The following is a 208,203-nucleotide window of genomic DNA, read 5'->3' as shown; positions in this document are numbered from 1 at the left end:
AAGTTTTTCAAAATTAAAATTAATAAAATCCTACCTAAGATCAACAATGTCACAAGAGAAATTAAATGCATTAGCCATATTATCAATTGAAAAATGGATGTTAGCAAATATTGATTATAAAAACTTAATCAGTAATTTTTCATCCCAAAAAGCGAAAAGAATGATTTTTAAAATAAAATATAATAATAATATTAAAATATATATATTTTTTTTTTACTTAAAAAAGGAAATAAGGCTTCATTTCAAAGTTTCACCTAAGGCCCCAAAATACATTGGGCCGACCTTAAGATTAACTCTCCTTTTCTGTTTTCATTTTCATTGTAGCACCTCACTTTCCTCTCTATGTATTTATATCAAACACCTGTTGTACATTCTGTGTGGTGGGAAATAGAATAGCTTACCACCTTTCCCTATCAATGGGCTCATCAACCTCTTCCACTACCCAACCCACCAGAATTACATCATCTTGAGCTTGCCATTTGGATAAGAAGAATTTTTAGGTGATTGTTGGATGTTTAGCTACAAAACAACTTGGCGTGCCGATGTGATTACGAAGCCTCTTTCTCTGTAACCATGACGTGCTTATATTCTGCACTGACTAGTGAGGCAGACCAAGTTGGACCTGCCTCTCTTCAAATAATCCAATTCTCCAAAGAGAAAATAAGTTGTCACCAAATTTGATTTTGGCTACTACCTCTGTTGAGATAAAATAATTATAAGATCAGTAATAAAGCAGGAAAATAGCAGCATAGAAAATAACAACCAGTCACACAAGACACTAAAATTTAAGTGATTCGAATAACAAGTCTACATCTACTACCGAAGACAATAAAAAAAAAATTTACTAACAAAAGATGGAGTACAAAGAGTAGTACAATTAAACTACTCAAATCCAAAAGTCATAATATACCCAAGCTCACACTCACATAAAAGAGAATTTATTACAAAAGAGAAAAAAATCTTAATTCCCTAAAGCTTGCAGCCCTTGGAAGCTGCTGCCCATCTCTTTCTCTGTTTTTCTCTCTACAAAGTTGTTGCTGTCTCTCACACGGAGCTACTACCCACCTTCACCAAAATGGCCGAACGGCGCCATATATAAATTATAGGGAAAATTATACTTTATTTTTCAAAGTTTGGGGCAATTTTTAATTCGACCACCAATGTTTCAATTTTTGCAATGCACCCCCTCAAACTTGCAAATTTTTTTCAATTCAACCAATTTCATCCAAAAATTCTCATATTGTCCCCAATTTTTTTACTTTTTATAAAAAAAAATAATAATAATTTGGGGGTTGCAAAAATGGCCAGATGGCCAAAGGGGTGACTACGGCCACCCCGAATATATATTTTTTTAATTTTTTTATAAAAAAAAAATAAAAAATTATGGGCAATATGAAAATTTTTGGATGAAATTGGTCAAATTGAAAAAAATTTGCAAATTTGGGGGGGTAGTACATTGTAAAAATTAAAACATTGATGGTCGAATTAAAAATCATCTCAAACTTTGAGTAGGGGTGCAAAGGCGGGCGGTTTTTAACCGCCCGCTAACCGCTAACCGCTATAACCGCCAACCGCCTAACCGCCTAACCGTCTAACCGCATTAACCGCTAACCGCTTAACCGCCATAACCGCCTAGCGGTTAGCGGTTAGCGGTTATTGGGTCTACTAACCGTAACCGCTAACCGCCTTTTTATATAATATATTTTTATAATTATAATTATAAAAATATTTATACATATAACATAATCACTTGATCATTAAATCACAATTTTTTTTTTTAAAATAATTAAATCACAATTTGAGTATTAATATATTATCACTATAATTTATATGATTATATCATATAATCACTTGATCATTAAATCACAATTTTTTTTAAAAAATAATTAAATCACAATTTGAGTATTAATATATTATCACTATAATTTATATGATTATATCACATGAAATTGATTATTAAATCATTTGATTATATAATAACAAATTATACATATATAATATGACATAACTCATAAGTATACTAATTCATACTAATACAACAATTAAATATCTAGAGACTTATTTCCAATGTATGTTATAAACCTATATGTCTATATAAGTCTACATATGTATATGAATAATATAAATGTATAATATCAATAGTTAATCATATGATTCAATGACAATTCAAATACTTTATTCAAGACTTCAAGTGAATCATATTATTAATGTACAATGATGATATGATTCGTATAATATCAAATTAAGTAATTGACATTGGATTAAACAATGACCAATGTGTTACTTATAAACATAATTTAAGTACTAATGTATTATAATTTTTAGTAATTTATATATTATCACTATAATTGATATGATTATATCACATGATGACTTGATCATTAAATCATATGATTATATAATAATAAATAATACATATATAATATGACATAACTCATAAGTCATAAGTCTACAAGTTAATCATATGATTCATGTACAATGATAATCACAATTGATTCAATTGAATTAAACAATATGTTACTTATAACTACAAGTCTACAATTTAATTAAAGCATTATTAGATACTTTAGAAATTTAGGATTTAGGAGTTTGAACATTACCATTTACCATTAGATATTAAGTTCAATTCAAAGAAAAAAGATTATAAGTAAATATGATAAGAATTTAAATAATTAATCATATGAATCATATGATATAATTTAATGAGACTATATGATTATATAATATCAAATTAAGTAATTGACATTAGATTCAACAATGTGTTACTTATAATCACAATTGAAGTATTAATGTATTTTTTGAACATTTTTTAGAAAAAGAAATTTAACCATTTTTTGAAAGAAAAAAAAAAAAGAAGAAAATTAACAATTTTGAACAATTTTGAATTTTATATATATATATATATATATAATTGCTTATAGTTATATTATATGCATATTGAATAATATAAATGTATAAGATAAATATTTAACTATATGATCCAATTACAATTCCAATACTTAATCAATTATTCATGTACAATGACAATGACAATGTGATTCATATAATATCAAATTAAGTAATTGACATTGGATTAAACAATGTGTTACTTATAACTACAATTGAAGTATTTTTGTTTGTTTGTAAGTTTATAAGATCAACACTTAATCATATGATCCAATGACAATTCAAATATTTATAGTAATTGGGCCCAAGAAGATATTAAAAATACAAGAAAAAAAAATGAGGGTAAAAAAAAGCCCAAAAAGCCCAATTTTTAAAAAAGCGGTTAGCGGGCGGTTATCTATTTCACTAACCGCTAACCGGCCACTAACCGCTAACCGCTAACCGCTAGGCGGTTAGCGGTTGCGGTTAGTGAAATTTACTAACCGCTAGGGCGGTTACGGTTAGCGGTTATTGCCACTAACTGCTAACCGTAACCGCCTTTGCACCCCTAACTTTGAGAGAGTAAAGTGTACTTTTCCTTAAAATATAAAAATCGGCCAAGAATATTTTTCCATGGAAAGGTCAAGATGTGTGAGTGCAGTAGAAAAGACACAAAGTTGCAACCAAAACTAAATGGAGCCCACCATGACCTGTAAAATCAATTCATTATCCAACAATCTCTAATGTGTGTTGAAAAACCCATCTCATAAAAAAGGACAATTGAATCGGCCGAGAGAATCTTGGGTTCACTTGTCTTGAGCAAAATAGAGTTTTATGCTCACCTATTCGGGATAGGTAAACTCTACGATTCATCTCTCTTAAGATGCAGACAACCCAGTTTTAGGAAATTCCAATCCAAAAACTACATATTTTTGATGCACTGGATTAAAATTCACTAAATTGTTGGTCATTCATCTGATACAATTTTCTTACAGTAGAATCAATTGGTGTGAAAAAAAATTAGTGGGTCAATTTTCCAGCAACTCACATTTACGCAGTCGTTTTCTAGTGACATATACCCTTACACTTTTTCCACTCAAAACTAACACATCATTACACTTGCACCCATGAACCTTCCTCGGTTGAACCTTCCTGTAAAGTTGAGAAATTTTGCAACGTGGGTCTGATCCGTAATTATCTTCAATTTTTTTTTTTTTTTTAATCTATAAATGGCAGCCAAAGTTGAATAGATCCAACCTGACAACCTGAAAACGGGAGATAGAGAGGAGAGAGGGAGAGATGGCAGAATTGTTCATTAAACAGGCGGAGAATTACGCGGAAGGTCGGCCTAGTTACCCTCCAGAATTGTTTGAATTCATTGCTTCCAAGACATCCTGTAAAGACCTTGCATGGGACGTCGGCACCGGCAGCGGTCAGGCTGCTCAATCTGTGAGTTTCTTTTTCTCTTTCCTCTTCCTAAAAGTTGCAGCCTTTTTCTGAATATGGGATATTAGGCAAAATTCACTTTGGGCACTTCTATCATCACTAAAACATCAGGTCTTTGGAATATGATATATAATGCCTCCTAAAATTTTGGGAGCAGATGCAAATTCCCCTGAGAAATTTTTGATCAACATTTGTCAACTTGATTTGCAGCTAGCTGGGATGTACAAGAATGTGATAGCCACAGATACAAGCCCAAAACAGCTGTCTTTTGCTCCAAAGCTACCCAATATAACATACCAGCAAACCCCTTCCACCATGTCTATAGCCGAGCTTGAAAGCAAAGTTGCTCCTCAATCAAGCGTGGATGTTGTGACGATTGCTCAGGCCTTCCACTGGTTCGATCTCCCTAATTTCTACCAACAAGTGAAATGGATACTCAAAAAACCTCATGGTGTCATAGCTGCATGGTGCTACACCGTGCCAGAAGTCAATGACTCGGTCGACTCGGTCTTCAAACCCTATTATGGTATTACTGTAGAACCCTATTGGGAGCCGGCGCGTAAATTAGTGGACGACAAGTATAGGAGCATCCATTTTCCGTTTGAGCCAGTGGATGGAGTTGATCACACTGGGCCATTTGAGTTTGTAGCTGAAAAATTGATGGATTTAGATCATTATTTTACTTACTTAAAATCATGGTCAGCGTATCAGACGGCGAGGGAGAAGGGTGTGGAGCTTTTGAGCGATGATGTGGTTGAGGATTTTAAGCGTGCTTGGAATGAAGATGGAAAAGATCATAAGGTTGTGAAGTTTCCTATTTATCTGAGGATTGGAAGAGTTGGGAATACGTAAAATTAAAAGACTAGCTTGATCGATCAAGTGTGGCTTATTTTATAGGAATTTCAATAAAACCATTTATGTTCAAAGGATTGATGAACTCATCTCCTTTGTCAATAATGTTGGAAGCAATATATCAGTTGTCAGTCACATTGCCATTTTATGAAATGGAATTCTGCGTTTGAATTAATGCTACTGATTAGAAAATTAAATGACATTTTGTTGATCAAGCTTTTGTGGTGATAGCTGTTGGCTTGGGAGAATACTTTTGCAGCTACGAGGGTTGCTCAACTATTGGTTGAATGTGTGATTTGCTTAAATTGCAATACTAAATCATTAGTATACAATGTATGAAATATTCATATTTAAACTTAGAGCTATTCATGTTTATCTCATACACATTACATCAATATAGGTATTATGATTCATTCACTGCGACTTATTTTACATGCAAACACTAATTCAAAAGGAAATATATATATTTGGATTCCCCTTTTGATAAGTAAGATTCATTTAAGAACCCCAAAAGACCTAAAGAATCAAAATGAAAAACCCCGGTTGAGTACAAAACGTAACCCACAAAAATACAATGATGCAAAAATCACTAAGCAAAACCTAGATGAGAGAACCAAAAAACCTAAAGAATCAAAATTAAAAAAGACTTGTGGGTGGGTGTCACCGGTGGTAAGCAAAGGAAGATGGTGTGGGTGTTGTTCGGTGGGTGGAGGCAACCAAACCGCGTGAGGTTGAGATAGATCAGCCGGATGGTTGGCGTTCGACGGAAATTGGTGGTGGTCGGAGGCACTGCTTGGTGGTGGCCGGCGCTGTTGGGTGGAAGAGGGTGGAGGGAAGAGTTTTGGGGGTTTGGGAGAGAGGGTAGAGGGGAAAGGGCCAGTGGTGGGCGGCGGTGTGTCTGCTTTGTACCCACTGGATGGTGGTGGCCAGTTGTGGTGATGGGTGGAGGGGAATGAGAGAGAAGGGCGGAGAATGGGAAAGAGGGGGGAAAAAAAAAAAAAAAAAAAAAAAAAAAGAGAGCACGCGTTTTTGGTTTGGTTAAATTTTTATTTTTTATTTTTTTAAAGGCTGGTTAACCCAGGTTGAGTTAACTAGCAAAAATGCGGATGAGTTGCTGGTGGGTTGCTACTCCGTAACATTACTCTTAATTACACGAACTTACTTTTACACTTTTAACTTCAAAGTGGCAAAATTGTTTGAAAAAATAAAATTATAATTTTGCCCCACAATTTAATTAATACTTTAATCCTAAATAAATAACCTACATAATGTTCAAACTCAAAACTTTTATTTTAATTCCATGTTAAATTCCCGTTTATTTCAAAATTTTATGGTGATCAAAAATGGTATACAGCAAATTAAACATCTCAGAATCTTTATACCATTGGGAAATGAATTAATGCATTGAAGTAATAAGAGCATCTCAAGCAACGTCATGTAATACACCTAATCAAAAAGTACTATTATTTACTTTAGCTGATGCTTTTTCTACACACGCTTCGACAAATTTGTTATTCTCTTCTCTACTTTCTTTTAAATATTATTCCAATTCTTTTCTTTTTTTTTTTTTCTATTATATTCTTGCCAACACTCATATTTTCAATCATTCAATCTTTTCTAATTCCATATTTTCTTGTTGGGAACGTGAGAAACAAGGAAAGAACAATTTTTTTTTTTTTTTTTTTCAAACATTCATCATCAGTTTTGTATATTTTTTTGTCTTCTTCTCCTTTTCGCAATAGATCCTCAACAATAGTATTATCGTTTTATTTTCTCATTTATCCTCAACAATAGATATATAAAATCGATGAACTCATTCTTTCTAGTTTTGTTGAGGATATATTTTAGAGAAATGCTGGATCAGATTCCAAGCAGAAGAAAGGGATGGTTGATCATATATATCTGTGATCACTTTCGAATGATGCTCTCCCATTTGGTGCTACTTTCTAATGATGCTTACTGCTTTACTTATAATAACAGAAAAGCTTTACTGGCATCAAGATTCTCACCTCATTATGGTTAATATTTAAATGGTAAGTCAAGAATAATGTTGAATCTCTGTGTTCATGTAATGATGATGCACATATTAGCTTAGCAGTTAATGATGCTGTGATCTCACTAATGCAAAATTTCCAGGGAAAGAGCAATAGAAAATTAAAGAAAGATTTAAAGTAGATTGCTTCAAAGGGGTTGATTTGATGCAGGATATTATTCATGTTCGTTCACATTTTGGGGAGGTGGTTGGCTTATATATAGAAGCACAAACATGTCTAACTGCATTGTGGTTCAAAGCACAAGAAAATAGAAGAGAAAGGAGGGTGTGCATCCAGTTAAGATGAATTCATTTGGAGAATGGAAGCCTGTTGGTGCCATGGTAGTCGTCAATTTTGCATTGGCCATAGTGAATTTACTTCTTAAGAAGGTTCTTAATGAAGGAACAAACCAATTAATTATCGTTGCATACCGACAGTCAATTTCTGCTATTTTCTTGGGGCCCATTGCCTACTTCTGGAATAGGTATAGTTTCTTTAAACCTTTTCATCTAAAGATTGTTCTCATCAATTTACTTTTCTTGTTCTTTTGAACAGGTTTAATAAAGGGACTAAAATACTTGGTTTTCTTGCAGGAAAAGCAGACCTGAACTTACAGCTTGTATCTTATGTCAACTTTTCTTTAGTGCTCTGGTCGGGTTAGTTATGGCAGATTGTCCATTTGAATTCTTACAATTACAACAGATACTGGTAGTCTTAGTCTCTTAGACAACTACTAATTTTTTCAGGGTAACACTCACACAATACTTGTTCCTTCTTGGACTTCAATACACATCTGCTACGTTCACATGTGCTTTCATCAGTATGGTGCCTGTAAACACATTTCTACTGTCACTTCCATTTGGGTAAGTAAAAGCAATAGGCGCCTACTTTTATTCTTTGGTAAACTTTTTAAAGGGTGCTTTTTACTTTTTAGTTGTGATGTGACATAATGTGAGAGTAGTTTAAGAGTATTTTGTGTTTTGAATTATTTGTTAATGTTTTTTCTTTTTTGCTAAAAAGCAAAAAGCTGTCCTAAAAAGTATTGTCAAACGAGCCACAATAATTGACACTCTATGGTATTTAACTCTTTGCAGTCTAGAGAAAGTGAACATAAAGAGCAAATACGGGAGGGCTAAGGTGTTGGGAGCTGTGGTATGCATTGGTGGTGCTTTGTTATTAACCCTATACAAAGGAACTCCACTAAACAACCCACAATCACGAGCCACAACTCACATAGCTAACCAAGACACCATGATGGTTTCGGCTAAGACAGAAAGGTGGGCCATTGGTTCGATACTTAATGCTGCAGGCTGCTTGTTGTGGTCTTCATGGTTCCTTATACAAGCAAAGATTGGCAAAAGATATCCCTGTCAATATTCTAGCACTGCAATTCTGAGCTTTTTTGGCGCCATTCAATCTGCAGTCTTGTGTTTGATCACGGAGAGAAACCTTGGCATGTGGGTTATGAAAGGGAAGTTGGAGATATTAACTGTCATATATGCTGTAAGTACTCTTTCTAAGATTCAAAAGTTGCAGTGCACATAATCATGATTTTCTTTTGAATTTCATGTTTATATCTCTTATTCCTTAATGTTGGATCCAACAATCAATGAACGGCTCAAATAAGGAATGTTTCTTTGAATAGCGTTTAATCCAAAATTAGGATACTCCATAAACCTAGTTCTTCATTTTTGGACACAGGGGATGGTGGGATCAGGCTTGTGCTATGTGGCGATGTCATGGTGTGTCAAACAAAGAGGTCCACTCTTCACGTCAGCATTTACCCCCCTGATAGAGATATTTGTAGCTATCTTTGATTTCTTTATCTTGCATGAACAAATTTACGTTGGAAGGTTGATACCTTTTATCACTTTTAAATAATTTGTTGTTTATCAGATATTAAATTGTCCTTAACATTCTTCATTGGTAATGAACAGTATTCTGGGATCTATCCTAGTTGTAATTGGCATGTATATTCTTCTATGGGGTAAACGCAATGAGAAGCAAGGCCAAACAGCAGAAGAAGATGCAGATTGTAATACAGTGTCAAGGGTCATACCTGTCACAAATCAACCAAATTTGCCCTTGACCAGTTTTGATTAGTTCCAATCAATTCACGCACCTACACTCTGCAATCACCAAAGCATGGGTTCAAACATCTTGAACTACTGCAACCCATTCTTCATGTTGATCTGATTGAACAATGAAAGGCAATATAACCAGCTGAAACGAGGGTACGGTTTTGTTTTGACGAATGAAGTAAGACTACAGTTTAGTACGGCTATGACAACTTTTTGTATTACAGCTATTGAAAGTTATCCCAAATTTCTATTTTGAATAAAATACTTATTTAAATCTTTTAAATGTGAAAGGAAAGTAATTTCCTTGTCACATAAGGAATTAATAATCTTTGTCCAACAAAGAAACAAAAAAAAAAAAAAAAAGATTAATCCTCATTGGTGGCTGCTATAACTTACTTCTCCCTCTGAAAATAAAAAGCAGTAACATGCTAAAAAAATCCATTCTCTAATATATTGTTGAAAGTAAAAGAACTAGAGATGGGAGGACCATAGATAATCAATATAACTTGGGAACAATTATTATCAAGGACAGAGCTGACAACTAATGACTAGTAGTATTTTCAAGCATATTCATGATGCTATCTTTCACCATGTGAGATGGTTAGTAGGAAAATTATATCCTAACAGTAAATTCACACTCTATTTAACAAAGATACAAAGACATTCAACAAGCATGATTTTGGGAATTTAGCCCGAACAGGTATTGAGCCCTTAGAATCATAGTATATGACATGCCTTCATGCACATGTTCTGCCGAGCATGAGCTCACACACATGAGAATCCAGATAACTCTAAAGTTTCAAAACAATCACAAAACATACTGAAGGATTATACTAAACCTTCCTGGTAGCTGCTATAAACAAAACCTCTCCTTCATCCCATCACCAAGCCTGCATTTGCTATTTCATTTTCTTCACCTCCAACTTTTACTAAATTCAAATAAAAAAAAAAAAAAAACAATTCGCAGCTTCAACCATTTGATGGAACTACAACTACACTATACCACATGTGACTTCACTAGTGCACTCTTTTTCAGTCAAAGAATAGACACATGACATTACTTGAGCATGATTTATCACATTAACACTCCAAGTTCCAACACTACTTAAGGTTTTGATTCTTGTCATCTTCCAATGCAGAAAAACACATTCAAGAGAAGAAAAAATATTTCAGCAACCAACAAGCATTAGAACATTCTTACCTAAGTTTTCTTTCCCCTTTCATTACCTACTATCAAAAATTGGATCGACACAAATTATGCTCAACAGACCTAGTGGCATTCATCAAAATTTCTCCAACCCTGAAGCAGTCTGAAAGTATCAGATAATATTATGGTAATGGTTTACTATAAGGTCCTCCACAAGATGCAAGAACCTTATAGAAAATCAATCACTTTGGACGAGCAATTCAACTAGCATTTTATATTTTATATGGGGTTTTATAAAATGCAAGCAAAATGTCAATATTAGCCTTATATTAAGCATAATAACTGAGGAGCTGTAAACAAGTACATAGTAAAACCAACATCACGTATCTTGCATTTTCTTGCTATTCTTCATGCGTATACCACCACTAGATAAATTCACTAAAACGAAAACGTCACCATGACACCATGCCACCAGACTGTTGAAACCCAACTGTGGTCGGCTGGTACAGCGTGGAGGCATCGGTAGGGTCAGTTTCATCGGCAGCGTAAACGCACATGAGAATCTAAGACAACTCATGTATCAAAACAACTATAAAACATACTGAAGAATTAGACTAAATCTCCCTGGTGACTGTTATGAACATAAACTTTCCTTCAAACAATTGGCAGCATCACCATTAGATGGAACTACAACGAAATTATAGTGCACGTTACTCCACTAGTGGAATTTCTTTGTGGTTAAAGAATAGACACACATGACATAACTTGAGTATGATTTATCAAATTAATTTTCCTCCTAGCTCCATAACTATTTACGGTTTTACTTCTCCATTGAAGATTACCAGGCTCAAGAGAACACAGAAAACCCATAGTCATTAATTAGTTTTTTTCTCCCAAGTAGCATGATTACCTACTATTCAAAACTTGGATTGGTGCAAATTATGCTCAACGGTCCTGGCAGGTTTTGTTTAAAATTCATTAACACAGAACACAACAAGAACCCAAAACAAACTACAGTGAGTTATAATGGGCATTTGAAAGAAATGAATGTACTTTCAGAATGATATCTACAGGCTTATGGCATAATAACTTTTAGAACTTCAAGAATCCGACAACAACAATTGAGTTTGACTCCAACTCCCTCCCCTCTCCCCCAAAAACAAAAGAGTAAAAAAAGAGAGAACATCTCTGCCCAAGATACACGAACATATTGCTGTACCCTTTTCTTTATTTTTGTAAATATATAACAGCAGCATAATGCATGGACAAAAACCAGTCACTTTGGACCAGCAATTTGATAAGCATTTTGCAGGCGTATGCAGAAGGTCAATAACAGAATCATGTTAAGCACACTAATTGAGGAACCGCAAACAAGTATGAAGTAAAACTAGCATTACATATCTGGCCTTTACTTGCTATTCTTAGTGTCCTGCCTTCCCAAAACTCCATCTGCTACATTCAGTAGGACAAGGCTCTCCACGTAAGTATTCAAATAAAACGACTCTGTTAAGCCATAAATGGGAAGATCCAAAATTAGTTGTCCACTAGCCTTGTTCACTGGAACTTCACCCTTTCTTCTGAAGGCTATCACCCTCCCTAATCCTTCTCTAACATCGACATCAAATTGTTTAGTCCAAGACTCCACTACACCATACTCCTTCATCACCCACACAGAGTGAGACTCTTCCCCCCACCACCCGTTACATGGGGCAAGCGCAAGCAATCCATCAAGCACCGCAACAGTCACGTTCAAGTGTTCCGACCCTTGTAAACTCTCAGGCAAATCCATTTCATGAAACGCCTCAGCTCCCATATCGAACGATACAATCACGTTGCGAAAATCACCCTTATTCCACGGAGTGTGCGCGAGCCAGTGAACTGCCCCATTGACGAAAACTGATAAGGGCCATTCATCGATAACATAGGGAGGACCTGGGGCGGTAACAAAGCGCCAGGCGCCGGTGCGAAGGGTATAAATCTCAACCGGAGGTGGAACGGTTTCAGTAATGCCTTCAAGATACGCCACCCTCACCAACTTGAAATCGTCGGTTGTGGGGTCATAGCCAAAGCCAAGAGAATGCAAAAATTGACCATGAGAACTAAATCTGATGCTGGGGTCCGGAAGATATATAGCTTTTCGAATAGAAGGGTTCCAAAAAACATAGCCATCGTTGTAGCAAATATTGAGACAGAGTAGGCCGTTAGACGAACCAACTATGCTGAAGGATTGGTTGATACTCTTACGTGTGAAAGGCAATTCTATAAAATCTGATGGGTATACGAAAAAAACCCATTCTCTTCCATTTCTTGAGAAAGGGTGCGAGGAAATAGATCATCTGAAGAAGGCAGAGTGAAGCGTTCATTCTTGTGTTGGTCATTGAAGTGACGAAAGAGAAGGTAAGGTGGGTGGTGGGTGTTGGAAAGAGTAAAATTACGATGAGCGGCGATTAAGTGGGGGCTGGAGATGAGAGAGCTCCATGTCCGGGAAACGCATCTGAATCTGATGAGCGATTTCACGGGCAATCGTGAGAGGATATCGGTGACAACCTCGTTCGGAATGCAGTCCGACATTTCGACGGTGGTCTACAAAGAGAATGTAAATGGCGAAATTAACTGAAAGGGCAAATGATTTAATTCGTTTTGTATGTTTTTTTTATTTTATAGTGATTACTTCTTTTTGTAAAGATAACTTAATGGACAATATAATATAAATAGGAATATAGGATAAAGCTTCTTTTTTTAATCTCAATTTATCTTACGTCTAACTCTATTCTTTTTTTTTCTTTCCCAAACTTATCATTGAGTGAATTTAAAAAAGAATTGACAAAAGATGGCCATGACTCATGACTCATGAGTTGAAAACTTGAAAGAATGGCATGTCAGCGTCTTTATTCGAACTAGTGTCCTTCATTTTATAAAACATTGTCACAGTTGATTGAGCAGCCTCTTGAAAACATATCTTTATAAATAGTTACTTATGATTGTTTTTATCATTATTGTAAATTCCTAGGTTCTCTTTGATTCACTAAGAAGTTGTTTGGCATTTGATTGGAATTGTAGCAAAAATTGATTGAAGTGGAAAAAAGTAAGAATATTTTGTATGGAAAAGTTCAAACAAAAATTGTTTTGTAGTTATTTTTTTATTTGAATAGTAATAAAAAGTTATTGATAAATTTAATGTGATGTAAAAAGTAAAAATGTTATGAGTTAAAAAAACTTAAAAAATAGTTATGGGCCACTTTAGGGTCATTGTCAAGCAACCCCTAAGCTTTTCGTATGCTTCTTCTTTGGGATTGTTCGGCAAATGGTTTTGCCTTTGTTACTATAATAAAAAATGATTGATGTGATATAAAGTTTTGAATTTTTTGTATGAAAAAAGTTATATATATATATATATAGTAATAAAAAGTGAATGATGTGATATAAAAAGTAAAATATTTTTATATTAATTTTTTTTAAATAAAAAATATAAAAAAAGTTGTGCATATACAGTAATGAAGGGAATAAAAGCTTTGCCAAACAATCATTTTATTATCCTAGCTAGTTAATAAAACTGTGGTAGGACTTTAGTTGTCATCAAACTGAGTTAGGGTTTGTCAAATCAATTGAAACTTTAGTAACAAGCATTTTTTACCATATGTTACCATGAATTTGCTAATGGTTGATTCTCTAATTTCATTTGCTTTGTCATACAAAATAACTAAACTTTATGTCTAGTAATTTATTTATTCAACATAAGCAATGTCTACATATTGAATGAGTCATTCTTTCGGCTCTAAACTATTTTCTAATATTCAGTTCTAAATTTATCTATCTCTTATTTCTTGACCGATGTAGACCTAACCCCGACTCCTTACTATATAAGAAAGTAATGTTCTAATCCATAATCAAAGAGGAAAAATGGCACCATTGATATGCTGCTAAAGCTTAAAAATTACTTGGTTGGTAATTCTTCATAATTGATGAGAATTGTCTAACTTTAAAACTCCTACACTATAAGGTATTGAAGGTTGATATTTTGATGGCTACAAAGTAAGATATGTCTGATCTTAAACTTGATCTTCAATCTTTTATTGAAAATTTTCAAAAAATTCAATGGGAAGTTGTTAATGCCATTTTTAAATAAAAATATTACTTTGATTTGTTTTTTTTTTTTTCTCCATATCTAAAAGCCCATTTCCCAATCGATTAGAGAGTTAGAATAAATTATTTATTATTGAAAAATATTATTTCTTCATCCCAATTTGTCTATTTGACATGATTAGCATAGAGATTTTTAAATTTTTATAGCTTCACCGTTTGGTCTACCATTTAATTTGCCAAACAACTCATTTGCTACTTGCACTTAAATAATAATAATAATATTAATTTGAGATTTTCAATCATCATTAAGTTCATTATATATATATATATATATATATATATATACACACGAGAAAAATATAATTTAGCCTCTAAAACTATCAACTATTTTCATTTTAGTCCTCTAATGTTTAAAAAGTGATAAAATAGTACCCAAACTATTAAATAGTTACAATTTAACCACTCCGTTAGTCATTACCGTCAAATAGGATGAAAAATTTACAACTAATAACTAACGGAGTGGCCAAATTATAACTGTTTTATAATTTGAAGAATTATTTTATTACTTTTTGAATATTATGGAGTTAAAATGAAAATTACTAGTAGTTAGATGGACTAAATTATATAGCTGACAAGGCAAGAGGTGATTGGCTGGGGTTATAAAACGAGAACGGCTGTCGCTGCCCAGAAAAATTAAATTAAATTAACCCGGTTCCCTTGCAAAAACCCTAACAGCCAAAACCCCCCAATTTCTTCGTCTTCTTCTCCTTCTTCGTTGCACGGGTACAGTGCGTAGTGAGCAGTGAAATTAAGAATGGGGAGAAAGAGAAAGGCGAGCGAAAGCGAAGCAGAAGAAGCGTTCGAAAAGGAGAAGGAGAACGAAGAATACAGAAATAAGCAGCAACAGCAGAAAAAGAATGCGGGGGAGATAGTGCCGTCAATGATAAGGAACAAGGAGAGGAGGTCGGAGGTGCACGCCAAGCTCAAGCACCAGAAGAAGGTCGAGAAGCGCAAGAAGATCCAGGCTCGCGACGCCGCAGAGAAGCGCGCTCTCGAGCTCGGCGAGGAGGTCCCTTGCCTTTTCTTTTTCTTTTTATTTCTTTAATCTCCATTTTTTTTTTTCTATTTTCGTTTTCAGTAAATTGAATTGTTTGTTTGGTTTGTTAATATTGCAGCCTCAGCCAAGGAGTGTTCCTCGTACGATTGAGAACACCAGGGAATTAGATGAGACTGTGTGCAAGCCGGATGATGAAGAGGTCTTTTCTCTCATTCTTGCAAACAATTTCAATAGCTTTCTTTCTTCTTCTGGGTTTGTTTCATTTTTAAGCTAATGTATTGCTATGTGGATTTTATGGAATGGAAAAATATAGCTTAGAAACCTCATTTAGAAAGGAAAGGGAACCTATCTATTATATATAGATCTTGCTGTTTGGCTTGCAAATTTATGCAAACTAAATTGACAGCCCACATATATAAAGGTCATGGACCAGAATTTATGCTTCATGTCATATAATAATTGAATGTCACCTTATCTCAATTTTAGTGTATAAACTATGGAAGCTAATGATTTAAGGGGAGTGGCAACTAAGAAGCTAACTATAGGATAAATAACTGCTTGTATTGACATGTTTAAATCTAAATCTGATCATTTTATCAGAATCACTTGGGTGAATAACTCTTGCACTTGACCTGTTAATTGTGTTCATTTGCAGCTGTTTGCTGGAAATGATGCCGATGAATTCAGTGTAGTTTTAAAGCGTGAGGGTACTGCAAAAGTTTTAATTACCACTGCCCGATTCAATTCTACTGTAAGTGCTCCTCTTTGCCATTTTTGGTTCTCTTAAGCCACCTGTGAAGCTTATCATGACTATGTATCTCTAATACTGCAGCAGTCTAGTTGAACCTTCCTGTAGCAAGATGCTGGCTAATATGCTTAGATTATCTTTGTTTTGCAGAGGGGACCTGCTTTTATATCAGAACTACTTTCTGTGATCCCAAATGCACATTACTACAAGAGAGGAACCTATGACTTGAAAAAGGTGCTTTTGATTTTCACCCCTCTATGAGCATGAAGTTCAAAACATTTGAAGTTTCTTTTGATGTATCCCCCCTTTTGGCATTTACAGATTGTAGAGTATGCTAAGAACAAGGACTTCACTTCTATCGTAGTTGTTCACACCAATCGCAGGGAACCAGGTTGGTGATGCTTCTTGCTAAAGTTCATATGGAATCTGTGATGTGACTACTTTTCGCAGGCTTGATTTTCCGTTGCTTGAACCTTGAGATTATAAATAAAATGTGTGAGATTTTTTATTCTTTTTCATTCCCCTTTGTTGTTAATATGAGGATTTTGACTGTCAGATCATTTGGCTGTCTTGTAGATGCTCTCCTAATAATGGGGGTACCTGATGGACCTACTGCTCATTTCAAGCTTTCAAAGCTTGTTTTGCGCAAGGATATTAAGGTTTGTTGCTGATGTTTATATATTGATACAAGCCCTTTGATTAATGAGATCATGTGAGCCATTGTGTTGACCAATATTAAAAATAGATTATGGTTTTTAATTGCTTAATGGACACTTGCATCAGATTGACTCAGAGTAAGATGGGCAAAAATGGAAATTTGTAATCAATCATGGAATTAGAACAGGAATTTATGAAGTTATGACCACTCTTAAAATCACATGCTTAACATTATGTGGTTATGTTTTTTTGTTTTTTTTTTTTTGGTTTTAGTACATAGTGTTACGCCTTATTTTTTAGTTTGCTACTATTACGTGTGGTATATGAAAGAAGGCATTCTTCTGTTGTGTTTATTGACTTATCCAACCAGTCACAAGGTTAATGAACACCAGCACCAGATTAACTCAAAGAAGATTGACAAACAACGGCAATTTTGAAAGAATCGCAGAAAATAAATAGCAATTTATAAAATTATATCTATAACCACCTTTATACTAACTCTTGTAACATCAGGTTTCGCTTTGGTAAGTAGGATGATGCCTAATTTTTCATGTTACAAGTATTAGTTTGAAATTTGTGAAAGAAATAATTGTTTCGTTTGTATTCATTGTCTTCCCCTCCCCCTCTTGCAGAATCATGGAAATCCAACCAGTCACAAGCCCGAGCTTGTGCTGACTAACTTCACAACACGCCTAGGTCATCGTATTGGAAGGTATGTTCCTTATTTTATATAGAGAAATGCTACATACACTCCCAAGTCTACACTCTTTGACATGGCAATGAAAATTACCATTGAATTTTGGATCAAATGGTGATTTGTAATGCCATGTTTGGGAGAGTGAACTAGAGATTGTGCACTTTGGATCCAATGGTGATTTTTACTGATATGTTAGTGTGAATTTGGGAGTGTGCACTTGGGAGTATAGATTTGGTAGTGCATGTAGCATTTATCTTTTATATATAATTAAAGATATACATTTTGGAAATATCTTTTCAAAACCATATGAGATGTGACTGCTACTTAAAAGTTCAAACACACTTCATATATATGGTCTTGATTGAATTGAATGAATTGAGTGCATCTTAATTTTCTTATCTTATATATGTGTTTAAGAAATGAAGAAGTTTGTGGTTTCTAGACTTTATTCTTAATATTTTTCTTGGTTGTTTTGTTACATTTAGATTAATACAGTCACTTTTCCCACAAGATCCAAATTTCCGTGGGCGGAGAGTTGTCACATTCCACAATCAGCGAGATTTTATATTCTTCCGGCATCACCGGTGTGTTTCTGTTGCTTTTGTAAGCTACTGCAATAAAAATTGTATACTGTTTTAAGGTTTGGCTTTCTGACAAATACTTTCTGTTATCATGTGTTCAGGTACATTTTTGAAAGCAAAGAAAGTAAGGAGACTAACTCAGAAGGTAAAAAGGCCAAGGATGCCAAGTTAGCGAAAGCTCCTCAGGAGAAAGTAGTTGCCCGCCTTCAGGTCAGTGTTGATTTATTTGTTAATTGCATTTGTATTTCAAGATTTTGATATTGCAACCTCCACAAATTTCTCAAAAAGGCCCTCTCCCAATTAAAATATAAGAATTGAGCCCAAACATCACTCCACTAATACAAAAGTCTATATTACCCTACTTTGGCCCATCCTTACCTAGAGTGTGATCATTACAGTAGGTGGAAATTAGGGATGGGAATGTGACGTGCTGCCTGCTTCCTTAGGAACAGGGTACGATGAGTTTAGGTGGTATATATAGCTCATTCAGGTTGTCTAGCTAGATGTGAGAATGTGATTGGATGGTCCTAAGTCAGATTTGCATGGTTCTCTTTTTATCCTTAAACTTCATGTGATATCAGGTTTCAGTTGCCTTAGGGGCAGCAAAAATGTATATGTAGATACTTCTATTGTGACATCCACATTGTTGATAATGCCATCTAGTGGTGACTCTGCAAGTAGAAAAGTTAAAACACATACACTTGATTGTCTGTTAGAAGATATAAAGGTTCGGCATCGACAATAGCAAATGACTTTCAGTTCACATGATGCAAAACATAATTTGCTAAACTAAAATTGAATTCCAGTAACTCTGCTATGGTCCACGGTTGATACCTAAGACATCTATGGAAATTCATTAATAATTCCGATGAGTTTAGCAGCAGTTGTATTTGGCTATGTTTTATCTCTTTTGACGTCTGTATGGTCTGCGTGTATTTAAATCCAATAAACATGCAGGAATGTGGCCCTAGGTTCACACTGAAGTTGATCAGTCTGCAGCATGGAACATTTGATACTAAAGGCGGGGAATATGAGTGGGTTCATAAGGTAGTCCACTTACCAACCAAATCAGGCTTCTGTTTTGTTCTGATGATTTATCTTGCTTTTTGTTCTAAATAGAAAGAGAAATACTTCCCCTTATGTGTCTGATTATATGCTTTCCTTCCCAATTTGTATGTCAGCCGGAAATGGACACAAGCCGAAGGAGGTTTTTCTTGTAACTTGCTTTGGAATATTGCTCTCAACTGCCTTTTTGGTGGAGTATAAGCATCTTCTGGTGAAGAGGGTTGGTACCCGGGGAGAAGATGTTGAAATTAATCCCAATTGTCTCCCTCAATATGATGGACCATTTGAGTTATAGGGTTGGGTTTTTTTTTTTTTTTTTTTTTAAATATATTTTGTGATGCTTGATGCATTTTAATGATCAGTTTTGGCCATTTTGTATTCGATAGTCGAAAAAAGACTATTTTACATTTGAACATTATTGTTTTCCTCATTATTCTCCCATTAAAGGAAAATATGTCTCTTCTGATCATTGTCTTTTCTATCCTCTTTGTGATGCAAATGATACTGTACTCATTTCTTCCACTTTGAATGCGATTTTGTTATGATGGTGCATGCCCATTTGATTACATGAAGGCAAATCAAAACAAATATACCTCCAAAAGCAGCAACTCTCAACAATGAACTCTGTGGTGGGGAGTTTGTAGCTAGATAAACACAATCCTTCAATATAAAGATCCAAGCTACACTTTCCAGCCATGGCCTAACCAGTATAATATTTCCTGTTTTCTCTCCAAACAACCTGCAGATAATCCTCAAACATAGAGCACCCACAACTGAAAATGTGGTGAGTGACCATCCCCTGTAGGACACCAACATCCCTCCCACAACCAAAACCTCTTTCCTACACACGCAGGATGCACACTCACCTGAAAAGGTTGACGACACCAGGGCATCAAAACCTGTATAGTAAGGCAAGAGAACAGAATCCAGGTATAGGCTGGCATGTAAAATCCCTGAAATCGTTGATGCCTCAAAGAAAGCATATTTGACGTCTTTATTAGCGCTGCCGTGGTTGAAAGTGAGAGCAGAAATGTGAACCAGTTGGAGGATTGCAGGGCCGATGCTCGACAGGGGAAATATGGTGTCGATTCGGTAGCCTTTTGCTAGTGCCAAGAGGATCACTGGGAGGGAAACTGGACCAGATGGTAATAAGTACCTCTTTGACTGACCAAGGCAAGCTTGCCCTCTTCTTGATATGTCCATTACCATAATGAAGAGGGTTGTGATGTATGAAGCTACTATGAAGAGAAATACCAGCATGTCCACAGCAGGCGGATAATTGCCAGGATAAGTGCTATCGCAGAAGTAATGATAGGGGCAGTCAATCGGATCCATGGTTTCTTCTAGCTGCCATCTAACACACTTGAAGAATTTTAGGCAGACATCTTCCGAGGCCCATTGAGGTTGAAATGCTGGATTTTCTGGGCGCAAGAGTTGCCTATTCATTGTGTTTGCCTAATGATTTCTTCTTTTTCTGGGTATGATTTTATGGAGGCCATGATGGCATCTTACCTAACAAGTAGAAGAGCATTGGCCATCAGTTAGTTGAGATATTTCAGTTGAAGCTATAATGGACAAAGAGAGACCAACCAATTACTTGTTTATTTTCTTGTCCAAAAGTGACTATATGCCCTTTTTTTTTCTTGCTAAAATAAGAAACATGTTGAATTGTTAACAATGAAGCAACATCTCAGGTGGATGTAGGTGGAGATGAGTAAGGCAGCAAGGGCATGGGTGTTGAGGGTACTTGATTCCAAAGCGATGCTGTTTGGTAAGTGATTGCAACTACCTGATTATGAATTAGCAGGCTCATAGGGTGACAAGAGCGAGATTAGCATAGTTTACGAGTTGCCGGTAATCTCGATGTCATAGTCCAACCAACCTTGTGATTTATTTAATTTTAACAATGACCGGTTTAAAAGATGGTTAGAGCTATCACGTTAGCATCTTGAGATAATTGTGAAAAAAAAAAAAAGAAAAAAAAAATGTGATTTGCCCTCCCTTTTCCTTATTCCAACTTCCCCCCACTTGGGAGTTGCCAGTTTCCTTAAAAGTTAAAATCTCTCTCACAACCCACGTCTCTCACCAAGCCCATAAGAAAAAAACCAGAGATGGGCAAGAAAATGAAGCTGCCTTTTCCTTTCAAAAACAAAGACTCCAGAAAGCTCTCGTTCTGAACCAGCAAAGACATTTACAAGAATATGAACTCAATGTAATTATAGACCCTGCCCTTGATGCGGTAGAGACAGCTGAGTCGTTTTTCACCAACTCATCCGATCCGGCCAGCTTCTCAACGACCTTGGAAGCTGAGTCTAGTGTCTCAAGAAAGACCGAAGGCCACTGGGTTCGGTCTCAAGAAGGCCTTCGTTTTGCGCTTAAGCACACTGTGAGCTATCCGCATTGTAGTAATTCTAACTTTGGAGTTTTGGTCCCACATGGGAGAGATGCGAGAGAGTAGTGTAAGATGGTAGCTATAAAACACCCAAGCGCTAGTGAAGAAACTTACGCAGCCACGCGGTGAGCACAAAGCGAACTATTCTTTCGCCTTTTACTAAAGAATACCGTGTGCGCGCCGCAAATAGTGGCATACGCCTATTTTTGAAGGGGTTTCTTCTTAGGACGAAGCCCCCAAAGTCTAGTGTTGAAATATTTTTGCAGGGCTCTTTTAGAGTAATCTCAGATCTTCTCCTTGGTAAGACATTATTTGAGAGGACAAGTGATCAATTTTTCTCAATGTTTCAAAATTGTTGGTTGAAGTTTATCCAGTCTTAAGAGCTAAGGGAATTCCAGACTCCCCGGGTTTCGTTCGTTCTTCTATGGAACATGTCTAAAAAATTTGCAAAATGTCTTAAAGCACTCTCTAAATAAGCTTTAAACATGAAAATTATTCTATACTAATGAGCCTCAAACATGAGGATTGATACGGTGGTTCCACGTAGCAATCATTATGATTATTATAATCGCAAATAAGAAAATACTCGCTCCTTTCATGCCTCTCAAAGTATCCTCTTCTTCTTTGTTCAAGCACCTAATGGAGTTCAACCAAAACCACTCACAAAACATCAAATATTATTGCTATTTTGTGGACTGCAAATTGGAGAAGAAATCACATACGCTATTTTTGATCTCTGTTATTCTTCTTAATCTGGAAACCCAGTTGATTTTTGCCCTCAAGAAACCAAAATCAACCATAGATTTTGGCCCTCAAGAAACCAAAATCATCCATAGAAATGGAAACCCAGTAGATTTAAGAGAACAACGCATATGCCTTCAAAAACCCAGTGCAACGCATATCCATTCTTCTTCGTCATGCCGGACAAAAATTTCAGAGACTGAAACCAAAACATCAAATATTACTACTATTTTGTGGACTCTCAGGAAGAAATACGAGGGAGAGAGAGAAAGTTTGTTTAATAAATTAAAAGAATAAAATAAAAAAATATATATTTTAATGATATAAGGAATGATTAAGGGAAGCTATTAAGATGTATTTTGACATAAGAAAGTAAAAGGTAGTTTAAATCCTTAAATGTAGATAAAATGACGAAGAAACTGCTGAGAATACTCTAATAAATTTTTAAGTGTCCCCTTGATTTTGCTTTGTCCAAAGGGAGAGAGAGAGGAGGGAAAAGGAATATTGGAGTAGTAGTCTATTTAGCAAGGTGAGATTTTGCTCTTCTTGTTTTCATTTTGGTTCTTTTTTATGCTTAGGACAATAAATGGAGGAATTTAGTTGGTGCTTTTCTTTTGGTTTGGGATGAAGGGAGGTGTTGGTTTTCTTGAGAAATTTGGGTAGAGTTTTGTGGCTTGATTTTTTTTTAAAATTTTTGGGTTTCTCCTTTTGGCCGAAAATGGGTATTGAAATAAGTTTTTGGGTTTAAATTTCTATTTGAGCTTTTTGATCAGATAGGTATCTCTTGAGAAGTTACTTGGGATTTTTCTCTTTTGACCCGCCTGGGTTGGTTCATGAAGATTTGGGTAGTTCATAAATTGAATCAAGTTTTGAGGTCCAGTCTTCTCCACATTCAGCATGCTCTTCATCATGAATTGCAAGATCTAACGAGTTAAAACTGTGTAACGATGGAACGCCTTCGTTTTGCGCATAAGCACACGCTGTGAGCTGTCCGCAACTCCGCACGGTAGTGATTCTAACTTGGAGTTTTTGTCCCACATGGGAGAGATGCGAGAGAGTAGCGTTAGATGGTAGCTATAAAAAACCCAAGCGCTGGTGTATTAACTCACGCAGCCACGCGGTGAGCACAAAGCGAACTATTCTTTCGCCTTTTACTAAAGAATACCGTGTGCGCGCCGCAAATAGTGGCATACGCCTATTTTTGAAGGGGTTTCTTCTTACGACGAAGCCCCCAAATTCTAGTGTTGAAATACTTTTGTAGGGCTCTTTTAGTGCCATTTCTATCAAAGCATCTCATATACAAATTATATTATTTATTAAACTCTTTCTTTTGATTTAAATCTCTTTCTAAATATGAAGGCAAAAATTATCTTGGTAATTAAAAATATAGTATTTAATTAAAGTAAATAAATATTTAGAAAATATGATACTTGGTAGTTTTAAAAAGTGTGTACTTAAATCAAAAAAATAATAAATAATAAAAAAAAGGACAAAAGTTGAATTTTTCTTAATGTTTTCAAAAATTAGTTGTCTTTTTCTTAAGTTTTGACGAGTAATATGCTATAGAGTTATTTTTGTCACTGATTTTGTAATTAATTATTATTGAAATTTAATTAAATGGTAATTTTAAAAGTTGTAGAGAAGCACAAAAAGGACACAAAAGTAATTTTAGAATTACTTGATTTCTAAACTTCCTCAAATTCATTTATTGAAATAAGAATGTTGTTGGCGGTGGGAATAAGCATTTTTCAAATAACAAGCGTTATGAGTAGGAATGAAATAATTGGTGGTTATTAACTGTCCGCTAACTGTTTAGCTGCTTGTAAAATTAGTTGTGCGGCATTTTGATCATATGGCACACATAAATTAATATTTTCTATTAATTTTTAGTATTTTATTTAGTCGGTGTCGTAATTACATATATACCCTGGGATATACACGTGCTCATACCTGTTCATCTTTTACTTGTTAGGTTCCCCCACCTTCCCCAACTTTTAGGGATCTGGATCTCTTAGGATTCTTAAGGAAATTTCAGTTTTTGAAATTCTAAATCCAGACCATCTATTTTTATTCAAGGACCATTGTGACATTGTCATGTCATGTGTCTCACTACTAATAAAATAATGTTTAATTTTTTTTAAAAAAATATAAAATATAAAATAAAATAATAAAATAATATGGAATGGCCGGTCACTCCATTTTTCGAAGCCACCTCCAACTAGCCCTTGGGCCAAATCCAAAAAAAAAAAAAATTGGGTTTGGCCCTTGGCCTTGCCACCCCGAACTGGCCTTTGGCGAAGCCATCCCCATGGCAAACAATGGGGGTGGCGGCCAGTCACGCTATATTATTTTATTATTTTATTATTTTAAAAAAAATTTAAATATTATTTTATTATTTAGTTAATAGTGAGATAGAGGACAATAGCCCTCGAATGAAAATAAACGGTCACGAATTTCCTAAGAAATCCAAGAGATCCAGATCCGACTTTTAGGCGTGAGTTGGCAGTGGCGTGGGAGATGGGGCGGACAGACAGGCATTGCGCGTCCCAGATTTTGTCCTGTGTCTTTCATGGCAATCTCGGCGTACAAGGAGAGAAACGATTGCTTTCACTTCCGTGTGACACCTGTTATTCGCTTAGCCTTCTTGTATTGCTTTATTAAGTAAGCCATCATAATAATCTTTTTTCTTTATTATCGAATTTAGTTGACCCTCATAATCTACCCCATTTATTTATTTGTAAATAATTGCATTAATATATATATATATATATAGTCAAAATAATTTACAAAAATTTAAATTAAAAAGAAAATTCAAACAAGTGAGAATTCGTTTGATAAACGATTTTGTTTTGATTTTAGTTCGATATTGTAACAAAAATTGATTGATGAGAAAAAAAAGTAAGAATTTTTTTTTTTGAAAAGTAAAAAAGTAAAAATATTTTTGATATGAAAAAATAAAATTTTTTTGTTTTGTAGTAATTTTTTAATTAAAGTAATAATTAAAAATAATTGATGTGATTAAAAAAAAAATAAAAAAGTAAGATTGCCTTTTTACCAAGCGATGCCCAAGTGGTAGGTAAAAAGCTATTAAAAAGTAGTAGTTAAAGAATAAATTATCACAAAAAGGACCCAAAAGTCCCCCCTAGGGCCTAGTCATTACAATTGGCAAGCCCCCGGTTTGTTTTGGATAAACAAGTGTGAGTAGGATCGAAAGCGAAGGATTGCATCATATACAGACAGCCCACGAACACACACACACACACACACAGAGTGCAGTGAATCACCGACACGGTTATAAAAAAAAACCTATACTTGTATCCGTCAGCAATAATCGAATTTCTTAGAAACATTCATCGCTCTCCAGCTTTCGTCTCACCCCTTTTGTACGTTGCGTGTTCTCTGTTCATCTTCGGCGACAGAACAAACTGCTCCAAACTGTGGCAGAATGGGTTGTGAGTCGACAGCCAAGTACAGGTCCTTGGCGTCAATGGCAGAGACGGAGACGGAGACGGAGACAGAGGCAGGGGCAGAGCAAGAAGAAGGGGGTTGTATATCATGCACTACTTTCAATATCCTGGCTCCCATCTACAAGCGACTCGATCAACAGGTCTGTATTTGCTGCTTCTGGTATGTCAGTATCATTCTCATCAAAAAATAAGGTTCAGTGGCTTTATGTTATAGTGGGTGTGGAACAGAATCAAAGTCTTCGTGAAAGCGACTTCAGGGCGTTCTGGAGGGGCCGGAACCAGGGGATTTTGGATTGGTTGCTCCATGAATCGTCCTCCGTTGTTATATGTCTACAGGTGGGTATTCACACACCCTTTTGCTCTTCTTTTCTAGATTTCTGCTTGCGATTCAAAGGCCATGGATTTTTCTGCTGTTCTAATTTAGGACCTCTTCTTTTTTCTTTTTTTAATACATATATGTCTTTTTAAAATTTCTGTGTTGGTTTCATGGACAGGAATTCTGGGTTGGAAATAATGAACTTGTGCATATGTACCGGGAGAGGCTCGGCCATGCAGGCTATACTATCTTCAAGCTTGCACGAACCAACAACCGTGGAGATGGTATTTCTTGGCTATTTAAAATCGTTAATACCAATTATCAATACGTTTCGATTTGTCCTGCACCACTTCACTTGTTGCAATATCTAAACTACTTTAATCAAATTGGCCTTATTAGAGTTTTCAGTTTTGAATTTGTGGATTAATTTAATCTTTAATTCAGGTTGGGTGGTTAAGAAATTCAGTGTTCTGACACAAAAATGTAGTACGTCTTTTATTTTGTCAGATTCTACATGTTATTTGGAACATGATTAGATTCCGCTGTTTGTACTTTAGATTTTTGAACTCATCTTTGGTACATGTTTTCCAAGGATTTGAGTGCATATGGATCACAATCTTTGGAGTTGTATTGCTGGTTTTATAGATTCGCATCATCTACACTCAAAGAAGATATTTCTCACGTTTCTACCTTAAGAGGAGCTAGCTAGTGTCTCATTTATAGACTGATCTTAAGGCTTTAAATTTAATTACACAAGTTCTAGCTATTGTTAATTTAATTGATGAGATTGCTATTATGCTTTAAGCGAGCTATGCAAGTACTTCTTAGTGATTTATGGATTGAGATATTGTATTTGCTCTGTGCAGGTCTGTTGACTGCCATACATAAGGACTACTTAAGGGTTTTGGATTATCGAGAGTTGCTTTTTAATGACTTTGGTGACCGTGTTGCTCAGCTGTTTCATGTTGAGTCAGTTGTCCCTTTTTTACAAGACCACCAGGGCAACGTTGGACAAGAAACTCTAATTGTGAACACCCACTTGCTATTTCCTCATGATTCAAGTCTATCTCTTGTAAGACTGCGTCAGGTATATACATTTTCCTTCAGGTTCTTAACTAATCTATTCTTGATATCATGGTTTTAGTACACTAGCTATTGTTTTACTTCTAATGGGGTTTCGTCTTTGCCTTCTAATAGGTTTACAAAATACTGCAATATGTGGAATCATATCAGAGAGAAAAAAAACTCAAACCCACTCCTATCATACTATGTGGGTGAGTTTCTGTCTTGCTTCTCTTCCCCCCAACTTTCGATGATCGATGAGGGTGACTAAGCTCTCTCAGTCTTATATAACCTCTGATATTTATATCTCCTTCTACTACTGTAGTGACTGGAACGGAAGCAAGCGTGGGCATGTTTACAAGTTCCTTAGGTCACAGGGATTTGTATCATCATATGATACTGCCCATAAATATACCGACAGTGATGCAGATGCTCACAAGGTTTGTCACCTTTAAGTTACAATTTTACTGCCCCAGAATTTTCTTGGCCACTCAATGCCTTATCAAAAAGAAAGATAATGCTAATCAATTATATTTTTTTTGTCTATTTTTAAATGTCCTGCAGTGGGTTAGCCACCGCAATCATAGGGGAAACATCTGTGGCGTTGATTTCATTTGGCTTTGTAATCCTAACAAGTCGCTCAAACCATTGAGAACAAGTTGGGCTGAAGCAGTTTTTGGAATAATTAAGGTGAGTAATGACTCTTTTGACAATACATGTAATTGTATTTGTTTGGCAATTATGGTTCTAGAGCTTTTCACATCTAAGCCTGAAATTTTCCTTGGTTTACAGTATGTGCTTCGAAAAACTTCAGATGATGCATTTGCCTTTCTAAAGGGTGACAACCATGTGGATTTTATTACATTTTCCAACTTCTGTGAAGCACTCCACCGGGTACTGTATTTTAGTAAGTTCAGTATATGAGAATTGAGATGTAAATTTCTCTTAAGAGATAGACTCACTATAATCAGACCTCATACAGGTTAAGTTAATTGGTCTTCCTTGTGGGCTAAGTTTCCAAGAGATAAAGGATCTGTGGACCCAAGCAGACATCAATGGAGATGGTGTTGTTGATTATGAAGAATTCAAGGTACCTTGAAGCCCTAAATCCATTCATTTACTTGCACAATCCAATCTATCACACTCTGAAATCTGGATACGACAATCTGGTTGTTTGAAGTATATTAAATCACATCATTAGTTCAAGATAGGTATACTAAATAAGAAAATTAGTGTTGACACTTGTTATCAGCATGACAAGCCTTGGGATCCCTTTTTATTTGTCCATTGTCGTTTAAAGAGCGTTAACGTATTGTAAATTTTACACATTGTCGTTTATATGATGTTCATAGCCTAGGCATGCAATATGCTCATCTCTGTTTAGTCCAGCATGCAATTTGTTGCACACCCGCATGCTCTTTGCTGCCTTTGCTTCAGCATAAAGTAACAACATTACTCTTGTAGCAGAAGATTTGGAATCCTACATGGTCAAGGCAGACAGAGGAGTATATTGAGACAAGTATAGAAGAACTCAAACAGAGCACCACCAAGGAAGCCATCGGTTTCAAAGTGAAGAATGCAGCTCTCTTCCCTCGGGAAGTGGAGAAAGGAATCTGGCCAGAAAACTACTCTCTTTCTGATCATGCCTCACTCACTGTTGTCTTTTCACCTGTAAGCTTGCGGTCTTCTCAGTCCAATAATCATACTTAGGCATTCATAGCGTACTAGGAACCTAACAATGAAGAACACAATAAAAAAAAAAAAAAAATGTTAATCTTAGGGAAACTTGTATGTCCAGCCTGTAGAAATCCTTTGCTGGCTGCTCCCGTTGGGGAGGATGAAATGTAAAGAAATTCTGTAACCACTTTCGGTCAGCCTCAGCCATTTTTTAGAGGCCAAGACTGAAAAGTACATTTCAGATGCTTTATAATGAGAAATGCTCAACCAGAAGTAACCCATTCAAGGGATTTGGAAACCCAAATTTATTCCAGAAACCAGCATTGTGCATCCAAGGATTTTCTTTGGATGCATAGTTTCAATGATTGAATCTGTTGTTTCGATGTTTTCTTTTGGTTAGAGAAAGAGTACTGATATAAGGAGGATTAAAGTTTTTATAAAGTCATCCAAAATATGATATGACATTTAAAATCACCAATAAATCAAAATTTAATAATGATAATTTTAAATTCAATAGTGATTTTAAAAGTTACGTTACATTTGGAAGAATTTCAGTCCTCCTTATATTATTACTTATCTATCGAAATACTTCGAAGTTATGGAATGCTACCCCCGTTAAGCTACATTCAAAGAAATGGGAGGTGAAATCTTGCTCCTTGAGTTAGAAGCCCAACTTGCGCGCACACACAAACAAGGTAAAAGGGATGACGCAGGTTAACTGGGAAACAAACAAAAGAGCATGGGAGAAGATTCTAACACATGCACAACAATGGGGTTAAGGAGTCTCACCAAAACAAGAGAAATCTCTAAACCCTAAAATCTTCCTCCTCCCCCGGCGCACTGGAGATGGTGGATCACAGGAAACCCCAACCACAACAACCTAACTCCATTGAGTAAGTTTCCCCAACCACCTCTGCGGGGGTGGAGTGGGTTGTCAAGAACCCTACCACCATTCGACAAAGGGATCTTTCCTACCACCACCTTTTTGTTTGTTTTAATTTTTTTAGAGTATGTGTCATTAAAGCTAACCAAATATGTTATTTTTGTTGTTGAGAAGTTCACCGATTTTTACATTTATTCAATTTGCTTAAAGAAAAAAAAAGAAAGTATTTTACTGATCAATTGACTAAAACATGAACAAAATGAGTGGTTTTGAATTTTGATAGGTTGGATCATCATGGATGACTAGATGAGTCCACGTGTTAAAGTGAACATATGCAAGTGGGGATCATATCAAGACCACCATAGAATAGAAAAAAGGCCCCAAAAAGTGATGGAATCTTGATTGTGTGGTTATGCAAGGAAGAAGGGGGGTGATTATGACGTGGAGGGGTCAGAGATAACTTGCTGGTTAAGTTCACCTCCAAATTATATTTTTTCAAATATAAATCTTTCTCTAAGGTGGTGTTTGGTAAATAACACCAAACACCACCACATTATTCATCTCATTTTAAAAAAAAATTAACATCAAAATATTTTCACTTTTTATATCACATCATTAACTTTTTATATTACATTATTATTTTTTACTATTATTTAAATAAAAAATCACTACAAAATAAAATTTTTTTACTTTTCAATACAACTTTTTTACTTTTTTATATTAATTATTACACTTATTTTTTTTTTTTTCACCAATCATAAACAATATATTATAAAAGATTTGTTGTTTACCAAACAAAGCCTAAGATAGGAAGGGAGGAGGAAGTTATGGTTGGCATAAGAAGAGCCAGGAAGATTATTGAAATTTGACATTTCATCCACAAGTCACGTCAAACCTTGCTAGTGGCATACAAATTATTATTCACCTTTTTGCTTAGACGATGAGGACAATACTGTAATTATGTGTATCAAAAACGATTAACGTATTGAGGCTTGCTTATTATTGTGATTTAGAGGTGATTTTTGTTTTTTTTGTTTTTGATTTTAAAAAAATGTTTTAGCGTGATATAAATGTGAAAATCGTTAGTATTTTTAAGAATGTTTTGTTAATATTTTTTATTTTGAGAAAAAAATAAAGACAAAAAGTAGAAAACAAGCCATGAGTTTGTAACACCTTAGTCTTATATTGAGAAAATGAGCAATAATCCACATAGAGTTGATGATTTATAAATATAGTTATGAATACTAAGGGCCTGTTTGGTTCGTGGAATAAATTCCTAAAATGGAATAGTCATTCTTTTATTTGGTAAATGTCTATTCTTTAGAATAATTATTCTTGTGAGAATCACTAATCCCTTACACACAAGAATAACTATTTCTCTAAAAAAATTAGAGGAATAGCTATTTATAAGGAAAAGGACAAGGCTTTCCTTGCGGTGGACTGGCAAGCTCCTCCTGGGGTGGCCGCACCAACCCCAAGGCCATCGGGGGTGGCTAATACCACCCATGGTCAAATTTCGGGTTGGTCGCGGCCACCCCCTACGACCCCTGGGGGTGGCCTACTTCGGGGGTGGTTGCGGCCACCCCCACACGTTAACCATTTTTATTTTAAAATTTGAGGTTTAGAAAAATTAAAATGGACTGTTTAGTAACTTTAATTCAATTTCAATTATGAAATATGTGTTGCTACCAAACTAAAGAATTAAAATAATTATTTTATTCCAACATCTTCTATTTCTAGTAATACCTATTCATTTTTCTAATGGAATACTCATTCCACAAACCAAACGAAGCCTAAGTCTCATATTGCCTATTACTAAGTAAAACTTAGGGGTAAACAAATTAACCGCATACCGATTATTGACCACCTACTGACGGCGATTGAACCGAAATTAAACGTTAACCAACTTTTGTGGTTCATAAATTGGTATAGAGTTTTTATACCGAAATCGGTTTAATTCGGTTAATCGGTATAAAATTATTTTTATCGTTTAACCAAACCGAAATTATGGTTGTTATTTGGGCCCCAAGATTGATCTTAGCCTCAAAAAACATGTTCAATAAGTTATTTTAGGCTTATTAGCCCCCCACTTCAAAAAAAAAAAAAAATTGGTCCTCCAAAACAATCAATGTTTGACCCATTTAAAAATATCATTGGCCCAATTAAAAGACCCACAGTTAACCGATTAACCGAAATTTTTGAAATACTTTCTTATCAAAATACTATCGGTTAATTCACCTATTTAAACGACAATTTTAGTTAACCGACCAATAATGACTTTTCTGAACCAAACTAATACCCACCCCTAGTAAAACTGAGCTTTATAAATTTATTTAAAACAACTATAAATTGTCTAATAGACAATTCTAGTAATAGGACTGAGTAAAGAGAGCCACTTCTATGGGGTTGTGGCACAAACCTACTCTTTTGTGCCTTCCAATGTATTGACACCTCAGTTTAGTAGATTTGGATATGAGCAAAAAATCACAAGCTCGTAGAAGTTATTCTCCCCACAGCAATGAATCTAATCTAGAACATTTCCAAGGTGTGGGGAAAACTATAAGACACGGTTTGAGGAGTGTGGGATCCACATAAATTGTCATTATAGAAGCACTACTACAGTCTACATGTCACGGCCAATCACAAACTCTCTCTCTCTGCCATGGGAGTAGCTTCATAACAAAGCCAAAGACTACGATCAACTCAAGTCAATGCAGTGCTGATTATATTTTCCACATCACAACTCTCCCCAAAACACCACCTCTGCTGATTCTTAAACCAAAAAAGTGTTCCCGAAAAACCAGACATAGATACATACATATATGTTATATCTTTCTGTTTCTTCTTCTTCTTCTTGAGGTTCTCTGTTTTCTATTTTCTTTTGCTGAGTAGAAGTTGAAGTTAACGAGCAGGACAATAATAATGGGGTCAATGCCGGTGGGATACAGATTCCACCCAACCGATGAAGAACTCGTCAACCACTACCTGAAGCTCAAAATGCTCGGCAAGGATTCCCTGGTTCGCGACATCGCTGAAGTTGATATCTGCAAGTGGGAGCCTTGGGACTTGCCTGGTACGTTTCATCCATTCATATAGATTACTGTGTTCAATTAATTTCTTGGTCAAATGGGGATTTTGGTTTTGTGATGAAGTCTCTTCCTTCCTGTGCATGCTTGTGTAGGGAAGTCGGCGATTAAGTCAGATGACCTTGAATGGTTCTTCTTCTGTCCCCGGGATTTCAACGGTAGCCGGACGAACAGGGCGACTGAGACCGGCTACTGGAAAGTCACCGGTAGGGATCGGAAGGTCAGGGCTAGAGGCACCAACAACGTGATTGCTACAAAGAAGACTCTGGTCTTCTATAAAGGTCGTGTTCCTAAGGGGGTTAGGACCCATTGGGTCATTCACGAATATCACCCAGCTGCCGCACCTCATGTATATGTAGGCATACATATACATTCCCCTGTTTTCCACGTTTTATTATGTTATGTTTGAACTATGCTGCAATGTAATGATCTTTAAATGATTGAATTTGACATTTCCTATTAACTTAAGGTTTTGGGGTAAACAATGATTTTTAGCGAAGGTCCTGACTCTGAATTTTGTCTCAGTCCTTTATCTCTTATTTTCAATGAAATATTTCACGAGAGAGTTTGAGTGTACACGTGAGTAAGAATTTTAGAATATTGAGTGATTTATCATTTCCTATAAGTTTAAGGTTTTGGAATAAGTAGTGATTTAACCGTTTATCTTTGTCTTTATTAGTGAGGCCCTCATGTTAGCCAAGCGAAATGTAATACTACAAGACAAAATCATTATACTGGTGGGTGTGGACATGTATGCAATTAGGAACATGCTGAATTCATTGATAACAGAGCTCTCTTGTTGCAATTCAATGAGTTCTTGTAACCAACATGGATGTTAGTGTTACAGTTCTATTATTTGAATTGCATCAAAATACACACTTACTGATCACATTCATGGAATTTGTTTTGGAATTGTGAGTTACCATAAAGGCATAAACTTCAAGGCCTTCTTTGCTAAGATGTTCTCAAATTGCCTGGCAAACTTGCTTTGTTTCATCATATTATTGTTCACTAGAAGAAATTGTGACCTTTGTTTTTATCTCTAAAAACTAACCTTTTCTTGAACAGATAAAGTATATTTTTGCCACTTGATGCCTGCTGATTCATCCTAAACAGCCGTTGATGTGATTAGATAGACTTTAGGCTATATGCTTCTGGTTCTGATCTTTTGAATTTTTTATTTTTTATTTTTATTTTTTGCTTCCCCTCCCCCCCTAAACTTATATTGTTTACCATGACAAAGTAATTGTTGATTTGTTCTCCAATTTGTGCAGAAAAACTTTGTCCTCTGTCGCTTAAAGAAAAAAATAGATGAGAAGACTAATGTGTCAACCTGTGATGAAGGTGAGGCAAGCAGCTATACTGCCTCTGATTTTGAAATTCCGGTTCTAGATGATACAAATCAAGAGGTAAGGAGCATGCCTTGTGTGGACATTTTCAATATAAAATCCTTCATATGGACCATGAGAAGCATATTTGGAATTGAAACCTGCTTGTTTATGATTTTTAATTCAGGTATATATTCAGCCAGAACCAAACCTGGTATCATTCTTTGGGGCGACCTTTCAGCCACATGATTTTGAATTATCTTCCTCGTTGCAATTGCAAGAATACGATCCTCAGGGGCTCTCTTTCTTGGGTCCCGCAGTTTCCAATAGCCATAATGATGAACACAATAGGAGGCTATGTTTTCAGTCTGGCGCTAATGAAGAGGAAGATGATGAGTTCGTGAATTCACTTCTTGTTGCTCAGGATGAATACTCCTATGACGAAGTTATTCACCAGGGCAACTCCAGGGCACCGGAGCCATTGAGAAAGGTGTACTTTGCCGATGGTGGATTGAGCAGTGACACAGACACTGACACAGCTCAAACACGGGTAAACATATTATTGGAGAAAATATTCTCTAATAGCTAGTGAACCACAGTTCTAATTTATAGGAGAATATCATCAGCAGCATTATATTAGCATGCATCCCATGGATGGACATTATTACAATGCTTTTTATGATGTTTTCCTATAGATTATAATCTATAGGAGAATATCACCAGCAGCATTATAAAAGCATGCATCACATGGATGCACATTATTACAATGCTTTTTATGATATTTTCCTATAGATTCTTGAAAAAGCTTCTGGTGAAATGAAATTTTGAGCTCTGTAGACCTTTTGCACCAGTCAATCACCTCATTATTTGCTGCATTTCTGTCACTATAGGCTTTCAGAACTTGTACTTGTTTTTGGACTTTGGTCATTTGGTCAGTTGGAAAATTAACTTGTTTCTTTCGTTTGTATATGTTACAGTTTGAAACTTTTCCGCGAACTTCGATCTTGTCTAATAAGCATGTCGGTCCAAAACAACAAGTGCAAACGCATACGGTTAAAACACCATTTGGAAGTGTATCCTCTTCCTCTCAAAACCATGCCCAGCACAGAGAAGGAAGAAATGGTTTCCTTCATAATGATTCCTTGAGACTTGATGCTACATCTGATAAGAGCATCTGTTGCATTACACGTGTCGGATCAGAATCTCCTCCAAAACCTCAACATCCACGAAGATCCCGCCACTTTGTAGGACAGAGAGCTGCTCAGGGAAGAAGCCAATCACAGAGAAACAGTTTGTGCAAAGCAGAATCGGAAGACAAGGTGAGAGAAATTTTGAGCTGCAGCATAGACAACATGAACAGAAGCCTGTGTCCTCTAAGATGTTCTCAAATGGAAGCAAAATTTATTTTCAAGACATTTATATGCCATGCCATTTCAACTCTTTATGATTTCCTATTGCAGGCCAAAGTTGCTTCAAGAGATGGCACCATTGTCGATCCGACTCAGAAGGAAAAGTCCATTACAGACTCCAACAAAGGGCTGAAAATGGCTCGACGCACCAATGCGGATAAGAGTTCGAAGTCAACATCAAGTGACTCAGTTGGCTGCGATCGAAAGGGCTATTTCACTTTCCAAGAGACATCTCTACCATGCCATGATTCTAGTCCACCCTCCGTGTATTTTTTAAATGCAATAGTAGGTATAGTTTTGTTCGTGTTCGTTATTCGGGAACTGGTGTTATATGGGAACTGGTGCTAAACTTCACCTAAAAGTTTTTTCTGCGCATTTCACCTGAGAAATGCTACTCTTACCAGGTATGTTTTCAACATTTCATCACAAGAAACACGGTACCTAGATGGGCAGAGTCCAGTAGCATGTGTTGTGTTGTGTTGTGATGAAACATCTATACCTGGTGTAACTAGTGTTTCACTTGTCATTAGTCAGTTATGTACTTATGTTGTCACTGAAGATTTGGGAATGCTTTGAATCTCAATGCTGAAAGGAAAATTTTATGTATGGTTTTCTTATGTTTGCGTGGTTTACAATTGTTGTTTGCATGAATTCATTTTGATTAGGACATTGGATGTTTGGGACATTTGTGTCTTGACATTTTGGAACAAACAGCTCACATCTGCCATTTTTCACTCATGTTCGTACGAATTGGTTGCTAGTGGTTCAAATTCAGAGCAGAGATACATGCTATTGAACACTAGAGACATTTGGTTGACTTCCAAAGTAGGCAGTGTTTCTGTTTCATGATCATTTTTGTTGATTGGCAATTGGTGCCATGTTTTTACCTGAAGCTGCCGGGGCAGGATTTACAGATTCTCCCCTACATGTTCCACTATAATAGGTGTCTGAGATGCTACTGCCAGAATCTTATAGGACAAGCTCCTCTCACTACTTATCAAACTTTTGTTTGCCCTCGACAATCAGAGATTGGTCTCTGTATCAGGGCTTACTTCCATGACTTCACAGGGTTCCCTACACCTGGGGTTCCTTTGTTGAGTGAGTATATTTTCAGTTTTATTACACGTGTTAAAAAGAAAACTCTCTTTACATTTTAAGAAAAGAAATCTTATTCTGTCTTTTCAAACAATGGTGAAAGTAGCCTTACCTAAAAAGTTTTATTGTTGCAAGCTATTTTGACAAACTAGATTGTTAATATCCTTTTCATTCAAGAAAAAGAACAAAACAGAGAGATTTATATTAAAATTAAAAGAGGGTTCACATCACACACCATTTTGATTTGATGTTTAATTACTGAGCTGTGGACTCAACATTCCACCTGTTATAATAATTACAGAGAATATAGGAGCATATACAACCGTAGAGTAGAGACAATAAGAGAATAAGAGTTCAGGTAATGCAATAGTCAATTGTGAGCTTAGCATCCTTAGTTGCCTCAGCTCTCTGAAGTCGGTCATCCGAGGTTGACGATCTTAGACTCCAAGTCATTCTAAGCAATCTCCCAGTCACCCTAGCATGTCTCCAATCACTCTCACTCTCTCTTGCAGGTGGCCATTGCTCGAGGTTGACCATGCGATTAATTGCATCATCAATTCATAAGGGTGCTGATTGGTTAATCATTGAAAGAAATCGGTAAAAGCTCACAGAATCAACGGCTCAAGAGTATTAACATATGTGCACACAATTGTAGCAGCACTGGCCTAACCCTAGTGATAGAACATTTGGTTGTTCCGTTGGAGATCATGCATGGACAACATATTCCGATGGAAATCATCTGTTACGAAGCAGAAGTGAGTATTATAGCTCTCCTCTCACTCCTCACTTGTCGAAAAAGTAAAAAACAAGCTTTTTTTTGGTTCCCCCTTCCCTTCTAGTTGGAAAGAAAAGGGAAAAATAAATTCAGGGTATTTGGATGTCATCACAATTGGATTCAGATCTGTTCATGGAATTTGGGAAACATTTACCAACTATCACGCATATGATATGACTAATTTTTTAAGAGAAGACTACACAATTGAAAATGATTCCACACAGCAATTCTAATTTTTTAATTGGAATGCTAATCAGAGCCCCAATAGACCAATTCAACTTTGATGGGGATATAACATAGATGCAAATTCTATTCCGCAAATTTACATATACACTCACACCGGTTAATCCCACTGCCACTGCATCAGTAGGAAAAACAAATACTAATAAATACAAGATAAAACATAAGTTATTCTCTGTTTAGCTGTATTTCAAAAGACATATCAGGGGTATTAACCACCGAAGAACCTTGCATATCTCAAAGATATTAGCTAGAGCATCTGAGAGGTCAAAACTTTAACAGCATGCGCACTGAGGCAGGCTCCTATGCATCTACTCATTGCTGATCCGGTTATCACTGGTTCACCAAAAAGAAGAAGAAAAAGAAGAAAATAACAAAGGTTTGTCAGGGGATCAAAACACTCATTAAGTTCGTCATTCAAATACAGTAGCCATCTTAGAGTTATGCATTGTTCAAAAGAATAAAATATGAGAGATACTCGGACAAGTATATCTAAAGCACACATGTATTGGGATCCTAAAGATACAAGCAGGCATAATATCTACTCATATAATAACACGCAGTTCTATCCGCATCTACCTACTACCAGTAACAAACTGACTAGAAACTTCGGTATGAAAGTTGACACATATTCTTGAGCTTAATTCGAGCGAAAAATGCTTAGAAATTGCCAATATGTTTGTTAAACTATTCATCAAAATATTTAGATGAACACCTAATATTTATTATCAGTCCCATATATCAAATCTCACAAGTACCTACATTTCTCAATGAATTTGTAGAATTTGATAAGAGGTAAATATATCTCTCTTCCGTGCTCTGCAGGTCTATGTGATGCACAACTTCTTAGCTTCTAAATCTTTTCTCACCAACTAAAATGGTAGAAACCCTAAAGTTTTTTGGAAGTATTAGTGGAATTCTGAAGCAAGAGTTAAAACTTGGGCATTTTTTCAGCTAGAGTAATCACTTGTTGGTAATGAAGAAAATAAAAACTAAATTAGTTATGTGATGAACCTTCTAGCACCAACACAATGAGGCATGAAATAACAATTAATTAATAATGGTACAGATAAGATTGTCACTACTGAAAAGTAATGATGGTTTATCATCTTCTAAAAACTGTAACTACAACTGACCTTTTACTGCCATTGTGTTGGATGATAAAACAAATAAATCAATGATGAAAATCACAGAAGATGGAAACTCCCAGGCCTGTAGAATGCTTAATCAAAGTTAGAGATGTATACTGAGTTTAAACAGACAACAGAGACTCTACTAAGAAGACAGAAGGAATCAACAACAAAACAGGATGCTGATGTAATTGTCATTGTTCCAGAAGATAATGGGGATGATGAAAATATTATTGCTCTACTTGAATCCCCTTGAAGGCAAGGGGAAGGACTCAATAGAGAAACAGGGTGTGTCAAAAAAATAAGAAGGGCAAGAACCAAGTTATACATTGTAGAGTGAATTCTGCAGGTAACACTTGGAGTTGTATTGCTTCCATTGTGTATGGTGAGAACAACCCAAGTAGTGGAGAATCTTTGTGGACCGATATTGTTTTTCATGTTGCTGTTTGTGAGAGAGACCGTGGATAAATGCTGGTGTCTTTAATGCTATCAGAAGTCAGAATGAGAGAGTTGGGGACTTCAGAGATTGCCTAGTTGGATGAACAAACTCAATAATTGCATCAACAGCACCAAGTTAGATGATCTGAGGTTTTAGGTCTTTTTCTATACCTTATCTAACAAAAGAGAAGAGGGACCAATTATGAGAAGCTAGACAGAATTCTGGCTAATGTAGAGTCGCAAATTTTTTTCCCAATCTCTGAAGTGCTATTCTTGCCTGTGAGAATCTTAGATCACTCCCCTATGGTAGTGAAGCTAGTAGTGTTACCTAGAGTTGGAATATGCCTTTTAGGTTGATCATCCTAAGTTTTTGACCTTACTTGACAAGGTGTGGAAGATAAAAGCCATGGGCATCCAATGTACCAGCTATGCACCAAGCTGAAAATAGAAGCCATGGTTCATCCATTTCCTTATGGTATGAAAATAGGTGTCCAATAGGCGCACTTATTATTCAGTTTGGCGATTGAATGATCCATGATTCTGCTTTAGGTGATAATGTCAAAACTGGATATATCATAAATGGTTCTGATTGGAGATGACCTATCAATAAATCCGGGATTGTTTGGAATTAGAGGGAGCTACTCTGACTGACTTCAGGCCTAATATGGTGAGTGTGATTGTCTGCAATGGTAAATTCTCCATGAACAGTGATTACGAAAACATCTGTTCGAACTATTATAGATTGGTTCAGAATAGTTTGGCACCACTGAGCTTTTTCTCAACATGTTAACCTACCGTGAGTTATCCAAGTTGGGAGGAAACCCATATTTGGATGGTACAGAGCTTCAAAGGGAAGTTCTTTATTGAGTTTAATCTGAAAACTCATGCTAGCGGCAACTGTCTATGCTATCTAGAGGGAATGGAATACCAAAACATTTTAGGAAATTACCAGAAGTATCTGTATTGTATCCACAAGAGATCATGTCTTATGTTAGGGAGAAAATCAATACCACGCATGGTCTCAAGTTAACTCATGAAAATAGGAGGCTTCAGGAATCACAGGGCATCTTAAAAGAGGCTTTTAGGTCTGCTTAGAGTTTAGTGCCTCTTTTAGACTCAGTGTTGGTGGTGAGACTTTAGTTCAGTCTCTTTCCCATTTAAGGAGTCTTTGTAATTTTTTTTTTGTCTGGAATATGTCATCCCTATGCTTTTGTATAGTTTCTGTGTGGTGTGGAAACACATACTTTTTTTCTGAGCAATACAAAGGATCACAGGGAGGGGGGAGCGGAAATACTTGCTTACCAAAATAAGAAGACAATCGCAACCCATAAAATGTTTTATTTACTATAATATTGATGGTCGAGTGATGTTAGAGAATTATACCATCATGGCAATAAGAAATATCTTGAAGTAACTTGAAATCAAGATTGCAAGCACAAGGTCTTTGTTCCTGCAATTTAAGAAGAGTAAGCCAAATCAATTCATATTACTACCAATGGACTTTGGATAATGTTATAAATAGAAATATGAACATGGAAGTGCCTCATCCAAATACTTAAGGTTGGCTAAGAGTCATTTTCTGATACGTCTCATTTTAGGCCATGCCCCTCCTAAGTGATCATGTGCTATCTCTTTGTATGTGGTACACAAACTCAACTTGTATTCTTCTAGGCTTTCCTTTTGTACCACATCACCATAAGCTTGAACGGACTCACTCCGTACCAGCATAACCATGGATATTAGTTCACAAACTAGCAAGCCCTTTTTAGTCAACATTTAAGAATTACCTCTAAATTCTCATGAATGCGATCGGTTCTTTTCATATTTTATAATTTGACAGTCATTGACCTCGAAAGCATCAATTATTTATGTGTTCTCATTCTACTTACATTTCAAAAAATTTACACCATAACTCATAGATATTAACTGATCATACAAATTCAGGAAACGCTTCTTTCTCCACTTCAAGAATCCTGCTTGATTCATCAATCAAACCGATCTAATTGAGAAATCTTCCCAACTGATTAGGGCTTAAGACTGCCTACTGAAAAGTCTGAAATGTTGTTCCTAAAGGACCACACATTCTTAAAATTGCTGTATCTTAACATAAGCGAACAACTCAATAAGTACCACCAATGCTTACCTTGGGGCTCCAGGTAATCTGCTCAGAAATATCTTCGTTGCAAGAAGAAAGGTACAAAGAAACAAAAAGTTCTCAAAAAATACATCTGTCAAAATCTAAAACCACAATTGGTAAACCCATTAGTTAGACATCATAAAAAAATCTAAACCCATGAAAGTTATGAAAATAAAATTCATATTCACTTTATATAGGTGAGCAAGCAAACCTTTCCACAAGTCCAAAGTAATGAAGAAAAGCTCATGGACAAACCCCATTCTTCCTTACTACTTTTTAAAACAAGACTCCTGTCTAGGATACATCGCTAAGGCACTCAATTATATTGCACCATGGTTTAACTAATTATTGAACTGCCCTAAGATTGAAGTAAGAAATCATCCTGATAACAACGGATACAAGCATCCAAAAAAAGATAACCAAAAGTTGACTTCCACCATAAACCCTGCAAAGTTGTCAAAACAAACAACAAAGCCATAATTAGAATTAGAAAACTTTCAACAGACCATCATCTTCATAAGATAAAAGCGGATAAACTGAAAATGAAGAACTCCCCATTGCTCTATAAGAAAACTCTTACAAGCAATGATAATAACTAACAGCATTCTGGGTACATGTTAAAGAGCTTTCCCAGAATAAAGTTCACAGTATATATGTAAATACAAACAATGGGTAATTAGCAATTCATGTGTAAACTAACTAGTAAATGAAAATCCTTTAGCTGGAAAAAGGAAAAGAATGGAAAATGTAAAAGAGAGGCTAGTTTATTAGTTCGTACCTCGAGATTTGCAAGTTCTTGCTTAAGCATGTTATAGAGTAGATGTCTATATGCTTTGGGCTTGTGCAGAATCAAATCAATTATAAGAAGCTACAACCCAAAAACAAAAACACACCAAAAAAAAAGAAAATAATTAATTCAAAGATATTAACATCTCAAATGATTAAGAGGGTATGGATGAGCATTACCATGGTTTCACATTCGATATACCCATCAGCGACCGCCCTGCAATTCTCCTATCAAAATTTCGAAAAGAAAAAAGAAAAAAAAAGAAAAAGAAAAAGAAGAAAAAAAACAGATAACTATTCAATTGCAGCATTTAGAGTGGAGTTTAAAGAAGGAAGAAGAAAAAAGAAATAGGAAATTCTGTTTTTTCGTACACATTTCATGAGTCGAATGTTGCCGGGCGAGTATTGCACGAACAGTGTTTTGATCCCAAACCCGCACTGGACGCACCGGTACTCCATCGATCTCTCAAACGTTCACCGCTGTAAATCTATCTGTAATCTGTGTCTCGGTCTCCCACTCTTCCTTTTGGATTGGCGAGTATGGGCAATACGCAGGCCTAGAGGGAGTGGCTTCCCAGTCGTTGGGTTCGGCCCATCTACCTATGACTACTTCGACCAAAACAGATAAAACTCCATTTTCTGACCGCTTTTGTTCCTTTTCTTTCGGTGGTGTTCTCTTTAAAAGACAACCTGGATTGCTTCTTCACGTCTCGATAGACTCGAATCTCGGGACTTGAGACATATTAGACGTGTTGTGGTCCAACGTTAATTAATTTCAAAACTTCACTTTAAACTCCTATTTTGAAAAAAAAAAAAAAAACCTTTAAAAACTTTTAGAACTTACAATTTGAGTCAATTGACCCACCTTCGTAGATTCAGCCGTTAACTCCAAACCGAAATGATTAAAAAGACTAAATTATCATTCGATTTTTTTAATTTTTAATTCAAAATTAAGAGTAAATTTTAAACTTTATAAAAAATCAAGGGTATAAAGGTTATTTTATTACTTTTAAAGTTTAAAATCTTAGGGAATAGGGTACATTGCATTAAATTGAAAGTTCAGGGAATAAAATTAAGAGTTTTTAAAATTTGAGAAGGTCTTTTCAAAATGCGTGATAGTTCAGAGGTTTTAAGTGAAATTTTTCCTTAATTAATTGTTCTAAACAAGACCAAAGATCCAACTTACCAAAAAAAAAAAAAAAAAGGTAAAGTCTACATGAGCCTCAAACTACTATCCAATTGACAATGTACCCCCAAACTTTCAATTGTAACAATGTCCCCCCAAACTACCAAAACAATGTTAATGTCTCCCTTAAGGCTAGGAAAAAGATAAAAATGCTTTTATATATTTCTCAATAAGACATAAAATAAGACAAAAAATATTATTATAAATTCGAAAAAAAAAATTTTAAAAAATTAAGTTTAAAAAAAGAAATTTCAATTTTTTTAAAAACAAATTTTTTTTTTAAACGGAAATTTTTATTTAAAGAAAAACTATTTTTTTTTTCAAGGTTTTTTCTAGAAGTTTTAGTATTTTTGTATTTATTTTATTAAGGGTAGTTTCGTCATTGGGGGGAGGACATTGACAATAGTTTAGTAGTTTGGGGGGACATTGTCACAATTGAAAATTTATGGGACATTATCAATTAGGTGGTAGTTTGAAAGGAGTATGTGGACATAATCAGCTACGACTATGCTATGTAGAGTTGAGACCATTATGAAGCGGAGTTCAAAGTTTATCGGTTCAAATATTATTCGTCTTCTTGGTTAAACTTTACACTTATTCATGCCCACACAATAATTTTTCGAATCAAGTTGAGTCGAGTCTGAAGATGGAGCCGGCCCTCATTATTTAGGAGGGCGGCGTCGGCAATGGCGGACCGGGTGGCCCAGTGTCTTCGTTTGGAATTGCCCTGTAATTTTCTTTGAAACAAAGATTTGAGACGCCTCCTTCTACCATTTTGTTGGCTTCCTTAGTTGCCTCAACAAGTGTACGATGAGAGGACAAAGATGTGTGGTGATGGAGGAAAGTAAAGGGCACTACCATTCCACCACATACGACCCATGCCACTTGCTCAAAATGAAAAACTAGTTGGATTTGGATGGGTCTAAATCCTCATGGTTTCACCATTCTTACTTTAAAGAAGTTGGATTTTATTTTAGGCCTGTAAAGCGACGGACAAGTGCCTTTTCAGCAGTCCATCTGCTAAGGGGTGGTGGATTTCCACTGGCCCCTTCTTTTTCAAAGAAAAGCTCTTGACTTTGAACGTGCATATTGATCACTTCATTTCTCTTTGATGCCAACATGCATGTCAAAGCATTTAACCATGTTTACGGAAACAGAAATGTTACGTTAATATTATAATACTCATCAGCTTTGTTCATAAATAAATAAGAGTATATATATGAGCATTGTCACATCAGCCCAATAAAATAGATCATGTGATCAGACGAAGATGTAATGTATAGTGTTACTCTTAACTACACTTTTATCGCACCGCTATTTCATTTTTTTTTTTTTTTAGGTAATGTTATATACTACATTCTTATTCCACACATATCCTGTTGAATTAATGTGACAATGCTTATTGGCCCCTTTTTTTTTATATTAATAATGGATGATCGAACCGTTAATAGGCACTACCATATCAGCTCAGTAAAATATTAGTGTGGAATTCAACATTATTTATTTTTTAACAAAAACTAATTTAAAAGCTGATTGACAACACTAAACCAACAAAACGAGAATAATAATAAAATAATGGGGAAAGTCTACATACCACTCTCAAATTACTACATAATTGACAATGTTCCTCCCAAACTTTCAATTGCGACAATGTATCTCCCAAACTACCAAAACATTGTCAATGTCCCCCTCAATGATGAAACTACCCTTAGTAATATTAAAAAAAAAAAAAACAAACAAACAAAAACAAAAAATACTAAAATTTTTGAAAAAACCTAAAATGAAAAAAAAAATTAAAAATTTTCGATTTTTTTTTTATAAAAAATGAAAACTTTTCGTTTTTTTTTTTTTTAAAGAAAATGTTTTCTTTTATAACTTTTAAATAAAAATTTCCGTTTTAAAAAAAATTTTCGTTTAAAAAAAATTTCGTTTTTTAAAACATATTTTAAAAAAAAATAAAAAATGTTTTTTTTAAATAAAAATGTCCGTTTAGAAAAAAAAAATCGTTTTTTTTTTTAAATTAAAATTTTTTCCTTTTTTTTTTTTTTTTTGAATTTTAGGGGTTTTTTTGTCATATTGAGAAATATATAGGAGCATTTTAATTTTTTTTGTTAGCTTTGGGGGGAATATTGACAATGTTTTGGTAGTTTGGAGGTGGGTACATTGTCGCAATTAAAAATTTGGAGAGAACATTGTCAATTAAGTGGTAGTTTGAGGGGAGTATGTAGACTTTATCCTAAAATAAAAGTGTGATGAGTACTGAGTAACCCGCACTTAAAAATTAAAAATGCATGTGGATCATGCTTTAAATTTGATCACACAAAATTTGACTAAACTTGGATTATCAGGTGGTCGGTGGTCCATTCAATTATGAACATGCACATTATGTTTTTACTTTCGGTTTCTTGTCTTACCCTACAATAACAGTACCCTCCCAAAAAATAAGAAGAAAAAAAAAAAAAAAAACATATTTGAGCCACAATATTATATATGTTTTAAATTTTAAACAGAAAACGGTAACCTCCCCCAGATAATACGTTCCATTACAAAACATTTTTTATTTTTTATTTTATCATTTTGTGATTTATTTTTATTTTCGTGGATGATATATATGTATACCAAAGTTTGGTTGGACCACCACGATGTCACATAATAGAGCATGGATGATTTCATGTAGCTCATGATCATGTTAAAGATATATATATATTTTTGCAACACACGAATTAAGAAAGTAAGTAGCTATAGGCTACCTAGCTAGAGGCTAGAGGCTAGAGGCTAGAGGGCATCTTCACATGTTACGTTATGATCATGCTGCTAGCTATCACGTGTATGAATACTCACTAGATCTCCTTAATTGTGCAGTGAATTAAGTCAATCATACATTTGTGGGAAATCGCATTTTTGGTCCTGCTTATATGGTTTTCTTTTTTAAGTGCAACATAATTAAACGAATTACAAACAACAAGAACAGCAATAAAAATCAGAAAACAAAATAACTAGCACATCGGTACTCCTCATTACTCTAAAGGGAGACCGTAAAAGTGAAAGCCGAGCAGGAATGCAGCCAGTAATGACCGCAGCCTATGATGGATATTACTATCGGGAGTACTACTAACAAGATAACTCCATATGACTTAGCTCTTGACTAGCTTTCGAAGAGACTTGAGAGACTAAGAGAAATATGGATAATGGTTGTGAAATCTCCTTATGGGACGGTAAGTTTGAAGCCTAACCGGATTGGGTTGCGTTGAAGCTAATCTGAAATACCAACAGACCCATAATAATGGTGCCACGTGTAGGTTACAAACACCAAGGAGACGAGTGTGGTACCCCCGTTGGGACCAAAGCCATAGGGTGGAAGAAAGCATGCATGCTAGTGAAGGTGGAGAGGAGTGGCACGGATGACAACGATGAATGGATGGATGTAGATCCAATCTTCAAAACTCCAAGCAAAATGACAAAAAATAAAAAAGCAATAAAGGATAGGTACCACTCTAAGAAGGTTAGTGGTGGTAAAATCAAGATGGGGGGAGGGGAGGAGGTTCGTTCCTCTCCCTATTAAGGAGCGAAGATGAGTGAGTTTTGAGAGAAAACTTGTTTCATAAGTTTTCTTTCAGAGGCAATACCAAAGTATATCCCACAAGAGTTTCTTTTTCTTCTGCCTATGTGGTTTTAGACTTCAATATATGGTAATTAATGTTGTGTTTGAATAAATAATTCTAAAATAACAAAATTTAAATTGATGAAAATTTCATTATGTGATGTATATATTTTTAAGAGTTTCTTTTTCTTTTATATATAGAATCTCAAAAACCCACTCTTCCTCTCCCATAGCTTATTATACTCACCGACACGAAAGTGATTGTTGAGGTTATCTCACATCGATTGTGGAAGAAGCTGGTGGTCAATTTATAAGTGTGAGAGAAAGCATCACCTTTTGAGCTAGCTTTTGGGGTTGAAAGAGACTCAAGACCACCTAACACTGGTATCAGAGCCCACGTTCAACCAACAAGTCTTAGCCTAATAGTCCACGAAAGAAACGGGTTATCTCTGCTTCGACCCAAGGCTCAATGTGTGAGAAGGAGATTGTTGAGGTTATCCCATATTGGTTGTGAAAATGACTAGTGGTCACTTTATAAGTGTGAGGGAAAATCTCACCTCTTGAGCGAGCTTTTAGGGTTGAGAGAGACCCAAGACCACCTAACAATAATCACATGTAAGTACAACTCAAACTAGATCACCAACTTTAAAAGTTACCTTGCACTTGTAGTGTTCGTACTGTGCTTTGTATACTTGAGTATGTAGTACTATTCTTAGACCAGTTGTAAGCAAACTATGCCTATGGTGGAGCTAGATCCCATTGCTTTAGCTTATTCTCCACTAAACTCCTTAAAATTTTTTTCAAACTTCGATTTGACCATTTGTTTGGGGGTTGGTATGCATCTTTTCCCACAAACTCTATCAAAACTGACTCAAGAATTTAGTATCTTAGTCCGATGTAATGGATCATGGGAATCCATGCATGCGAACAATTTCTCAAAAAAAAAAAAAAAAAAGGTGAGCAAACTCGGGTGGTATCTATTGCTTTCTAGCAAGCTACAAAGTGGGTCATCTTGAAAAATTGATCCATTATGCTCCAATGAGTGCAAGGTAGCCCTAGACTACTAGTACAAAATCGAGGCTAAAGTCAAGCCAAGGGTTTTGGGCACTGACAATGGAGTGTATAAACCAGTATTGGTGAGGGATCCATTCAACCTCTGGCAAATATAACAGTACTCCAAGTAACGAGCCACGCGCGTCACTTGTCCGAATCAACAACAGTAGTCACTTTTTTTTTTTTTTTTTCTTTCTTTCTTTCTATTTAAATAAGGGAAAGCGAGTTGTATGAGATTGAACAACCATATAGGGGTGGGCACCCCAACAACAATGCCCAAATAAAAAATGCAGTACAAATACAATAACAGTAACAAAGTGTAGGAAATTGTTTTATTCATGATCCAAGAACCATAAACAAGTCAGGCTGCACGACTCACACAAAGCGGTGACAAATGGCAAAAGAATATAGTGACGAGTCTCAAGCAGTAAAAGCAACAACCACCGCTAAGCGATTCTTGCAAAAATGGTACTGCAGTAAACTGGATCAGCGGCATTGAAGGACGAACACTCGCGACAAAAAAACTCCTCCACAAGATTAAACCACTTATGTAGTAAAATGGATAAGAGGCATTGAAGGCAGGTGGTTACTAAATCGTGGCTAGGGGTAGTTTGTGGGTGGTTCGCAGCCACCCCAACTACTCTTTCACTTTTTTTATTTTTTTTTTCTAAAAAAGAAAAACATTTTTTATGGATTAATAATTATAAGTAGTAAATTTATTTTTTCAAGGGTCAAAACTATGGTAGTTTGGAAAACTTGAGTCAAATATGGTTTTTTCATCCAAACAAATAATCAACGTTAACAGACATTTAATAAATTAAAAAAAAAAAAAAAAAAAAAACACAAGGTTTGAGAATAATTTTCTGTCTACTTTTCATTATTTAATCACTCGTAAAATAGCGTAATTTACGATTACGATTGGTGGAGATAGATCCCTTATTGATATGGAGTTCTACTGTTCTACTGCAATAGGGACCTACAACTACATTATTGCAATAATGTAGTGCTACATATTAACTAAAATACTCTAACTTAGACTCTGACTTACATAGATAACTATGATTACCATGGAATGCCCTTATTTAATAAAATTTTACTCTAAAATACATAACTTCTAACTTATCTCTACATTACTTCTGTAACAAGCTATCAACCGACTTTTGATCGGCTGCTTCTGTTCTTCACTTTTAAGCATGCAGTTGAACATGAAATCCCAACTTAACCATTAAACCTAGACTCACAGCCAACTTAGTTTTGATACTAAATTACCCAATATAAAACCGAACAATTACACTATAATTGCATTAGTCTTAATTTATTCTAGTAAAATGGAGCAAATATAATGGGGCTTGTTATGATCTTGTTGAAAAGTTGAAAGAAAGACGTGTCAACAGTCCAAGAGAAACCAAAAAAGACTAATGCATTGTTTGAAGTTGGGGACCACAACATTAATGTAGTTGAATAATGTTCAAGCTATAGCCTATACTTGAACCCTTTCACAATTAGACCCGATCAAAAAAACAAAACATGTTTTGACAAAAGAGGCCCATGAAAGCTTGAAACCTGTAAAGCAAGGCTAAAAGAAAAAGATAAAAAAGTATGGGCTAGCTAGGCCGTAATCTCCATTACAGCTTGGCATATATATATATATATATACATGTAAGATACACTAATGCTAGTGGTATAATTTTTGCAGCGAAAAGCAAGAAAAGAGAGAAAATAAACATGAATGAGGGAGGTAGCTAATAGCTATGTGTAGGGTGTCATATTTTGAAGAGGAAAGCGACTTAACAGCCAGACAGGCACAACTGTTTCTCAGTGCACAGTGTGGTGGCACACAGGATACTATTAGTATGGGGTTAACTTTATTGAAGGATAAAAACTGAGATGAAGTGTTGGATCTGAATAGTAGTGAGTATGCTTGCTGCTCCAAATGCAGCACCCCAGTACTGCTCACCCATAAATTTCATAAAGGAATTCTTTGGGTAATCACGCCCCCATTGAATCAAGTTCCCTGCTTGATTTTCTTGTGTCCCCCTTCCCTTACATAAAGGCCCCACTATGAAGAATATACCACTCTCTATACATTTTCCAATTTATTATTTAATCCTCAACTACAACTATGGCCACCAAGTCCTAGATTGTTGCCTATATACCATCATTAGGAAAGGGATGCCTTTATGCATTTGTCTATCTTATCATATATTCTTTTTCAAGAATCCTTAACCGAGGAATATATATATATATATATACCAGAGCTCATGTGAGATCACGTGTTCAGACAATCCAAAATTTATTTAGATAAGTGAGTTTTTTGACGTCATCCCGATTCAAATCAAAAAGTGAGTAGATGGTGAGACAGTTCAAAATTTACTTAGACGATGGATGGAGTGAATTTTTTTATTTATTTTTATTTTTTACAAGAATCTCGATTCAAAGAAAAAAGTGGCTTAGTGAGAGTATCAAGAAGGTGACTATTTATAGTACAGTACTATTATTACAACAGTGAGATGGTAAACAAATGTAGTATTAAAATGGAAGGGGACATGACTATTTATTCATGTGGCCGGCATTGTGAAGAGATGATATTGGTATCAGAGTAGAGGGAGAGAGAGAGAGAGAGAGAGAGAGAGAGAGAGAGAGAGAAGGGGACAAAAGGCCAGCACAAGAATTATGAAGCAGGATAATGTCCAACTGGATCGGGTGTCTGGTTATGCATGCAAGCGTCTGGTTGGATTGTCTCTAAGATGTGGTCCTGGCCAGTGGCCATAGCCCTGTGGCTTTACCAATTACTGTATAATACCAAAAAGATAAGTAATTTATTACGCTAAAATAGCCTTGTTATATCAAAGGGAGTGCATCAGCTGCTCTCATCTGATCTTAAATGATGAAAGAGGGACAGAGGTCCCCAATAGCCCTTCTCGTAATTAATAGCCTTGCTTTAAGGAGAGGCCGGTGGCAATTCTCTCCAGTTAAAATGAAATATCTAGTTAATTATAGTGGAGGGATATTTTTATCTTTACACTTTTTGATGAGACAAAAATACGCTTCACTATAACTAACTGGATATTCTCCGGTTCAAATGAATCGGAGAGGATCCTAATTCGCCGCGATACACCTCTTCTTGATCAGCACTTAAATTTTGATATTTGCTCATCAGAATGTTACCAATTGCTTGTGTGTTGATAAGATTATATACTTGCGTATATATATTATATATAATAAATGAATGGGGAGCTCATAAATAACCCATTGCAGACATCTCATTCACATGCTAGCTTTTGCCAGTTTTGCTTTCAATCACAGCATGGGCTATGCCTTTATCCTTGTACTTCCCATTACTTTGGTCCTGGGGATGCACTGTGCTGGATGGCTAGGATCCACTCATCCCATCCCTGACTGTCATGTTCTTCAATTTTTGGCCTTTGTCCCAACCTGCTCATGCCTGCCTTGGATTTCTTTTCAAGTTTTTGTCTTTGTGCAAATACTTTGCTATCATATGCCTTCATTTACACGTATTTTGTCTTCAACTGATCTTTCCCTTTCATGTTATAACTTATTTATCATTTTATGCTGTAGATCTTACTAGTTACTGCACTTTGAAACAAGAAAAAAAGAAAGTGCTAGTTACTACACGTTAAAGGCATATGAAAAGAGCTAATTATTAGCCTAGCTAACTTGTCTGTCGGCGTATCTATAATGCTAGAAGTCCCTCAAATAATGATATGGCTCTTAAAATTACTATTGAGCTTGTGATTGATCATTATTAATTTTTGATCAATTGATAATTTTAAAAGCCACCTCATTTTTTGAGAGATACAAGAAGGATTTCTAGAATTACTCATCAATGAGTCTTTGTTTGTAACAACCCCAGTCACTTGTCAATAAAACTATTAAACTACCATATAGGTGAGCTCGGATAGGGCCAACTTAGGTGTGACATGTGACCAATTAAATTCAGGAGTTAGCTCGATCTAGTGAAGCCAATAGGAGACGATGGAAGACGTCGTACACAATGAGAATCGTTGTTGGAGGTAGCGGCTGATAGGTAACCCAGATCTTCCTTGCACGTACATGCAGCACGTGTGCTGATCACCCACTTGGGCCGATTATCTAATATGGTACCTCGGATCTAATTCACGTGTGTACGTAGTGCGTGTTTGTAAAAATTTATGAGGTTAATAAAATATGGAGAGGAACGGTAGAAGCAAAGAGAGAGAGAGAGAATATACAATAAATTTTGAGATGATTTCGTGTTAGACCTACGTCTACCACATCTAATTGTGCTAAAGGTTATATCTTGTTCTTATTGACTTAATTCTTGTTTACGATACAAATGTTTCTATTTATATATATAAAATAAAATAAAATGAAAATGTAGTATGCGAGATAATACAAATATGATTAATTGTTTACAATCAAACCTAAATTGAGAATATAAAAAATGTATTATTAACCTAATATGAAAAACATATATTCTAACAAAAACTATATTGTCTATCCTAGAAAGGACAAGATAATTGAGAAGAGATTTTTTTTTTTATTTTATTTTAAAAAAAAAAGGATTTCTTTGATCAAATATATATAAAATTGAAACTTTCCTAGTAATTAGGAGTCCATGAGCCAATCTCAAACTTTTCAAACCCATGTGGTTTTTTGGTCTTCAGTCTCATTAATTATTTGTCATTACAGCCACAACAATTTTAATCTCCTGAATTCTCCAAACATTGCATTAAATCCATTACAATTAGTTGGTAAGAAATTAAGGCCTAGCCTGGACATTATATATATATAAAACATTTTGTGATTCCAAAAGTATATATATAGATATATATAAATTTAAGATGAGCCTTGAAAATGTTCAAACAAGCTAGTGATGGCGGTTGTTAGCCCTTTAAAGGTTGGGAGTTGCAAGTGGTGTAAGGAAATTAATTATACCTGGCATGACTATATATCATACGTACACGTACACTTACACTTACTTTGATATTTACAGTGGAGAGCTTGGTTTTGGTACAATATATATATATATAGTAGCACGGTAGAATGTTTTAGAATTGTTACTATTATTAATTATTTCTTATTTTACATGAAACAAACCCATTCAATACAGACTTCATCGAAGGGAGACACATCAAGAAAGGGCGATATTTTCTAGCTACTTAATTAAGAAATGAGAATTAGAATGGTCCTATGAACATTATAATTATATAAAATAAAAAAATAAAAATGTCAAACTTCTTGCATACGTGACTCTTCTAGGATACTAGTCTCTCTTTTTCTTTTTCTTTTTCTTTTTTTTTCTTTTTTTCCTCCGGTAATAAGACAATAGTCATGAAGATTTATTTATTTTTTTTAAAAAAAAAACACAATCCTAGAATGCTCGATCAATACTTGTAGGCTCTATCTTTCAAAAAAAAAAAAAAATACTTGTAGGCTCTAGCTAGACAAGGCATAAAACACGAATAACCAATGGATATATGGGTTTTATCCCGTCATTAGTGGACGTTTATTAATTTGAACACGCGTCGGCTACCACAACGTCCACATGCAACATTAACATACTCTTCTTTTTTAAAATAAAACAGAATTTGAAAAAGAAAAAGAATAAGGAAAGATGTTAAAATATAATCAAGTGATTAATTTTTTTTTTTTTTTAATTTAATTAAGTTTTTAAGACAAGTGATGATTTAACCATAAGTATTGACCCTACTTCCATAATTTATCGCTAATGACGTAGTTGAGGTCAAATTCAGTTCACGGACATTTGCAAAACAAGTGGGGACAATCAAAGATTCGCTAAAGCTTGCACCCATAAAAACTCTTAGATTGTATAATACTTAAAAAAGGAGATTTATGGCATGTTTGGAATTGTGTTTGAGGAGTTTAAAAATGCTTTTAACACTCAAAAAATCTGTTTGAAGAAAAAATTACTCGTTTGGTAAAAAAATTAAAAGCGTTTTTAATGATCCAAAAACTTGAAAATGACAAAAAAAAAAAAAAACACTTTTGACAAATTATAGAGTAGTTATTCTCAGTGCTACAATATTCCTAGTATTCTTTTAGTGAGAGTTATTGTATTTATTTAAGCCGATGGTTATACTGATCATGTGTTTGGGTTTTTCCTTCTACTCGAGTCGTATAGTTTGTTCTCTATTTTTGTGCCTACCAAACACACCCTTTAAAATAAAAAATAAAAAATCCATCCGGTTAAATATTGAAATTCCACATTTTGGAGAGCAAATATATATATATATATATATATATATATATATGGGTTCATTGTAGCGTCTCGAAAGCAAAACGTGTGAAATGTTTTGTTCAATATAGTGGAGAACCGGATTTCCCATGTGATGTTCAACCAAACTATTTATTAGTCTTGACTCTTGGGCGGTTGATGACTCACATTACCCGACCAATTTGCTTTTTATCATATTTTTATTAAAAAAATAATAATAATCTTGATAGTATTATCAAGTAGTCCAAGAAGTATGTACTAGAGTAAGAATTCAAATCTCCGTAATAAAGAATCTCTATATATGCCTAATTAGTATTAGTTACTTTAAATTTTTATTGATGTTCAAGTAGGGCTAGATTAAACTATAGCTTAGTTGGACTTGAGGGAGCATATGTAATTTTTACTATTTAAGTCCATCTTGTGCAGCTCCTATCGGATAAATGCTATTATGATCACGTCCAAATATAGTAGTCACAATTAGTCTTCCCGGACAACCATTTTTCTCATTAAAAAAGAAAGAAAAAAAAAAAAAGGTTAAATGTGTGTTGAAATACACAAATAAATAAAAATGATGTGATTACAAGGAATCTTTAGCACTAGAAGGAAGGGAAAAGGAGGCGCGTGCAGGTCGGTCAGTTTCATCCTCTTAATAGTTAGCTTTCCCCACTAGCAGGACCAGCACACAATCAATGACACCAAAAGTCAAAAAACTCAGAACCTAACTACCTACAACCCTAGAACATCAACATGCCATCTCTCTCTCTCTCTCTCTCTTTCCAACTGGCCTATATATATATATATATATATATATATATATATATATATAAAGAAATAAAAAAAAAGTAAATAAATCACTGCGCTGCAAAATTACCACAATTGAAGAAATTCCCTCTAGAAGAGGTGGGTCTGAGAGAAGTAGTACCCAGAAAAAATGAAAAGGACAATCTCACATGACCCAAAATTAACCGCATCCTCCATTCCCCCCGCTACGTACAAACTTTCTCTTTCCACTACTCTTGAAACAATAAGCAAAATGGAGGAAATAATGAGGTAACTAGCTAGCTACCTCTCTCTCTCTCTCTCTCTCTCTCTCTACATATACGCTTAAATTAGGTCAATAATAGCAACAACTTGACCTTGTTGATTCGTCCATGGCTTGTCTTGTTTAGGGTTCACGGTTTCTTGGTCAAAGAAGAAGGCACCGACCCTTGTTCTGTCTACTCATCATCATATCTGGGAGGACATTAATCTTTACATCAAGAAACAAGTTTTTGCAGGTGAGCTTCTAAAAATACCTATTTCCACCAATTGTAATTTTGTTTGCTCTAGGGTTAATTAAAATCATGGAGTTTGTGCGGGAACAAAAAGGGTTTTCTGACAAACAAGAAGAAGAAGAAGAAGAAGAAGAAGAAGAAGATCATCAGCTCCATCTTCTTCCTTGCTCTTATTCTTCTTCTTCTTCCGATAAGTACTCCCAAGGCTTTCTTCCTCCCACCCAGATGTTGTTCAGATCCCATGATCAAGCAGCTGCACCAGCAGAAGCTCTCGATTTCAACGGCAACCTACAGCTCATGGATTTCTCGCTACCAAATATTAATGCTTATAATTATGATGAAGCTGGCGGCGCTGCTGTGGTTGTTGATCAGAGAGAGCATATGTTTGATAAGGTTGTGACTCCGAGTGATGTAGGGAAGCTCAACCGCCTCGTCATCCCGAAGCAGCACGCTGAGAAGTACTTCCCCCTTGCCTCCTCCAGCTCCTCCTCCTCGTCGGCCGCGGCCACCGAGAATGGGCTGCTGCTGACCTTCGAAGATCGCAATGGCAAGTCATGGCGGTTCAGATACTCTTACTGGAACAGCAGCCAGAGCTATGTGATGACCAAAGGGTGGAGCCGCTTCGTCAAGGAGAAGAAGCTCGACGCCGGCGACATCGTCTCGTTTGAGCGCGGCGTCGGGGAGTTCGGTAAAAACCGTTTGTACATCGACTGGAGGCGCCGGCCAATCGATGCACTGAATCCCATATTGAAGCTGCCAAATCAGCCACCGTTTCCTCGATGGGCTACCAGACTCTATTCCCTGCCCCCCTCTTCTGTGTCGATGTCTGTGTCGGTGCCACGACACCACCCCCATCATCCTAATTATCATCATCCTTATTATCATCATCATCCAACGGCCCCACATGATCGAATTGTAGCAGTTCCACAATTAGCCCATCAAGATGATCATGACCACCATGTTCCCGCCGTCCACCGTGGCAAAACGGTTGCCAAACGCCTCAGGCTATTCGGTGTAAACATGGAATGTAGCATACCAGAAGAGCCAGATGTCAAAACGGCACCGCTCTCGCCTTATTTCCCTCCTCCCCAATTAAGGCTACGCAACAACAACAACACCGCCGCCACCGCACTGCCGACAATTCCAACCGACTTTTCAAAGAAAGGAAAAAGTTCATTTGACTTTCCCTGATCAGTGCAATATTCAGAGAGAAAGAAAGAAGGAACACAGTGAATCACGAGGCTTGCATTTCTCGACCCATGTAATTTGCTTGGAGATCATTGAATCTAGAAAAAACAAAAAAGAAGGATTAATTGAAAGAGATTGGAGATAATCATCTGAAGCTTCCATTTTTCAGCTGTAAAGTTGAAATCTTTCAATTGGGTATTATACAAAATACAAAAATATCAATCCAATTAAGCATCTTCCTATATATATTTGTTAGGGTTATATATATATATATATATAACCAGTGTCTCTCTTTTTCTCTTTGTTGTTTGTATAATACTATTCCTGGTTTAATGCTCTTGCTGTTGCCGCTGCTGCTTAGTTAGGCACGCTTTGCAGTGATGCGCCGAAAGTCGTTGCAGCAGTACTGTAGAAAGGTAGTATCTGTATTTTTGTTCGTACTTTTGGTTAGATTTATATTTATTTATTGTAATTTGAGTAATTAATTACCCTTGTTTTTACCTTGGTGATTCAGCAGATAGCTGCATTGTTATATATCTAGCTAGCTTGGGGGACGTCTATATATATGGGCACAAAAGATCCTTCATATTGAAATAAAAGTGTGGATTTTCCTCAAATAATGTAAGGCTCGTATCCTGAGACTTCAGTACTGGTACTCTATCTATTAGAATTTGGCAAGAGTTTATTATATATCTTTCAAAATCCAATTGTGTTATATATGTTGATCGATCTGAGTATGTGTATTGAGATTCAAGTAGGTCACATTAATTAACGTACACCATATATATGTTTGTGTTAATTAAGCATGAGAAAATAGAACTATACTCTTCATGACTAATTAATATGGGTTTCCTTCTCATTCTGGATAAGACATTATGCAATAAGAAAGGTTAATTTGGTTCTTTTTCTACATGTATGATTTTTTTTTTTTTTTTTTTTCAATTCAAGAAGCTTGATTTGATTGATTAGTTTTGTTGAAAATTGGAGAAACTCACACACTAAGAGAGAGAGAGAGAGAGCAAGAATGGAAAGGAAACAAAAACAAAAACTTGTAGCTGTAGAGGTCTGTGAGTCTTTTTAATGATCAAAATGACTTACTTGCTTACATATTTATAGACTACATGAGAATCCTTATAGCTTCCAACATTAGGCTTATTCATTTTCATAAATTCTAATTAAATCTCACGTGTAGCATAAATTTCATGTTCCCTGATCTAAGTAATTCTAAATACTCATATTTCATCTCACTCATGCATCATTGGGATGATGGGCACGATGACATCAACTCAATGGTATAAGAGTATGATAGAAGACGAGTATATATATAGCATTTCTCATCTCGATCCATGCATGTAACTCCCACATATGGAATGAATCTCATGTAATTCCCACGTACTTGAAAAACTAAAACACAAACTCGTCAAGACGCTAAATATAACTTAATTGCTTACAAGAATATCTAAAACTTAGAAACTATTAAAATTAAGTTTATTATTTAACATTGTTAACCCAATAAAAAGTCGTGATATTAATTTGTAGCGATGTGTTACAAAGACAGACAAAGGGTTTATATTGTCTATTTTCATGAGCAACCATATTCATATTCTTCTTAATTTCTTCTATATATTTTATCTTCATTAATCCAAGATTTGATCTTATGCTCTCATCTTAGATATTGGATATAGGTATAAAGTCTATTAGAACCTATTTCCTTGTATCACATGATCAGAATCCTCAAGATCTTTTTACCTTATTTAACCAACTTAATTGTTAAGAAATTTCATTGAAATAACATGTAATTAAGATGATGCGTTTATAACGTGGGAAAAGGATTCTAGCTAGAAGCAAGCAGTACTAATTAATAGAATGGAATGTGAAACAAAAGAAGGGTTTAAAGAAAGTATATATATATATATATATACATGTGGGAAGCCCAAAAACAAACCTAATGCAAAATAGTACTGCCACTATAATTAAACAGTAAGCTTAAATAACACATACAAAGAAGCAAAATGTGATGGATTCCACCTATATATATATATATATATATATATATATATATAAAAGTGACAATTTCTGAAAGTTTTGCAAATATTTTTGGGGGAGAAGGAACAATATTCACCAACTAGTTATATATTGAGAACCAAGAAGAGTAGATAATTAGCTACATGCAGCCCTCAATTAACTTATTTAAGTAGAGGATGCTTCATTATTGGGAAACAAGAACAGCTAAATAAAAAAAGAAAGAAAGAAAACTCATGAAAATGAGAAAATGCCAAAAATGTTCTTATTTCTCATTGTGTTTCAATGATGAGGATCTTTTTAATACTGCTTTTCTTGCTGGCAGCTGGTTCTCAGGTAGGGGAAATGTTTCCTTTAACAATGGTTTCTAGATTTGTCTACTGTTCAGATGAGAAAATTAAAGAAAATTTATTATAAGCAACAGTGGCATTCGTAAGCTGAAAAATGTACTGCACACAATTACTCCACTGATGCTTGCTTAATTTAACAGTGCAAAGGCAGTACTGTCATACTAAGTTGTCTTGTCAATCATCTCATGCATATATATCTTACACATAATGACCATCCAATGCTACCCAAATTAGTATTTTGACATGGAGAAATCATTTATTGAATCCCAAAAAACTTATCAATATTTTTGTTCAAGGCATTGGACATCATCGATCTCTCTACAGGCTAGGGAAATTTCAGGTCAAATTAATGGATTAACTCATTCAGCTATATTGGTCAATTTGTTGTTCTATTTACCAACAACCATCTAATTAAGAAATTAAGAAAAATAAAGAAATTATGAGGTTGATGATCCAAATTTCTAAACAAGATTATTGCATGCACCAGTAATTGGCAACGACTTTACATTATCAGATCATGCCATAAATTAACATGATTTTATGAAGTTTTTCCTCCCTCTAATTGCATTCAAGGGTGCTTTGCATTGAAAGCTAATATTGATCGAAGGGTTTTTCACTTCAAGTTGGGTTTTAGCTAAAATTCTTTTGCTTGATGCTACTGAAATATTAATGAGCTATTTCTTTGGATTAAATAGTACACTGTGTTTATATCATCATGCTCCGGAATAGGATCAGAAATGGAGGGGATCTATTTTAAGATTACGATTTTGTCTTGTACGTGAAATATTGATGATGATTTATTTTACTATTAAAATTTTATTTTGTTGCATTTAAACATGGCACCTAGAGCTATCTTGTATTCTAGCTTGCTGACATATTTTTTCACCTAGAGCTGTCCAGATTCATTAGGTTAACAAGACCAGATGTGATCTCTTATTGATTCAATTGATCCATACCTTGATATAATAGGTAAATAATAGAAGAAAACATGTATGAGATAACAGATGAATACTATAATGCGATGTGACAAAATTTTTCTTCAAACTGGGTTGAAAGAAATTTCTTCAACCTATTTTATAAAAATAACACACGTTCTCTACATGTCATGTGAAGCACATGCTTTTTTTAACTGCAATGACAGAGTTGGAAGAAATTTTATTTAAAAAGCATATGATTCTCACATGTAGATGACATATGTAATTTTTATAGAATAGGTTGGAGGAAATTTCTTCCAACCTATTCTATAAAAATGACACGCGTCCTTTACATGTGAGAAGCACATGCTTTTTTTTAATTGCAATGACAGAGTTGGAAGAAATTTTATTTAAAAAACATGTGATTTTCACGTGTAGATGACACATGTAATTTTTATAGAATAGGTTGAAGGAATTTCCTCCAACTCAATTTGGAGGAAAACTCTATCCAATTATATGTTAATTAGCATATATATGGGGTTCCTGATCCCTTATTTTTATTGATTACGGTGTAATCTCCACTTTCAAATCCTCTATATTTTATATACAACAAAACAAAATCTTAACATGTAGCCTTTTCCCTTATTCAATTAAAAAACAAAAAAAAAACAAAAAACAAAATCTTAACCGTAAATCATAATTTTCATTTGACGTGAAATGAAGGATCCTATTTCACTTCATGTCAGGATTCTCTCAATTTCAAGTGAAATGAAGAGCGTCCAATTTTTTGGTCCAAATCAAATTTCATAGATCCAATTATGGTGTATATGTTACCCCATGGTCATTAATATATTGTCATGTCGTTTAAAATTTTAAATGATGTGATACCATTATATGCAACAAAACAAAATCTTAACTATAAAATAAATCATCTAAACCTCAATTGAAATGGAGAGAATCCTTGTCGATGGTATCATTATTGCATGTATTATAATTAACGTTTTATAATCATTAACACATTCACAAAATTCCTACCCTCAAAGGCTCAAGCTGCACACACACACACGTACATGCATGAAGCATAAATAAAAGCCATTTTTATTTTTATTTTTATTTTATCAATACCATAAATTTTGTAAACGAGTTGAAGTTTTAGTTTAATGGTAGTCCTGGTCTCCTTCTGATACTTGTGCATTAATTTGAGCCAATTGATGAACTTAAACCCAATATCTCAATGGTACGTTGTCATGGACATATACCATTGAACAAATCATATCTTACATAATATTATATATCTAATTAGGTTAATTTAGGCTTGCGATTTCAAAAAGTTCTATTTAGAAATAACGATTTTAAAATATGCGATTTTAAAATATGATTTTTAAAAATGTAGTTAAATATTTAGCAAAATCGCAATTTGACCTTTAAAATTGTAATTTAGCTTTTAAAATTGTGCTCTTTTAAAAAAGCACCACATTGCCTATGATCGCCTAAACGATCAAATTTTTTGTAATTTGATTTAAAATTACACTTTTTGTCTACGAAATTACAATGCCAAACGTACACACCCGAATTTGTCTTATTACTTTCTTTGTCAATATACATTGAAGGAATGCTAGCTACTTAATTTTATAATTAATAAGAAACATTTTATTAGACTATTAGTGGTGAGAGACTGGAGTGAGATTACAAATAAATAAGGAATAATATAAGAAACTCGATCCTATTGCTTATGCTGGCATAGATTAGAGGTTCTTCTATTATTGGAGAGAGAGAATGTCTAAGAAAAAGAGATAACTGGTGGGTATATATATAGTGGTCCAATTATGTAGGATCAACTTTTCTTGGAAAAGCTTGAATTGTTTCGTAAGCTTCTTTCTTTTATGATGTGGGTTGGATTTTTTCTATTGCTTTTGGGCATATAGTATCCTTTTTGCCCAAGGGCATATTCATTTCAAAAAAATTATAAAAAAAAAAAAAATAAATAAAAATACAGCTTAACAAGGCATACAAAATAGTTAATTAGAATCATCAAAAACAGAAATTTGAAGTTCAACCCATGGATTATTTAGGGTTGGTAGAGGCCAAGTACTTCCCATATTGTATTTTTTAAAATAAAGAAGGAAAAATAGAATTATATTCGATTGAGTTCAATTGGGTTTTTTTTTTGAAATTAATAGAGCAATTTTAAAAATAACAAAGTTCAATTGGATTTGGGGTATTAAATTCACATTGAAGTCTCCAAATAATGCAAGAGGATGGATATATAAGAAAAAACATATCAATTTGTAGTTTTCGATTCAATGTTACTATGTTAGTCATTGTCATTATAGACAACATTACGAAAAAAAAGTATCATGTCGACGAAAAGTAAAATGGATTCATAATTGTTATATTTTTACATCATCCTTTGATTTCTAATCGCAACATGCAAATTCTATTACCGAGATATAGTAACTATTTTCAATCATAGGTAAAAAAGAAATATATATATATAACCTCTAAACTTTCATCCAATTGTGATTTAATTTATGTGTTTCTAATTTTAAGAATAAATTCAAAGGTTTTATTCAAATTTCAAATAGGTTCTCCTATCATTTTAAATCAACATGGGCCGAGGGGTGGCTCAACCACCAATGGCCAAAGGGGGTGGCCTAGTCACCCTCAAATGGCCAAAGGGGTGGCTACGGGTAGTGGTGGATACCAAGGGGGGCGGGCAGAGGCACCTACCCCTCCAAAAATTTGTGAATTTTTTTTTTTCTAAGGGTATTTTTTTAGTTTTCTAGACCCTAACCCCTACTTCTCATTCTCCCGGCCTGCCCCTACTCTTTTTCTTCTGCCCCACTAATACGAATTCCTAGATCCGCCAGCCACACTAAATTATTGTTATTATTATTATTTTGGTTTATTTAATTTGGGGTATTTTTGAAATTCTCTCAATAAATAAGGAGAAATTTTGGAAAGTAAGAGAAAAAAAGCACGTACCTCGCACGTGAACAATTTTTCGTCAAAGTAGATGAAAATTGCTTACGGATATGTCATATTGCGAATTTTTGATACTTTGTTGGGACATATTGTCAATTTTTAAACATTTGAAACTAAATTGAAAAATTGGGTGAAACTTTGAAGGATAAAGTGTAATTTTTCCTAAAATAAATTATGTGATAAATGAATATAAAGCATAACATTACTCTTTTAAAAACGATCTAGGCAAGACTTAATTGTAATTGGTACACTAGTTCCATGCATGGTAGAGCTTCTTCCATCATTTAATTAATTAATCAGAGGCTCTTCTTTTTCTTTAGTTTCCTACAACTTTTTTCCTTGGCAATTACGTTGATCATGAAAGTTGGGGATCTAGAGAATAATACCCCACCCTTTTTTGTGATCAGTAGGACCAAGAATATTGCATCTGTTTTCCAATTTCCTTTGACTTTTGAAGTCAATTAAGCATGATTTAGTAGACCAAATTTCAACTTGAAGGACCAATCTTGTAAAGCCTTTCTTTTGAACCGTATATTAGCTTGCAATAAGATATATAGCATATTCCTAGAAAGGAGAAAGGAGAAGTTGCATTCACCTACTCGACTTTGGTAGCAAAAAGAAAGAATATTAGACTGCTCCCAAAGAAAAAAAAAAAAAAAAGCCTTCTTTTTTCCTCTCAATCAACTCAATTTGAATTATGAGTCACTAGATGAAGCAAAGTTGTTAGAAATTTCTTAATAAAACCAAAAAGTGAAGTTGAAATCTTGGTACGATTTGAGTGGAAAGTAGGGTTAGACCATTTTTGATACGGTCTGCGAATTGAATACAAAATTAGCAAGTTATGATTAATGGGTCTGACTTTTTTAATTAAACTAATAAAATTATGATTAATATATATAGTTTTATACTCATATTTCGGTACAATTTGAATCTGACACGCAAACACAAATCATCGACCTCAATAAAAAGCAAAAGAAAGCTGATAAGACTCGCACTAAAAAAGAGATCATAAACTTGATAATAATATATGTCCAAGGAAAAGTAAGTCAATTTTTTTTTTCTTTCTATTCAACTTAGGGAAAAAGGACAAAGAGAAGTTACAAAGAATGTGGGTCTTGAAAATTGACTTTATGATCCCTTTTTTTTTTTTTTTAAGAAGTGTTGAAAATTGACCATTTAGTCATGAAAAAAAAAAGGATTAGTTGAAAATTGAGCACTAAATTATAATTAAGTATGTGGGTTATTGAGCACTAAATTACCCTTCAAATACTTTTTTAGAAAAAAAAAAATATAAATAAATAAAACACCTCAAATGTTTCCCTATTCATGCAATATATAGTTAGAGCCTAATATGTCACGATCATTACTTGTCAAAAACCCACAAGAAAAAAAGAAAAAGGTAAGGGTAATTTTTGTCAAGCACTCCTGATTAGGCAAATATCATCCACATAATCCTATTTTCAAACCAAAAAATTCATCATTTGAGATTTTGTAATCCATATAAAAGATACACTTTATACACGAAGGAATAAATCAAGGGCATATTAGTCATGTCAGAAATATATATTTTTTCGATGAATATATAAGAAAGATTTATTAAATATTTGTTCATATATTATTTTTCTAATTATTCTACTAATTAATGGCTTAAAGCGAGCACAAAGAACCAGGAGCACCCGAATCCACAAGATGATTTTGATCTTTAAAATCGTTTTTTTTTTTTTTTTTTTTTCAAGGAGATTTTTTTTAATGTATTTGAATTTTTATGAGTAACTCACTAAAAAAAAAGAAAAAGAAATTATAATTAGTAAAGCAGGTGCCAGGGGTAGATATTCGAGGATAACAAATGAAAAAGAGAAACGCAGCCCAATGTCCATCACCATTCACCACCAACCCCAGTTGCGTTGGTCCCACAGAGTAAGATCGGATGGGATGATAAAAATATTCGCTCATCGTGAATAAATATAATCCGACGGTCCACCACGTCTGGCCATTTTGACTTTTGAACGAGTTGCCGCTTTTCTTCCTTTCCACTCTAAAATTTCCGCTGGATTCCAATTCCACGACTAAAAGTAGGAAACAACTGGATGGGGATCCCATACAATGCCATATTGCATGGGTGCAAAAACCTCTCTTTTATTATTATTATTTTCCTTTTTCCTGATCATTTATTTGAAGTGAGTTGTTCAAATTATGACAAATAAAAAAATGATGATGTTAAGGGAGTTGTGACTAGGGCTGCACGGGTCGAGGCAGGCCGAATATTGCTAATTTATGACACTTGCCCTGCACCATGCGGGTTTGAAAATTGTACCATGTCACTCGGCTACATTTGATTTTATCCACTGGGTATCGGATATGCGGGCGCGGGTGAGAATGGTGCGGGTTGGGCGGTGTAGGTTCGGGTATTTATATATTTTGGTTTTGTTATATGTGTGAATCGTGTTAATCAAAAAAAAAAGAAGAAGACCTAAATCAAAGTTTGTCATGAAGCTGTGAGAGAGAGAGAGAGAGAGAGAGAGAATGAAAGAAACAAACCTTGTGATTGGAGCTTCGTCTAGTACTGGGCACGGCGCAGAGTGAGCCTGAGGGAGAGGGAGGCGTGACTCGTGAGAGAATTGAGAGAGTCTGGGAGACGTGAGAGTCTGAGAGAATTGAGGGAGATGGAGATATTTTGGGTTATTAGGTTTAGGTTAAAGCGGGACAGCGCGGGTAGCCGCCGCCCAAAATTTTATCTTCCCAAAACCTGTCCCGCCCCCATGGGTTGGAAGAAATCCAACCCGTTTTTACAAGAAAAAAAACCAAATCCGGGCTGATTGGGGCAGGTTTGCGGGTTGGGCTGATTTTTGCCTACCCTTAATTGTGACATCCCACATTGCATGTGTGTGAAAAAGATGATTTTTATATATGGAATATGCTCTCTCTAAATGACATGAGGTATTTTTGTGGTAAACCCAATATTAAAACCGTGAGGGCTTGACCCAAAGCGGACAATAACATATCATTTAGGGTGGGGTGTTACAGATGATATCAGAGCTACCTAGTAATGCCAAGTCATGTGGTACAGAAACATTGTATGACGAGGACGTCAAGAAAATTTAAGAGGAGGAGTTTGTAACACCTCGGTCCCATATTGGGAAGATAGGAAAAGGACCACATAAAGTGCATGGTTTATAAAGATAATCATGGGTGCTAAGTCCCACATTGTTTAGTTACAAGGTGAAACTGAGCTTTATAATAAATTTTAAGAAAATTCTAAATTGACTAGTCCTTTTAGAGTAATGACATGGATGTGGCTAGTACTTTTCTCTAGTCCCACATTGCCTATAATCCATTATAAAACCCAGTTTCATGACCGAAGTGTTACAGGAGTAGTTGTTGGTGGCTGAATTACCAAAAATAGATGATTTAACTAATCACCAAAAATGGTGCGGCCACTTCACTGGGATGATTTGACCACTCTCTTTGAGCTGGTTCAACTGTGTGCGTACTACTTACTTTGGATGACTTGGCCACCAACACCACTCTTTTTTTATTTTTATTTTTTTTATTTTTTTATTTATTGTCATAATTTATTGCATGGGATTTCAATCCCCTTTGTGGAGCTGTGCAAGTGGGCTTTCAAATAGTGGTCACGTTTGTGTTAGTTGTTTCAAGATTGAGATGGGATCTAATACCTTTTTTGCAACAACAAAGTAAAAACCAAAAAAGTGGTTATTATGGGCGGCTGAATCATCCCAAGTGCTTGGAGTAGTGCAACTACTCTCAAATTCGAAACACTTCTAAGTACTTGGGAGTTTTACGATTACTCTAGAACTAGCCGGATAGATGAACCACTCCAAAGAGCTTTGGGGGTGATTTAACCATAGCTAAGCTAGCTAAAAATGGTAGATAGAACCATACCAAAAACTCAGCCAATAAATACCCCCAACAACTTTTTTTTTTTTTTAAATTTTTAGTTAGTCGTTATCAATTATCATACCATTTATTTAAGATAAAAAAAAATGCAACACATTCACAACTCTTGAGTAACTATTTTTTGACCTGATAAATATCATCAAATTCAAAATTTAATAATAATTTATCTAAACTTTATAAAAAATAAAAAAAAAATTGTGCAGGAGAGATGAGGGTGAGAATGACTTTTTACTATTTAGCATTTATTTTAAAATAAACGCTCACAAAAAAGGCGTCGTATCCATGCAATCCCCTCCATCCCCACGAATCCATGAAAAGCAAGGCTTAAAGATTTTATAGGAGACGTGGCATAAATTGATAGGTGGTAAAGAATCTATATGTCCGAATTCAGCTTGTCTGACCAGGAGTTTTCAAAAGTTACCCTTGGAAACCAGTTGGAGCTCCAACTCTACAAAACAAAAGAAAAAACCGACTTCACCTGGCTTTTGTTCTGTTCCAAGTTCCAAGTTCCAACCCCTTCTCTTTTTTACCTTAAAATAACCAAAAAAAAAGAAAAACAAAAACAAAAAAAACGAAACAAAACAAAAACCCACCACCCCCACCCGAACGGAAGCGTTTTATGGTGGATTGCTTTGCTCTGCTGGTTCTCTTGGCGCATCGGCTAGGGAAAGTAGCTTAAAGAAGCAGCAGAGCAGAAAGAAAACCTAGCAGAGCGCACCATAAGAAGGAGAAAAAGGAAAAGCCAAAAAAAAAAAAAAAAAAAAATTAAACACAGAGCACGTAGAGAGGTTGTTTGCACGCGTGAGGTTCATAAGAAAAAAGAAAAAAGGAGAGCAGAATAGGAGGCGTTGATAGACCGTGGAATCGAAAGGAATCACACACAAAGTGCGTGGTTTAGGGTGGTTGTTGTTGTTGTTGCTGCTGCTGCTGCTGTACCTCTTTAACCCTTAAACCCTTTTTGCGTGTTTCGTACGGTCTATCCACCCCCTTCTCTCTGCTCTCTGCTCTCTGTGTCTCTGTCTCTGTCTTTCTCTTCCTGCCCTGTTCTCAAAAAGGAGTCTTCTTTCAGGGGTGTTCGTTTTTTTTTTTTGGTTTTGTTTTCCTTCCTGTCTGTTACTTTGGATTTCCTTTTTTGTTTTTGTTTTTGTTTTTTTTTATATTTACACAAAATTGCTCAGTGTTTGTGCTTTTTCTTAGTGCTATTTTTATAGGAAAATATAGATAGAGATAATAATTATAGTGCAATGGAGAATGAGGCTAGGGTTCCAGGAAGCGTTGGGGGGGAGCTGACACCCGCGTCATCGGCGGACGATGTGAGGCCGTCTTACTGGCTTGATGCCTGCGAGGACATACCCTGCGACCTCGTGGATTTCGACACTTGTCCTGTTCCCAACTCTGTCGACAACGTTGGAAATCAGGACGGCCTTGTCAGCGATTTCTTCGGTGGAATCGATCACATACTTGAGAGCATCAAGAACGGTGGCGGCGTCCCTCTACCTCAGCTCCTTGATTCTAATTCCGCCGTCAATGGCGGGGATACGTGGTTCCAGGGCGACCCATCTGAGGGCTCATTTCCGCCGTCCGATGGCATCCACAAAGAGATTACCGAAAAGAAAGTGGTGCCGCTGGTGGGGGATAATTCCTCAAGGGAAAATGGAATGCAAAAGGTTGAGAAGCGGGGTAGTGCGGATGGGGAAGAGAGGTCTAGTAAAAGGGCTAGGATTGGTAACTTCAAGAAGGAGAGGTGTTACTCGAGCAGAGTGCAGAATCACCCCAAGGATTGGGAAAGATGTTTGAGTAGGAAGAGGGGTCGAGATTGGGATGAGATTGATAGGAGGGATAGGGATAATGGTAGGAGAAGAGAACATTACAGTAGTAATAGGAGGGATGGTAGAGATAGGGAATGGAGGGACAGAGAGGCAAAGGGTTATTGGGAGAGGGATAGGTCGGGTTCTGGTGACATGGTTTTCCGCTTAGGTGCTTGGGAAGCCGACCGTAACAAAGACGCCAACAAGGCGGCCAATGAAAAAATCCAGGAATCTGATGCGAGGGCGGAGAGGAAATCCGAGGAGGAACCAAAAGAAAAAATTCCCCAAGAACATGCTAGACAGTATCAATTGGATGTTCTTGAACAGGCAAAGAAGAAAAACACAATAGCCTTTCTTGAAACTGGGGCTGGGAAGACACTCATTGCTGTTCTTCTCATGAAAAGTGTTTCCAATGATTTACAAAGGCTGAATATGAAAATGCTTGCCGTGTTTTTAGTTCCTAAAGTGCCGCTAGTCTATCAGGTAGTCTATTTTGGAGACTGATGATGTTCTGTTTTGCAACTAAACCATGATGGTGTCTATCCATTACGAAATGAGTTAATGTCATTGGTTATGCTTTGTTTCAGCAAGCAGAAGTTATTCGCGAGCGGACTGGTTTCCAAGTGGGCCATTATTGTGGTGAAATGGGTCAAGATTTCTGGGATGCTCGAAGATGGCAGCGTGAGTTCGAAGCAAAACAGGTGAGGTTTCTGATTTTGGTGAGATATGATTCACATATATTATTTTAAACTTCCTTATGTTCGAATTAGTTTTTAGCTTCAATTATTGAAAGGTGATTTGCAGGCTCCTATTTACTAAAATAAATCTTTTGGAACTGCTGTTTTCTAGTGGTAATGATTGAGCAAAAGCAATCTTTGCCAGATACAGGGGAAAGGTTATAGTTCCCTTATTTTAGAAAACTAGCAAAGTATGCACACTAAAGATGAAAGTTGTTGATTAAAAAACTATTCTTTAAATGCCTATAGATTAATTTAATGTTAGGAAAATTTCTTTCATCACAATACCTTTAAGACACAGTGTAAATTGCATTGTTGTGCTATTGTAGAATACTAGCAGTCTAGGTGTGCATAGCATATGCAAAAATAAAAAGGGTTTTTAGTAAAGATTTAGTTTAGCTATCTTTTTTTCTGTCTTCTAATTTAGATACCTTTTTTTTCAGTGTTTCTGTTGTACAACCAGGGTTTGCCTTTCAAGAGAATCTCTTAAGACAAAATTACTTTATATGCCTGCATAAAATTATTGCCATGCAAATGAGATTAATTGTGATGCTCTTAGAAATAGGATTGGATCAAGATTGTGAAATCAACAGCCCAAATTAAGAGTAAATGATTGGGGTCCTGTTAAAAGTAAATTTATTTGTTTTTCCCCGGGGGGATTAGAGAGTTGTTTGTAATCTGGTATGCCTTGTGTCAACCATAAAACTGTTATATTTTTCAACAGTACCTGTTGTAGGTTCAATACGATGTCTTGCTGCCTTGTTTTCTGCCGTTACAATAAGGTTATTCCTGGAAGGATAGTTCCCATTGTTTTTTTTTTTTCTTTCAAATATTGTTCATCTCTCCTCACGTTCCACTACCAGCAATTTTCAGTATACAAACATGATAACCTAATCATCACCAACTCACCATCATAAAAATTTCACTCAAGTTTAATGTTGAAAATGTCTGTGATAATTATCTGGCAGATATTCTTTTTTTGGCAATTCTCTTGTATATTCCCATATTCTAGAGTTGTGCCTTTTTTTTTTTTTAAAAAATATTTTTTTATTGAATTATTACTTTATCAACAATTACAATGATAATAATACTCATAATAATAATGTGGCAGCTAATTATATGATTTTTGATCTAACACAAGAACACTTTAAAAAAGACATCAAAAAATATATTTTGCTAAATTTGAGCTGGCATTGTTTTGGTGGAAAAGCAAGTAGAAGTAATTAAAAAAGTAATTAAAGTAAGGATAAATGTGATACGGAAATGTAATACAGGAGAACTCATTGGTTATGGGAGGGTCTGTGGTGGATGCAGTCTTTCCAAGGGAAGCAGTCCTTCATCTCTTTAGGCTCTCAAGGTCCAGAGAGGGAGGGGGGATAGTAGTGATCTTTGGTTCTCTAAATTGCTTCCCTATTTTGTGGCTAGAAATTCTTCCGAGACTAATGTTACCTTCAGATAGTGAACCTGGTTCTCTTCTCCAAGTGTTGAGTGGTGTTTTCTCTCTGATTATTCTTTATGTAATATATGATGGTCTTTGGAGAGTGATGGCTTTATTCACTTCTAGTTTCTTTTTATCACCTGTTTAAAGTTTAAGTTTCCCATGTTCCGGTCTCTGCTGATTGATTTGTATGGCCAAAGTTTCCCCTAGAGTAAGGGATTTGGCATATCCAGTGTTGTACCGTGGGATGAATACCAATGAGAAGTTACAATCTATAATGTTTTGTAAAGCTCTTAGCTTGAATAACTGTATGTTGAACCAAAAAAAAAAAAAAAAAAAAAAAAAGAACAGGCAATTGATCATATGCTCATGCATTAGACTTTTGCTTGGTCATTGTAGATGTAGATGCATTTCCTTTTGGAGGCATGTAATGATACTTAATGGAAATATAATTCATCATGCCACAATAGCCTTTGGGGTCTTTGTCAGGGAGATAAGGGTAAGCTTCAAGGGGTTGGACAATTCATGCCATCTCATTCATGATATATTTGAAAGAAATGATCAGAAGTATTAAGATATTGTTCTTCGTTTGGCATTGCTCATTCTTCTCCTCTTACCTTATGGTCTCCTTTAGGGAGCGCTTTAAAATGGATCATTGTGGTAGGTTTGAATTTAATATGTTTTTGTCAACATCAACTAGCAGAGGTCTTGAGCTCTTGCTGACTGTCTCATTTTAGGAGTTTAAAGTTGAATTTTGTTTACTAGTTTCTTGGAAATCCATGTTACGTAGGAATTGATAAGCTTTAGAGATCATAGATGAAGTATGGCCTTAGATTTTTCCAAGCCTAAAGGTGGGAAACTGTATTTGTTGCTGACATAGCTCCTAAATATTTATTTGTAAATTCATGGAATTAATAAGCTCCTTAATATTTTATTTGTAAATTCATGGAATTAATAAGCTCCTAAATATTTTATTTGTGTCCCCAAGAGGTAGCTCAATCGGCTGAGACCACGCTTAATGAAGCGGAGGTCACTAGTTCGAATCTCCCTCCTCCCTCCTTGTGGGGACATGTCAAAAAATAAATATTTTATTTGTAAATTCATGGAATTAATAAGCTCCTAAATATTTTTGTTGTGAAAAATTCTTGGGAATTAATAAGTTGTGGAAACAGTTGAATCTTTCTTATGCTGTATGCTTTGCAGTCTCAACAAATTGTGTTCTATGTTTTAGCATAATTTTGAATTATGAGGTGATCATGCTACAATGCAGGGTTGCGCCCCTCTATGCTTTCTAATGAGATTGAATTGCTTTAAAAAAAAAATGCTAATACCATGCTTGGAAACCCATAAATTGGCCAAAATGAATTGTATTGGAATCCATTTAGCCCAATTCACGTCTTTGGTACCAATATGAATTGAATTGAATTCAAGTTGTGTGTTGGAACCAAAATGAATTAAAGTCAAATTCGATTCATATGTTTAGATTTCTCTGCTTGCCTGATGAATTGAATTAGAATTCATGTGAATTGACTATCAATGGACCAAATCATTTCAAATTTGATTCGATTCCTAATTCATTTCTTGTCATGTAAGAATCTTTTAACCAAATACCAAAAATATCTCTGTTTATCTTTTTCCATCCCCATGACTTGTAAAAAAAATTATTTTTCCATCCCCACATACTACATACCAACACTAACACATGTTCCCTTTTACACTCTCTCTCTCTCTCAATTTTTGTAAGAACATAAGTATGAATGATTACACTTTTCTTCAACTTGTGTTTGATTTTTAGAAACTTGGTTAGAAACATGTAGTGGCGATAGTAAGGGGAATTTTATTATGTTAAAGTGATCCAAACCTAGGGGAGTGCTCTAGTGAGATCATAATAAAACATGTTGGAATACCACTCTACTCAAAAGCTTAATCCTTGGTTTGGGCCTAATTATTTTAGTCATTCACACTTGTATATCTTTCTTATGAGGAAATTAACTTTTCTACACTTGTACGTGTATACTCAACAATCGCCCTCTTATTTGTGAGTCTATCATCACATCGTTACTCTCTCCATGGCATGGACACATCGTTATATTCCCTTTCGAATGGAAGCTTTATCAATCTTATGGGCCATCTCTAGGATGACTTGTGTGGGCTATGTGGGTTTTATCCATGACATGCATCTTTTGTCCTTGCTTCAATTGCGAATGGGACCCACAATTCATGCATGTGCACCATTCCGCTTCAATTGCGAAAGGAACCACTATCACCCACCATATACATGTGCACCGTCTTTGCTTCAACTGCCAAAGGAATCACTATCTTACAATCATCCACAATGCTGCAACCATCGTCTTTGATATCCTTGTTAGGGAGATTAACACCATGGAGAGTGTTCTAGTAAGACCATTATACAACATATTTGAGCACTACTTAACCCAAAAGCTTAAACTTATGGTTTTAGGTCCAATTATATTATATTAATCACTCTCACATATGACATCTTTCTAATATATGTCTTAATCTTTCTATTCTCATACGTGTATGGTCAATAATCTCTCTTTCATGTATAAGACTATAAGTCTATCACCACATTGCTACCTTCCCCTTGAACAAAAGCTTTATTAATCTTATAGATTGTCCATAGGCATAGGATTACTTGTGCAGGTTATGTGGGCTTTATCCATGCCGTGGACCTTCGTCACCGCTCAAAGTGCGAAAGGCACTGTTATCATTCACCATATTGCACTCCGTTACTAGCTCTGGTACCACTTGTTAGGGAGATTGATGCTTTTGGAGAATTTTTAGTGAGACCATAATATAATATGTTGGAACACTACTTAACCCAAAAGCTTAAACCTATGTTTTAACACAATTATATTATATTAACCACTACACCTATGATATTTTTGTAGCTTTTCTATACTCACATGTGTATGCTCAACATATTCAATGCAATTCATCTTATGTTTCCCCCCACCCGAATACTAAATTTGATTTCTATTTGAAATCGTGCATATTCACAAAAAAAAAAAAAAAAAAAAAAATTTATATCAACCCAATTCGTTTCTAATTCTAATTCTTCATCTTAAGCGAAGTGTATTGAATTTGATTTCTGAATCATTTCATCTAAATTAATTGACTTAACTCAAATTTAATTCATTCATGAATTGGTTCAAATTTAGTTCGTTTCATCTGCTGTCCTTCACCTCTAACTGAGCATTTGTGGTTTTACTGCAAAATTGGCTTTGTTAGCATGCCAATACGTATTCACATGTTTTCATATTAAAAGTTCACTATGATCTTGTCATTGCTGTGATTGATGTCTCAAATCTGTCTCTGTTCTTGTTATGATGGGCTCTTATGGAATTTGGATAAAATGTCCAAGGCATTTTGGTTCCTCATTGAAAGGTTACTGCATCCAAAACTGAAGGTTCTGTGATTGTGATTGATTCTGTCATTATTATTGGTCTTGTTATTCATCAAGAAAATTATTATTGGTCTTGTCACCTGGGTGTTGCCTGCTTATACACCTATTCACCCAATTGTTTCCTCTCACTGCAGGTTTTAGTGATGACAGCTCAAATTCTGTTGAACATTCTAAGGCACAGCATAATAAAAATGGAAGCGATAAATCTCCTTATTCTAGATGAGTGTCATCATGCAGTGAAGAAACATCCATATTCTTTAGTGATGTCTGAGTTCTATCACACGACACCCAAGGATAAGAGACCAATTGTATTTGGAATGACTGCTTCTCCTGTTAACTTAAAGGGTAATTGTGACAATAAGGTTCTCTTGTGCTACTATTTTTCTCTTTTCAAGCTGTTAATTATCTTAGAAGAAGCATCTTATCAATAAAGTTTTGTAGGTAGTCACAATTTCCTTTTTATTGCGTAAGTCTGCCACAACATGTTGCTCATGATTATGTTCTACTCAGGCGTTTCCAGCCAAGTTGATTGTGCGATAAAGATTCGTAATCTGGAAAGTAAACTAGATTCGATAGTTTGTACCATTAAAGACCGTAAAGAGCTGGAGAAACACGTACCAATGCCCTCAGAAGTTGTGGTGGAGTATGACAAAGCAGCCAGCTTATGGTCACTTCATGAGCAGATAAAGCAAATGGAAGCTGAAGTTGAAGAAGCTGCAAAATCTAGCTCTAGAAGAAGTAAGTGGCAGTTCATGGGAGCAAGAGATGCCGGGGCCAAGGAGGAGCTGCGCCAAGTCTATGGTGTTTCTGAAAGGACAGAAAGTGATGGGGCTGCTAATTTAATTCAAAAGCTGAGGGCTATAAATTATGCACTAGGTGAACTGGGTCAGTGGTGCGCTTACAAGGTACCAATTTGTTCCAATTCTATTGTTTACTTGCATTTTCCCTGCTCAACTGTTTCATATCCATTCTTTCACAGGTTGCACAATCTTTTTTGACTGCTTTACAAAATGATGAGAGGGCAAATTACCAACTTGATGTCAAGTTTCAAGAATCCTACCTGAACAAAATCGTATCTCTCATACAATGTCAATTATCTGAGGGGGCTGCTTCTGACAAGGATACAAAAGTTGCAGACACAGAAAGTGATGTGGCTCAGGATGGGACTGAAGCTGATGAGATTGAGGAGGGAGAGCTTCCTGACAGTCATGGTGAGTATGGTTGTTGACTCTTGGTGATTACGTAGAATAGACATTCTAGATGTTGTGCAGCTCATACTGATCCCCACATATGTTGAGTTATACAAATCCTGGTGAGTATGGTTGTTGACTCTTGGTGATTACATAGAATAGACATTCTAGATGTTGTGCAGCTCATACTGATCCCCACATATGTTGAGTTATACAAATCCCGCCACCCAAGAGAAAAAGAGAAATGATATAATCATTTCACAAATTTTGGTATAGGGCATATCAGAAGATGGCAAAACTAATGAATTTGGTTATATTAAATCCTGGATGGCTGGATTATTGTAGTTAAATTGTTGAAGTAATTTGTGATTGAAATATATTTGGGGTCCTATTTTATGCATGGAGAGCATTTAAGGACATGTTAAGCTCATCTAGGTGAGCCTTAAATGTATGCCGGGTCATCCAAGTGACTGACCACCATCAACCATATGTGTCAGGCTGTTTCATTTCTCTTCTTGGTTGCATGAATTTCTGATTTGTCAGATGTTTACAATGGTAAATATACTGATATTTCTTCTAACCTGTTCTTCTTGCAGTTGTATCTGGTGGGGAGCATGTGGATGTGATAATAGGAGCTGCTGTTGCTGATGGAAAAGTGACGCCAAAAGTGCAGTCACTGATTAAAATACTTCTCAACTATCAGAACACAGAAGATTTTCGTGCAATCATTTTTGTTGAGCGAGTTGTGTCTGCTTTAGTTCTTCCTAAGGTTGAGATGTTAATAGATGGTTTTGTGTTCTTGTTTGTTAATTCAGTTTCTCAAGTTCCTCAAGAGTATATTGTTATCTTCTGCCAAGCATGCAGGTTTTTACAGAGCTTCCCTCTCTAAGTTTTATTAAATGTGCAAGCTTGATAGGTCACAACAATAGTCATGAAATGCGGACATGCCAAATGCAGGACACAATTGCCAAATTCCGGGATGGACGTGTATGTTTTGAATCCCATGCTTGCTGACTCATTTTGCATAAAAATTGAATTCTTTCATGATTGGATATTCAAGCATCTCATCCATTCTTGCACTTGTTTTCTAGGTGACCTTGTTAGTTGCCACTAGTGTTGCTGAGGAAGGACTTGATATTCGGCAATGCAATGTTGTTATTCGCTTTGACCTTGCAAAAACTGTCTTGGCATACATTCAGTCTAGGGGCCGGGCTAGAAAACCTGGGTCTGATTACCTCCTGATGGTTGAGAGGTACTTGTGTGTTTTTTTTTAATAAAAAAATCTTTTCAATGTTAGCATAGTCCAGCAAAAAAAAACAAAAATAGCGGGTTTAAAAAAAATCCAAATCTGTGTTTTCTCTTTGTAATCTTGTTCACTTTCTACTTGTGTTGGGTTAGGTTCAGTGTTGGTCTTAATTCTAATTGTGGTATCTGTTTATGATCTTTCAAATGTTAGTGGATTTGAAAGTGTGTAAATTTTTGTATTATCTAGGGGGAATTTGTCACATGAAGCATTCTTAAGGAATGCCAGGAATAGTGAGGAGACCTTGCGGAAAGAAGCAATAGAGAGAACTGACCTTAGTCATCTTAAAGATGTTTCAAGATTAATTTCAGCGGATACCTCTCCGGGTACTGTGTACCAGGTGGAGTCAACTGGTGCGGTTGTAAGCTTAAATTCTGCTGTTGGCCTCATCCATTTCTACTGCTCTCAACTACCCAGTGACAGGTGTTTTGCTTGTGCTCTAAGATTGATATTTACATGCTACATGTTTACCAAGACATTTAGATTTGCTAGTAAGATCGATTTTTTGCTCAATTTCCTTGTATCTGTTATCCAGGTATTCAATACTTCGTCCTGAGTTTATCATGGAGAGGCATGAAAAGTCAGGGGGTCCCACTGAATATTCATGCAAGCTTCAACTGCCTTGTAATGCACCATTTGAGAAACTTGAGGGTCCCATCTGTAGTTCAATGCGCCTTGCACAGCAGGCATGCTATCAGTTTGTCATGATCATTTTAGCTTTTTGTGAGTCATTTTAATAAGAGAAATGCTTGGCTTCATTAATAAAAAGTCCATCTTTTGGCCATTTTAATCTTAGGTAGCATGACTCATTTTCCATAAATCTATTAATTTATTGTTTAAAATCTATTAATTTTAAAATGGGCCATGCCACCTAGTATTAAAATGGCCAAAGTATGGACTTTTTAATGAAGCCAAGCATTTCTCTTTTAAGAAAGATGGCTTATTTATCTCTCTATCGTGCAGGCTGTTTGTTTGGCTGCTTGCAAGAAGCTCCATGAGATGGGAGCATTTACGGACATGCTCTTGCCAGACAAGGGAAGTGGGGAAGAAAGAGAAAAAGTTGACCAGAATGATGAAGGAGATCCACTCCCTGGGACTGCTAGGCATAGAGAGTTCTATCCTGAAGGCGTGGCTGATATTCTTAAGGTTTGTTTAATAATGCATGTCACATGGCGGTGTAAATATTTTGTTTTTGTTGTAAAGAAAAGTTTAAATGAAAATGTTTGTGACCCGACAGTTTTTATTGTAGAAGACTTGCTACTGAAAACACCTAAGCACACACACATATATATATATATATATATATATATATTTTAATTTTTTTTTATTATTATTTTTTTATGTTAAGTAATAATCCCATCTTATTAAAAGCGATAACCCCCACTAATTGTGAAAAAAACAGACCCCCACTAATTGTTGGCCCTCAAACTGGCAGAAGGTCATTTACGTTTGGCATATACAGTTGGTATTGCAGCCTCCTTTAGTTTGGGCTTAGAATTTTGCATGTTAACAGCAACGTGACAGCTACTTAATGGATTTGGTTCTAAATTTTCATGGTTTTCTTGTTCTTTTTTCTTGTTCTATGTGTTTTCTCTTGTATACTTCCTAAGCACTTGGGGGCGCCTTACGCTTTTAATGATATCTCAATTATATATATATATATATATATATATATATAAGAATACTGGAATTTATCCCTGAATTGCACTTTTAATGTGTAGGGTGTTTATGAAAAAAAAAAAAAAATGAACTATGTGTTTTCTCTTGTATACTTCCTGTGCACTTGGAGGCGCCTTACGCTTTTAATGATATCTCAATTATATATATATATATAAGAATACTGGAATTTATCCCTGAATTGCCCTTTTAGTGTGTAGGGTGTTGACCAAAAAAAAAAAAAAAAAATGAAGCAAGAAAAGATGAACACAACGTGATCTAAACCTATATTTGCTATATGTTAATACTTCGGTTTAGGAGACATATATCCAAATATTCCTTTTTTGCTTTGATAAGTGTAACACCCCAGTTCCATTTTAGGAAGATGAGAAGAAGCCTACAAAGAGTGGGTGATTTATAAAGATAGTTAGTGCTAAGTCCCACATTGCCTAGTTACTAGGTGAAACTGAGCTTTATAATAAATTATAGGAAAGCTCCAAATTAACTAGTCATTTTGGAGTAATAGCGCAGATGTGGTTAGCGCTTTTTTCCTTGGTCGTTACAAGTGGTATTAGAGCCACCTAGTAACGCTAGGTCATGTGGTACTGGAGCACTGCTTGACATGGCCCTGACAAGGACGTCAGGAATTTAAGAGGGGGAGTTTGTAACACCCCAGTCCCATATTGGGAAGATGAGAAGAAGCCTACATAGAGTGGGTGGTTTATAAAGATAGCCAGTGTTAAGTCCCACATTGCCTAGTTACTAGGTGAAACTGGGCTTTATAATAAGAACACCATATTTATAAAAAATATGAAGAAAGGAAGATAAGGAAAAAGTATGTGATAACTAAGAGAGTGACATATACATAATTTGGAAATATATGTATTTCGTCAAAGCTTGATTTCATGTCATTTAACGTAACACATAAATTGTTATGATTATAAGTTGCTGGTTACCAAGGGGCAGAAAGACAAACCATGTAGCATTTTGAAACTTGTTATAATAGCCTTAATTTTGTACTACAAACGAGAATGTCTTTGATGCATGGCTAATTGATCTATTTAGTTTCAAATTCCAAGTTCTAAATATATAGTGTTTAACTGTCATTAGCAAAGTATTTTTCAACTTCAAAAGGTTATATGTAGTTGATTCCCTTTTAATTAAATAGAAGATCTAGAAAAAAAATTATCTTTTCCCAGAGAGGAAAAATTGTTGAGAATCAAGATCATTAGGCACAATAGATTTAGCAACTAAATTATATGCACAATGTGTCTTCGGAGGAATGAAGTGATTATATGAATTTTTTTTTTTTAATAAGTAATAGAAATATCCATAAAAGCGCAAAGCACAACCTAGGTACACAGGAAGTGAAGTGATTATATGAATTAAAAGCCATTTATAATGTATTTGGTGAAACTGCGGTGGTGCTTTAACTTGAAGTTGTTGCAAGTACTGCTTTGTATTGTACTCTGTGTGGTTCAATACATCTAAGGAAATTGTGCTTGTGTTGGATACATCTTATTCCACATATGATGTATTTAATTATACCAACAACTATATTTGAGGTTTCTTTTTCTGTAATTGTTGTCTTTTAAATGCATACTTGCGTAACGTTCTCTGGCTTTTCAGGGAGAATGGATTTTATCTGGAAGAGATGTTTGCAATGACTCAGAAGTGCTTCATCTTTATGTGTATGCTGTTAAATGTGTAAATATTGGCTCTTCAAAAGATCCGTTCTTGACTCAAGTTTCAGATTTTGCATTACTTTTTGGCAATGAGCTGGATGCAGAGGTATTTTACTTTCAGCTGTCATTTTTTATGGTAAATCAATTTTAGGTTCACTAACCCCATTTACTGGCATTAGGTGTTATCGATGTCGATGGATCTATTTGTCGCTCGAACCATGAGTACAAAGGCATCTCTTGTCTTCAGGGGGTTAATGGATATCACTGAAAGTCAGGTTGATCAATTAATTACTGTTTGAGTTTGTTTGTTTAGACCTGTCTTGACTTTTTATTTGTCCGCTACTGATGCTATTCCTACTTTGAATTGTTTGCAGTTGGCCTCCCTTAAGAGTTTTCATGTAAGATTGATGAGCATTGTACTGGACGTGGATGTTGAACCTTCCACTACTCCTTGGGATCCTACAAAGGCATATTTGTTTGTCCCCGTGGTTGGCGATAAATCTTTAGATCCTATGAGAGAAATTGACTGGGATCTGATTGAAAATATTATTAATACAGATGCATGGAACAATCCCCTTCAGAAAGCTCGACCAGATGTCTATCTTGGCACAAATGAGAGGACACTGGGTGGAGACAGAAGGGAGTATGGGTTTGGGAAATTGCGTAATGGGATGGCTTTTGGACAAAAATCTCATCCCACCTATGGAATCAGAGGAGCCGTGGCACAGTTTGATGTTGTGAAAGCTTCTGGACTGGTTCCTAATCGGGATGGTATGGAATTGCAAGAGCATGTGGATTTGACCAAAGGTAAACTGATGTTGGCTGATACTTGTATGAGTGCGGAAGATTTGGTAGGCAGAATTGTCACAGCTGTTCACTCGGGTAAGAGGTTTTATGTGGACTCAGTACGCTATGATATGACTGCGGAGAATTCTTTCCCGAGGAAAGAAGGATATCTTGGTCCTCTGGAGTACAGCTCATATGCTGATTACTACAAGCAAAAGTAAGATACAAATTTAAAGCTCAAATTGTCTGCCCAGTTTTAGTTCCTTCCATCTTGTTTGAAAAAAGAAAGAAAGAAATCCTTCCTTCCCTCTCATCCCTAATGTCCAGAAATTTCCTGATTATAATTTATCAACCGACTAGCCACATTGCACCTCAGTTGTTGTGCCTGAAGAAGAGGAAAGCTAACCTTAATCTGTGAAGGATATAATTGACTACTGTCGGTTGTAAGTGTGGGGGGCTTTAATATGTTCCGCACATGTCTCATTGACAATAGTTTATGAATCCTTACAGATTGGAGAAGCTTTCCTTTTCTTCTTGCACAACAAAAGGTGCATTTGGCTATTGGGTTTTCTTTAACTAGGTATGGAGTTGAGTTGATCTATAAGCAACAACCATTGATAAGAGGACGGGGTGTCTCATATTGCAAGAATCTCCTGTCCCCTCGGTTTGAACACAAGGAAGGTATGCTCTCCTTTTTGCCCTTTGGTTGCTAAAGATATTTGCTGCTTGATGCGCTTATGGAGCTTGTTATATCTGTGTAGCACCTGAAGATGAAACTGAAGAGAATCTTGACAAAACATACTATGTGTTTCTTCCTGCTGAGCTGTGCTTAGTACACCCACTTCCTGGATCAGTTGTTCGTGGTGCCCAGAGACTGCCCTCTGTAATGAGGAGGGTTGAAAGCATGCTGCTTGCAATTCAGCTCAAAGATAAAATAAACTATACTGTCCCTGCTTCGAAGGTATTTTCTGATCTCAAGTATTTGAATTTAAATGCTTATCAACTGCTTCTCAACTGATAGCTGCTTCCTATTTCACAGATCTTGGAAGCCTTGACTGCTGCTTCATGCCAAGAGACTTTCTGTTATGAACGGGCAGAGCTTCTGGGAGATGCTTACCTGAAATGGGTGGTTAGTCGATTTCTTTTTCTTAAATACCCCCAGAAACATGAGGGTCAGCTTACTAGGATGAGACAACAAATGGTGAGTAACATGGTGTTATATCACTATGCTTTGAGTAAAGGACTTCAATCATATATCCAAGCAGATCGCTTTGCTCCATCTCGATGGGCTGCTCCTGGGGTACAGCCTGTCTTTGATGAGGATACCAAGGATGGAGAATCATCCTTTTTTGATCAGGACGGGTCACGTGCTGAGACTGAACATGGGATGGATCTGTGCAGTGATGGATATGAAAATGATGAAATGGAGGATGGTGAGCTTGAGAGTGACTCGAGTTCATATAGAGTTCTCTCCAGCAAGACGCTCGCAGATGTTGTTGAAGCACTTATTGGAGTTTATTATGTTGAAGGTGGGAAGCATGCTGCGAATCATCTCATGAAATGGATTGGCATTCAGGTAGAGTTTGATGCGGATGAGATAGAGTGCATAACAAGGCCATCGAATGTTCCGGACAGCATACTTAGAAGTGTAAACTTTGATGCCTTAGAAGGAGCTTTGAACATCAAGTTTAATGACAGGGGCCTGTTGGTGGAAGCTATTACTCATGCTTCACGACCATCTTCTGGAGTATCCTGCTATCAGCGTCTGGAGTTTGTTGGTGATGCTGTCTTAGATCATCTCATAACAAAGCATTTGTTTTTCACGTACACTGATCTGCCCCCAGGGCGCTTGACTGACCTGCGAGCTGCTGCTGTAAACAATGAAAATTTTGCTCGTGTTGCTGTCAAACACAGTCTCCACTTGCACCTTCGGCATGGGTCAAGTGCCCTTGATAAGCAGGTTTTTTTATTTTGTCATTCCCCTTCAAATTCATTAATACTTGAAAGGGGGTTGCATGGCCTTGCTGCAACTTGCTTTTATGGCATATGTATGACATGGTGTTTTTGGCTTCTGTTTGCAGATTCGGGACTTTGTGAAAGAAGTTCATGATGAATTGTCAAAACCCGGGTTCAACTCGTTTGGTTTGGGTGACTGCAAAGCTCCAAAAGTTCTTGGTGACATTGTTGAATCCATTGCTGGTGCCATTTTTCTTGACAGCGAACGTGATACTTCAGCTGTTTGGACGGTTAGTTTCAGTAAAGGGACATAGTTTTCTATCTTTCTTTCTTCTTTCTTGATCCTTTCCTTTCGGGAGTGGGATGTTAAGAACTGATATAAGACATCTCTCATCTTCGCAATCTGTGTCGCTAGGTGTTTCAACCTCTCTTGCAACCAATGGTTACCCCAGAGACACTCCCAATGCATCCTGTGCGGGAGCTGCAAGAACGATGTCAGCAACAGGCGGAAGGCTTGGAATACAAGGCAAGTCGAAATGGCAATTTTGCTACTGTTGAAGTCTTTATTGATGGCGTCCAGATAGGAATTGCTCAGAATCCGCAAAAGAAGATGGCACAGAAACTAGCTGCTAGAAATGCACTCGCTGCATTGAAAGAGAAGGAAACAGCTGAAGCCAAGGAGAAAGGTGATGAAAATGGGAAGAAAAAGAAGAATGGGAACCAAACTTTTACTAGGCAAACATTGAATGATATCTGCCTGCGTAGAAATTGGCCTATGCCATCCTATCGGTAATGAAGTGATGAATAGTTTTTCTACTTTTTGCCCATTTTGAAGATGCATTAGTAAACGTGATTGCTGATGATGAGAGCTCAATACTTTTTTTGTGCATTTGCATTTGCAGGTGTGTGAGCGAGGGTGGCCCTGCACATGCGAAGCGGTTTACATTTGCTGTAAGGGTGAATACTACGGACAAAGGAGCCACAGATGAATGTGTGGGAGAGCCTATGCCTAGTGTCAAAAAGGCCAAGGATTCTGCCGCTGCTCTTCTCTTGGAACTTCTAAATAAATTATACTCATAACGGCCATTTTTGCAGTTCAAATTATCATGCCTAATCATTGGTTTTTGAGTGGGGGCAGGCTGTTTTCAAGTGGCAATATCTGCCTTTTTGTTCACTGTATTCATTTAAATCAATATTAAGTCCTATGAAGTTCTAACCAAGTTCTATGAAGCTGGAGAAAATGTCTACTTCGTTTCTATTTGTGCATAGGGGTGAGTAAATTGCTAAATGCCCGATTGGCCGGATTGAGAATTAGTCGGCAATGGGATTGGAACATTCAACTCTACCGGGTTAAGGAATTAGTGGTGGGTGTCCAAAATTTGACCAATACCGACTCAACTAATGTCCTCTTATAGATGAGTAATGCTATATACTATCTTTTTATTCTCTCAAAAATTAATGTGAATTTTTAAAATCAACTTTTAGGAGATCAAAGAATAATACATGTTTATATGGCCAATATGGGTATGACCACTTTCTTTGGGGGTGGTCCGGGTGGACATTACTAAAGGGCTCTTAATCATTTCGAACATTATCCCTTGTGGGTCAAGAGCACGTGGCTTTTTGACCGAAGTAAAGTGGCTTTTTGGGGAATTGAAAAAATACATTATATTTCTCTTTATTAATTATTTTGATCATTTTTAATAAATAAGCTTTCCATCATTTTAGTATTAATCTCTTCGTAAAAAAAATTTATAAAATTTAATACCTCTAGCATTTCTCTTTAAAATTTAGTACCCTAGTAATGTAGTAAAATTCCATATCAGTAAGGAATTTATCTGCACCAATTGTGATTGAATAATGAAAAGTACCACGCAGAATTTTATGCTAAGTTTCCTCTATTACGAAATTATTTCCACACGAAAATAAATTTAGTAATATATAAAAGAAGATACAGGCAGGAGAGATGAAATTCTCGTAATGATCATGTTGTTAAAGCCATGAATTCAAACAATTCTTAACAAGAATCTAGGATTCTGAATAAATTGCAATGCCAATTTAAGCATATCATGCAAATATTCCCATATCTTTTTTCCTCAACTAGGTTCATCAAATAAAAAAGAATAAAAATATCCAAATTATGATAAGTAAAAAATGGAGTTTCTCATAACATCTTCAGGTAACTGAAAAAAGGACTTATTCTAGTCGATGGAATACAGCTCTGTGCCTATCGCCTCAAGGTGTGCAGAATGTACTCAGCATAAAGGTTCCTGCAATTTAAAATACAAACTTCAGTTGGTGAAATCATGAAAAACTTTTGTAGCAATCATATTATGTGGAGGAGAAAACTGACAGACATGGTTATATGATTTGTTTAGGATACTAATGTCCAGTTCTTTACTGAAAATTCGTGTCCTAGAGATCTCGAAAATTAGATCTGAGCTAAAAAAAATTATGGTTGTCTGAGATAGGCTTACATCGAGTACTGGATGGCGTCAACAGCACTTGTTGAAGGTAAAAAGTCGTTGACTGCAACCTCTTTGTTCTCATTCTTCTTGTCTGTAAAATATGTCAAGAAACCTCTCTAATTATAAATAAACCTCAAATAAACTAAAGAATCAAAATTTGGGCAATAAATCTCAGATGTAAAGGTTTAAAAACTATACATTCTTCAAAGAAGCGGCGGATCTCAGAAAGACGATGAGGAGCAAGCTCTTTGATGTCAGTGTAGTGCTTATACTCTGGATCATCAGCGCACACTGCAATGATCTTATCATCTTTTTCTCCCTATAATTGAAAGTACAAAGTAGTCATTAGCAAACGAATAAAAAGAAGTGACAAATGTTCTATTTGCTTTAGTGCTTTAAAATAGTACCTGGTCAATCATAGGCATAAGTCCTATGGCCCTCGCTCGGAGAAAGCAACCTGTAAGGACGGGCTCCTATTCAAGTCACTGGCTTAGTTTAGGATTTATGAATGGTCTTGTTAACATGAAGCTCAAACATGCAAACAGTCTAAAATTATAGGAATTTACCCCTTATATTAAGGGATCTCTGTCAATAGTCTAGTTAGTAGTACGAAACATTGCAGAATGAATTGGAATTTTGTAGCCTCAATAACAAAGTTGTAAGTAAAGAAATAATGATATGAGAATGATCCAAGAAACATGTCACTTTGGCATTATGTTTATCAGGACACAAAAGAATTGAAAAACAAGATTTTTACTGAATTAATGGATATTAAACAATAACAAATTACCTGCATGAGAATTAAAACATCAAGTGGATCGTTGTCTTCACACAATGTACGAGGGATGAAACCATAGTTATGAGGGTAGACCACTGATGAATACAAAATCCGATCAACCTGAGCAATTTATTCCGACAGTAAGAACAATCATGATGGTAAAAATCTAAGCAAAGCACAAGGTAACAAATTGGAAGGACCAAGACTCTTCCAAAGTACAACTCAAGAAACCTTCCAAAAATTTTATAGTCCTCATCCAGCTGAACCGCACCCCATTAAATGGTGGTTGCGTGTCATAGGGTGTATACTGTCTACGATTGTGGGTAATTAGACTGGATTGGACTTGAAACATTTTGAAGAGAATGTGAACCTTTTCTAGTTAAAGTATTCTTCAGAAAGAACATGCTTTGCACTGGCACTTAAAGCTTCATTTTCAGAGTGCTTGTGGTTCGTACCTTAATCAGTCCTGTTTGCTTGTCAAGTTCATATTTGACCTTACTTCCCTTTGTAATCTCAACCACCTGCACCATTCCAATAAGCAATTCAACAAACAGATACTTCTGAAATTTTTCTTGAAGAAATATAATTCCACTTGGAAGTTGAACATTGTTGCTGGGAAAGAGAAAACTGCTGGAAATTTGAGAGAGGCTGAAAAAAGTTGGCCGCTGCCATATGGAGTCCAATTAAAGTTAAGAATAATTTGACAGGAAAAGGTTAGGGTTGGTGGCCACAAATTAACCTGCACCACTGGTTTGTACAATGTGATAAAAAGGAATGCAAGATTGTATGAGAAAAATCATAGAGACAAGGAGTCTACTTTGATAATTCTAATTGGAGAAGTTGTATTTGCAACCTGGGACAAAGTTGGAGACTCGGCAAAGAAAGAAAATTTGCATGCTAGTTGGGCGTCAACACACACACACACACACACACACACACACACATATATTTGGTAAGATGGTGCTTGATATATTCTATTGTATGTCCCCTCAAAAAAATGTTCAAAGTTCATATCTTCTACTATATTCCTCTTTCCACATAAAAAAGGAAAAAAATGAAAAAAGATGGAAGATGTGGTTGTTTTATCTATGTAGTACAAGTACTGCAGAAAAATTAGGTTGTTGAAAATCAAGGGCTCAATGTGTATATTCCTTTCAATTTTAGCTCTAAAGATATGTATTCTGTTTCGCATGATAAAGTTGAGTTCAAAACATACACAGTTGAAGATATTGGGTGCTCCAGGTCCTGCAGACAAGATTATTTGCAACAGAATCAGTATTTTAAGTTTAAGTTTAAGTTTTTATATGAACGCTAAATGTGGCGTGTTTATAGGTACCAATCTCAAGATCATGCCACGGATGTGCAGCAACTGATCTCCTTGACAGAGATGAAAGGATCCTCTCATTCAACCGGGGAACTTGACGTTGAGTATGGGTTTCTTGAACTTCTTTTCCATCTGCTTCGTTACTCATCTACAACAAGATACATAAAAAGTATCACATGACAATCTTTATAAAATAAGTGACTCTGTTTGTCAATTCAAATCCTTATATCAGTTGCAAGAGATAGCAAATGCCAGAATTCATTTTGTAGTCTTATATTGAGTAGCCAACTACATACACATCTCAATGAGGCCTTGCTCAAATGATGGAGAGTTGAAGACCCATTAGATGCTTACGTAATTTATAAACACACACACAAAGAAAAGATGTCTAGGAGTAAGGGAAGGCATGGTCTGAAATACCCAGATAAGATAGCGTATAAAAAGAGAGAGATAACGAAAACGTATGCATCAAATATATCAGACGAGTTGATGCTGGGCCACAGCCATAATCAACATCAACATCAATATCCAATCGAACCCTTAATACCCAAGTGATTGAATTCAGTACACAAGAAATCTAAGAACGTGAAACAATTGGCATTGACTTTTTTCTACAAAACAATCCACCATGTTTATGTTTACGCATGATGCGATAAGAAAAAAAGGAGTGTAAAAACTAAGCCTTAAGAAGTTAAGATGAATCACGATTCCCACTTCCCAGTGCAAGATATGACAATATTCCAATATGATTATATGAATAAGAGTAGGCACATAAACCTTATGAAGGTGATCTGGGTAAAGCACAAATATGCGAACTAAGAAAAAGACCCAAAGCTTTTATTGCAACGGTAAAGTGAAAACAGTGCAACCATACCTCGGATTGTCGTTGGTCAGCGCTAGAAATATGATTTGGAAGAGGGCGGAGAGAGAATATGGACGGGGCGGAGATCTTAAACGTGCATTTTATAGTGAGAGCGAGAGGCACTGCCTCCGTGCCTCGTGTCTGTTTGCGAGAGTAGTCAGCCGACCCCTAGGATCCCCAGCAATAGCTGGGGAATTGCTGTAGGGTTTTTTTTTTTTTTAAATCTGGACCGTTGGATGAAATCCAATGATCTAAATCTCGCCACGTGTCCCATTAAAAAAAAATTATATATATTTTAAAAAATAAATATAAAATAAAATATTAAAAAATTAATTTAATAATATGGGATGGCAATGGGACACATGGCAAGATTTAGACCATTGGATTTCATCCAACGGTCCAGATTAACAAAAAAAACCCTCAAACAATTCAGGGGATCCTGATCCCTCCTCCGCCTGCTTCACATTCATTTTCAAAGTTGGTTAATTTTTAGGCGAAAATGTCGAAATCTCCATCTATTGCTTCAAATTTTTATTCCAAAGTATTAATATGTTTTTGAAAAGTGTTTTTGGGTTTTGATTTAAGAAAGTGTTATTGATAAGATATAAAAGTGATTTTTTTTTTTTTTAAAAAAAAAAAGGAAGTGTGATTTTGGTTTGAAAAGGGGTGATTTTTACTTATACATTGTGTATGAAGAATTGTTAAAACTAGCACATAACCCGCTATGCTTGGGATTATTCATTATAATTTAATTTAAAATCTTAAATGCATACTTTCTTACTTTTCATTATAAGTTAAAATAGGTGTGAAAAAATCCATCATGCTTATTTTAATGAAAATATATATTAAAGGTTATATACCGGTACATTACTAAATATATACTTTTTTTTTTTTTTAAGTATACCAAACATGTACTTAATGAAAAGTATAAAAGATTCTCAAAAAAAAAAAAAAAAATGAAAAGTATAAAAGAAAAAAAATAGTAAGAAGAAAACTTGAATTCTGATTATCAAAATATTAATAAGAAACTCTGATATTGTTGATGTGATACTTATTATATTTCAATACAAATAAAACCCATAAAGTTCTAACCACCTCAAAAAAAATACCGAGTAAAATAAACAAAATCTTCTCTCTTCTTTATAATAAAAAATAAAACACATATTTCACTCAATATTTAATGCAATTCGCGGGTGATTTTTCCATTGTATTAATTTATATTTGATATCCACATAGAAGCACATTTGTAATATATATATATATATATATATATAGCAACCGTCTAAATTTCAATTAATGGAAAAGAAAGAAAAAAATAAAAATAAAAAAGGAGTACATTAAAAAAATTCTTGAACATTCTCAATCAATGTAAATTTGCTTAAGAGACTTGTCATTTCTCATGTATTGAAGATTGGCTCATGTTTTGAAACCTTTTATGCTCATGTTTTGAAACTTCTTATTCTTCAAATTACTGTGTTGAGTATCTTGCTTTCGTTTGCAAATCAATTTGATCGGCATGTCATCATCATCTGATTTTACATCTTCAACAAGTGAAGAAAAAGGCATTGAAGAATGTTGAGTGAAGATTTGTCGTCATTTAATTAGAAGATGCATCAAATTATGTAGGAAAATATTGTGTAGATATAAAGGGAAAAAAAAACATATAATGAAATGTTAACTTTCCGATCTTAACTTATTGTGAAACATGTGGTCCAAAGATTCTTGTAACAGTATAATTCTCCAATTTTTTTTCAAATTATAATCATTAAGTTGCAATTGGAATACATATTCACTGGAAACTATTTCTCTTCGCAAGATATTGTCGTCCAAGTACTATAAAAATAGAAAGAAAAAAAAAAAAACATAATGTTATAAGAGATTAGAATATGTTTTTTTTTTTTACCTTTATTTTGTAATAGTACTATATTTTGCAAAAAGAGGTTAAAGCCAAGGGGAATGTAGATTCCTATGTTAGCTCGTTGTATAGGGCAAGGAAAAAGGCACAACAAAAAAATTTATGGTAAGTTGGATGAGCAATGTTATCAGTTATGAGACTATTGTGCAATGGTTAGGAAGACCAATGTGGACAGTTGTTGATTCTGATAGTTGATAGACCAATGCCCTTGGTCTCATGCAGGTTTCAGAGGTTGTACTTATCATTTACAGGAATAAAAATTGATTTTTTATGAGGGTGTAGGCCTGTGATAGGTATCGATGCATGCTTCTTGAAGGGTATGTACAAGGGCCAGTTAATGGCTGCTGTTGGGAGGGGTGCCAACAACAATATGTGTCCAATATCCATTGTGGTTGTAGAAGCGGAGACAAAGGATAATTGGACTTAGTTCTTGGAGACACTTGTGGCGGATCTTGGCCCAGCACCAGCACAAGGGTGGACTTTCATATCTGATCAACAAAAGGTAAGCATAATCCTATTTTTTATTTTACATTTAACTAACTTTCATATAGGACACTTGTATCAATTAAAGTCTGACATATTTTCTCTTATCATATGTGTAGGACCTAGTACCAAGCCTCCAACGGGTATATCCTATAGCTGAGTATCGTACATGTGTGAGACACTTGTATGCAAATTTCAGAACTGATGGTCATCGGAGGATACTACTGAAGGACCTGCTTTGGACTGTTGCCTCATCTTATACTCAGAGAGATTTCCATAATGCGATGGAGGAGATGAAGAAAATCAGTGAGCCTGCCTACAATTATCTTGTAAAGATTGAACTCAGTACTTGGTGTAGGGGATGGTTCAACACCATGGCGAAGTCTAATCTGGTACACAACAACTGCAGTGAATGTTTTAACTCATGGATCTTAAAGTACTGTCACTTGACAATACTGTCAATGTTGGAAGGGATTAGAAATAAGTTAATGAGGAGGTATATTAGGAAAATGGAGTTGATTGTTGCAATGCAGGGTAGTTTAGAGCAAAAAATAATGGCAAAGTTGGAAAAGGAAGATGATGGTGCCAGCAATTGTTGGTGCACATATGCCGACTGTGGCATTTTTGAGGTCGAATGTCTTGGCAAACGGTTTGTAGTCAATGTGGAAGGCAGAACATGTGGGTGTAGGAAATGAGATGTCACTGGTATACCATGCAATCATGCCATCTCAGCCATACCATGGTTGCAATCCAATAGACTTTCTTAGTGACTACTATACCAAGGAGAAGTGCATGAAGACATATCAACTCATCATCTATCTTGTGTCCAGTGAAAAGCAATGGCCTAGGAGCAATCAACCTACTATTGAACTACCAATAGTCAAGGGTAGCTCCTAGGAGACCTAGAAAGATAAAACAGAGAGGGGTTGAGGAGCTAAGAAATCCTAACACAATGAGGAAGGGGGGCAACAAGAACCAGTGTGGGCAATGTAAGAAATGAGGTTATAACAAAAGAACATGCCCTGCAAGGCAAAGGCAAGATGAAAGAAGAGAATAACAATGAGATTACTACAGATCCACTGCAGGAATTGATTGGAATCTTGATATGGTAAGTTGGAACTGATCTCTTGTCAATGTTATGTTAAATTGTGTTAGTTTAAATTTTTTTAATTTTAGTCCTTCATTGTTAATTTTTTATTATGTTATTTTGTAGTTGGATGACTCATCCAATGCCGCATCAATCAGTGAAAGTAAAAGACAAAGGAGAAGTAAAACAACTAGTACTAGAAGAAAAAGATAGAGAGGAGTTAAAGCAACCAATGTTGGTATTGGACATGATACAACTCAAACAACCCAATCAAGCATGGTAAGCTAGAGTGCATGACCATTTGCTTCCTAACCAATTGCCCCAACTAAACTTCCTACAGCCCAACCTAGTGCCCCAACTTAACTTCCTATAGCTCAACAAAACAGATCATCTAGAGCATGAGTGCTACAATTCTTGCTGGCTAATCCAATGCATGTGCTTATTATTTGAATTGATTATCTTATAGCTGATTTTTCTTATTTTCTTTAAAAATCAGCTAGAACTAGGAAGAATAAATTATTGGGGTTAGCCACAAGATCAAGAGTTGCTGGTGGATTGAGGGCAGATTCTGGCAGTGTTAGGGAGCCTAACAGTAAGGGCAAGCTAATGATAGATATCATGGGTGAGCATGTTGGGCCTCCAAAAATTTTTGGAGGTTGACCACTATGCTCTTAGGGACCTCCCCGTGGTGGTGGTATAACATTTAGGGTTGTCCACCTAATTTTGACATACCCAAATCTCAAGGAGCAGCAAGTGACACAATTTCACCTGGTTTTGAAGGAACTGTACAGATGAACAATGGGAAAGGGAAAGGGAAAAGAAAGAAAAAAATATGGCAACCATGAATTGTTGTGGGATGGTTATTTGTTTTTGTGACTTTAATAATGTAAACCGTGTTAGTGTTTAGATGCAGTGATTATTTTGTGACTTTAAGAATATTTTGTGACTACTATGTAATTTATGGGGTTGGATGTATAGGAATCACATGCATTATGGTTACTTGAATATTTGGTGTTCACACCATATTAGCCAATGTATTGTGGTGGAAATTGTGATGGTTTTTTGGATGGTAATTGTGGATGTATTTTTATTGTAAATGTGAATGAAGGGTTATTGTGATTGATTTTTATTTATTTATTTTTATGGTAATTGTGAATGGTATTGTTTAGGTAAATGTGAGTGAATGGTTATTTGGTTTATGATGGTTTTTTATTTTAATTTTTAATTTTATTATTATTTTATATTTTTTTATGGTAATTGTGAATGGTATTGTTTAGGTAAATGTGAGTGAATGGTTATTTGGATTATGATAGTTTTTTTTTTTTTTTGGGATGATAATTGTGAATGATATTGTTTAGGTAAATGTGAGTGAATGATTATTTGGATTATGATCGTGTTTTTTTAGTTAGTAGTTGTGAATGGTATTTTTATGGTAAATGTGAATGATCATTTGGATTATGATGGTTATTTTATAAGAATCACATGCATTATGGTTATTTTGATTGGTGTTCATGTAGCTCATTCTAACCCATGTGAATTAGAAAAAGACAAATGTGGAATAAATTACAAGAAGATAAGTTACAAGTCTTACACAAAATAGTGAGCAACACCATAATATCACAAAATACATTACAAGAGTTTTCATTACACATTTCACTATATGCTCAGGGCAACATTAGCCTTGAGGAATATCAATTAGACATGAGATAAAACATCAATACATCAAGAAGAAGCAATGAGCATGCTAAGGCAAACCGGTACTTCATCTCCTTTGCATGAAACCTGTTCTTCAGCATTTGTATTTGCATTTCAAAATTAACAGATTCAACCTCTATTTTAGACTTATATTCAGCCAGTTCAATCTTGCATTTCAAAATTTCATTTTAGATTGTTGTTTTAATCTGTACACGTTCAGACGTCAAACTCTCGTGCCACTCAAACAACTTTGATACCACTAGCTTACCATGCTGACAAATATCCAGATCCACCAATTTGAAAAAGCCATATCCACGGTTGTCTACATTCTGCATATTCACATCAACATAAATAACAAATGGGGATGCCCCATAGTGAGCAATCCCCGACGAATCGTGAATTAATTTAGATTTAACCAGCAACAACAATGAAATATCCCACCCAAAACAATTTGCGAGAAAATACCTCATCCAAAAAAATTTAAGAGAAAATACCCAGCAACCTAGCAAACCAATAAACAAAAAAAATTGGGATCTACCAAGCTCAGATAAAATAGCCTAGCAATACCCAAAAAAAAAAAAAAAAAAAAAAAAAAAAAACCTTTGACTAATATCTTAGATAAAATATCCCAAAGAACACCAAAAAAAAAAAAAAAAGGGATCTACCCAGCTTAGATAAAATAGCTCAGCAACACCAAAAAAAGAATTTTTTTTTTTTTTTGATCTACGTGGCTCAGAGAAAAACAAAGACCATTACCCACGCTTTAACAAATACCTAAAAAAAACAAAAATCTTACCACTTAATTTTTACATGTATAAAACCTTCTACCAAAATTAGGTCGCGTGATCTCATTCCACATCTGCACATTAGATTGTTGGTTTTTGCACCTGCCTTGCTGACTTCACTATCTGATTGCTCCATTGTGGGTATAAAATGGGTATGAAATGGTTGATATGAAGAAGCATGAAATGGTTGATGAAGAAGAAGCCTCAATTTGAAATAATCTTGTTGGTTTTGGTTTTAAAGCAATAATCTCCACTTTATTACAAAGCCAATGTGTTCTTTTTAAATGAGCAGGGTATAAGTAGGATATCAACAAAATTTAAGCATACGCGCAAAGACACTTAGAGGACACTGCTAGGATTTCATGTGAAACTCTAACCTGAATGGGTGAATCAAACTTAAACGTGAAAGCTCGGATACAATTAGCAAAGTGCTACCAATGGCTAGGCTAATCAGGCTACGCCTAGGTCTCTAATTGGTAAGGCCCAAAATTTTTTTTAATAAGGCCCAAAAAAAATCTTAATAAGGCCTAAATAAATTTTTAATTTTATTTTAACTTAAGGCCTAATTTTTTTTTTTTTTTTTTAAATAAGGCCCAAAATTTTTTCCCATAAAAATTTAAGGCTTCTAAAATAAGGCCTCAATATAATAAGCACATTGTAAAATAAGACCAATTAATCCAAAAAAATAAATATGCCACATCAATTTTTTTGGGCAACTAGTTAAAAGTTAATCTTAAAAGTTATGAAACAACAATGAGAATGAAAATAATAATAATATTATAAAAATATAATAAAATTATTAAAATAAATATTATTTAATTAATATTTAAATATTAAAAAAAATAATGTCCAACTTCAAAATTTCGCCTAAGGCCCCCAAATACATTGAGCCGGCCTTGTACCAAAGTGAGAGATTTTAAACATTTGAGGGGTGTTTGCAAAATGCAAGTCATTTTAGGGGGGTAAATGAAGTAACACTAATTTTAAAAGTTACATCAACTTTGAGGGGATAAAAGGATTATACCATTAATACGTATCATTGCTCCTTATATATACACATCAACACATGCAATATGGCCAATACGAGTATGACCACTCTCTATGGGGGTGGACATTACTAAAGGGCTCTTGACTGTTAGGAACATTATCCCTTGTGGGTCAAGAGCAAGTGCCTTTTCGACCCAAGCAAAGTGGCTCTCTTGGGAATTGGAAAAGTACATAGCATTTTTCTTCATTAATTATTTTGATAATTTTTAATAAAAAAGGAATAGAACTTAAGAGTCATTCTTTTAATTAATATGTAGCACTACGGTTCAGTAATATAGTAGTAGGTCTTTATTGCAGCTTTTAGTATCTAGTGTAGTAGACTTCAATATCTTTTTTTTTTTTTTACCAAACTTTGCATTAGAACAAGAGAGCATACAACCCTCAAGGGGGAAAGAAAACAGAAGGTGGTGCTACACCACTACAAATAACAGGAGGAAGAGTAGAAAGGGGAAAAGTGGGAATGCAGCCCGAGTGAACTCTTGCCGCGGCCCAATAAGCCACATGATGGGCTCAGAAGTTAGCACTTCTGTTAATCTTCTTTGCCTCCCACTTAGGAGAAGGAGGAAGAAGAGCTAATGTATCTACTATAACCTTTTCTATGTGCCAGTCTTGAATGATTGATGGATGTTGAAGAGCAGTAATGACAATGAGGGAGTCTCCTTCGATGGCGAAATTTTTGAGCTTCAAAGACATTGCTAAAGAGGCAGCCAACAGAGCTGCCAGGGCTTCCCCAAAGTTAGGAGTGCAAGAAGGGCTGATCAGGGAGATAGCTTTGATAATTTTTCCTTTGTGGTCTCTGCAAACGGCTGCTTGAGCTGAAAAATGCTCTTTAATGGCTGTATCAAAGTTGATCTTGTGATAACCTTCCTGAGGAGGGGACTAGACTTCAATTCCTCTAGGAGAAGAGGATTTCCAAGCTGCAGCATGAGATAAAGCGGCCTTTTTGATGGAAGAAGCTAAAGTGGCAATGTCTGGAATGACACCTTCATGATGAGCTTTATTCCTACTAAACCATAACAGATCACAAAAGACAGCAGCGTAAATTTGGAAAAGGTGAACCTCAGAATTTGGAATGCCAAACGTAATATGGGGATTGATGATACCCTTAATCCAACTAGAGAGGCTCATAGAGGACCAGGCCATAGAGTCCAAAGGCCAGAAGGAATTTCTCCAGGCTATTCGAGCAAACCAACATCTGAAGAACAAATGGGGAAGAGAGTCTTCTTCTGATTTGCAAAGGAGGCAGAGGGAAACTGTAGAGGGATTTGGGAAAATAGATTTAAGTCTGGTCTTAGAGGGGATTATATCCCAGGCAATTTTCCACAGAAACAGTTTGAGTCTGGCATTCAGCTTGAGATTCCACAGAAGTTTCTAGGAGATAGAGCTAAGAGGGGAGGGAAAAGAGGAAACTCTAGGGCTGCTTATCAATCTGTAAGCCGATTTTATGGAAAATTTACCAAATGAAGAAAGAGGCTAGAAAAAATAAGGACAAGGAGAAGGGCTGATGGAGATTTTTAGGATTTCCCTAACGCTATGGATGTCAAAAAGAGATAGAAGAATAGAGGTATTCCAGGTGGCATTTGGATTGAAGAGGTCTAAGACTAGAAGAGGAGAGGAGGAAAAAGAAACTGGAGAGAGAGAGGAGGGGCAGAAGGAAGAAATAGAAACGATCCATGGGGAATTCCAAATAGAAAAGCTGGACAGAGAATGAACTCTATGGCAGGCTCCTTTGGAAATGATAGGTTGAGAAGAGAGGATGCCTTGCCATAGCCAAGAGGGGGAAGAATGGGAAGGGGGGAGAGAAAAGAACCAAAAAGAAGATACTTACCTTTGAGTTGATTCACCCACATGGAGTTTGAGTTGGTTTGGAGCTTCCAACCTAGCTTAGAAATGAGAGCTAGATTAACATCTTTCATTTTCCTAAACCCTAAACCTCCAGCATCTTTTAGCACACAGAGAGAGTCCCAAGATTTAAGGGAAAGATTTCTAGCTTTTGTTGGAGGGAAACCCTACCAGAAATTCTTAAACATTTGATCCAGCTTTTTACAAATGCTAGTAGGCAACAAAAAAGTGCTCATAGCATATAAGGGGATAGCTGCAGCTATTACTTTAATGAGCACCAACCTACCAGCTTGGGAAAGGGTCTTGGCTCTCCAACCTTCAATTTTGTTATGATCTTGTCTAAGATGCTTTGGCAGGCTGCACGTTTGGATCTACCAATAAGAATATGGAGCCCAAGATAAATGGAGCAGGAAAGGTTAGAATTGTAGGGAAGGATATTTAGGATGGAGGAGGAGGTGGGGGTATTGGTATTTTTGTTGAATCTGATTGAGGATTTGCAAGAGTTGATGGATTGACCAGACCAAGAACAGTATTTGTCTAAACAAGATTTGATACTATTTGCTTCAATTAAGGTAGCCTTTCCAAAAATAACCAGATCATCTGCAAACAACAGATGATGGATGGCAGGAGATCTTCTGGCAATCTTCATGCCTCTTATGTTGCCAAGGCTTTCTTCTCTAAACAATAATCTTGACAAAACTTCTGAGCCCAAAATGAAAAGGAAAGGGGAAAGGAGATCACCTTGTCTCAACCCTCTTTCAGGATAAAACTTGCCAAAGGGGTTTCCATTAATAAGAATGGAGAAAGAGGAGGAGGAGACGTAGGTTTTAATCCAACTAATCCAAGTAGCATAGAATCCCAACTTCTTCATGACTGCCAGAATCAAGGACCATTCCATTTTATCAAAAGCCTTTTCCATATCCATTTTTAGGAACATAAAACCACCTTTCCCTTTCTTATTTTTGAAAGAATGCAGGAGCTCATGAGCTAAGATGGAGTTGTCTTGAATGTTTCTGCCAGGAACAAAGGCTGATTGGAGAGGGGAGATAATCTTGGGGAGCAAACACTTTAGCCGATTTGCTAGGATTTTGGAGATAATCTTGTAAACAATGTTACAGAGGCTTATGGGCCTGAATTGATTCACTGTGTGAGAACCATTTTGCTTAGGCACCAGAGTAATGTAGGTATGGTTCTGCTCTTTGATCAGCTGCTTGTTGTGGAAGAAGTTCCAAACACAATCCAGCACCTCTCTTATAACAGTAGGCCAGTATTTCTTGTAAAAGAGGGCTGTGAAACCATCTGGACGAGGGGCTTTAGTAGAGCTAAGACTAGAGAAGGCTTGAATCACCTCTGCTTCTGAGGGGATAGAGCAGATTGTCATCTTCAGATATGGTAGGACTGAAAAGGTCCAAAAGATCTTTTTCAATAGGGGGAGAGGAGGAGGAGAACAAGTTGGAGAAATGGGAAACAAAATTTCCTCCAATTTCTGCTCTATCAAAAACCCAGCCACCATTGCTGGTTTTAAGGAAATTTACTGCATTGGATCTTCTTCTGATGATAGTGGAAGTGTGGAAGAATTTAGTGTTAAGGTCAGTGCAGGTGAGCCAAATTTCTCTGGACTTTGATTTCCAGAGAATCTCCTCTTTGATGAGAAGTTCATCAAGATCAATCTTTAGGTTAGCTTCTATGAGAAAGAGCTAGGGCTTAGGGAAAGCTGTTGGACCTGTCAATCTTAGCCTTTGTGGCTTTAATCTTGGACTGGATGTTTCCAAAGTGGAGAGAGTTCCATCTTTTGAGAGAGGCTTTAATGTGAGTCAATTTCTTGCTCAGGTAGAAGCTAGGAGAACCAGAAACAGGCTGATTCCAAGCTGCATTGATAACAAAACCACACGAGGGATCTCTTGTCCAAAATTCTTCAAATCTGAATGGTCTAGGCAGCAGGGTAGAATGGTAGGCAGTATTGAGAGAGATGGGATGATGGTCAGAGTTTGATGCAGGGAGATGAATAAATGAATATTCAGCGTGAAGGTGAATCCAGCTGAGGGATGCTAAACCTCTATCTAGCCTTTCTTTGATAGAGGCATTACCTTGCCTATTGTTACACCAAGTGAAGGGATTTCCAGCAAATCCAAGGTCAACAAGGCCAAATTGATCAATAAACTGTTTGAAGGGACAATGAGAGGAGCTAGCTACTGTCCTTCCTCCTTGTTTCTCCGATTGATCAAGAACAAAATTGAGGTCACCAATACAAAGCCAATGACTAACAAAACCTTCACCAACAGAGGTGAAGGAGTACCAAAAAGCTGGTTTGTCTTTCTTACCAGGAGGGCCATATATACAAGAAAGGATCCAAGGGGAATGAGGAGGATCAAAATAACACCAGGCAGAGATGTTATTCTTGTTTGTGATGAAACATTCTAAATCAACTCCAGGGCGCCATGCAAGCACAAGGCCACCACTAGAACCAACAAGGGCAACTTGAGACATTAAGAAGAAACCAAGAAGGTTGAGAGAAGTTGAGACAAGAAAGTTGGGGGGGAGGGGGGAATTTTGTTTCAAAGAGGAAGAGAATGTCAGGATTGTTTTCACGGATAAGCATGCGCAGAGAACAAACTGCAGTTGGCTTAGAAAGCCCTCTGCAGTTCCAAGAGAGGATCTTCATATGCTCTTTGGGGACAAACAATTGTTCCCTGAAAAAAAGAAGTTGCTGAGGGTAGGAGGTGAAGAAGAAACCGCATGCTTGTTTTTGCGGGTTGCTTGGAAAATTGGGCGAAGATGAGGAGGAATGGCTTGGCTGGAGGGGGTGACAGTGATGTCCATTTGATATGTTGTGTCCACTTCATCAGATAACAACACTTCATGGTGAGAGTTATCAGGACCTTTTTTAAGAGGGGCAATGGTTCCAGTGATACACTTTCTTTTTCTGGTGAGGGGAGCAGTTAGAGAGGTGGGGTTAGTGTTTGGGAGTTCTTGATTAGTAAGGAAGGGTCTTTTTGGTTTGAGGTGTCGAGAGGGGTAAGGGGAGGACCTGTTTTCAGCTGATTTTTTGAAAGAGATTTTGCCGCCGGGGGGGTGGGGGTATGATATGTTTGGAAAAGTAGTTGATGACGTGGGGGTTGTTGGGCTTTTTGGAGAGGGAGAAGGGTTTTTGGGATGGACAAAATGGGAATTGTTTTGGGCTTTTTCTGCTGCTGTTTCGTTAGGCCCAAGATGGAAAAGTTGGAGTTCAATGGAGATGGAACCAGAAGCTAAACTGGTTGGAGAGTCACGGGTAGGGCTGTTTGCTTTAGTAGGGATTTACAAGAGCGGGTGATTGACAAGAGAGGGTTCATTTAAAGAGGCAAGGTCACTTCTAGCGGCAGTAGGTGGCTTTCCATAATCAATATTTAATGAGGTGAGGGGTGGACAATGATTACTTTTTTGAGTAAGAAGTATGGTGGAGGGTTTAGTGGGTTGCACGGTTAGACTTTTGATGGGATTAAGGGAAGGGGTTAGGTGGGTGAGTTTGACAGGGTTGTGAGGATTGGGAATATGACAATTTGCCTGAGATGACTCAGCACCTAGGTTATGGGCTGTGGATGGTTGCACTACAGCTGGTTCTCCGTCCGAGCAGCCCCAAGTGTTGGGAGGCAAGGGAAGCAGATTAGAGAAGTTAGAGAAGATATTGACTTTAAGAGAGATGGAGTACTTATTAGGGAGGCTTTCTTCTAGAGTGGCACGACAGTTTTGATCTTTGTGTCCAATTCTTCCACATTTGACACAGTAAATATCCAACCTCTCATACTTCAGGGATATCCAGGTGGGCTCACCATTTCCTCTACGTAGAAGAAACCTAGGGTTCAGAGGCGCAAAAACATCTATCTTGACCAGCAGCCTAAGATAGCTCCTGAAGGTCAGGTTTTTACCACTGATATCTTGACTTGATGAGATTGCCCAAGCCCTTCCCAATAGCTATGGCATTTTTAAGAGACATGTTAACCAGAGGCAAACCATGCACCTGAATCCAGAAAGGGAAATTTTTATTCGTCAACTCTCCCAACACTGCATGAGGAGACCAATGTTGAAGAGTGAGAAGGGATCCCTTCACATTCCACGTGACTTGCCTATTAATCCTGACAATATGTTCCTGTTTTCTGAACTTGAACAAAAACTTGTTTAGGCCAAGAGCTGGAAAAGAGAAGGGACAGGTAAAATCCCAAGCTCTGTGGAGGGCAGCATTCACGGAGTGGTTATTGTGGGTTTTTTGGGACATGATATGCCCTACTAAAGGTAAGATTTCATCTAGGTTGTATTAGGAGAGAGGGTTTCTATTTGGGATGTGGGATCTTCCCAAGAGAGGGCGGCTGTCTACGCAATGAGAGCTTCAAGTTCCATGAGGGAGAAACGATAGAGAGGAGGAGACAAAGTCTCAGGGAGGAAGAAGGGCTTCTAGAGAGAGCTCTTTCAGAGGGAGAGAGCGAGAGAAGAAGTTTTTAGCGTAGACTTTAATATCAGTAAGGAGTTTATCTGCACCGATTTTGATTGAATAATGAAAAGTACTATATATGAAAAATTTTATCCTAAGTTTCCTCTATTACGAAATTATTTCCACACGAAAATCAATTTAGTAATATATGAAAGAAGATCCAGGCAGGAGAAATCAAATTCTTGTCATGATCATGTTGTTAAAGCCGTGAATTCAAACAATTATTAACAAGAATCTAGGATTCTGAATAAGTTGCAATTCCAATTTAAGCATATCATGCAAATATTCCCATATCATTCCTCCCCAACTAGGTTCATCAAATAAAAAAGAATAAAAATATCCAAATTATGATAAGTGAAAAAAGGAGTTTCTCATAACATCTTCAGATAACTGAAAAAAGGACTTATTCTAGTCAATGGAATACAGCACTGTGCCTATCGCCTCAATGTGTGCAGAATGTACTCAGCATAAAGGTCCCTGCAATTTAAAATACAAACTTCAGTTGGTGAACTCATGAAAAACTTTTGTAGCAACAATATTATGTGGAGGAGAAAACTGACAGACATGCTTATATGATTTGTTTAGGATACTAATGTCCAGTTCTTTACTGAAAATTCCTGTCCTAGAGATCTCTAAAATTAGACCTGAGCTAAAAAAAATTATGGTTGTCTGGGATAGGCTTACATCGAGTACTGGATGGCTTCAACAGCACTTGTTGAAGGTAAAAAGTCGTTGACTGCAACCTCTTTGTTCTCATTCTTCTTGTCTGTAAAATATGTCAAGAAACCTCTCTAATTATAAATAAACCTCAAATAAACTAAAGAATCTAAATTTGGGCAATGAATTTCAGATGTAAAGGTTTAAAAACGATACAGTCTTCAAAGAAGCGGCGGATCTCAGAAAGACGATGAGGAGCGAGCTCTTTGATGTCAGTATAGTGCTTATACTCTGGATCATCAGCGCACACTGCAATGATCTTATCATCTTTTTCGCCCTATAATTGGAAGTACAAAGTAGTCATTAGCAAACTAATAAAAAGAAGTGACAAATGTTATATTTGCTTTAGCGCTATAAAAGAGTACCTGGTCAATCATAGGCATAAGTCCTATGGCCCTCGCTCGGAGAAAGCAACCCGGAAGGACGGGCTCCTATTCAAGTCACTGGCTTAGTTTAGGATTTATGAAGCTCAAACATGCGAACAGTAAAAAATTATAGGAATTTACCCCTTATATTAACGAATCTCTGTCAATAGTATAGTTAGTAGTACGAAGCATTGCAGAATGAATTTTGTAGACTCAATGACAAAGTTGTAAAGAAATAATGATATGAGAATGATCCAAGAAACATGTCACTTTGTCATTATGTTCATCAGGACTCAACAGAATTGATAAACAAGATTTTTTACTGAATTAATGAATATTAAATAATAACAAATTACCTGCATGAGAATTAAAACATCAAGTGGATCGTTGTCTTCACACAATGTACGAGGGATGAAACCATAGTTATGAGGGTAGACCACAGATGAATACAAAATCCGATCAACCTGAGCAATTTATTCCGACAGTAAGAACAATCATGATGGTAAAAATCTAAGCAAAGCACAAGGTAACAAATTGGAAGGACCAAGACTCTTCCAAAGTACAACTCAAGAAACCTTCCAAAAATTTTATAGTCCTCATCCAGCTGAACCGCACCCCATTAAATGGTGGTTGCGTGTCATAGGGTGTATACTGTCTACAATTGTGGGTAATTAGACTGGATTGGACTTGAAACATTTTGAAGAGAATGTGAACCTTTTCTAGTTAAAGTATTCTTCAGAAAGAACATGCTTTGCACTGGCACTTAAAGCTTCATTTTCAGAGTGCTTGTGGTTCGTACCTTAATCAGTCCTGTTTTCTTGTCAAGTTCATATTTGACCTTACTTCCCTTTGTAATCTCAACCACCTGTACCATTCCAATAAGCAATTCAACAAACAGATACTTCTGAAATTTTTCTTGAAGAAATATAATTCCACTTGGAAGTTGAACATTGTTGCTGGGAAAGAGAAAACTGCTGGAAATTTGAGAGAGGCTGAAAAAAGTTGGCCGCTGCCATATGGAGTCCAATTAAAGTAAAGAATAATTTGACAGGAAAAGGTTAGGGTTGGTGGCCACAAATTAACCTGCACCGCTGGTTTGTACAATGTGATAAAAAGGAATGCAAGATTGTATGAGAAAAATCATAAAGACAGAGAGTCTACTTTGATAATTCTAATTGGAGAAGTTATATTTGCAACCTGGGACAGAGTTGGAGACTCGGCAAAGAACAAAAATTTGCATGCTAGTTGGGCTTCAACACACACACACACACACACACACACACAGAGATATATATATATATTTGGTAAGATTGGTAAGATGGTGCTTGATATATTCTATTGTATGTCCCCCACAAAAAAAAGTACAAGTTCATATCTTCTACTATATTTCTCTTTCCTCATAAAAAAGAAAAAGACGAAAAAAGAGGGAAGATGTGGTTGTTTTATCTATTTAGTACAAATACAGCAGAAAAATTAGGTTGTTGAAAACCATGGGCTCAATGTGTATATTCCTTTCAATTTTAGCTCTAAAGATAAGTATTCTGTTTCGCATGATAAAGTTGAGTTCAAAACATACACAGTTGAAGATATTGGGTGCTCCAGGTCCTGCAGACAAGATTATTTGCAACAGAATCAGTACTTTAAGTTTAAGTTTAAGTTTATATGAACACTAAACATGGCGTGTTTATAGGTACCAATCTCAAGATCGTGCCACGGATGTGCAGCAACTGATCTCCTTGACAAAGATGAAAGGATCCTCTCATTCAACCGGGGAACTTGACGTTGAGTATGAGTTTCTTCAACTTTTTTTCCATCTGCTTCGTTACTCATCTCTAACAAGATACATAAAAAGTATCACATGACAATCTTTATAAAATAAGAGACTCTGTTTGTCAATTCAAATCCATATCAGTTTCAAGAGATAGCAAATGCCAGAATTCATTTTGTAATCTTATATTGAATAGCCAACTACATACACATCTCAATGAGGTCTTTCTCAAATGATGGAGAGTTGAGGACCCATTAGATGCTTACGTAATTTATAAACACACACACAAAGAAAAAGATGTCTAGGAGTAAGGGAAGGCAAGGTCTGAAATACCCAGATGAAAGATAGCGTATAAAAAGAGAGAGAGAGAGAGTGAAAGTGTATGCGTCAAACATATCAGACGAGTTGATGCAGGGTAACAGCCATAATCAACATCAACATCAACATCAACATCTAATCGAACCCTTAATACCCAAGTGATTGAATTCAGCACACAACAAATCTAAGAACGTGATACAATTGGCATTGACTTTTTTCTACAAAACAATCCACGATGTTTATGTGCTTAAATCTCTTACGCATGATGCGACTAGATAAAAAGGAGTGTAAAAACTAAGCCTTAAGAAGTTAAGATCAATCACGATTCCCAGTTCCCAGTGCAACATATGACAATATTCCAATATGATTATATGAATAAGAGTAGGCACATAAACCTCATGAAGGTGATCTGGGTAAAGCACAAATATGCTAACTAATAAAAAGACCCAAAGCTTTTATTGCAACGGTAAAGTGAAAAACAGTGGAACCATACCTCGGATTGTCGTTGGTCAGCGCTAGAAATATGGTTTGGAAGAGGGCGGAGAGAGAATATGGACGGGGCGGAGATCTTAAACGTGCACTTTATAGTGAGAGTTTGCGAGAGTGGTTGGCTGACCCCTCCACCAGGCCTGCTTCACTTTTATTCTCAAAGTTAATTTACAGGCGAAAATGTCGAAATCTCCATCTATTGCTTCAAATTTTTATTTATTTCGAAGTTTTGATATTGGTTTTAAAAAGTGTTTTTGGGTTTTGATTTAAGAAAGTATTTTGATAAGATAAAAAAGTGAACTCCACATAGAGTTGATAATTTTTTATACGACTGGTACATATGCTAAAAAAAACTTAATACAAAATTAATTGGCTAGTGTTGAAGAGTTAGAATCGGAGTCGTTTAATTAAATAGGTCATGTTAAAGTTGACCTATATAATTTCATACACATATCTCAACACGATTCAAACTCGACACGTGATATAGTGACTAGCAATTTTTGACATGACGCGTAAATCTGACATGAACTCAATACAAAATTAAAGAATTATGATTAGAGTATTTAACTCATTTAATTAAATGAAAGGTTATAATTAATTTATATAGTCTTATACCTATATTTCAACTTAACACAAATTTGTATCCAAACACAAATGGTCACCCCCACATAAATATGTAAATATGTAAAATGTAAAGGGATTCTATTTTTTTATTTATTTTTTATTTTTTTGGTCTTGTATTTTATATGACGGGAAAATCTAGAGGAAGTGTACGAGTAAAACCTTTCGTTGACGAAAAGGCAGTGCGTGTGTGATGCGTCGTGTTGTTTCTGTTGTCCAATAGTCACAAAAGTCCATGTGATGTAGAATAGATTCCAATGCCTCGTGATTTGTTGGATCAATATAGAGGCAATTGTGGGTACTTCCCCCTTTGCCTTTCCCTTTCCCTTTCCCACATATATTTTTGTTTATGGGTCCAATTTCTTCCCACCACGTTGCCACTTGCCTGCACGTTTTAAATGAAATTCTTTGCATGATCAGAGGGTCAGCTGTGCAGGTGATTCGCCAATAGCACCAAGATTAAATTACTAGCTTCATAACGTGCCATTATCATTACTCTGTGTGTGTCAGAAACTTGGCTAGACCCTTTTAGATTTTGCATACGTCTCATTTTAATTAAATACGCAATGAACGGATTTAACTAAAGCAGGCTTAAAGATTAAACCTCCCCCACCCCCCAACCCAAAAAATAGAAAGGAAAGAAGAAAAGAAGCTATTTGTAGGTAGACAAGCTTCACTGTAATATGCATACCCAAAAATTTCTAGTATCTTTTTTTTTTTTTTTTCTTGAAGAGGAAAAAACACAACTTACATATGCCTATACATGCAAGTGATACACACAAAACAGGACCAGCAGCACTCAAATTAATTGAGTTCCCAATTTGCTAATCCATGTACCAGAGTTGCAGATGTGTGCAAGTGCACACAAAACACACAAACACACAAGCAGAGTTTTTGGCAGGTGACACCGGCAGCAGTATCATCAAAGAAGAATTCAAGGCACATGTATAGAATCAGGAGACATTGATATCATTTGAAGGAGGCTGGAATTTGAAAATGTTTCCTCTAGAGCAGGACCCCTTCTACTACCTCCATCTATGCTCTCTTTAGCAATATGTACCAGCTCCCTTGCAACATCAATCATGCCAAGTTTGCCATCTCCACCAAACAATAAGCATCTTGTTGCAAGGTCTGCAACTATCTCTATTTGCTCTCTGCGGAAAGGCGGCTGCTCATGATAGTAAAGGAGTGGATCCACAATCTCTTCTAGCCTTCCACACCTTATTTTTTGCAAAGTTACAGTTGGCATGTCCAAGTGATTTGTGCCTGCAATAATCTCAAGAAGCAGCAAACCCAGATCATAAACATCATTTTCCTGCAAATGCAAATCTTCATAGCTGTTATACAAATTAGAACCATTCCCAAGGCTTGAGCTAAGTAGACCAAACCCAGCAATCTTCACAGAAAAATCTTCGTCTAAAAAGATGTAACCGGATTTGAGATAATGGTGGAAGATGGGAGGAGAAATCTCATACTGTAGGAATGCAAGAACACTAGCTGTTTCTGCAGCAATGTGCAATCTCTTGTACCAGTCAAGGCCAATATTATGTTCTCTACTTTGATGTAAATGTTCCTCCAAGGTACCATTTGCAGGATACTCATAGACCACAAGTGGGGTGTAGCCAGAGTCGATACAACATCCAAGGAGGCGGGCCATATTCCTGTGTTGAACAGCAGATAAAACCTCAATTTGGGATAGGACTTGAAGTAGGTCTCTTTCATTGTCACATTGTAACTTGTGCACAGCTATGTGCCATTTTTCCCCAAGAACCCCTGCATAAATTGTGCCATTTCTGCCATCTACAAGCTTCTGACCATCTTCAAACCCTTTAGTGGCTTCATCTAGCTCATGGTAAGTAAATAGTCGAGTTCTACAAGCTTTTCGGAATGAGATGGTGCTGTGAAAGTAATCCTGGTCAGGGGCAAATTTCCTCTGCTTAACTCGTCGCTTAAGTAGACAAAAAAGTGCAATCAAGGAGGCAATTATGAAAACTGGAGCTAGAACTCCTGCATGGTTAGGATGCTATGATGTTATTCTCTCAGGGACAATGTTGAGATGACTGAACATATTAGAAAAGAATTCTTGGAGGATAAGAAGAGTCAAAAGGCTACACAAAAGTCATATGAGTCGCAATAATAATGAGGAGTTACCTGAGATATAAATCACTTGAAGTTAAAGAGTTTTATAAGTGTACTTGTAACATGTAAGAACTGATGAGTTGCATGTTGTTTATTATAAATAAAAGACAATTTCTCCCATTGATCTATGGGAGTCAAAACCCAAAACCTTGTGTTCATATAAATCTAATAGAACAATCACTAAAAATGTTTTAATACCTGTTACGGGTCTAATGGAGTGCAAAGGGATGGAGATGAGGACTCTTTCCAAGAGTCATAGCTAGGAATAAACAAGCAGCAAGATGTTTTCTACTTTCATTAGAATTCCAATTCTATTTCCATTAGAGTTCCAGCAGTATAGTTCAAGAGGTAGCATGTTATCTCTTCATTGGCATAGGTTCCTCGAACTATCCTAAATTATCCATTAAGTGCTTGACAAATTAGGCAACAAAATCTTCAAACCACAATTCATATGAAAATCATAAGGCACATAAGGATGTAATTCTTAAGTACGTACCGGCTACAATTATTACTTTCCTTTCACCATGTCTTTTGGTGTAGCAGTCATTTCCATATGCTTCCCGTCCATCCTTTATGCATGCTGTCAAAGGCATGCCTAATACATGTGAATGTCATAGTTACAGGGAGGTGTCTTTAGCAATATCAGTAACAATAACAATGTCGCAAATTCAAGCAAGTAGAGCATAATTAAAAGATGTCCACTTTCAAATGATTCAGTACCCAAGCAATAATTTTTTCTTTTTTTTCTTTTTCAAATGGATTAGTTTAGTTTATTGTTATAATACAGTAAACTGATTTATATCACTTGTGTTTTGTTAGGTAAATTTGAAGGAGAGGGATGAATAGGATTCACTGATATATATACCATATACTTGGATATGTGTGTTAAATACATCAAACAAGTTCAGTAGATAACAGTACCAAATCGCACCAAATGCTTGAATCCACCCAATTTTACTGTTTCCATTATGTCAATTGGTAGGCCATAATCAGAACATGTTAATTGGATGATATTCTGTTTGTGGTTCCCTTTCTACAGATGTTTAAGTACTTCATTCATGGTATTAAAGTCAATTTAATTAACTTTTATTTTTTTATTTTTTATTTTAATTTCAAATTCCTTTAGGTTCCTAATGGAGTCTAGAATGGCCCACACAACATACAGATACTTATTAGTAAGACACAGAGTACTGCAGCAACAGCAATAGTCTGGCTGTGGCTTATGAAAGACCTGGTGTCTTTCACTAGTGAATCACAAAATAAATAAATAATCCTAAATATTTTTGTATGCTGCAGCTGTCATGATGACTGATGAGCATTGTCTAAAACATTATGACATGCAATAATGATGTCAGTGGGATGCACCAATTATTAATGAGTGCTAACATCTGACATCTAACTTACACTCTCATCATTATCTTCATACATCAAACTAACCCATATTCAGTTATCATGAAATGGAATCACAAAGATATCTACCATGAACTTTCGAATACAATTAGTGGTAAGATTTCTCTTAATACTACCACATTCAGAGCCACTCAAACACATCATACTCACTGAAAGATCTGTGGATGATAATTTCAACAAACCAAACACATATGATGGTTTAATTCACAGGCAATTTCAAGGAAAGGGATAAAGTTGTCCATGATGAAAACAAATTGAACAAGTACTCACACTTGAAGCACCCGCCTCCATTTGCAAATCCATCTCCAATAAACCCATCTTGACACAAGCACCTTACCCCTCCTTCAACTGCTGTAGCATTGATAATGTATGCATTGGCAGCACAAACTCCCCCGGATGAGTTCCTTGGAATAGCCCATTCCAACTTAACTCCACGCTTACCTGAAATAGTCCCTCTCAGAACAGCCCAACTTGAGAACCCTCTACACCCAAATTTGGAAAATCCTGAAAACCCATCGCCAACATGCCAGATGCTATGATCGGAGAGGGGGTAGCAGCAGGCGGGGGAAACGCTGTCACTGCCATCACAATCAGGCAAGTCAATAGTTTCGCATTCTGCTTTACACAATGAAGAATCCTCACAATCATACAAGCCAATGACATTATCAACCGCCACGGCAAAGTAATCGTTTCTACCGAAACTGAAGGAGTGCAAATCGTTATACTGACGACAGGCAGAGGAACCTGGAAAGTCCACTAGTAACCCATCAGAGAAGAATTCGAGAACCCGATAGCTTTCAGAGCCAATGTTGAGAATAAGGGTGGTGGAGTTAGAGCAAGAGAGATGGAAAGCATTAGAAACAGACCCACATGAAGTGTTCAAGTGAAATGGGAATGGGATGTGAAATCTCCCACATTTTTCATTGCTGTGATTTTGTAGCTGTTGATTTTGTCGTGGTTCTGCAACTGCAAGAGAGTGAGACATGGGTAGTTGGCTAAGAAGCCTGAGGAGAACACAGGAAGCAAAGAGTAAAGGTTGCATTTGTAGTGAAAGGGTTGACTGCAGAGAATATTTGGAAGAACAGAGCATGTTGATGTTGCTATGGTAGTGCCGGCCTGTTGAAATATTTTGAGTGGCAGGATATATATCTCTAACAAAAAGAGATGATCATATGGTTTGGCATGTCAGATAAGACCCACAATCAAGAAGAAGGAGATGGCAACGTGGCAAGATCAGAGAGGTAGTAGTGCATTGAGGAGGGAGGGCATAGAATTTAGGGAAGGGTGAGAAGATTGGTCGGAGGAATGGGCTACAGCTTGTACAGCATGGGATGGTGTGTTCTATGTGATCAGCACGGCCGATGTGCGAGCATTTCAATTCATTTCAGGCACCATTATTTTATTAAAAACTTGCATGGGGCTTAGTTTATATGGATTTGCATGGTTTTCGAGATTGGATAGATATAAATTGTAAACAATATTGTATACAAAATTGTTTAGTTTGAGAATTACGGAATGTCAGATCTATAATATGCATGTATCTTGAAAATGCTGATCATCTGCTATATATATATATATATATATATAGCATGTAAGAGAAGATCCTCAACCTCCAAGAACACGCGTGGTGGGCACTCAAAATGGCATCTGTGCTCACATAAGGCTCAGTTAGCTTCACCCTGGCATGAAAGTGGTGCAAATGGAAAACAATTTTGTATATATTATGTGTATGCTAACTCTAGCTTCTTGGTACTGTTGTGAGTGAGGTTCGTGTTGGGATGCCAAATTTTGCCGGGTCGTGTGGCATAATCACATGCTAAATGGGTGGCCTGAACAAGGCCAAAGTGGACCTTCATTTGGTGTACTAGCTAGAATGAAATCATCTCTCCCAAGACCCATGAGAATGAGGTCGAGACAAATTACATGCTTCTGTACTTGCAACTTACGAGGTCGGAAGATACATGAGGTGTTTGAGGATTATGAGCATATTTGGAATTGCGTTTAAGAAATAAAGCTTTTAAATAAAAAAACGCTTTTGGAAAAAAGCTTCTTAAAAGTGTATTTTGGTCATTTTTAGGCTTTTTAGATTTTTAAAAACGCTTTTAATTTTTTTACCAAACGAGTACTTTTTATTTTTAAATGAATTTTTTGAATGTTAAAAGTATTTTTAAGCCACTCAAACGCAATTACAAATATGCCCTAACACAATCTTGGGCTAGCTGCTTTTCGAATGCTTCAGATAGAAGGAAAGTATCTTTATTGACTTCTTAGACACTGAAGCCCACGGCCAAGATTACCTTAATTTGCAGTAAAGTTGCATCGATAGTGATTGATTTGGCTAATTATTTATGTGAACAAATAATACAACAACAAACAATTGGTCATACATCAACTACACCAAAGTTAATTGTACACATTCACAAGCAAGAAAAAATGTATTTATATGCTTCTTCTACTTGAGATTTGTATCCATCATTTCATGTTGAGTATGTAATGTAGCGTGACGTAGTAGACTTGCAAAGACAAACAATAAATATTTCATAATTCTTCTCAAAAATCTAGAGTCTATCAAAGAATTGAAAAAAATATGAGAAAAACTCAAACTTTGAGTGATTCTTATTGAAAACTGATAAAATATAACAAAACTTCGTTTTAGGTTGTTTATAGCAAGTATTTATAGGCAACAAAATCCTAGGCTTCCACGTACGCTAGGTAATTTTCCTACGATAAAATATAAAATATAACAAAACTTCGTTTTAGGTTGTCTATAACAAGTATTTATAGGCAACAAAATCCTAGGCTTCCACGATACCCCATATTAATTCCAGTGATTTAGAGAGATTGGAGAAACTCTGGGTAGTAGGAAAAATGAAAAAAGATGAAAGCTTCCTAGTAACATCAAGACATCTAATGTACCATCCCGCCCTAAATGATATGATATTATCTGTTTTGAGCCAAGCTCGCATGATTTTATAATTGGGTTTACCTCAAAATGTCTCATATCATTTAGAGAAAACATATTCCATATAAACACATCAACTTTTTCACACCCAAATAATATAGGACGTCATGCTTGAAGGAACCTTGCAAATGGTCCTGGATTTTTCCTAGTTTCATCGTATCTTCCATAATTCTCATAACCTATATTTGATCTAATCGCTTTCATCTTCTTGTTTTTTTTCTGAAGCTCTACTATAGCTTTCAAATTTCTAAATGCTTCCAATAAGTCTGACTTTTCATGAAAGAGTTTAATGTGAACATAACAAAAATAATCATCAATAAAAGGTGATGAGTACTCATAATTTTGCAAGCCAACAAGAGTAATGGGACCACATATGCCGGTATGTATTAGCTGCTTAACATCCTCACTTGCCAACCTTTTGTTTTCTAGTTTTAGCAGGAAGTTTCCTTCTAACACAAGATTCAAAATTAGAAAAATCTAGGTCGGCAAGGATGCCATCTTTAATCAACACGGAACAGAGAAGCCGGTCCTAGAAGTCGAGCAAGAGGACCCGAAGGTAGATGCAGTTGCCTAAGCTTGATTTCATCATTTCATATATAGTTCTTTGAGGACACACTATATAGTTTTCTAAACGGCTTTCGGTACTTAATATTTCTTTTGGAATGTATTAGACTTAATTACTATGTGGTGCTTGTGAATGGAGTAGTAACATTCCAAATTAATTATTAGCTAATTAAGGGATGTTACACTACTGCCTTTGTACAATAGCAACATTACTTGAAAAATTATAGGAGTATAATCATATCCAAATGTACAAATATTATAAAAAGAAACACTTTAAAAAGGAAACAAAAAAAAAATTACTATAAAAGAGAAAGGATAAAAGGAAAACAAGGCCCATCCATACCCCCAAAGTAAATGGGAAAGAGACCCTAAACAAAGAGTGTTCCTAAAACATAGAGAAAACAAATTAAAAGCAAAGTGATAGATAGATAAGGTTGATGTGGAATTCTAAATTAACGTTTGAATTGAATGAATAAAAATTCAATAATTAATTTAGAATTTCATATCAACATTATCAAAACAATTTATATTAGGATAAAAAAAAAATATAATACCAATCATTACTTAAACTAAAATAATAAAAGGTTAAAAAATATTATCCAACCACACGACGACTCGGCAATAATATCCAACCAGGGGTAAATAAAAAAAAAAAAAGAAAAGGTTTTTACCAGTGGTAGATATTAGATAAGCTAAATATCCACTCAGCAACCGGCAGCTCTCCGTCTCTGTATTCTAAAAAAGATCAAAAAGGACCAAAACAGTAGTGTCCCTCTGCCTGGAAACAACATCGGCGTCGTTTCCGCACAAATGCATTAAGAGAGTCCAACGTAGACCAAAATCCTTGTTGGATTCAAATTCAATGACCCCCCTTATACCCAACACCGCAAACCCTTCAAAAACAGAACCGCCTGATTTGATGTCGCACAATTGAACGAGAAGAAGAAGACCCAACTCTGTTGGTCGGGTGGTTTTGGTTGCTTCTAGAAGAAGACATGGATCTTGGAGAACCCAAACACCATCCCCGCTTGATAGGGGACTACATACTGGGTCCGAGAATCGGGTCGGGTTCCTTCGCCGTGGTCTGGCGGTCCAGGCACCGCTACTCGGGTGCAGAGGTCGCTGTCAAAGAGATTAACATGAAACAACTTTGCCCAAAAGTCAGTAACAATTTGCGCAAAGAGATTTCCATTCTCGGCACCATCAATAGCCCAAACATCATTCGCCTTTTCGAGTCCTTCGAGGTATAACACGCTTTTGGTTTCCAAGGTCTGCTTGCGTTAGACATTGTTCTTTCATGGCAATTATTAACTGCACGTGAATGTTATGTTGGTTGCAGATTGATGATATAATTTACCTTGTTTTGGAGTATTGCGATGGTGGTGACCTAGCGGCCTACATTCATCGCTACGGCAAAGTTTCCGAGGCCGTTGCGAGATACTTTATGAGGCAATTGGGTATATATGATCAACATTAACTTTACTTTTTGGCTGCTTGAATTACAATCGGTTCATGTTTTTTAATGTTAAGGCAATTGGGTACGTGCCTCACCCTAATGATACTCTTTTTCGGCTGCTCAGTTAGACCAAGTGAGTGGTTTAGTGGTTAGACAACAGGGTATATGCCTAACTCAGCCTTATGACTAGTTTAGGATGTTAATCGCAATCACATCGATGTGATTACTGAATAGGCTAGTGGATATGTTCCAAAGTATCGATTCTTAATAGCTTACTACATTTTATTTCCCATGTTTACGATTTTTTGCATGTGTTAATAAAATAACATTGTTGGACTTTTGATTGTTCAATTTGGATTGTCTTTTGCAGCCGCAGGATTGCAAGTACTTCAAGAAAATCACCTGATCCACAGAGATTTGAAGCCGCAGGTACTTATGCTTCTCCTCCAGCTGGAATTTCAAATATCTCCTCATTTGATTGATATGATGTTATACCTTAAAGTCAAATGTAGAGCCTTTGCACTAGCCGTTTATGTTTCTCCCGTATTAGAATGTTTTGCTAATGACGCACACCTTATAAATTTGTGGGACTGTCGTCCCTATTCATTTAGGCTGTGAGAAGTTTTCACACAAGTAAGATGTCTGTTTTATGGTTAACTTGTACCAGACGAGTCCCTGTATTAAATGTTAACCTAATTATCATTTAATACTTTATATCTCATGAGGGACAATTTGGTAAATCCAAGTGACATCCATAATCAGATTTCTCTTTATGATGGTAACTGGATTTTGGTAACAAATTGAACATTTTTTGTGTTTGGTTCAAGTCTTGCTGATTCTTCTCAAATTTGCAGAATTTGCTCTTGTCAACTAGGGAAGGGACTCCACTTTTGAAGATTGGTGATTTTGGTTTTGCAAGGTAAAATTCTTTTGATAAGAAGTTTAATACTTCCAACAGCATTTCTGCATTGATGTGACATTTTCTGCTGCAACCAAGAGATTTTTATTTTTTATTTTTTATTTTTATCTATGCAGTTCCTTAGAATGGAAAGGTCATCATTAACATAAGCCAGCTCAACAAAAACTTATTCCAATTTGTTTGCCTTGCCTACACGGATCCAGCAAAGTTTGTCTGGGGTCATATATTTCCACTAAATTTTTAAGTTATCGAGTTAAACCCTTGGGTCATTCTTGTGTCTTAAATGTGATCATATGGTATAAAAGATTATTCTGTTTGTATCAGCGTTTCTAGTTCCCAAACTTTTCATGAACCTATACAATTTGGAAATCTGTAACTTGCAAAAATATTAAATACCACTGAGTGCTGAAAGTCGATATTTAAAAAAAAAAAATGAAATAAGTCTATCAAATTTGGCGCACACGGTCTATAGATAACTCTAGTTCATTCAAAATATTACTCAAGCAGATTGAGTTGGCTGGCAGAAATTGAAACCTCTTGTCACTTTTATTAAGCAAAAAATAAAATAAACGATAATATGCCAAATATATCAAATTATCATTTACACTTGATTGTTTCCTTGACTTGTTTCTCAGGTCCCTGTTGCCCCAAGGCTTGGCAGACACCCTATGTGGTTCACCATTATACATGGCTCCAGAGATTATTCTGAACCAGAAGTATGATGCAAAGGTGATGCAACGTAAAACTGAAGTCACGTTCAGTTTTTTCTTCTTGTAGGTAGTTGTTCGTTTACAGTGTTATCTTTACTTATTATTATGCTGCCTGCAGGCTGACTTATGGAGTGTTGGGGCAATATTTTTCGAGCTGGTGACTGGGAAGCCACCATTCCATGGCAATAGTCAATTTCAGGTTTCTTGAGAAATTATAAGATTAATTACTATCTGAAAGATCATAAGATTTTCTATATTTGATCAAGCCTATAAAGCTACTAGGACAGATATCAATATGGGCGCTTTTGTTTTCAGTACTATTTCATACTTTTTCTGATTAGTTTCTGTATTGCCAGCTTTTTCAGAACATTTTAACCTCGACTGAGCTGCGGTTTCCGCAAGGTGCTTTGGAAGAACTACATCCAGATTGTGTGGATCTTTGCAGGAGCCTATTACGTAAAAACCCAGGTACTTTTGATGGGATTTTCATTTGTGCATGTCTTTTGTCGGGGAAAAGGGGATTCTTTGGGGGGTGGGGAAGGTTATTGGGGCCGTGGGGGTGTGCACATTTATTTTTATTTACGATTTACAGCTCAACAGTTCAAATTATTGTTCCACTATTACTCATTATAAATCTCAAGAGTTTGCCAGTATAGCTCATCCAGAAACATCCATATTTATTTGAACTTCAATTTGCAGTTGAGCGAATAACATTCAAGGACTTCTTCAATCACAGGTTCCTAGGGGAGTACAGGTTATAATCTCTAGCTTCTAATTTTTGTAAGGCATTGGTTTGGGGCACATTTCTTTTTCATATTGACTGGAAGCCCATTATGTTTTGGTTGTTTGGGGATCAAGGTTTTAAAACTCTTATCTTGTAATCTGTAGGCCAGCTACACTTCCACCAATAAAATCAATGATTGGGATTTTCAGTTCTACTGCCTCTGATGAGAGATTGCAATTAAATTCTGGGTATCCCATGAAGTTATCTAGCAGAAACTCAGCAATAACTACTACATCTGTACATCAGAACATACAAAAGCAAGGGAAAGATTGTGTCAATACATCCATCACTAAGAGTGTTCATGGGTTTACACCAAATATTGCAAGTGGTAGGCTGAGGAAATCTGTTGATGGTGGTGCATGTTCATCAGAGCAGCTTCAAGGTCTGTTTCTCTTTTTAGGATGTTTCCATATATGCTCATGCTTTGTTTGAAATTACTTATTTTTTCTTATCTATCCAGTTTCTGATTCGATGGAGTCTATTGAGAAAGGTTATGTCTTAGTCAATGCTCATTTTGCTTCAATGGAGGCTTTCTCTTATTACCTTGGGACTTCCCTGCAAGATAAATCCACCACCAGAGTTTCTGTCTGTCCTTCAAGGAAAAATGACTGGGATTTAGGTGTTGCAATGCCAACAATGGAGCTGGCTGATAGTTCTCTGGGTTGTCCAGCAAGTGCACAAAGCCATGGATCAAATCTCTTGGTGGCACCAAGTGCATCATCTATATTAAGGGAAGTGCAAGGACTAACCATATTGAATCATTCGACTAGACTCCACTTGTTACATCAGTATGTTCAGGCTCTTGGAGAACTATCACTAGAAAAGGTTAGTTATTTGATGCTCTTGGCATTAGTGGATATTATGCTCATGAATGAGTCAGATGGTATTACAACAATGTATACATATACATTGCAATATAAGGAGTCAATGCTCTCTCTCTCTCTCTCTCTCTCTCTCTCTCTATAATATTTGCAACATAATTGAGAAAAGGTTTTCAAAAGGATTTATGAATAGTATACATAGCATGAAGTGTATATTTAAAAGTTATTTTCAACGGTAGCTTTTGAATAAAGAAGTATAAAGTTGCAATATGAAAGTTTACCCAAGGCACACCATTTCGATCGGGGATTATATGTTTGAAACTCTGTGTTGAGCGGGGGTAGTATGCTCAATGTTCCTAAATTGAATGTGGTTAATCATTTGTTGCCTGGAGTTGAGCTGGGTGGTGGTGGCTTAACAAACCTAATTTGTATAGGGTTAGTTTGTGGAGCTCTAATTGAGCACAGTGGCATGCTTGACCATTTTGGTTGAAGGGGAGAGGACATTCAACCAACCCAATCTGTTTGGGTCAATTATTTGAAGCCTTAGTTGAGTGAGGTGGTTTGCTCGACCTTTTTTAGTTGAATGAGGGAGGACACTCAACACCTTCTGTCAGAAAGGGTAGGGAGTTTGAAGCAAGCTAAGGGAAATACTAGTTCAGTAAAAATATAATGTATTTATTACAATATGTTCATGTCTGGGAAGTTTTGAAAAATAGAAAAGTTTCTCTCATTTTGTATATCTAGTAAAAAGGACTTTCCTTGCATTATTAACAAGAAAGAGGGAAAATTTTAAAGAGCCTCAAGCACACACACAACATGGTTGGTTGCATTTACTTACTAAACTGTGGACTCGCAGTTACACCTGTAGAATTATCCAATTTTATAGTTATAGAGGCCAGAGACTCGGGAGAGCTGAAACAGCTTGGATTTCTACCCTTAGAGCTTGGGAAAAGGATCCTCTCCATTTCAAAATTCCTCAATTTTCTCCATTTAGTGTATTTTGACGGATATTGCATTTAATGCACTACCATCATTAAAACTTTTGGACAATACTACCCTTCAAAATGCACTAAATGAAGGAAATGAAGGGATTTTGAAATGGAGAGGATCCGTTTCCGCGAGCTTGAGGTGGATTTATGGTTGAGAACTCAAACAAAGCTTTGACAGAGGGATTAATCAGGTTTGGGTTGTATTAGTAGTAGTATCTCTTGCAGGTTAAAGTAGGGGATCTATTGCTTCTCCCATTGATTTGTTTGTTTATCCACTACTCTGCTAGTCGGCCTTGGTCAGTCTTTCCTGCTTGTGACTCGACTTTCATGCATTCCATCTCCCCAAGATTCATGATGCTCTATCCAGCTCACCTTCGTCTGGCTGGGTTTATTCTTATTTTTTGTTGTTGGTCGAACTTTTGTATAATACTTGAATTCATGGTGGGAGTGTTAATTGTTTCCTATCCTGAAAGGCATAAATAACTAATTTCAGCAATCAACTGCTCTTCAATAAGAGCTAGCTTGTAGTTTCTGAATGAATGGGCAATGTGCAGGAACTACAACTCTCTATGTGCTATAATTACTAGTTCAACGGTATAAGTATTATACACGATTCTTCCAAGCACTTTAGCGCATGTACGTGTGTCTAATTCGTTCTAAAAGTCTTACACATTGTTGTTTTCGTCGATGTTGTGCTTTTTTAATACATGATTTCTCTTGTTATTATTGCTTGAAGTAAGTTTAAATTTATTTATTTTATTGTCAATTTACTTAATTCATCATTTTTTTTTTTTTTTTTAATGTTATAACCGGAGTATAATGCACCATTTCTCTGCTTTAAAATGCATTTTGAGCTTTCACATCTGACTGGTACTTGCTACTGCTTGCAGTATAATGCAGGACTTTTTCAAGAATCATTATCAGTTGAACTAGTAGTTTTGGCTCTATGGAAGAAAGCTCTTCAAATTTGCAGCTCTTGGATGGCCTCCACCGCAGAAGGTGAATTACCTGCAAGCAGTTCCACTAATGAGCCCATACCTTCTTCAGAAGCTGCAGGTTTGTCACCAAACACAGAAAACCATATAGATTTTAGCAGGCCTTCATCTGTTTCCTCGTGGGCAGAACAAGGGTTTATTGCTGCATTTGATCGGGCAGAGAAGGCATCGGATCATGTCAGTCACATGGATGGTTAGGCTCCTTTGAACCTTCTGTAATAATGCTTTATGTCACTCCATTTGCAAAACTGGCTTTGCAATTTAATATAATAGTACATTAAATATATTGCAGGCGGTGCCGAGATGCCAGACGCAATGGAAATCATATACCGAGAAGCACTTGCTGTTGGGACTAATGGTGCTGTAAGTAAATAAATGGCCCTAAACCCTCTAATCCCTTTCCATAAATGAATCGGTACTTGCCTGAATATAAATCTTTTTTGCCTTTGCTCAGGTTGACGAGTATATGGAGAACAAGGGTAGCGCAGCAGCATCCTACTCTAAAGCAATGCTTCTGCTTTCATTTATTGTAGGAGAAGCAACATCCCTGCCACTGAATCCACCTTTTTCACTAACTCCTGCTAACAAGAAGCGAATTGAGCTTTACATTATCAACTTGCAATCCCGTCTGACTCACTTCCTGATGCCACAGCCTTCTCCTCCCGAGTAAAAGATATTACTGGCTCTATACAGCAGTCATTAGAAAACCAGCTTTAATGGATATCTGATTACTGGAGCAGCACAGTCAGCTGCAACTGTACAAATTTTTTAACTCTTTTTTTCTTTGGGGACTAGATGACGGAAATACTTGACAGGTGTCTAATGTACAGGGAAGCATATATAATTGATTGTCGGCCATCTAGAACGGGAGGGGAGGATGGCCTCCATTGCCTGAGCTTGTGTAAATAATATTTTATCTATTCTTTGTCCAGACAACAATGTGAATATAAATGGCAAAAGAAACTTCAGTCAAAAAAAAAAGAAAAAGAAAAAAAGAAACTTGTACAGTTGGGATTTTTGTAGCTGCATGTGCATGTTTTCCAGTTGTTGGCAACGAGGTTCTAGTTGCTTGTCATTACCTTTTTATTCATCTTACACAAAACAGGTATTGCTTAAAAGTTAAAACAATTGTGCATTTAAATGCATCAGAGTTAATTGCAAGATGAAGAAACTAGGCATGGTTGATATCAAGTGCATATATATCAGAGAAATTGTGGTGCAGTAGTAATGAGCTAAAAGCATGTCACATTTAATTGTTCTCTAGAATCAACAGGCTTTTTAGCTCACTTGTACTCCTCCTGGGACACTCACACTATCCCTATGTGATGACCAAAAAATTTTAGTAGATGCTGCAGACAAACCTTTAGACTAAGGTGACCAGATAAAGGCCTGTACGTATTAAACGATTCTTATCTAAGTCTATTTACGGAAGTCTTCAAGTTGAGTGTCATGGTTCAAGAGTATATGAGCAACTGGAGACATAATATACTACACACACCTACACGACAAGTTTCGTGAGCTGGACATCGAATGGAACAGAATAGAACATAGATACATGAAAATCAGAAATCACATGCAACAACAAAGGTTTCCTTTGATTGTGTGCAATGTGGGAGATCAAGTAGAGGCCTCTCCTTCCAAGCGTATTCTCTTGGGACCTTTCTCGTCACCTTGACTGCTGGTATTTGCCACCCCATTTTCCTTGGCCTCTACTGAACACCTTTTGTATGGCTTAAACCCCGTTCGGCGAGCCTTAAGCTTTAAATGTCCAAGCCCTACTGTCAGCAGCCCCTCCTCCCCATTGTTGCTGTATCCAAGGTTTGAGTTTCCTTGTTGGCTAGAACAAGTCCCCCCGCCTAATTGGTTGTTGAGGTCTAATAACAGTGATGAATTTCCATTTTTCTCATCTACATTTTGCTCGTCTTCTCTGATGTTGTCCGTCTGATGTCCCTCGTTCTTCACATCATGTGGAGGTGAAAAACTTTGTGGCAATCTCTCTCTAGAGAAGAGTGCTTGAAAGGCCATTCGCCCCTAAGAAATAAAATTATGCAACAAGAGTAGGATTCAATGCAGAAGCCATACAGTAAAAAAGACTAAGAAAAAGATGTATTTTCTTTGGGTAATATAATAAAGGATTCACTGTCCTATTATTACCTCTTCAGAGACTGCCTTCCAGGAATCATTCATGTAGCTGGCAATTCTCAAGCGGCGATTATTAGTCTCAGAAGCTGGATGGTTTGCATCAGGTTCATTTGACTCTTCCTTCCCTTTCTCGTGCTTCCCTAATGCATCCGTCTCTACGTCACTGCTCGAAGTTGTGTTGGAACCACATGAGGAACGGTCTACCTGTTTTCTGCCTTTTGTTTTGTTTGAATCATGGAGTTCAGTAGCTGCTACAGCATTCTCATTATCAGTAGCTTTTAACCCAGTGTTTAGCTTTGCACCTCCACTCTCCTCAGAGTCTGATGATAACCGAGTCGGTGATTTTGAGGCTGAATGTTGAGCTTGCACAGTTTCTGAAAAATCTGGGTCCTGTTGTTGTAAGGGAGGATTTTGACGAGCATTCTCTTCTCCCTCTGTTTTGGCTTTTGGGGGTTGACCATCTATTGGTGGATCAGCTGTGGATGCAGGAGCGCAGGCATACGCAGTATGAAGAGGAGCACATAACGGAAGCAGTCCATGGGCTGCCCACCATGCAGTTGCAGCAGCTACAGTAGCAGCAGCAATAGCTGGCATACTTGGAGTAGAGCCAATTTGCCTCAATGGAAAACTTCCTTGGGTGCCTGCAGGAGAATCTGCAGAAGAATCCACATTTGCAGGAGGCCAAAATGTAGCTGCAAAGCTTGCTGCAGCATGGGCAGCAGGATTTTGCATCAAAGTAGAGACGATAAGACTTGAAAATGTGGAGGAAATGTGGAGGAATGATTGGTAGTCATTCTGGTTATGGCAAATTGGGGTAAAGGGAGTATGGAAAGCCGGAAATGATTGATGAGCAGAAGATCTGGGAACGTTATTTTGATGTACAGTAGTAGCAGATGCAGCTGGATTTGAGAACAGGTTAGGATGTCCATGAACCTCTCCCATTGGGTGAAATATGGAGTCCTGGAATGACATATCTGAGGAAGGAGTTTGAGTACATGTTCCTTGGCTTCCATCCAGAACGTGCACAGGGACATGCCTTGGGTAATTCTGAGTGGCTTGCATCTCATCCATTTGCGATGCACAATTTAAACCATCTTTTTTCTCACCTTGATACGATTTCTCATGTGGAACATTAGAATATTCCGACTTTGAGCCTTTACTTGTGCCAGTATCCTGAACTGCCTGTTTGGTATCAGCTTTCTCTGAATTCTGATTTCCTTTAACTTCAACAGTGACATAAGATTCATTTATCTCATCCGAAGTTATTGCCCCTTTCACTGAAGGGATAAACTCCCTTAACATGCATGAATTTCTGAGTGCAACTGGAGTGGGCATGGAACTTTTGTTTACAGAGGAAACAGAGGAATGATTAGCTTCTTCAAAAAGGGTAAAGACTTCTGAGCAATTTTCATCCTGATTATCTTTCGCGTTTGTTGCTTTCTCATCTCCACTAGGTTTCTAACAAAAAAACAAAACAAAAAAGCACAAGTGATGTTCTTGGCCAAAAAATAAAATAGTGATGAAACAAGAATGGTGGCTGAATTTAAGAGAACAAAATTGAAATATCAACCTCAGGAAGTGGTTCTTTCTCCAAGTCCAGTCCTTCTTTAAAATGCGAAGAAGAAACAGATGTGAAAAGTCTTCCATCCTTTGCACCCACCTGAGATGTAGGAGCACCAATGCTTGTCTTTCGAGGATAAGGATTGTTTGGTTTCCTTTTAGGGCGAGGAGGCGGAATGTCTATGTCAAGAGCTTGTCCTACAGGAACACCTTTAACGAGAGCCTCCTTCTCTAACTGAAAGTGGAGAATTTGTTAGCAAAACCTCCTGATTTGTATTCCCCTCCAACACATTAAAAGCAGCAGTGCAACCTCAAAGATAACTTAGTGTCAGAACCCAAATGCTTTAGAATAGCTCGATTACTGTGTCTTATAAAATATACATTGAAAATGTAAGCACCAAAACAACAACAAAGCTCGGGAAGAAGTACCTAGCATGAATGCACGAAGAACAATGTCGAAGAGACATTTTTAAATCAAGAATGGAATGAAATAAGATATTCACGTCATGGCATGGTCGAGAAGTGTTGAAATTAAGGGGAAGGGAGCATGGTAAAGGATAGTGGTTCCATATATAGTCAACTACGGCAATTAGACTTTAGAGACTCCCAATAAAGCTAGAAGCTTTTGGCCTGAAGTTGTAAGAGCCACTTGACGAATTGAACCAATGGTAGAAATCTAATATGAGAACAGGGGAGATCCATTGACACCCCCAATATTTGCACACATTTACCCACATTATACATTGCTCATCTGAACCTATATATATATATATATACACGCATACACATATAACTTATTTTATATTATATATTGCTCGTGTAAGTTATGTTATCAGATTGGTTACATCTGTTGTCAGCAGAAACTAAGGTGACAAGTACTTCATTCGAATTACTCTATTCTCAATCCTATCAAATTGAATGGACTAACCATAACAAGTAAACATTACTAATGGATGAGATAGGAATTTAAAGTTGAGACACATAGCCTTGATGATCCTAAAGCAGGTATGATAAATCTCCACTTAATTCAATAAGACATATTACCTACCGCATCCTTTCTTCCAAGAATTGTAAGATAGGGTTTCATTTGCCTATGCTTCTGGATTTGCTTTGAATTATAATTTTTTGACCTGTTCTCTAGATGAAACAGAAGTTTCAGAGAATGCACCATGGATTCATTTGGGTTGACCTCTAAGTGCCAATCCACAAAAAAAAAAAAAAAAAAACTCTGAACTGAAATCACTTCGTTAAGTTTACTGGCATCATACTTTCCTATTTCTTTTACTGGCATCATACTTCCCTATTTCCTTCGATAGCACATCTAGTGACAAGTGACATACATATTCATCTTTTCACTTGTGCAGTTGTGCTCAGGTGGGGTATGTAACTTCCCTTTTGAGTTAATTTGAAGTATCCAGATTGACAATAATATCCTAGATTATCTGAATACATGGTCTCCTCATGACACATATAATTTTTTTTCTGTTATCTGATTTCAAAACAAACAGCAGCCTCCCCAAACTTAAGAGTAAAGGTCAAAAGGGCATAGAATCAGTTGCTCCGGCCTGTTGGTGGCTTCCAGTTACAATAAGTGGTAGGCCCCTTTGGTTGCACTCCAAATGCTCCAGCCCTGCTGGAATAACAAAAGGACTCCAATATTGCATCACTACCAAAGAGGGTGCGCGAGAGAGAGAGAGAGAGAGAGAGAGAGAGAGAGAGTACAAGGAGCATTCAAGGTTCAACTTCTTTGCTCACTAAGGATGGGACAAAATAATGGGTTAAAAGAAGGGGATCCGTTTAAATTGAAAAAAGAATGATATATGCATTTCATAAGCATGCTCCCTGCCCTATTTAATTTGCAATTTTATCAGGAAACAAGGCGCACTTTTATTATATGCGAATGCACCAGAGCATGCACACAAGACCAGGTGCACATAGAACGAAACACACACACACAGAGGCCTAATGAGAAGTATAATTTATAAAAAGGTCATTACCCAGTGCTGGCCCTAATTCAGAACGATGTAGATAAGAAATTATTTAAAACAACAATGTTGAAAATACAAGATCAGTTAGTGAGGAACCTCTTTACACAGCAGAGAATTTATTTTAGATTGGTTGTTAAAGCATCTTAAATTTGAAGTGGTAAAATAGTTGTTTTTTCTTTAGAAGTAAACACAATTTATTAAATAGCGCAAAAGGCGCAACCCAAGTACACAAGAAGTATATAAAATAAACACCCAGCTAAAAGAGGAAAAAAGTTCAAGAAAAACACAAAAGTAAAAATATTTAAGTCAAGACAGCTGTCCAAAGATAAAAAAGAATCCTCAAGAAAAAATTCTTTAGTGTCACGATCTTCAAAACAGCAACCATTTATTTCCCTCCAAAGACACCACATAAGGCACAACGGAACCATCTTCCACATAGCGGCGTTTCGAAGCCTACCAAATTGCAAGCAGGCAAAAAGGTCTACTCCTTGACTAGGCATAACCCAAGTCAACCTTACAAGGCTGAAAATGTATTCCAAAGGGCACTAGCCATCTCACAATGGAGTAAAAGGTGGTTCACTATCTCTCCACTTTTCTTACACATTCATCATCAATCAACCACAATGATATGCTGCTTTCTAAGATTATCCATAGTTAGAATCTTCCCCAAGGCAGCTGACTAAGCAAAGAACACCACTCAAAGGAACCTTATTCTGCCATATACTTCTCCAATGAAAAAAAGTGTTATCATGGGGAGTAAGGACATTGCAGTATGATCTAACATCGAACAACCCTTGTTTGGAAGGTACCTAACAAAGCTTGTCTTTGCCATCCTATCTCAATCTGAGGGAGTATAACAAATTAAAGAACAAGGTAAAGAGATCCGCCTCCTAATAATGAGCCGCTTTGAGAAGGTTAATATTACATTGATGAGAGTCGCTAGAAAGCGCCAAATGGTCTGCCACATAGGCATCCTTGCAACGAATCAAACTGAACAAGTTAGAAAAGCTGCCCTAAGGTCTTGATCCCCACCCCACACATCATGTTAGAATCGAATTCACGAGCCATCACCGGCCTCAAATCTAGTATGGCTAGAGAACTGCCCCCAACTCCTCATGGTATTCTTTCATAGCCCCACTCCATACGACTTGTGAACCTCATTAGAACACCACCCAGCCCACGCGCTTCCATATTCAAAATCTACTACCACTGTCCACAAGGCCTCTTTCTCATGAGCATAATGTCAAAACCACTTCCCCAAAAGAACTCGGCTGAACAAAGTAAATTAGGGACCCTCAATCCTCCTTCAGATATCGGAGATCAAACCTTAGACCAATTAACCAAATGGAATTTTAACTCTTCACCGACACTGCCTGCCCCACAAAATGTCCCACTACAACTTCTCTATGTGGTTGACAACACCAACTAGGAGGGGAAAAAGAGACGTGAAGTAAGTAGGCATATTAGATAATGTACTTTTAATCAAGGTAACCCCCCCTCTTTTGACCAATACATCCTCTTTCATCCAGCCAAACGACGTTCTATCTTCTCAATAACGACATCCCATATAGTAGTTAAACCATCTTTACACTCTTCAAGTTAGAAAGAAAGACAACCAATAACACAAGATGCTGCCTAGAGCCAACATCCAGTCATACTGCATTTTAAAATAAGACCAAAGGGATATGAGAAAATGTTATACATCATCGATCATCTAGATATTTCATTCTCTCCCAATGCACTACATATGAGCATGTTGGATAACACTCCATATTCCACTTCTATGATGGCCAAACTTCCATTTCCAAGAAGCAAGCAATTCAACAAACCTCTTCGGCATTATTCACAGAATCCCCCGAAGAGAGAGAACATCTAGACTATATTACCTGAATCTTTCCACATACAACACCAATCTATACACAATTAATCCCCACCTAATAATATTCTATTGTCAAGATTTTACCCAAGGGTAATGTCCACACAAATAAATTATGAGACTTCCGTACACCATATGCTCCTTCATGGGAACTCACTAATAGAATTCCCTACCAAAGCTGCATAAAAAGAACGAATCTCAAATTTTCCGTTACAATCTCAAAATAGAGGAAATTTTTCTAAAAGTTAAAACATTTATCAATTTAGCTTTGTACGTTACCTTTAAATTTGAATTCACATTTTTAAAAATTTAATTTGCATTTTTTTTTTCAAATTTAATTCTTTTTTATTAAAAAAATAAACATTTGAACCCATCTCTCTTGGTTCAAATATTTTAATAAATATATTTATTCTATTAAAATAAGCATCATTTATAAACTTTTATTGATAGTAAGACGAAGCAAATATTACTTTTTTGCTAAGAAGACCTCCAACACAATTTTATCCTCTCCATCACCCAAAGGAAAATTAATGTACAACAAGCAACTGACTCCAAGTCTCCAATGCCCAGTCCTGAATAGCATGCACATATAGTAGGATTCCAATGATGAGCACCTCCTTCTTCCAATCTTTCAATATAAGAGGCAACAAAAGCATCCTTCCAAGAGATGAAAGAAATAAATCCGGAAACAAATCTTTCAAATCCCTCTCCCCATGCGACATGACATACCTTTGATAAGAGTTATTCGTGGTAGTGCTAGTGCATACCCTGATCCACTACTGTCAGAATAGCATTTCCTGCTGCATTGTACCAGAATTGAACCCGCCTACCATTACCTACTATAGAACTCAATGAAACATGAAAAAAAATCCCACCAACGTCTAATATTCTTCTGCAAGCTCATCTTATGAGATCCCTCTAACCTATACAGAACTCCACCAACCCTAATAATCCCCCATACTTCACTCCAATAATACGTCTCTGCAACTGATTCTATTCCTCACCATAACACCATAGCCGCTTCTCCAATAAAATTTGACTAAAAAAACTTAATTTCCCAACAACCAACCCACCATTACTAATAGGAGAGGACACCACATTTGAGTCTTCCAAACGAAATAAGAGTCCCCCCAATCCTCCCCGCTTCTGTTTTGATGCAACTTCTCAATTCTATTAGCAACATTGACAGGCACAGTAAATAAAGAAAGGAAATAAGCACATAAACTAGACAAGGTGTTCGTCAAAAGCCTAATCCTCCTACCCTTAGATAGATATAGTTTCTTCCAACTAGTCAATCTCTTTTGAACCTGTTCAATAGTAGAATTCCGCACATTTTGCGCCTTAAAAGATAATCCCAAATAAGTCAAAGGCAAAGGCCCAACCCTTACACCCTAATACACCAACCAATTCTGTAATTTCCATGACTTCCCATACCAGAACAAACTCACTCTTCCCCAAATTCACTTTCAAACCCAACAGAAGTTATTTATGTATGACTATTTCCTTACATGCGTAAGATGGTAAAACAATTATCAAATAAAAACTCTTATAGTTCCCTGATAAAAATGGTTAGCACAGTGGGGATACAATTGTGATACAGTTGGGATCAAAAATAAAATCTTCTGAATAACAAACAGGGTTCCAAATGATATTTTCAAATGTTTTCGGTCAAATACTTGAAGAGGGGATTTAAATGTTTTATTTTAAAAATTTGAAGCACCAAATAGCAAATTGATTGATGTTAATAAATGAATATTTATGAATATTTTATTTTTTGACCACTACTGTGAAACTAAACATGGATGATAGTTGTGTTCTATTCTAAATGTGTGTTTCTTTCTATCTACTATTGCTTGAATATTAGTTTTAGATACTTTTTTAACCTTTTGGTGATTGATATTTATCTTTTAATTAGAAAGTCAATATAATATACACACAAAATTGTTATTTCATTTATTGATTAATTAATCAACATGTCCAAACCGTATCGTACCCTGGTTTTTCAAGAGTTGTTGGGTTGCCATACCCTTATCACATCACATCTATATATCTTGTCCATACCAGTACTTCTTAGGAGACGAATTTCGACTAGCATGGATACAAGCTGTATTTGGCATGCCATACCATTCATAAACGCTTCTATCCACGTAAGCTTACATTTACATGATACATTAGAAAGGACGGAATACCACAAAAGCATAACCCAATTTGTCCAGCACTGGTAACAGTGCTTATGATTCTTCAAAATTTCCATGACTAGGAGCATGTGAAACAAGAGATGTCTCAATGTAATGGTGGGCCACCTTCACATCCTAGAAAATTAAAATGAATATCTCAAAACTGGTAGTTAATTGAACTGCAGTTAAGCTCTCTCAGTGGTACCCTTTGCTTTTAGTTTCAGTAGCAACTTTCTCAAAAATCATTTAAGGACATTAATTTTCCCCTTTTTTTCTAAAATTAGTGGGCTCCTAAATTGACAAATACTCCTCAAGATATCTCCTTCATTTATGCCGTTTTATATGTCATGGTTTAAATAATAGACTGAGTTTTATGATGTTCTTATTTTATTTCCTTCCACTTCTAATCAGGTAACGATGAATCATGGGGTTCTTCATTCAGCACTCACAACTTACATATGCGATTAAATTGTTTAAAATACAACCTATAATCAAAGCGCTGTGACTTTAGTGAACACGTACCCAAACATGGTTGCACATGCACACACACTGTAAAATAAAATAAAAAGGGCGGCTGGTCTGGCCAAGCAGTTAATGGGAAAACATTATATCATACCTTCTTCGTGAGAAGAGAGAAATATCATATTCAAAGAGAATTTTAGCCATTATATTATGCAAGTGATGAACTACTATATATTTGTTGTGCACATGAACTAAACTGTGAATGATACAATCCTAAGACAAAGGGTCTACTTAATTTGGTGAAATTCCCAGAAGAGATAAAAACCATATTATCTCATAACCTAGAAAGTAGAATTTTGTGTGAAGACAAGAAAACAATCTTTTGCTACACTCCATCAAGTTTCAGCGCCAAAGAGATTAAACTGTGAACCACCAAACCTCACCCTATATTGTTTTTCAAAATAGGTCTTTATAACGTCCTAATGACAAAGGTGCCTAACTCAGATGCCAATGGGCCTCCTCAGGTTACCCAACGATCCTTAGAATTAGATCTTGAATACTTAAGACACCCAAATAGTTAAGCCACCACGACCTTTAGTAAAAGAAATATTCACTGGTAGCTGACCAATTTCCACCAGCACCCAGCTCAATAGCTCTTTGGCCTCTCAAATGATCTTTTCTTCTCGATGGAAAAAATAAGGGACCCCTTGATTTTACCAGGCTAGCCTTCACTGAGGATGAAGCCGTTTCTATGTGTGAAGGTCCACAGGCAACCTACTAGTGATGTGGTACCATCCTCATGACTGCCGTTCTTACTCTATTATTCCCTCTTATAAAAACACATAAATCCCAACCACTTGGGATAAAAGAAGAAAAAAGAAAGGTTGCTACTATGTCATAACAGGATAACAAAATGCTTATTGTTAATTCAGTGACCATCTGGGAGATACTGAAGAAATCTACAAGGAAAAGAGATACTGAAGGAAAAAAACTTGGGTGTGTTTGGTAAAGTTTTTGAAAAGGTGAAAATTGATAAGTATTTTCAGTGAGGACAACTTTTGAAAAGTGTTGTTAACGAGATCTATAAAAGAAAATTGTTTGGTAAGTAAGTGTTTTTGAAAAGTAAAAATATGAGAATGTGTTTTCAAAACATAAAAAGAAAACAAAAGCCAAAAAAAAATAAAAAAATAAAAAAAGGCCTTAGGGGTGGCCGTCTTGTCCTCTATTGGGGATGGTCGCTCGGGCACACCCCCACCCCTTCCCTTCTCTTGTTGGTGGTGGCTGCACAACCCACCCCCCTCTCCTCTGTTGGGGGTGGCCACGCAACCCATCCCAACCCCACAACCGTCCACTCTGTGCTTACATTTAAACTTTACATGGTGTGTGTGGATGTGTGCTGACAAAAGAGAAGGGGAATACCACCAAAAGAACTACCTCTTCTTCCCCTGTCTGTCTCATTACGCATAACAAGCATATGTAAGAACAACAACAACAAAAACTTTCCCCTTACAAAACTCCTGCAATAGTTCTCAATGCACTATATAGATAAATAAGAGCACCAAAAAATTATATCCACAACAATTGAGCTAAACGGAATATAATAAGACAATAAAACAATCACCAGTACTTCAAGACAGAAGTGGAACCATACACAAAAGTATAAATATTGTCCGCAACAGGCAAATTACATTTTATACAAGTATAAGGCGAGAAGGTAGCGATTGACCTTTGAAAAGAATTTCTGTGCATGACTTCTGATCTGCACAGCAGTCTTTGTTCCTATATGTTCTGCGCATCACCAAGTAAAACACAAAAGGGAGAACAGCAACGAATCTCCAATTAAGAGAAAAATACATAACAAGAGAATTTTATGGCATTTCCTAATAGGAGATACCCAAGGTATTCAACTCAAAACATCTTCCCAATTATCCTAAGTTTGCACGATAGAATGCACACAATTCAATTTGCATATGACTATATGTACAAAAATGAGAAAAGATAAAAATAAATAAGTTAAAGGGTACAAGGGAAGTAAAACCTTCGATCCGCTGCCAAGCTCGTCCATAAAGCTTCAAGGCTTCTAGAAACCTATTATGCTCCTCCTCTGTCCATCGCTCCCGTTGCTTTGTAATTGTGTATGGTTTTCTTGTCTACCATTCACAGAAATTCATAATTCACACATTTAGCTTCTAACACATGACTTAAATTTCAACAAGCAGTCAAAATAACAAAAGTTAAACCAGCCGCCATCCAGTTATCTACTACTATCACCTTAATAACCAGTTCTTCCCCAGAGGAGTATGTGTCCATTACCGGACCGGGGCAGCTAGCAGCTGCTTCAAATCCTCTCTAACAAGCAACGGAACAAACGAAAGCCTCCATTGGTTTCTTGCCACCTCGAATACTATAAATACTAAACCCGCCGTCGTCAATAACAACAATTGATATGCTGATGCTACTGCAAAAGAAAAACAAAATCGACAATCATCGGTAGAGATCCGCCTCTGTATAGTATGCGCGCAGTTTAGCATTCCAATTCCGAACTACTTCACTTTGTACTATACTGTAAAATAAATTAATATTTAAATAAAATCTTTTAAATAATTTTAAGAATCCACCAGAACGGAGAGAGACGCTTCTCCGAAAGAACTACTAAAAGAAAATTCCTTATTCAGAATCCTCACCAAAACGAACCCGAAGACGCCAAAACCTTTAGAAATGTAAAAAAGAAAAGAAACAAACTTTGATCAGTATACATCAACCTATCCACTTCTCTATAATACGCGTACGCTACCGTTTCAGTAACGTTGTCTCTCTATTTGCTTACCGAGAAACCGTAAGAAAAGGAAAAAGAAAGTGGAGTTTCTAATGTCAGATTTTTCAATTCTCAACTCTGTCAAACATGACTATTCAACTCAGTTGAGTTGAGCTTTTCAAATCCAAAACAGCGTAAAACGAAAAACTCAGTCTCAGTTTTTCACTTATTTTGCTGTAATTTCTCGGCAACCAAACAGAGAGAGGAAAAGTTAAATCGACTTAGAAATTGGAAACAGTACCTTTCGAGAAAGCCATAGTGGAGAAGAACTCTGGAGGCAAGGACATGACTCGGATCACGCATAGGGAGTGAACTCACCGGGGAATCGCTGGAGAAGCCATAGTTTCCAGCAATGGTGGATCGGAATGCCTCAAACTTTGATCTGGCAAGCGGAAACAATCAAATTTCTCGGAGAGAGAGAGAGAGCGAAGAAAAGGTGAGCTCCACAGGGAAGAAGAAGAAGAAGCAGAAGAAGAAGAGGCAGTGAGAGTTTCCCTGAGACCTTAAACACCAGAAACTTGCAGTTAGAGGCTACGGAGCAATCTCAGCCACTATCTATTTTCTTCGCAGATTTATTTTTCTTATTTACAAAAAAAAAAAAAAAAATGTTTTCGCTTTTATTTGAGGCTGCGAAGCGCCCCAAGGGTACACTGAGAGGAGAGCTTCACGAAATGACGACAAGTGGCAAAGGTATAGTGGCTGATTCAGCTCACGCCCTTCCCCTTGCACTTTTTCCCATTTTCGTCTATTTCTTTTTTTTTTTTCAATTAATTTCGGCCTGACGTTGGTCTCTTCAATTCTCGTCCACAAACTCCTTGGCTGAGGTTAAGTACGTAAAAGCGCCTCCAGCTGTGCGCGTGGGGCCCCTTACCCACGTGGCAACTAAAGGAATCGGGAAACCGGGTGTGGCCGAGCGCACTTTGTTTGACCAACGTGGCTGTTGCCAAAACCGGCACGTGGCGTTTGGTCGAGAACTAGAAGCTGGTAGTGCTAGGTTGGAACAGCACGAGGCATTCAGGTTATGGACGTTCTTTGTAGGCGGTAAAGTAAAGAGGCAACGCCGTCAGATCATATCAATCATCAATGGATACATTTTTTAGGCCGTTCGTTTAAATCATGAAAAAAATAAAAATAAATAAGGAATTTTAAATAATAATAATAATAAAACAAAAAAGAATGATTAATTAGATTTTCAATAATTAATTTGGAGTGGATAGTTTGGCTACTTGAAGAGCCCTTTTCTTCCCAAAGTAGTAATATTTTGGGAGAAAAACTGTATTTTCCCTTATTTCTAGTCTGTTAACAGTTGTTGGGACTTGGGATTTAGTTAATTGCGCAAGAATAAACCTGATCTTGAAAGTTTTCCTTTGCATCTCTGAAGTGTAATCCAAACAGGACCACCATGCTTTCTAGTGGACATCATTGAGTCACAAGTTTCTCAATATCTTCTTCTTTCTTCTTTTTTTTCTTTTTTCTTTTTTATTTTTTTATTTTTTATTTTTTTATGATGGGGATACTTGTAAGGCCCACAAACACAAGGCACTTTCGTTGAGTATTACGGGCCTCATACAATATGGCCCAAATCGATAGCTTGTGTTAAATTAATGGGCCTTCCTGCCAACATATAGGCCTTCATGGAACCCTTCAGGCCGCTAACTGCAATAAAACCCACTTGGCGGCCAGGCCAGTCTGCTAGAGCTTCAATAAGCTGGTTGGTTCCATAGCTGAACTTCTACTTCTAGCCTCTAGGTGGAATCATTGGAATGAGGCTAAAGCAACTTGGTCTTCTTGGGGCGACTCAAGGAGCTCGAAGAATCCATCAAAGCCAGGAAAATCTTAGCTTAGTAATGGCAAACAATTTCGGACCTAATTTTTCGAAGAATACGGGCCTGCATAAGCAAAAGTTGGTAAGTTCTTTCTGACGTGCACGGCGACCACATTTTCAAACTCAAAATCTATTGTTTTTACCTTCAAAAATATCATTTTTCTCTCGTAGCCTATTTTATTTTCTTGGACGTTACAGAAAATCTAGTAGTATGTTGAATAAGCCAATTTTGGTTTTCAAGCTCAATCATTGCTTAGAGTTGATTAGTGTTTATAGCTTGTAATTCTTATTATTAGGGGGGTTGGAGAAGACCTTGTACGGAAATTTGTGTTAGGAACTTGATGAAATTCAAAGTTGGAGATTTAAAATGAAATCATAGATAGGATAAGAAACACTTAAGGAAAAAATTAAAGGAGAAGTTGGAAAAAATGGATTTGTAGGCCCAGAATGTTTCTTTTGTTGTTGGAGTTTCAACCAAATTGGTTTTCTACTCAAATTTGGATAACTCTCTAGCCGCCTTTTCAATTCATATTCAGAATGAATTTGAAATTCTTCTCCTACTTTGATTAAAACTCTGTCAAATAATTCTACACTTACTCCGATCCCACTTTTTTACACAATTTTTTCACATTTAAGTAGCTCTTAAATCGCATTTTAGAGCAGGCGCACGGTGTGAATAGAGAGCAAGAAAAAGACTTTAGTGCAAGATAGAGTCAAAAAGCTTTCATTTTTTTGTCATGTCTTGTTATGTCCCACGGTACTATGTGAATAAGAGAAAGATTTCTCTTACTTTTCTTTTTTGATTCGGATGTATGGAAGTTTTGAGTTTGAGTTTGAAATCAACATGTAGGAAAGTTATAGTGATCGAAGACTTTATGTGTTTGGATATATCATTGACGACATAATTTAAATGGGACATTGATAATAGTTCAGTAAACAGATTTTGATGACATTTTTAATAATTTATTCTTGATCTTTGGAAAGAGATTGTAGGGGAGTTAGATATCCAAATTCTGTAAATAAAGTGGTATATTTATAAATTTAGTTACATCTTTTCAATAAATATGGTGATTATTCTCAAGAGGTACATTTTCATTGTAAACATGTGTCTTTTCATGAATGCCTATCTTTCCACGAATATGTCTTTTACTAAACACATTTTCATGAACATGTATCTTAATTTCTATAAGCATGTGTCTTTTCAATTTTCATGAATGGATACCTTCCAATGAAGTGGTTAAAATACCTCCATACCTATTGATTAATAGACACCTTCTTCTTCTTTTTTGGTAAATACCTCACTCCAATAAACAAACCCAAAGCGAGAAAAGCAGTATTGAAAATGCAAATGAAAAAACCAAATACCAAACAAGAAATGGGTATGTTAATGACTCCAAAAATGTCAATAATGTCCTAATCCTCTATGCCTTAGACAAAAGCTAAGGAATGGTTGTATAAAGCAGCATAGACATGCAACATATATAATAGAAAGAGGGTATTTGCAATCCTATCTATACCTATTGATTAATAGACACCTTCATTCAAAATAAATAACCATTTAATTTTCACCCCTCGATTTCAAATATCACACCTTTTATATCAAATTACATATCCTTTCATCTAATAATGACAGTTATATTGCACAACATTTTCTTTTCTCTTTCCCACGTACGTTTGACTCATATATTTCAAGACTAATTAACACCTTCCATAAAAGAAAAAGAAACATTCCTCAAATTAAAATTAAATATAAATGATTAATTAATTTTGAAAAGTTTTCCAACACTTCACACTTTGTCGGGTAGCCTGGGAAATATGTCTGTCATTGAAACAAACAACTTACAGAAATTTGAATGTACGTACAGCTTGAGAGGATTCTTTTACACCAAAGAAGGACGAAGGTTTACAAAAAAACAAAAGAAGGACGAAGGTTTTAATTGAGTTCTGACACAAGAAATGTTATATACTTTTTATATAATATATAAATAATTTTGATGTGACATTGATGTGATGTGATTTGACATAATCATATTATAACATATGATGAATAAAAATAAATTTCTTCTTAAAAAATCACACCATGTCAGTTTGAATAAATAAAAAATAGATACTCTCTCGTAATTTTGATGTTTCAATGATTGTTAATATTTTTATCTTGAAAGGCCAAAAAACAGAGACAAACATAGCCAATGAGGTCATAATGTCCATGCATGTCTTGTTTCCTCCATGATCGTCAAAGGAGCTACAAATGAGTTTGATTTCGTTGTAACAAGCTAAGGGAGAAAAGTTCAACTTTTTTTTGTTTTTTGTTTTCTAATCAAATTAATACCATTTTATTAGAACTAACATTTGACTTGTATTTATTTATTGGTAAGGAAAATAAATACAAAATACTAACTAACCAGGTCATTTATATATATTTATTGTTCGTGCATGGTTATTAGATACGTAATAACTGCTGTCTTATCTTTCATAAAGCAAAAAAGTTAATTACTTTTCCAGAGGTGGAAATTATAAAATCTACAAAATCTAGGGACAATTAATGTTTTTAAATTTATTTCATAAGTAATGTGACACCCCACGCGCCTACACTTATATATATATATATACCATTTGGGACACGACAAAAGCTGCAAGAAAATACATATAGAAACCAATTAAGCAGATTTTGTGCCGTTGGAATGGCTACCACAAAACCACTGTTATCCGACCTTGTCGCCGACAAAACCCATATTCCGTCGAACTACATCCGACCGACATACGATCGTCCAAATCTTCACGAGGTTGAATCGTTTGATGGTACCATTCCTCTCATCGATCTTCAAGATCTGGATGGTCCTAACCGCTCTGATATAATCCAGCAGATAGGCCTTGCCTGCCGAAACTATGGTTTCTTCCAGGTAATTATATATATATACTCAGTAGCTTTTCTATATATATCATAATTTTTTTTTTTTCTTTTACGTAGGCAAAAAACCATGGAATTCCAGAAGCAGTGATCGACAACATGTTACGTGTATCAAGGGAGTTTTTCCATTTGCCAGAAAGTGAGAGGTTACAGAGTTACTCCGATGATCCAATGAAGACGACGAGGCTTTCTACTAGTTTCAACGTCAGAACTGAACAGGTGTCCAGCTGGAGGGATTACTTAAGACTCCATTGCCACCCTCTAGAGAAGTACATGCAGGAATGGCCTACCAACCCTCCATCATTTAGGTATTACGGAATTTAAGATTCCGTTTGTTTCTACCTAAAATATTTTTAAAAAACGTTTTATTATAACTGTACTATAGTAAAACCGAAAAACGAGAATTTTTAGTTTTCGTAAATAGTTATATTACTTTCTCGCAGTCCATTTTTTGTCGCTACTGAAAATTGCCGGTTGTCATTAACTTTCCTTACGAACTAAAGATCGAAAAATGTTTTCTACTAAAAACAAACATATAGCCTTGTTGAGAAATCTAATTAATTCATTTTGTTGTAAACAACCACGTTTGTTTGTCAATTGTCAGAGAAGACGTTGGTGAGTATTGTAGAAATACAAGAAGGCTAGCACTAAGACTGCTGGAAGCAATATCAGAAAGCTTAGGGCTGGAAAAGGATTACATAGATAAGGCTCTGGGAAAGCATGGGCAGCACATGGCCATCAACTACTATCCGACATGTCCCCAACCAGACTTAACCTACGGATTACCTGGCCATGCCGATCCTAATGTCATCACCATGCTCCTCCAGGATGACGTGCCAGGATTGCAGGTCCTCAAAAATGGCAAGTGGGTCGCCGTCAATCCCATTCCATATACCTATATTGTCAATATCGGTGATCAAATACAGGTAACAAACTTACAGGTAACAAACTATATATATATATCGGTCAATGCATTGTTTTTCTCTTTCGGGTGTCGGTGTGTGATCACTGTCACCCATTGATGAGCGTTTCTAGAACAAAGACCTGGCTCATCACAAGCTTTTTGTCGAAACTAGTGGTCAAGATAAAGTCATAAAACTAGAAGGGCATCCTCTTTATTACAAGATTTATTAGATTGCATATAGATTCCCTGCACTTATGCCATGTAAACATGCTTCTTTCCCTCTCTATGCTGAACGTATTGCCATATTAGCATGCTCTCTCTCTCTCTCTCTCTCTCCTTTTCTTTTTTTTTTTTTCAATAAATAATTAGTCCCCCGGGGGAAGAGATTTTATAAGTTCAAGTTTTTGGCATAAGTAATAAATTAATATTATATTAGATTAAAGATTATCAAGTTAAATCAAATTACCATTTATCCTAGCTTATAAGCATCTCCATCCGAACCCAATAGGCAAATTACTTATTGTAGCTAAATTGGACTATTATGAGCTATTTTGTGTCCGACAAAATAGCTACTTTGACATTTTTTTTTTTTTAGTGTGTGAACAATAAGAGCATCTTTAGCAGGAGTAATCAAAATAATTACTAAAAAAATACAATTTTATATTTTAGCTACTTATTTGTCTATAATTAACGGATTCTCTATTTTACTCTATATTTTCTTTAAATATTCTTTTGTGTGGGAGGAAGTGTGAACGAAAGAGAAGAGAGTAAAAGAAAAGAAGAGAAAGAGAAAATAATAAACAAAGTTTTTAGTGTGAACATATTGTTTATGGTAACATAATAGCTATTATGCCGAAGAGAAAAAAAAAGGTTAATGTCAAATTTGACTATTACGAAGGAAAAAAAAAAAAAAAATTCTTCCCTATTCACTATTTACATTACAAACGTTTTTATTATTATTATTCCCCTCTCTCTCTCTCTCTCTCTCTCTCCCTTATTTCTTTCACACAAAAGAATATTTTTTTTAAAAAAAATAGAGTAAAATAGAGAATTTATTGGAGTGTGTATAAAAAAATTAGTAGCTAAAATATAAGTGTGTACTTTTTCAGTAACTATTTTGGCTACATCTTCCGGAGATGCTCTAAGAAATTATAAACTTAATCATTCAAATTAATATTCTAACACTCTTTCTTAAGAAACTCATGTGTGAATGACAGAGACAATTGTTCAAATTTAGAACATTTGCTTTAATATGATGTTACATTATTAGTTATCCCAAAAATTTAACTTATTGATTTAAATTAATATTTTAACACATATTTTACAATTTAGTACTTCCTTTCAAATAAAATATTTTATGTTTTGGAACATTATAGGAGAAGTGTTAAATATATTAAATTAATTATTATTTATTTCAAAACCTTAGATCAATCGAATTTATAAATTATTATAGATCCAAGGTTGTGATAATCTAATTAATAATATGTGAAAGTCCTTTTTCAAATCACCCTGATATGAATTTCCGATGTGGGTATGAATCAATACAACTACTGAATGATGTAAGGTTTTGTCATGTGTTGTTGGCGCCATTTTCAATGATCAAGATTTGACCGCCGTTGATTCGAATTCCGGTCAATTACTAATTAGGTCGCAGCTGTTTTCTTTCTATTTTTCCAACCTAGTGTGCGGCGGCTATAATTGAAACTATACCCTTATCTTAACATATTTTTTGTTTTTTTGTTTGAAAAATAATTTTGATGTGAAATCAAAGTGAAAATTATTTTGTATTTTTAAAAGTGTTTTGTGTTTAAAATATTTGTTAGTATTTTGAAAATTAAAAAAAAAAACAAATAAAAATTTGACAAATGTAACCATTTATTTATCACAAATTATTGGGGTTCCTATTAATTAATCCTACCAAATGCTGCACTACTTTTTACTCACTTAAATTAAACCCTCTGAAAATTAACAACAAATGGGCAACTAGTACTGATGCTATTGGTTCATATATATATATATATATACACGTATGAATGCTGCAGGTACTGAGCAATGATCGGTACAAGAGCGTGCTCCATCGAGCGGTGGTGAACTGTGAGAAGGAGAGGATCTCCATCCCAACGTTCTATTGCCCATCTCCTGATGCCGTGATAGGACCAGCGCCACAGCTGATTGACGGCGCCGATCACCCCGCCCTCTACACAAGCTTTGCATATGCTGAATACTACCAAAAGTTCTGGAACCGGGGCCTCAATGCTCAAACCTGCTTGGACATGTTTAAAACCACCCTTCAATCTTGATCATCATGCCACGCTAGCTAGCTAGCTACTGCATGCATGTGCGCGCGTTTTAACGGTAAAAATAAAAATAAAAATACAAAAAACACTCATCAGTGTAGTACTACTTGTGTCTATGTCATGTGTCAATAATATATTGCTATTATTGTCGTTGGTTTGCACTAAATTTCCTCTTATTGCTATATATATTGACTTAATTCCTTGTGAATGGGTACTTCATGATCAGAATTGGGCAAAATTAGCAGATTAGGGTGTGTTGGAGCATATGGGTAAACAGAATTGATTAAAACAGAGTTGCAGAGCCTACATCCTGTCTCAAACAGTTTAGCATGAGAGACGTATCAAACTGAAGTAAACAGAATATGCAACCCCACTTCTTAAATTGCCTAAATTTTTATATTATTTATTTGTGTGTAGGCCTTGACCTTTTGTTCATTGTGTCCCAATAGGTGGTCTTGCACCAATTATGGTGCGTTTGAAATTGCGATTTCTTAAGAATAATTTGTGTTTTAAAAGATATCTTAAAATGTAAGGCGTTTGACATTACAATTTAAAAAACGCTTAATTTAAAATAGGAAGAAAAAAAAAACAAATATGCGATTTCTATGAACATGCTAGCGGTGCTTATTTGAAAAAGCATGAATTTAAACTGAAATCATAATTTCGCATAACAAATATTTAATAACAAAACATTTTAACATATTTTACCAAATGCTTTTGCGATGCGATTTCAAAAACGCAATTTTTAAAATTGAACTTATTAAAATCGCAATTCTCAACAGACCCTTAGTCTATACGTTATTTAATTTGAAAGGTACCTTATTTTTAGAAAACGTTTTTCTTTCTCTACGTACTAAACATAATTAAGCACATGTTAAAACATGGTATATATATATATATGTAAAGTAGTCATGACGATCTAAATCCTTGGGTGAAAGTATCTTTTTTGATGATGGGATTCTTTTGATTAAATAAATCTCACTTTCTTGTTCTTGATATAAACCCTTTTGAATGACATTCACGTGGTCAAAGAGGACAATCTAATTAACCTTTAAAATACTGGCATACTACTGGTGTCTGGTAGAGTGTTTGAAAACCAAAACCAGGATTTTTTTTAGTCCCTAAAAACTATATAAAATTCTAATTTAACCCCTAAAACTTAATAATTTTTTTGTCAAATGATTTAATAGAACACAACTAGACCCGTTTGTTGACAATAGAATTTTAAATACAATGGCATATGTCAAATGGCTAAATATATATCCACAATTCCACATGGCATATATAAACTTTTATTGTTTTAATTAATGTTATCTCAAGCCATAACACCAAAAAAACATTGTCACATGAGGTAACTATAAAACTTGTTCAAGTGGATTACTACTAACCACATGATCAATTGTCAAGCACAAAGTTAACTTGGCATGTCATTTATTTTTGTTAGTCAAATAGAAAATATAACTTAATTGCTAGAGCTAGTGTATGTTGATTGAAGACTTTATCATGATTTTTTTAAAAAATTACACATTAAATTAGAATTTAAAAATATTTTTCAAGAACCAAATAAATGGATTATCCTTTTTATATATATTAACAAATTACAGAGCGATTACCAAACATGTTGAATTGTTAAATAAAGAAGGGTTTGAGGTAAGCAATGACGTATTAACTTTGGGGGTCCCCCACTAAAATCTAAGTTCAAAGTGTTAGAATTCCCCTGGTCCTACTTTACGCATATAATCATCTGCCAACTGCCAACTGCCAACTGCCAACCAAAAAGAAAAGTTGGATTTAATCTTTAATTGTGTGTTTAAGAAAATATAAAAGAAGGACTAGCTAGAATAAAAAATTAGGAAATAAGAGAGATTGAATAGAATGGAATGTATAGTGTTACTATTTTATTTATTTTTTATTATTATTATTATTTTTAAGATTTAGATCGATGTTTGGCATGAAGAAATATTGAATGAAAAAAAAAAAAAAACCCACGTAATTTGACTACTATATTATGTTAAAATATATAATTAACTTTGTGACGATGTTGATTGCGAACTTGACCGCATTTTCAAGATTGAAGCCCAACTCTAAATTTTAGCCGCTAGAGAATCATTTTAAGAGGAGGGAAGACCCGTGAGTATCACTTAGGCTTTGCATGGATTTTTGTTTGTATTCTCATTAAATTTGCTTTCAGTAGTAATCTACGAGGTGAAGCGTCTTTTTTTTTTTTTTTTTTTTAATTTGTTTTTTTTTTAGCTTTTCCTTTAGTCATTTTCTAAGGTTTTGTTTATACAAAGCCTTAAGAGTAGCGATCTTAGATCTTCGGTTTGTCTTTTGTTCTCTCTCTGGATTTTTTGTAAGAGCAAATCATTGATCGATGATGGATGAATTATCAGACATATGAAAAAATTGTCATTAATGGTAGAGGCAGGGAATATGATTGCGTTTGGGAATGCACTTGTCTCGAAAATGAAAAAAACAAGGAAATCACTGTCTAGTTGAGAAAGTTTTGATGGACCAAGCAGTGGTTAGGGACGTGATTGGCCGAAATATGCTGCAGATCTGGAAGTTGATTGGGACGGTAACATTCTTTGAATTAAACAAAGCATAAATCAGATTTGATGAAAGAAATTTCTCATTATATTTATGTTATTGTTTTGTTAGGTCAACATGCTCTATTTTTATGAAATAAATGAAGAAGAAGCATTATTATAATTTTTTTTTTTTTTTTTTTTTAAAAAAAAAAACTATACTATGGTCAAAACTTACATTAAAGTTAATAAGATTTAACTATGGCCGTGAAATACCTAGCCTTTTTATTTCAGTATTTTTATCAACCAAAGGCATCAAACATTTTTATGCCTGCACGCCGGGCGTAAATTGTATCATTACTCTATATATATATATATAATTTCCTATCTGGGGCTCACATAGGTTAGAAGGACAGGTCATAGTACCATGGGTTCATGATAGAAAAAATGACAATGGTCAAATTGAAACAAGAAATGAAAAAGACAAATCGTTCCAAGTTGAATGATTCATGATTGGTTGAAGCAACTGTAATATCTGAGATATATATATGGTTGAAGCAACTGTATAAACCATATAGTTATTTCATTTTTGTATATCGTCGGCTGGCGGGCTTGTTCCAGTAAATTAATTAAGAAGAGGAAGGTTAGATGGGGATGGGGTTCAAACATTTCTTCTTTGCATTGCTCGCTGGTTTGGGTCTTATACTTGCTGTTCATGCCCAGGATCAATAAGGTGTATATATATATATATATATATATATATATATAAGATTAGTGGCCGGACCCATGTCAAACTCAAACTTAAAGATTAGTGGATGCTAAAGATTTTCAAGCTCACCAATATTGTCCATGGGTATTAAACTTCTATTTTTATAAAAATTTATGATCCATTCAATGAAAAAATATTGATACAAAATTAAGAGATCTATTAATAGAAAAAGAAAATTAAATTAGAGATAATGAATTAAATTTACGTAAAATGAAAATAATAGACATTTCTCTATGATGTATTACATTCCAGAAAAAAAGATCTAAGTAATGTGTATTGTTTTTAGTGTAAATTATTTAGTTCAAATTAAGTCTCACCTAATCCAATTAATCAATGAAGAAACTAGCTATAGATTAAACACTCCTTTTTCTCCTATTTCTTTTTCTTTATGCAACTATTTTTCACTAAACAAAACTCCTTCCCTTCTCTTATCCTTCTCTTATGTGGCGTGTCAAACAAAAATGAAGAAAAAAATAAAAAAAAAGTCCTCAGGTTAGGTGCAACACTTACCCTCGGAACAATAATTAAGCTTTGTCGGCTAAGTTAAGGTTGAAAAGAAGACTTACAACAAAGGAATAGGAAAAAAAAAAAAAAAAAAAAAAAAACATAAAATTAAAAACCGAGTGGTTGTCCTTCAATGGCTCCTATTTGGTTCTCTGCAGTGCCTGGCCTACATCAACCACTTAACGGTGATTGTTACTTTTACCGCAATGAATTTTGCACGGAGTTTTTTTGCCATTTGTATTGTTTTGTATGGTCTTGGAGAATGCCCGACTTGCTTATAATTCTTTTGGGACCATTGACAATCACCATTATCTGCTATTTAATCCATTTTGGACTGGATCCAGATTATGTTCCTGTATTTGCACTGCTTTTATCATTTAGTCAGAAATTAAGACTCTTATTTTCTGTCTATCTCTCTCTCCAGTGAATAGTAGTCTACGTCTTGGACCATTCAAACCACGTGCATCTCAGTCTCCAATCAGAACCCTCTCTCTTTGCTCTTTCTCCACCAACAAATCAGGTCTCCTATTTCGTGCTTCTTTTGAATTGGATTCCTTTTCTACTTTGAAAAGTCCACTCATCCAAAATCCCTTCTCTTATGAGCCATTGAAGGACAACCACTGGGTTTTTAAATCGGGAAGAATTATTTGAATCTACAGATTTTATTTTGTTTTATTATAGAAATAAATTGTTATATGGTTTAATTTTTTTTAAAAAAAATTTAACAGTATAAATAGTATTAATTACGTCATTTTAAACTTTTAAATAAAGTGACAATTAATAATACACTTACCTTTTTTTAAAAAAATCAAATCACTGATATTGCATTAGAAAAAGTCAACTAATCTGATGCTCATTGCGTGACAGAATTAGAACCATGCACCTTCATACATGCATATCGATAAATATTTGACTAAATTAACTTGCAAATATCTAAACAAATATATATAGAGCAGACTAGCTTCGATCGTCACTCCAAGTTTCTATAATGGCTACCTCTCTAAAGAAATCGACCCCAAAAATTAATGAGAACGAAGAAGAGAGCTTCACATATGCCGCGCAGGTGACGAGCTCCCATGTGGTGTCCATGACCTTGCGATCCGTCGTGGAGCTTGGCGTTTTTGAAATTCTAGCAAAAGCGGGTTCGGGAGCCAAGCTCTCCCCTACACAGATTGTTCAACAGATGCCAACCAAGAACTCCGAGGCACCCACGATGTTGGACCGTATTCTGAGGTTGCTGGCCACCCACTCTCTGCTTGATTGCTCTGTGGTTGCTGATGACTCTGGATCTTTGCAAAGGCTTTATAGTCTTTCTGATGTGTCTAAACACTTCGTCTGCAACGAAGATGGTGTCTCTTTGGGACCTATGATGGCCTTGCTTCACGACAAGGTCTTCTTAGATAGCTGGTCTGTTTTCTATTTCAGCTCCACTTTTTCTTCTTTTCCCACCTTTTTCTGTTCATAATTAGTTTGTTTTTTTCTTTTGTTTATTTATTTTTTTTCCAAAAAACTAAAAAAAAAAAAACTAGTCGACGATCTTTCATCATATCGGTACAATGGACATGTGAATCCATCATTGAATTAGTAAAAGGAATGATTAGAAAATTGATAGGAGAATGATATGTAACATGACTTTTCTTTAAAATAGGAGGAGCAAATAAGTTCAACATGTTAACTATCCACCATAGTACGTGAGATAAACCGGGTCCTTCTCAATAATAATTTTTTTTTTTTGTGAAGATAATGTTACGGATCTCATTAAAAGATGAAAGTCAAAAGCATGAAGTTTATACAACACAGAGCAACATAAAACTCTGTCAAACCTTAACCAAAGCCAAGGCTGCGATTTCACCAATCTGCTAACCTATGTCTAATGTCAAATCTTCCGATACTAGATCAGATCTGCTCCAGGTAGATTCCAACAAATACATAGGTGTAGCTCATAACTAAACCCCCACAACCCAATAGGCCAGGACGCCTTCTTAAAAGAAAAAAAAAACTATCGCTAACCCATGTATTAATACATTTAAGTAATAGATCTACTTCGAGTAGACTAGATCTAGAACATGGGTAGCTAAAAAACAATAACAAAAAATAAAAACAAAATAAAAAATAATAAAAACTAAAAAACTCCACAAGCAATAGCGGAGGAGCACGTCCCTAGGAAGACGTACCAAGGCTGATGAAAACAATCAGATCAAAGAAAGCGAAAACTAGATATGAATCTAGATCTAGATCTACAACTTAGATCTAAAAATATACCCGCCAAAAACGGAGATTAATGGAGAAGACACCGAGCACTGCTGCCAGAGAAGGGGAAGAAGGGAAGATCTAAATCTAAATCTAGATCTTCCCTCCTGAACGCTTTCCTTTTTTGTTGCTTGAAGGAAGAGAGGAGGAGATGGTTTCTAGAGAGAAGGCAGAGTCTCTCTCTCTAGAAACGGTTTTCTGAAAGATAACAATTTCAATAATAATTTCTCAATATTCATCATAATTAAGTTCCTTTCTCTCTCTCTCTCTCTCTCTGTATTTACTGTAAGAAGTTAGTCCCGCTTAGGAAAAAAAAAAAAGTAGTTGATGGATAAATTAATGACAAAGTTTTCTTCCAAAATTGGTTGGATAGGAATGACATAATTGGAAGAAATTTTATTAAAAAGGTACGTGGTCTTCCAACTTTGCATGTGTTTCTTGCATACAAAATAGTTACATGACATTTTTATAGATTGGGTTGGAGAAAATCTTTGTCCATGTATAAATATGCTGTTAAATTACCATTTGCCCCCAAAACCTTAAAATGATAGGAAAAAGGTAAATTTAATAATTTAATGAATACTTTACATCCCTCACGTGTGGGCTTAAAGCCTTTTTTAATAGGTGAGGTTCAATACATGTAATATTTAATTTAAATTGAGTGAATTGATGGAATCAAGATTGGAACTCATGATCTTTAGCTCTGATACCATGTTAAGCTTTTGGAACAAGTGGTGATTTAAAATGGAATCAGAGCCAGAGGTTCTAACTTCGAACGTTGCCTTCATCATTCATTATTCATTTCAATTAAATATTCCACATGTTGAGTCCCGCTTATCAAAAATGGAGTTTGAGTAAGAGCTGTTGTGCTCTTGATCTTTTATCAATGAATTCTAAAAGATTCCGGTTCAAAAAAAAAAAAAAAAAAAAAAAGGAATTTAAGTCCACACATGAGAGAGGGTGTTAAAGTGTTGATTAAATTATTAAATGATTTCTTCCTGTTAGCTTAAATTTTTAGGACAAGTAGCGATTTAACATATGTAAGAATTTAATGTCTCATACGACATAAAAAGACTATTAAACTCCAATGTTATAAGGTTATTTAATCCTAATCCTATTAAACTTATTAGGTTATTTAATCTATTTGTCAAATAAGAGAAGTGGTTTTTTTTATCTATACCCTATAAATTTACACAAAATATATCCATAAGTTTGGTGTAACTAATTAAGATGGTTAAGTGAAAGAACCTGTTTTGTGGTGCATGTTTATACTTTCAAAATATAATAAATCATGACAATTAAGATGTTAGAATTTATAGAATATTAAGTTTAAACATGTATCAGAGACTAAGTTGTAACTTTCATGAATTTCTATTGTACCAATATATTATTTTATACGTATGTATATTCTTATGCAAATCTGTTATAGAATTTTTTTGTAATTAATTATGGTATAACCTTTTGAATTTTTCAATTGTCACTGAGCCGATGTTCATGATTTTTGTGCGAACTGTAACATCTGTATACTCTATGATTTTAACGTGTTTGAAACTTATTACTATATAGAACAATTATTTTTATACCCTATAAAACATAAAGGAGAAAGTTTTTTTGAATTTTTTTTTTTGAGTGTTTTGTTTTCTTTTGTTTGTTTTTTGTTTGTTTGTTTGTTTTTTTTTTTTTTTTAATTGGTGTTGCAAGTTTTTTTTTATCTAATTAATTGGTGTTGCAAGTTGTTTGTTAATGTTTTGATTTTTTTAGCAGAAAGAAAAAAAAAAAATAGTAAGAGTGGATTATCAAACAATTTTTTTAAGCTAGTCCACTTGTTTCTGAAAATATTGCACAGTTATGCCTAAAGTGCTTTTGGTGTGCAAAGTTATTTTAGAGCCTGTTTGGGATTGTGTTTGAGAAATAAAGGTTTTAAGTAAAAAAAAAAAAAGCTTTTAGGCAAAAACTTCAATTTTAAGCTTTTGCCAAAAGTGCTTTTTGGCAATTTTTAGACTTTTTAGACCATTAAAAGCGATTTTAATTCTTTTTACCAAACAAGTACTTTTTTCTTTAAATAGACTTTTTGAATGTTAAAATCACTTTTAAGCCACTCAAACGCAATCCCAAACAGGCCCTTAGAGTACAAGCGGGGTGGTTAATAACTGTGAACCTATATATATATAATAACAAACTGCAATATTTATTCCGCCATTTAATGATTCAATAGATATTTTTGAGTTTAAATGTTTAAATCCATCACATATTTGAAATAACAATGTCGTTAAACCCAACCCCCTTATATTACAATATTAAATTCGAACATGTAGGCTACCTCTTCCACTACCTAATCTCTCTATCATTCATGTGAGCTTCGCTTGTCCTACAATTTGCGTTGGGTGATTGCTCTTGTGTCTATTTATAATTAAGTGATTATGACAAAATTAACCTAATACTAAATAAATAAATATAACTATTGCAAGATTTTTGTTTTACTTATAGTTGTTGTCATTGTTGAGTAACATCATGTGGTGCATGGGATAGCCAGTGTAGTGAATTCCAAACTACTAAAGTTTAATTGTTCTAGATTCTGGTACATTCTTTTATGAATTTATTGTGAAACTCATGATATATATATAGTTAAGATCTTGGAATTTATATAATATTTGTAGATTTATTTACAAAGTATTGCTCGTACAATCCAGTACTTGTGCTGATTCTGGTCCAAATTCATTGATAGGTCCCAACTGAAAGATGCAATTCTTGAGGGAGGAGGAACTGCATTCAACAGAGTTCATGGCATGCAGATCTTCGAGTACGCCGGGTTGGAGCCCAGGTTCAACCAGGTTTTTAACTCAGCCATGTTCAACAACACAACCATTATTAGTAAGAACATCCTTGACTCCTACAAAGGCTTCCAGCAACTCAAGCAATTGGTTGATGTCGGCGGCGGTCTAGGAGTCACTCTCAACTTGATCACTTCCAGATACCCCCATATCAAGGCCATTAATTTCGACTTGCCCCATGTTATACAACATGCCCCACATTATCCTGGTTAATTTGCTCTTCTTTATATATATATATATATATATATATAATGTTCTTCATAAGCTATATATATTTGTGTGTGGGGCGATAAAGAGAGGTGTTAATTAATTGGTGTTGCAGGTGTGGAACATGTCGGGGGAGACATGTTCGAAAGCGTTCCTAAGGGGGATGCCATTTTAATGAAGGTGGGTTTGATTGATTTGTGTACTTTTTGTATATGAGTTGAAGAGAAATGGTGTTATAATTTGGATACATTTTGTAGTTTATACTCCATGATTGGAGTGATGAACAGTGCTTGAAGCTGTTGAAGAACTGCTACGAGGCTACACCAAATGATGGAAAGGTGATTGCTGTGGATGCAGTTCTTCCAATTATGCCTGAGATTAGCACTTCTATGAAGAGCAACTGTCAATCGGATGTGAACATGATGACTCTAGTTAGCCCAGGAGGGAAGGAAAGGACGGAAGCAGAATTCATTGCCTTGGCAACCAAAGCAGGGTTTAGTGGCATCAGATATGAATCTTTTGTCTGTAATTATTGGGTTATGGAGTTCTTCAAGTAGATTGCTTGCTTGTAATATTAATTTGGAAATCTATCGTTTCTTGTCCGAACCCTTCAAATAAAAATGCTTATGAAAAGTTGAAATAAGAATTGCGACTTCAAATTAGCTGCAGTTGATATATATATAGTATAATGTAGGCATGACACATCAGTCTAATGAAATGATAACAAACCCATCAATTTAGAGATTAACCCGAAATGAGTGATTCATGCTGCTTGATTGCCAACCTTTTTCATGTCCAAGTCAAGCAAAGGGTCTCTTCGCCGCTTGTTAAAATTGGATGAGTATTTAAAATTACTTGTCAACATCGTAGAAGAAAAAAAAAATTCTTTGACAAATTTCTCGTATAACAAAGTACCTATTAAAGTAGTTTGAAATTTCAAACTACTTTAATAGGCACTTTGTAAATCATCGTCGACACCTCTTAGTGGTGTTGGTTTACTATTCAACAGACACCCTTATTATAGGGGTGTCGGTTCCACTAAATGAGACGCCTTGGAGTGTCGTTCTCTTACAAGGCATCACTAAATCTGAAATTTTTTGTAGTGAAATTAACCAAACGCCAGCAATAAGGGATGCATCCATATAAGTGGAAATATTATTATAAATTGTTTTTAAAAAAAATGCTATACATACTTTAAAGTGTTCACTCCCAAGTACTCACTTCCTGAAATAGTACGTCACTGAAAATCACTATTAAATGAAATAACAAACAAAAGTATATATAGTATTTATCTTTAAAAAAAAATTATAGTTTTTTCACGAAAAATACAAGGAAAGAGAGAAAAAATATTTTGGCCAAAGTATAAGTGTGTACTTTTTCAGTAACTATTTTGGCTACATCTTTCGGAGATACTCTAAGAAATTATAAACGTAATCATTCAAATTAATATTCTAACACTTTCTCTTAAGAAACTCATGTGTGAATGACAGTGACAATTGTTCAAATTTAGAACATTTGCTTTAATATGATGTTACATTATTAGTTATCCCAAAAATTTAAGTTTACAAAAAATAGTAAACTTATTGATTTACATTAATATTTTAACACAAAGTTTACAATTTAGTACTTCCTTTCAAATAAAATATTTTATGTTTTGAACATTAACACAGGTTGAATCGTTTGATGGTGCCATTCCTCTCATCCATCTTCAAGATCTGGATGGTCCTAACCACTCTGATATAATCCAGCAGATAGGCCTTGCCTGCCGAAACTATGGTTTCTTCCAGGTAATTATATATATATATATATATATATACTGAGTAGCTTTTCTATATATGCAGTGGCGGAGTTAGGATTCAATTCTTGTAGGGGCGGTATTAATAATTTTTTTTTTAATGAGGAAATAAATAAAAAATAATAGTTAGCTTTTGAACGTAGACATTCACTTTACCGTTACTAGTAAAATAGTTGCATAAGATATGGTTAAATTTTTTTTTATTTTTTATTTTTTTCTAAAAATTACATGTACTTTGTATTTGATTTTTTTGCCTAACAGCATAAACTAAACATTGAGTGGATTAGAGAAATTTCATTGAGTGGGTTTGATTTTTGGAGCTCGTTAGTGTTGGGGTTTAATTTTTTGGCAATGGAAAGTGGAGGAGTGATTTTGATTGTTGGAAATTTTTAGTGGGTGAATTTTCTGCAGGTTTTATAAAGCAAATGGGTTAACCAATTTTCTAACAGCCCATTCCGCTTAGCCCAATTATAATCAACTAACAAACTAACCAAAACTCACCATTTTCTAACTTTCTATTTACAAAATTTACGCAGCTTCTCTTATAATGGATGCCAGATGCATTCCACTACTTTTCCAAGCCATTCTAGCTATGTTTGGGAAGAGCCAGACCTGGCACTGTAGCTGGCAACTGACACGTGGTAGTAGAAATTGGTTTTTTATCTTAATTTTTTTTTTTAAATCAAAATATTTTTTAAAAAAAAAAAGGGAGAGGCAACTGACTGAATTGGTTTTCCGGTGTTTGGACCACCCATTTTAATGAGGGTGGGGGGGGCCCCCAGATGACTGTGTGTGGTCAACTCCACCAGACCACCCCAAATGCAGTTCCCCTTTTTTTTTTTTTTGTTTGGGGGGTGGTCCCCTGGCCCGCGAGGTCCGACCACCCCAGATCACCCGGGGCCACCCCTTGGCCAAAAATGGGGTGGTCCATACACCATTTGGCCAGGGCGGGCTGGAACCATCCAGTTCCACCATTTTTTTTATTTTTTTTTTAAATAATAAGATAAAAAATTAATTTATGCTGTCACGTGTCAGTTCCAGCTACAGTGCCGGGCCTAGCTCTTCCCAAACATAGCTTCTTTGTCTCACACGTGACCTTGAACTGCGTGCTTGGTTTTCAAGTCACACCTAACGCTTCACCTTTCAAATCCTCTATTCATCTTCTCCCTTTCTTATAAAATCTACCTGGTCAACTCAGGAAAAAAGAAAGGAAAGAAAAGTGAGTATTAGAGACTGAGAGACAGGTTTTGAGAAAGAGGGGAAGGAAATGGTGAGAGAAAAGTGAGAAAAAGAGGGGGAAAAAAGAAGAAGCAAGAGTATAGAACGAAAGAGAGAAGCTGAGATTACTCACAGAGTCAGTCATTGGACGCTGTTGGAGGTTTTTCTCTTTTCCATGGTGACTGTCCGACTGTTGGCTTAGGAACTTAGGGTAAGTTTAATTTTTTTTTGTGTGTATTGGGACACAATGAACCTTTTGTTCATTGTGTCCCAATAGGTGGTCTTGCACCAATTATGGTGCGTTTGAAATTGCGATTTTTTAAGAATAATTTGTGTTTTAAAAGATATCTTAAAATGTAAGGCGTTTGACATTACAATTTAAAAAACGCTTAATCTAAAATAGGAAAAAAAAAAAAAACAAATATGCGATTTCTATGAACATGCTAGCGGTGCTTATTTGAAAAAGCATGAATTTAAACTGAAATCATAATTTCGCATAACAAATATTTAATAACAAAACATTTTAACATATTTTACCAAATGCTTTTGCGATGCGATTTCAAAAACGCAATTTTTAAAATTGAACTTATTAAAATCGCAATTCTCAACAGACCCTTAGTCTATACGTTATTTAATTTGAAAGGTACCTTATTTTTAGAAAACGTTTTTCTTTCTCTACGTACTAAACATAATTAAGCACATGTTAAAACATGGTATATATATATATATGTAAAGTAGTCATGACGATCTAAATCCTTGGGTGAAAGTATCTTTTTTGATGATGGGATTCTTTTGATTAAATAAATCTCACTTTCTTGTTCTTGATATAAACCCTTTTGAATGACATTCACGTGGTCAAAGAGGACAATCTAATTAACCTTTAAAATACTGGCATACTACTGGTGTCTGGTAGAGTGTTTGAAAACCAAAACCAGGATTTTTTTTAGTCCCTAAAAACTATATAAAATTCTAATTTAACCCCTAAAACTTAATAATTTTTTTGTCAAATGATTTAATAGAACACAACTAGACCCGTTTGTTGACAATAGAATTTTAAATACAATGGCATATGTCAAATGGCTAAATATCCACATCGCATATATAAACTTTTATTGTTTTAATTAATGTTATCTCAAGCCATAACACCAAAAAAACATTGTCACATGAGGTAATTAACTATAAAACTTTTTCAAGTGGATTACTACTAACCACATGATCAATTGTCAAGCACGAAGTTAACCTGGCATGTCATTTATTTTTGTTAGTCAAATAGATAAGATAACTTAAATATTGCTAGAGTGTATGTTGATTGAAGACTTGATCATGATTTTTTTTAAAATTTACACATTAAATTAGAATTTAAAAATATTTTTCAAGAACCAAATAAATGGGTTATCCTTTTTATATTAACAAATTACAGAACATTTTTTTTTTTGACATGTTTACACAAGAGGGGGAGAGGGGGATTTGAACTAGGGACATTCGCTTCATAATGCGTGGTCTTCAACCGATTGAGCTATCCCTTAAGAACAATTACAGAGCAATTAATTACCAAACATATTGAATTGTTAAATAATGAAGGGTTTGAGGTAAGCAATGACGTCTTAACTTTGGGGGTCCCCCAAAAGAGGATGCACTAAAATCTAAGTTGAAGTATTAGAATCCCCCTGGTGACTGGTCCTACTTTACGCATATAATCATCTGCCAACTTTAATCTTTAATTGTGTGTTTAAGAATATATAATAGAAAGACTAGAATAAAAAATTAGGAATTAAGAGAGATTGAATAGAATGGAATGTATAGTGTTACTATTTTATTTATTATTATTATTATTATTTAAGGTTTAGATGTTTGACATGAAGAAATATTGAACAAAAAAAAAAAAAACCAACGTAATTTGACTACTATATATATTATGTTAGAATATATAATTAATTGTGTGACGATGTTGTTTGCAAACTTGATCGCATATTCAAGATTGATGCCCAACTCTAAATCTTAGCCGCTAGAGAATCTTTTAAGAGGAGGGAAGACCCCACCTCTTCACTTTTTTTTTTTTTTTTTTTTTTAATAACACTGATGAGTATCACGTAGGCTTTGCATGGATTTTTGTTTGTATTCTCTTTAAATTTGCTTTCAGTGGTAATCTACGAGGTGAAGCGTCTTTTTTTTATTTTTTTTATTTTTTAAGGTTTTCCTTTTAATCATTTCTTAAGGTTTTGTTTATACAAAGCCTTAAGAGTAGTGATCTTAAATCTTGGGTTTGTCTTTCGTTCTCTCTCTGAATTTTTTCTAAGAGCAAATCACTGATCGATGATGAATGAATTATCAGACATATGAAAAAATTGTCATTAATGGTAGAGGCAAGGAAGAAAATTGCGTTTGGGAATGCGTTTGTCTCGAAAATGAAAAAACAAGGAAATCACTGTCTAGTTGAGAAAGTTCTAATGGATCAAGCAGTGGTTAGGGATGTGATTGGCCGGAATATCCTGCAGATCTAGAAGCTGATTGAGACGGTAACATTCTTTGAATTAAACAAAGCATAAATCAGATTTGCATTAAAGAAATTTCTCATTGTATTTATGTTATTGTTTTGTTAGATTAACATGCTCTATTTTTATGAAATAAATAAAGACGAAGCATTGTTAAAAAAAAAAAAAAAAAAATCTATACTATGATCAAAACTTACATTAAAGTTAATAAGATTTAACTATAGCCTTTTTATTTCAGTATTTTTATCAACCTAAGGCATCAAATTGAACTTTTAATAATAGGAGAAAATTCACTTTACCACACTGAAGTTTTAAAGGTTTTTCAATTTGAACTCAAAAGTTTAAAAATTGGCAATGTACCCCCTAATGTTTCAAAAATTTTTAATTTAGATCCTCCATAACTCCATTACTAATTTCGGTTTAATTAGATGGAAATTAAAAAAAAAAAAAAAGCATCGAGGGTAATTACGTAATTTCATAGATTTCCATCAAATTTTACGAAAATTAGTAACAGAAGGTCTGAATTGAAATTTTTTGAAACATTAGGAGAGTACATTGCCAATTTTTAAACATTGGGGTTCGAATTGAAAAACCCTTAAAATTTCAAGGGATAAAGTGAATTTAACCCTTAATTATAATAATAATAATACACCCTAGTCATAACATAAAAGCCAAAATCAACAGAAAAAGGGTGCAAGAGTGGATTCGGTGGCAGGGGAAAACCGAAACAAGCATGAATTATTTTTCCAATTTCTACTTCAATTCAGAAATCCACAAAATATCCTCAAACATCTAATTGGTATTTTAGCAAGAAGCTTAATCCTTAAAATCATTCAACAAATTTCCTAACTACAGGCTTACAGCAAGATACAGATCAGAAAAATCAACCTAGGAAAGAAATTCAGACAGCAACGAGAAAAGAGAGAACCTGAGAGTGAGAAAAATCAACCTTTAACACATTTGGGCCTTTGGGTAGCCCAAAAACAGTTACAGGAGAGAAAGATCCCGAGGTTGTCATAGTGACATAGACTCGTATATAGGTCGAAGTCTGTAACACGTGTATTCCCATTAGCAATTAAAAAAAACATAATGGAATGTAAAGACAAATTGCACGTTTTTTCCACCATATTCGGTGTCCACTTTAATCATTCAATGCCTATAAATCTACTAATTGATTAAACTCACTTCAAGTTTCTACAATGGCCTCTCTAATGAAATCGGCCTCAAAAACTCTTGATGGGGATGATCAACAAGAAGAAAACACTTTCCCCTATGCAATGAAGGTGGCGACCTCCATTGTCTTGCCCATGGCCATGCGATCGGCGGTCGAGCTTGGCGTTTTTGAAATCCTAGCAAAAGCGGGTCCTGGAGCCAAACTCTCCCCCTCGCAGATTGTACAACAGATGCCCACCAAGAACCCGGAGGCAGCCATGATGCTGGACCGTATTCTGAGGATGTTGGCCACCCACTCTCTACTGTGTTGCTCTGTGGTCGCTAATGACTCATCAGGATCTTTCAAGAGGCTTTACAGTCTTTCTCACATGTCTAAACACTTCGTCAGCAATGAAGATGGTGTCTCTTTGGGACCTTTCATGGCCTTGCTTCAAGACAAGGTCTTCATAGATAGCTGGTATGTTTTCTATTTCCCTCACCTCCGATCCTCAATTATTTCTTCATGGTACGTTATAACTTCATTCTTCTCTTTATCTTTTCTTTTTTTAAATTAAATTATCCTCCTTGATAATTGCTTTAAAATGGGACATGGGTGGAGCAAAGTGATCCAGTCCACTAGGCTATATATATATCCTTTGTTTTTTTTCTAATTTTCCACTAGGCTATCCTTAATAGTGAGTGGTACATACCGGGTCCCTCAAAAAAGTTTATTCGGCCTAGCTAAGAGCTAGCATTTTTTTTTTTATCGTGGATTAAACTAGGGGTATCAATTTGTGTTTGTGTATCTTTTAGAATATTTGATATTATTTTAGTTTATTATGTTGTCTTACATATTTTAGGATTTAGAGAGCTATGTAAACATATCATAATATAGAAGAGAATATAAAATGTAGTTCATTTTATGCTTCCGCTCTCTCTTCTCTCTCTCCCCTTCTTCCGCTCTCCAATATACATTTAACAATATATTTAACATGATATCAGAGCCAAAGGTCTTGGAATCAAATCTTGACTCCGTCAATTTACCTTATTAAAATTAAATATTTCACATGTTGGGCTTCACCCATTAAAATGAAGTTTGAGTCAACACGTGAGGGGATGTGGGGGGGGGGTGTAAAAGTAATGATTAAGTGATTAAATTTATCTCTTCCTATAAATTTAAGCTTTTGGGATAAATGATAGTTTAGCTGTATCTAATTAGAGTCGTGTTAAAGCATCAATATAAAATTATATTAAGTTCATGGAAAATATGCTTAGATAAAATAATAATAATAATAATAATACCAACACTGTAGTCTGTATAGTGTTCAAATGAATCAAATATGGCATCTAAACCGAATTCATTGATAGGTCCCAACTGAAAGATGCAGTTCTTGAGGGAGGAATTCCATTCAACAGGGTTCATGGCACGCACGCCTTCGAGTATCCCGGCTTGGACCCCAGGTTCAACCAGGTTTTTAACACAGCCATGTTCAACCACACTACCATTGTTATTAAGAACATCCTTCACTCCTACAAAGGCTTTGAACAAGTCAACCAATTGGTTGATGTCGGTGGCGGTCTAGGAGTCACCCTCAATTTGATCACTTCCAGATACCCCCATATCAAGGCCATTAATTTCGATTTGCCCCATGTTATTCAACATGCCCCACATTATCCTGGTTTGCGCTCTTCTTGTATATATATATATATATATATATATATAATGTTCTTCATAAGCTATATGTATATGTGTGTGGGGGGGGATAAAGAGAGGTGCTAATTATTTGTGTTGCAGGTGTAGAACATGTCGGGGGAGACATGTTCGAAAGCGTTCCTAAGGGGGACGCCATTTTTATGAAGGTGGGTTTTATTGATTTGTGTACTTTTTTGTGTATGAGTTGAAGAGAAATGGTGTTATAATTTGGATATATGTATATACTTTTGGCAGTGGATTCTCCATGATTGGAGTGATGAACAGTGCTTGAAGCTGCTGAAGAACTGCTACGAGGCAACTCCAAATGATGGAAAGGTGATTGTTGTGGATGCAGTTCTTCCGATTGTGCCTGAGATTAGCACTTGTGTGCAGAGCAACTGTCAAATGGATGTGCTTATGATGACTCAAAACCCAGGAGGGAAGGAAAGGACGGAAGCAGAGTTCATGGCCTTGGCAACTAAAGCAGGATTTAGTGGCATCAAATATGAATCTTTTGTCTGTAATTTTTGGGTTATGGAGTTCTTCAAGTAGATTGCTTGCTTATTGAAATACTAGGAAATGTATCATGTGTTTCGTTTGAACCTTCAAATAAAAAATTTTACAGTCTAAGGGTGAAAATGCGGATGCGAATGTGGTTGTTAGCAATATTTACATCTGCATCTGTAAATACGAAAATGCATTATTTATAGTTGGACACCATTATTCAGATTACATTTGCTAATCATTTTGCCATAAATTATAAAGTTGACAGACATTAAAAAAAAAAAAAAAAAAATCCTCCATTTAAAACATAAAAAACATAAATTTTTTTGTATCTGTGAGATAAATTGTTCCACCCGATTTATTATAATAAAAAAAAAACATAAATTATGTCTAAATGTAATACATTCATAATTGGATGTTGATGGCAATGAATTTATGACACTCCATGAATCCAAATCAGCATCTTTACAAGTACAAATCATGAATCAATTAAATGTAAAATATAACGACAGTTCTATTGTGTACAATATGGAAAAATAATGTGACAACAAACTTATCATGTATCAACATGTAGGATTTGATGCTCATTGCGTGGCAGAATTAGAACCACCTTTTTACGGCTTATAAATCAATTAAACTTCACTCCAAGTTTCTACATTAATGGCCTCTCTAAAGGAAGAAATCGACCCCAAAAATTCATTATGAAGATCGAAGAGAGCTTCACGTATGCAATGCAGGTGGCGACCTCCCTTGTGTTGCCCATGACCATGCGATCGTGGTCGAGCTTGGTGTTTTTGAAATCCTAGCAAAAGCGGGTTCGGGAGCAAAGCTCTCCCCCTCATAGACTATTCAACAGATGCCAACCAAGAACCCCGAGGCAGCCATGATGTTGGACCGTATACTGAGGATGTTGGCCACCCCAACAGCCTTGGGATGGTTTCGGCCACCCCCATTTTTGCACCTAGGGTGGTTCGGGCACCTCAAACTAGTAAGGCCGGTTGGCTCCAGCCGGGGGTGGCTAGCCACCCTATGTTGTCCAAAGGGGTGGCTCCTTTGCCTTTTTTTTTTTTTAATTATTATTTTTTATTTTATAATTTTATAATTTTTATTTTGTATTTTTAATTAATATATGGACATGTGTTGATTTTTTAATGGTGTTGATATGGCTTTTTGTCAAATTTTGGACAAAAATTAGATGGAGGTATTATCTCCAATTTTTATGTAAACCCAAGGTACCTCTTGTGATAAAAACTAAACTCTAGAGCACAAAAAATAAAGTTGTTAAACCACAAGGGGCAAAAAGATATTTAACCCTTAAATAAATTCGAAATGATTCTCATAAAACATTCAAATGAAGTAAAACATGAGACCCTTAATTTTTGTTTAATCCTTATAGTCAATAGATTAAAACATGTTAAAATCTTTGTTCCTATATTAGTAGTTCAAAATTTTAAAAAGAAAGTATAAAGAAAAAAATAGTAAGAAGAAAACCTGAATTTTAATTATCAAAGCATTAAAATAAAATTATTCAGAGTTTCTAATATTGTTAGTGTGATCCCTATTATATCTCAACAAATAAACCCATATGCTTATGAACATTAAAAAAAAAAAAAAATACATACAAAAACAAACAAAATATTTTTTTTTATAAATAAAAAATAAAACAAAATATTTCACTCAACATTTAATGCAATTAAATAAATGGAAAATGTTAAGGTCACAACATAAATCCAACTTATGGCCAACTTCTCTCCTACGTGTCATTTTTTTTTTTAAAAAAAAAAATGATAAAGAGGATTTTGGGATTCTGAAAATTTGAGAAAAAAGACAATTTGTTTGGTTTAAAATTTATTTATTTTTTACACATAGGAGAGAAGTTGGCCATGAGTTGGGTTTGTGTTGTGTTCATATCAAACTTCTAAATAAATACTCTCACATCAAGTTCAATGCTTAATTATCTCTTTGGTATTTTGGAAGCATTTCTGTTCCTTTTGTGCACAATAATCGTTTTTTTTTTTTTTTTTTTTTCAAAAGAAGAAAAAAAGCACTTCCACAAAATGCTTGAAAATCGAGTAAATCACATAAACGGAATTTTTTTTTTCCCATAAAACATTCAAATAAGTTAAAACATAAGACCATTTCTTTTAGTTTAATCCATATGTATATTAAAACATGTTAAAATATTATTAGTCGATGTTTCAAAAATGTTTATGTTCCTATTCTGCACAATCAAACAAATTTTTGCCTTATTTTACTTTGAAAAATAGAAAAAAGCACTTTCAAAAAATGCCTGAAAAATTGGAGTAAATCATACAAATGAAAAAAAAAAAAATCCATAAAATATTCAAATGAAGAACAAATGAACCAAAAAATTCAAAAATAAATAGAGAAGAAACATTCACGTGGTATGAAATTATCTTTGACAAAAGTTGCTTTGAATCTTCTTCTTGCAATGTGGTGAGCAGGGGTGGGACTACCTGAGGCCTACCAAATTTTTTTATTTTTTATTTTAAATATATATGTACTTTTTTTATAAAATAAACCTTTAAAATTTGATTTTTGCTGCCCTATATTTAAAATTTTGTCCTTCCAAATTAAAAGTTCTAGTTCTCCCCTAGTGTTGAGATGATTTTTCAAGAGAAAGTGAGTATTTGTGAGAGAAAGGCCTGCTAAATTTTGCTATGGGGTGTAAGGTTTATGCATGTTTTGTTAGAAATAATAAAGGAGATGGGGTTAGACTAGGTGAGAAAATAGGTTAGGGTTTTGTCTTGTCTCCTTTTATCCTAGGGTTTTGAAATAATGAGGTGGAATTAGAAAAAAAAAAAAGAAAAATTAATTGGCGGCCGTCCTAGCTAATTTGGCGTGCATGTAGCCAGGGCATAACATTGTAGAGAGTTTTTGAATTTTGTATCATCTTTCTCATAATAGTGTGGTTAGGTGGAAAATCTATGTATCATGGCCCATATATTTGTATCATCAAATATTATAGCTAGGGCATAGTATTCCTAAACTAAATTTCATTAAGTGACGCCACATGTTGATATCTTATCCTAATATCATAATAATAAAAAACAGTTCACTCACCAAAAATTATGTGTTCGTAATTTTAGGCCACTCTAAGAAAGGTTTTGTCTATTATATATATTAAAACCTATTAAAATATTATCGGTTGGTGTTTCAAATGCTTTTATGTTCCTATTCTGGACAACAACAATTAAACAAATTTTTGCCTTATTTTGCTTTCAAAAATAGAAAAAGCACTACAAAAAAGGTCTGAAAATCCAACTAAATCACACAAATGAAGAAATAATCCATAAAACATTCAAATGAAGAACAAAGCAACCAAAACTTTCAAAAATAAATAGAAAAGAAACATAAACGTACGTATGAAATTATCTTTGACTAAACTTGCTTTGAATCTTCTTCTTGCAATATGGTGACACTACAAAAATTTTGATGTTTAATGACTCATAAATAATGACGTTTTTGGCCTTAAAAACATCATTATTTGTCTAGTGACGTTCAAATAGTGTTTTTTTTCAAAATGACAAAAAGTGTATAGACTAGAAATTGGGCTAATGCCGTTTGAACAGTGCAAAACGGTATTAAATGGTGTCATTTTGAGCAAAGCGGTACCTTTTAGAAGGTGCCATTTTGCACTATTCAAACGTCACAACCCTTTAAAAAATTAATTTTTACCAAAATAAATAAATATATATATAACAAAAATAAATCAAATTAATTTTCTTTTAAAAATAAAAATAAAACAAATCAAATATAATTTAAATTTTTTTAAAAAAAATTAGAGGGGTGGCTGCTGGTTTGTTGGGTGTGGGGGCTGGGGTGGCTAGCGGGCCACCCCCTGCCTTACGGTTGGCCCACGAGCCACCCTTGGCCACCTTTGGGGTGGCTTGCGGGCCACCCCTTCCCCTAGGTGTGGCTGCCGGCAGCCATGTGTGTTTTTTATTTTCTTTTATTTTATTATCTTTTTGGGGAAATTTCAGTAAGCCAAGCACCTTCTGAATTACCAAAACTCTCACTTAGGCTCCTTGAACTTTGGTTTGCTTTTACTTTGAACCCTTTTGGTAGTTTTCAAGGTTAGAGTCAAATTTTATGCCCATTTTACCCTTACCCCAAAACTACACCGTTTTGTGCCTTAAAACTAAAACACCTACCTAGTCCAAAACGATGTCGTTTTAGGCATTAATTTTTTATTTTTATTTAAAGCAAAAAAAAAAAATGACGAAATCGGGGTGGCTCCAGCCACCCTTTTGGCCAAAATGGGGTGGCCGAACCACCTCATTTTTGGCCAAGGGGGTGGCTAGAGCCACCGCTTGGCCGGTCTGGGGGTGGTCAAAGGCCAAAAAAAAGGGGGGGGATTGGGTGCATTTGGGGGTGGTCCAAGGGGTTAGGGTGGTTTCGGCCACTCTATACCTATCCCCACCTATTAAATGCACCCGGACCTCTTTTTTTTTGGCCACAGGACGGACCACCCCTTTGGCCATGGGTGGTTTTACCAACCCTAGATTGGCCAGGGGGTGGCTCCGATTTCCTTTTTTTGTTTTTTTTAATATTTTGCTTTTTTTTTTTTTTGTTTAAATAATAATAATAAAAAAAAACATTAATGTTTAAAACGACGTCGTTTTGGGCTGGGTAAGTGTTGTAGTTTTAGGACACAAAACGGTGTAGTTTTGAGGTGAGGGTAAAATGGGCATAAAAAGTCAAATTATTTGACTTTAACGTTAAAAAGGTCCAAAGTGAGAGCAAACCAAAGTTTAGGGGGCCTAAGTGAGAGTTTTGAAAATTCAGGGGGTGTTTGTCAAATCGGCTGGAACTTTAGGGGGGCTTAGTGAAGTTTCCCCCTTTTTTTTTTAAAAAAAAAAAAAGTTTTATGTAAGTGGGTGAAAGTGAAATTTTTTTGAAGTTTTTATGTGTGGTTGGTTGTTTTAAACGCAAATTTTGGGTGCCAATATTTTTAAATTTTGAGATGTTTTATTGTTCACACGTCGCTATTCACGTGCGAATTGTGATGTGTGAATAGTGTTACCATTCACACGTTACTATTCGCACGTAAATAGTAATACTATTCAAATGTCATTATTTTATGAATAGTGACGTTTTTTTTTAAAAAACAGTGGAAATTTTTGTAGTGTGAGATGATTTTTCAAGAGAAAGTGAGTATTTGTGAGAGAAGGGCCGGTTGAATTTTGCTATGGGGTCTAAAGGCTTATGCGTGTTTTGTTAGAAATAAGAAAGGAGAGGGTGGCTAGTGGGGAACGCCTAGGTGAGAAAATAGGTTAGGGTTTTGTTTTGTCTCCTTTTATCCTATAGCTTTGAAATATTGAAGTGGAATTAGAAAATTTTAATTGGTGGCCGTCCCAGCTAATTAGGGGTGCATGTAGGGCATAACATTCTAGAGAGTTTTTGAATTTTGTATCATCTTTGTCATAATAGTAAGATTAGCTAGGTGGAAAATCTAAGGGTTTTGATATGGAGCCGTGATTTAGAGCACGCCAGGCAGCAAATTTTTTTTTTAATATTTTTATAAAAAAAAAAAAAAATTTTGCCGGCGTGCTGCTATTTATCTTCACCCTTTGATATGATATGAGCCTGTAATGATGTCAGTAAGCATACGAATAGAATTTTTTTAGAATTACTGAATTCAATACCTATATGGCTGATGATGGGTATTTTTTTTTGAAGATAGTAGTGATATGCTTCTCATTAGAAAATCAAAGGGCTAGAGCAGTTTGCTCCAGCAACACAGTTTCTTGAATACATATGGGCAGTTAATGTACTTTGTTTAAAAATTTTAAATAGTCTCCCTATAATGTTGGAGAGAAGTAAATTGTGAGACCATAGTTATTTTACATTAAATTACGTCATGATTAATTAAGTATCGGAATAATAAAAAACCAGTTCACTTAACTAAAAATTATGTGTTCATGCCATGCATCGCAATCACAATTTTCTAAAGAAGGTTTCCGTCATATATATGTGGGGAGAGGGTGTTCGAATTAAGCTCGATCGTATGTAGCATAGTAGAAGCTGGGTTACACGTCATAGCAGCAAAACCTATAATGGCTTGCTCTCTCTTCATTTGTAGAGATTAATCATTAAGAGCATTCTTAATGGAAGAGCCAAATATTACTTTTATCTAAAATAACTCTTCAAATGTTTAAAAAAGCTCTTACATTGGATTAGCCAAAAAAAAAAAAAAAATGTAAAATAGATATTTGATTGGAAGAGCTAAAAAAAAGGTTAAATGTAATAGCACTTTTCAAGAGAGTTATTTTATTTTTCATTCTTTCTCTCACCTATTTTCTCTTTTTTCCAAATCTTTTCCTACTTTTTTTTGCATGTTCTCTTTTTCCCATTTTTCCTCTCACATGTTCTATTTTTTTCAAAACTTTTCTTACTTTTAATATATTTTAATAGAATAGATAAAAATATAGCTAATCGGATGTAGAGACATTTAAAAATGGCTTAGCTAAATTAGATAAAAGTGAGTTTTAAGAAGTCATTTTACATTAAAATATAGCTCCTCCATTGAGAATGCTCTAAGAAGAAAGAGTATATGGAATTGGAAGTGGAAGTGCTATTGATAGGATATTAATAATCCAGCACTAACACCCTTTTAATTTGCCGGATTTTTGGGCACTGACACCCCTTAATTCGAAGGAATCAAATTAAGGCCATGTTTGGTTTGTGGAATAGACCTTTGGATTGGACTAGCTAACACTAGGGCCCCGTTTGGTTTGCAGAATAGACTCTTGGATTGGAGTAGCTAATACTAGATATAGCTAGTCCTTTGCTTGGTAACACTCTATTTCTGGAAATAGTCTATTCTCATGGGACTATTAATCCCATATACACAAGGGTAACTAAGCCACTAAAAAATGAGTGGCTTAGCTATTCATTTCATGTGGGATTAAATTAATTGTGTAAATTACTACAAAAAACTCAACTTGTGGGATTAAATTTCGTTCTCTCTCTCTGATTCTTCTCTCTCTCTCTCTCTCTCTCTCTATATATATATATATCCGTTTCTCTTTTTTTCGTCTCTATGTTTTGTTATCTCTCTTTTTCTATTTTCTCTCTATTCTTTTGGTACAGTTTTTCTACAAGTGCAAACAAAAATTTTCTTTTCTCTATGCAGTCTCCCTTCTCTGTACCGTTTCTCAGTTTTTTTTTTTTTTTTTGATTATATGTACCGTTTCTTTCTGATTTTCTTCTCTCCGTTTCTCTTTTTATTTATTTATTATTTTTTATTTATGTACCTGTTTCTCCGTATCTCTTTTTTCTCAGATTATTTATTTATTTTTCTTTGATGGAGAAATATAATCCACAAGGTTTTTATAAAATACAAATATATAATCTGTTTTTTGATTTCTTTTGATTCTCTGTACATTCTCCAACTATATTTTTTTTGATTTCAAGATTGAGTTTGATTCTGTTTTCTCCAACTATATTTTTTTTATATAAATAATTTTGTAGCATAATTGCAAAAAAGAAAAAGAAAAAGAAAAAGAAGCCCACATACCTGACATAATTAAAAACAAAAAAGAAAAAGAAATTATAGTAAAGTTGTTTAGGTTTAAAAAAAAAAAAAATGAAAGTCCTTAATAGTATAAATTGTATTTGTATTATAAGGGTATTTTAGAAAATTTGATCACAATATGATTCAATTCACCAACATATTGCATTGTACCAAACGAAGGAATATGATTAGCTAATCTATTCCAGTGTCACAACCAAACAAAGGAATAAAAATAGCTAATCTATCCCGCACTCTGTTATTCCCAGTAGTAGCTAATTCTTTTCCAGTGGACTAGACATTTCACAAACCAAACGAGGCCTAAGCGTGTGAGAGAGGGGGCTTAAAATTCTTACCAATTTTAGAAATCAAAACAAAAACCAAAGCAAACCCATGTATACATACCCTCTTCAACTTGTGGGAATCGCTGGTGGTGGTGTTGTTCAGTGGGTGTCGCCCAGAGAGAGAGAGAGAGAGAGGAGAGAGGAGCGTGGGAAAATGGGGGAGGTGAAATGGATTTGGGTGAGATGAACGGGATAATGCAACCAAAAGACAAAAATAACCTTGCTTGATTTAAGCATGACGAACAAAGAAAATGGGCAAAATTGTAAAGATAATTGTGTATACTGAAAGACAACAATAACCTTGTCTTATATAACTATGATTAAAAAAGGCGAAGGGCATAATAGTAATTAAAACAATCAAAAGACGGAAATAACCTTGCTTGTCATGCTTGAGTTAACCATGTACGTAGAACAAAAAAGAAGAAAAGAAAAAAAAAAAAAAAAAAAAAAACAAACAAACAAAAAGGAAGGGCAAAATGGTATTTTCATCATCAAATAAAATTGGTACCATTCTTTGTGACATCGCCTCTTTTTATATATCCTCTAAGGACATATAAAAAGAGGCAAAAACAAACATGAATCCTCTCACACAATCAATTAAGCAGAAATAAACATGATATAGTGTTTAAAAAAATATAAACAAAATGATAACAAAAATATAAGATTTACGTGGTTCGGCACTTTGTTTACATTTACAGTACAACGGTAGAGAGATATTTTACTAATTCAAAAGGGGAGATATAAAAGAGTATTTAATCACTCACAAACCCAAATTCTCAAATACACCCAATTTCCTCTCAACTCACCTCTCGTCTCTTTCTATTTTCTGCACTCTCTCTACTTGTTCTCTTGCTGTAAAACCTGACGGCTATTTATAACCATAATGTAAAAGAGAAACAAAAATGGTGGGTGCTTCTTTTGTCAAGCTTTGCAATCTCTAATTAATAGAATGCAAAGGAGAAGAAGAAGGAAAGCAAAAACAGAGATGAGTGTGCGGATTGAAAAACAGAGATACTGAATTCTGTATATTCAACTTGATTCAAAGAATGATGAAGTACGATGTTTATATACTTTAATACTTCGATAAGCATAACAACTTTCGAACTACTTAACTGCAGCTAACAACTTAACTAATTAACAACTAACTTTAACTAATCTCCAACTACACTGAAACAGTACAATAACAAACTTACAAACTAAAAAGTTTAGCTTAATACAATCGTTTACAATTTGTACACGTGCATGCAGACAACTCCCATCTGAGTTGTCTGATGGGAGTTGTCTGATAGTTCACAAAAGAATAAACCAAAGATTTAATGTAAGGCTGCCCAGTCTGCTACAACTCTCAGGTGCAGAGAATTCTTGATGTCTTCATACGGTGTGCTTTGGAGATAAAGATAAATCACAAATCTTGATGAACAAATGAGGTGGAAGGCTGGCAGATTCTTTTGACAAAAACTGAAGAGCAAATGTTAGGCGCAGCTAGTCTTAGGTGCCTGTTCTTATTGTGCACAATAATTGATGAACAATATAGAATAAAAAAAAAAAAAGACTAGACATAGATTTAACGTGGTTCATCAATTTGCTTATGTTCACAGAGAGGTGGTTATATTTTTTTCTTAATAATCAAGGGTTTCAACATAGCGCGCGCACGCGCACACATATATATATATATATATATATATATATATATAAAAGAAAAACCCTATCCCTAACCTATCCCTAAATCCTACTGATCGATAGCAACGTATTAAATAAATTTCTAAAATAACCGACGTTCACTAGTTTCACCCGTGCGTGAAAAAAAAACAAGGGCAGCCCACAATACAAGAATTTTCCTACTTTGCCTTCTGCTAATGAAAATCTTCATTCGGTGCCTAATTATTTTTCTTTGACTATGAGCCAAATTTCAACGTACACCACCTTCAGACGGCTTATAAATCGATCGATCAATTGATTAAACTTGCAATATCTAAACAAATTTAGAGCAGATTTCTCTTCAAGTTTCGCCAATGGCCTCTCTATTGAAATCGACCCCAAAAACTCATGATGGTGATCATGAGAATGAAGAAGAGAGCTTCACGTATGCAATGCACGTGGCGACCTCCATTGCGCTGCCCATGACCTTGCGATCTGCCGTCGAGCTTGGCGTTTTTGAAATACTAGCAAAAGCGGGTCTGGGAGCCAAGCTCTCCCCCTCACAGATTGTTCAACACATGCCAACCAAGAACCCCGAGGCAGCCACAAAGATGTTGGACCGTATTCTGAGGATGCTGGCCACCCACTCTTTGCTGTGTTGCTATGTGGTTGCTGGTGACTCATTAGGATCCTTTAATAGGCTTTACAGTCTTTCTGATGTCTCTAAACACTTCGTCTGCAACGAAGATGGTGTCTCTTTGAGCCCTCTCATGGCCTTGGTTCACGACAATGCCTTGTTAGATATCTGGTCTGTTCTCTATTTTCACCTCCACTTTTCTTGTCCCCCCTTTTGTTCATAATTAGTGTTTGTCAAAAATATAAAGGGTGTCAACGTGACATATGCAAAAAAAAATTAAGTCAACGTGTTACAAGTGAAATGTTGTTAAAAAAAGGGACGTTAATTGATGGTTTTTTAGTAGTGAGAGAAAGCACGTGTTTATGCTTTCTTATCAAGATTCAAAAAAAGTTTTGTTGTTCTGGATTCTAGTACAATATTCTTTTTTTAATTTATTATGAAAATCATATGATAGTTAAATATTAGAATTTATATAATATTTGTAGATTTATTTACAAAGTATTGCTCGTACGTATAATTCAGTTGGATGTGCTGATTCTGGTATTTTAAGTTCAATGAAAAAAAAAAACAAACTTCTAACAGTATTCAAATATGACATCTAACCCGGAATATTCATTGACAGGTCCCAACTGAAAGATGCAATTCTTGAGGGAGGAGTTTCTGCATTCAACAGGGTTCATGGCACGGACTCCTTCGCGTATACCGGGTTGGAGCCCAGGCTCAATCAGGTTGTTAACACAGCCATGTTCAACCACACTACCATTGTTATTAAGAACATCCTTGACTCCTACAAAGGCTTCCAACAACTCATACAATTGGTTGATGTCGATGGCGGTCTAGGAGTCACACTTAACTTGATCACTTCCAGATACCCCCATATCAAGGCCATTAATTTCGATTTGCCCCATGTTATTCAACATGCCCCACATTATCCTGGTATATATGCTATTCTTTTATATATAATGTTCTTCATAAGCTATATATATATATATATAGTGTATATATATATATAGTGTGTGTGTGGATAAAGAGAGGTGTTAATTATTTGTGTTGCAGGTGTGGAACATGTCGGAGGAGACATGTTTGAAAGCGTTCCTAAGGGGGACGCCATTTTTATGAAGGTGAGTTTTATTGATTTGTGTACTTTTTTGTATATGAGTTGAAGAGAAATGGTGTTATAATTTGGTATATATATATTTTGTAGTGGATACTCCATGATTGGAATGATGAAGAGTGCTTGAAGCTGATGAAGAACTGCTACGAGGCAACTCCAAAAGATGGAAAGGTGATTGTTGTGGATGCAGTTCTTCCAATTGTGCATGAGATTAGCACTAGCACTACAAAAAAAAAGAGATTTTTTGACGTGGCAAACAGTAACTAATTTTTACCACGTCAAAACATTTTGACGTGTCTAAGTAGACACGTCAAAAAAAATATTATTGACGTGCTGCATTTTAACATGTCAAAAGTTTTTGACGCATCAACCTAACACGTCAAAAACTTTTGACGTGTTAATTTAAGATGTCAAAAGTTTTTGACGTGTTAGGTTGACACGTCAAAAACTTTTGATGTGTCAAATCAACACGTCAAAAATAAATTAACATTAATTTGTAAATAATTAGGTAATAATTGATATCAAAAATATGTATTAAAAAATAATTAAATTTAATTGGCATAAAAAATTAAATTTGATTGGCGAGGAAAATTAAGTTTATCATATTAGTATAAATTACTTGGTATATATATATATATATATATGTTTGTTGTATATATATGCATGCGTAATCATTCTAGCTATATATTGTATACCAATTAATATAATTATCACATGCATGCATCTAATTCAACCATTTCATTAATATTAATTTGAACATGATATTATCATGCATATATATATCAGTCTAGTAATATTAATATGATAGCCATATTAATTTTTTAAAAATATATAAAACATATTGAATACATTTATTTTATAAGACCCGCAAACCTCACATGAACTCGGCCAATTATCTATACATCTAATTATCTATACATCTAGAATATTAATTTATTTATTCTCTAATTAATTGTAATTGTGTTGTATGGATATATAATGTGGACATATAAGAAGAAAAAAATGATATAATAGAATAAATTATATTTGTAATAGAAATTATATGATAGAGTAAATATAATTTTAATACAAATATAATTTAATATATAATCATAACAAAATTAAAATAAATATAATTTATTATATTTTAAATTATATAATATAATTAAATATTATATTATATGTTTTTGACGTGCCATGTGTGGCACGTCAAAAACTTTTGACCCACCATCTGTGGCACGTCAAAAATTTTTTGACGTGTTGTAGTTAAAATGTCAAAACATTTTGACGTGTCTAACCAACACGTCAAAAAAAAAAATTAACAGTTTATTGTAATTAGGAAATAATTGATATAAAAAATATGTATTAAAAAACAATTAATTTTAATTGGCATAAAAAATTAATTTTGATTGGATAGGAAAATTAAGTTTATCATATTAATTAGTATAAATTACTTGGTATATATGTATATGCATATATATATATCACATGCATGTCAATTAATATCACATGTATATTATATAATTAATTAATGTACACTAATTAAACATAATCATGCTATATATTAATGTATGCCAGGAAAGGTGGTTAGATTAGACGGTTAGCTAACAAAGGTGGGGTGATGATATTTTGTTGTTATTAGAATGATAATTATAATTAGGTATTATAATTATTAATGGTTATAATATATATATACCAAATTATAACACCATTTCTCTGTTCTCTGTTGCCCGGCAGCAGAGAAAAAATATTTTTTCTGTTGCCCGGCGGCAGAGAACAAATTTTTTCTCTGCTGCCGGGCAACGGAGAAATTTTTTTTTCTCTGTTCTCTGCTGCCGGGCAACAGAGAACAGAGAAAAAAAAAAATTTCTGTTGCCCGACAGCAGTGAAAAAGGGCAGCAGAGAAAAAAAATTTTCTCTACTGCCGCCAATGAGAGAGAGGGGCACCGGAGAGAGGGAGGAGGAGCTTAGTTCTTACCCAGCGTTTTCTGTAGGGGTTATATCCGTCATCTCTGGCTTTTTTTTGTATCGGCCGGCGGCGTCTCCGGCGACGTCTCCGGTGGTAGGTTGGTGGCTGGAGCGGTTTTGGAGAAAAATATGAAAAGGTTATTCTAGAAGGTGTTTTGTTTTAGGTATTCTAGAAAAAAGATTTGGTGAAACACCATATTTTTGTTACAGTGTTCCACGCTGATGTGTCGCCTTCTTATTGGAGGGCACAAAGGCCTTGGTTTATGCCACGACCCTATAGAAGTTATTCTCTTATATTTATCTTATGATTTTAATTGTTAAGTATTAAATTATTGTTTCTTTAATGCATGAACTTAAGGATATATTTGTTCTTTTAATTGTTTAAATATAAATTGTTTGATGCCTGGACCTGAGAATAATTAACTAAGCCACATATGTTGGTAAATGTTTATGGTACTATCCAAAATTGCAATCGGAAAGCTCTGGCAAGGCAAGTCTTGGGACTTAAGTGTGCCGTTGTGCACCCCCTCACTTACCTGGGACACTATCCGGTTGTACTTTGGAAAAATATTGTTTACCCACTGACATGTTGGTTTTGTCTTTTTTTCTTGAAAATTTTAGTTTTGGCATCTATACAGTTATTGGATGTTAATGAAGTCGTGATTATCATAATAATTTTGGAAAAGCCACAGCATCCCGATTTTATAATGATAATTGCATCAAGATCATATATGTGAACTTCATAAAGAAAATTAACATCCAGTTGTAATTAATTCATAAATTTAATTACTAATCCACACAGGGACATTATTATTTTTATGACCTAATTAGAATAAGATAATAAATTTAACTTTAAAAATAAAATTTCTCTTAGGCCCACAGGTACGGAAAATTTTCTTTATTAATGTTAAATTTATTAGTCCTATTAAAGAATAAATTTCATGCATGATGCAACCTTTGCCCACATGTAGGTTGAAATTTACTATTAAATTAGCATTGGTTAATTTAAATAAATTCGATTTTAATGAAGTCGTAATTGTCATAATAATTTTTGGATGAGTCACAGCATTCCGATTTTATAATGATAATTGCATCAAGATTATATATATGAACTTCATAAAGAAAATTAACATCGTGTTGTAATTAATTCATAAATTTAATTTGCCAATCCCCAATCCCCACAAGGACATTTTTATTTTTATGAGTTAATTATAATAAGATAGTAAATTTAACATTGAAAATAAAATTTATCTTAGGCCCACAGATACGGAAAATTTTATTTATTAATGCTAAATTTATTAGTCTTATTAATAAAGAGTAAATTTCATGTGTGATGCACCTTTGCCCACAGGTAAGTTGAAATTTACTATTAAATTAACATTGGTTAATTTAAATAAGATTATTTCAGAGCATTAAAGTATATAATTTTTTCTTGATTACTGGATGTATTCCTACTGCTTTAATTATTAGTATTTTATGTTCCAATAATTCCTAGTGGTAATTTTTTCCTGACCGAAAAGAAAAATGTGCTTTTCACTTTGGGGTGTTTGGAGACTGAATTGGCGTTTCGTGTGGACGAATCACCTTCTCCCATGGAATAAAGTACGCCACATGAGATTATTAAACATGAACGATTGTAGTGGTTTAAATCGCTTAAGTTTCAACGTTCATGAAATCTCATATCAAGGAAAACATTAGGGTTTTATTCCTTAATGTTTTAGGGCCAAAGAAAGGTCATTGAGGAACATTTAGTGAGTTCCAATAAGGAAAAGCTTTAAAGTAAAACTTTTTACAGTTTCAAAATGTGCTTGAGCACATTATGAAATGAAGGACATAACCGCTCATTATAAAGTCCATAAAGGTTGAGTTTTTTGAGTAATTATGGTCAATTTTATTTTAAATTCTCTCATCTAAATATGATATTTTTTTTCAAATATCTTGTGGCACACATAAGGATAACTGATCAATGAAGGAACTTCTGATCATGTGTGTTCAAGAAGATGAGAGATTAAGACATGAGAATCCAGAAAGTTACTCATCTTAAGGGAAAGACCTTTATAGGCAATCATGTCCAATAGTTGATGAATGAAAACAAGGTGCCAACAAAGTGTTATGGCAATTAAGATACTTGTTTCTCTTACACTAAGAAAAATTATGGGCATATAAAGAATGATTGCATAAAGTATCATAAATGACTTGAAATAAAGGTAATCTCATATACCTAGTGTGTCATGGATCTCTTTTATTGACTCTCCTAAGGACTATGTGGATTGAATTTGGTTTAGCGGTCCATGTTGTCAACATAATGCAGGGTTTTCTAAATTATGGATCTATAGATTAATTTTAAAAAATTCAGTTATGTCATTTTGACCTTAATAATGTTTTTATATATTCCACAATTCTTTTAGAAATTTAATTTCTATTTTAGTTTGTTAAAATCAAGTTTGAATATTGTTAAAAAATTTTGGTGGAATATTAAATTAATGGTTTATTTAAAATTGATCTAGATCCCAATTTTTGGAACATTAATCCCTGCATATAAATGATGACATAAAGCAGAGTCTTATTAATGAGAAATTCCTCTATGTTATGGCATTGGAGATTGGAATATATCTCTATAAAGAATAAAATGTCGATAAATGATAGAGCTTTTTACGACTCTTGAAATTTACTATCTCTGGTATTTATGTGGACTGCATTAAGGAAAAACAGACCAACTATACCACTAAAGGTGCCAACAAAAGGATTTTTGAAATTATTGAGATTATGTACATGTGTAACCTTTTCCATTGCCTAAATGGTTAGAGATATCCTATCTCTTCCAGTAATAACCATATAAGGTTTATGTATCTCTATCTTCTAAATCATAAGGTTTGGGCATTAAATGCTTTCAGTACCTATAAGATAGAAGTAGAGAAACAAAACAAAAGAAAATCAAGATCGCAAGATCTGATAGAGGCAGATGGTATTATGGTAGGTACATGAAAATGGGACATGAAAGGTAATACTAATATTCTATTCTCCTAATGGAGTGAAACCTTGAAAACCGCTGTGTATACATTTAACTGGGTTCCATTCAGGGTTGTCCATAAGACACCTAAATTAAGGAATTAATGGAACCAAGTTCAAATTGTTTACACATATGGGGTTGTCTTGCTATAATGAGGATTTATAATTCACACCTAAGGTAATTAAATTCAAGGACAACTAGCGGAATTTTATGGGTTATACAGTAAACTCCAAGGGGTTTAGGCTTTACCGTTCTTCATTTAGTCCTAAAATTGTTGAGTATAGATATTCAAAATTTCTAGAGGACGCTGAACTTAGTAGGAATGCTTATCCTCAAGGGATTGAATTAGAGGAAGCACAAGAGTTGACTGAAGCCCCTTCACATGAAGGGTGTTTGATTGTGCTTAAGAAAAATCAAATTGATTATCTTCAAGCACAATCGGTTTCAAAATAGTCAACTCGTAAGGAACAAGTTCAGAATGAACCTACTCAGACTTTGTCAAAAGTAAATGAAGTAGGATTAAGAAGATTCTCTAGAATAAGGCAACCAACAATCTCTAGTGATTATGTTGTATACTTTCAAGAGTCTGATTTTTATGTCGGACCTAAGGACGATCCAAAATTTTTTTTCACATCTTTTTGGGTGGAGATAACTTCACATTGTGTTTCAATGCCATGAAGGAGGAGATGAAATCTTTGGCTAAAATTCAAGTCTGCAATTTTGTTGACTTACCAAAGGAAGTTGTAGCCGTAGGCTGCAAATGGGTTTATAAAACCTAAAAGGATGATTCCGAGTAATGTTGAATGATATAAATTTAGACTTGTAGCCAATGATCTTACTCAAAAGGAAGGCATTGATTATCATGGTATGAGTAGCTCATTTTGTTTTGGAGCTATATCAAAAGGATGTGAAAAACAACTTTCTTGAATAAGGATCTTAAGGAGGAGGTGTACATAAGACAACTTAAAGGGTTTTATTAATAACAGTCAGAAAGCTTACAAATTATGGATATCTATTAATGGACTAAGATAGGCCTCTCACTAGTGGTATATAATACAAGGTTGTTACCTCACATAGGTTTATTGAGAACCTTGTTAATCATTGAATATACCTTAAGGTCAGTGGGAGTAAAGTTACATTTCTTTTAGTCTTGTATATAGATAATATTTTGCTTGCAAGCATTAATTTAGGTTTGCTACATAAAGTTCCTCTCACTAAAGTTTTGGGAGAGATTCAGAATAAAGAACTATGAATCTTCAGTAGCACCTATTATTAAAGGGGATAGTGTCCCAAAATGTATTGGAACAAAGGCAGATGAAAAAATATTTCTTATGTATGTACAAGTCTACATTAGACCTGACATTGAAATAGCAGTTGGACTATTGGGTCAATATGGTATTATGGAATATGCAATGAACCAAGAACTACAGTTTAACCGAAAGATACACTTACCATTTGGTGATGTTTATTTAGGTTTGATTTTTGCTAAATGTGTAGATAATAGATAATCAACTTCAGTATATATGTACTGAAGATACAGTAAGCATACTATAGTTGCTACATCTACCATGAAAGCAAAAGTCATTACATGCTGTGAATTAATTACACAGGCATTATAGTTGAGACATTTTTGTTAAAGGTCTCAAGATTGTCGATTTTATAGTTAGACCCATAAAGATCTTCTGAGTTAATTCTACTACAGTTATTTTTTCTAAGAATAAACTAAGTAGAAGCAGAAGTATATATATCGACATAAAGTATCACTATGAAAGAAAGCATTAAGTGACAAAAAGTGTTTATTGAGCATATAAGTATTGAATTAATGATTGCGGATCCCATGACTATAGGCTTACCGGTAAAGAAAGTATAAAGTCATGTGGAATATACGGGATTCATTAATTCATTTGTGCTTAGTTTCTCTTTAATTGGTCTATAGACATAAATGTAATGTTATAAAGATTTTTGTGCGCATATATATTATTCTTATCCGTGGGGATAAAATTAAAGTTGGACCCGAATGACTTATAGCTAGTTCATTCATAAAGTACATTATCCATAAAGTACTCATTTAGGGAGGCATTGCACATCGTGATACATGGAAGGGATGACTTATCATATAAAAGCTTTATCGCCATGATTCGTGTGTAGTATTCCTTGAGTGAGTGGGAGGATTCTATGAATGGTTGTAATAAATAAAGTAATGGCCATATCATAGAACTGGACACCATAAGAAATTTATGTGTCATAAGGGCCAAGTGGGAGAATGTAAGAAATTCTATTAAAGTATGTCCCTTATGTCACATATATTATTGTATTACGGTATTCAGTAATTTATTCCAATTAAAGCTTATTGTGTGAAATCAAATATTCTGAATTAAATTGCTGATTCAATTCTTGTGGAACAAGTATTTGATTTTCAATCAAATATTCTGAATTAAATTGCTGATTTAATTATTGTGGAACAAGAATTTGATTTCATTACTGATTTTATTTTGTGGAATCAATTAGCTGTATTTATTTATTTTTATTCCTTGATGTGAGGAATAATTAAGATAATAGTTCTAATTGAGGGTCCCTGACCTACCTATAAATAAGGCATGTGTATTCCATCAATTGGCATTCACTGGTAGGCATAGGTCAGAAGAACCTCTCAATATTTTTTGTTTTCCAGATTGTTTCTGTGAAGCTGTTCTTCAATTGGCTTGAGCAAAGCATGGCTAGAGGTATTTATATAATTATTCATCCTGCTGCTAATTTTATTGTCAATTAGCATTTAATTATATATTGAATTCTTACAGAGGATAGACCTGGTCCCACTCAAACCCATCACAATCTGTACTTCTGCATATTTGCCCGTGAGGATAATAATTTTCTCAACTCAATGGATTTGATTAATTGAAAATTCAGCAAGAAAATTATGAAAAAAAAAAAGAGAGAGAAAGGAATGTAAAAGGAAAGGAAGAAGAATCGCACCACTAATCCTATTAGGTAATGAGCATTTTGGGCACATTTTTTTTGACATGTCCGCACAATAGGAAAATGGAGATTCGAACTAATGACTTTCACTTTATTAAGCGTGATCCTAACAAATTGAGTTACCTCTTGATCATATTTTAGTGTTTTGTCTTGTGTCTTCTTTGGGGTTTTTTAGGGCCATTAGACGATTTTGAAGTTGTTTTGGCTTATTTTAGTGATTTTGTTTTTAGGTTCAGTATTATAGATTAGACTCTCTATACCAAAACAACATCGTTTTGGTAAATTTGTTTTCATATATTTATACATATATGGTTATTAACCTACCGTAGAACTGTTAACCGCGTCTGCATATATGGTCAATAATTTTTTTCTAACAGCATCCACGTTCGGTTACGCGGATAACACTTAACTATACCAATTACTTGCAGTCTGAAGGTCTTTTTTTAAGTCTTTAACATTTCTCTAAATCTGAATAAAATTTGGTATAATTATATTAGTTTTTTATTTTAAAATATTCCTAGCATATGGAAAAGTCGTATGTAGATATATTGTAGATGTTTCAAGGGATTACGGCGCCCTTTATTTTACTTGGGATAAAGTAAAGGATGGTGACTATATGGTTTGACTACGACGATTATTTTTTATTTTTTTGACGGATGATGATGCCTTGAATATTCAGAATTGACAATAAAAATTAATAGGCCCAATTTTCAAGCAGCTCGAAATTGACCTTGACCATGGATCTCAACAGCAATGACGTGGTTGAATAAATAAAAAAAATGTCTACTATAGTGACATATTGTCACTTCATTTAAATAAAGTGGCACGTACACAATCAAAATATAATTTATAAAAAAAAAAAAAAATCTAAATAGTAAATTAAACCGTATTTCATTTCATTTGTTTTTTTGGATGGATGGATTCCTCTTGATATCACCAAAAATGAAAAGCATGCGTGATTCCGTAAGTGCTTGAATTTGAAGTTGTTTTATTATTAATCTGAGCATCTTTAGCAGCATATTTTACTTAGTGAAAAAAGTACAATTTTTTATTTTAATTATTGCTTTTTCCCTACATATTCCAACAGATTTTCTATTTCATTCTCTACTTGCTTTAAAATATTATTTCTCATTCTTTTTTTTTATTATTATATTATTGCCAACACTTAATTAAAGAGAAAAACAAACACATATATAAAAATCACTCATAAAAACAAAATAAACACGTATGAAGAACATTCATTTCACATGCAGGTACTGATTCTTAAAATTAATAACATAAATAAATTTTTTCATCCAACTGTAATTTATTTGTTTCCATCGGTGTGTTTCTATGCAATAAATTTTTTCATCCAACTGCAATTGATTTGTTTCCAACCGTGTATTTCCATGAAATAAATTTTTTCTGCATTCAATTTTTTATCCAACTGTGAGAAAAAATTTTGTGAGCGAAAGAGATAAATTTTGTGTTTGAGAGAGATGTAACAGATGTGAATAGGTGTTCAAAAAAAAAAAAAAGATGTTGGATGAAAAGAGGTAAAATAAAGAAATAATAAATAAATAAATAATATTTTATTTATCTAGTGTGCTACAGTGGATAACTTCAAATTGATATTCACTGTAGTAATAGAGCTATTTTAACTAATAACTAGCCAATGTATTAGAACTGAAAAAAGAATAATAATAATTAAATATAATTAATATCGATCTTTTCATTAAGCTGCCAGAGATGCTCTTGTACAAATTGTATCTTGTCGTTTGATAAGGTCACTTCAATTATTTAATTTACTCGAAATAAGATAAGGATAGAGAGAGGCCGGTGGCTCATGGTTTGACTGCATCATTTTTTATTATATTTTTATGGTTACCGTAACTGCTACTCCATCATACCACTGAAAGTCCTAAATAAATATAATTAGTCAAATGAAGCAGCTCATTTGACTAATTATATAATTATTGACAGTACAGATATTTAATTTAATTCAAAGGAAAAATTTATATTTTGACACATTATTATATATAGCTGGATGAGAATATACAAAACATGAGAGGGTATAGGTCAAGATTTTGAATAGCTATTATTAATGTTGGATGTCGGCACTCTCAGCCTTGTGGTTGTGGAATAATAGGCAGATTATGTCAATTATTTTGAAACTTTAGTTTCTTTCTAGAACCAATATCCTAATTGCCTGGATTCATAAGGCGTAGACTTATGGGGAAAATAAAATAAAATAAACCCCCTCTCAGCTCTCAGATTTGAAACAACCAATCATTAACCATTGTAATTTCGACCTGAATTTTTTTTTTTTTCTAGGCAATTTCCAGCCTATTTTTCTATGTGTTTCATTGCAATACGTAATTATTCGTGATTAATTGTAAATTAATCCAAGGTTTGGGCTTTTCGCTTGCAGAATTTGTAAATTGCATGGAAAAAGGAAGAAGGTAATTTAATTTGTTACTCACTAAATTGCTCTTTTTGCCGGTTTAAACAAGAGTTGTCTCCATCTTTATAGGGTGCATTGAAGCTGTCCATTGCATATGCAGCAGGACGATATTTTTGGACCCCATTTTGTTAGGCCAGGTATTCGGACTATTTGACACCTAACTGAACAAGATGGATTTTGAGTACCCTTTAACATGAGGCTAACCATTCACACCCATTGCATCCAATTCCCATCAAAGGTGTCATGATTGTATATAAAATAAGAGTATCTAAGAACACACGAATATTTATTATTATTATTATTATTATTAATAGAAACTTGGAGATTTTCATTATCTTCCGATTTTCATTACTCTGGAAGATACTCTTGCTCAATAAACACAATATCACAAATAAAACTAAGAAAATCTTTAGACTGGTTTACAAAGTGAGAAAACTAATAATTAATACCTTAAGTGACATGCCCAAGGATATTATAATTTAGTATTTAATTTTCTGTTTTCAACGTTGCCGGAGATGGTTTCTTTTTTCTTTTTCTTTTTAGATTTAATTTTAAATTAAATTAATAAAAAATTCTCTATGCTGATGTGGTAAAATGATGTGTTTCAATCAATCTAACGGCATTTAAAATTTTTTAACGGTATAGATTTTATTGGCATTTCGATTAAACTAATGAGTAAATTTTCAAAAGAAAAAAACTTAGGGAGTTTTTTATTTTTTAGTGGGTTGACTCATGGATTTATAATATATTGCCCTAAATAATTTTGTAGTATAATTGCAACAAAAAAAAGAGCCACATACCTAACATAATTAAAAATAAAGAAAAAATTATAGTGTAGTTATTTATGTTTGAAAAAATAAAGAAAGAAAGTCCTTAACAATATAAATTGTATTTGTATTATAAGGGTATTTTAGAAAATTTGATAATAATATGATTCCATTTACCAATATATTGTATTTTACCAAACAAAGGAATATATAATTAGTGACAGTGTTCTATTCCAATGTCATAACCAAACAAAGGAATATGAATAGTTAGTCTATTCCACACTCTTCTATTCCTAGTAGTAGTCAATCATTTTCTAATGGACTAGACATTCTGCAAACCAAATGAGGCCTAAGTGTCATAATTTGCATTAAAAACCCTAACAACAAGTATATATAAAAGGCAATTTGATAACGGAATATACTGACGAGTGATTTGATAAAAGTTAAACTCTAAGAATCTCTCAAGTATTTTTCTCTAGAATTAAATCTGAACCATCTTGTACATGATTTATAGATTTTATTAACTAAATTAACTATTGCACTCTAAACATAAAAACTTCAAGTGACATTTATGTAATGAATAGACCTCCTTTTATATATATATATATCAAAGATAGCCTATAAACTTTGAAAAAGTCAAAGTGTTTGGATGCTTAGCTTGGACCGAGCCCCTCCAGCAATGAATGTGGCCCTCCCTTTAATATGACATCTTTGGATTTTTCTCCATATCCGTACAATGGCTGTGTATAAACTTTTTTAAACAGTCTCCGAGCTCTTCTTTTCATAAGATGTTCCTAGATTTTTCTTAGATCGTCATTGATTGCGTATGAACTTTACAAAAAATGTGCATGTTTGACTGTCTTATCTTTCGCAGCCTTGGTGCTAATACTTTCTACCTCGTGCTAAGAATTGGTGCTCTTCTTTGACTGTCTCTTTTATAGTAGAAGAAAGAAGGAGTTAAGAGTATTGAAAGTCTCACATTGTCTGTGTATTAAGGAGATAAGTTATTTATAAAGGTGAGAAAAAATCTCAATTCTTCAGTTAGCTTTTGAGTTGAGTTAAGCCCAAGACTCATTTCTAATATGGTATTAGAACTTAGCCCAATTGGTTGTGGCCTACCGTCACTCATTGTCGCACGTATTGGTTTGGATGTCCTTCCGTCACAAGTGAGGAAGCGTATTGAAAGTCCCACATTGTCTGGGTATTAAGAAGATGAGCCATTTATAAGGGTGAGGGAAAACCTTAACTCCTGAACTAACTTTTGAGTTGAGTTAGGCCCAAAGAGTAAGACCATGTATTGGGTGACGTTGCATAAATAACCCCCTATCAAGTATCATCTAACTTTTGATCAAGGCATATGTACGCAAGCCCATTGCTTTCTCATGCTAACTACTTCTAAGCACAAAGCAAAACTGAGTGAATGGAGTACCTAGCATTTGTGTTGCTACTTCCCTTTATGTTGGTATCTATTCATCTGCTGGCCTCTGGCCTAAGAGCCAAGAAATCTGGCGTGTCGAAAAAAAAAAAAAAAACATTCCTCAGGTCAGGTGCAACACGTACCCTCGGAACAATAATTAAGCTTTATCGGCTAAGTTAAGGCTGAAGAGAAGACTTACAACAAAGGAATAGAACTTGTGTCAAATTGAGAAGAATTATTTGAATCTACAGATTTTATTTTGTTTTATTACAGAAATAAATTGTTATATGGTTTAATTTTTTTTTTAATCTAACAGTATAAATAGTATTAATTACGTCATTTTAAACTTTTAAATAAAGTGACAATTAATAATACACTTACCTTTTTTTTTTTGAAATCAAATCACTGTTATTGCATTAGAAAAAATCAACTGGTCTGATGCTCATTGTGTGGCAGAATTAGGGCTGTTAAGTGAGCGAAGCGCCTCGCGGGCAAGTTCGGGCTCGGCTCGCATAAGCTCGGCTCGTGCTCGACTCGAATATTAAATGAAGCACTTCATGAACACAAATCCTAGCTCGAATATTAAACGAAGCAAGCTCGGCTCGACTCGGCTAAGCTCGTGAACAGCTCGTATAAGCTCGAGTGTGTGTATATATATATATATATATAAACTAAGTAATAGATAATTAATTATAAATCTCATAATTATTAAAACCTTAAAATTGCATTTATATTTAAGCGTTAGAGAATGAAAAATTCTAGACCTTTCGTGATGAAAGAGAGAGAGAGCAATCATTAAAAAAACCTCGATTCAATTAGAGCAGATTCAAACGAAAGGAAAAAGAATCAAGCATAAACTATTGAGGGAGATTACGAAAGGTATAAACTATTGATGAATCAAACAGACTCAAACACTATCACAACATGTCTGGTGAGTGAGAGTGAGAGAGTGGGAAATGAGAGTTCAGGTGGAAGATCCGTTGTGACTGGTGAGGGGGATTGAGAGAGAGACGTTAAAAAAATATTTTTTTGTAGGGGGCGTTGTCCCAATGCAGTCCGAATGCAACCTGTTAACTTGTCCCACATTATGAAGAAAACATCAATCTCCAAGTTTACTTATCTATAAAATGATGCATATCCTCTCTCTTTAAAACCAAATGCCTTGTTGTATTGACTCAGGCTCTATACTCGACTAGCCAGGCTAAGCAAATACTCATATGTAAACTAACTTCTTAAGCCATTTAAGAGTACTTGAAGTTAAAAAAAAAAATTTAAACAAAAACATTAAATATAAGAGCCAGCTCGCGAGCCGGCTCGGCTCGACTTATTATTAGCTCGAGCTCGATTTTTTTGGCTCGCCCTTGAGCTCGACTCGAGCTCGAGCTCGAGTAATATTTAAACGAGCCAAGCTTGAACAAGGGAAGTTCGCTCAAGCTCGGCTCGTTTACACCCCTAGGCAGAATTAGAACCACCTTCATACGTACGGCTTATAAATCGATAATATTTTATTCAACTTGCAAATATCTAAACAACTATATATAGAGCAGACTAGCTTCGATGGTCACTCCAAGTTTCTATAATGGCTACCTCTCTAAAGAAATCGACCCCAAGAATTAATGAGAATGAAGAAGAGAGCTTCACGTATGCCTTGCAGGTGGCGAGCTCCTATGTGGTGTCCATAACCTTGCAATCGGCCGTGGAGCTTGGCGTTTTTGAAATTCTAGCAAAAGCGGGTCCGGGAGCCAAGCTCTCCCCTACACAGATTGTTCAACAGATGCCAACCAAGAACCCCGAGGCACCCACGATGTTGGACCGTATTCTGAGGATGCTGGCCACCCACTCTCTGCTTGGTTGCTCTATGGTTGCTGATGACTCTGGATCTTTGCAGAGGCTTTATAGTCTTTCTGATGTGTCTAAATACTTCGTCAGCAGCGAAGATGGTCTTTCTTTGGTACCTATCATGGCCTTGCTTTTCGACAAAGTCAGCTTAGATTGCTGGTTAGTTTTCTATTTTCACCTCCACTTTTTCTTCTTTTCCCACCTTTTTCTGTCCATAATTAGTTTGTTTTCTTCTTTTGTTTATTTTTTTCTCCAAAAAAATAAATAAAAAAAACTAGTCGACGATCTTTCATTGTGGAATTTATATAATATTTGTAGATTTATTTAAAAAGTATTGCTCGTACAATCCAGTACTTGTGCTGATTCTGGTCCGAATTCATTGATAGGTCTCAAATGAAAGATGCAATTCTTGAGGGTGGAGGAATTGCATTCAACAGAGCTCATGGCATGCAGGCCTTCGAGTACGCCAGGTTGGAGCCCAGGTTCAACCAGCTTTTTAACGCAGCCATGTTCAACCACTCAGCCATTGTTATTAAGTACATCCTTGACTCCTACAAAGGCTTCCAGCAACTCAAGCAATTGGTTGATGTCGGCGGCGGTCTAGGAGTCACTCTCAATTTGATCACTTCCAGATACCCCCATATCAAGGGCATTAATTTCGACTTGCCCCATGTCATACAACATGCCCGACATTATCCTGGTTAATTTGCTCTTCTTTTATATATATATATAATGTTCTTCATAAGCTATATATATTTGTGTGTGGGGGGATAAAGAGAGGTGTTAATTAATTGGTGTTGCAGGTGTGGAACATGTCGGGGGAGACATGTTCGAAAGCGTTCCTAAGGGGGATGCCATTTTTATGAAGGTGGGTTTGATTGATTTGTGTACTTTTTGTATATGAGTTGAAAAGAAATGGTGTTATAATTTGGATACATTTTGTAGTGGATACTCCATGATTGGAATGATGAAAAGTGCTTGAAGCTGTTGAAGAACTGCTACGAGGCTACACCAAATGATGGAATGGTGATTGTTGTGGATGCAGTTCTTCCAATTATGCCTGAGAATAGCACTTCTATGAAGTGCAACTGTCAAATGGATGTGAACGTGATGACTCATGTTACCCCAGGAGGGAAGGAAAGGACGGAAGCAGAATTCATTGCCTTGGCAACCAAAGCAGGGTTTAGTGGCGTCAGATTTGAATCTTTTGTCTGTAATTATTGTGTTATGGAGTTCTTCAAGTAGATTGCTTGCTTGTAATATTAATTTGGAAATCTATCGTTTCTTGTCCAAACACTTTAAATAAAAATGCTTATGAAAAGTTGAAATAAGAATTGCGACTTCAAATTAGCTGCAGTTGATATATATATATATATAGCTTATAGATATAGTATTATGTAGGCATGACACATCAGTCTAATGAAATGATAACAAAGCGATCAATTTAGAGATTAACCTAAAATGAGTGATTCATGTTGCTTGACTGCCAACCTCTTTCATGCCCAAGTCAAGCAAAGGGTCTCTTCGTGTGCCACTTGTTAAAATTGGATGAGATAAGAGTTGAGTATTTAAAATTACTTGTCAACATCGTAGAAGAAAAAAAAAAAATCTTTGACAAATCTCTCATATAACAAAGTGCCTATTAAAGTAGTCTGAAATTTCAAACTACTTTAACAGGCACTTTGTAAATCATTGTCAACACCTCTTAAGGGTGTTGGTTTCCTGTTCAACAAACACCCTTATTATAGGGGTGTCGGTTCCACTAAATGAGACGCCTTGGAGTGTCGTTTTCTTACAAGGCGTCACTAAATCTGAAATTTTTTGTAGTGAAATTAACCAAACGCCCGCAATAAGGGATGCATCCATATAAGTGGAAATCTTATTATGAATTGTTTTTTAAAAAATGCTATACATACTTTAAAGTGTTCACTCCCAAGTACTCACTTCCTGAAATAGTACGTCATTGAAAATCACTATTAAATGAAATAACAAACAAAAGTATATATAGTATTTATCTTTAAAAAAAAATTATAGTTTTTTCATGAAAAATACAAGGAGAGAGAGAAAAACAGAAAGGGAGCGTTAAAAGTGGGGAGAAGTGAAGGACATAGTAAACAAAAATTTTCAAAAGTTTTTAGTTATTAAGTTATTATGATAACTATACAAAATTAATTTCTTTATAAAGATAAATGTTGACGTAAGTCATTTTATTTGGTTAAAAATTGATCAACGAAAACTAGTACTACCTGAGAATTTTCTTAATTACTTGTAGAGATTATTAATAAAAAAATTATTTAAGCAAATGAAACTAGAAAAAAAAAAATTACATCTAAAAAGTCGTTTGATTTGAATTCACTACCTTACTTGTTAAGAAAATGCTCGAGTCCTATGATGGTTTTGAGAACCTCAAGCAGATCGTTGACGTTGGTAGTGGAAATATCGGAGTGGCCCTTAGCTTAATCATTTCCAAATACCCCAAAATTAAGGGCATTAATTTCGACATGCCTCATGTTATACAACATGCCCCGCCCTATCCTGGTATGTTTTCTGTTCATCAAGTACGTTTTTTTTAAAATAATATTGTTTAAGATATTGTGTTGTTTCTCCCAACGGTAATTTTTGAATTCGATAAATTTCCTTATCAGACTTTGGGATTAAAATGATCAAAAAATCATTGGATATGCAATGAATCCAATCTTTTCCCACTTCAGTTGTTTTAAGTGCAGTTCGCCACATCTCTATTGTTCTGATATCTGCAACCTTCATATTCTCAATGCCCATGTATGATGCCCAAAAAAAAAAAAAAAATTGTTTCTAAGTTAAAGTAGATGATCTCTGCAACCTTCATAATGTTAATTTTCATGTGCCCTGTCAAGCTACCAACAAACAATGTTTTTATGTTAAAGTAGATAGGAAGAAAGAGTGAGAGGGAGAGAAAGATGCCACAAAAAAACTTTCCAAAGTTCAAAGTAGATGGTCTTTGTAACCTTCATATTATCAATTCTCATGTACCATGTCATGCCACAAAAAAAAAAAATAAAAAAAAATAAAATTCTAAGTTATTACAAAGATGGCTAAAATCTTGTGGAGACTAATACTATGGAGATTGATTATCTAGATCCAGTTCATCAAATTTTACTATACATGAATTGCTAATGAATGGTTGTACTTTTGGGAGTCTAGACAGCTATTTGCGATTCTTTAACAGAATCTGTAGCTTAAAGGGGGTGTTAATTTATCTTCCAGGTGTAAAACATGTGGCTGGAGATATGTTCGAAAGTTTTCCAAAAGGAGATGCCACAATTTTGAAGGTGAATTTTCAATTTTGTATCTTTTTGGCATTGTTCCTTACTTTTATTGTTGACTTAATTAAGGCTTATTTTTCTCTTTCGCTTAGAAACATTTAGCAAATAAATTTGTAGCATGGAAAAAGATTGTTTGACTGCCCATCTATTGATGTTGTAATGGCATTACTACAAGAATGCAATAATGACGTCCTGTGTTTTTTAAGTGCTATCAACAATTTCTGTAAACTTTGTTGAGACTACGCTTTTCAATATTGGTGATTGGCCCCATAATTTGAGAAAATTGTTTCACTTTGTCTCTCACCATTCAAATTGGATCTTAAATACTGGAAATGAAAAAATGATTGAAATCCTCGTTAACAGATTGGAAGGCATTGTTATAAAATTGGTGTTTGCATCTCTTATGGGTTTACCAGAATACTTTGGCAAGATCATTGATTGTTAGTAGGGCTACCATGCGATTGGCAGGAACCAAAATGTCTCCTAATTACAATGTCTCCAGGATGTTTTCTCCTATCCTTGAGCTTGAAGAATGACTAATAACTACGTCACTTCTTTTGTTACCCACATTTGAAGCTCAGAAAGATATAGATGAGATATAAGAAACTTGGTTAATTTTTGCAAGCCGTTTAATCTTTTTTATTTTTTATTTTTCTACATATGTGATGTTTATACTAAAGAAAAAAAAAAATAACTCTGCTTGTTTATCTCAAGGGTGGCATTCATGGGATTTGTTGTTTTGACATGATGGTATTTGGTTTGCTAGAATGGGGGAATGTGTGATAAAGGGGTATACCTATTCATCTTTCTCATTTTTGTAACATTCAAGCCTAATTTAGAGGGTGCGCAAATTGAAAGTTCGGTGGAGACGTTGCCACAAAGTTGATACTCTAGGGTGGTAAAGTATAATTTGCCTTTGATTTTTAACATTCTTTTAATGCTTCTCAGCATTATATGCTTTGTCAATAATACTCTTTGCTTAAGAAAGGTGATAAATTTATTTTTCAGAATTCAAATACTAACCATGAGATTATTTATCTTTGATAGTGGATACTCAATGATTGGGGCGACGATGACTGCGTGAAGATATTGAATAATTGCTACAGCGCTCTTCCATACGATGGAAAGGTTTTTGTATGGTGCAAGTTCTTCCAATTTTTCCAGAGATTACCACTTATGCAAAGGTTAAATCCCTACTTGATATGCATATGATGATTTAAAAACCAGGAGGAAGGAAGCGGCAGCAACATGAATTATTTCGATTGGTATATGCAGCTGGATTTAATTGCATTGGTTTCAGATGTGATGTCTATAATACCTGGAGTATGGAGTTGAATAAGAATGATATGATATGATATGATATGATGACATCCATATGGTAGTAAGGCGGTGTAGGGAATATACCTTTGTAGGAGCTTACACACACAGATATAAATATATATATATATATATATATATATATATATGTGTGTGTGTGTGTGTGTGTGTGTGTGTGTGTGTGATGTAAAAATTGTTATTGACAATTCTGGTTTGATCTTTGATTAGTCAACTTCGCATGAGGTGTACTAATAATTTTGCTTAGGTTATTAACATTATATTAATTTGTGTAATTTAAAAAAAAAAAACAAAATAAAACACATTAATGGGTCAAATCTAATTTAAGAGAATGCATAATGGGTCAAATCTAATTTTAATAATATGCATGTGATCCATTAAATTTTCTTATTCTCTTCCATCGACCGATGGTGGAAGAGAGTAGTGTATTTTCCTTGAACGATATAAAAGTAACTTGAATGGTTGAGGCTAGTGTATTTTCATTCCACAGCTATTCATTTTTTTATTTTCAATTTATTACTTTTCTTTAGGATCCCCATAACACATGTAGTTGAATTAATTAGTGGGCAATAATTTTGCTATGATTATTCCAAAACTAACCTCGGCTTACTTAATGTACGTAGTAATGCTATGGACAAGAGTTGGATGACGAAGTTTAAGGGTATGAAGGAATACAAAGACGGGTGTAGTTCATTTGTAGACTTCACAGTTAGGACTTGTAGAACTCCAGATGGACTTATTGTGTGCCACTATAAGATGTGTCGAAACAACAGGAAACACCCGCCAGGGTTGGTATACGAGCACTTGACAGGGGGGAAAGGAATATGGCCAATACCAAAATCTATTTATCACGGCGAGAGGCCTGTAAGAGCTCCAGTTGAAGGCGCTCATTTGAACTGTTCGACCGCAGATGCAGGTGAAAGCGGAGAACAGGGTAGAAATATGCATAGCCTGTTGTGTGATTTATTTGACATGCACGAAGTCAGGGAAGACAATTGTGAGCTTCAGGTCGAGGTGCAGGGTGAGGAAGAACACATTGTGCATGATGAAGCGGATGAGTGTGACATACAAAAGTACGAGTACTTACTTTAAAATGCAAACAAGCCGCTTCATGAGAAGACGAAACACAAAAAACTGAGTGCTACTGTACATTTGTATAACTTGAAGTATGTGGGTGGAGTTAGTAATATGATATTCTCGACTTTCCTAAATTTCATGAATCAGTTGCTTCCTGTAGATGATGGGGCTTTGCCAGTTAATACATATGAGGCGAAAAGGTTTCTAAGGGACATGGGACTCGGGTATGAGAAGATACCGGCTTGTAGTAATAACTGTATGTTGTCTTGGAAGGGCAATAAGGATTTAGATTTATGTGTTAAATGTGGAGAATCTAAATGGAATGATCAAATCCATTTAGACGAGGATGTGCAGCCCATAAGATCGAGTAAGCGACGTCCAGTGAAGGTGTTGCAGTGGTTTCCAATCATACCACAGCTACAGAGGCTGTTTATGTCGCAGCATACCGCGCCCCGTATGAGATGGCATGCAAACGGCCGCACAAAAGATTGTGTATTAAGGCATCCGGCCGATGGTAAAGCATGGAAGTCGATTGATAATTTATATCTGAATTTTTCTGCGGACAGCAGGAATGTAAAACTTCACCTCACCTTAGATGAGTTTAATCCTTTTGGGAACATGACCACATCCCACAGTATTTGGCCTGCAATGCTAGTACCATACAACCTACCTCCTTGGATGTGCATGAAACAAACTTCTTTTATATTATCCTTGATTATTTTAGGTCCAAGTTCACCTGGAATAGATATAGATGTTTACCTGCAACCTTTAATTGAAGAATTACATGAACTATGGAATGTAGGGGTACGAACATTTGATATCTCACTAAAAAAAATTTTATGCTCATAGCACAGTTGATGTGGACAATTAATGACTTCCCCGCATACAAAAACTTGTCCGGGTGGCCTACTGAGGGTGGAAAGGCATGCCCTTGCTGTATGCATGCAACAAAGTTTAGATGGTTAAAACACGAAAATAAATTTCGCTTTATAGGGCATAAGCGATACTTGCCCATGGATCATGCGTGGAGGCGGAACAAAAGAACTTTTGACGGTAACCAAGAACTAGAATGTGCCCCCAATATGCCAGGTGCGGATGAAATTCTAAAACAGTTAGAAAGGATGGTATTTGGGGATGAGAGCGCCGGTAAGTCGAAGCCCACTGATAAATCAAAGAGGAAGAGGACTCATAGTGATAATATAGTGTGGAAGAAGAAAAGTATTTTCCTTAAGTTGCCGTACTGGAAAAATAATTTATTACGGCACAATCTTGATATTATGCATATAGAGAAAAATGTGATGGACAACATAATAGGCACACTACTGGGCATCAAAAGGAAAACGAAGGACAACCTTGAAGCACGTAAAGACTTGCAAGAAATGGGTTTGAGACCTACACTTCATCTGTTCACGAAAGATGAGATAATCTATATGCCCCCAGCTTGCCACACGATGTCCAATGAAGATAAAAACTAGTTTCCTGAAAGTTCTTCGAAATGTAAGAGTGCCCGACAGATATGCCTTGAACATTTTTAGGTGTGTACGACTTAAAGACTAATCGATTTAAAGAATGAAGAGCCATGACAATCACGTATTGATGCAACAGCTTCTCCCTATTGCATTGCGTGCCATGTCACTGCCAGATAAAGTGGTTAGACCTCTTGTTGAAATGTCTGCAATCTTCAGAGGCATTTGTTCGACGGCATTGACTGCAGAGGATATGAACCGTATTGAGGGTGACGTCTGTATTACTTTGTGCAAGATGGAGCAGGTATTTCCACGCGGGTTTTTCAAGAGCATGGTTCATCTTGTCATGCATCTTGTCCGTGAATGCTACCTCGGTGGACTTGTACAGTATAGGTGGATGTATCTGGCGAAAAGGTAAAGTTAATTCAACGCAAGACTTACATTTTTTCGCCCTTCATTTATTTAAAAACAACAACTAAATTCAATGATTGACTGATTTGATATGTAAGAGCCTTGGGGGTTTCAAATCTAATGTGCGAGATAAAGCGGCTCTTGAGGGCTGCATTGCGGAGAGCTATATTGCAACTGAGTTGGTGACGTTTTGCTCTCATTATTTAAATAATGTACCGACATTTCACAATAGGCCGCAAAGAAACCCGGATGGGTCTAAAGGGGCGGGGACACGAGTCGATCTCGACAAACGTACATTGACTTAGATCCACCGTATATTATGTTTAACTCGGACGAGTTTCTCCAATTACGGATGTGTGTGGATTTATAGCATAGAATGTTCATTTGTCTTACACCCTTAGTTGTGTGTTACAATTTCCATATTTAATTTGAAATTGTAGGATGCACATAGATACGCTTAGGGAACCTAGAACTAGGGGACGACTGATGGACGATCAGTTGGAAACCTAACATGTTGAGCAATTTTACCATTGGTACCATGACTACGTAAGACTAATGTCATGTCTACCTACTAACTTTCATGTATTTGCTTCTTATTTCTATTCCCTAAACACACTAATTATTTGACTTTCATTGTATTTTCCTTGCAGGTCGATCGTTCGGATGATCGACGCAGGAATGAAATGGGTCACAAACTAGTAAAGGATTGTAGAGGGCCGATGATCTCAGCAGTCTAATATAATAGATATGTTGTCAATGGCAAGTTGTTTCGCACTCGTGAACATGATGTGGGGAAGAGGTCGCAGAACAGTAGTGTTTGCGTGCCGACAGTTGACAACCAAATATACTTCGGGAAGTTAACCCAAATACTTGAGGTGGAATATTACAACAGGACGAAGTATGTTCTGTTTAAGTGTGATTGGGCAGACAACACATTGGACAAGGGATACAAGGTGGACGAGTATGGCTTAACGTTTGTGAACTTCAAAAACTTTGTCCATACGGGAGAGTTGATTACTGATGAGCCATATGTGCTGACTTCCCAAGTGGAACAAGTTTTTTACGTCGAAGATGAAAGGAACCCAGATTGGGCATGCGCTGTAAGGACAAAACCTAGAAACGTATACGACGTTGGTCAGGGTCAAGGGCCTCATGATGATCGTGTCAACTACCACGAGAGTGAGCCACTACAATTAAACAGAAATCTTGATGATCCGCATGATGACATCGAATACGTTCGACCAGATTTATCACCGATCGAGGCGTATGTGATCATATTATATTTGAATATTGTGTACATGTAAAGCTTTGTTATCTATTTATATATTGATTGTCATTAATTAGTTTGATGGCGTATATTTAAACATTGATTGCACATTTGATACATTGTACAGATAACTAATCTCTCGCTCGTTTATTTGCAAGGTAGTATGAGTACTCGAGGGAGGACGACAAGAGGACGGAGGACACTGTCTTCTATGTGATAGAGTACAGCTGGACGTGGGTCGAGACCGCACGACCTTGATGACAGTAAGGCGCATGACGTTGCTATGCTACTGAGGCAGCAGTCAGGGTATCGACCGATACTTCCAGAGCATGTGGAAAGGCATACACCTGCGTGAGACGATTATGTCTTCGACATTCCCGGCTCTTCGATTGATCTAGGCCCAAATTTCGGAGACCCATCCCATCTTACCCAGTTCGGGTATCGATATGAGCCTACTCCTCGCGACTTAAACGAATCCCTACGTATGCCATCCCCGCCACCCACATTGACCCAGCTAGATATATTGCTGCACGGCTATTTTGATCGGCCACCACACAGCAGCGCATACATGGATGATAGTGATATGCAGGCCGATGACGACATGGAGGATGAGACAGATAACCGAGTGGACAGCCAGCTCGCTGGACTTGCTGGGCAAGTGTTGGGTGTCAGAGAGGTTCAGACGATAGGTATGTATTCTAGTCAATGTTGAAATTATATGTATTTGTTTATGGATATTATTTTATATATAAGCATTCACTTCCAATTAATGTCTGTACTAATCATTTTTTTGTGTGTTAAACATCAATGCAGATTCACAGAATAAAATTGAAGTGTTGTATATAAATGAGTCACGCAAAGTGTGGGACATCCCCTTAGGGAAAAGGATCATGATGGAGTATAATGAATTGTGGCAGCCAGTAGGACAAAGCGAGTCAAAATTTAGAGGGGTGATGGGCAAGACTGTTAGGAGCGGGGCTTTCCTCAGGATATCCGATGACTGGTTGAAGGTACCCGACAACACGAAGGAGGATTTATGGAGCTCATTGATCTTATGTGAAATGTTACGATATTTTTAATTTACAATCATATGTACATAGTAGTTATTTTACTTATTTTGTGAAACGATTAGTTGATGGGGAAAGTATAATGTAGGGTTCATAATTTCTCAATTTCAAACTTATGCAGACGCAGTTCTATATCTTGCCTGGCTTGGACATTGCGGCGATCAAGAATGATGCATTCTGTGACATGGGTGACAAGCTGAGGCGTTGGAGACATGACTTGAGAAAGAAACTCCTTATTCAGCATAGTGACACGCCTGCGACAGTGAAGCAGAGGATGTGCCAGCTCCTTGTAGAGTACAACCGCGCAGACGTGGATACATTGTTGGAGAAATGGTGCGATCCAACGTATCAAGTAGGTCACTAAGTTAATGTCAATTGTGTAGTTTTAGTAATTATATATATTCTTAAGATGGCTCACATATTAATAACGTATATATGTTGTGTACGCGTAGGACTATGCTTAGCATATGAGATAAATATGAGCAAGGAATAAGATACCACATTGCACCGGCTCGAAGAGTTTGGCAAGGTTATGCAATGAGGAGGTATGTTTGTCATTTACCATTTATATAAATATATATGTCATCATTAATTTAATATACATACTAACATATGTTTGTGTTGTGGGTTTTTAATTCCAGCTAATTACTACGGGCAAGGGTCTTACGCGAGTTCAAGCTTACATCAAAACCCATCGAAAGAAAGACGGTACCTACCCAAATCGGGAGGTCGACGAGAGAGTTGTATGTTGTTTACACCATTTATCTTTTTATTTGTATTTGCGTATAGAAAACTTATTTAGGATTAACACATAAATAATAATGATTGGATGTAATGTAACATAAAGGTGAGGATGGAGGAGCTATTGGAAAACGATCCTGCAGATTTGATAGACGCTCATCATGGGACTATTCGGTGGGCACCGAACGATGCATACGCCCAGGCGCACAACTCTAAGCCCAAATATGCTGGTCATGTTCGGGGGGTTAGTAAGAATATTCTCCCTGCGCACGGCTACATCCACTCTTGTTATAAACCATCCTCACAGAACCCCAAAAGCTCGAATGTCCCGCAAATGATTGAAAGAGCATTCGAAGTTGAAAGAAAGCAACACAGGATACATATGGCTGCACATTTGACCCAACAGAGGGCTGAGATTACTGCAGAGGTGACCCAGCAGGTTACCGCAGAGGTGACCTAGCAGGTTACCGCACAGATGGCTGCGCAAATGGCTACACAAATTGCTCAGGAGATGGCGGTGTGTGAGGCCCAAGTTCGTGTGCACGTTGAGGGCTCGAGGCATGTCTCCTAGCTGGAGGTGACCAATAATGTTAGAGCTCCTCACGACTTAGACTCCCCAGTCCATGTGATTGTAAGGTCCTCGGTAGCTAGCTGATCAGGTAAAACTATATTAGTTTTTGTTTCTCTTTAAGTAATACGATCAACTTCTGAAATGACTATCATTTTAACATAAATTTGTTTGGTAATCACACTTTGTTCGTATGTTTTTGGAACACATGCATGTGTATAACACATTTACACTGTAATGTGTAGATGACGTAAGGCTAGAAGCTGATGATGGTAATCAAAACGAAAACCCATAACGGACCCCGAGTGGACAAAAGTCTCACTTATCAAGACATTGTATCACTAGTTCAGCAAGCCCGTACGTATACATATGACTTATTTCAGACAAGTTATTATTGAATATTCATAAATAGCGTATATGCTTAACTCAAAATGCTTGAAAATTAGGAATACAAATTAATATGTGTTGTGATTGTGGAAATGCTGGATACGAGTAGATCATATATATGCTTCGTAATTTCAGATCATTTTCACATTTTGAATGGATTATCATTGAAACTATGTATATGCCCTAAGGTGTGTGTTGGCAGTGTAGAAATAACGTTGAAGTTGTTTATCATCCGTTTATACACGTCACTAAACCTACATACTGTTGAGTATGACTTTCGTATACTTTGACGTTGCTAATCGCTTAGGACTTGATGATTCCTAATTGATTGTTCGAGTGTTTGTTTACTGACTGATTGTTGTTTAATCATTTGCAGTGAGTGCAGAGAAGTCGACCCGTCAGGATGGTGTTCACGAGATTTTTTGTTGGAGTGTTTGTATGTAATGTATTCGCGATTCACTTAAGTTGTATGTTTAGGGTTTTGTTAATGTATATATATATAGTTGGAATTACTTGTTTATTAACAATGTTGATGTATATATACATTTTCTGTTTTGTGGACATCAAATGGATATATATGTTGTGGACAATGTTCGGATACGACTTGAGAAATGGATGTATGTTGATAGCAATTGATGATGAGAAATTGATGTATGTTGAGAAATACATCCAAATTGATGTATCGGATATCTGTTTGTTGAGAAATGTATGTTGATGTTATCAGGTGTACAAATAAATATATTTTAGAGAAATTTATTATAAAAAAAAAAACAAAATTTATTTCCTGCACGAAATAGTAACGTGTCCGTATTGACACGTTACTAAATAGTAAATTGTCAATACTGACACATTACTAAAACTATTAGTAACGTGTTAGTACTAACACGTTACTAAATAGTAACGTGTCAATATTGACACGTTACTAAACTGGATTAACAACACCCAATTTCTTAATACGCCAGACACGTTACTAAACGCACGTTACTAAATGTTAGTAACGAGCCAACCCTATTAACCTGTTACTAAACTACTGTAACTAAGTAACCCATTTTTTTGTAGTGAGAAGCTCTTTTGCCTAATTACTTAGATAAAGCCAACTAATGCAGCTTCTGATGGTAATATTGTAAGTAATATCAATATGCAGCTTCTGAAGGATTCCTTTTGTTTTTCCAATGAAACTTGTGTTACGCCTAAATATTTCTATTAGATTTGCATTGTAATTTGTAATCAAATTTTATTTCCATGTTTTTACATTATTTTAATTTAATAAGTGCTGATTTTTATTGTAACGTTATCATAATAATTATATGATAGTTATATCGTAATCCTTCATACAAGTGAAAAAAAAATAAAAAAATAAAAAAATAATAATAATGAAGAAAGGGAGTCATAAAAGTGGGGAGAGATCGAAGTGACGAAGAAAGTGAGTAAAATAGTTAAAAGAAAAACAAATTAACTGATTCATCTTTGTTAACCGATTCATCAAGATTTAAAATGTTTAACTAATTCATCTTTGTTACCTAAAAACAAATTAACTGATCTTTTTTATATTGCATAAAAAAAAACAAAAAAAAAGATTTTTTAAATAAGCCAAGATTGTATAGGCGCTAGAAGGCAAATTAGCAAAAGCAAGAGCAAATTCAGGGTAGTGCATCGTCTTGTTCAGCTGAACAACAAAAATCAATGGCAACCAGAAGCCCCGCACAATTCCAACCAAAACAAGAAGAAGATGAAAATTAAATTTTCTCCCATGTGCTGCCCATGTCCATGCAGGCAGCCATCGAGCTCGGCATTTTCGACATCTTGGCCAATGCGGGCCCTGGTGCCGAGCTCTCCGCTGCGGAGATCACGGCCAGATGCCCACCAAGAACCCCGACGCACCCTACATGCTGGAACGCATCCGCGGCCTACTGGTGTACCACTGCGTGCTTGGTTGCTCTGTGATTGTGGATGTTATAATTGGGGTTGTAAGGCGGCACCTACATTGTACAGGTTCCATATCCTCTTTGGCCAAAGATATTACAGATGCTGACGACATTAATTGTTTATTCTACAGTAAAACCGTAAATCATAAGCAGTAATCACAGTTCCCTTATGTGTTTCACAAAATAAAATTTACAAACCTTTTTTAGCTTCCCAGTGTAGAATTCGTCTTCATTAATGTCTCCTTCCCCAAAAAAATTTTTCTTCCTGTTCATCTTATTATCTAAACCTAACAATATATACCTAACATGGGAGAGAATAGTCAAGCTCAGAAAAGAAAAATATAATCAAGCTTGCCAAAAATAAATTATTCTCATATCATTTAATAAACTGCAAGTGCTTTAAATAGACTATAATAAAACTAAAATGTCGAATAAATATTTAGATTCATATCACAAGGTTCATACGATGATAACCTAATCCCCTTTCATCATTAAGCAGTCTAACAAATAAGAGGCTAGAAATTACAACAACGTATTGTTATGTCCATAGCATGTAAATGTACATAGAGCCCATTCGGTATATTATGTAGATTATCCAAACTGTAAGAATAAGAATAAATCATCTCTATAATTCCTGATCGGTTCAGGCTTTTTTTGGAACTACCAATGTTTATTCATCAGGACAATAATGGAGCTGTTCTTTTCGGTCTATTCTCAGCATTGTTTTATTCATATGCTTTTTGCATGCACTATAATTTTATTATAAACGAATGACAAATTAGTTTCGGTAGTAAGTTAGGTATATTCATCATAATGGAGACCGATGGGCTGGCGGATAAAAATTGCCAGAGAAGGTGATGATACCATTATGGGCAAAGAATTATGTTGTTCTGCAGTATTCTGTAGATTCATCATCTTCCTATGTCACTATAATCTAGCAATTAATAAGAAAATGGACCTTGTTTTCTTAGTTGTTTAACACATAAAGCTTGTAGCATACACATATTTCTTTAAAGATAACTATTTATTATTTCTTAAAGTAGAAGTTAGCATATATACTCCATGAAAAAAAAAAAACAGAAGAGAGGTACTGTTATGTCCATAGCAAGGGAAGGTGTCTATTTCATCAATGGGGTTCAGTATTGGAAAAATTCCATCAACAAAACCAGATCCATATTTCCATCAACTTAAAACCCCCAACAATTTCATGAAATCCAACAAAACCTAAAAACAAATTACAGAAAATTACCTTCGGATTAGCCGGAACCCTAGCCAGACGAACTGAAAGATTGCCGTCGATTAGGGCGGGGGGAGAACCTTAAGTCGTTGGGAAATGGTTTATCGGAGAAGAAGATGACTGGCCGGTTATGGAAGTCTTTGGACGCCGGACTGGAGGTTGGCCGTTTAGGATGCCGGCGACGGCAGATTGGGGCGGGGGAAGAACCATGTGTCGCAGGGGGGAGAACCGTGGGTCGTGGCCTTGAGTTTCGTCGAGGAAGAAGAAATCCCTAACTTCACGATTTGGGAGTTTTGATCCTATTTGTCGTAGGATCAAAAAATTTGACTGATATGGCCTTCCTTAAAATGATGTGTTTCCACCAATCTAACGACAATTAAAAAAATTTGATGGTAGGAATTTTATTAGCATTTCGATTAATCTAGGGAGTAAATTTTTGAGAAAAAAACTTAGAAATTTTTTAATTTTGACGGGTTGACTCATGGACTTATTATACATTTGCCATTGTTTTAATTATTAGTTTTTTTATATATATTTTTAATTCATAAATAATTTTTTATTATTTTTTTAAAAAGATATATATATTTTTCCCTTCCTGTGCAATTTTAGATTTTTTCTTTCCAAAACTTCACCAAACAATTTTAGCTTTGGATAACCGCATCTATGTTGTACTGTAAGTGGTTGTTTGTCTTACCACTGCATATAAGCAGAATCCATTTTTTTAAGCAGCTACGCGAACCAAGTTGAAAAGGTTTTTATGTTTTTAATGCCTATCATGAATCCTTGTGGGCCCTACGTAAAGACTTTTTCCTTTTTTTTTCTTCCCTGGGCGGGTTGAATTCTTTGCCATGTTCAATTTGGCTTTCACACAAAAAGGCAACATAAAGTAAAAAGAAAAAGTGGATCGAATGATTATATGTGATAAAGTAAAAAATATATAATAACTTCTGAATTAGAGTTTTGAGTGGTTATATGGAAGTTGCTTTTCAAATTTCAATTGCTCTACTTTTGTCGGCCATGAGGGTTGGTACTGCATTTTAGCTTGACACTGTAGAAACAAGTGATTCCCAGCTACATAAGCAATTGAAAATTAAGAAACAGTATGTATAAAATTATACGATGGAGAAATTACGTTAGGAAAAGGTAATTGATATCATATTGTCACGCACAATTAGGAATAGACAATTAGGATATCTAACAATTATTTGTATCCATTGTGAACAATTGAGATGAATAATTGTGAGACGACTTTTATAGGAGACTTCTCATCATTGGGCATCTAAATTACTAGCAATCTGATCTATTAATTCTTAGAAATCCAAATCCAAGATACATGAGGAATATATTAGATGAGCATAATTTATTTGGAATTAACATTTCGAGAACTATTTCTAAGATTCTCTATGAAGTAATTAGTCTCTTTACAAAAATTTCAAAAAGTTCTTTTCTCATTAATATTCGCCCAAGCCTATAAGTGGCTTGGTTGCCAAGAAACCAAAAGAAAAATCGTGACCAGCTAGCAGACACTAGACAGAATGCATGCAAACCAATTAGGGATTAGACAGAAAGCTTCTTTTCTAAAGATGTAGTAGCCGTGTTATATATAGTGATGGATCAATAATCAATGGTGGAGCCAGGTGCATTATTGCGCAACTTTTGCACCAAAAAAGAAAAAGAAGAAGACTGTGCGAAGACCATAAATCCTCTTATATATGGATTTGTGACCCAATAAAAATACACGACCTTACTCCACAATTAAAAATTTATTTTTCAAAGTATTCTAATTTAGGCTTTTTTTTCATATTAATTATAAAAATGTTAAAAAAAAATGGACTAAAGAAATCGCGAAAACTGCAGGCATGTAGCATCCAAGGCTCAAGAGAGCGATTTGTTAGTCTTAAGAGAATAACTTATATGTGGAGGTTGCACAAAAGTCACATTTTATGCCCACCACTAAATGAGTGACAACTAAGCTTATTCCAAATTAGAAAAAAAGTTTGAATGCATTAGATTATACCAACTTATTGTTAAACCCAAACCCTTATTTTTCATTTTTATCACTCTGCTTTTCTCCAACACATCAGCCCACTGCCACCACAGATTGAGATCCCCTCCAATTGGAGAGAAATTGTAAATTTTCTAATTGTTAATTATTACATTTCATTTTAAATCTAATAGTTTATAAACTTCAATTTCATTACAATGCAAATCTAATAGAATATTCAGTCGTAAACACAACTTTCATTTGAAAAACTAGAGGAATCCTGCATAGTGATATTACAATGCCATCAGAAGCTGCATTGGTTGCCTTAACTCAGTAATTAGGCAACAGAGCTACTAGAGTGTGTAAGCTCCTACAAAAGCTATATTGCCTACACCACCTTACTACTATATGGATGTCATCATATGATATCATTCTTATTGAGCTCCATAATCCAGGTATTATAGGCATCACATCTGAAACCAATGCTCTTAAATCAAGCTGGCATATATCAGGTATTATTGCCTTAATCCGTTTTTTTTTTTTTTTCTTTTCTTTTACAGGTCCGCACAAGAAGATGAGAAAGATTTAAACTAGTGACCTCTGTTTCATAAGGCGTAGTTCCAGCCGATTGAACTAGTGTCTTAATTTGAATTTTGAGCTAGAAGTTAAAGCCAAAACAGTACAACAATTTTTATTGCCGAGTTGTAAGATCAACCTTGGCTTTCTTAATTTAATTTGAACAATTTTTCTTTTTTATTTGCCAAACTCATGAGATACCTAATCACATTATAAGACTAAATAAAATATAAAATAATCATAAGAAACTAAGAAAGTATGAATTAAACATATAAAATACACACTATAACACACTATAATATATATTTATATATTGTAAATCATCGTTGACAGATTAGAAGGGAAAAAAAAAAAAAAAAAAAACTTTGACAAATCTCTAGTAAAACAAAATGCCTATTAACCAAACAATTTCAACCCAAGCAGGGGCCAAAACCCCATGGCCGAAAACAGCCTCAAGGCAAAGCAAAAGCAAGAGCAAGAGCAAGCGCGGGTCAGTGCATCGTCTTCATCAGCTGATGCCCAAGAATCAATGGAGACCGAAACGCACAAACAACGCAAACAAAAAGAAGAAGAAGATGAAGTCTTCTCCCATGCGATGGAACTGGCGTGCGGGTCAGCGCTGCCCATGGCTATGCACGCAGCCATCGAGCTCGGCGTTTTCGACATCTTGGCAAATGCGGGCCCTGGTGCCAAGCTCTCCGCTGCGGAGATCGCGGCCCAGATGCCCTCCAAGAACCCCGACGCACCCGCCATGCTGGACCGCATCTGCGGCCTACTGGTTCACCACTGCGTGCTTGGTTGCTCTGTGGGTGCTAACGATGACAGCGATGATCATCCTTTCCATAGGTCCTACTGTTTGGGTCCGGTGTCCAAACACTTCGTGCGCAATCAAGATGGGGTTTCCTTGGCGCCCTTGATGGCCTTGATTCATGACAAATTTTACTTGGATAGTTGGTTAGTCTTATTATTTTATTCCTCTTTCGTTTCTTTTCTTTTTAATGATTCCTGCATTCTATTTCTTTCCTTTATATTGTAATGGAAAATTCGAGGAAGTTTCCAAGAAAAATTACTTGAATCCACAACACATTTGCCTCTATTAAGGGAAAACCCACGAACGAAATCATCATCTTCAGAGGACTTTGTCAGGAAACCAAACATTTATTAATTTTCCTTGATTTTACTCTAATAGTATTATGATATTATTCTCTAAATTGAATGATAGGTCTCAAGTGAAGGATGCAGTTCTTGAAGGCGGAGTTCCATTTAACAGGGTCCATGGAATGCACGGCTATGAATACGCTAGCAGGGACCCTAGGTTCAGTCAAGTTTTCAACACAGCGATGTTCAACCACACTACCTTACTCGTTAAGAAGATGCTCGAGTCCTATGATGGTTTTGAGAATCTCAAGCAGATCGTTGACGTTGGTGGTGGAATAGGAGTGGCCCTTAGCTTAATCATTTCAAAATACCCCAAAATTAAGGGCATTAATTTCGACATGCCTCATGTTATACAACATGCCCCACCCTATCCTGGTATGTTGTCTGTTCATTAAGTACATTTTTTTAAAAATAATATTGTTTAAGATATTGTGTTGTTTCTCCCAATGGTAATTTCTGAATTCGTTAAATTTCCTTTTCAGATTTTGGGATTAAAATGATAAAAAAATCGTTAGATATGCAATGAATCAAATGTTTTCCCACTTCAGTTGTTTTAAGTGCAGTTTGCCACATCTCTATTGTTCTGATATCTGCAGCCTTCATATGCTCAATGCCCATGTATGATTCCAAAAAAAAAAAAAAAAACCCTGTGTCTAAGTTAAAGTAGATGATCTCTTCAACCTTCATAATGTTAATTTCCACGCAACAAACAATGTTTTTATGTTGAAGTAGATAGGAGAGAGTGAGAGGGAGGGAGAGATGCCACAAAAAAACTTTTCTAAGTTTAAAGTAGATGGTCTCTGTAACCTTCATATTATCACTTCCCATGTACCATGTCATGCCACAAAAAAATAAAATGTTTTAAGTTATTAGAGAGAAGGCTAAAATCTTGTGGAGACTAATACTATGGAGATTGATTAGCTAGATCCAGTTAACCAAATCTTACCATACATGAATTGCTAATGAATGGTTGTACTTTTGGGAGTCTAGACAGCTGTTCGCGATTGTTTGACAGAATCTGTAGATTAAAGGGGGTGTTAATTTATCTTGCAGGTGTAAAACATGTAGCTGGAGATATGTTCGAAAGTGTTCCAAAAGGAGATGCCATAATTTTGAAGGTGATTTTTCAATTTTGTATCTTTCTGGCATTGTTCCTTACTTTTATTTTTGACTTGAGGCTCATTTTTTTCTTTCGCTTAGAAACATTTAGCAAATAAATTTGTAGCATGGAAAATGATTGTTTGACTGCCCATGCATCTGATTGATGTTGTAATGGCATTACTGCAACAATGCAATAACGATGTCCTGTGTCTTTTAAGCACTATCAACAATTTCTGTAAACTTTGTTGAGACTACGCTTTTCAATATTGGTTATTGGCCCCATAATTTGAGAAAGTTGTCTCACTTTTGTCTCTCACCATCTAAATTGGATCTTAAATACTGGAAATGAAAAAAAATGATTGAAATCCTCGTTAACAAATTGGAAGGCATTGTTATAAAATTGGTGTTTGCATCTCTTATGGGTTTACCAGAATACTTTGGCAAGATTATTTATTGTTAGTAGGGCTACCATGCGATTGTCAGGAACCAAAATGTCTCCCAAATACAATGTCTCCAGGATGTTTTCTCCTATCCTTGAGCTTGAAGAATGACTAATAACTACGTCACTTCTTTTTGTTACCCACATTTGAAGCTGAGAAAGATACGGAAGAGATATAAAAAACTTGGTTAATTTTTGCAAGCTGTTTAATCTTTTTTATTTTTTATTTTTCTACATACATGATGTTTATTCTAAAGAAAAAAAAAAAAAAAAAAAAAAACTCTGCCTGTTTATCTCAAGGGTGGCATTCATGGGATTTGTTGTTTTGACATGATGGTATTTGGTTTGCTAGAATGGGGGAATGTGTGATAAAGGGGTATACTTATTCATCTTTCTCATTTTTGTAACATTTGAGCCTAATTTAGAGGGTGCCCAAATTGAAAATTCCGTGGAGACGTTGCCACAAAGTTGATACTCTAGGGTGGTAAAGTATAATTTGCCTTTGATCTTTAACATTCTTTTAATGCTTCTCAGCATTATATGCTTTGTCAATAATACTCTGTGCTTAAGAAAGGTGATAAATCTATTTTTCAGAATTCAAATACTAACCATGAGATTATTTTTCTTTGATAGTCGATACTCAATATATAATTGGGCGACGATGACTGCGTGAAGATATTGAAGAACTGCTACAGCGCTCTTCCATACGATGGAAAGGTTCTTGCATGCTATGGTGCAAGTTCTTCCAATATTTCCAGAGATTACCACTTATGCAAAGGTTAAATCACTACTTGATATGCATATGATGATTCAAAAACCGGGAGGAAGGGAGCGGCAGCAACATGAATTATTTGGATTGATATATGCAGCTGGATTTAAGAGCATTGGTTTCAATTGTCATGTCTATAATACGTTTATTATGGAGCTCAACAAGAATGGTATCATATGATGACATCCATATAGTAGTAAGGTGGTGTAGGGAATATACCTTTTGTAGGAGCTTACACACTCTAGTAGCTCTTTTGCCTAATTACTGAGATAAGGCAACCAATGCAGCTTCTGATGGCATTGTAATATCAGTATGCAGTTTCTGAAGGATTCCTCTAGTTTTTCAAATGGAAGTTGTGTTTACGACTAAATATTACATGGGCTGGTTGAATTCTTTGCCAAGTTCAATTCGGCTTTCACACATTAGCAACTCAGCCGTATAAGTGGTTCAACATGTCATGGGCTTTGTTCCCACGTGAGAAATGTATGAAGTGATTTATGATCCAATTTTATTATCAAATCTTGAATTTATTTTTTAGCTCTGTTTCACACTCAATTTTGGCTTTCAATACGTCAAAATTTGGTATTCAATGTGAAATAACAAATTGTTCTTCTTTGAGTAATCTTTCCAACGCATTTGGCATTGCCTTAATCCGAATTTTGAACAAGAAGTTATAGCCAAAACAGTACAATCAATTTTATGGCGGAGTTGTAGGATCTAATTTCACCAATTTTTCTTCTTTATTTGCCAAACTCCTGGGGTACCTGCAAAACATAAAAATCACATAATAAGATTAAATAAAATATAAAATAATCCTAACAAAGTATGAATTAAACATATAAAATACATACTATAACGTGCACATCTGCAAGTACCGAGCTATATAGAACCTGTGTTTAAATGAATAACTTTGAGTTGTTGGATTTTTTTTTTTTTTTTGGAAGGCCGCATGATGTTTTCAGAACTAGACGTTAACCGTATAAACGAAGTTAAAATTCGACGTCATCATTAATTTTTTAACAGTACATATTATGTAGTTTTATTTTACAACTACATAATCTTATCTTATCTTATCTTTTATATATATATAGAGAGAGCCATGTCAAACTCAAACTTAAAGAGTGGTGGGTGCTAAAGATTTTCAAGCTCACCATTGTCCATGGGTATTAAACTTCTATTTTTATAAAAATTTATGAGCCATTCAATGAAAAAATATTGATTCAAAATTAAGAGATCTATTAATAGAATAAGAAAATCAAATTAGAGATAATGAATTAAATTTACGTAAAATGAAAGCAAATATATAATGGAACAATAATTAAGCTTTGTCGGCTAAGTTAAGGTTGAAAAGAAGACGTACAACAAAGGAATAGAACTTGTGTCAAATCGAGAAGAATTATTTGAATCTACAGATTTTATTTTGTTTTATTACAGAAATAAATTGTTATATGGTTTATTTATTTTTTATTTTTTTAATTTAACAGTATATATATGGTTTATCTTTATTTTTTTTGAAATCATATCACTGATATTGCATTAGAAAAAATCAACTGGTCTAATGCTCATTGCGTGGCAGAATTAGAACCACCTTCATACGTATGGCTTATAAATCGATAAATATTTGATTAAACTTGCAAATATCTAAACAAATATATATAAAGCAGACTAGCTTCGATCGTCACTCCAAGTTTCTATAATGGCTACCTCTCTAAAGAAATTGACCCCAAAAATTAATGAGAATGAAGAAGAGAGCTTCACGTATGCACTGCAGGTGGCGGGCTCCCTTGTGGTGCCCATGACCTTGCGATCGGCCGTAGAGCTTGGCGTTTTTGAAATTCTAGCAAAAGCGGGTTCGGGAGCTAAGCTCTCCCCTACACAGATTGTTCAACAGATGCCAACCAAGAACCCTGAGGTACCCACGATGTTGGACTGTATTCTGAGGATGCTAGCCACCCACTCTCTGCTTGGTTGCTTTGTGGCTGCTGATGACTCTGGATCTTTGCAGAGGCTTTATAGTCTTTCTGATGTGTCTAAACACTTCGTCTGCAAGGAAGATGGTGTCTCTTTGGGACCTTTCACAGCCTTGATTCATGACAAGGTCTTCTTAGATAGCTGGTCTGTTTTCTATTTTCACCTCCACTTTTTCTTCTTTTCCCACCTTTTTCTGTTCATACTTAGTTTGTTTTCTTCTTTTGTTTATTTTTTTTTCCAAAAAAAAAAACAAAAAAAATTAGTCGACAATCTTTCATCATATTGGTACAATGGACATGTGAATCCATGGTTGAATTGGTAGAAGGAATGATTAAAAAATTATTAGGAGAATGATGTATAACATGACTTTTCTTTAAAATTGGTGGAGCAAATAAATTCAACATGCATACTAACTATCCTCCATAGTACGTGAGATAAACTGGGTCTTTCTCAATAATAATAATATATATATATTTTTTTTTGAAGATAATGATACTGATCTCATTAAAAGATGAAAGTCAAAATTAAGCATGAAGTTTATGCAACACAGAGCAACTTAAAACTCTGTCAAATCTTAACCAAAGCCAAGATGCGACTTCACCAACCTGCTAACCTATGTCTAATGTCAAATCTTTCGATACTAGATCACATCTGCTCCAGGCAGATTTCAACAAATACATAGGTGTAGCCCATAACTAAACCCCCACAATCCAAGGCCAGGGGACTAACTCACATCCACAAGCCAATAGGCCAGGACGCCTTATTAAAAGAAAAAAAAACTATTGTTAACCCATGTACAAATATATTTAAGTAATAGGTCTACTTCGAGCAGACTAGATCTACGACAAGTAGCTAAAAAACGATAACAAAAAAAAAAAAAAAACCTAAATAATAATAAAAATAAAAAACTAAAAAACTAAAAAACTCCACAAGCAGTAGTGGAGGAGCACGGTATCGTAAACATCCTCAGGAAGATGCACCAAAGCTGATGAAGACAATTAGATCTAAAAAAGATAAAACTAGATCTGGATCTAGATCTAGATCTACAACTTAGATCTAAAAAATACACCCACCAAAACGAGACTG

The 208,203-nt window shown here is 35.4% G+C and overlaps 21 protein-coding genes, 2 non-coding genes and 1 pseudogene across 32 annotated transcripts in view; 17 read left to right on the top strand and 7 right to left on the bottom strand.

The window, feature by feature from the left end:
* The first annotated feature begins 4,108 nt into the window (after positions 1 to 4,108).
* On the top strand, positions 4,109 to 5,543 carry LOC132188683 (uncharacterized). The gene is made up of 2 exons (XM_059603207.1): positions 4,109 to 4,314; positions 4,522 to 5,543. Exons 1-2 carry the CDS (start codon positions 4,165 to 4,167, stop codon positions 5,161 to 5,163), a joined length of 792 nt encoding a protein of 263 aa, XP_059459190.1. The 5' UTR covers positions 4,109 to 4,164; the 3' UTR covers positions 5,164 to 5,543.
* Positions 5,544 to 7,489: 1,946 nt separating this feature from the next.
* On the top strand, positions 7,490 to 9,410 carry LOC132188670 (WAT1-related protein At3g30340-like). The gene is made up of 6 exons (XM_059603191.1): positions 7,490 to 7,680; positions 7,790 to 7,852; positions 7,943 to 8,059; positions 8,291 to 8,699; positions 8,898 to 9,049; positions 9,134 to 9,410. Exons 1-6 carry the CDS (start codon positions 7,499 to 7,501, stop codon positions 9,297 to 9,299), a joined length of 1,089 nt encoding a protein of 362 aa, XP_059459174.1. The 5' UTR covers positions 7,490 to 7,498; the 3' UTR covers positions 9,300 to 9,410.
* A 2,422-nt stretch (positions 9,411 to 11,832) lies between these two features.
* On the bottom strand, positions 11,833 to 12,995 carry LOC132186641 (F-box/kelch-repeat protein At3g06240-like). Its single transcript, XM_059600627.1, has 2 exons — positions 12,715 to 12,995; positions 11,833 to 12,643 (listed from the first exon to the last, which is right to left on the bottom strand). The coding sequence occupies exons 1-2, from the start codon at positions 12,993 to 12,995 to the stop codon at positions 11,833 to 11,835; spliced, it is 1,092 nt and encodes a 363-aa protein (XP_059456610.1).
* Positions 12,996 to 15,219: 2,224 nt separating this feature from the next.
* Positions 15,220 to 19,776, top strand: LOC132188666 (uncharacterized). Its single transcript, XM_059603188.1, has 11 exons — positions 15,220 to 15,576; positions 15,683 to 15,763; positions 16,220 to 16,315; positions 16,463 to 16,546; positions 16,634 to 16,703; positions 16,889 to 16,971; positions 17,602 to 17,681; positions 18,152 to 18,250; positions 18,349 to 18,457; positions 19,205 to 19,294; positions 19,429 to 19,776. Exons 1-11 carry the CDS (start codon positions 15,322 to 15,324, stop codon positions 19,465 to 19,467), a joined length of 1,086 nt encoding a protein of 361 aa, XP_059459171.1. The 5' UTR covers positions 15,220 to 15,321; the 3' UTR covers positions 19,468 to 19,776.
* Positions 19,777 to 19,794: 18 nt separating this feature from the next.
* On the bottom strand, positions 19,795 to 20,758 carry LOC132186640 (uncharacterized). Its single transcript, XM_059600625.1, has one exon. It carries the CDS (start codon positions 20,756 to 20,758, stop codon positions 19,823 to 19,825), a length of 936 nt encoding a protein of 311 aa, XP_059456608.1. The 3' UTR covers positions 19,795 to 19,822.
* A 1,062-nt stretch (positions 20,759 to 21,820) lies between these two features.
* On the top strand, positions 21,821 to 21,936 carry LOC132188923 (U5 spliceosomal RNA). The gene has a single exon (XR_009440981.1). It is a non-coding gene; the product is annotated as a U5 spliceosomal RNA (small nuclear RNA).
* Positions 21,937 to 23,556: 1,620 nt separating this feature from the next.
* LOC132188925 (U5 spliceosomal RNA) lies at positions 23,557 to 23,673 on the top strand. Its single transcript, XR_009440983.1, has one exon. It is a non-coding gene; the product is annotated as a U5 spliceosomal RNA (small nuclear RNA).
* A 2,046-nt stretch (positions 23,674 to 25,719) lies between these two features.
* On the top strand, positions 25,720 to 29,265 carry LOC132186718 (uncharacterized calcium-binding protein At1g02270-like). 4 transcript variants are annotated; one of them, XM_059600739.1, is made up of 10 exons: positions 25,720 to 26,052; positions 26,111 to 26,248; positions 26,407 to 26,512; positions 27,095 to 27,315; positions 27,426 to 27,502; positions 27,616 to 27,730; positions 27,855 to 27,980; positions 28,083 to 28,184; positions 28,273 to 28,380; positions 28,758 to 29,265. In XM_059600739.1, exons 1-10 carry the CDS (start codon positions 25,891 to 25,893, stop codon positions 28,998 to 29,000), a joined length of 1,398 nt encoding a protein of 465 aa, XP_059456722.1. In that variant the 5' UTR covers positions 25,720 to 25,890; the 3' UTR covers positions 29,001 to 29,265. The 4 variants fall into 4 exon arrangements, with proteins under 4 accessions (XP_059456722.1, XP_059456721.1, XP_059456724.1 ...); XM_059600738.1 differs by having other exon boundaries at positions 28,755 to 29,265; XM_059600741.1 differs by having other exon boundaries at positions 25,721 to 26,052; positions 26,141 to 26,248.
* A 3,253-nt stretch (positions 29,266 to 32,518) lies between these two features.
* LOC132188592 (protein NTM1-like 9) lies at positions 32,519 to 36,286 on the top strand. Of its 2 annotated transcripts, none has more exons than XM_059603093.1 (6): positions 32,519 to 32,923; positions 33,032 to 33,291; positions 34,211 to 34,345; positions 34,464 to 34,814; positions 35,242 to 35,583; positions 35,725 to 36,286. In XM_059603093.1, the coding sequence occupies exons 1-6, from the start codon at positions 32,773 to 32,775 to the stop codon at positions 36,019 to 36,021; spliced, it is 1,536 nt and encodes a 511-aa protein (XP_059459076.1). In that variant the 5' UTR covers positions 32,519 to 32,772; the 3' UTR covers positions 36,022 to 36,286. The 2 variants fall into 2 exon arrangements, with proteins under 2 accessions (XP_059459076.1, XP_059459075.1); XM_059603092.1 differs by having other exon boundaries at positions 32,520 to 32,923; positions 34,452 to 34,814.
* A 1,461-nt stretch (positions 36,287 to 37,747) lies between these two features.
* LOC132187337 (protein ARV 2-like) lies at positions 37,748 to 42,963 on the bottom strand. Of its 2 annotated transcripts, none has more exons than XM_059601621.1 (9): positions 42,647 to 42,963; positions 42,455 to 42,502; positions 42,267 to 42,356; positions 41,888 to 41,933; positions 41,700 to 41,782; positions 41,495 to 41,589; positions 40,735 to 40,801; positions 38,920 to 38,995; positions 37,748 to 38,119 (listed from the first exon to the last, which is right to left on the bottom strand). In XM_059601621.1, the coding sequence occupies exons 1-9, from the start codon at positions 42,731 to 42,733 to the stop codon at positions 38,034 to 38,036; spliced, it is 678 nt and encodes a 225-aa protein (XP_059457604.1). In that variant the 5' UTR covers positions 42,734 to 42,963; the 3' UTR covers positions 37,748 to 38,033. The 2 variants fall into 2 exon arrangements, with proteins under 2 accessions (XP_059457604.1, XP_059457605.1); XM_059601622.1 differs by having other exon boundaries at positions 42,455 to 42,491; positions 42,647 to 42,735.
* A 12,302-nt stretch (positions 42,964 to 55,265) lies between these two features.
* LOC132186905 (B3 domain-containing protein Os03g0120900-like) lies at positions 55,266 to 57,521 on the top strand. Of its 4 annotated transcripts, none has more exons than XM_059601020.1 (3): positions 55,266 to 55,402; positions 55,522 to 57,230; positions 57,332 to 57,521. In XM_059601020.1, the coding sequence occupies exon 2, from the start codon at positions 55,696 to 55,698 to the stop codon at positions 56,815 to 56,817; it is 1,122 nt and encodes a 373-aa protein (XP_059457003.1). In that variant the 5' UTR covers positions 55,266 to 55,402; positions 55,522 to 55,695; the 3' UTR covers positions 56,818 to 57,230; positions 57,332 to 57,521. The 4 variants fall into 4 exon arrangements, with proteins under 4 accessions (XP_059457003.1, XP_059457005.1, XP_059457002.1 ...); XM_059601022.1 differs by lacking the exon at positions 55,266 to 55,402 and having other exon boundaries at positions 55,421 to 55,629; positions 55,721 to 57,230; XM_059601019.1 differs by lacking the exon at positions 55,266 to 55,402 and having other exon boundaries at positions 55,421 to 57,230.
* A 10,571-nt stretch (positions 57,522 to 68,092) lies between these two features.
* Positions 68,093 to 84,245, top strand: LOC132188858 (endoribonuclease Dicer homolog 1). Its single transcript, XM_059603422.1, has 20 exons — positions 68,093 to 69,294; positions 69,399 to 69,512; positions 74,548 to 74,758; positions 74,924 to 75,318; positions 75,393 to 75,624; positions 76,200 to 76,372; positions 76,468 to 76,590; positions 76,695 to 76,855; positions 77,096 to 77,329; positions 77,442 to 77,592; positions 77,870 to 78,052; positions 80,192 to 80,353; positions 80,427 to 80,522; positions 80,622 to 81,250; positions 81,614 to 81,714; positions 81,795 to 81,994; positions 82,073 to 82,993; positions 83,115 to 83,279; positions 83,405 to 83,778; positions 83,892 to 84,245. Exons 1-20 carry the CDS (start codon positions 68,248 to 68,250, stop codon positions 84,067 to 84,069), a joined length of 5,850 nt encoding a protein of 1,949 aa, XP_059459405.1. The 5' UTR covers positions 68,093 to 68,247; the 3' UTR covers positions 84,070 to 84,245.
* A 704-nt stretch (positions 84,246 to 84,949) lies between these two features.
* Positions 84,950 to 88,588, bottom strand: LOC132186717 (soluble inorganic pyrophosphatase 1-like). The gene is made up of 9 exons (XM_059600737.1): positions 88,434 to 88,588; positions 87,572 to 87,707; positions 87,452 to 87,480; positions 86,691 to 86,756; positions 86,248 to 86,355; positions 85,865 to 85,930; positions 85,656 to 85,776; positions 85,467 to 85,548; positions 84,950 to 85,259 (listed from the first exon to the last, which is right to left on the bottom strand). Exons 2-9 carry the CDS (start codon positions 87,705 to 87,707, stop codon positions 85,217 to 85,219), a joined length of 651 nt encoding a protein of 216 aa, XP_059456720.1. The 5' UTR covers positions 88,434 to 88,588; the 3' UTR covers positions 84,950 to 85,216.
* Positions 88,589 to 102,014: 13,426 nt separating this feature from the next.
* LOC132186797 (soluble inorganic pyrophosphatase 1) lies at positions 102,015 to 105,586 on the bottom strand. The gene is made up of 9 exons (XM_059600858.1): positions 105,402 to 105,586; positions 104,517 to 104,654; positions 104,399 to 104,427; positions 103,622 to 103,687; positions 103,179 to 103,286; positions 102,823 to 102,888; positions 102,614 to 102,734; positions 102,425 to 102,506; positions 102,015 to 102,217 (listed from the first exon to the last, which is right to left on the bottom strand). The coding sequence occupies exons 2-9, from the start codon at positions 104,650 to 104,652 to the stop codon at positions 102,175 to 102,177; spliced, it is 651 nt and encodes a 216-aa protein (XP_059456841.1). The 5' UTR covers positions 104,653 to 104,654; positions 105,402 to 105,586; the 3' UTR covers positions 102,015 to 102,174.
* Positions 105,587 to 106,861: 1,275 nt separating this feature from the next.
* LOC132188551 (probably inactive receptor-like protein kinase At2g46850) lies at positions 106,862 to 110,780 on the bottom strand. The gene is made up of 3 exons (XM_059603042.1): positions 109,838 to 110,780; positions 108,654 to 108,737; positions 106,862 to 108,025 (listed from the first exon to the last, which is right to left on the bottom strand). Exons 1-3 carry the CDS (start codon positions 110,655 to 110,657, stop codon positions 106,953 to 106,955), a joined length of 1,977 nt encoding a protein of 658 aa, XP_059459025.1. The 5' UTR covers positions 110,658 to 110,780; the 3' UTR covers positions 106,862 to 106,952.
* A 3,040-nt stretch (positions 110,781 to 113,820) lies between these two features.
* On the top strand, positions 113,821 to 120,687 carry LOC132187239 (serine/threonine-protein kinase ATG1a). Its single transcript, XM_059601484.1, has 13 exons — positions 113,821 to 114,337; positions 114,433 to 114,550; positions 114,920 to 114,978; positions 115,404 to 115,468; positions 116,104 to 116,197; positions 116,297 to 116,377; positions 116,535 to 116,646; positions 116,878 to 116,932; positions 117,067 to 117,344; positions 117,423 to 117,787; positions 119,663 to 119,960; positions 120,060 to 120,130; positions 120,222 to 120,687. The coding sequence occupies exons 1-13, from the start codon at positions 114,089 to 114,091 to the stop codon at positions 120,435 to 120,437; spliced, it is 2,061 nt and encodes a 686-aa protein (XP_059457467.1). The 5' UTR covers positions 113,821 to 114,088; the 3' UTR covers positions 120,438 to 120,687.
* Positions 120,688 to 120,948: 261 nt separating this feature from the next.
* LOC132187238 (protein LATE ELONGATED HYPOCOTYL) lies at positions 120,949 to 133,366 on the bottom strand. Of its 2 annotated transcripts, XM_059601482.1 has the most exons (8): positions 133,029 to 133,366; positions 132,657 to 132,682; positions 132,244 to 132,430; positions 132,011 to 132,122; positions 131,699 to 131,760; positions 123,480 to 123,704; positions 121,922 to 123,367; positions 120,949 to 121,798 (listed from the first exon to the last, which is right to left on the bottom strand). In XM_059601482.1, the coding sequence occupies exons 3-8, from the start codon at positions 132,280 to 132,282 to the stop codon at positions 121,385 to 121,387; spliced, it is 2,298 nt and encodes a 765-aa protein (XP_059457465.1). In that variant the 5' UTR covers positions 132,283 to 132,430; positions 132,657 to 132,682; positions 133,029 to 133,366; the 3' UTR covers positions 120,949 to 121,384. The 2 variants fall into 2 exon arrangements, with proteins under 2 accessions (XP_059457465.1, XP_059457466.1); XM_059601483.1 differs by lacking the exon at positions 132,657 to 132,682.
* Positions 133,367 to 137,254: 3,888 nt separating this feature from the next.
* LOC132188370 (protein DMR6-LIKE OXYGENASE 1-like) lies at positions 137,255 to 140,871 on the top strand. Its single transcript, XM_059602798.1, has 4 exons — positions 137,255 to 137,512; positions 137,581 to 137,828; positions 138,125 to 138,446; positions 140,467 to 140,871. Exons 1-4 carry the CDS (start codon positions 137,294 to 137,296, stop codon positions 140,722 to 140,724), a joined length of 1,047 nt encoding a protein of 348 aa, XP_059458781.1. The 5' UTR covers positions 137,255 to 137,293; the 3' UTR covers positions 140,725 to 140,871.
* Positions 140,872 to 145,510: 4,639 nt separating this feature from the next.
* On the top strand, positions 145,511 to 150,455 carry LOC132188334 (cathecol O-methyltransferase 1-like). Its single transcript, XM_059602755.1, has 4 exons — positions 145,511 to 145,929; positions 149,498 to 149,811; positions 149,926 to 149,990; positions 150,068 to 150,455. Exons 1-4 carry the CDS (start codon positions 145,511 to 145,513, stop codon positions 150,365 to 150,367), a joined length of 1,098 nt encoding a protein of 365 aa, XP_059458738.1. The 3' UTR covers positions 150,368 to 150,455.
* A 6,035-nt stretch (positions 150,456 to 156,490) lies between these two features.
* LOC132187356 (cathecol O-methyltransferase 1-like) lies at positions 156,491 to 158,790 on the top strand. The gene is made up of 4 exons (XM_059601647.1): positions 156,491 to 156,945; positions 157,836 to 158,146; positions 158,263 to 158,327; positions 158,416 to 158,790. Exons 1-4 carry the CDS (start codon positions 156,515 to 156,517, stop codon positions 158,710 to 158,712), a joined length of 1,104 nt encoding a protein of 367 aa, XP_059457630.1. The 5' UTR covers positions 156,491 to 156,514; the 3' UTR covers positions 158,713 to 158,790.
* A 9,741-nt stretch (positions 158,791 to 168,531) lies between these two features.
* On the top strand, positions 168,532 to 170,159 carry LOC132188393 (cathecol O-methyltransferase 1-like; the record flags this gene model as incomplete). Its single annotated transcript, XM_059602830.1, has 4 exons — positions 168,532 to 168,991; positions 169,443 to 169,756; positions 169,877 to 169,941; positions 170,025 to 170,159. Coding segments are annotated over exons 1-4 (948 nt in total), but the record flags the coding sequence as incomplete, so codon positions are not given.
* Positions 170,160 to 184,073: 13,914 nt separating this feature from the next.
* LOC132187372 (cathecol O-methyltransferase 1-like) lies at positions 184,074 to 185,683 on the top strand. The gene is made up of 4 exons (XM_059601666.1): positions 184,074 to 184,492; positions 184,720 to 185,033; positions 185,137 to 185,201; positions 185,279 to 185,683. The coding sequence occupies exons 1-4, from the start codon at positions 184,074 to 184,076 to the stop codon at positions 185,576 to 185,578; spliced, it is 1,098 nt and encodes a 365-aa protein (XP_059457649.1). The 3' UTR covers positions 185,579 to 185,683.
* Positions 185,684 to 186,693: 1,010 nt separating this feature from the next.
* On the top strand, positions 186,694 to 188,944 carry LOC132186639 (caffeic acid 3-O-methyltransferase-like; annotated as a pseudogene).
* Positions 188,945 to 202,093: 13,149 nt separating this feature from the next.
* Positions 202,094 to 208,203, top strand: part of LOC132186637 (caffeic acid 3-O-methyltransferase-like) — a 68,907-nt gene continuing 62,797 nt past the window's right edge. The window contains exons 1-3 of the mRNA XM_059600624.1: positions 202,094 to 202,633; positions 202,902 to 203,212; positions 203,891 to 203,955. Of these exons, the coding sequence (XP_059456607.1) occupies positions 202,116 to 202,633; positions 202,902 to 203,212; positions 203,891 to 203,955 (894 nt within the window). The 5' untranslated portion in view covers positions 202,094 to 202,115. The remainder of the gene's footprint in view (positions 202,634 to 202,901; positions 203,213 to 203,890; positions 203,956 to 208,203) is intronic.

The sequence above is a fragment of the Corylus avellana genome, chromosome ca7, assembly GCF_901000735.1.
Source record: "Corylus avellana chromosome ca7, CavTom2PMs-1.0".
NCBI lineage: Eukaryota > Viridiplantae > Streptophyta > Magnoliopsida > Fagales > Betulaceae > Corylus > Corylus avellana.
This window is presented reverse-complemented; position numbering and strand designations above follow the sequence as displayed.

Bases quoted from the DNA above. Each gene is read 5' to 3' on its own strand.
- LOC132188683 (XM_059603207.1), top strand. From the start codon at position 4,165: ATGGCAGAATTGTTCATTAAACAGGCGGAGAATTACGCGGAAGGTCGG. The intron at 4,315-4,521 runs GTGAGTTTCTTT...CTTGATTTGCAG, and splicing joins GCGGTCAGGCTGCTCAATCT to CTAGCTGGGATGTACAAGAA.
- LOC132188670 (XM_059603191.1), top strand. From the start codon at position 7,499: ATGAATTCATTTGGAGAATGGAAGCCTGTTGGTGCCATGGTAGTCGTC. The intron at 8,060-8,290 runs GTAAGTAAAAGC...AACTCTTTGCAG, and splicing joins CTACTGTCACTTCCATTTGG to TCTAGAGAAAGTGAACATAA. The intron at 8,700-8,897 runs GTAAGTACTCTT...TTTTGGACACAG, and splicing joins TATTAACTGTCATATATGCT to GGGATGGTGGGATCAGGCTT.
- LOC132186641 (XM_059600627.1), bottom strand. From the start codon at position 12,995: ATGTCGGACTGCATTCCGAACGAGGTTGTCACCGATATCCTCTCACGA. The intron at 12,644-12,714 runs GTTTTTTTCGTA...CCAATCCTTCAG, and splicing joins CAAGAAATGGAAGAGAATGG to CATAGTTGGTTCGTCTAACG.
- LOC132188666 (XM_059603188.1), top strand. From the start codon at position 15,322: ATGGGGAGAAAGAGAAAGGCGAGCGAAAGCGAAGCAGAAGAAGCGTTC. The intron at 16,316-16,462 runs GTAAGTGCTCCT...TTTGTTTTGCAG, and splicing joins CTGCCCGATTCAATTCTACT to AGGGGACCTGCTTTTATATC. The intron at 16,972-17,601 runs GTTTGTTGCTGA...CCCCTCTTGCAG, and splicing joins TTTTGCGCAAGGATATTAAG to AATCATGGAAATCCAACCAG.
- LOC132186640 (XM_059600625.1), bottom strand. From the start codon at position 20,758: ATGAATAGGCAACTCTTGCGCCCAGAAAATCCAGCATTTCAACCTCAA.
- LOC132186718 (XM_059600738.1), top strand. From the start codon at position 25,891: ATGGGTTGTGAGTCGACAGCCAAGTACAGGTCCTTGGCGTCAATGGCA. The intron at 27,316-27,425 runs GTATATACATTT...GCCTTCTAATAG, and splicing joins CTCTTGTAAGACTGCGTCAG to GTTTACAAAATACTGCAATA. The intron at 28,381-28,754 runs GTACCTTGAAGC...TTACTCTTGTAG, and splicing joins TTGATTATGAAGAATTCAAG to CAGAAGATTTGGAATCCTAC.
- LOC132188592 (XM_059603092.1), top strand. From the start codon at position 32,773: ATGGGGTCAATGCCGGTGGGATACAGATTCCACCCAACCGATGAAGAA. The intron at 32,924-33,031 runs GTACGTTTCATC...ATGCTTGTGTAG, and splicing joins GGAGCCTTGGGACTTGCCTG to GGAAGTCGGCGATTAAGTCA. The intron at 34,815-35,241 runs GTAAACATATTA...TATATGTTACAG, and splicing joins CTGACACAGCTCAAACACGG to TTTGAAACTTTTCCGCGAAC.
- LOC132187337 (XM_059601621.1), bottom strand. From the start codon at position 42,733: ATGGAGTACCGGTGCGTCCAGTGCGGGTTTGGGATCAAAACACTGTTC. The intron at 40,802-41,494 runs GTAAGCATTGGT...CTTAAATTGCAG, and splicing joins AGATTACCTGGAGCCCCAAG to GAACAAAGACCTTGTGCTTG. The intron at 38,996-40,734 runs GTATAATTCTCT...AGCATTCTACAG, and splicing joins TATTTCTTATTGCCATGATG to GCCTGGGAGTTTCCATCTTC.
- LOC132186905 (XM_059601020.1), top strand. From the start codon at position 55,696: ATGGAGTTTGTGCGGGAACAAAAAGGGTTTTCTGACAAACAAGAAGAA.
- LOC132188858 (XM_059603422.1), top strand. From the start codon at position 68,248: ATGGAGAATGAGGCTAGGGTTCCAGGAAGCGTTGGGGGGGAGCTGACA. The intron at 69,513-74,547 runs GTGAGGTTTCTG...CTCTCACTGCAG, and splicing joins GTGAGTTCGAAGCAAAACAG to GTTTTAGTGATGACAGCTCA. The intron at 81,715-81,794 runs GTATGCTCTCCT...ATATCTGTGTAG, and splicing joins TCGGTTTGAACACAAGGAAG to CACCTGAAGATGAAACTGAA.
- LOC132186717 (XM_059600737.1), bottom strand. From the start codon at position 87,707: ATGAGTAACGAAGCAGATGGAAAAGAAGTTCAAGAAACCCATACTCAA. The intron at 85,931-86,247 runs GTAATTTGTTAT...TGACTTGAATAG, and splicing joins ATGTTTTAATTCTCATGCAG to GAGCCCGTCCTTACAGGTTG. The intron at 85,777-85,864 runs GTACTATTTTAA...TTTCAATTATAG, and splicing joins TTATGCCTATGATTGACCAG to GGAGAAAAAGATGATAAGAT.
- LOC132186797 (XM_059600858.1), bottom strand. From the start codon at position 104,652: ATGAGTAACGAAGCAGATGGAAAAAAAGTTGAAGAAACTCATACTCAA. The intron at 103,688-104,398 runs GTATGTTTTGAA...GGAATGGTACAG, and splicing joins CACCCAATATCTTCAACTGT to GTGGTTGAGATTACAAAGGG. The intron at 102,507-102,613 runs GTATCGTTTTTA...CATATTTTACAG, and splicing joins CCGCCGCTTCTTTGAAGACT to ACAAGAAGAATGAGAACAAA.
- LOC132188551 (XM_059603042.1), bottom strand. From the start codon at position 110,657: ATGCTCTGTTCTTCCAAATATTCTCTGCAGTCAACCCTTTCACTACAA. The intron at 108,738-109,837 runs GTGAGTACTTGT...TGCCTTTGACAG, and splicing joins TGGAGGCGGGTGCTTCAAGT to CATGCATAAAGGATGGACGG. The intron at 108,026-108,653 runs GTACGTACTTAA...CTAACCATGCAG, and splicing joins GAAAGTAATAATTGTAGCCG to GAGTTCTAGCTCCAGTTTTC.
- LOC132187239 (XM_059601484.1), top strand. From the start codon at position 114,089: ATGGATCTTGGAGAACCCAAACACCATCCCCGCTTGATAGGGGACTAC. The intron at 117,788-119,662 runs GTTAGTTATTTG...TACTGCTTGCAG, and splicing joins GAGAACTATCACTAGAAAAG to TATAATGCAGGACTTTTTCA. The intron at 119,961-120,059 runs GTTAGGCTCCTT...AATATATTGCAG, and splicing joins TCATGTCAGTCACATGGATG to GCGGTGCCGAGATGCCAGAC.
- LOC132187238 (XM_059601482.1), bottom strand. From the start codon at position 132,282: ATGGACACATACTCCTCTGGGGAAGAACTGGTTATTAAG. The intron at 131,761-132,010 runs GTTTTACTTCCC...GGTGATGCGCAG, and splicing joins AGCTTGGCAGCGGATCGAAG to AACATATAGGAACAAAGACT. The intron at 123,705-131,698 runs GTCAATCGCTAC...CTCCACTTTCAG, and splicing joins CACAGAAATTCTTTTCAAAG to TTAGAGAAGGAGGCTCTCGT.
- LOC132188370 (XM_059602798.1), top strand. From the start codon at position 137,294: ATGGCTACCACAAAACCACTGTTATCCGACCTTGTCGCCGACAAAACC. The intron at 137,513-137,580 runs GTAATTATATAT...TCTTTTACGTAG, and splicing joins GAAACTATGGTTTCTTCCAG to GCAAAAAACCATGGAATTCC. The intron at 137,829-138,124 runs GTATTACGGAAT...GTCAATTGTCAG, and splicing joins ACCAACCCTCCATCATTTAG to AGAAGACGTTGGTGAGTATT.
- LOC132188334 (XM_059602755.1), top strand. From the start codon at position 145,511: ATGGCTACCTCTCTAAAGAAATCGACCCCAAAAATTAATGAGAACGAA. The intron at 149,812-149,925 runs GTTAATTTGCTC...TTGGTGTTGCAG, and splicing joins ACATGCCCCACATTATCCTG to GTGTGGAACATGTCGGGGGA. The intron at 149,991-150,067 runs GTGGGTTTGATT...TACATTTTGTAG, and splicing joins GGGATGCCATTTTAATGAAG to TTTATACTCCATGATTGGAG.
- LOC132187356 (XM_059601647.1), top strand. From the start codon at position 156,515: ATGGCCTCTCTAATGAAATCGGCCTCAAAAACTCTTGATGGGGATGAT. The intron at 156,946-157,835 runs GTATGTTTTCTA...ATTCATTGATAG, and splicing joins AAGGTCTTCATAGATAGCTG to GTCCCAACTGAAAGATGCAG. The intron at 158,328-158,415 runs GTGGGTTTTATT...TACTTTTGGCAG, and splicing joins GGGACGCCATTTTTATGAAG to TGGATTCTCCATGATTGGAG.
- LOC132187372 (XM_059601666.1), top strand. From the start codon at position 184,074: ATGGCTACCTCTCTAAAGAAATCGACCCCAAGAATTAATGAGAATGAA. The intron at 184,493-184,719 runs GTTAGTTTTCTA...ATTCATTGATAG, and splicing joins AAAGTCAGCTTAGATTGCTG to GTCTCAAATGAAAGATGCAA. The intron at 185,034-185,136 runs GTTAATTTGCTC...TTGGTGTTGCAG, and splicing joins ACATGCCCGACATTATCCTG to GTGTGGAACATGTCGGGGGA.